The 288,358-nt window shown below is 44.4% G+C and overlaps 4 protein-coding genes, 1 long non-coding RNA gene and 1 pseudogene across 15 annotated transcripts in view; 4 read left to right on the forward strand and 2 right to left on the reverse strand.

Annotated features, from left to right (window-relative positions):
• Nucleotides 1–284: 284 nt before the first annotated feature.
• Nucleotides 285–141,472, reverse strand: HIPK3 (homeodomain interacting protein kinase 3). Of its 11 annotated transcripts, none has more exons than XM_054028138.1 (17): nt 141,102–141,472; nt 106,190–107,291; nt 40,281–40,404; nt 35,679–35,798; nt 33,486–33,572; nt 30,783–30,967; nt 29,584–29,743; nt 29,067–29,190; nt 28,075–28,182; nt 22,073–22,194; nt 21,736–21,860; nt 21,469–21,627; nt 20,115–20,411; nt 17,352–17,492; nt 12,612–12,847; nt 12,209–12,336; nt 285–3,737 (listed from the first exon to the last, which is right to left on the reverse strand). In XM_054028138.1, exons 2-17 carry the CDS (start codon nt 107,287–107,289, stop codon nt 3,261–3,263), a joined length of 3,693 nt encoding a protein of 1,230 aa, XP_053884113.1. In that variant the 5' UTR covers nt 107,290–107,291; nt 141,102–141,472; the 3' UTR covers nt 285–3,260. The 11 variants fall into 11 exon arrangements, with proteins under 11 accessions (XP_053884113.1, XP_053884116.1, XP_053884115.1 ...); XM_054028141.1 differs by lacking the exon at nt 141,102–141,472 and adding an exon at nt 140,897–141,052; XM_054028140.1 differs by lacking the exon at nt 141,102–141,472 and adding an exon at nt 140,365–140,777.
• Nucleotides 141,473–141,657: 185 nt separating this feature from the next.
• Nucleotides 141,658–150,464, forward strand: LOC128837181 (uncharacterized). The gene is made up of 2 exons (XR_008444912.1): nt 141,658–142,999; nt 144,232–150,464. It is a non-coding gene; the product is annotated as an uncharacterized LOC128837181 (long non-coding RNA).
• A 60,675-nt stretch (nt 150,465–211,139) lies between these two features.
• On the forward strand, nt 211,140–219,186 carry ZNF214 (zinc finger protein 214). Its single transcript, XM_054026155.1, has 4 exons — nt 211,140–211,163; nt 211,736–211,862; nt 212,887–213,003; nt 217,088–219,186. Exons 1-4 carry the CDS (start codon nt 211,140–211,142, stop codon nt 218,410–218,412), a joined length of 1,593 nt encoding a protein of 530 aa, XP_053882130.1. The 3' UTR covers nt 218,413–219,186.
• Nucleotides 219,187–222,543: 3,357 nt separating this feature from the next.
• Nucleotides 222,544–224,038, forward strand: LOC128836140 (zinc finger protein 350-like). The gene is made up of 3 exons (XM_054026156.1): nt 222,544–222,567; nt 222,997–223,123; nt 223,911–224,038. Exons 1-3 carry the CDS (start codon nt 222,544–222,546, stop codon nt 224,036–224,038), a joined length of 279 nt encoding a protein of 92 aa, XP_053882131.1.
• Nucleotides 224,039–240,699: 16,661 nt separating this feature from the next.
• On the reverse strand, nt 240,700–261,177 carry LOC128836141 (zinc finger protein 229-like; annotated as a pseudogene).
• Nucleotides 261,178–279,095: 17,918 nt separating this feature from the next.
• Nucleotides 279,096–288,358, forward strand: part of LOC128836142 (zinc finger protein 814-like) — a 14,830-nt gene continuing 5,567 nt past the window's right edge. The window contains 1 exon segment of the mRNA XM_054026158.1: nt 279,096–280,287. Coding sequence (XP_053882133.1) covers nt 279,096–280,287 — 1,192 coding nt within the window.

A 288,358-nucleotide genomic window follows, 5' to 3' on the forward strand; every position in this document is an offset into this window, starting at 1 on the left:
TCTACAAATTGTTAAACAGTAACAATTCAAACTTAATAATCAAGTCTATATTCTTGGGTAGTTCTAAAACAATCTTCCTACCGCTTGCAGTGTGATTTAACTTTTACTTAACACAAACCAAGTTAAAATTAGAAATGCAGAAAATTTAAAAATTTAAACCAAAAGAATTAGTTAATACAGTAGCATAGCTGATTAATAAAAACACCCTGAATTAAAGTTAAAAACTCAATACAAGAAATTCATATAAAATAATTCACAAATTAAAATAGTATGCAAATATGCAATTCTGTAGTCATGCAGTGTTTTATTTAAAAAAGGCATTAAAACAATCTGAGGTGTATATGCTTCACTGATGAGGGATGACTGTTTCCACAGATTTAGGCACCAATCCTGAAAGCAGTTCTATACATATGGACCTTTGGCTCCTGCACAAAATCCCATTGAAGTCAACTGGACTCCACAAGGGTGCAGGAGCTCATTGCAGGATCAGTACCTCACAATCATTTCATTATTCAGAATTTAGGTTGTGGCAGAATCCCAAATATTTAGTTCTTTGAAATTCAAACACATTTCTATTGTTACAATATATAAAGAGCAGCAGGCTTAATTTGGGGCACATTTACAGTACATTTTTCTTGTGAATTTATAGGATAATATTGTGCCATACAGGTAAATGTGTCAATTTAACAAGCATATTAGCTTTACATCCTAAGTACAGTAAAAAGAAAGCACAGTAAATACATTAAAGCAATGGAGATTCCCATGGCTCCAAATAAAGAGAACACAGTAATTTTTATCATCATAATACAAAAGTCAATTAATCGTTTTGTGCTGGTGGTTCTTGGTGTGTCCACTGCCTGCAATGGAAATAACACCAAGAGAACTCAATTCCCAACACTAAGGTGTTAACAGAGGATAGGAATCTGCTAGAACAGATAGTACAAGTTTGAAGTATTAAGGTGTATGACGAATTTACTTGAGTATTTTCTTGACTCCATATATTTAGGCTTTATATATGTGCTGATAAGATTTCAAATTAATCAGGCTACTCTTAGTTTCTAATGTATACTTTAGATATACATTTATATTTGTACAAAATGCATAGAGTTGATTACCAAAAACACTGAATCTTGTGGGAAAAGTTAGGTTTCTTTTGCAGTGTGATTAAAAATGTACTGCTGGTATTGGTTTATGATATAACACTGTTGTATTTCAGTTTTTGTTTTTTAAAAAATAACATCAAATATAGGCACGGTTATTTCATTTGGACATTCATTAAATAAAACACTGCTTGTAGTAATGGAGTAAAGAAAAAAAATCTACCAGTTATTAGCTTATTGACAGAGTTAAACACAAATACTTTGCACTCTTATTCCAGTCAATGCTGCAAATATTGTATTCCAGAATATTTTTTGTTTAAAAAAAAGTTAAGTCAAGCCTGCAAGATACAGCTTCTTAAGTGTCTACATAATGCAATATGAAAACATAAAAAATTAAGTTACATACATACATACATACATACATCCACTTATATGCAGTGATGAGCCCAAAGTTAATGGAGATAAAATACTGATGCAAATAACACCCCAAAATAACATATTCAATTAAACTTCCATCATTTACAATATAGTAGTTACGACACTCCAAACATAAAAGCAAAATAAAAATCAAAACCCCCACTTCTATTTCATGTAATTAGACTTATACAGAAATTAAAAGGCTAAGAAAGAACTAGTTAATCAACTAATTTCACAGCTATCTGAAGTGGCAATCATGATATAGCAGCTTATCTATGATACATTCAAGATAATGATACAATTTATTACTTACCCATAAGCTAACACACAGCCTGTTTAATACCTTCTTTAAATCCCATCTCTACACTACAGTATACTTGAGGTCTATGAAAAAAGTAGCTACCTTTTATAGGAAATGGATGATTAAGTCTTTGGTGCTGCAAAAGCAACTTCATTTGAACAAAAACAAAAAACAAAAAAGACAAAACTTTCTAGGAAAAAAATGCAAAAAGCATGTAATTTACGTCCCTGACGGAATGTATTAAATAAGCAAACACCCCAACAAGCTAAAACAAATACTATAATGAAAAAGGCTAAAATCTCTCCCATGCATAAATGAAAAATTGCACACAAAGAACTCACATCTTTTCAAGCTTCAATAGTAAATATTCTGCTACTACTTATTAAATACTGCATGGTTTGCTCAAGCTAAGATGAAATCACATCGTGAATCAATGAGCATTTTGCTTTTTCTTTCATAATCTAGTCAAAGTCATGCCTACTGCACCTCTAAACATGTTATTAAATCCAATTAGACAAACACTTTGAAAATATACTACTTAGATTGTATTGCAGTTCCATTTAACAGTATAAAATACTGTTTTGTGTTTATCACTAAAAGCTACTGAATTGACTTTTCTTAAGCACTACTAAATTCTTCTCTTGAAGCTAGATCATTCTGAAAAAATCAGACAGCAGAATTCAGCTACAGCAAAACATGCTGCCTTCTTGACAAGGAAAAACACCCAATACTAAAATCATACCACACAAAACCCCAAATGAGCATTACTCTATCAAAAAATCAGAAGATCTGAATTTTAAGTGCTGCAGTCCTCAACATGTATATATAAGTAATAACATTAACAACCTCAAATATTTAAGGCACTATGTGTGGGAACAGTTTACAATGCAGCTGAGATTATTAGGACAACAACATTTAAGAGCAATGTCTAGGCAACTCTTCTTTGCCCATGCAAAAGACACATGCAATGTGAAGAACAACTCAACTTTTTAGATAAGTGACTCAACATTTAAACATCAAGATACACAATACAAACATTTTACTTGTACACTGTACTGCTGACATATGTGCATCTGTTGCTCTAAATCTGTACACTGAATGGCTTCCCAAATGTAGACGTGTCTTGCACTAGTTAGAAGGCAATTTTATAAAAAATAGAAGGAGCAAAACTGGAATTCTGCTCCAGTAAGTCACCTGTCTGGAGTTACTATATAAGAAGATAATATGACCAAAGATACAAGTTATACCAAATGTGCAAAACACATTAAAAGTGAGTTTTGTTTTGTTATTTAAAGCTCAAGGTTGTTTAAATTGCACCCAAGTCTACATGATTCAAAAAATAATTCTCTTGTTGTGCCATGGCTAATTTTTATTAAATACCATGTTTCTTCTTAAATCAAGCGTTTATCATTGAGCTTCCTCTACATACTGTACTCGAGTTCTCACATAAATGGATACTGGCTGAGTTTTGTTGGACTCAGTGGAAATCCTGTGTAAGCAGGTGATGCTGCAATGTAAGAATGTGGTGGAAAAATAGGTTTGTACTGAGTCTGATGAATGGTTGGGGAAGGTAAAAGACGGGGATTTATGCCCACTGGGACTTGGTGAACTATGCCATTGGGATGAGCTATATTGTAGGTTGGATGCTGCAATATAGGTCTTGAGGTACATGATGAGGCTAGGAGGTGGGCTACAGGTGCAGCAGCATTAAGGGGTGCAGATGATGGATACGGAAGAATAGCAGGCTGTCCTCCAAGGTGTGTACTTCCAGCTAAATGTGCATGCACCGTACTGTGATTTGGACTTCCATGTGGAAGGGAGAACGGATGACTGGCAACACCAGCTGGAATGTATGTCTGCTGTCTTCGATGACTGTAGTTTCCATTCCACTCCTGAGGCCCAGATCCAAAGTGCTGAATCTGTCCACACAGAGAAATTGCTATATGTTAATTTTGAAGTACAGATAGAATATGAACTCAAACTGGAGAAATGTTTAAAATTAATAAACTTAAATTCTATAAAGAAATAATCAAATGAACAAATACAGAAAGTAGAAAATACTAGCTATTGAAATAGTACCACAAACAGGAAATTTGAAGGTTATAACTCAATGCAGTCCTCTTGCAAGACAAGGACAAAATGGTATTCTGTTTTAAACACAAGTACCATATATCACACAAGCAAGGTGATTATTCCACTCTGCTCAGTTGTGGCTTTCACACCTGGCAAACTGCACTCACTACTCATGAAGACGTACACGCAGTGTGCAGCGGCAGTCAAAAAAGCAAACAGGATGTTAGGAATCATTAAAAAGGGGATAGAGAATAAGATGGAAAATATCTTATTGCCCTTATATAAATCCATGGTTCACCCACATCTTGAATACTGCATTCAGATGTGGTCTCCTCATCTCAAAAAAGATATACAGGCATTAGAAAAGGTTCAGAGAAGGGCAACTAAAATGATTAGGGGTTTGGAACCATATGAGGAGAGATTAAAAAGACTAGGACTTTGCATCTGGGAAAAGAGTAGACTAAGGGGGGATATGATAGAGGTACATAAAATCATAAGTGGTGTGGAGAACATGAATAAGGAAAAGTTATTTACTTGTTCCCATAATATAAGAACTAGGGGCCACCAAATGAAATTAATGGGCAGCAGGTTTAAAACAAATAAAAGGAAATTCTTCTTCACACAGCGCACAGTCAACCTATGGAACTCCTTGCCTGAGGAGGTTATGAAGGCTAGGACTATAATAGGGTTTAAAAGAGAACTAGATAAATTCATGGAGGTTAAGTCCGTTAATGGCTATTAGCCAGGATGGATAAGGAGATGGATGGCAGGAGAGAGATCACTTGATCATTACCTGTTAGGTTCATTCCCTCTGGGGCACCTGGCATTGGCCACTGTCGGTAGACAGGATACTGGGCTGGATGGACCTTTGGTCTGACCCAGTATGGCCATTCTTATGTTCTTACTATGGGCACCACAATAAAGGCACAACCATTAGAAACAGGAGAGAAAATTTAGAGGGGAGCAGGAAAAAAATGAGGAATGGTTTGAAAAATATCTGACACACACACAACTGGGTCTAGACTAATGATCCATAGAATAGTGGTTCTCAAAGCTGGTCCGCTGCTTGTTCAGGGAAAGCCCCTGGCGGGCCGGGCCAGTTTGTTTACCTGCCGCGTCCGCAGGTTCGGCCGATTGCGGCTCCCACTGGCCATGATTCACCGCTCCAGGCCAATGGGGGCTGCGGGAAGCGGCGCGGGCAAGGGATTTGCTGGCCGCCCTTCCCACAGCCCCCATTGGCCTGGAGCGGCGAACTACGGCCAGTGGGAGCCGTGATCGGCTAAACCTGGGGACACGGCAGGTAAACAAACTGGACCGGCCCACCAGGGGCTTTCCCTGAACAAGCGGCGGACCAGCTTTGAGAACCACTTTTATAGAAGATGTGCTAACTGTTTACAATATTAGAGAGAGACTATTAGTCTCATTAAATAAGAATAGAACAAGTAGTAGTGGGCTTCAACTACAGCAGGGAAAATTCAGATTAATTATTCATACATTAATCAGTAAATTAGAATTAATCATCATAGTAAAGCTCTGCAGTGGAACGGTATCTGTCTAAAGGTTGAGGAATTTGCAGTCTTTGCAATGGTCAAAGTTAGAATAAGATGATCATTTTAGGGCTAGTTTAGGATTAATTAAAATCAATCCTTCCATGATGAGGCAGGGGGATGTACTAAATAACGCGGAGATCCTTTCCAATCTGAATTATTCTAACTAATAATTAATAAGCCTCCTATCTGTATATGGCAGACTTTAATATTTTGTTTTAATATTTTCTATAAACAGATAAGCAGGGTTTTGTTTTTAAATGCACTGCCCCTCCAAATACCTAGATGTTTTTTAAAAAAGAGTTTTGCTAATGTAGCTACTGCCCAGAAGCTGGGAATGGGCGACAGGGAATGGATCTCTTGATGACTACCTGTTCTGTCCATTCCCTCTGAACCACCTGGCATTGGCCACAGTCAGAAAACAGGCTACTGGGCTAGATGGACAATTGGTCTGACCAGTATGGCTGTTCTTGTGTTCTTATGCCCAAAGTAAAATAATTAAAATAACTTAAATTTAGTAAATGTAGTTTTCTATATTATCTATGGGCTAGATCCTGGGCTGCAGCAGAGAGATACTTGGTGTAGCATTAAGGAAGTAGTAAATTGGCTTTGTAGCTCTTGATCCTTGGGCCAACCTCAAGGATGCTGTAAATTACACCACTTACCCAGGGCCACACAAAGCATTTCTGGCTGCTGAAGAATTGCTGGAGAAATGGAGGTTAGTTACCTGTAACTGGAGGTTCTTTGAGATGTGTGGTCCCTAGCTGTATTCCACGTGGTGCATGTGCACCATGCGCATTAGTCCAGAGATTTTTAGTAAGCAGTGTCTGTTGGTCCACACATGTATAGTTTGTTCTGCTCTGAACTGAGGGCATAAGGGGTCATGCAGACTGATGCCTCTCCAGTTCCTACTCATCAAAAATCCAGATATAATCTACAGCAGAGAGGATGGAAGGCAGACAATGGAATATAGCTAGGGACCACATGTCTCAAAGAACTTCCAGTTACAGATAACTAAGCTCCATTTCTTCTTGGAGTGATGGTTCCTACGTGTAGTCCACAGGTGGGAGATTAGCAAGCAGTAGTCAAAATGGAGATGGGAACAAGGACGCAGAAGTGATAGCTGACTTTAACACTGCTGTCCCTACAGCTGTATCTGCAGGAGAAGACTGAACCAAAGCATGAACTCTTGTGAAGGTGTGCAAGGAGCTCCAGCTGCTCTACATATCTCCAACATGGTAAGTTTCTCAGAGATGCAGCAGAAGTTGTCTGCACTTTGGTGGAGTGAATCCTCATCCGCTCTGGGGAAGAAATGCGGGCTAGCTGGTAGCCAAGAATAATGAAGCCAGAGATCCATTTAGAAAGTTTCGGCAGAGGTATAGCTTGACACCTTGATCTCTCTGTTATAGAAACAAATAGTTTAGGTGTCTTTTAATAGCTTTTGTTCTTTGTAGATAAAAGGCCAGTACCCTTTGGACACTCAAAGAACATATATTCCTCTATTCATCAGAAGCTTGTGGTTTGGGGGAAAAAAAAAACCAATTGTAAATGGATGGTTTGACTCATGTGAAACTCTCAATTTACTTTAGGGATGAATTTCGGGTGGTGGCACAGTGAGACCCTTTCTTTAGGGAAGATAGTATATGGTGGGTCTGCCATGTGTGCTCCCAGCTTGCTGATTCTTCTGGCTGATATTAGGGCAACTAGGAAGGGAACTTTCATTGAGAGATGGGACATAAAACCTGAGGCTAAAGGTTCAAAGTTAGGTCTGGTGAGAGATGAAAGAATGAAGTTGAGGTCCCACTGGAGTGTGAGCTTCACCAATGATGGGAAGGATCGAAGAAGCCCCTGCAAAAATTTAGTTGTTGCAGGATGAGTGAAGATAGTATGGCTGTCAACAGCAGAATGAAAAGCATTGATTGCTGCCAAATAAATCCAAAGGGAACTAAAACAGATACCCAGTGTCTTATGGGTAAGTAGATACTCAAGAATAGCAGTGATCCCAACAGATTCTGGAGATTGGCATTGTTAAGCCCAAGAAGAGAAATGCTTCCATTTAGCTGAATAACATCTTCTGCTAAAATCTTTCCTGCTTTGATTGAGAATGGATTGTACCCTTCTGGAACATGAATGCTGTACATCCGATGCCCATCCAAATACCAGGCCTTGAGTTACAGCGGTTCCGGGTTGTGGTGCCTGCAGGTGCCTTTGTGTTGCGTTAGCAGGTCTGGAAATGGGGAGATGATTATGGGCAGATGAGCTGAGAGCTTCAGAAGATCCATGGATCAGAACTGTCTTAGTCAGTTGGGAGCAATGAGGATGACTCAAGCACTGTCATGATGAATTTTCCATAGCACCTGTGATTTTAATGGGATAGGAGGGAAGGCAAATCTGAGGTGAACCCTCCACGGTAACAGAAGGGTGTCTGCCTTTGAGCCCGTGCTTAATGCTCCTGTAAAGCAATACAGGGGAAATTTCCTGTTCACCTGTAAAGCAAAGAGGTCCCACGATGGCATTCCCCACTGTATGAAGACCTCGTTCAGGACCAGATTGTGAATCTCCCATTCATGGTCTGCAGAAGAATGCCTGCTGAGACTGTCTGATAGGGAGTTCTGCTCACCTGGTAAACATGCTGCTGAAAGGGTTATGTGATGGCTGCTGCATCAGTTCCAGAGGTTCACTGGATGTACACACAGAGGGAGGAATATCATTCCCGCCTGCTTGTTTATTCAGAAGACAGCTGTCATATTGTCCAACATTATTTGGATATGCCAGGATTGGATGAGTGGGAGGAAGACATTGCAGTCCTGACGGACTGCTCTCAATTCTAGTATTTGATATGAATCCTGGACTCCCGAAGTGCAGTATGATCATCCATATGAGTTCCCCAGCCTAAAAGTGCAGTATCAATAATGATGATTGGATTGAGTGTCAGTGTGAGGAAAGGGATCCCCATCCGGTAACTTGGACACAACAGTCATTTTGACATAGATATTGCCCTTCTCTGGTGAGTAAATGGACAGAAGCCAGCTTTGCAGACAATGGAGATAGATGGCAGCATGTGTCTGAGGAGGGAACAGGCAAGTTTTGACTGAAGTCCGTGGCCTGAAGGTGACCTGGTTTATAAAAGTGCCCATGGTATGCAATCTCTCGATAGATAGGCTCTTGCTGTGGTCAAGTCCAAGGTCGCTCCTATGAAATTTATGGACCTTGTGGGGGTTAATGTGGACTTCTCGTGGTTGACACACATGCCTAGAAAAGGAAGTCAGTGAAGCAGCCAATGGGACTTCCTCATATGACCTGCCTGTTGGAGTCAGATATCGAGGTATGGAAAGAAGATGAACCCATTTCTTCTCATCCAAGCTATCACCACTGAAAAAGCTTGTGAAGACCCTGGGTGCTGTGGCTAGCCCAAATGGAAGGACCCTGAACTGGCAATGATCTTGACCGAAGAGGAACCTGAGAAACCTCCTGTGGGATGGGTGAATATCTGTGTGAATATACGAGTCTTTCATGTCGAGATCTGCGATCCATGAAACCTCTTCCAGAGATGGAATTATTGACGCCAATATGACCATGCAGAATTTTAATTTTGGGGCAAATATAGTTAGTGTATGTTGAGAATGGGTCTCCATCTCCTGTTCTTTTTGGAACTAAAAAGTATGGAGAGTACAATCCTTTCCCCTGATGTTGAGGTGGAACTTTTTCTATAGCTCTCCGATGGAGAAGGGAGTCCACTTCTTACGGAGAATTTCCTCATGAGATTGATCCCTCAAAAGGAACTTGGAAGGAGGTTTGTGTGTAGGAGTTGACATACTCAGTCACATAGCTGCAATGAATAATTTCCAGTACCCATTTTTTGGCTATTAGAGCCCTCCAGCTGCAGGCAAATTGGGTAACGCGGCCTCCAAAAAACTGAGTGGGGGTGGGATGATGTGGCATCAATAAAGGGACGTGGGTCTCACCAGATCCGTCAAAACAAATTCCTTAGTTGAGGGTTAGAGTGAGGTGTGGCAGTGGATGTTGCAGGAAACGTGTGTCTAGGACTGTGGATCCTGTATCATTTATTTGCTGAATCCTGGGGGCATTGATAGCAAAAAGGTTGAGAAGATGGTCTTGCTCTGTATCCCTGCCTAAGATACTTTCTCTTACGGACAGGGGTATAGATGCCCAGTGAACGAAGAGTTGTCCTTGAGTTTTTGAGGGAGTGGAGAGACTCATCTGTCTCATGGAACAGATTAACTGTATTGAAGGGCAGATCCTGAATGGTATATTCTGCACCTCCCTAGGAAAATCTGAGCATTGTAACCAGGAATCTTTCAATGAGGGCCGTAACCATCCCTCTGGACGCAGTATCTGCAGCATCTAGTGCAGCTTGGAGGGAAGTCTTGGTCACCAATTTGCCCTGATCAATTAAGGACTGGAGTGGGCTCTGTTTTCCTGAGGAAGCTTGTCTTTAAAATCTAAAAGCTTTGTATAATTGGTGAAATTATGTTTAGCTAGAACAACCCAGTAATTTGAAATCCTGAATTAAAGAGAGGTGGAGGTGAAGACCTTTCTTCCCAGGAGATCGAGCCATTTGCCATTCTTGTCTGAGGAAGTAGTTTTTAGCAATTGCAGCCTGGATCTCTTGGTAGCCACTTGTACCCCAAGGAGTTAGGCAGTGGGAGTGAGAATAGAAACTCTCGTGCCTTAGGTGAAACAAAGAAGTGATTCTCAGCCCTCTTTGGGGTGGTAGCACAAGAAGCAGGAGCAGGCCACAGCCTTTTCGTGCATCCATGATGGTCTGTTGATCAGGAGGGCCTCTCAACGGGGGTCCAAGGGCTGCAAAATCTCCAGTAATCTACATTGGGGCTCCTGAACTTCTTCAAGATGCATCTGCAGCTCAGACACCACTCTCTGCAGGAATTCCTGATATTGCATGAAATAGCCAGGCAGAGATGGCAAGGATGGGATAACTGCCTCATCAGGGGAAGACAATGAAATTGCTCCCAGAATCATTAGATCTCATTCACCTTCCTCCTCCCAATACTCTGATGGGGACTGGTTGGGGTTGGCCAGGAGATTGTAAATAAGACTCATGTACTGATCCTTGGTGCCTAGGGTAAGGATCCCAAGGGCCCCAGATGTGCCAGGACAAGGGATCAACTGGGAGGGGAGGACCCCATGGCACTGCTCTGTCTCGTCTCTTAGCAAGTCACGTCTGGCTGGAGGATGGAACCCCAATCTTCTAGTGCTTCTGTCCCAGGCCATCCTCTGACTGGTAAACTAGAGACTCCTGTAGAGCTTCTGATCCATTGGACTATCAGCAGAACCGAGGGTACCAATAATCAGGCTCACTAGTGGGAGAGGAGGGCAGCCCTGCAACCTCAGACTAGCTTCCTCATCTGGGGTAACTATGTCTCTGAATAAAGGCAGACCAGAGAAGAGTGAGTGAGTGAGATGAGTGAGTGTAGTAGAGAGCAAAAGTGTCCTCCGGGGAGAGACAGATCTCCGACTGCCCTGCTGGAGGCGGCCAACATACAAGGTGATCTCCACGGTCCACATCTGATTGGGGTCTCATGGCCTGCTCCATCCGATTTTTAAGTCTTAGCTCCCAACCCTCATGAGTTCTGGGAGGGAAGGAGTGGCAAATGCTGCATTTGGCTGAGATGTGAACCTTGCCTAGCCTAGAGGCAGCCCTGGTGTTCGTCACTCACAGAAAACGAGCAGGGGCAGGAAAAACCATTCTTGAACCCTAGGACTATGGGCATAATCCTAGCTTTCTGGGAGAATTTCCCCAGAGTGAGATAAAAAAAACAACTCACTAAAGGCTATACTAAGTCTAAAAGATTAAAATACCAAAAACAATTTATAATATAGTTACAGAATGACGCAATTGAGGAAGAAGCTAGAGACACAGAAGATTCTTACTCAGGCCATGACGCAGTAAGAAGGAACTGGAGAAACAGCACTCTTTACCCTCGGTTCAGAGCACGAGGAAATCAACTGCTCATGTGCAGACCAATGGACACTGCTTACTAAAAATCTCTGAACTCATGTGCATGGTGCCACATGTACCATGTGTAGAATACAGATAAGGACCTCACATCTTTAAGAACTATGTACCACGTGTGGAATACACATAGGGACCATCACTTGAAGAACATGTCCCTTTTTTTCCTCAGCCATGCTCACTACATACAAAAGAGATAGTGAATTACAACTGGGTGCATCAGCTCTACCACATTCTGGGATTCCCCTCAACTAACAGAATTCTCAGCTGGACAGATATGCTGGGTTTCCAGTTGATTTGTGCCACAGGTGAGGCACAAAGCAGATGGAACAAGGCTGAAAATATGGCCCCACACTTAACTCCATGGTACAAATATTTTACCATTTGGAAGGAGGAAAGTGGTCAAGTATATATGATCATGTCTCAGGCTTTTTCTAAATTTAATGTAGGTTGTAACAAGTTTTCCAGTGCTGTTTTTCCATCATCTTTACAAACTCATCTGTTCAATCACTACCATGGCTGCTAATTTAGGGACAAAGTGGAAGATATTTCTGACTTGCACAATAGGCTAGAGAAGCCCATTTTTCAGGATTTCAGCAGCTTACCTACAGACGTTGGGCATATTTTTTACTGACTTGAGGCCTGATTTTTCAAACATGTGGAGGAGCTGTAGCTCCCATTTAGTTCAGTGTTGCAGGTGTCCAGCATTTTTTAAAATCAGGCCCTCAACCTTAAGACAGTGAAACAGTTTTGAGCTGTGAATGAATACACATACCTGACTGAAATTTATAGGTTGCTGATGGAATGCTGATGTCAATTTTTGCTGACGGTTACTCACAGCAGGAGGCTGGTTTATTCTTCCAGGGACAGATCGGCCTTTTATCAGCGGCTGGCATGTGTTATCTGGCAAATAAAATCAAATACTAGTACCAAGGCAAACCTTCAATGCTTTCAACTATTCAACTAGACAATAGTTGTAAAGTAACAAACCAAGAAACTTAGAAAACATTTTAAAAATTAATTTATGATTAAGATTTAATAATTTAGGTAAAATATATGATTAAGTAAGAGGGAGGTAGCTTAAATCTTATGTTTTGTGCATATACCTATTGAATAGACTGCTCAAATTTCTGACTTACTCATTATTATAAAAGAAAACAACTACTAAATTAGTTTACCTGTATTCACCATCTGCTCATCTAAATTTAATCTGTTTTCTATTCTTATTGGTGGCACCACAACAGCGCAGACAGCGGGTTTGGTTTCTGGGTTAACCAAGTTTCTGGTTTCTGTATTTTGATTGGTGTTGTCTACAAAACTGCTTTCTACAAATGGACTGTCATGTCCTGAAGAGTCTGAGGTCGGAGAACCATCCACAGTATCACAGCCACTCTCTTGTTCGTCATCTGACATACTATTAAAAAATATATATATATTGCATTATAAGCAGAGTGTTCTTCCATTAGCATTCTTGTAATGTATGACAACGTTATTTACACAAAATAAATATTTAAAAATAAAAAACTGCAGAAAGAAAATTTACATTTTAGTTATGTTAAGTGTCTAAAGTTAAAACCACACAAGCTGGGAATTCAGATGGAAGCTAAAAGTCTAAACTCATCTTCCAGTCTTAAATGACAAGTTGTAAGCAGGGGTGGAAAGGATAAGGTCGCAGTTACTTTGTTAAAAGAAATTAGCGAGGGTTATGGTGAGTTGCACATTAACCTTGCTCTAATAAATCCACCTAATCTATTTTAAGTTTTAAACTGTATTCCCACCACACACATGCACACTAATTACCTCATTTTCTTCCTAATTCAAAGAATAAAAGCCTCCCCGTGGTTATCACGCCATAAGCAGAGGAGGAAATACTTTATGAAGAAAAAATAATGCTTCTAAAAACAAGCCACAGGCCTAGGGAGATTGTGCAAGTGTCTATCTAGCCCAAAGAGATGCAGTGTTATGTGAGGAATCAGGAGAACACTCCTAGCTAGTTGTTGGATCAGCCACTAGAGAGGAAAAACACTGATATAGGACGTTACATATTGTGACAGACCCAGACCAGTGGAGTACAGGAGTCTGGAAGAGGACAAATATACTGGTCACTGGATGAGTAGTTTTCTGTTCCCTGAGTGACCAGAGCAGGGGCTGCACTAGAATAATCAGGAACCTACTAGAACCAGTTAAGGCAGGCAGGCTAATTAGAACACCTGGAGCCAATTAAGAAGAAGCTGCTAGAATCAATTAAGGCAGGCTAATCAGGGCACCTGGGTTTTAAAAGGAGCTCACCCCAGTTTGTGGTGGGAGTGTGAGGAGCTGGGAGCAAGAGGTGCAAGAAGCTGAGAGTGCTGCTGGAGGACTGAGGAGCACAAGCGTTATCAGACACCAGGAGGAAGGTCCTGTGGTGAGAATAAGGAAGGTGTTTGGAGGAGGCCATGGGGAAGTAGCCCAGGGAGTTGTAGCTGTCATGCAGCTGTTACAGTAGGCACTATAGACAGCTGCAGTCCACAGGGCCCTGGGCGGGAACCCGGAGTACAGGGTGGGCCTGGGTTCCCCCCAAACCTCCCAATTGACCTGGACTGTGGGTTCTTCCAGAGGGGAAGGTCTCTGGGCTGTTCCCCAACCCACATGGTGAATCTCTGAGGCAAGAAAATCCGACAATAAGTGCAGGAACCACCAAGATAGAGGAGGAACTTTGTCACACTATACAGGAATAGCCTCATTTTACATATAGTATTGCCAAGCACATAGGTTTGACAGATTATTTTTGACAATATTTAGGTTAAGAGGAAAAGCAGAGCCCCATTCTCGAACTATAGTCTGTAGAACAGAGTTCTCAAAACTGTGGCCTGTGGACCATCAGTGGTCCGCAAGCTCCATTCAGGTGGTCCACAGATAGTGGACCCTCTAAGGTGCATGCATGGGTGGCCGCACATGAGAGAATGAAGGGCCACCCACCTAATTAGTGGAGATGCGCAGGTGTGACTCCACTAATTAGGTGCCTGGACCCTGGAGAAGATGCACATGTAAGGTGAGGTGGTTGCCTTGGGGGGAATAGAGGGTAGTTGGGAGGGGACAGTGGGATGAGAAGTGGGGGCGGAGAATTTGGGATGTGCAGGGCTGCGGCAGCCAGAGAAAGAGGTGACTTTCCCAGCTCCAGGGTAGTGGCTGCCAGGGAGAGACGGCCCTCCTTCCCAGCCCCAGCTCTGTGGCTACTGTGGAGGGGGAGAGAGGGCACATCATCGCATTAGAAAGGTAAGACTATTGATATGCAAATATGAGTTGTGTGCTTTTATTTGTAGAACAAAAAAATGTTTATTAATTTTTTTATATAGCGCTTTTATCCAAAGCGCTTTATAATAGTTAGCTAATGGTACAAACAACATTTGGAAAGATCATGAAGTAGTCCGCTGAGACCCTCAGCAATTTTCAAGTGGTCCGTGGAAAAAAAAAAAGTTTGAGAACCACTGCTATAAAACATTTGCTGGTGGGCCATGGAGTATATGCTGATCAACTGGTGCATACCCCTCTTCTTTAAAAAATGTTCCTCTTGAAACAGCTGGTAAGAAGAGGAGGTGGAAATGCCAACCTCTATAATGACATCTACTGTTTACTGAAACCAAAATGCCATGTGTGAGGGTGAAAAGGGGTAGAGATGCCAATTAGAGAAGTGTCAGGAGGACAAGACCCAGGAACGGCTAAGCAAGACCACAACCAACAGTGGAATCAAAGCCAGGTACACCTCTACCTCGATATAACACTGTCCTCGGGAGCCAAAAAATCTTACCGTGTTATAGGTGAAACCGCGTTATATTGAACTTGCTTTGATCCGCCGGAGCATGCAGCCCTCCCCCCCCCCCCCCCCCCGAGCACTGCTTTACCGCGCTATATCCAAATTCGTATTATACTGGGTCGCGTTATATTGAGGTAGGAGTGTACTTTGTGGAGAGAAGGAGAGATCAAGCAGTGAGACACCGGGGAAAGGAAACTAATTTTGTTTTAAATCTTAACTGTAAATGTAAAAATTCACACAAATATTTATACTACTTGGTGCCTTGAGTCCCCAAATGCATTTGGAGCCCCACTGTGCAAGGCACTGTGCCAATACATGGTAGGAGACATTCTCTGCCTCAAAGAGCTGTACAATCTAAATAAGTGGTAAGGGATTGTGAGTAAATTAATCTAGGTGCTCATATAGCACCCATAGTAGCTGGTATATAGCATGGTATGCATGGTAGCTGGATGTGTTCATCACTGAGAGGAGATGTGCACAAGATCATTTCTTTTTAAGTCGTCGTCTAGGAGAACATGAGAATGCCTATTTACAGAGTAAGGCACTGATCTGGCAAAGAACTTAAATGCATGCTTAACTTTAAATACCTGACAGGTTTCAGGGTAGCAGCCGTGTTAATCTGTATCCGCAAAAAGAACAGGAGTACTTGTGGCACCTTAGAGACTAACAAATTTATTAGAGCATAAGTTTTCGTGGGCTACAGCCCACTTCTTCTTATGCATCCGACGAAGTGGGCTGTAGCCCACGAAAGCTTATGCTCTAATAAATTTGTTAGTCTCTAAGGTGCCACAAGTACTCCTGTTCTCTTTTAAATACCTGAGCAATTCCTAACCTTAATTCTGTTCCCTTGTGTGTGCATTATGATATGTTTTTTAATTACATGATCACACTGCCCCCTGTCCCCCTCCCCACCCCCAACACCCGGCTCATTCAGTATACAGGGTGGAGCACACTCCAGGAGTGCATCAGAGTTGCACAGCGAATGAGGCTGTTGTCTGCAGGCCCCCTGTATCATTTGTTGTGGAAGTCAGAAGGTGTATATAAGAGGAATAAGGTGTGGGATGAGGCAGGGGATTGCAGGCAAAGAAAAAATGGTCTCATGGTTAAGGCTGTTAAATGCTGCCCTGGAAAACTATTCTATCCCTGCCTCTACTACATAATTCCTACACAAGGATAGGCAAGTCACTTAAACTAAACTTTTCACAGGTGGTCACTAAATGCATGTTTCTTGTTTTCTGGGTACCTGACTGGAGACCCTGGGGTCTGATTTGCAGAACTGCTGAGCACCACTGACAGCTGCAGCTAAATCAATGAGAACTGTGCTTTGAACATATAAAGTGCTCTATAACGCTAAGTACTTTGAAAAAGTCAGGACCAAGGTATCAATCCAGGCACCCAAAATCAGTGGAAACTTTTGACCTTGTATACCATCTCCTTACCTCATAAGGGTGTTATGAATATAAACTAATGTTTGTGAAACATTCAGATACCATAGCGATGAGTGTCACAGAAGGGGCCATGAAGAAATTAATAATTTTGTCTTCAGCGCAGGGTTTAAATAGTGAAGTAAGGAAGGCATGGGGCCATACACTCAACGAGAAAACAAAATATTCAATAGCTTCTCACTAATTGAGCACCATCCATTCTGTGCACTGCATGAGTGAGGTACTATGGAAAAAACAGTATGTGATCAATTAAAGACTGTATTATAATGGATGTGCACAAAGGGCTGAATTAAGGTTGCTTAATTCTGGCATTTCCCAACTTTTGAGTGCTTGACTTTGCAATCAATGTTCTTCTAATGGAGTTTTTTGTGTGTATTTTTTTTTTTTTTTAAAACACACTGTATGAATTACTGCCATTCAGTTCAACACTATGAAGCCATTCAATGAGATGAACACAATTTATCAGGAACAATTAATAAACTAGCTATGGTATATAAATAATATATATCATTAACATACATATACATCTCTTAGAATGATATAATTTTTTCAAAACATAAGTTAGCCTGTGAAAAAGAGAGAAATCTGGAGATGTAAAATACAATGAACTAAAAATGTCAGGAGTTTCACTAAAAAAAAGCAGGCTTCCACTGTATACTGGAAATAACATAACTTTTTACCTGTTGGGTCTTTTGCAAGGGGATGGACTAGACTGGCCAGAGGAGCTGGTGCTCAAAGTGCTATCAGGGCTGCTTAACGAACATACACGGTCAATATTCATAGTGCTCTGGCAGGCTTCACAATCTAGGCTACCTTTACATCTGAAACAAAGAAAAAAATTAAGACAAAAATAAATACTACCTGTCATTTGGCATGTCATTCATTCCTTTTACACACAACTAACCTTAAAGTAATAGAGACAGATCTTTAATATGTTATTTAGTATTACACTGTAAAGGGAATGGAGCCTATCACCCAAAAGATAAAAAGCAATGATTTTTATTCCTGCTTATTGTTCCACTCATACACAATCTAAAGTTTTTTGGGGTCCCTTTGGAAATTTTGACCTAAATTTTTAAACTCTGAAGCCTAAAGTAAGGCTCCTGAATCCATATTTAGGCACTTAAGTTGAAAAAATTTAAAGTTCAGAATTTATGAATACCAATTCAGGTATTCCTGCAGATACACAACACTGTTTTAATTTTGGTGCCTAAATATAAATTAGGAACCTTAGGCAGTCAAAGTAAAAAAAAAAAAAAAAAAAACACTGGCCATAGCCCAGACCAAATCTTGCAGTCTTTACTTGAGTAAGTCTTCTGCTGGCTTCACGGGTTTGTTTTACGAAGAACTGTAGGCTATGGCCCTAGGTAATTTATAAAAAAAAAAAAAAAACAAAACCCTCTGTACCATCTCTACCATAGAAGTAGCCAATTCTTTTCATAATCCCCACAACATGCAATGAAAATGAAATGTGGCATAAGTGGGGAAAGTGTAGATGCAAGCATGAAAAAGATTTTTAAAGCAGTCCAGGGTATTTAGTCACATATCTTCTATTAGAATTAATTTGAGCTGTGTGGCACCCTGGACTGCCTTGAAAAACATCAACCAAATGTGCGTGTATATAAACAAACAAACACACACACATATGCCTACATATTCAATTTGCTGTACACTATCACTAGGCTTGGCAGGATTTGATTTAAATGGATAGATGTTGGTAAACATCGATTTCAGCTGCCACTGAAATCAACAACAAAAAATATCCTTTGGTAAGGATTGGATGTCACTGGCCCTGCGGCAGCGCACAGAGCCATCTGCAACCCTGTTGTCGCAAGAGTGAACGAGTGGGCCCATGACAGCAGAATTGCAGAGGGCTTCTTGGACTGCCATGGGTCTGGCAACATCAGATCCTGGCAGGCGGAATGCGTAAGGAAGGCTGTTGACCTGATGGGTCAGAGCAAAGACCCTCTCCCCCAGCCAGGGTTGCGAGCAGGAGGACAAGCCCCCAGTCCTGGGGGAGGCCACCCTGCTGCTGCATATCTCTGTCCATGCATAGGAGCCATTCAGTAATGGGGTGGCCTTCCCCACGGCCGTGGGCTCGTCCTTCTCCTCGCGGCCCTTGCTGGAGGTCTCTGCTTTGACCCACCAGGGCCACAGACTTCCCCTGAACTTGTGCCTGCATGAATCTGGTGTTGCCAGCCCTGCGACTGTGCAGGGAATCTGCAGCTCCACTGTCACAGCCCCACTCGCTCACCAGCCAGGAGTGCAGGGGCCATCCCCGGGCAGGAATGGTCAGTAACAGGGTGGCCTCCCCCAAAGCCAGAGGCTCATTGTCCAACTTGCAGCAGTCTCTACTCTGCTGGGCCAAGACTGCAGCCTCCATGCATCTTGTACCTGGGTGTCTTTGGCCCCTTGGCCATGCAGAGAGCTCCTTGCAGTCCCACTGTCAGTGCTGCACTAACCCCAACCCTACCCCCCCTTAACTCCCCGCAACTGTAAAAATAGTTAAACTGGGGGGGATGATAAAAATCTATATTGTCAAAACTTGCAAAAAAAAAAAAAAAACCCAAATACTACCAAGCCTAACTACCGCTACTGAACATAAATGCTGGTATACATACAAACCTTATTTGGACTCAATTTACACATGGAAGTGAGTATTTTATATGTTGAATCTATGGTTTGTGTGCACAAGCAATGTGCAAAAATTATAGGAATTAATTTTACATAAAAAACTGTACACATACTACAATCATATTTTGAAGATATGGCCCTAAATTTTTATCTTCTACTTGCCTGTTTACCGGTTTCAGAATCACAGCCTGAACAATCAGATGACATTAGACTTCCTCAAACTTATGTTTAAGGAAAAGCCCCTAATTCACAGCCGTAAGGAATGTAAGTGCATTCAAACAAAAATGACATCTTTTCTTTGATTCACAGTAATTTAATATGGAATAATTTATTTAATAACTTATTAGAGAAAAATCATTTTAGGATGGAATTTCTATTGCCTATACTCAACATCCAATTTCATACACAGATACATGTAATGCTACAGAGGAGGGTACGTATGAACAGTGCAAGCCAATATTAAGAAATAAAATCAAACATGCTATACCTAAGAGTAGTCAATTTTCAAACTTTAACAACTCATCTACTATTATAAAAAGAATTCTAAACAGTCAGTCCCTGTTATGAATGCACTGATTGCATAGCCATGCAAAGCAGAATTTTACAAGTAGCCTTCAGTTCCCAAACAGGATAATGCCATGGAATTGCCTTTTCTACCAAAGAGTCGGAAGCATATTAACTGCCATTGTGTCTAAAATCAAATACTGACTACACATAGTAGCTGAACTAGAGAATGTTGCTGTAATCGCTGCACACATCTCTTAGTATAGATAACAGTTTAATAAAACTAGACTTATTTATAATCTTACTCTCTTAGTGAATGTCTTTGTCCTGTATCGTCTTCATCTGTATCACTACTGATGGTGATCACACTGACTGCTGGACTTGGAGAATCTGCAATGATGATAGCCTGGCGCTGTTTGTTTGAAACAGATGAATCAGGGTCCTGCCTGACAGATGTTTTGCAACAGTTCCTCTCCTGTCCTTCTGAGTTATGATTGTCCTGTGCTTCTATACAACTTACTCTCTTGACAGCCTTCACATTAATTATCTTTGGAGATATAAATGCTGAATTTTGAATATTGGTATTTTGTAACAGATTACTCCTGTGAAGAAGACACCTTATTAGACAGTTAGTAGAATCTTTGTAACATACTTGAAAACTTAATTCTATTCTTCTCCCCACAACTTAAAAAGGGCAAGTAGACTAAAACATCATCGTTATACATCCATGAATAAAAATAAACAGTAAAATGTAAAGCAGTGAAGATTCAGGTAAATATATTGCGTATGTGGAATTCCATAACAATGATGGCAAATTTTCCAGGTAAGTATTGCAAATAGCCAAATAGGATTGTTCTGGATGCTGCAATATAAGGTCCGAGGCTGGGTTTACCAATTAAATGGAATAAAATATGCTGAAAGCACCATTCTCTTATAAAGGAATGAAGAAATGCTAGCTTGGACACTACAGATATTTCAGTCCTGATTCATTGGAAAGCTTCTCACTGACATCAATGGGCTTTGGATGACACCTTGTCATAGCAAACACTAGAAAAGGAGTCCAGTAGTACAACCGCTACCATAATTGTTCTTCATAGCCTTGGTTTCTCCATTACTAAAACATCCCATACCTATACAAACCACTTATGTAGTGATGGGGCACATTTTCTCCAGTGAGCAGCTAAAGAGTTTCTCGCTGCCAGCAAAAGAGACTATTCTTAATACTAGTCTAGCCATATTATGACCGCTATTATATAACTTCTATTTATTTTTAATTCTTTGAACCTGATGAGTCCTCATGCACACAGATTTAGGAGCATCTAATTAGGACTATCTCAATATATTTTTAAACCCTTCCCAAAGGCTATTTAAACACATATGTAGATAAAGCTGCTAGTATCACAGGCAGAGAGTAGATCAAAGGTAAAAAAAGTTTATTTCCATTTCATGTCTCCCATCCTATTTACCAAAATACTTCAGAGAAATTGATACGGCAGCTAACTAGGTGTTTATTTTCAAAAGGGGCAACAGGACAGTTTGAGTACAGTCAATGACCTTAATGAGCATGCATTATTCATATCCCTCCTATCCACTGTACAAAGGTTGTGAAGCAATGATATCAAAATCTACACCAAATAAAAATAATACCATTTTACCAACCTGTTCTGGCACAGTTTATTTCTCTTGGTAGCTGCAGGCTGTGGCCAGACAACATGTGCAATGCCCACACTAATTGGCTGAGTGGCAGACAAAGTTATTTGATTTAAGAGAGGCTGTGGCATCACTGAATTGTAATGGCTGCCATGAGGAATCACTTTCCTAAGGAGAGAAAAGGGGAGTTATTAGCTGTAAACTCTTCAACTCAAATCCATATTCTTGGTTATGCAAAAGTCCTAAAAAAAGGTGTACAAAATTTTTTGGACCTACCCCCAGTCTCCAAATCTTTGTGGACCAGCCACTGGATCAGAGGCTAGAGTTGCAGTAGAAGGAGCCACAGGTGTTATTTGTTGCCAAGCAGGAATCAATATTTGCTGAGTTCGATTAGACCATGGCTGTTGTGAAGTAAAGTAGATTTCATTAAGTGGCAAATGACCAGTATTTATATTAGCTTCTTAAAACTCAGCATAAATATAAAACAGTGATTGAAATGGGACACTTTAAGGATATCAAATGTAATCTTTACAAATATAAGTTTTCTTAAGTGCCTAGTAATATAAAATTTGTAACAGCCATTTTAAAAATACACAATTCTAAATGAACCAACCTGAGACAGGACTCCTGCTTGTATCTGTAGTGGCTGTAAGGTAGGGGCCTGTGTCACCAATGGAACTGTATTATCTACCCTTAATGAGTAACCAGTAGGCTTACTGTGGTTTGTAGGAATTCCTAATGGGAAAAGGAAAAAACAAATGAATTATACAAGCTTTAAACAAAATATTATGATATAACTTGAGCAAAATGAAAAAACTGATGAGATTTTTAATCAAACTACTCATTTTTCTTGCTATGCTTATAATTTAGTCATACCACTGATTTAGACTTTTCAAATGGATTAATCAATGTGATTTATCTTAGAGGAGATTTTGTTTCAGTACCTATCTGTTCAAGTGTGTGTTACCGTAATTTGTGTAATCACTATGAGAACACAAACTATAGAAAGAACCAATTATATTTTATCCTCAGCAGAATGACTCATGCCAAAAGCTTTCTACAATGCTGAGAGTTTTACTGTCTATTACAAATTTCCTCAGTTGCAGAGCAGCCAAGCAAAAACAACATCGGGGGGGGGGGGAGATCAATGGCTAACTTCCCTGTACCTAAGGAGTCCCATGGAACTCAATCACTTCCTACCCGCTGACATCTTTTCTTTCCACAAGGTGTCCTTATCAATTCCTCTAGTTATGCCTGTAAGGAAACCACATACATGTGACCCCTTCTGTCCATAGGTGGCATATGTGTTTAGTTTGGGAAGGCTACTCCAGGATTGCTGGAAGCACCCTACAAGTGGGGGGCCACCGACATGCAGACTGTGGCCCCACCCCCTGCCCTACCCCTCCACCCTGAGGCCCCACCCCACCCCTTCCCCCAAGGCCCTGCCCTCACGCTGCCTCTTCCCCCAAGATCCTGCCCACCGCTCTCTCCACTTCCCACTCCCCTCATCACTTTCCCTTAAGGCAGGAAAAAAGTGAAGGTGAGCCACATCCAGTATTTGCGCCCTGCATGGCCAGCCTTTTTTATTTTGGGGAGTGTTAGCCTCCACATGCCGCCCATGCTTCTGTCTGGTTTTAGGATCTTCTGTGGGCAATATTTGATTCTCCCTACAGTCCACAAAATCTTTCCAGGGGAGCCCATAACAGTCAACCCACAACCTGCTTCTCTTGTGTGTGTCCTGGCACTGTGAGCTGATGCACACCTGAAATATTACAGCAAGAGCAGTCCAGGAAAGACACCCTCTCTAATGTTCTATTAATGTCTTAATGGCTTGTCATCCCTACTGGGCTTTACCTGACTCAGATGGTCACAGATAAAAAATAGTGCAATGTTTACTCCAGTCAATAATTTTCAGATGGCCTAACAATATAAATAGGGAGGGGGGTAGTAGTTTATTTTTTTCAACAGCGTTTTCTAATAGAACAGTTTTCTTTCACTGCAGGTTCTACTGTCAATGAGAATATACTAATTTTGACTTCTGGTCTTGCCTTTTACATGACTCACACTATAGTCATTTACTAAGCCATACACATATGGATGACAGTAGGGTTACCATATTTCCACAAACAAAAAAGAGGACACTGGGGGGGGGAGCCCCGCCCTAGCCCCACCCCGCCCCATCCACTCCCTCCCACTTCCCACCCCCTGACTGCTCCCCTCAGAATCCCAACCCCCCCCCCCTGCTTCTTGTCCCCTGACTGCCCCGTGCTGAGAACCCCCTACCCTAACTGCCCCCCCCCCAGGACCCTACCTGTCCCCTGACTGCCCTGACCCTTATCCACTCGCATGGGTGGCAGGGTTGTAGAAATTCTGGTGGTGCCCAGAACCCCCCACCCCACCTGCTTAAGGCTCTGGGAGGGGGGTTGGGTGGGGGGAGGAGGTCTGGGGTGCAGGTCCTGGGCTGGGGATTAGGGTGCAGGAGAGGTGCAGGTTCTGGGATAAAGTTTGAGTGCTGGGTGCAGGCTCCGGGCTGGGGCAGGGGGTGGGTGTGCAAGAGGGGGTGAGGGGTGCAGGCTCTGGGATGGAGTTTGGGGGTGAGAGGCGGTGCAAAGGGAGGGGGTGCAGGCTTTGGGAGGAAGTTTGAGGGCAGGAGGGGGTGTGTGGGAAGGGGGATTGGGAGGGAGTTTGGGGATAGGAGGGGATGCAGGGGTGAGGGCTGTGGATCTGGGGATGAGGGGTTCATGATGCAGGAGGGGGCTCAGGGATGGAGCAGAGGATTAGGGTGTGTGGGGATGAGGGCTGGGGGGTTTGGGGTGTTGGAGAGGCTCAGGGCTAGGGTGGAAGGGCAGGGTAAGGGCAGCCTGTCCAGCCTGTCTTCCCATTAGTGGATGGGGGCACTAGGACCCGGGGGCAGCAGACAGCAGTTGCTGCTGGCTCTGGCAGTACACGCAGACAAGGGAGAGGCAGACAGGGAGGGGGGACCCACAAAGGGGGGGATGCGCAGAGGGGGGATGGCAGGTGGAGGCTGGGGACCCATCCAACACTCCCGCTCCCTGACTGCCCCCCCTGGACTCCTCTTACCATTCTGGCTCCACGTGTGCCCGGTGGGTCGGTTTGTGTGTTACACAGGACTACAGAGAGAGGGAGGGAGGGGGGAGCAGGGGAGGGCTCTGGCTGCTGGAGGCCAATGGGAGTGGGTCAATCGGCCTAGCCGCCCAATCAGCAGCCACACTCTGCATGGAAGGGAGGGAGGGAGGCGAGGGAGAAAACCCTCCTGGACATTTTAACCTTGTTACCAATTCCTCCCGGACGGCTATTTAGAGACGCAAAAGCCGGACATGTCCGGGGAAATACGGACGGATGGTAACCCTAGATGACAGGAAACTACTGCCTAAGATTATAAATTCATTTATTCATTAAGAGTTTATTTTTTTAATCTTTTATTTCAATCCACCGAAAATCTTTGAGCATGCCACGTTGCTATACTAAGTTTTAACTGTTTGATGAAAGGCTTGGATTTTAAAAAACTTTGAGTAATTTCTTCCACCCAGCCAAATAGAGCAGCAGCCCCTTAACTGCCAAGAGCAGCAAGACTCAGCACTTAGGATATTCTACACAGCAGTCAAATGGGGAATGATGAACAGCACCAAATATTGTTAACATTTCTCTCCCATCACTTCCCCACCAGAAACTCAGCTTGTCATGTGGGTCTTGAAACCAATATGTTTGTTCCCGCCCATTCAAGCTATGCCTAAATCAGGACTCTAATTCAGCAGTTCAGCACACAACTGAGAGCAGGCAATGGAATCCAAAGACAACTATTTTACCTGTACTGTCTCCTTTTCAATATCCAATGTATTGGGTATTACTAAAATAGTAACATGAATTTTTTAAAAAAAACATGTACCATTAGCGGATAATAAATTACTTACCTATAATTAGTATACTCAGAAGGAAATAATCTGTGCATAAAGTTATATGTTTGGCTCAAATAGTCTATATCATTTTGGACTGGTGTACTCAAAGCTTTCAGAAATTTCTGCAACCCAGGATAGAGGCAACAGCCATGAACAACATTGTTGGTAATACCTGCTGGCTCTATCTTTATCTTAAAAAAGGGCAAGTTTTCTTGGGCTTTGAATTTAAGCAGAAAGGCTTTTCCTCAGCCTCTGTCTATCAGGGTCTCAATGACTTCCAGCTGGTGAGAAAGAATTAAGCAGGACTTAGGATAATTTACAAAGAACACCTTAACACCTGCAGCTTTCATAATGATTTCATTTTCCCTTTCAAAGCCTGGCCATTTTTCAACAAGAGCACGTGCCCTATCAATATAGGTGCATTGCAGCAATGGGTAACCTCTTCAGAGAAAAGACAAAGATGAAAGAATACAACCAAACTGAAATCCAACACCCAAGTGTCACCTAAACCACCTTCTCTTCTCCATAGTTGACAGTGACTTGAGATAAGAAAGACAGTTCTTGTCAACACAGTTTATAGCGGATGGGTTGATTTTAAAAAATACAAACAGCAAAAACTAGAGTCTCTTCACATAAATATCTACTATCAGATTCCAGATACTGTCTAATACAAGTCCTTCAAACAATAAAACCTCTGTTTACATGATGTGTATGTGCTTATTTAGGGAATAAAGCCTAATCTGTGTTCTTATATACATGTACAAAGGTACACATCCCTGTGGTATTCCAGTTATTTTCTAGTCTGCCTCAGAGGAAGTACTTGTATGCTAACATTGGCACTTCATAGGCTACCAAACATTTCCAATAATGGGGTATTAGGCATTATCTGAAGATTTCTTTTAAGGAATTCAAAAAAAATCCATCTCAAACAGATGTTACGAAATTATTATACGGAAAGGTTCTGCCAACTTATCTCCTTCCTGAAGAACAATGCAATTTAACCAATACCTCCAAAGGTAAGGTGGAATAAATGTTATTGATGGTGCTGCCCTTAGGTGCATATCAAATGCTTAATTTTAGTGTTCATGTGATAACTGTAAATGGTGTTTTAGGTAAAGATAAGAATAAATTACTAAACTTGAAACTGATTGTCTCTCTTCATCTCCCACTTCTATTTTTTCTCTATAAAAATCCATTTTCCTTTTTATGTCCGGTTTGATTTCCCCTCCCCCTTTCTTTTTGTTATTTTTGTCCTCTTCTTCTGTATCTCTCTTGCCCTCCCCGCCCAGCATTCCTCCTATTGCTTTCCTTCCAGGACCCATCCTACCACACTTTTTTAAAACCCCTATCCATTGCTCACACTTACAGAGATAAGCCTTTGAGAGCATGAAGTTTCCTCAAGGTCCACTACCCCAATTTCATTGCTACTCCACGCTCCCAAAGATAGATTCCTGGAGAGCCTAAGGAATCTTTGGGATAGCCAGTCTCCTTCGCCAGCCCTGCAAGGGCCGCAGGATTTTCTGGCCTGAAAGACCTGTTTTTTCCAGCAGCCCATAAGAGACTGGGATTGAACATGCCAAAATATCATGCAGATACATGAATCATTTGGGACTTGGAATCTCAGACTCCTGTGGACTACAGTCCTAATTCGGCTTTTAAAACATTGTTGGAATATTTGGCTAAAGCTGAATATCAGAATTTTGGTAAAATTCCTACCTAAAGCTGAAATTTAGAACCATCATAAAGCTAATACAGAAGAAATCAAGGAATCAGTTACGTGCTCTAGACCTGAATTTAAGGTTCTCATAGTAAAAGAAAAATTCATTCTGAGGGGGAACTGGACACAGATCCTTACATCTAAGTCACTGGCTCAGATCAGGCTTAGAGTGACTGTTCCTATTATTTTTGTATTTTTCAGACTATTTACCCAAAAAGTAAAGCATTCTGCACTGAATATTTTGATCTCGCTCGTTTGGGCGGCTACTAAGTACAATGGTGTCCAATGTTTGACTCTCAAGATTCAAAGTTGCCCTGAGGGCAACTCTGTTAAGATTTGTATTTAATTATGAATTAAAGATATTTTCTGTGAATTATCATTTTTAATCTGAAATGTTTGAATCAGCCATATTGCTACAAGGAAGAGCTAGATGGGTTCCCTACCAAGCTGTGGGAGCCCCTAAGACAGCAGGATAGGTGCTCAACTGGCTCTCCCAGAGTCTAGGGAAGCACCTAGCAAAGGATGGCCCCCTTCTCCTCTACAGTTACCAAATTATAGCCTAAAAGAGGAGAACCAACCACCAGTTTTAGCTCTCTGATCCTATTATCCAGCTCAGGTTAGAGATAGAGATTGTTCAAATTGTTCAAGCTAGCTACAATCCGCAAGAGACCATGAGCCAGAGAGTAGCATGCTCAAGATACTCCTCTTCTCCACCCGACACATCTTATGCACCAAGGGCCATGGGGGAGGCATAAGAGCTCTATGCACATTGGAGATTCCCCCACATAAACAACACTCTACCCCACCAAAGGATGCCAGTACACTGTTCATGCTAAATTGGGGACAGAAATCAAATCTTGTTCTCTGACATTACAGAGCACAGTATTATATTATTATTTATATCTATGCAGACATATCTAAAAACAAGAAAGTATTTCAGATTTGTGCTAGAAGCATAGCAGTTCCAGTTCATAGCAATACCTTTTGGCCTGGTGCTAGGATCTCTAGTTTTAAGAAGACAACATCTGCCCTGGAATCCCACAGGTAAAATGAGTGAATGAGCTCCTAAACTGCTGTAAGGAGAAAAAACTGACAATTGGATGTTAGGATATGGTATACAGACCTTCCTTTGGGCTGCCTTAATAGTGGTTTCTGTAACTTCTGAAAGCTTTGAGAGAACTCTAAATCATGTATGCTTAGAGTCACATAACCAAAGCTGAGTATATGTAACAATATTTACCTTCACAAAAATGAACATTATGAACTACACTATATTTTATGGTTTAACATCTGCTATCCCACCAAATGTGAAGGCATAAATGTAAAGGGTCACAAAATTTAGCATGTTTTGAAAGACGGTCTCATTGCACACATATCTTATTTGAGAGATACATGCTAAATTTACCTTCACAAAAATGAACATTATGAACTACACTATATTTTACATTTTAACACCTGCTATCCCACCAAACGTGAAGGCATAAATGTAAAGGGTCAGAAAATTTAGCATGTATCTCTCAAATAAGATATGTGTGCAATGAGACCGTCTTAGTCAAATCTAGGCTGAACAGAGACCATGCTCTGCTAGTCTTACTCACATCATGAGTTAAAATATCTCAGCTTGATCTATACTACATATTACACTTCAAAAGTACAACACGGCAGTGGCAGAAAGCTATCAAAACATTTTGGAGGGGCTAATAAATTCCTGTTTTAACATTCAATTTCATTCAGAGGGCTGTGGATTAAAATATGAGGCTAATTCACCTAAAAATGCAATGATAGGACTTCATTATTATCCAGATAGATTTACTTAATTAAAAACATTTCCAGTTTCAGTCTGGGGAGTTTTTTATAGCAGATTTGTAAATTTCTCAGACAAAGTTTATAGTAAAATACAGACAACTAACTACTCCAGTAACAGCTGCTGCTTTTCAAAATTCAGAAAATGAAACAATTTCAGTTAATCCTACCTTGGATAGGTGGGGGGCATATAATCAATGCCTGTTGAAAAGCATCATTGCAACCAAACTGAGCAGTTCCTGCCTGCAGTGGTATTCCATGATGTAAAACTGAATGGGCAGATGCTGTTAATGCCTGAAACAATAAATTTAGCATGGATGACCACATTACATTAATGTATATTTTATTATCATCTATCTCACTCTCTCACAGAGTAAATAATTAATAATAATTCCACTGAAATTGAAGTTTCAAAACATTTCAGATGAAAAAATACCATTTGACCACTGGAGGGCAGTGTAATAAAGCAAACTACTTTTAGGATGACAAGTCAAAATCTCTACATTTTTAAAAATCAGGTTTAGAAAACTAACGTTTTCAAACTGAACAAAGTGAACAACACTAGGAAGGGGGGACAAAATGTACATAAGATTTTTCAGCTACTGTCAAATACAATGATTCCTGGATCATATTTTGAAATCAAAATGAGAAACTAAATCAATAGAGTTAATAGCCAACAGGTCTTACCTGACTCCTCACTGTGCCAATTTTGGTGAAGTTTGCAGTCAGATTAGCAGCACTGCCTGAGGCAACTGGTCTCATAAGTGGTGTTTTATTGCAATTACTTATGTCATATGAGTTAGATCTGTATTTGCAGACATCCATGATATGGAAACAAGATTTCACTCTATTAAAAGGAGAGAAGAGTTAAGTTGTTTTGATTAAAAATTTCCATTTCAAAAAGTATAAAGTAATTCCACTGGAGGAAGGAGAAATAGTTCTGAAAACACAACTTCAAGATTAACATAATCCTGCAATTTGGAAGGGGGTTAGACTAGATGACCCTTGCGATCCCTTCTAACCCTATGATTTTACGATTCTGCAAGGCAAGATACAGCTAGAATTATACTTATGAGCTTCTCTTCTCTAAAAGCCCAAAATTCCTACGATTAATGGTAAACCTATCGAATCTATGGTTTAATATCAAGAAAGATAAACTGTAACTATTTTCTGCTTCTAGTGTCTAACAGTATTGTGGAGTATCTGCTAATAACTGGGGTATGTACCAAAAGAAGATGATGGTTAGACCAGGGTTTCTCAAACTTCATTGCAACAAAAATTACTCTAAGACCCCAAGAAGGGGGACCAAAGCCTGAGCCCTCCTGTACTGAGGAGGGTCCCAAAGCTTGAGGGCTTCAGCCCTGGACGGTGGGGTTTGGGCTTTAGCTTCAGCCCTGGGCCCCAGCAAGTTTAACGACAGCACTGGTGACCCACGACCCACTTTGGGGTCCCAACCCACAGTTTGAGAACCGCTGGATTAGACGTATGAAAAGTTCTCTCCTTTCTTAGATTTCTGTGTATCTATTTTATTTAGAAAACCATTGTTCAAGTATCTATTTCTAGCATTGTAAAAATACTTTAATTGGGCTTGGGAATTAGGGCCTGATTCTGTTAAGTTCTGAACACCAATTCTATGAGAATGGAGGGTACTCAGTTCTTTTCAGAATCAGGCCCTAAGACTATTGGCTCCTCAGCACGGGGAATTTTGTATTCTAGGCATCTCAACACTATATATACTTACAGCATTCTATCCATTTTAAGCAACAGAAAAAAATATATAAACATATATATACATATATACACACACACACACACACCAATTTGACTGTAAAGCACTACTGTAGGTCTAACTCAACACTGCTTTATTATTAATGTATATAACATACTGGTTGCTATGTGGAAAATCTAGGAGATGCTTCATGGTAACAAAGGGATGATTCAGTGTCTCAACTGGAGTAATTCTTAAATCAGCATCAATCAGCAACATTTTCTTCAACAGACTGACAAATTCTCTTCTATCTGCCTTCTCTGCCAATAGGTCACTTCCTTCCAAATCCATCACCATGTTCACCTGGTATGGAATAATTTAAAAAAAAAAAAGTCAGATAAAACAAACATGCATATTGATAATACTTCCTAATATGATGAGATAACTGGCTCTGTGGATGAGGGGAAAGCAGTGGATGTGTTATTCCTTGACTTTAGCAAAGCTTTTGATACGGTCTCCCACAGTATTCTTGCCGCCAAGTTAAAGAAGTATGGGCTGGATGAATGGACTGTAAGGTGGATAGAAAGCTGGCTAGATCATCGGGCTCAACGGGTAGTGATCAATGGCTCCATGTCTAGTTGGCAGCCGGTTTCAAGCGGTGTGCCCCAAGGGTCGGTCCTGGGGCCGGTTTTGTTTAATATCTTTATTAATGATCTGGAGGATGGTGTGGACTGCACTCTCAGCAAGTTTGCAGATGACACTAAACTAGGAGGCGTGGTAGATACACTAGAGGGTAGGGATCGGATACAGAGGGACCTAGACAAATTAGAAGATTGGGCCGAAAAAAACCTGATGAGGTTCAACAAGGACAAGTGCAGAGTCCTGCACTTAGGACGGAAGAATCCCATGCACTGCTACAGACTAGGGACCGAATGGCTAGGTAGCAGTTCTGCAGAAAAGGACCTAGGGGTCACAGTGGACGAGAGGCTGGATATGAGTCAACAGTGTGCTCTTGTTGCCAAGAAGGCTAACGGCATTTTGGGCTGTGTAAGTAGGGGCATTGCCAGCAGATCGAGGAACGTGATCGTTCCCCTTTATTCGACATTGGTGAGGCCTCATCTGGAATACTGTGTCCAGTTTTGGGCCCCACACTACAAGAAGGATGTGGAAAAATTGGAAAGAGTCCAGCGGAGGGCAACAAAAATGATTAGGGGTCTGGAGCACATGACTTATGAGGAGAGGCTGAGGGAACTGGGATTGTTTAGTCTCCAGAAGAGAAGAATGAGGGGGGATTTGATAGCAGCCTTCAACTACCTGAAGGGGGGTTCCAAAGAGGATGGAGCTCGGCTGTTCTCAGTGGTGGCAGATGACAGAACAAGGAGCAATGGTCTCAAGTTGCAGTGGGGGAGGTCCAGGTTGGATATCAGGAAAAACTATTTCACTAGGAGGGTGGTGAAACACTGGAATGCGTTACCTAGGGAGGTGGTGGAGTCTCCTTCCTTGGAGGTTTTTAAGGCCCGGCTTGACAAAGCCCTGGCTGGGATGATTTAGCTGGGAATTGGTCCTGCTTTGAGCAGGGGGTTGGACTAGATGACCTCTTGAGGTCCCTTCCAACTCTGATATTCTATGATTCTATGATTCCTTTGGTTCCTTTCATTAAATTTTTCCACTTCAAAAGACTAAAATGTTTTGCTTTTAAAAAGTAGTGCCAAATGAAATATTTGGAATTTATTAGCTTGTCCAAACATGTTTGTCTTGGGACTAATGAATCTGACCCAACAAACACCCTTCAAGATTTTACTGTATAAATAACTGCTCTTCTGACAGTATCTGTGCACCTAACATCTATTGAAAGCCTTATACCACCTGCCATTCCAAATTTGGGATTTGGAATTTAAGTCTGTTTAGGAGGTGGAGATTAGAATCCTTGAAAAAGAAACCCAATTATCATTAGTACTGGTGCCCCACCTGCCTCAAATCATCAACCCTGAAGTGTTTTCTTTCAACTGATACATTTTTAATCAGTGATGCTCACTCAGATTAGGGAACACATGTGCCTGACATATGGGACAGATGAGATTCTCTGTCTGCTTCCATGCCACTGGAAGTCTACAGAGGTGGTCTAATCTATCTCCAGCTCTCAGAACTAAGTAAAAGTTTTTGCCAAGCTCTGAAAATAGAGGAATAAAAGATTCAAAATAACAAAAACCACCAGATCCTCTTACTTATTTTTGCCTTGAAGGTAGAAAATACTAAATAAATGCTAAGTATTACCCCTTTTTGTTTAAGATTGAGAACAGAGCTAGTACATGAAGAAGACAACTCCGAATGTGTATAGTAACACCAGTCCTGAAATGGAATGGAGTATCGTCTCAGGATGTCAAAGAAGAAAGAGGGGGAGGAGATTTCCTTTTATTAGTGATTAAGGCATACAAAGCAGTGGAAGTATAAGGATGCAGTTTAGTTAAAAACAAAAGGGATTGGGAAGCTGTCAGTGTCTCTAGAGAAAGGATGAAGACAAATGATACTTTTACTATAGACAAAAACCTAGATTTAAGAATCATTTTACCTAGATTGGTAGATGTTACAGTAGAATATGGAATATACTGCACACTATTTAAGATCTTTTTCACCAGGACAAATGTAATTGCACAACAATCACACAACAACAAAGGAAGACAAGATCTATGCATCAAGGAACTAAATAGACAGGCATAGATGGATAGTTTCCACAGGAGCAGACTAGGCAGATATGGATGGATGGAAAATATTCCCAGAATGTATTCTAATTCACAAAAGATAACTGATAAAAGCTTTTAAATAAATCATTGTGCATCTCTCAGCTGTATTGTTTGCAAAGGAAAAATACTTGAATACTCACATGCACTATATCATCCAAACTGTTGAAAATATACTTTCTGGCCTCTTTAGACTTCATCCCTGTCTCTGTCTCATGCTCTTCCAGTGTCTTAAAAGGAAAAACAAACAAACACACTGTCAACTAAAAGGACACTGTTAGTATAAAATATTTACTGTTAGTAATTACAGTTTAGACAACTGAAAGACTTTAATTTGACATTTATTTTACTGTTATGCTTTTTGCTGACTTTTTGTATTTCAGTCAGTTTAGACAACAAAAATAGCCAATTTCACTTCCTGGCTCTTCTGAATAATCACAATGCTGTATTATAGTATCTGGTTTGAAAACAATACAGGAAATAGCTAACACCTAAAAAAACCTGCTTTATGAAAACTTTTTTATTGGTATTTGATTTCGTACATAAAAGATTTTTGTTTGTTTGTTGTTGGTTTATTTTACAAATACATGTATCACTAACTTTTGGAACTAAACTAGGTGACAGTATCACTTTAAATAGAATCATGCCCCTTTCAATTTCTCTCTTCTTTTGTTTTATTTTCAAGTACATTTTATTTGTTCACAGCTACCGTGACAGAGAAAGTATCTGAAATATTAAAACATCATAAACAAACTTGCTTAAAGGACAAGTCTATACCATGACAGTATCATAATGAAACTAACTTTCTGTAATAATTTCTCCAAAATAATATACCAAAATAAGTAAATAAAAAAAAAAGCCCCACCCAAGTCCCACCCTCATCCTGAAGTAGGTACTCTTGCACGATCCCAAAAGAAAACACCACTGCTATTTAAAAGTAAATTAAAGAGACGCTTCCTCAGCATACTATCTAGACTAGATTCAGCAATGTTTTTCTTACTATCTGGAAAATAGTTCAGCTGTGATCTCCATACATCAACAAAATTTCCCTTTTCTCTCCCTCCAAAGAGTAGAGCAGGGGTAGGCAACCTGCGGCATGCAAGCTGAATTTCAGTGGCACTCACACTGCCTGGGTCCTGGCCACCGGTCCAGGGGGCTCTGCATTTTAATTTAATTTTAAATGAAGCTTCTTAAACACTTTAATAGCCTTAGTTACTTTACATACAACAATAGTTTAGTTATATATTATAGACTTATAGAAAGAGACCTTCTAAAAACGTCAAAATGTATTACTGGCACGTGAAACCTTAAATTAGAGTGAATAAATGAAGACTCGGCACACCACTTCTGAAAGGTTGCCGACTCCTGGAGTAGAGTGTTTAGTCTGGTATGGGAGATTTAACAATCTTAATTTCCAGAGACAGAAGGGTGACTTGTCTTGTATCCAACATACAAAGATACATTCTCTAGCCAATAAAAGCCTACATTCACATCCATTCATACTGAAAGAGATCAGATGGAAGTTAAAGTGAGATCCAACAGAAATATCAAAGTTGGAGACCAGGAATAACCACACTGAAGCACTTAGCAAGCTCTAACATAATCTGGGCCCAAAAGGCATTCATTTGTGGACAGTGGCACCAACAGTATACCCAGTTAGCAATCCTCACTTTGCATTTTAAACATACTAAGCAAAATACACCAAACAACTTACTATGGAATGATACTTTATTTTGCTTCTATTGCTTCAGAATTTCATGACCATTCATCAAGATGTAACTCCATTTGTTATCTGTACTTGGCTCTTTTCTCAATACTGCCTAAACCTTTGTGGGTCTCTCCCCAGAGATAACACAGGAGCTACTTAATTCTTTATACAGCAAAGAAATTAAACCACGTATGTCTGGGGGGTTGTCTCACATACAGCGCTACAGTGCAGCTGAACTGCTACAGTGCTTTAGTAAAGATGCTACTACGCTGAAGGGAGAGCTTCTCCCATTGGGGAGGAGGATTAGCTACGCCAAGAGACAGTAGCTATGTTGACGGGAGAAGATCTCCCGTTGACATAACCCTGCCTATGAGGGGGATTAGGCCAGTATAACTACATCGCCTAAGGGTGGATTTTTCACACCCCTGAGCAATGGAGTTATACCAATATAGGTTTGTAGAGTAGAGTAGTTTGTAGAGCTGGCCTACGATTATTTAGATAAAAGACAGAATTCTATCTCAGTTTTGCAAATTTGTGAAGATCTCCATGCTGTAAATAAGAAACCTTAATTTGGCTTGTGTATGTGTATGCATTATACTATTTTTTTCAATTATTTTATACTTCTTACCTTTAACCTCCAACCAGAATATGGTGCATCTGTTTCTCTACAGAAAAATCTTGCAGTTTTCGTTCCCATGTTCAACAACTGCTCTCCTGGCAAACCTTGAGTCTGTGAAATGTAACGAATCTGGGGGTGGAAAAAGTAGAAGGAACTTAACTTCTTGTTTTCAAATGATCTACAAAGATAGAAACTTGCACTTCGTCATTTCCCACACTAAAAAACGCAAAGAGGACTGAGAGTGGGCAAACAACTCTTATATAGGAGAGAAACAGCACTTTAAAAAGTTTTGTATTGGTCTCTCCATCTATTAGCAGGAGAAAACCCTAAATATCCAAGCATCTAAACTGGTATAGTTAAACAAGGACATAATTTTGGTCAGCAATGAGTCTTTTATTTACACTACTTACTGGTTCAAAACTACTGCAAACTATGCAATAATCATGACTCCATATGTGTGGAATGCTCTCCGGGAGCAGTTTCACAAAGTCACCACCCTCCCCTCATTCAAATCCTTATTAAGACCTGTACTGAGGCCTTACAGATAAGCTCAGGAAAAATGTTTGTTCCATTCAGAAGAGGACAGAATGACATGAATACTCAATTTTCCCCTTTATAATTAACATACGAGGCACTATTCTTCTAATAATTCAAAAATCGTATTTGAAACCAAGTGATGTATGCGGTCCCAGCACAAGTAACATTTTACAGTGAGATGGGTTAGGTGTATGCCACAGTTCTTTCAACAGGTATTAAAAGAATTTCCATGTTGTTTAATGACAAGACCATATATATCCACAGTGGTAAGAAGAGTTAATTTTTTGTTCCATTTTCTCCAAACATTCTGATGATTGCCATTTTGCAAACGTGCTATATAAAAATGTTAGACCCCTTTTGATACAGGTGTTAACACCCTACAGTCCAGCCAAATTTCATTTGGCTACTCACATTCTACCCATTTAAAATTGTCCCTGTGTTTTCAGTTAGATACAGTATTCTTTGGAAGTTTTTCATTTCCTTTATAAGTTGTTGTGCTCTGTTACATAGTGAATATGTATATATGTTCCATTCTATGCACCCGATGAAGTGGGCTGTAGCCCACGAAAGCTTATGCTCAAATAAATTTGTTAGCCTCTAAGGTGCCACAAGTACTCCTGTTCTTTTTGCAGATACAGACTAACACGGCTGCTACATTGAAACCTGTCATAGTGAATATGTGTTTCACTCCAAAGAAGGCTGCATTTTCATCAGTGAGTAAAATTTCAGGATATTGTTTGTCAAGTACTTTGGAATCCTTCACTATATAGGGCATGAGCCAACATCCATTTAGAACAATGGGAGTATCTCTGTTGACTTCAGTGGACATTGTATCAGGTCTATAACTAACTATATACCAAGATGTTTTACTGTAATTATCCATAAATTACCATTAGTGTAGAAGGTATGATGGGTGTTTTTATATATATATTTCTTTTCAAAAGAGTGAATATTATTAACGAGCCACACAATCACACTATAATCATATCATTTCACAACCATTTGTTTCTTTTAGGTACTGCAAATTTAAAATGTTGGATCATCAGAAATATTTAAAAGTGTCAAGGATTTGACTTAAATCCTTAAAAACATGATAGAGTAACCAAAGCTAAGACTGATATTTTTACCTTAACTCACATTGTTGTGCATGAGTATTGTAGGGATCTAAGAACATCATATGATGTTCAGTATGTGACTACTTTACAGCCTTCTCTTTACATTTTCTTTCTGTTGTAAGTTTAAATCAGATCTTTAATGTTAGATGAACCTGAATTTTCTGTGTGGCAAATTATAAAGGAGAAAATATGATTTTTAAACCACAATCAGGTACTTCTCCACATTTTGTACATTTCTCATTAACTTTAAGACAGTGCATACAAAGAGGGCAACTGACTGATTCATTCCCCACTCAAGTAGCCTTGTAACCCACTGTTAACTCTACAGGGACACAGGTGAAGTTCTCCAGAATAAAAACTGTAAAATATAAGATTAAGAATTTCAGGTTAATTGGAGTCTGTATTATAGAAATAGATGAGCTGCCAAAAAATCCCAAAAGACCATTATATTTTTTCATTTTTTTAAATTTGCAAACTATATTAACAAACAGCAATAATTTTGGCAGACATCCTTGAGACCATGTAATGATCTGATGTCGGTAACAGTGAAGTTCTGGAATGTGTTTCCACTAGCAATATTCTGTGAAAGTGAGATTGCCATATTGGTATTTAAATCCTCCCTGTTACCTTTGTAACATTTCTAGTTATTTTGGGCCGATTTTATTTTGCAAGAAATATTTACAAATGGTTTTGGGGAGTGGGTAAATATAAAACAATGACAGTAGTATCTAGAAGAGCTCTTTAGGGGATTTTCACTATTCAGTTCTAGAATGCCCTAAATAGTACCTCTGGTCAGCTAAATATTGGGTGAAAAATAAGATCCACTTCAATTTAGCCTTAAACAGTTTCTTTTAGCCTCTATTTTGTACATTTTAAGATGAAGCTATTATCCCATATGAATTTCTTATACATGCAAAAACAGATAAGGCAAGAAAGATAAGAGATCAAATTACTATCCTCAGGGACAGGATGACTCTCTTTAAATCCCTAGTTTCTATGTTCGACTATTCTTCCCATGTCTCCTCCACTCTTTTTTTTTTGTCAATCACCTATCTTTTACCATAACTTTACCGGGTTACCTCAATTGTGTACCTATCTATTCTAAACTTCTAATTAAAACAGTCTCATGCATACATTACGACTAAACTAAACTAATATTTTTGCTTATCCTGCTAAAACTTCCTTTTATCTGTCTATTTCTATCGTCTATTCTCTGCTGTCAATCCCTCTGGTTCCATCCAGTTGCTTTTATCTTACTAGTCTGTTTTTGTGGCCTTGGGTTTTTATTTGTTAGCTGTCTTGGTGAAGGGAGAGGGGTGGGTGTACCTGGAGCTAACAATTCTCTCATAACACTTTCTTCATTCTGATATTTGCATAGATAGAGGATTTTACAGATAAGAGACACAAACCAGGTTTCCTGGTTTACACAACCCTGAAGCCTTTTAAGCTAAGTTCTGAACAGCTGCATCAGCAAAGAGAAATTCAAAAAGCAAAAATTCCTTTATTTTTTAATCATACTATATGTGAATATTTGTTTCTCTAACATTATTTTAATATATATATTCGACTAACAATTAATTACATGATTTTCTAACATTTCCCTGCCTTGAGGCATCTGACCCTTGGGCAAGTGCCTCACTTTACTAAGACGTGTGTAGTAAGGTTATATAACCCAGCATTTGTTTGTTTGTGTCTGTTTAGCAGGTCTTCAAGCATGCATTTCATTTTATGACACAAGTATTATTACAATGATTATTTCTTGTACTAGTAGCAAAAAGCAACAAGTAGCAACACCTTGAAGCTTAAATCAATAACTGGATGTTGTTTTGTAGATATTTATCTCTGCAGTTAGTGGTAGGGAAAGTGAGAAGAAAACCTGTGTGTCCCCTCTAAGAGCGCTGCAGTATAATGGTCAATATGAGTTCCCCAGTTTAAGAGCAATTATAGTTGCCTCGGGTGTAGGTGTGAGGAAAGGAGTCCCCACTCGAACGGTCTGTGGCTTTGTTCACCAGACAAGAGAGGCTAGAACCTTAGTCAGAGCTGTTATTTTAGCAGTGATGTTGACTTTTTTTAGTGGGCATATGGAGTGAAGCCAGGTTTTCAGGAAATGGAGATGGAGCCTGACAAAGGGCGGCACGTGTGTGTATAGAGACATGTGGCTAAGGAGGGAAAGGCAAGTTCTGACTGAAGTCCAAGGGAATAGGGAACTAAGAAGCCATGAATCCCGACCCCCAAAAAACTACAAAATGAAGTACCAGGAAAGGTACAAAAACCCCTCAGATTTGAGACAGAAAACTGCAGTACAGCTGAGGCATTCAAACACAGCAGCCATAAGTCCTTTAACAGTCAGAAGGAAATCTGGAGGTAATAGCATGTGCTGTGTCTCTACTGCAGAGATGGCGCTCAAAAACAGGGCATAACCCAGAAGTTTAGAGTTTTGCAGTAGGAACACAGACCCCACAGTGGAACAGAGATTTCAGCATGTATCTTTGAAGAAAGGATCTGTATGAAGACTTGCATTTAATTCCAATTAACAGATTGTGGGTTACAAAAATGAGAAAAACTTACAGTATTTTATGAGGGATATATACCTATTTGTCTCCATATCAACAATATTTATTTAGAATGTTGCAGAGTACAAATATGGTCAAATTATCAGCTGCTTTAAATGGGTATAACTCCATTAAGGTCAATGGGGCTACACCAATTTACAGAAGCTGATAATGCCTACCACAGTACCTCAATACTTTGAACATTTAGTATTTTCCTTTAGAAAATTTTAATAAAAATCAAAAGTAAATTATTTAAGTGGACTCTTTCATGTAATCTAATTCCATTAAACAATGTGGTACAGGTTATCTTGCACATGAGAAAAATCACACCATATGAATTTAGCCTAGAATAAAGAAATGATGCATTCTTTTAAAATACAAAGTCATTCATGAAGCTATTCTACTACCTGGTCATATTCCAGTGCTCCTGGATACAGTGGCCACCCAAGGAACAGCTCTGCAATCACACACCCCAGCGACCACATGTCTATGGCTTCACAAAACGGCAACCCCAGTATAATCTCTGGTGCTCTGCAAATTAAATAAATACAGTTATTACATTTTTGCCTTTAAAAAATTAAAAATACAATTAGGTAAAAAGTTTATCATTTGAAAATGTGCTATTTATATCTTTAAAAGTAAAACCTTAGGGTTTTGTTTTTTTCTTTTCAAGACAATCCACATTAGAATATTAAAGTAGCATTGAAGAGACAATTTTTCCATGCAAGACCTATATGTTATGCTTAGGTTATTATATGCCTGCTTTTTCTACTCTGTACTACTGTGTCTTAATTTGCTGTGATTCTTTTCACAGTCTAAAAACTTCATTAAATGTGAAGGCAATCACAGAATCGGCTTAGAAATTATTATTCCTGAATGATTTAATACTTTAACATGTCTATTTCTCCTCCAACATCCCCCCACCCCCAATCCAAACTTCCTACAGCTGTAAGTACTGTATTCTGGGACATAAGCTTGACATAAATATTTTCTATATAAAATATTCCCTCTGACAATACACATTTAGCCCTTGTATACTACAAAAATGCATTGAAATCAATTTAATTACACAGCTGCAAACTCTAATGCACTTTATCTTGATCACCTTAACCTTGCTTGCACCCACTTAACTTGATCAATTTTTATATCAATTTAGTTAAACCAGTACACTTTTCTAGTGTAGATCAGGTCATCTTTGTTTCCTAATACAAATGTATGTATGTGGACAACTACTGCAACCACAGAATCAGGGTTGCCAATCCTTCAGGATTGTCCTGGAGTTTCCAGGAATTAAAGATTAATCTTTAAATAAAAATTGTCATGTGATGAAACCTCCAGGTACATGTCCAACCAAAACTGGCAACTCTACACAGAATATAGAAAAAAATGTTGTAATAAAGCTGCAAATGTTACGGGGCTGTCAACATTTCTATTTTCAGGAAACATGACTTAGTATGCTATGTTTATCCTGCAGCACTTACTTTAACCTGTGTCATTTTTTAAAAAGTCAGTTCATCCAAGTTATAAGAGGAAGTGAAAATATATTTACACACAAACACAAAAAAAAGAGCCCAGAGACAGCAAATATGATAAACTATTACACCCCAACATGGTCTAAATTAAAAAGAGCAAAGGATATTAAAAAGGTGATCTGCAAATTTAAAATTAAAATCCACAAAATATTTAATAAGAACATTCAACATAATATTAAAGAAAAAGTAAAAAATGCTTTTCAGCAAATTAGTAACAATGTTTTTGGAAATAAAGTTAACTGTTAGTAATATGCTAAATACCCGGTTACCTTTTTATCTAGTACATAATGTTAACTTATTTTGCTTTTCTTTTTTAATTTGCAGGTTGCTTTAACATTAAAAAAACCAACAGAAGCAGCACACAAAACCCACCGAAAGTGCATATGCTAGAACTTCTCCCCCTTCCCACAACCATAAAAGATTTTTTTCCAATTCATTATAAGAAGAACAATAACCTCTGTTTAGATAACCAAACACTTTTCCTTATTAAAAAAAAAGCAGTGGTTCCACATTCATGATCCGCAGCAGGACTTTCAAATTTAACGAGGGGGCAGTCCTGAGGTCAGGGAGGTGTCTCCTGCTAGCCTCATGAAAATCCATTCAGATATGGCTGAGTTAAGGCTGTTGGGGGGAAAAAAGATCACTATTTCCTATCCTGTAAAACTGACCCTGTTGCATCACTTCAGCAATCAGCACATGGAGTGGAATCTCTGAACAGTAGGGGCAACCAGGAGATCATGTGTTCTAGATTCACTTATTTTACTAAATGGTAGTAATAATTCTGTAATCTTCACAATCCTCATTATTGAGCATGTTGGAAATACAATCCACATCTCTTATTTGGGAGACCCACTTAGCAACATCTTTCAGAAAGTCTGCCAAACATTTGTCCCTGACTAGGCTTCCTATAAAACAGGACTACTCCTACATATGTAACTCTCTGTTTCTGTCGGTTATATTTTGTCATAAAGTTTGTAGTCCACAGAGAAAAACAACATTCTCTTGAGGCAGGTAGAGCAAGAATGTTTTTGTGGATAAGGCAGTTGAATGCTTTACAACAGAACTACATTTTATCTATGTCTTTGTCATAGACTTCTTTGGGATGCTGGAACTCAACTTACTTCCATGGGGTGTTGTGATGCTCAATTAGTTAATGTCGATATAGCAGTTTGTACATGCAAATACTATAAAAATATTTACTCTGAAAGAACAGGCCATAAGTGTCTAAGTATGGGGTGCTATCAGGAAATAAAACTAGGAGACTTTTGCAAATGTTGGCCTTAAAAAAAAAAAATCCGTGCCTCAGTTTCCTTACTCTCAAATAGGGATAACAGTCTTCTATCTAACAAGGAAATTGTGAAGATAAACTCATTGATTTTTCTATCCTGTGCATTGAAAGAGGCAGATATCCTGTGAGAAAAACAGTATGTGATTATGTATCACTGCATCACTCAATAGTAGGATTACATAGCTAAAAACTGCACACACACCAAGGGAGTGGGAGGAAGGAATCAAAATTACACAAGCAACCTTAAATTCAGAATTTCCTAACTTTTGAGCATTCAGCTTTGCACCCTAGCCAACTCTGTATTAGTAGTTCATGTGTAACAACATATGTACTGTCTGAAATAAAATACATATCAAATAAGTAAAAACACTTTAAATATGTTAAAAACGTTTAACAGCCATTTCTATGGTCAACATTGAGGAATTTAAATAAGCCATTAGCATCCATCAAGTAAACAATTATAAAAGTTGTCACATTTGCACAATAGACAAAGTGGCTCTGCTTCTTTAAACCCTGGTCTATTCTGAGGAGAAAGAAAGATGAATTCATCAAAAGTCATTCTATCAGAGCTTGATAAATCCTCTCTCAGGAAACTTTAATGTCAAGGTGAGTTGTACCGATTACTTTCTGCAGAAATTAAGTTTTCATTAAAAAAATAAAAATCTAGCACTTACTGTTACAAAGAAACCTACTAAATGCAAAGTGACTGGGAATTGACACTGTGTTACCTTCCTGAATCTACAGAGAGCCAGCCTTTCACAACAGAGATTTGGACTGCCTGAAGCCCAAATCCTGATGTCACTGTGTAACCCCGGTTGTCAGCGGGTACGATTGAACCGGGGACCTCCTTAGTGCATGAGCCTGTACCGCGTGAGCTAAAAGCCAACTGGCTGTTAGCTAAGACTGTACAGCAGACTCATTTAACTCTCTCTAAGGCTTGGTCCACACGGGGGTGGGGGATCGATCTAGGAAACGCAACTTTAGCTACGAGAATAGCGTAGCTGAAGTCGACGTTTCCTAGATCGAATTAAGTTTACTTACTGCGGGTCCACGCAGCGCAGGCAAACTCCCCCGTCGACAGCGCTTCCTCCTCTCGGCGAGCAGGAGTTCCGCAGTCGACGGGGGAGCGCTTCTGGGATTGATTTATCGGGTCCAGGTGAGACGCGATAAATCGACCCCAGAAGATCGATCTCTACCCGCCGAATCAGGCGGGTAGTGTAGACCAAGCCTAAGTAGTCTTGGTACCACTAGATGGGACAAACCACCACACCCAGAAGGTGTGTGGGTTACAATTGCACACCTTGTGTGCTGATGAGTCCCTCTGAAAACAGAAAGGGAAAGAATCCTCCCCCTCAGGTTATTCTGTGGTGACACAGTCACTAGTTTGTTGTTACAGTCAAGAGTCGATGCATGGGTAGCCTCTGTCCTTTTTGTGTACGCATTCATTCCATGAGGGGCAAGTGGAAATGCATAGTAGATGCTGCGTAGAGCTGAATCCACCAGCTCAGGCACTAAATCCCTGCTGTGCATTTGCTTAAAGCCTTCCAATTCTATGGGGTACACATTCCCTGGAAAGATTCCCCAAATTCAGCCCGACCCTTGAACAATGGAACTACACTCCTAAGAGGGCCTCTGTGGCTACAAAATCATAGAAATACAGGGCTGGAAGGGACCTCAAGAAGTCATCTAGTCTAGCCTCCTGAGCTGGGGCAGAATCAAGTAAACCTAGACCCTCCCTGAAGGTGTTTGTCTAACATATTCTTAAACACCTCCAATTATGGGGATTCCACAACTCCACTTAGAAGCCTCTCCCAGTGCTTAACTATCCTTAGAATTAGAAAGATTTTTCTAATAGCTAACCTTAATCTCCCTTGCTGCAGATTAAGCCCATTACTTCTTGTCCTATCTACAATGGAGATGGAGAACAACTAATCATCATCCCCACCCCTTAATGTATTTGAATACGGTTATCAGGTTCCCCCGCAGTTTTCTTTTTTCAAGAGACAATATGCCCAGTTTTTTTAACCTTTCCACACAAGTCAGGTTTTCTAAATCTTTTATCATTTTTGTTACTCTCCTTTGGACTCTCTCCAAGTTGTTGACTTCTTTCTTAAAGTTTGGCACCTAGAACTGGACACAGTTCTCCAGGTGATGTCTCACCAGAGTGGAGTAGAACAGGACAATTACCTCCTGTGCTTACATATGTCACTCCTGTTAATACACCCCAGGATGATATTAGCCTTTTTTGCCACTTATGATCCATTATAAACCTCAGATCCATTTCACCAGTACTACCATCTAAGCAGTTATTCCCTATTTTGTAGCTGTGCATTTGATTTTTCCTTCTTAAATGTAGTACTTTACATTTGTCTTTATTGAATTTTACCTTGTTGATTTCAGATTAATTCTTCAATTTGTCAAAGTCATTTTGAACTCTACTCCTATCCTCCAAAGTGCTTGCAACCACTCCCACCTGGGTGTCATCTGCAAATTTCCACTCCAAGTTTTTAATGAAAATACTGAATACTACCAGACCCTGGACACACCCAGTCTGATTCCACTAGATGCATTCTACCAGTTTGACAGCGAACTATTGATAACTACTTTTTGAGTACAGTCTTTCAACCAATTATGCACCCATCTTATAGTAATTTAATTTAGACTTCATTTCCCTAGTTTGATTAAAAGAATATCATGTGAGAGTGTGTCAAAAGCTTTACTGAAATCAAGATTTATCACATCTACAACTTCTCCCATATCCAGTAGGCCAATAACCTCGTCAAAGATAGAAATTAGATTGGTTTGGCATAATTTATTCTTGACAAGTCCATGTTTGCTATTACTTATTACCCTCTTATCCTCTAGGTGCTTACAAATTGATAGTTTAATAATTTGTTCCAGTATTTTCCCAGAAATTCAAGTTAGGTTGAATTGCCTATAGTTCTCCAGGTCCTTTTTGTTCCCCTTCTTAAAGACAGATACTATATTTGACCTTCTCTAGTCCTCTGGGACTCTCCCATCCTCCAGGAGTTCTCCAAAATTACTTAGATATATTCAAATTGGCAGGGCCAATAAGGAACTATAACTTATCTAAATATACTTTAACCTGTTCTTTCCCTATTTTGGTTTGTGTTCCTTCCCCCTTGCTGTTAGTATTAATTTTTTTTAACTACTCACAAGTAACCTCTTAGTGAAGACTGAAGCAAAATAGGTATTAAACACCTCAGTCTCATCGATGTCATCCATTGTTAGCTCTTCTTCCCCATTAAGTAGTGACCAACACACTCCTTTCTCTTTCCCTTGCTCCTAATGTATTTAAAGCACCTCTTCATACTACCTTTTACACTCCTTGCTAGGTGCAACTCATTTTGTGCCTAGGCCTTTCGGATATTGTCCCTACATGCTTGCGCTATTCTTTTGTACTCCTCCTTTTTGATTTTCAAGTAATAAAAGAGCTCTTTATGCAGCCATATTGGACTCTTATTAGTCTTCCTACCTCTCTTTTCCATTGGGATAATTTGTTATTATGCGTTTACTATGGTCTTTCTTTCAGAAACGGTCAGCTCTCCTGAACTCCTTTATCCCTTAGATTTTCATCCCCATGTGACCTTACCTACAGTTCTCTGAATTTGCTGTAGTGCTTTTTTGAATTCCATTGACCTTATTCTGCTGTTCTTACTTCCTTTCTTTCCTTAGAACATGAAATCTATCGTTTCAAGATCACTTTCACGCAAATTGCCTTCAACCTTCAGATTCACAGCCAATTCCTTCCTGTTAGTCAGAATCAAGTCTAAAATGGTTGTCTCGCTGGATAATTCCTCCACATTCTAAAACAAAAAGTTGTCCCCAATACACTGCAAGAATTTATTGCAAATGTTGTTTTGCCATGATACTTTTCCAACAAATGTCTGGGTAATTAAAATTCCCCCATTACTATCAAGTCTTGTGTTTTGTATATTATTTATTCTAAAAATGTCTCATCTCTCCTGATGATTTAGTGGTCTAATAGACCCTCCCATGATGCCAATCCTGTCTTTTCCCATTTTATTGTCACCCAAAGACTTTCAACTGCTCTGTCTTCCATCTCCTTCTGGACCTGAGAACAACTGTATATATTCTTGGTATACAATGCAACACCTCTTCCCTTTTTCCCTGCCTGTCCTTCCTGAACAAACTATGACCCCTTCTACATCATTAGATTTACTCATCAAGTCTCAATGATGCCAATTAAGACAATTTAGCTTACATTCCAGTACTTCCCGTTTTTTTTCTTTTTATCCCCCTACTTCTTGCATTTGTAAACAGACATCTCAGATGCTGAGAAGATTTCCCCATTGATTTCCTTCTTGTTGCTCCTATGACCCTACTGTAATTTTCCATCCCCCACTACCCTCCCACACCACTCTCTCAAGGTTGCCTTTTTGTTATACCTTCCTGTGAGTTTTTGTCACTTGCCTCCTTGGAACCTAGTTTAAAGGCCTCCTCACTAAATTGACAAGTCAGTGTCCAAAGATGCTCTTCCCCTTCTTGGTCAAATGAATCCCATCTCTTCCCAGAATAGCATCCTGTGGTCAAGGAAACCAAAGCCCTCCTGTTGACACAATATGCAGAGCAATGCATTCAGCTTCAGGAGGTGTTCCTCTGCCTGGCCCCTTACTGTTTATCCTCCCGGTTGAGGGTACTTGCTACAAAAGAATAGTTAAACTACCTCCATTCATCTCAATGGTTTTAGTTTTCACCGTAAACCCTATGCACACTTTCAGCACTGGCACCCGTAGGATAAGCTTCTGGGTAGTGGCCTATTGGATTATTTCTCAAAGGCTGTCTTCTACTGCTTTCAAAGATTTGACCATGCTGAATGTCTAGAGATGCAACATATGGAATTTTTTTCTGTAATACATTAGGTTATGACATGCAATAAACATTGGTGGTTTTGGCAGCTGAGTAATAAATTTAAAATACCTAGATGCCACAAGACTAGAAATAGTGATAGAAATGTCTACATCCCCAAATGGTGGATGGACAACACCCCATGTATTGCTGTTTATCTCTATTAAAATATTTTTGTATTATATCAGATTACAAATCTGAACTGTCATAATGACTACAGAGCTTCTGAATATAGTGAATTTAACAAATGCATCTGTTGAAACTATATTAAAATATGTTTTATTTAATCTTTCATAGTATCTTCTCTAAAATAGCCACCAGTCAGTCAGTCTGTAGGCCCTTCTTCTGAGGACAAGTCCAGAAAGAGAGAGGAGAGGTGCTGAGGTACAGCAGAGAAAGGGAGCTCACTCTAAGGTCCCAAATGTACCAATCTGTGAGTTTTTCAACAGGTACAAACTACTTTTATACTATATATAAAAATGCTAATAAACCATAGAGTGGGAATAATCAAACAGAAAAGGGGAATCTAAAATCCTTCGCTTGTCAGCATCTGTTACTAGAAGAATAGGAAATAAACGGGTTCCCAGAATGAGCTGCCTGACAGGCTAGTAGGGTACCAAAGCAAAAACAAATCTCCAAACAGCTGAAGGCCAGGAAGATGAACATAGTCAGCTGTTATGCTACAATACTTTAAAGTCTGTCGTCTCATTAAAATAAATAAATTTTAAAACATCAGCTCCCTCCGTGTCTGCCTAAAAATTGTCTCCTAAAATGACTTGACTGTCACATGATCAGTATGTTGCTAGGAAGACAAAAATGGAGGTAGAAAAATTATTTTTAATTGAGCTATTTTCTATGTGTTGATTTTAAATAGCTCCAGTACTTTTGAAAGGAACAAATGTCTGTTAACACAATTATACTCTGAGGCACACAATAATTTTCAAAATAAGAAAAATAAAGTGCTCTAAAATGGTTTAAAGAGTTCCATAGTTTCATTTTTTAAACTGTAAACTACATGTGATATAAAAAAATTCCTATGAAGAGCAAAATCCTGCACTTACCAATTACCTGTGGAAATTTGGTTAGGAGATAAAGGTGCCAGCTGTCCTAGCACCATCAGGTTCAAAGACTCATGCAAAAGAGAGGAGAGGAGACACATAATAGGGAACCATGCCTTTAGTACTCCTGAGACAAACAAGACAAATGATCATTAACTAGAGGTCTTGAAGACCATAATCTGAATTTGGACTTCAAAATTTTATATTTATGTGTATATAAATATGTGTGTATATACCTACATATACACATACAAGTTAATGCACATACTAAAACTGAACTGTATACACAAGTAATAACAACTCTAAAGGAATTACTAATGTTATAAAAAATTCTGCCTGAGTCATGAATAGTTGGGTCATAGTGATTTTTTTTTCCACTTCAATAAATAATTGAGTACAGATTAAGGACAGATTCTGATTCACACTTAAGGCGCTTTTCACTGCCACAGTCTCTTTTGTCCACTCTATGTTATTGTTTCCCCATGCCTTAGAATACTTAGAATTCCAAGTATTTTAATCAACTGAATATAGTCACTACCTTTCAGATGGGTGAAAACCTGCTAAGAAAATACTCCCTAATACATCTATACCTTAGGCCCAAGAAATTACCATCCACCTACAGAAGGTAAATTCAGTAACAAAGATACATACCCCAGTGCAAAGTACAGTTAGTTAGTTACCTCTCTGCACTCTGTTCTTCAATATAGGCTCTTGGACACAGAGGAATATTAGGCTTCTTACTAGAGTGCTATGTCTTGGCACCCATCCTTGATATTGGCCATTGCTAGATGTATAGAAAATCGTGAGCTTCCTATTCACTCTTTCCTTTTCTCTCCCCAAATGTTGGAAAGAAGAAACAGTACATCTTCACTATAAAGGTCCTGGCTGCCATCTATCAAAATGGTATGATGTGGAGGTGGGAGAGGGGAGAAGGGCATTTTTTGCCTAAAATGAAAGGATGACGACACCTATAAGCAAGACCTAGAGTATGACACTTATGAGGAAAGCTCAACAAATACAACACCAACTACCTTCCAATTTAGTAGTGAATTTTCATGATAGCTTATATTTTATTGGTAACTCAGCTATTCTATTCCCACTTCATTCTTAAGCACCTTCCAAATCCTTCTATGAAAACCAACCAGTCCTGATGATTTTCTGCAATTTGTAATTATTGATCATGTGTTCCAGTACTTACTCTTTGAACATTTTGACCTGTGATAATGCCTGATATTTTCAAAGTCTAGCTCCGTACCTCCTACTGTACTCTGGTTAAGACATGCAAAAAGTTATTTAACTTATTTACATTGTCCTTATCCTCTTTGATTGCTCCTATCATAAGCCCAGGCCCTCAGCCATACCTCAGTTTCCCCTCCTGATTATATAAATCAGTCCCAAGTCAGACATTACCTTCATTAATCCCTTGTTTAGGGGTGCGCCTTTATTTATTAATAACCAATAAACTAACAAAGAATTCAGTTTCCTCCTCACTGGAGTCGTCTTCTTCTCACCACTGTCAATAAATTGCCAGGAGCACTTCTTGCTTTCCATACTCAGTTGCTCTGTCCCCATCCATGATAGGGTTCAGTCTCTTGTTCTGTTATTCTTCCTTGGAGAGCATCTTAGTTACTTGCTCCCTCTCCAGTGTCTCTCCCTCTTTGCCAGCACACTCTTCATCTTCCTACTCTCTTTCCAAGAGCCAGGCTCAAACTATAAGCCTCAGGAGCTCCCCACGGTCTCCCTTTCCTAGGGACTCTGACAGTTCTCTTAGATGTGACAGTAAGAACCCTAAGACATTATTCAGGGCTTGTCCCAACAGAAACCTATTCTACCTCCTGTGGGTTCCTCCAGCCTGCAAGAACTGCAGGGCTTCTCCAGAGAGAGCTTTCCCCTCCCCTGGGCAACTTCCTCTTTATATCGTTCTCCCAATCTCCTCCTAGCTCAGTTGTTCCATTTCTAATTGGCTAAAGGATAGCCAGTTGGAGCACCTCATTGCTCCCAGGTACTCCCCACAAGGTCATCAAGGGCCAGTTAGGCCCGGATACTTACTGAAGGGCCACTGGCCCATTACAGCTCCTTTTATTCCTTAATTGTCTTGCAAACCAACTGAGACTCTTGCAGGCTTCCTCCTTCTAATTAACTTAAATAATATCTTGTTTGTTTGATTTTGTATTTCTGACTAGTTGCTTTTTAAGTCCCCTCTTAACTCTGCAAATTCCCATTGTTGTTGGGGGTTTATATTTTTTTTGTGAGCTGTTCCCCTGCTGAATCAAAGGAACTTGTGTAAATACATCCGATTTGACTTCAGAACCAAAACCACCCGCAAAGATTTCTGACTGGAAGACTGTTTTGGGCTGTAATTACAATTGCAACAAGAACATATAGCTTGTCAAAGAGCAGTCACTGGAAGCTGGCTAATGATCACCAGAGACACTCAAATTACTCCAAAGACAGGGCTCTTTCCTTGGGCGGATTAGAGGGTGAAGAATAAAAGGCACATTAGAGACAGCAAAAAAATTAGTAGGAGTTGATCATGGGAGCTCCAGCAGAATGAAGTTCATCCTCTGCAAGCACCAGTCAGTATTTTTGACACAAGGGACCTCAGACTCTCTAAACTACGTTGGGAGGACTTCAGCAAATATTCCAGGCTGGAGACCAGATCCCAAAGCAAAAGAGGTGACCCCCTTTCTCAAGGGATACAGATTACTTGACCCTGTCATCCTCAGAAGCACTTGATTCTTTGCCCCACCTGGGCAAAGTGAGGGGACTTGCATAATGGTAAACAATGGTTTAATTAGGGTAAGATCCAATCCCACAGGAAAGGAGACTTAACTGCTTCCAGAAAGCACTCCACCTCCAACTACATCATGCATCCTCTCATATACCCCTATCACTGAAGTCCCTTACGTGTAGCAATAAGTACCATTATCTACAAACCAACATTTATGTACCCAAGAATGAGGTTTTCTGCTACTAAGTGCTCATTAGTTGTAGTTAATATGTTGGCTTTTGTGTAAAGTGGATCCATTCCCTTGGAGCGTTAGGGAAAAATTGAACTGTAGGGTTTTATATTATTAGCCCATTTGCAATGTCTTTCTTTATCCATCCTTTGTTAGTTTGATATTTTCAGTTTCTTTCTGTTACTTTTTAAATAAAGCTGTTCAGGATAGACTATCCATCTTCTGTATTTTAGTGAGCCCTTAGATTGCAAACACTGTTCTCTTAGCATAAGTAGGTTACCATAGGTTTCCATGATAAAGTTTCCTGGGGAAATAAAACCTGCAATCAGAATGTGAAAATTGTTCTCCCATGTGGACGTACTGTGCGTTCGTCCATATGGGTTTGTGTTTATCTGCCTGAAGAACCCTCACAAGATTCTAACCACGGTTTCTAACCACTGATGGGTTCTAAATAAACTAACTTCCCAAGGAAAAAAACCTAGACTTCTTTGTGGATAATTCAATAAAAGTATCTGCTCAAAAGAGCAGTAAGAATTTAAAATGCAAACAAGATATTAGCATGTATTAAGAAAAAGATAAGAGAATAAAACTGAAATTATTATGCTTTACATAAAAACTGGTGGTATTCCCTCACCTTGAATAGAATGCTCACTTTTGAATTCTGTGTTCAGTTTTGGTGACCCCATCTGAAAAAGGATACAGCAAATAGAAAAGGCCCAGAGAAGGATAATAAAATATCTTAAAGGCTTAGAAAGATTTCAACATGAGAAGAAATGTGATTAGGACTATTTAGTTTAAAGAGAACAGGAATGACAGATAAAATATTAGAATTATATAAAAAAATAAAAGCTAGCAAGAAGGTCAATCAGGTGCTTCTATTGCTCTCCCTTGATGATACGAGACCAACAGAATATCCTTTGAAATTAAGGCAAACTTAAAACTGATAAAAGCACATGATTTTCTAACCCAAAACATTATTATCCTCTGGAATCCATTGACACTATTTGAAGCAAATAGGTTAGTAGGCTTAAAAAATATTAGAGATGTATATGGATGAAAATATCCACAGTTCTTCGAGGTAGGATAAAAATTAATGCAATCAAGTTCATAACCATGAACAATTCAGATAAGTAACCCTAAACTACCTGGGATTAAGAAGAAACTTCCATAATAGGCATATTACAAAATAATTTTCCATTATGGGGGATTTATAGATCCTTTAAAGAATTTGGTATTGGCTCTTGCTGGAGAAAAGATACCAAAATATGTGAACCATTGGCCTGACACAGTATGCATCTCCTTTTTTCCTATATCATATTCAAATTTACATTGTTACACATTAAGACAGGTTATTCAAGCACACCTCCTCTTTGCTCCAAGCTAAATATACATTATTTCAATTTTTCTTTCATGTCTGAGATAGTCGTTTAGCTTCCTTCTGCCATTTTATTTGATCAAGAGCTAAGTAATACCCAAAATATTGTGTCTTAAAAAAACGGTTACTCACCTTCTCGTAACTGTTGTTCTTCTAGATGTGTTGTTCATGTCCATTCCAAGCAGGTGTGTGCGCGCCACGTGCACGCCAGCCGGAAGATTTTACAATAGCAGCGTCCGCAGGATCGGCTTCGGCGCCCCCTGGAGTGGCGCCTTCATGGCGCTGTATATAGTGGCCAGCCGAACCTCCACCCCCTCAGTTCCTTCTTGCCGATACCCCGACAGAGGGGTAGGAGGGTGGGTATTGGAATGGACATGAACAACACATCTCGAAGAACAACAGTTATGAGAAGGTGAGTAACCATTTTTCTTCTTCGAGTGATTGTTCATGTCCATTCCAAGCAGGTGACTCACAAGTTCGAATCTAGGCGGTGGGGTTGGAGGTTACTGCAGACTGGAGAACTGCGCGGCCAAAAGAAGCAGCATCTCTGGCCTGGTGTGTGATGGTGTAGTGCGCCGGAAGGTGCGGATTGAGGACCAGGTGGTCGCTCTACAAATTTCCTGCGTCGAGACCTGGGCCAGGAACGCAATGGAAGAGGCCTGCGCTCTTGTGGAGTGGGCCGTGATAGGCGGGGCTGGTATATTGGCCCGACTGTAGCACTCCCGGATACAGGTTCTGATCTGAGCCAAAATTCGCTGTGACGTGACCGGAGGCCCTTTTATCCTGTCGGCCACAGCAACGAAAAGTTGGGTTGACTTCCTTGTGGAAGACGGTGAACGGGGGTTCAGATGTTAGAGCTCTGAGTTCGGACACCCTCCGGGCTGATGTGATAGCCACCAAGAACGCTACCTTATATGAAAGATATAACAGCGAGCACGAACCCAGCGGCTCGAAGGGAGACCCTGTGAGGACGGACAGGACCAAATTGAGGTCCCAAGCCGAGACAGGTTGGCGGATGTGTGGGAACAGTCTGTCAAGGCCCTTAAGGAACCGCGTAACGAGTGGGTTCACAAACACAGAGGTACCCCCCTCTCCCGGGTGGAACGCCAAGATTGCAGCAAGGTGTACTCAAACCGACTAGAGAGTTAGTCCCAGATGTCTCAGATGTAGCAAATAGTCCAATATGAGGGGGACCGGGGCGAGCAAGGGGGCCTGACTCTGTTGTGTGGCCCAGAGGGAGAAGCGCTTCCACTTGGCCAAGTACGTGGTCCTTGTAGAGGGCTTCCTGCTACCCAGAAGGACCTGCATGACCTGATGAGAGCATTGCAACTCCACCGGGTTTAGCCATGGAGCATCCAGGCCGTAAGGTGGAGCGACTCCAGGTTCGGGTGAAGCAGGCGACTGCGATCCTGTGTGATCAAGTCCGGCAGTAGGGGCAACCTGAGTGGCTCCCACATAGACATGTGCAGGAGAGACGTGTACCAGTGCTGGCGTGGCCACGCCAGCACTATCAGGATGAGCCGCGCGAGATCTCTGTGGGCCTTGAGAATTACTCGGTGAATCATGGGAATCGGGGGAAAGGCGTAAAATAGCCCGTCTGCCCAAGAAAGGAGAAAGGCGTCTGTTAGGGACCCCGGACTGTGTCCCTTGAGGGAGCAGAATTGGTGACACTTCCTGTTCTCGGTGGAGGCAAACAGGTCCACCTGGGGATGACCCCAGAGCCGGAAAATTGAGAGAACTATATCCCAGCGGATAGACCACTCGTGACCCTGGAACGAGCGGCTGAGTGTGTCCGCGAGCCCGTTTTGCGCCCCCGGGAGGTAGGATGCTGTCAGGTGAATAACGTTCTGTACACAAAAGTCTCATAATGCGAGGGCTTCCCAACAAAGGGGAGAGGAGCAAGCACCACCCTGTTTGTTGATATAGAACATCGTTGGAGTATTGTCCGTGAGGACAGAAATGCATCTGCCTTCCAGCTGGGGTTTGAAGGCTATGCATGCGAGACGCACAGCTCGTAATTCCCTGACATTGATGTGGAGCGAAAGGTCCTCTCGTGACCAAAGGCCTTGGGTTCTGAGATCGCCCAGATGAGCACCCCATCCCCGATCCGATACGTCCGTTACCAGGGAGAGGGAAGGTTCGGGGTCGAGGAAAGGAACTCCTGCGCAGACCACCCGCGGGTCGAGCCACCATTGAAGGGAGTCCAGCACCGGCCGAGGTAACGTCACCACCGACTCTAGGGAGTCCCTGACTGGCCGATAAACCCATGCCAACCAAGACTGGAGTGGGCGCAGTCTGAGTCTGGCGTGTCTCACCACGTAGGTATATGCTGCCATCTGCCCTAATAATTTGAGGCAGCCTCTTGCTGTGGTGGTGGGGTAATGTTGGAGGCCGAGGATAATGTTGGATATAGTCCGGAATCTGGCATCTGGGAGATATGCCCTGGCGTGTGTCGAGTCCAGAACCGCTCCTATGAATTCGATTTTTTGGTTTGGAGATAGTGTGCACATGGCCTCATTGAGTAAGAGGCCGAGCTCGAGAAAGGTTTGCCTGGCAAAGACCACCTGAGCCTCCACTTGTGCCCTGGATCTGCCCTTGGTGAGCCAATCGTCCAGGTAGGGAAACACCTGGATCCCGTGTCTGCGCAGGAAGGCAGTCACGACTGCCATGCACTTCGTGAAGACCCTTGGGGCCGCTGACAGACCAAAGGGCAGAACCGTAAATTGTAGATGAGCATTGCCCACGAGAAACCTGAGGTAACGCCTGTGCCGAGGGATTATAGCAATATGAAAGTATGTGTCCTTTAAGTTGAGGGCGGCATACCAGTCTCCTGGATCCATGGAAGGAATGATGAAAGACAGGGAGAGCATGCGGAACTTGAGCTTCTTCACAAACTTGTTGAAACCGCGCAAGTCTAGAATGGGTCTGAGGCCCCCTTTCGCTTTCGATATTAGGAAATATCGAGAATAGAAGCCCTTGTCCCGTAGCTCCTGAGGAACCTCCTCTACTGCCCCTGATGCGAGGAGGGACTGAACTTCTTGAAGTAGAAGTTGCTCGTGAGAAGGGTCCCTGAAGAGGGACAGGGAGGGGGGCTGATGGGGTGGGAGGGAGGAAAACTGGATAGAGTATCCTTCCTCTACAGTGCGAAGTACCCAAGCGTCGGACGTGATCCGGGCCCACGCACGATAGAAGGGGGACAGACGTGACGAAAAGGTAAGGGTGGTAGGATCCAGAGTTCTGACCAGTAGGTCGTCCTCGACCAGGCCATCAAAATGGTGGTCTAGGCCCCTGTGTAGGCCTTGGTTGGGTAGAAGACTGGCCGAAGGGCTGTTGTTGCCTCCTCCTGCCAGTCCTTGGCCTTCTGCGCGAGGCATCCCCTCGATTTTGAGGTTGGTACGGCCAAGGGGCCTGCGGTGGCCTAAACTGTCTACGCTTGGTGACAGGGGTGTGGAGGCCTAGTGAACAGAGGGTGGTCTGTGAGTCCTTTAGGCTATGAAGCCTCTTAGCGGTTTTCTCTGAGAAGAGCATGGGCCCTTCGAAAGGGAGGTCCTGGATCGTTTGTTGGACCTCATGAGGGAGGCCGGACACTTGAAGCCAGGCTCCACGCCTCATTACCAGACCAGTCGCCAACGTGCATGAAGCTGAATCGGCCACGTCCAGGGCCGCCTGTAGGGAATCCCGGGTAATCAATCTTCCCTCCTCAAGGGCGGAAAACTCAGTTCGCGACTCCTGCGGAAGGAGGTCTGTGAACCTACACAAAGCCGAGCATGTGTTGTGTCCATACCGGCTCACTATGGCTTGCTGATTGGCAATGCGCAACTGCAGGCCCCTCGTTGAATAAACCTTGCGCCTGAACAGGTCCAACTTTTTGGCCTCTATTTTTAGGCGTAGCCCCTTGAAACCCCTCTGGTTGGCAGCATCCACCACTAGGGAGTCCGGGGGAGGGTGTGTATAAAGATGTTCATAGCCCTTGGTTGGAACGAAATATCGCCTCTCAGTCCTTTTGGCCATAGGGGCCAATGAGGCAGGGGTTTGCCACAAGATGCGGGCTGTGTCCGTAATGGTCTTTATGAGAGGTAGGGCTACCCTGGATGGGCCTGACAGGGTCAGGATATCAATCACTGGATCCGTGTCTACCTCGATCTCCTCAGTCTGGATTGAGAGGCTTTGGGCTGCTCGAGTAAGCAGTTGTTGGAGGATCCTATTGTCCTCCAAGGCCGGTGCCGCTGAGGTTCCCACTACTGCCTCGTCCGGAGATGAGGAGGAAGAGATCCTTTGAAGAGGGCCTTCATCTACCCCTTCTCCCTCCACGAGGGCCTGCGGCACACGGTACTCAGGCTGCGCGGCCGGTGCAGACTTGGGATGCGGCACCGCAGCCGGTACCGGGGTCGACACCGAGCGACGAGGCGTGCTGGACGGTGCCTGCGGTGTTGGGTGCAAGGTGCCCGTCAGTGCCGTCATCTGGCTAGGCGGTGCCGTGTCCCTTTGTGGCACACTCCTGTCAGACGGCGGTGCCGGTGGTGGTGGCATTAGCGGTGGTACCGCGGACGCCGAAGAGACAGATGAGGCTCGTGAGCGGGATCCGTATTCAGGCCACAGAGAGCTCTTCTTCAGGTCTGGGAAACGAATTCCCAGCAGCAAAATGCAAGGTGGATCAGATTGTTTAGCATAAGCAGTTAGTGCATATTGTAAGGGACCAGCTGGTCCAATAAAAGTTATTACCTCACCCATCTTGTCTCTCTAATATCCTGGGACCAACACGGCTACAACTACACTACATACAAGTTTTAACTAGTCATTTAATAGGTATGTCAGCTGCTACACGGGAAGAAAATGAACAGACATAATAAGTACCTGATGAGGGAGTATCCACAATAACTTGATGGGCTAACTTTACAAATAGAGAACATATGCTTATTTAATATCCATGTTATACAATGACTAGTGTTCCACAGTTATTGTGGATACTCCCTCATCCGGTACTTTATGATGCTTCTGTTCATTTGTGCAGTAAAACAATTAAAACATTTTAAAAACCTTTTGAGCTAGATTTAAATCTGCTGCTATTTAACAATTGCAAGCATATCTGGCACGCCTTCTAGTTGGGGACTATGGTTCCAAGTCAGCAAAAAAAAAAAAAAAAAACCCAAACCTTAAACATATGCTTAACTTTGAGTACATGCTTAGTTCCAATGAATTCAAACAGCAGGCAAACATATGCTTAAAGATTAGGTGTGAGCTTAAGTGCTCTGCTGAAATGGGGCATATACCCTGCACTAGCAAGCGAATGGAATGGATGATCCAGAAAAACCTTTCCATCTCTAATTTTAATGATTAGAAGTGTGTCTCTGCAAATTACCATCATTAGGCAAAAAAAACCCAAACGCTCAACTTGTTACTAGTACTGTCTTTCCACTAAGATCATCACTTAAAATCGCCCTTCTGAGACGAGACATTTAAACACTTTGAGAACAGATTTTTACATTTGAGAATTAAAGGAAATACTGCTTTTACATCCTCTGATAATGTTTTGTCAAAATGAAGAAACTTCATGAGACAGATAAACATCCTTTGAAGTTAAACCTACAGACTCTTTGTAAGGAAAATCATTTACCATAAAACTCAAGTCTGTTTTGGTAGCCTAAAATTTAAGCTTCATCTTTCCAGTCTGATATATTATGTTTGTCACCATATTGTGTAGTTTGCTTACAGAATCCATAAGTAACAGCCATCCCTTCATGCATTTCCCCACTGCCTTCACCCCTACCACTATAAATTTATTTTAATTTTTCTCCCCTCATGTTTCTTACTTACTTACATGTTTTCTCCTATCTGCTTTTCTCCATTTTTCCTTTTTTGGTTTCATGTTTTAATTTATCTTTCCTTTCCCGTTGAAAGAAGAGCTACTCTATTCTTAGAGCAGTTTTAGATCCCAAAATAAACTGCTTAACTATGTATCTATTACAACTGGATTGATGTAATATCAGAATCTGACCACAACATGCTGCAACAGGAATGTGACTACAGTAAAGAAACTGAATATTTCTGCAAGTTCTGTTTTGCAAATATTTTTAAAATTAGTACTTTATGCAAATAAAATGTAGCTTAATTCTTCCTTTGTATCTGTTTGCAAAGTTTATTAAAGCATCTGTTTTGTGTGGGTCTTTTTTTAAATGCTTAATTTTTTTTTTTAAGTATTTACCAGACATCCACAACTCAAGAGCAGCTCAGCAACAAATGAATATAATTGCATTGTGATGGGAAATTTTTGCTAAAAAAATGGATAAGTTTTTGATGGCTATTATAAAAAATGAAAGTTAGAAATTGACAGACTGGTGTAATGAAAGACTGGGAATAGGTCTGAGTGGTTTTCAACTCTGGGTAAATCCTCTGAGTCCAGCCAAAGCCAGTAATAATTGGAGGTGGTTACTATTTGATAGCTATGATCTCCATCCAGTTCCTAATATAGTTAGATAGTCACATAACAAAAAACACCCCTTATGACACCCTTGTTGACAGAGGCACCAAGGATCAAATGGTCATGAAGACTGAGCTATCCTCTCACTTCAAAGAAGTGGTCTTTTCAAAATAGGACTCCAATACATTGACAGAACAGCAGCTTATGGTGGTGTTTTATTATGATTCCTTTATCCAAAAGAACATGAATGGAACTTCAGCACCAGTGCATAACTTTATTTTAAAATATAGGGAAACCATTATAAAAAAAATACTTTCACTATGTCTTGTGAAACAAAACAAAACAAAACCAACATTGTTGGCAGCTTAAAGTGTAAATAGAAACTTCAAAAATCTACTGGGTTCAAAAGAGTAGACACTTGCAAAAACAGAAAACCAATTACTGAAATAAATACACTTTATAAAATATGAGAACCATTAGGCAGATGATTGTTGTTTTTAAAACTGATACGGATATAATTTTGATAACTTAAGGAACTCACACACACACACACATTAAGGACCAAAAAAATCCAAATCACATATTCTATACTTCCAAGGAAATGTTCAATTTTAAACTGTTTATAGCAAAGTACACCTACAAAATTTATCAGCTGAACTCTGGACTTCATCTTGATTTACTAAAAATACCAACTGCAGAAGAATTACAGAAATGACAACAATGTTATGTCCTTGGCCAATTTTATACACAATCTGTATCCCTATGGCCAAAGCCTAAACTCTGTTCTAAATGCTAAATGCTTCTGGAAACCTAAGTAGTGGAATTTTAGAACTACTGTTCTTTGATTATAGGGGGAGCAGATGGCAACCCCAATATTTAAGTTGCCTGACACTTTGTTATAAAAGATTCTTGTGATCTTTGTTAGAGAAGTCTAGCATCCCTACAATTTTCAGTTGGTCTTAAAATATCTGAAAATTGCTGTTTCCCTTCTGTCACTTGAGTTGCTAAGGGATGTCCTAGTATTGTGCTAGAGGGCACTGTGCTACAGGAAATGCCATCTTTTGGGTGAGAGGTAAAGCAAAGAGGTGTTTACCAATTTGGTAATTAAAGATCACAAACAACTTTTTAAAAAACGAAAAATAAAAATGAACCTCAGTGTCTGGCCACATTCCAACTTGGATTTTTATATTCTACCTACCATGCCACATTCTCCTGGCAGTTTCATAGACTCTGACTTTAAGGCCAGAAGGGACCATTGTGATCATCTAGTGAGATCTCCTGCACATTGAAGGCCACAGAACCTCACCCACCTATTCTTATAATACACCCATAACCTCTGGCTTGGTTACTGAAGTCCTCAAATCATGATTTAAAGACTTCAAGTTTCAGTTTAATATGATAGGGGTTCACCTTCTAGATTAAAAATGTTATTTGGTGACACGGCACTGTTAAATAGTTATTAAATTCCCCTACCCTCAAGATGACTAGATTTCTGTAGGGTTCAAAGTGACTTTATATAACACTGTTATGGACGTGGTCTTCCAAAACCTGCATATTGATTTAAACTTAAAGCCACTGGGATTATTCCAGCTACATAAAATTATGTACATATGTAGATCTTGCAGGATCAGGGCTATGTTTGTAAAGTCCTTTTATTCTTTTAAGTGTCATGAAAAGATTTGACTATGACACAAGATCTGCACATCTTGTCTGAGTTTCTGCATGTGTTCACAACAGATAGCTACAACGATAAAATCAATTTTTTTTTAGAAAGTGTAAAAATCAGTGCTTTAAATGTATTTTCAGATATCAATTCTGAGATCAGCTAGCGGTCGCAGAACTACAACTAATCTGCTTTTATTTTGATACTGTACCATATTTCATATATTACATAAAAATACTGGGCTGAAGCATGCCTGGCGCAGATGGAATTTTCAGAGAATTTAGCTGCCAAACTCTAACAAGTTTCTAGGGTGCAGAGGCCAACTGTGATTTTTCAGGTTTCAGAGGGTAGCTGTGTTAGTCTGTATCAGCAAAAACAAAGAGGAGTACTTGTGGCACCTTAGAGACTAACAAATTTAAAATTGAGATTTTTTTCAGAGGTTCATAACCTAACCTAGTTTTGGCAAATTTTCATGAGGAAGCCAAAAGTCACATGCCTGACACCAGACTGAGCCCCCCCTTGCCCAATTTCAAGCCCATCTTCCAAATCATAAGGGTTCTAGAACTTCCCGAAACAGTTGTAAGGATATTGTTTTAATGTTGGAAAGAATGTATTTTTCCCTCCTCTCTCTCTCTCTCTCTCTCTCTCTCAGACATGGCTAAACCATTTCAGCTGGAACATTCAAAAATAATTCAGCCTGAGGCGCATATATCCAGCATGGAAAATTTCAATCCAACTGGCTGAAGTTTAATAAAATTATACACAAATTATGAGTGTCTTATAATGAAAAGTGTTAGGCAACTTTCACTATAGGTAGTGCTACCAACTCCACCTATAAAAACCCAGAAAAAGCCATCTCAAAAACAGGTTTTGTTTTACAGAATAAGGACAGATTCCTATTGCAATATACATCTTCATCTTTGACTGACATTATTACACTAATTCAAAACAGATGGATATTAAACTGAAAGGGTGCATCTCAGATGTTCGAATGAAGATTTTATCCACACTTGTTATAAATTTCTATATTCAGAGGTTTATACTACAAAAAAAAAATCAATTGAAATAATCACACAGGCTCTGAGTCTGGAAACTCTCTTTTCCTATTAAACAGTTTCAAAATCACTTGAGGATAGAGAAATTAATATCTGAATTGCTATTTTTAGCCTTTGTGAGGGAAAAAGCACTTCTGGAAGGCTGCTGTTAAATGTCAAAAAAAAAATAATAATTAGCGCAGAGTTAAGGTTGCCTGGTTCTTCCAGAATGTCCTTCAGCAAAACTCAAACTTGTGAAAACCAGGAAATACCAAGTTATGGTGAATGCCCATGCAAGCTTAACTCTATGCCCCTGGAACTGGCAATAATTATTGGGAATTATCTGCACTCCAGCTGCATGCCTTGTGTTAGGTGTAGCTGTATTGAATGGTGAAGGAATTAGTTGGAGTAGCTTGGAAAAGCAGTGATTGTGTTAAGAAACAATCAGGGGGTAGAGGGTTGTGGCCCTCTGAGGCATATATGTGAACCCGTCCCTGACCCTTGTGTGTGATCAGCGGAAAGAGGTTCATCTGGGCCTCAAGAGATCCGGTATGTCTTATTTCAGTACGGAGTTGTGTAAGTTGTGTCACTAGCAGGGCACAGAGTTCTTGCCATAGGGATTGTCATCAGATGAGTGTGGTTTAATAAAAGGTAAGTGAAAGAACAGTGTTAGATGGCATTGTATGCATCTAAGGGTGAAGGGTTTGTAAAAGGGGTTGAAGAGGTTGTAAAATTTAGCAGATGTCGTGTTTATGTGGAGTCAGCTAATGTTTGAGTGTAGGGTGGGTGTAAATAGCTTGTGAGCAGTACAGAGCAAAGGCTGTCAGTATGGTATATGGGCAAACTGGGGTATCACTCGTAGAGGGCAGACATGAGATACACCATCTTGCTACCTTAACACTGCATTAGCGAAGCTTTTTGGCCATTTAATTTCCTCAATTTCTGAACAGAAAGGAAAATGATGTTGGTAGGAGTTAGTGGTCATTTAGACAGTTGTAATTATGTAGCTGTGCAGTTCAGATGCTACTGTGGCCAGGTAAAGATACTAATACCTAGCTCTTACATAGCGCTTTTCATCAGTAGATCTCATGGAGGGAAACATCATTAACCCTATAGGACAGATGAGGAAACAGAGATAAAGAGCTAAAATGAGTTGGCCAAAGTCATCCCACAGGATAGTGACACATCCAAGAATAGAGCCTAGGTTTTCTGAATCCCAGTCCACTGCTGTCTTCAGTGGACCAGACAGATGCTATGTGACTGTTAAGAGTCATCTGTGCTCTCCAAGGCATACACTTTGTTATAATGGAATGTGCATAATGGTTGTGCTTTTAAATGTGTGCAATGTGTAGTTGCTATCATGGATCACCGAGAGAAATCTCAGACAGTCTATATGTCTGAAGAACTTGACAATTTTATTACAGGTTGGTTACAGAATTTTAAGCACATGAAAGAAGATTGATGTCTCTTTCTTTCCTGCCCAATTCCCTACAATATATAGCCCCCCATCCCCACCACCTTCCAGTTCACCCTCCCCTTTCTATCCCATTAAGCCATTAGCATTTTAGAAGGTATGCACAAAAGGTAGAATCTGTGAACTTTATTAAATGATTTTCCCCCCAAGGAGACTGTAACTTGGGAACCCCTTGACCAAATTACCCCAAAAAGCATTCAGAGTAATTGTGCAAATTTTAGAGCACTTAGAAGAGTAAAGCTTTAATCAGAAAGCTGGTCCAGACCTCAACTATAGTAGACCTGCCCCTTACCTGAGGGGATGACTAAGCAGAAGGATTTTCAAGGGTATAGAATACAAACACACACAAGAAGAAATAGTTCATATGCAGAAAGGAAAACAAAACAAAGAAACTCCACTCAAAACTTGAACCATACTGAAGTCCACTAGCCTCTGAAGATCCAAAATCATCTTGCCGAATCCAAAAAGGAAAAACGAAATTTTACTCCGATTTTAAATAGCCACACTGAACCAATCTGTGAAATTGACACGATTATCTTTTTATTTAAGCAAGCAGGCTGGCCAATCGTGTCTCCATTCATCTTTTAAAAAAAATAATTGCAGCCCATTTGCTGTGTCAGGCAGGAGTGAGGGTGACATTCAGGTGTGATGTGGGGATGGGAGGGCGTAGTTCATCAGTCACTCCAAAGGACACATGGTTGAAGCACCCCAAAAAAATAAATAAATAAAGGAGGCCCAGAAAAATGTGACCTGTAAGAGTTAAGGAGAAAAACCCATAGGCATCAACTTGTTTAAAAGGTAAATTAAAGACCAAAGTCACTTTTGGGGGGATACCTTGGCAACCACAACCATTTGTATCAATGAGATGTTCTGAACTGAAGAACACCACCCCATGGAGATGAACACAGTCTGCAACAATAGCTCTGGAGATGTCCGAACTGCTCGATTCATGTCAGCGGGCATTTCCCATCCCCACTCCCCAACATTTGGACAGAACCTGTGATAATGCAAACAAACAAATCTGTTCAACTCCTCACGCCACTGTCAGCAGTGTGATCTTGGTGCATGCTCCTAGTATACCTGTTCTCAGTTTCACACCCAGAGGGACAGGGCTCACCCATATCCTGGCTCACATGGGGGAAAAGGTGCAGGAAGAAGGGTTCTGATCCTCCCCCAGAGGGACACAGCCCCATATCTCAGCTCACGTGAGGGGAATAGCAGCAGGTCAGACATGCCTACCCCCTGCACCCCAACTTCTGGCATCCCCCAGATCCTGGCACACACATGAAGGTAGGGGCAGGGGCTCAATCCCCACATTTGGCACATCAGACTTAGAACTGCTTGGCACACACCATCTGGAGAACCAAACTTTGCTAATAATGTTGTGATTTGATTTCCCCTCAAAGAGCAAGTGGGAGGCATACACTCTGTTAGGGTAACTCTTGATTGTTTGAGAACGTGGTGTGAGGATCTCGGCCCCGGCACATAGAGGTCTGCTCAGGACTAATTTTTAGGCCTGCCCTAGACCCAACTCAAGTGGGTCTAGTCTTTTTGCAACCCAACACTTCCTGTTACTCTGAACCTGAATGGACACTGCCACTGCTCCTGCTGCCTCCTGTCTATGGGATCAGAGCAGCAGTGACTGTATGCCCTGTGCCTATTTTCCACCACCCCCTCGTGTTCTGGGTGCATGCTGTGGAGTGAAAGGCGCTGTCAGCAATTCCTTGGTACACTCACTCTGCAGCTCACACAGTGCAGTAGGGGACAGTGGACAGCAGGGGCAAGGCATGCAGCTGCTACCACACTGACCCCACAGGCAGGACAAGGAGACTGACCTGACACAAACCAGAAGGGGTCCAGCTCTTTTCCCACCCAAACTGGAGCTGACATGTGTAGTCAGGTCCCACTTGGCTGCAGGGCTCTACTGGTTTAATCCCTATCTGTGCAAAAAATAAAAGGTGCCAAAATGTGTCAGCCTTTAGAGAAGCTGGAGGTTTGTTTGTTTTGTTTTGGGGAAGGAAGGGGCTGTATCTTTGGAATCCCGTGGTAAAATGGCCCCAAATTTGGAACAATAACCAAACCTCATGACCCCATAAGGCACACCAAATATAAAGACAATTTGAGTAACCATTCAGCTTTTAGAGCACTTAGAAAACTCAAGCTTTAAACAAAAGCTGACCTTAGCCTGAACTAAAGTAGACGTGGTGCTCTGCTAGAATATCAAATACACTGATACATAAAGAAATTTATAATCTATGAAACATGGGCAAGCAACCTTCTAAACTTCTTCAACCCACTCAGTCAATGTGCCCCAATACTAGGCTTTCAGGAAATCTAAAGGACAAAGAGTCTATCTGATTTATCCTATTAATTACAAATATATGTGAATGCAATTAAATTAAAAAAAAAAAAACACTTAAACATGACAAAAGCTAGGAAATTTTAAATTAATTTTGATACTGCCTTTCTTCTCTCCACATGGCCTCAGATTAAACCAGTGTAAAGTTTTAACCCAGAAACTGACAAAAGCCAGATACTTCTATTACCACTTCTACATTTTAGATTTCTGTATTATTGACATTGTCAATACATTTTTATCTGATAACCATGTCAAAGAAAAAAAGACATTGTGATACTATGTTTACAAGTTCTATGGTTACTTGTAAAGGCAATTTTACTGGCGCATGTGACTATCAATTTGCCTATTTCCCTATGAAAGGTTTTCTACTTAGGTGGATTATCGTGCTATTGATAGCTAAATTCTGCTGATACGGGCTACTGTCAAGTCATCGTTTCTGGAACAAACCTATAAAGCTATTTCTTTATTCAGGATGTCTATTAGAACTAGCTCACCATGAATTTGCTCCAAAAATACATTTAAAAACAGCTGTAAAGAATATTCAAGAGATGCATGACATAGGATTAGCCATTTCAATGAAATCAGACAGTACAATTTAAAGGGTTTAAATATAATTTGCAGAAAGCAAGAGATTAACACCTCATTTTCCGGTACTTATTCTTTATGTTACAGAAAAGACTGTCCTGTTTTCATATCGCAGAAATAGACTGTAGGCCAGAAGACACCAACGCCTAGATATTGTACTAGACCAAAAATTTAAAAACTGTATTTTAGAAGTGTCATGAGCATCATTACAATTTCTCGTTTTTTAGATCTTTTATGTTTTTCTTCTGACATCTCAAGTTCACTCTGGGTGAAATTTACTCGCACCCCCACAATCCCTCTATCCACTACCCCACACGCAGTGCACTCAAGCAATCAGTTTTTACACAGGGAAGTCAGAAAGGTTGAAAGAGTATAGAATCCACACACCCTAACTCACAGGAAGGTCTCAGAATGGCACTCCCTCTGTACACTGCATATGGACATTTAGGAGTACTGCATAGGCACTGATATAGTAGCTCAGCCCCAGCAGCAGCATCCATGCATGGCCACGCTGTCTGCACCCATCCACTCCTGCAGAATAGTAATGTGGAGCTTAACTGATACAAAAGACCTTTAGTTGGATCTCCGCACGAAGAGTGAAATTCATCCAAAATTTACTCTAGCTCTCTCAATCTCTCTGGAGCTCTTTCAATTTCTTGTTGATTTATTCTCCAGATAGAAGCAGAGATAGATGGCTTCATGTGGTTTAGTCACTATTATCCTTGACAAATATATATTAGAAACTTATCATACTCATTTATATATGAATCAATGAAATAATTCATTGTAAATTTTTTTAATCACAGTAAAAAAAACTTGTTCCAGCCAAATGAGGATTTTGGAGGACTACTCTCCCTCTGCCCCCACCTCCAACAGCACTGTATATCTACAAACCTGAAAAGCTCTGCTTAAGCTCCAAACTTTCTCTCTCTCACCAATAGAAATTGGTCCAATAAAAGATATTACCTCACTCACCTTGTCTATCTAATATCCTGGGACCAGCAAGGCTACAACACTACTGCTTAGAACATTATTAAAGTAACAATTCTCATCTCCAGATACAGGCCTCTACAAACACATGATGAGGGAAAACAGTGTATTAACATTCTCTGTCTAGTGTTCTGTTTGTAGCCAAGGAGGAGTCTCTGTATTCAGTTTTTAATTTGTAGGCAGTAACAAAGTTCATTTAATCACAAATTGAAACTTACAATAAACATTTTCTAAGAAATATTGTATATGAATTCTTGGCAAATGAAATCTAATCTTTCATATAACTTTTGCAGTATAGTGGTCAATAAAATGGAATAATACAAAGAAACTAAAGATGTAGTACATGAAAATCATTTATTTCTTTACAGCACAAACTTCCTCTTTGACTATGTTACCAATATATTTTATCTTTAATTTAAGCAAAATTATTTGTAGAATCATCTATTACAGATGTTAGTTTCAAGGGATAAAGAATTGTAATTACATTGGTTTGCTGTTTATAGTTACTTTCATGACTACAGGCAGCAGACTGTTAACTCATTGTGCTGAGCAATTATGGATAGCTCTCTAAATCCTGTTAAAAGGTTATCATATTACTGAAGATCAGATGGTGACTGAACAAGAAAGGAGTTTCCTCCAGTTACAATCTACATGCTTAGAGTTTCTTAGAGAATGATGCAATGTGATCATTTAATCCTTTTTAATATCACGGTATATGTAATGGAGAGGTACCTCACATTATAGGGTTTCCATCCCTTTTTTTAAACGCTTCAGGAGAGCTGGACAAAAAAAATTGGCAAATAGTCCGTTTGCCAAAATATTCAGTTTTGATCAACTTGAAACTATTCATAAATTCATGTTGGGTTCACTGAATAGTTTTAACCAAACCAAGAAACCAAACTGTTCTGGTAATGTCAAAAAAAAAAAAAAAAAAAAACTATTTTGACATTTTTCAAGCTGAAGTCATAAAATGGCCAGAGGAGGTAGCAGAGAATGTAAGGTGCTCTTCTTACAACCTTTAGCCTGACTTTTAGGGAAGGGAACTGAACTTGGGTCTTCTCCATTGCAGGATTGTCCCCTAGCCACTGGGCGATGGGATATTCTGGTTTGGGTCTTTCCCAATGTCTCTTGTTGAAGCTGTTCCACTTTATATAACAGGCAGGCAGGCAGGGACTGGCTTTCACTTGGGTCTCCCATCTCCCAAGTGAATGCCCTAGCTACTTGCTGCCAGTCTCTTTCCCTGGCCCAGTAACTATTCATCCTCCTCATTTTGTGAAATCTGTCTTCCTTAACTTCTCTTTTAAAATGTCCAAAATTGAAATAAAAGAATTTGAGAGTCAGATTGAATGAGACATTCCATTCCATCTAACTCAAAATGTTTTTACTTCAATTCACCAAAAATTTTGTTTTCCGTTTGACCTGGCACTAGACTTTTTTCAATTTTTCAAAACTGCCAGTGAACCAACAAAACTTGCCCACTCTACCCCTTCAGTTTTAAAAAAAAATGACCTGTGACAGTTTATTATATATGTATTAACATGCATAAAAAGGGTTAAGCTAGCCTCATCTGCATCAAAGATGGAACAGGGAAGCATCTCCATTAGCATACTGAACGAAGAACAGAGTTTCCAACCAAGAACTGCACTGAACTCTGGGACCAGAAAAGCAGGGAAGCACTGCATCATGGGGATCTCTGCTCCAGATGTTAATGAACCTACACCTGCACACATCCAGCTCAGCAGTTATCAAACCAATTCTAGTAATGAATCCTTGATTGATATCCAAAATAGTGAAGCAGCCTAATTGCACTGTGAGCTCCCTGGAAGAAACATCACCCATAGCCAAGAGTGATCAGCTCCTATTGTCTAGTCTAAAGAAAACCCTTGAGTCATCAGTTTACCCATAAACAAATCTAGTGTTCTCCCTTGAACCATTATTGTTTCTCTACAAAAAACCCTACCTATGTTCAATTAAGTGTTCTGATGCATGGACCCAAACTCTGCATCAGTTCCACTGGGATGTAGTCTTGTTCTGACTGATCATGCTGGGGGCTCTGCCTGTCTCCAGCACTCAGGACCCTGAGCTACCACCATCACCTGGGAACACCGACCAGTTCAAGCTTCATGGAAGCAGTGAGATCCTCCTCTGTCTCTCTCTCTGTTTTCTTTTCTACCTCAGGTACTAACCTTCAATAATGTAACTGTTATGTTGGTTTAGACTCTCCTTGTGTAGTTATTATTATTCAATAAATAACTTTTATGGTTAAACTGGCTGCTTCTCTTTCTCTCTGAACTTTACTCTTTGGTGTTTTTAGCTTCCCCAATTACTCTGCAGCAATGCTTCTTTTACCTAAGCTAAAGTTCCCTGTAGTGCCCAAAAATACTGTGGGGTTTGCTCATCAAGTGGGTTACTACCAGTACAATTGTGACATGAAAGTGGGGATAGGGACGTGCTGAACCTTTGACATACAAGGGTGGCAGCTTGAAAGTGCTGCTTGACCCAGTCCGCTGAGTACAGGGGCATACAAGGGTGGCAGCCTGGAAGTGCTGTTCAACCTAGCCTGCTCAGGCTTACTCTATTCCAGTGCGGTACCTTTGGCACATAAGGGTGGCAGCTTGGAAGTGCTGCTTGACCCGGTCTGCTCAGACTTGGGGGGGGGGGGTCCGTCCGTCGGCTGGAAGAACCCAGCCTGGGGCACCTAGGTCCTGCAGGATAGCTCCATTGGGAGGGGACTTGCAGAAGGGGGAAGTAGAACTCCATATGAAAACACACGTAACACAAACAGTACCACTGATAGAATTACAGAAACCCCCACCCCCATCCCCAGAAGAGTAACCCTAATAAATGAGCATACCCCAAAGTAACGGGCAAATCTGGTAACAATCCTCACTGACATACATGGTGCAATCCGTTTTGTTGCATATGCAATGAGGCATTCATTTTTCTCCGTTTTCCAAACCACGAGTAACATGGTTGGCAAAAGTTGAATCTTTTCACAGGGTTACAGTCTAAAACAGAGAAGTTAGCCTCTCTCTGAGACTCCTCTGAAGAAGTTAAACCCCCAGCTTTAATGAAACCCTGGATTCTTCATTTGTACCATTTTAGGATCATCAAAATTGAAAACAATATCAGTGCAGTGCATGTGGCACTAGCTGATAAAAATGAAAATTGATTGCTTTTTGTTCCCCAACTATTCGGGCTCCCCATTCCTACAGTGGGGTTTTCCTTTGCTCTGCAACTTCCAGAAGCAGGCCTGAACTCAGTCACCAGAGAAGGATGCAAAATTGATAATAAATTCATGGGCCTAAAGGAAATGAACTGTAAAAATTGTGTCCTATTCTGTCTCCTACCAAGCACACGCTTAATCTGATGTCAATCAAGAAGGGATAGCTTTGAATCCCTGCCTGAGTTTTATCAACAAATCAACACATTAATTACCTACACTTGGTGAGACCCAAGAGTAGGACCCACTATTGGAGACACATCTAGGTCATATAAAACTTGAGAATTAGTGGTTGTAATGGTCTGAATAGGATGGGCAGGAAAGCTCCCTAGGATCAGAAGAAGAAATTGCTACACAAAACAACTGCCAAGGTGAACTTCAATGTCTCCATTTGAAAGTTGATGTTTTTACTGACCTATGGAGGTTCTTCAATCCAAATAGCTCAGGTACCTCCAACCCATATGAGAGAAAAAAGAACACAGTATTGGTCCTCCAAGCATCTCTCTAGCCTTGGTGCTGTTTCAATAGCCAGAAAGTAAGAAAATAGTCTCTATCTGCCTGTACTTCACCAGGTTCTGAGATACAGCGGGGGCGGGGGAGGAGGAACATCAGCTGCTGAAACATCAGGAGTCTATGGAATTCTATTGTGCAGCTCTTGCTGACTAGACCACTTCCACTGCACATCAATCCAGGACAGTGCACTGGGCTGAGAAGTCTACTCCCCAACCTCCAGGGATCCCATTCTCCTCAGAACACAAAGAAAAACAAGAAAAAAAGAGAGTTAAGCATTCTTGTTGCTGACAGAGGATTGTATGGAAATGTCACTTTTGGACAGCTGGTAGGCATACGGCAGCTGCTGGTCACTGATGCACATCTGGAGACTGTTGGCTGCAATAGTGCTGGACTGCTGTCTGTGCTGCTGCAAGAAACACCTGATGAAATGTTACTCCCCAGGCTGCCAGGTTCCCTTCAGGTTGGAGACAAGCTACTAGAAGTTGTTGCTGCATCTGGGGATCCTATCTGGAACACCACTTTTTCCTCACTTCAGAGAGCTCTTTACTCTTACTGGGGAAGGGTTTTCTTGGTTTTAAATTTCTTCCACTGGACATAGCGGCAGACACAAGGCACTTCTGTCTTTCTCTCTGCTGCTGTATATTACGAATCAAACATCCTTTGCCCTGAAGAAAGAGGCTGCTGGAGAATACAGAATAGGTCCCAGCTGGACCAAACAGAGGAAGAAATCTTGATTCAAATTAGAATTAGATATTTCTGATGTCAAGAAGCTCAGGGAAAACAGGAAGCCTGGAGACGACCGGTTGCTTCTGCCAGGAGGCAGAGTACCCTGGGGAGTTTTCCAGAAAGCCCCTCTCTGGTGACTGACAGGTCTGATCCTGTCTCCTGAAGAATGAAGAGCCTGTATATGAAAGATAGCTTTGAGTGTTGTATTGTCACAAGAAAGGGTAAGAATGACAAAAATTGAAGGAATCTACTTGTACTATTTCTACTCCTCATTTTAAAACACAAACCTTTAGATTCCATCTTTGTCAATTTAACACAAAAATACATCTTCCTAAAATATATCAATTCTTTCCCTACCACCACCAAAAAGAAAGAATCCTCCCCACCTAACCCACTTCTTCAGAAAAACCTTGAAATCAGCCCAGTGTCATGACCTGAAGATCAACAAGCTTTGCTTTTGTCAGAGGGAAGCTAATTTCAGAGTTGAGTGCCCTTCACTGGAAACACCTTGTCAGTCAAGCATTCCATCAGCCCATTGAAATCTGACACACACAAGGTGGGTGAGGTAATCTCTTTTATTAGACCCATAAAGGAACCAATACAATATATTATTACTCCCACCATGTCTCTCTGACATCCTGAGACCAGCACAGCTACAACAACACTGCAAACATTCAAATCTAGGCAGTCATCTTGAACTCCTCTGCTGATCTCTACTCTTGGAGAAGAATCTGAGGAAAGAGGAGATTTCTAAAGTAATTAGGACTTAAACCCCGAGAGACTTTATAAGTCAAAACCAAGGTTTAGAAATACTTCCAGAACTGAATTTGAAAGCCTATGTCTGGAGGACAATTGTATTACCCTTCATGTATCAAATGCCCCTTTGCTTTCTGCAGCATTATGCTAGCTGAAACTATTGAATAGTCATCAGATTTAGACTCTGGTATAACTCATTCCAATGAAGATAATTTAACACCTCAATATATTAGGGATTTTGATACATTAAAAATGTATATAGTTTGGCCAATTTTTCTTCAAGAAAATGCACAACTAATTATGGATTTGGATCATTAAGGAAAAATATTCCTATTAGCTCTAAGACCTCATTCCAGACCCCTATGTGGGAGTGGGGCCGAAGACAGAAGGAAGTTGAGTTGGGGGAAGAGAATTTTGTGCATCATAGTGAGTCATCATCTGCACCCAGAAGATTTTTAATGCTCACAAAAGGAACTACGGAATCAGCACAACATGGAGCCTTTAAGAGATTTTTTTATTTTTATTATTTTTAAAAATATTTGGTTTTAATACATGAAAAAGTAAGTTTTTGTTCTGAAGTGCAGAAGTATTCACATTCTTGAAGATTAAAGATCAGTCCAGGCTTACAGACATTTCTTGTCAATTCTATTACAGTCATATCAGATGTGTTTCCTGTGCAAAGGCATTTTGGCTTTCACAGAAAGAAAGCCAAGTATGTACATTTCCAATTTTAGTGATAGAATAAACCTATTTTCCTTGCATACCCGAAGTTCTACTTCAACAGGTAAGTTTGGGTGTACAGTGAATGTGGGACTATAGTGTAGGCCCCCAACTGGATAAGGTAGGGTTTACTGCATGGTTATTTTAAGTCAACAAATTATCCTTCAGTTGCATAATTATGGAATAATTATATAGATGAGTGAACAATTACCAAAACTCTTCCCTTTCATGCAATTTAGCTGGTTTCTAAAAGCAGCTGAATACACTGCAAATTTAAAAAATAGTTAGCAAATGCAAGCAGTTTCTTGGCAGTATAGAGAAAACACGCATTAATTAGAAAGTAACATGATGAAGAAGCACTGCAAATTACTATTTTTTTTTAAGTTATTAAAGCAGTTTCTGTAATGAAATTTACATAAAATACGCTGCATCACAAAGCAAATTTTCTCTACAAAATATTAAACTGATAAAAGCTGCTATAACAGAAATTATATAAAATGTAATATTAACTTTAAAATATTTTGCTCAGTTAACAAAACAGATACTATTTCTCCAAATATTGCCACTCAAAAAGTTTTAAACAGTCTTTTCTAAATAATCTTGGAACTTATCTACCAACTGGACTCCACTGGCCAGAATACACATCCATTAAGTTTAGTCTAAGCTAGAAGCTAAAAAATATACCAATTAAAAATACACTCACTGCAAGGCTGTGTAATCTTTTGAGTATGGCTGGGAATAAGCCCAATAATGCAAAATAAATCCGGTACACTGAATAGCAAAGAAGTACAATTTTAATTATAAACACAATACGATGGAATCCCTGGGGTGCAACTTGAACTGTGGGACCACTGAGCCCTCTGTCCCTCCAACTTGGGGTATCCCTCTCATACTATGATGCTGTATCAATCCACAAACCTCTGGCAGATACTGCATTTGCACAGACAACCACAGGCAAGGGACACACCTAATGAGTTACATTAATGATCTCTCAGCAACTCATGAACCATCAATAGGGAGGTTCCAGCCAATTCCCCCCAGCTCGTAACCCCTGAACTATACTGTTTCGCCTGGTCAGAAGCCTGATCAATGTATGTTCATTAAGTTCCCCCCTCCCTCAATGTGGCGAGGACACACACTAGCCTTTGTAAACTGAGTGAAATTTCCCAAGCATTTCAACCAAAATGCACTGTTTTAGGTAAAATATAAAACAGAATTATTAACTACGGAAAGATAGATTTTAAGTGATTATAAGTAGCAAGCAAAGTGATCAAAGTTGGTTACCTAAGAAATGAAATCAAATCTCAGTCTAAGTTCTATAAACTAAAAAGGATTTGAATCAAGCAGTGTATCACCCTGGCAAATGGTACAAGCAGGTTGCAGATCTTCCATACACAGGCTGGGACCACCCTCCTCCAGTTCAAAGTCTTTGTTCTCCAGACATGTTTACAGGGTGTTGAGTTGTGGGGGAAGTGAGGCTAAATCATGGTGTCACTTCCCCGCTTTTATAGTTTACAATTTATGCTGTGACATGGTTTCATTATGCCACCCCCATTGGTCAAACATTCTCCATTGTCTACATGCTCTCTCATCTGGGATGGCTGTTGGGAGAATGGATTCCAATTACTGGGCCATCAGCACGTCTGGCTATTCCATTGTTGTACCTGAAAGGCTGGTTGTGGGTGTTCCCAACCTCACAACATATTTCAGTAACACACATATAGAAAAACTTCATAACTTCACATACAATGATAGCACATGCAATCCAACAGGATATTAATGTTCAACAGATCGAGACTTTTAAAATGATACCTCATAAGGCATACTTGTACAAAATATATCATAATTATATGACAGTGATGAATATGAGGATTCCAGGGTGCTATTCTGGAGGTACAGTGTCACACACACAAACCTAGGAAAATCTAGAGGAGACTCAACCCATTTATAGCAAAACATACTCTTTCTGCTACACTTATCTACTGATATATAGAGATCGAGAATGCATTGGTATCTGCAATTAAAATGTATACAATTTATCAATATTTGTCAAACTATAAGCACCAGCAATGCGAGTCACTACTACAAATCACACCATTTTCCCTGTATTACATCTATTCTTCGAGGCTGAAGTAAGTTGAAACATTTACTTCACGAAACACTGGATCTCGAAACTAAACAATGAAGTAGTCTGCCTAAGTTTAAAGGAAGCTGAAACTTTTCAACAGCATTTTAACCATATCTGTATGTGGTAATGAAACACAAACATAGAGGAAACAATATTTTAGAACAGTATGAACTAGCCATGTTTCTATACACCTTCTCATGCACCCAGACTACAGAAACTAAGGAACAAGCCAGCCAAGTCCTGGCTATCATAAATGGGTCAGCCTTCAAGAAATGCTTGCTCCGGAAAAGAAAAGACTAGTATAGTTCTCGAAACAATTGCCAAAAGGAAAAAACTATGTTCAGCTGCTCCTAGTAGAATCCATGGATCTTCAAGTAAAACTGATGACATTATGGAAACTAAATATGGGTAACTGATTATAGGATAAAAGAGCCAAAAAGATAGCGAAAAAAGGAGGTGGGAGCTGCTAAAACCATGGAAGGTTTATATGCCCATCTTGAAATGAAGGAGGGTGAGAAAGAAATCTACAGACTGGCAGTGACTTGCAATAGGAGAATTAAAGACACTGGTGAGAGCAAAGTCATTAAAGATGAATGTGGAAATATGTTAATTGGAACAAGATTAAGGCATGGTGGAGAAACTAATCTGAAAGGTTTATGAATGAAAAGAATCCAAGAGAACCGTGCCGTAATATGAAACCAAACCAGAGTCTGGTGGCACCAGTCCTAGATGTAGTAGTTGCAGAAGCATTAAGCAACATGAAAAATAAGAAAGCTCTTAGCCCTGATGGCATACCAGCAGAAATATGGAAGTACCTGGAGCAAGTAGGCATGAACATATTGACAACTTTTTAAATTTCATTATGAGGACTCAGAAGATATCTGATGCTTGGAGAAAGAGCACATTAGTACCAAATATTAAGAGAAAAGGAGACGCACACGATTGCGATAACTACGGCTACATTAAACTCATGAGCCACACAATGAAGGTCTGGGTGAAAGTTATGGATAAAAGACTATGAAGAGAAGTAAAGGTCAGTGACAGTCAGTTTGTATTCATATCAAGCAAGTCAACAATGGATTCTATCTTTGACTTAAGATTGCTGTGGAAAAATATAGAGAAATACAGAAAAGGCACCTATTAGTCCTAAAAGTTCCCTTAAAAAAAAAAAAACTACCCACTACAGTAGATCTCCTCAAGATTTACCTGTCAGTTTTGTGTAGACAACGCACAATCTGCAATCATACAACACAAAACAGAACAAAGAATGCTAAATTTCTTAAAGCATCTATATTTTAATGCATGCTAATTATGAGGCTTATTTGAAAATTCATTCACTACTCAAAGAGTAAGTGCTGTAATTTTGAGGAAGATACAGCATTCTTATATAACAAGACGCTTGAATTCCTTCTTCGAAAAGCACAAAACTCTACTCAACCATAACTCTGGAGCCACAAATGGCATCCCATGGTGGATGGTTGGTGAGTAGTAGTTTGGTGCATTTGGAGGGAGACTGGTAAAGAAAGGGCTAGAAAGATGGCATTCCTAAGGGAACAGAAATAAAGTTGTGGTGTACCACAGTTGTAAGGAGTGTACTTGTTAGTGCAGAAGTAGACAGTGTGTGTTATTAGGTAATGTAATTTTTCATTTCTTTACTTGTGTGAGCAGTGTTACAATCTGACCCAGTGCCACTCTGTGCAGACACCAATCTATTGAAAGTGGTTCCAAGCGCTGGTTTCAATATGCTTCTAAGCCAACAGGGTTCTTGGTAGGGTCCAGTTACTCTTTCTAGCTCTGGGATTCTAGGGTGCACTCCTAGGCTCAAGCCTCTTGTCCCAAGGAAGGGCTCCAACAAGGGACCTGGCAAGTCCAGCTGCTCTAGTCCCTGAAACTGGTGTCCCAAACCTCCCAGTTGCTTACACACAGTATGCATGAGTTCCACCTAGCTGTGGGAACTCTGACTTCTTGTTTAACATCTCTGGGGACAATAAAGCAAGGAACTCAGGCTTAGTAAAGGAATTGCATAACCACAATCACTTTAAAAAGCACTAGAGAATTACTGATCTTTGCAAAATACCAGAAGTCCTGAGATGCTGTCTCCCCTTCTGAAATTTGAGAGTTCAAAGTTTTGTCAGTGTTTCACACTAGGCAAAGCCCGTCCTGCCCCCTCCCTCTCCCCCCAGCCTGATCTTCTTGCATATGGTGATGGGTGGCCCCTTCTAAATAGTCTTGCTCATTTTGACCCTGCGCCCAGACTGCAAACTGCAGATCCAACAGCAATGCTGGTGCCCCTGTGTAGAAAATCTACTGTCACATGGGATTGGGCCAGCAGTTGAGAAATAATCCAAACTGAGGATTCCAGATTGCTCTGTGATGGCTTCTCAGTCACAGTACTTCAACTGGATGTCAAGCACCTTTCCTGGGCTGAGAAGCTGCCAAGTATACATCATAACTACCCTGGCCTTGGGCAAGGTGAGAAATGTGTTTAACACACAGCAGTAAGTGGAAGTTGTAATATACAATGGAGTACACAATTTGACCCAGACACATCCCATTCGGTTAAGAGATGTTGTGTGTGTAACAACTTAACTGTCACAACAAAGTTATTTTGCCTAGTTCTTTCCAATTTTAAGTGTAAAAGCAATAATGTTACAGTCACACGCAAATTCACTCAATCTCTGCTTCTCGTTTCTCCCAGCCTCAGAAGGGAAGCTAGTAGCAGTCTCAAGTAAATACAGTTCCTGCAGACTGCCATAGGGGAAGTCCTCCTGCAGAAAACTATGGGAAGCTTGTAAGACTTAGGACTGGCTAGTCAAGCCCTGAGCTCTGCTTTTAGAGGAGTTTGCCTACCAGTCTCCCCTAGCACTTCATCTTTTATGGGATGGGACAAATCAGGGAGAGAAGAGAAGTGGAGACTGTAATGGAGGAGAATAAGGGAGAGTGAAAGTAGTACTGCCAAAAAAAAGTTTTCAAAAATCATGAGATTTGAAATGTCGCTTATTTCCAGTTCTTCTGGTTTAAGTATTTAGGACAAAGCTGCCAACTCCAAATTTCAGGATCAAAATTCAACCTTATGTGAACAAACAAAATATAAATTTCTCCGTTCACTGCTTGGAGGAAGTTGCCTAACTGCTATTCTAGCATTCTTTCTCTCAATCCTTCCCCTATCACTAACCTGCCACCTTGACCCACGTAGTGTTTTATCTCATTCATTTTCTTCATCCATGCCCCTCCCCAGTCTCTTGTTTTAATACTTCCCTCAGTCTCATTCCCCTCACATTCTCCCTCTTATTTCCCTCTGTGACACAGGCCCACTGGTCCCTAGCCTCTGTCTGCCAGAAGCTGGGAATGAGCGACACGTGATGGATCACTTGATGATTACCTGTTCTGTTCATTCCCTCTGGGGCACCTGGTGCTGGCCACTGTCGGAAGACAGGATACTGGGCTAGATGGACCTTTGGTCTGACCCAGTAGGGCCATTCTTATGTTGGTTTACTACTCTGTCTCAGCAACATAGCTTGAGATACTCACTACACCTAACCACTATTGACATAATATATACACAAAAGTGGCATGTAATATATAATTGGAAAACAAATAAATCACTGATCATTAATATTCTTGTGTGATGTGTGTACAGGATGTGTACAAAGTGCTGTGGACAAGAGCTAGAATTATGTTATTAAAATGCGTTTGGGAAGCAACCCATAAATACAGTTTGTCCTAGACAAAAGGATGTGTATTTATTTGTCTGACCAGACTGGTCATCTGGCAGAGACAAAGAAGGCAATAGTTACATAATAGGTAAACTAAACCATCAATCTGTAGAGCAGGAAAAAGAGTCTCTTGTAGAGGTCTGAATTGCAAATGATAAATAATCAACGGATTGTATACAATATTACCATATTATACAAGTATCAAAGTAAGATATTTTCTGAAAGCTACGACACATTGGTGATTAATACTATTGTGAAATGTATATATTAGCACTATATGAGGAAATACGGGTACTTAACGATAGTATGCTTTAAAGTCTGTGGACAAATACAGGGAGAAACAGGTTTTCTCCCAGATAGGAGGGAAGGCAGCTATCTATCTGTCTCCAGTGAAGTTAAGCAAGATGTGACCAAGAACAATGGAAGTCCTATTTACATATGAATGAGCAAGGGGATGGGAAGTCCACAGGTGGGGAACAACAGCATGAGGTCATACCGAGTCTGGGGACAAAACAGTGAGTTTGGAAAGATATACAGAGAGAGAAGCTATCTTGGCATTCATCACAAGGGGTCAGAGCACTCACAAGCTGAGAGAGATGGGTCCTTCAACAAGGGAGGTGACGTCTTTGGGAACTGAACATAAGTGAAAAAACTTGCTTAGGTAAACATCTTTCACCTAGGAAGACAAGGGAAACCAGTACCTTGTGTATTTCTGTGCAAGCTCCTGAGAGAAAGTCAGCTGAGGCTGAAAAGAAAAAGATTGGTAAGACATCTACCCTGAACCAAGGCTGTAAGCTGCTGAGTTATGTCTTAGCCACTAAAAAACGTTTGTTTTTTGTTTGTTTGTTTGTTTTACTTTTATATGTTTTTAACCCTTTTAACTTTATTCCTGCTACTTGGTATCACTTAATCTATGTCCTTTTGTAAATAATTTTTTTATTTTTAAATAAATCAACTCAGTGCTGTGGCTGAAGGGAAAGGTTTATTTAGCCAGTTAAATTAATAAACTGTGTACTTTTGTCTCTTTAAAGGGGTAATGGACCTTATTACTCCTCTGAACATTCCAGGAGAAGGCTGGACATTTCAGGGCAGACAATTTTTGGGAAATTTGGGACTGGAGGTGTGTTGGGGCCACTTGGCTAGTAGTAACTAAGGCGAGTGGAGACGAGAGTGTGGCTGAGGTGTTGTAAGCAGGCTGGTGGAGTCAGAGTTTCTGAACCTAGGCTGCTTAATACACATTCAGTGCATGCTTGTAGGCTGGTTGGGATCACCCAGACAGGGAGCTAACGCAGCAGAGCATTCTAAGGCACTCAAGGTTACAAGACAAGTGGTGACCAACTCTCGCTGGTCTGGGTTGCACTCCAGAACATGACACCCTCCCTCCATCTCTTACATTTCTGAGCAAATGCACAAACTAGAACAGTTTCCTATCCTGCTCTATACATTACTTTGTATATGGCACTTCTCCCCCATTTCCATCCCCTGCCCTTTCTACCTCCCACATGTTCATCTGTTTCTTTCAGTATCCCCTCTGAATCCAAACAGAATAAGGAGTTACCATCTTCCCTGAAAGAAGATACCTTCCCAATGGGAGTGAAGTCAATTAGCCATACTTGCTTAGCGCAGTCTAAATTTCCTTCAGCACAATCTGCAGGGGAAAGGTGAACAACTTAGCTGAGTGCAGCCTGAGCTCTGAGCCCCAGTGGTAACAGTGGGAGATGACCGCCATTTTGAAAGAGGGAATTACTGGCAAGTTTCTCTGGAGATTTTATGTGCCAGTCTCTGCTCCAGGATAAACTTTCAGTTATGGAAAATAACATCAAAAATGTACATTTAATCCTGAACATTTATTGTCAAAAACTACCCATTTACCAGATCTACTTAAGATTTACCACTTCACTTTTTGGGTTGATACATAATGTATTTTTTAGAAGTGCAGAAAAATGTTCTTATTGCATAACCCTCAAAAAAAGTAGGTGACAATGCACAAATGTTTTTGGAGAACTCTAAAGTAAGGTGAAGTCAACAAGATAATGTTGCTGCAGCAGACAAAATATTTTTTTAAAAATCTGCGTACAGACCCCCCTACCCATGCAATTCACAAATCTCAAGCACAGGGACAAAAAGAAAGACTTGAGCAAAAGTTTAAAGATTTTAGCAAATTAACAATTACTCCCTAGCCAGCTCCACATGAATCGGAATATAAAAACGATTGAACACAAAAATACCATCATCATTTAAATGGCTAAATATTAAGGGGACAATATACTCTTAAAAAGGCAGTACTCCACAAAGTAACATTTTTGTTATGTAGAGCATTGCTTCTTTACAGACCTACAGTCTCTCCTATTCTTCTGAGCAGTCAGTAACATACTCACCTGTAGAGGATGGTAGAAGTTCAAAACAAGACTCAGCTATAAATACAAAATGGAAAATTGTGGCTATTTCATCCAAAAATGGGAATGTTTCAAAGGAAGTTTTTTATTTCTTTTATTATACACACACCACTAAGTAGAAAACTCAGATTTGAGGGGTAAAGTCTAATAGATGCTTTGCACTAATTTTGTCAGTAAGGTGAAAAATTGAAGATACACTTCTGATACTTAATAATCCCAATTTATCAAGTCTTCATTCTCTTTTTGTGACAAGGTCACGTACAGCCAATATAAACTATCTGTTCTGGGTAACACAATCTAGACACCAGTTGATACCTGAATTATTTACTGGCCACTGCACTGGCATCATTCCACACAGACCTGCAGAACTTGCCCTGCCAATGGCATCATGGGAGCTAGAATCTGTGCCAATATCAAATGAAAATGCTGAAGTGTCAGGAAACTCACACACAAACACACAATTGCATAAGGGCATGAACTCAATCCAAACCCTGGCGTCAACTGCAAATCGGTTTTGCTAAAATGCCAGACTGTTTTTTATTTTATATTAGAGTGGATAGACCACTTTTCTAGAATAGAGGGGAACAAGTCATTTGATATGGTTTAGAGAACATGCTAAAAGCGTCTCCATGGATATAAATATCACATCAACAAAACGGAGTTTGTCATTTGTTTGTCGCTACTTAACAGGTATAAGCAATCAAAAAAATTTCTCAAGTCAAGCAGACTAATGAAATAAAATTAGCATTAGCATGGCTTAAGTAGTTCTGCATTCGTTATGCATTTTACAGCAAGAGAACAGATAATTAATTCTATAACTATAAACTAACTTGGCAGCAAAATAATTTTTGAAGTATGTACTACACCACCCTAGCAATTGTTACTTCAGTGGAACACCCCATGTGACTATTTTTCCCAGCCTCTTTGACATCTCTTAGCTGGTGTTTATTCATCTGTATCTTAAAATATAGAAGTGTTAAAAAAAATTTCTGCAGTTAAGTGTCTTTCAATTGTCTAACATCAACATCCTTCCATAGCACTTTGGCCCACAGTTGTCTAAAAAGATTGGTAGGAAACTACTAAGTAAAGAATAGGGGTCCAAGCTCAATGGTAATGTAAATAGTGGTGTAAGTTACACATTAGGAGTAATACAGTCACAATCGGTGTAAATGGTAAGGTAAGGTAAAAACCAGACTGAGCATATAAAAGTAGTACAGCTTAACACTGGCTGAAGTGGAAGATAGAAGGTAGAAAGAATTAGTCATGGATGTCAATAGATGTTTTCTAACAGTGGCATCTATTAGGGCTTGTCACCACAGAGAAATTCATCACCATAATTATACTGCTATAACTCCTCATGTGGACATAATTATTCTGGAATAAGAGTGTCCACACAGGGAGTTATACCAGTATAACCACAGCAATATAATTATACCAGTAAATTTTACCAAGTACACAAGCCCTTAGACTGAGGAATAGTGCCCCAACAAAAGTTGCTGAAACCTCATCACTTGGAATAATTTAAAACTAAACTTAACAAGATTAAATGTACAATATAGAATGGGTTTGTAAGGAGAGAAGTAAAGGATAATCAAAGAGGTTTTTCCCTACCCATTTCTAACATCTATGATTCTATTAACAAAAGGGTTAGATCTTGGCTCCTGCTCCACTCTCTATACACTGCTCCAGCAAAGTGAAGAAGGTGACAATTGATTGCATCTCTGCAGCTGGGAATTCCCCCAGCATGAAGGAGACCCCATTGAGCACAAAACTAACATAGCTAGATCCTAAATTATTCCCCTGCAGTACCTAGTGTAGGGGCAGGTAAAGGGTATGGATGGAGCATGCTGCACTCCAGCTACCCCCAGCTGGAAAAGGCCTGGGTGAGAGCAATTATCATCTGACAATGTAGAGCAGGACTGCTCTATTCTCCACCAGGGGTGACATCTCCAAAAAAGTTATTGGGGAGAAAGGGGAGGGGTCCCAAAAGCTTAGTATGGCCAATAAATTGCTTTATCTAATGCAGCATTTCTCAACCAGTGGGTCACAACCCAAAACTGGGTCACCAGAATGTGTCAAAGGACTAGCTGGGCTTGGTCCCCGCTCCAGGAGTTAAAAGCTGGTTCATGGGGTCACAGTGTCACTCAAGTTTGGCCCATCCACCCCCCACTTATGAGTTGAGTGGCATTGAGCCTCCATGTGGTAGGTCACAATGCCACTCACACTAATTTGGCATGGCCAGTCCCCCTTCAAGGGAGCCATAGGAAACCTGAACGGTGCTTCTGCTCAAGAAATCACAACACCCAGAGCAAGGAGCCAAGTCTAATCAGCCTTGTGGGACAGGAACCCGGGAGGGAGCATTTGGTGTCTGTTTGCATTAGATGCAGCAGGTCACTCTGGGACATTGTGGGGGGAGATGAGTGGGGGAGGGGGGGAGGAGAGCCAGGGATTTGTGGAGGGATGGAGCTGCTCCCATACCCTGCCCCTTCTTTCTGCAAGGGTGGGAAAGAGCAGATTTCTGCTTTAGTTCACAGATAACACATTCTCCAACCAGATCCCTGATGTACCACTTGCCCTTGAGCCAAGCAATGCCCCTTCTTCCATTCCCATCCTGCCCCCCAAGTCCCTCTAAAACAGACCCCCAAGGACACTCCCTCCCTCACAGCTGGGCAACTCTCCCTCTGTCATACTACCCATCCTGGCACCCAGATCTTCCCCGACTGCACACCCAGACCCTTCTTCCCCAAGTCCCCTCCACTTTACTCCAAGGAACCAATACCCACCCTCCCCCTTTTTACGCTCTGCCTCTCCTAGGCCATGGGCGGGGGTGGGCTGTTTCGACTCACTGCCCCTCCCCCTTGTGGGTAGTGGGGGCTGTTCACATCTGGCCAAAGCATCTGGAATCTTAGTACTGAAGCACCCCGCAATAGACCCCAGCAGGAATGGGGAAGCATAGGGTTAGGAGATGTCTCTGGGCTACAACAGGACGTCAGGGTTTACAAATAGGTGCTGAGCCCAAGAAAGCTGAGAACCACTGAGCTAATATGTGAAAATAAAGCTAGACATTAGACAGAGAGGGGAATGGGATGACGAACGGAAAGGGATTGCCTAAGTATGAAAATATGGGTTAGAAATTCATTTCAAAGTACAGTAATGACATTATCAATGATCCAACAGAAGCACTGGTTGTAGTACGCAGAGCTCTACTAGTAAGAGCAATGCAAGTATTTGAGCACATTAGTCAAAAAAAACACCCATTGGCAAGTGTAGTCAATGCCACTTAATGCTTGATTATCTACAACTTGTCCAAATTCTCAATGTTTCATATACAAGTAGATTAAAAAAAAGTCAAATGTGTCCAATTTGCTCTCCGATAAAAAACGATAGTGACATTCACCTGAAAATTGCTACCTACATTGAAACTGTATGGAGAGCTTTAAAAAGTATGTAGCTTTAGAACCACTTGTACATAAGGTTTGTAAGTGCATGCAACAGTACATGCATTCTTTCAATTAAACTATGGAATACAATTTAAGATGTCAAAATATGACATTTGCTTTTCAAACAACATTTAAAAGAAAACGTGATAAGGTCAATACTGAAAACTTTATTCCTATTTCAATTTTAGTACCAACTAGTTTATGTATTTAGAAAGAGGAATCAATTTAAATTCCATACCTCTTCTTGTAACACCATTTCAAAAGCCATCCTTAGTTGTTAGTTCAGTTCTTAAGTTTATTCCATAAAACTTGCATGATTTCTTAAGTACTCAAATACAAGTACTTAAATATTAAAAATATTTAATCTCTTAATAACCATCAGGTAGAGGAAACATACAATGCTCTTTAAAAACAATATTTTTTGCTGTTTTCAAATAAGTCAATCAATGGAAGTGCAGTTCTAAATAGGCTCACCATGTTTTGACTGTCAAATTCACAATTGGCTATTGTTTTATTAATAAATGTGTTGTTCTTACCCAGAGTTGCATATTCCCTCATTTGCATTAAATACAAATTAGGTGTTTTTTCTGTTTCACAGAAGCTCTTATACGGCACTCATTGCCATAGTATCAAAGTGCCTTCCATTACCGCATTAAGTAATGTGACTAAAGTGTCATGTGTGGTTTGTTCACTGACCTCCTCCCTCACCCCCAAAGAGGGAGGAGGAACTGTGCATGCAGAGTCATGTTATGTTTTGGTAGGGATGTGGGAGTTGTTTTTTAAATGTACATGCTGCTAAATGAACAGGAGTACTTGTGGCACCTTAGAGACTAACAAATTTATTAGAGCATAAGCTTTCGTGGGCTACTGCCCACTTTTTCGGATGCCCACGAAAGCTTATGCTCTAATAAATTTGTTAATCTCTAAGGTGCCACAAGTACTCCTGTTCTTTTTGCGGATACAGACTAACACGGCTGCTACTCTGAATGCTGCTAAATGTCTCTTACTTAATACAAGGTAAAAATAAAAAAGCATGCTCTGCACTTGGAGTGGAAGGTGATGAGATTTGTTATGGCCCTTCATTCCTGTGGGATTTCATCCCATAGTCTTGGACATGTCTCTGAGAAAGCTGTCTCCTGAACAGATAAGCTTTAACTATGTGGTAAAGCTCCATTGTCTTGGAGAAAGATAGTTGTCTACCATGATCTTCATCTCAGAGTTTTACTAATATTTTAGATATCGTGGGCCCTGGCCATCAAACTCCTTGAAGATAAGGGCCAAAACTTTGAACCTGATTCAATAAATATTCTGTGGGAAGCCAGTGTAGAAAGTGGAGGACAGACCTGATGGGCTCACAGTAGCTTACCCTGCTAAGGAGATGCACTATCGGATTTTGTAGTGATTAGAGTTTCCTGAGAGCTCATGGCTTCACTCCCAAGTATACAGCATTGCTGTAGTCCAGAAGGCACAATACACTGCTCTCCAAAATTACCTGATTTTGAAATTATCTTTAACAGAGAGACTTTCTGAAGAAACAAGCTTTTTTCAATCCTTTTTTATTTAAATGGGTCCTTTGGAAAAAAAAATTCAACCAAACAAGTAATTCTGCAGTAATGAAATAGTTCTCCTGTTTAGTGCTAATAAAAGAACTCAGACTTTTGGGAAACACAGAAAAATGAAATGAAGCCTGGTGAAAGGCAGAAGAGCTGGTGCGGCTTGACTGAAAAACGTTTATATAAAACTAAGCTATTTCTCTATTGCTTTATTACCTATGGGCTAGATTGTGCTGTTTAGGGGAAGTGTGGAGCCATAGTATCCACATAGAAACATTGGAAGGCATTCAGCATCAGAGACAAAATGTTTTCCACAGCTCATCCTTTGTGGAATGCAGTTCACTATTCCTCTGTGCTGCTGGCAAAAGCTCTACCAATCAGGATGCGGTAGACATTGCTATGGCCTTTTCCTCTTCCTTGTCCCTTTCGGGACATTGTGCTCCCCAGGGAAGCAGGGATAGTCCCTCAATTTTCCCTTGAGTGCAGAGATCGTACTCATCAATTTCAGAGTCAAGTATAATATGGCTCTATACCTATTTTCCCCAATGCAGATGCAAAATAAGGTCTCATGGTATTTTCAGCCTGCATTTGAAGATGAACCTTTATTTCATTTCTACCCTGCATACTCTAATTCCGTTTGTAATCATGTACTTCATTTGTAAACATGTTACACTAATCTGATAATCTACAAACACAATTTGCATACTTAATAATCATAATGAGAGGGGGAAGAAAAAGTTAACTTATCTGAAATCAATTTCAACTATAAAAATGTCTCTCACTTCATTTGTCAGAAGGTACTTAAACCCTTTAAAATTAAAATACATTAGTGTGGTGAAGTCAAGGAACCACTATGATATTAGAAGTGTGAATATTTAGGACAATTTATTTTCATATAAAATTCTAGAACTGTATAATTACTTACCGGTTTACTTTTTATGCCAGGCAGAGTCACCACCACTTTTGACAGTTTTGTGTATTTTAATTCTAATAAAGAATATATATTATGAAGTTTTCACATCTTTATCACATTTTTATTCATATTTTAGGTTATTGGTTTAGACCAATAAAAGTAAGCGTTAAACCAGTCTAAGTGTGTATACATTAGAGGTTTACATTGGTTCATCAGATTTTAGATCTATTTAAATTGATGCACTTTTCTAGCATAGATAAGGCTATAAGACAGAAGTACAGCGCTAGATTTCCAAAAGAGCTCAGCATTGGAAGCTGCTGGGCCCTGTGCACTTTTGAAAATCTGACCCTTAGTATTTACTATTTTAAATTTTTCTAAAATGAATTATAAAACAAGATTTCATGACATAGTAACAGAACATTTAAATTGGTATATAGCTCAAATTACATTCCATTTAAACTGTTCTTATTCTCTTGTTTTTCTGAACTATACCCAAAAGCTACTTCCCATCACTTTTCCTGTAACCAGATGAGTAGATAAATCATGGTCAGCCTAGCAACGATGTATATGCAGAACAAAGAACTCCAAAGTCAAAGGAAATGCATTCCACTACACAGTCAAACTGTATCGCTCTAAAAACCAACAAGGAGTCTGGTGGCACCTTAAAGACTAACAGATTTATTTGGGCATGAGCTTTCGTGAGTAAAAACCTCACTTCTTCGGATGCAAATAAATTTGTTAGTCCTTAAGGTGCCACCAGACTCCTTGTTGTTTTTGTAGATACAGACTAACACGGCTACCCCCTGATTCTAAAAACCAAGAAAATCCTCCCATGAATTCTGATTCACAAATCTAATCCCAATAACACTGGTAATTCAGAATCTATGGTGACATGCACTGAAACCCCCAGCAGGTGGGCAGTAGCAGCCATGAAGGAAACAGGAAAAGTTAATGCTCCTTGAAGTATCTAAATTCCATTTGGAAATCCACTAGATCAGAAAGAGACAATGCCACAGAACGAGAGCTTGGGCCCTGCTTCATCCACCCATCCCTGATGGGGAAGATTAATGTGCCATCTCAGACAGAGGAAGAGACACTGCAGACTTGTAACTTCCTCCCCCTTCCACATTACACAAGATCAATTGCATTTATACCTCTTTACATACAAAAATACAGAGGATGGAGCCCACCCTTAGATTTGGCAGAGACTATATGACATTGGGCTGAAAATTTACAAATTAACTGAACTGCTTTAGCTATGATGAATTAAGGTTCCTAGGGCTAGAAGACAGCTAAAGACTTTGCTTATGACCTGCCAACTGTGAAATAAAAATTTAAATTATAGAGCCAGTTAAAACAGATAGATGAACAAAGCATAAGGAGCAAAGTAAGAAGACTGCCAGGCAATTACAGAAATTAAGTTAAAGGTTACAACACTTTCTTATGATAAAGCAATTTGTTTACATCTATACTTCCAGCCCCAACATTGGCAACTTTAGAGAAAAAATTCTTAGAACTGTGAACCTTTCTCTTCAAACTCATGTTACCAGTACCCTTTATTCATACAGAAGCCCTATATATTCCTGACAGTAACCATGCTCACAAGTATAACAGCTGACTTTGAGCATGCTGACCTTGAGCAAATGAACGCCCTTAGCAGTATGTACTTCTGGCTTATTTCACTGCAACAGCGAAACAGCCTCACCATCTATAGTAGTCAACAGTCTCTGGCCACCACTCCTGACTATTTTAAGATATCCCCACTACATTTCAGTGATGCACAGTTCAAAGTGATAGAATAACATCTGCTACCATGTTCAAATGCAAGTTGTTTACAGTGGAATTTTGGGTTTGTTCTCATACTGTGCTTCCCTTACTTATAAAAAGCAAAACCTGATTTATGAACAGATCTTCACTTCCTGTTTACACTGTAAAATCCAAAAAATACTTTTTGTTCACAGAATACAGGAGACCATGAAATGTGAACAAATAATCAAGCATCGAATGTTTTCATATAAGACATATTTGGACCAAAACAATGTATGACACAATATCTGGATTTTAAAAGGTAGTAATTTCCTGATGTTCACATTGAAAGCTTATGGCCATTATGTACAAGGTTGGAAGTATATTACTGCCAAGCAGTGGCAGATTAGCCACTGGGCCAACAGGCCCGTGCCCAGGGTCCCCAGTCAATTGGGGGGTCCTGGAAAAATGGATGCCCCCGTGCCCCACCAGCAGTCCCTAGCAGGAGCGCCAGGTGAGTTGAGCAGGGCAAGCCCCCGAGCCCCGACCCGGCTCCCCAGCAGGACCACAAAGTGGGGGGGCAGGGCAAGCCTCCACACCCGACCCCATTTTCCCAGCAGGAGCGCCAGGGGAGGGCAGGGGAGACTGCAGGTGGAAGATTTGGGGAAGAGGGGAGTGGGGAAGGGCCCCCACTTAATCTGGCCCAGGGCCCCACAAAACCATAATCCACCTCTGCTGCCAAGATCTCATTTTTTCCATTATTCATTTTTCTTTTCAGTTAACATCTCTTGTATTCGCTTGTCATGAGTATTTTATTATTTATGTCAATGGAAAAAACATTTTTATATCTTTATACATTACATTCTTAAACTGTAGTAGAAAATTGAGTCTAGCTGAAAAATTTTTGTCTACTGTATTGTTACAGTAATATTTTCAAACAGCTCAGTACAATTATTATAGAGCATTTTCCCCCATTAACACATTATGGAGCATGCTGATTCTCAAGAAAGGTGGGAAAGGAAGTCCTCTTTACCTACAACAGGTACAGTATTGGCAGTGGCAGAGCAAGTTTCCACATACTATTCTGCCAGCCCTGATCAGGAAGAGAGACAAGTGAGAAAGTAGCTCCATCACCCTGCCCATTCAATCTTTGGTCTCTCTACTGAGAACGCCAACAATGTTGATTTATTTTGAGATTTGTTAAGTGCTCTCCAACAGACAACCTTTAGGCATATTTAAACTATACATTAACAAAAAAAGCAGACTCCACCTTCAGAAAAGGTGAAGTTTACTTTCTTATCATAATTTCTAAAGTGGGCACCTGTTGCCCCATGATTCAGTACAATTGATTCTCCCCAATCTTCCAAGCACGGAGGTGCCTCCCTATTTTCTTTCCTCCCACTTCCTTAATATTGTGCTTGCAGGGGGAGCTGCTCAGAATACTGCGCGCATCACAAACTGCCCCAACCAACTGCCATAGCTGAAAAGACACACTGTAAATTCTGATTGACTTGTGAAAGATTATTCATTTCTAGGCAGAATCCCTTGTTCTTTTCTATTTTCTTTTCAATAAGAGGAAATCCTAGGATTTCTTCCTCTCTACAATAAATGTTCCTTAAGGGGTGGAAGGAAGAGAAAGAAAATTATTAAGATATCTCGCCCCTCTCTGTAATTCTGAACCCCTGACCTGAAATAAAAACAAATTAGGCAAAACTGAATAGAATCCATTTGAAAAAGGATAAAACCATAGTAAAAAAAAAATAATTTTACCTTTCTCCCTCCTAGGCAAGGAAACAAACGTTAAAGAAACAGAGCTAAGAGAAAGAGTTCAAGAGACAGACAGACATCTTTGAAGGTTTTTATGCAGGAAAAACGTATTAAAGACTGACAGACCTTTCATCTGATGAAACAGCGATCTATTTTATAGTGCTTGGTGAAAGAATGCACTGAAAACCAGTTTATGCTGTAAACTTTCTTAAATTAAGCCCTGTGCAATATTGCTCAAAGAATGGTCATGTGCCTTGCTGAATCAGTCCTCAGTGAATAAGGGAGACTTATTTGAACTTATCACCAATTATTTATCCCTACTTTATCTGTGAGGAAATAGCAGATGTGGATCCTTTGCACCCTTCTTTCTAGTCCTAAAATGTCAGATTTTCTACAAGGTTGCTTTTTGTATAAACAGAATCTTTTCTGCTCAGTCAAATTCTAAGTGTGAAACGTTCTCCTGGATGTGGAAGGGCTTAGAATAGCAAATAAACTGACTGGTTAAAACAAAAAGCTATAGAAATTTTGTAGGGCAGTAATTCTGGTGTGCGCCTGACAATCATCTCACCTGGAAAAGCTGCATATAAGCAGTCTGGACAGCTAAATCTCCCAAGTTTATTAAGCCTCTTTGCCAGTGTTACTGCTAACTGTACATCAATTTAATGGAAAGCCACCATTGGATAGTCTTTGTATCTTCAGAAGGAAGATTGGCAACATCCTGTAGCACCTAAGTGCTCTTCTACTCTCATGACTGGGAGTTTCTACAGGGATGGAGCTTTAAGGAACTAGGAAACATAAGGGTGCAGCAAAAACAAAGGGACCAAAAGTGGCAGGAAAAAGCCATAGTGCTCCTTACACTAAGATTTGGACCATCATGAAATTAGCTCTCAGATCCAAATACAGCACACCTAGAAAGAAATCCAATACATCACCATGGTCATGAAAAATAAGTTTCTTGCACTTTCAAGTTCTCAAAATCTCTTGAAACTCTCAGATAAGCAAAGTGTTCTAGATTTTTGAGCACAAAGTCCATGAGCTCTCCTGAATATCCATCCTATTGGATGCAATCCCTCGTGTCCCTGGATCGGAAGGTCCAAGGATGTAGACCAGAAATCTGTAAGAGTCTGGAAAAACACAGTTGACTGAGCCTCTACATTTCTACTAACTGCTTGAAGACTCCTCAGTTTACTTCTCATTCTCCTGCATCTATCTGTCATCTGCCTGTCCAGTCAACCTGTAGACTGCTCCTTGTTTGAATGTAAAATGACTTTGATCAACGTGGTCCAAGACCATGAAAATTTCTTGTTTCATTCAGGGTTGTGGCGGGGTTTCGTTTGTTTATACTTTGCTCCATCCCGGTAATTCCATTTACATGTAATTGTCACTTTTCATATGAATGGCTTTTAAATCCAGAGGGAGTTTTAGGAGTAGAAAGAGAACATCCTACCCTAAACTGCATCTCCAGAAAGCAGTTGTGATGAGATCCCTGGGATGACCAATTTCCCTGAGATGAATGGGGGCCCATCTCAGCTCTCTCAGAGATGCAGAAAATAACATGTATCAGAGGGGTAGCCGTGTTAGTCTGAATCTGTAAAAAGCAGCAGAGGGTCCTGTGGCACCTTTGAGACTAACAGAAGTATTGGGAGCATAAGCTTTCATGGGTAAGAACCTCACTTCCTCAGTACTTGCATCTGAAGTGAGGTTCTTACCCACGAAAGCTTATGCTCCCTATACTTCTGTTAGTCTTAAAGGTGCCACAGGACCCTCTGCTGCTTTTTACAGAAAATAACATGGTTCTTGATTCAGTAAATTTAATTGATAAATCAGGAAAATTTAGAGCATGGGATACAGAAGTACCATGAACCTGTTTCCACATAGGTCATCATCCGCCCAATTAACAGAAGACACTGGAGGTCAGATACCTGAAGAGTTCCCTGATCAAATGCCAGATTTTGTGAAATCTTTCCTTTGGCAATTGGGTTACAACCATGTTTGATAAGAACTGGTGCACCAACAAGTATTCTGGGAGGGCTTCTCTGAAAATGGATGAAGCAGCCTGGGACTCGACATTTAAAAAAGGCCAAGTCGTTACATAAAAATACAATTCCTATACAAATAGTGAGACTATATAAATGCCTTTCTGCCTTAGACTGGGAATCAAAAATACCATCAGCTTCATGAAAACCAAAGGAAAAGAAGAGAGACCAGTGGGCAACACCAGGAATTAGTAACACATCTAGTATTGTTGCTAAATTGAAATAGCATTAATGGCATAGGCAAATCAGGGCAATGGAGTGAAAATCCTGAGGAGAAAACACTTAATTAGATGTGCCTGGGACTCCATGCAGAAAAGAGGGGTTACTCACTGGTAACTGTTCTGCAAGAACTGCCTCTGTGCATTCACACTAATTTGTCATGGAGCCTCTGGTGTCAAGCTGCAGAACTCTATAAAAAAAAAAAACGTATCTGCTGGGGTATGCAGGGAACACTTGCGTTTGGTTGATACGATCAGCTACATCTGTGTACCCCATGCCCACCTCAATTCCCTCTCCTTAGACTGAAGAGTTCTGAAATAGAAAGAACTCCAAAGCAGAGAGGAAGGCAGATTGTTGTGAGAATGCAGAGAGGCCACTCTCAAAGAACAGTTAGCCATACATGACCCCCTCTTTATTCTTTGAGGGCCTCTGTGCATTCCCACTAATGGGAGATTAGCAAGCAGTGCCCCCATCAGAGAGCAGAAGGCAAGGAGTTCTAGGTAAAAATGGACCGTAGCACCATTTTAGCAATTCAAGTATCAGAACAGAATGCCCACTCTAAAGAATAGTGCTTAGTGAAACTACGGATATTGATGTTGCTGCTTTCCAAATCTTTACCAGGGGAACTTGTCTTAGACAAGCTAGGAACATAGCTTGTGGAGTGTCTCTACAGGAGTGTGTCTTGAACCCCATTTGTCCTGGCCTCCTGGCTAAAGAGGAGCAGTGTTCAATACATCTCTTAATCTAGTGGGAAAGAGATTACTTACAACTAAATTCCCTTCTACATCTCTCCCTGTAATCCACAGTCTGATTTCCCACAGGGTTTGAACCTTTGTAAGCAAGAACACAGAGCTCTTTTAGCATTCAGCGAGTGGAAATGGGACTCCTGGGGGTAAGCATGGGATCTGGGGAAGAAAGAAAGAAAATCTGGGGAGACACATTGCAATGAGAAAATTGGAGACAACCCTAGGCAAAAGCTAAAGTGAGACATCATGACAACTTTTTCTCTGTGTACAACCACATAGGGTAGAGTGGCCATTAAGACACTAAAGCTCACAAACCCTCCTTGCAGAGGTGATGGCTGTTAAGAACGCTGTTTTGATAGATATATATGAAGACTGCCTGAGCCAGGTGCTGGTAGGGTGGACCCATAAGTCAGGGCTAGATTAAGTCTCAGGTAGGGGAGGTTCTACTAAAGGGTTTACACGTTACTCGATCCCTTAAGCAAATTTGGAACTGTGGGGTGAGAGAATATAGGTTTATCCTGACCAAGCTGTGGTAAGCCAAGATAGCTGTCAAATGAACCGTAAGGGAAGTTACCACTAGCCCTTGAGATTTCTAGTACAACAGACATTCTAAATTGCCGGGATACCCACCCATGACATGGTTAACCCTTTAGTCTTCACCCAACACAAACTGTGTCCATTTCAGCGTGTAGTACTTCAGGGCAGAGTTCTTGCTGGATTGCGGTAGTACTGACTGGACCCTTTGTCAGAACCTTCCCTACCTGAGACAATCTCAGAAGGCAAACCAGCAAATTCTCTGTCCAATAGAAGAAAATCTGTGGACCCGTTCTGTCTGGGCCACAATTGCTCTGTGCCGTCTGATTTGCCTTAGGACTGATGATCAGAGGGTGTAAGGGGCAGTGAGGCATAGGGGAGATAACTGCTCCAATCCAACAGAAATGCTGATTGCAATTTTCTGTCCCTGTAAGCCCTGTTCAATTAGTGATTTCCCCCACCTGAGGAAGAATAATACTGTCACAGACTGGTTCAGCACCATTCATGTTGATCATACAACTTCCCATTTAGTGCATGCGCCTGTACATTCTCTTCCCCTGCTAGGAAGTTATCAGGTAAATATGGTGGCAAATACTTTGCCTCCGCAGACTGGGTCTGAATGTGCTCCTCAAATATAATACATAGACATAGTATTGTCTGTGGGCATCTATACCATGTGATTTTGTATGGAGGAGCAGAAGACCTTTAGGGCCCCATCTCAACACTCCGAATTCCAGGACACTAATGTGGAGTTTGAACTCCCAGGTATTTCACTGGCCATGTACACAGAAGTCCTGGCAATGAGCACTCAAACCTAGATTGGAGGAGTCTGGGGTCATCATAATTACCAGACTCCTGTCTCTGGATAACTGTCTCTGATCTCTCACCAGTGAAGCTACCGAAGAAGGGGGTGGAGAGGTGGGGTTTGAAGTAGGGGGAGAAGATGATTACCTACTTTTTCAAGCTGTGAACACTAAGTATGTAATGTGGTGCTACTCACTGCTGAAGGGGCCGCACTGTTAAGCAGGCAAAAAATTTTACATAAGTTGATGAGGCCATGAGATGCAGGAGCCTTAGGAAAAACTATGGTGTTTGCAAACAGGATTGATCCTTGAGAGTTTGGGGAAGCTCTTATTTTCAGAAATCTGTCTTCTGAGAGGAACAGTCTGGCTTGAGTGAAATCCAGGACTGCCCCAATAAAGGTGATTTGCTGTGTAGGTTGAAGAGAGGATTTCTGCCAATTAATAAGGAGCCCTAGAGACCACAGAAAGGATTCAGTGGCAAGCTGGCCTTTAGTAGCCAATAGTCCAATTAAGGGTAAATGAATATTTCCTTGTCTGAGGTGTACTACAGATAACAGGTATTTTGTGAATACTCTTGGCACTGTGGACAATCGAATGAGGGGGGGAGGAGAACATGGAATCTGAAGTGATTTGCTCTCACACCAAAACAAAGGTACTTGATGTGGACAGGTTTTATTACTACTACATGTCTTTTAAGTCAAGAGTGGACAGAGATGTGATATCATCTCCCCACTGTTAGCACCCAGAACTTCAACGTTTTTATATCAATGGTTTGTATTAGTGACTCCTTTCACACAGCAAGTCTCTGAGTGTGACCCCCTCTGATAAATTAAAACTATTTTTATATTGAACACTATATATATATATATATATATATATATATATATAGTGTTCAATATAACACACACACACACACTGGAGGCAAAGCAAGGTTTGCAGTGGAGGCTGACAGCTCATGACCCCCAGTTTGAGAACCCCTGTTTTATATTCTGTTGAAGTTTCCAAGGTCAAGGATGGGTCTCAGATCGTCTCCCTCCTTGGGTATTTGGAAAAATATGGAGTAAAATCTATTCCCATTGTGTTGCACAGGAACCTCCTCTGTTTCACACTTTTGAAAGGAACATATCTAGTCCAGTAGGAGTTTCTTGCAAGAGGGGCTCCCAAAGGGGTGGGGGAAGAGAGTGAGATCTGGTTTGAAATTGGATTGTACAACAGTCTGAAGGTATCTAAAACCCAATGATATGAAGTACTCACACCAGGCTAAGGAGAATGGGAGAAGAGGTCAAAACTACAGAAGAAGTGTATGGTTCTCTAGCTCCTGTCAAAAGTAATGGTTGGGAGGGTAGCTGGTAATGAAGATGAGCCAGGATGAAGATCCTGCTTTTGTATTGCATTCTTTTTACAGGAGCCATTGTAGAAGAGGCTAGAGACTGGTAATGCCTCTGAGACTGGGTACTCTGTTGATAATGAACAACAGGAGACTGTCTTTGAAATTGAAAGTGTGTATAATATAGCTCTTTTTTAGCAGTAGATGCAGACTGCAAGAGCCCCAGAGGCCAGGCTGTCGCTGCCAGTTTTCAACTTTTTCAGACTGTCATCCATCTTATTACTAAAAAAGTAGGAACCTTCAAAGGGCAAATCTTCAATAAACTTCTCAGTCTGGGGCCAGGCCTGATGTTCAAACCATGAGCATATTCTCCAAACTGTATCAGTGGCCAGAGCCCTAGTTGTTGAATCTGAGGTGTTATAGGCGGCCCTCAGAGCATGCCTGGCTGATGTTCTCCAATCAGCAACCAAGTTCTGAGCTTTGCTCAAGTAATGAGCCCAGGATGAAGTTAGAGTTCTATAAGGAGATGGGTGATCTGTCAAGAGGAAAAAAAAACCTTGTAATTTGCCATGTGCAAACCCAGGGAGGTGGAGGAGTAGATCTTTCTTCCAATTGCATCCAACCTATGCCCATCCCTATCTGAGGGAGTCCTAGTACCGAACACGGCAGCACCTTCAACTTCTTGCTATATTGAAAACAGTCCATTTAACTCCTGTTTATTTTCCTCTCTTATCCAGTTTCTGGAAATTTCACAGACAAGGAGAAAAATTCCATTTTAAAAAAATGTAACAACTCTTGTGGTCTAAAAATGCCTTGATCCTGAAATACGTACACACATGCTTAAATATTAAGCAAGTGACGAGTACCATTTACTTCAATACTTCAAATTAAGTGTGTGTAAAGTCTGAAGAATCAGGGCCTATATTCATAATATATGAAAATTGTTACACCTCAATATTTTAACTAATTGTTTATTAATGTAAATTGAAATTTTTTTTATTAAAAACTTCAACAACAGATACAGTCACGTCTTGTTAATTTACATTTGTTTGGTGGTTTCTGAATAGGCATTAACTTAATATGTATTTTACTGACAAGTAAGCTAAATAGTTTTTATGATCTTATATTGAAATTTCAGATAAATTTGACATTGAAAACTGTAATTTTGTAGTTCTACCCATTATTTTTATACAATACAGACTGTATTATGGACAGAATATTTTACTTTTACTTAGGAACTCGTTCACATCACTAAACCATTTGGCTAGGATAGAATTTTCTCAGGATTATATATTTTTCAAAGTAACTTTTTTTTCACTTTAGTAGGAATAGGTTGGACACAAACAAAAATTGGTAATCTGCTTTAAGAAATTGACCATTTTCCTAGTTAGCAGAATGACAACAAAAAAGCAGCGAGTTCCCTGCAGTGGTGGAAAGCTGATGAGAAATTTAAGAAATAGAGTGGGTGAGAAAAGCTGATTCACTACCTGTACGGTAACTGTTCTTCGAGATGTGAGCACAGATGTGTATTCCACTCAGGTGTGTGATCGCCCAGCTCACTGATGCCAGAGAACTTTCGCTAGCAGCACCCGTGGGGGTGAGACCCCTGCCCTCTGACCCATCCCCCAGTTATTTATGGCTATGAAAGGGCAGTGCTGCTCCTTCCTCCCTCCCCGCAGTTCCTTCAAACTAAACATTATGAGTTGAGACTCCGCTGCAGGGGAATGGAGGGCTGGTCATGGAATACACATTAGCACCCACATCTTGAACAGTTTCCATACAGGAAAATAACAGGCATTTCCTTTGTGGTTGCAGATGAATACTACAGTCTCTTGAAGCTGGATTAGTAGGAGATGGGGCTCGGAGTCTAACTGTCTTCCCAAAGTTTGCATTCGATCTAGACACAGCTGTAATAGCATAATGTTTCATTAGAGTATGTACAGAAGACCAGCATGCAAGTGCAAGTGTCAAATATCAAAAAACCACTGAGAAATGCAATCAGTGTCTCTTGGACCCTAGTTGAATGAGCCCATAATCCTTGTGGAGCTTGTGGTCTGAGCTACTCCATATGCCATTGTAGTTATCCACCTAGAAATTGCCTGGGCAGAGACCACATGACCCTTCATCCAATCTGCATAGGAGACAAAAGGTAAGGTGATAAACAAAAGGTTTAGTCCTCTCCAAATAAATTGCCAGGCCTCATGTCAAATCCAACATATGAAAGCACTGCTCATCTGTGTTTGACTGTGGCTTAGGAAAGACTACTACTAAGTATATTTGGTTAAGTGGAAACTATGAAAATACTTCACTCAAAAATTTTGGATGCAGCCTTAGGGTCACTTTGTCCTTGAAAATTGCATACACAGGGTCTCTAACATTAAAGACTGCAGTTCACTTATTCCCATGCACATGTCATAGCAACAAGAAAGCCTTCTTTTCGGCACTGAAAAGACAGAGAACATGTTACCAGGGGCTCAAATGGAGAACCCCATAAGGGCAGCCAGCATTAAGGTCCCACAAAGGAACCATTTCTTTCACCAGTGGAAAGAGACAGATGATTCCTTAGATATCTCACCACCATGGAATTTGAGAAAATTGACTTTCCTGGGGTCAAAGGACAGAAACCTGAGATTGCCACTAAGTGGACCTTCAAGGACTGAGCCACAGACCAGAAGACTGAAGAGGTAACAGATCCTCCGTTCAGAACATTTTGGAGTCTAGCATTGGTTGAATCCTATGGGCTAAAGAACAAATCAAAAACCACTTTCACTTGACCAATAGGTAATTCTGGCAGAGTTTTCTACTATTGAGTAGCACCTGTCTAGCAGCTTCCAAACAGCATTCCTCTTCTTCATCTATTCATGCAGCATCCATGCTGTGAAATCCAGACTGCTCAGCACTGGATGCCAAATCTGACCATGGTGTTGAGTCAGTGGGTCGGGAAGAGATGGGGTAAACTCTTTCTCGGGTAAAATTACTTTGTCTAATTAAGAAAATGAACCACAACTTTAAATACAGTGGCTTAAAACATCCCTTAAAATTAAGTGCTGTTTCTTTGCCAATTTGCTAGGAAATTTGCAAAACAGATAAAATTAGTTAGAAGCGGAGTTCTAAAACGTCCTCAAATTCCGTTTTTGATAAGATTAGAAAATCAACACTGTACTGGCCAAGCTGGTGGAATCAGAATTCGACTTCAGTTTGAGCGTTAATTTTGGCATAATTCAGCTTCAATTTGAGAATAACCCAAGGAATGAGTGGGACTGGGGGAAAAGCATACATCAAAATCCCCAACTGAGACGGAGGTTAAGGAGCTAGTACTAAGACCCACTTGAGAGCAAAACTGAGGACACTTCTTGTTGCCTTTTCTGACAAACAGATTGATGGTCAGAATGCCCCCATCTACAAAGATGGAGCTTAGCACACTGTTCTTCAGAGACCACTCATGATTCTGGAAAAAATTCCTGCTGAGGTGATTGACCAAATGATTCTGGAGCAGCTGTGGGAATGACCTTCTCCTTGATGGAGAACTGCCAAAACTTTATTGCCTCCTGACAAAGCTGCTTGGAGTAGCTCCTCCCTGCTTGTTCACTTAATACATTGCAGTGGTGTTGCTGGTGATCACATGAACTGCTGTGTCTTCAATAAAAAGAACAGAAGTACTTGTGGCACCTTAGAGACTAAGTCTCTAAGGTGCCACAAGTACTCCTGTTCTTTTTGCGGATACAGACTAACACGGCTGCTACTCTGAAATGTGTCTTCAATCTAAATCCAAAAAGTTCTGCATGCATTGTAAATGGCCTAAAGCTCCAGGACATTCACATGAAGGACAAACCTTGGACCTTCACTGTCCTCAGATGCACTCTGCAACCTATTGTGGAGACATCAGTAATTATGGTCTTGATTGGAAGAAGACGAGCAAAGGGAAGACCTTGGCACTGATCCATCCACCACTCTAGGGATTCCAGGATGTGACTTTCCACTAAGCCATCCAAGGATTGAGGATTCAGGCAATATATCAACTTCAACCAGCCCTGAAGGGGACAAAGGCACAATCTTGTGTGCTGGACCATGTAAGTACATGCCACCATATAGCCTAGTAACTTCAGGCATACCCAAATTCTAGCTGAAGGGTGAGAGCAGAGACACAGACACAGGCAAAAAATTGAAATCATTCATTCTGTAGAAACGCCCTCAAGAGGACCAAGGACATTGACGAAGAAGTCACCACAGCTAAATGATCCTGAATTAATGAAGAGTCATGGAAGACAGGCAAAGCAAGTCAACAGTTGATGATGACACTGACTTCACTGGTACCAGATTCAACGAATGCCCCATGAATGGTACAGAAGTCAATGGTATGGAGTCCAATTGCTCTCGCCTCAGGTCAGGAGAGCACGTGGACAGTCCTGTTCTATCCCGCGTACTGGAGGAAACACAGTCCCAGTCTGCACTCCCCTTAGAAGAGGAGGAATCTTCCCTAGCTCTGGAATGGCCTCAGTCTGTTTTATGAGTCCTTTTCCTAGAAGAACCAGATGAAGGAGAATGATCTCTCTTCCTCCTGGGAGAGGTATCCGAATCTGATTAAGTAACAGTCCATTCTGGTTCAGACACCCTGTGGCAGGTCTAACAATCGGTGGATGTGTCTGGTGCCACCTGCATCCTCTTCTTATTGATGGAGCACCTTTCTTTAACGTGCCCTTCCCCAGGCACAAGCATCAAGTATGGAGGTCACCAGCAGGAATAGCCACCTCACACAAATGGCAATGTATAAAACCTGATCAAGGCATCAGGAGGCTAAATTACACTAAGCTAATTCTAAGGTACTACTACAACTAATCATTTAACTTTATACACAAAAGCACAGAAAATAATGACAGAGAACTGTGAAGTAAAATACCACAAAAATGCTCCAACTCAAGCACTGGGTTGAGGGAGAAGGAACTTAAGGCGACTGGGGTGGAACCACCCTTAAATAGCTATGGGAAGGGCTAAGGGCACCATCCTAAGAGTGCCACTAGGCAAAGTTTTACGTTTTTGGTGTGCTGGGAACACACATAAGTGAGTGGAATACATGTCTGCAACTACTCAAAGCAGCAGCATAAATCCCTACACTGGTTGCACTGTTACTTCTAAAAGGCTGAGCAAGCAAACTAAAGAATTCAAGCAGGCACAGATCCTAGTACATGGGCAAAATGTAGAAACAGATTAGCCCCACTTTCATCAGTAAAGCACACATGTAGGATTAAAAAGGTATATAAAGGATTAACTAGTTTAGCTTGGCTAAGAAAATATATGTGCTTTGTAGCTTATATAATATGTAGGTGGTTAGCAAAATGTAACAAGGCCTTGAAAATAATATGATCAAAAACTAGGAGAAATGTTGCATCTAACAACCAAAGTTTTGGGAAGGATGCTAAGCTTGTAAAAATCTTGTCTACTCCAGGCTTAAGGAGGGGGTCAACTCCAAACTGTCCAAAACAGTCAATCTTTTAGCTAGGATAAGTGTCAATATGACGTCATTTATTTGTTGCATTGTATAAAAGAACCAATCTCTCGAGGGGGTATTTATCAGATCCTACCTGACTATACTGGAGCTAGGCAGGGTGAGGGGATTATCCCTGGGAATAATTCTTTTGTGAATATTTTAATCTAAGGTTTATAAATGTTTGTTACTGTATGGGTGTAAAAACTGCTTATTGCTTAAGCTTTTGGATATGTTAAGAACAATTATACAAATACCATTCAGACTTTAGATTTAATAAAGGTTTGGATGAATTGGTGTTGTGGTAATAACCTGTATTCTTATTATCATTATTAATAATAATTCCAAAACCATACAACTTTAAAAATAGTATATGGGCAAAGTTTTCACCAACATCTAAGTGACTTGGGATCTTAAGTCCTATTTTCAAAAATAACTGTACATCAAGATTGTATGTGCTTTGCTGAGAAATTGGGGCAAGTCTGTTCCTACATTTATATCATAAAGCTCTTACAGTACAAACTGCATCTATAGTTCAAAATATACTTAAAAAAAACACTCTCACTACACTAATATTTGTACAGTTATTTTCTTGGTAAAATATGTTCGTTTGTGAGAAAAGTATCTGGGTTGAATCCAGAATCTCTCTTACCCTGCTTGCCCTGTTGGGCAGCTGTACGATAAAATTCTCCCCAGTGAGAATTAAACATACAACTCATGACAGCAAATGAAAGGATTAGCAAGTGACGAAGGCTTTGCACCAATGTATAATCAACATGATCACAATAAACACAGCAAATGAGAATGTGAGGAGAGAAGAGGGATTAAACTATTAAACAAAATCTCTATTTTCAAATTACTCTTGATGGACATTTCATTAAATAGAACCTCATAAAAAGAGAGCTAATCTCTATCAAATCCAATTACATCTCTATTAAAATTGAATATATTATGTTTTTCTATGTAAATCTAACAGTGCTATAAATTTGATGGAGAAAATAAAAGGATCTAACATTTAGAGAAGGCCACACTATTCATTTATTTATTAAAGATGCAGATCTTGGCCTGGATGGCAAGAGGCACTGTTTATTGTGAAATAAATTGTGTCTACTCCCCTTTATGTGCTCTCTTATGCCATATAGTCTCTGAACTGCATGTCTCTCCCCTCTACTTCCTTGCTGTTCTCCACTCCAAATTCCCTATTAGAGCTCAGTTCTGTGAGGTGATGAGCACACTTGGTTCCCATTCAAGTCAGTGGGAGTTGAGGGTGCTCAGCAACTTACAAGATCAAGCCATTATCATCTAACATTAGTAACGTTATCTAAGTGCTTGTATAGCATCAAGGGTTATAGCGGTGCTATTCGCTTTAGACAGCAATGCCCTTAGTCAGACAGCATGCCAAGCTACCCAAAAGGAATTTGAATTGCTCAATGTCTATAGTGCTATGCACCCGCAATGCAACCCAACTTATTGAAATGAAACTGCAGTTACTGGAACCAGACAGAAAATTCAAAGTAATAAATTTCAAATCTCTTTCCAAAGGTTAGGTTTCTGGTTGGAGGATTAACACAATAGTTTTAGAATAGTATCAGCATTAACAGGTTTGGGGGTTCCCCCTCCTCTCCCAAAAAATAAGTCCAATTCTCAATATATTTCAAATATAGATATAGCTATGAGATACAACACAGTATAGATCTGTTATAATTCATTTCGACCCCAATCCTGCAAGCTGCTCCATATAGGTGGACCTGTGCTCACAGCGTGAAGGCTGCAAGATCAGTAGATCACACTTATCTCTGGAAAAAAAAAATCTTTTTAAAAATGTTTTAAAACATAGCTTTACAAAATTATAAAACTCTGGGAAGTAAATAATATAATCTTCTACTTTCTTAGCATGTGCACCTACATGCATCTGGCCATCATAATCCTTTGATATGAGGCTAACTCCTTCTCTCTGTGAGAAATTCTTAAAGCGACCTGACACTGTAGGCACACAAAAATCATATACCTACAAAATTTGAGCACTCTTAATTTAGAGATATTACTTTTTTCCTACACAGAAATACTTTTTAAATGCATGTATTCAACAAGCACTATACATACAAGGTACAGTGCTATACAACAGAACTAATATCTAAATTATAACTTGGCTAACAGGTTACATGTTGGTTTTCCAATGTACAGATCTGCTCCACTTGATGAATGTGTCCAAATTCTATGCCATGAAAATAAATATTTATTACAGTCTTACCTTTCCTTGTTTTACATGCTGTAATTTTTCCATATTCAAAGAAAGCTAGAAAAAAATGCTATTCTGATAAGAACTTTCCATAGTCCACATTCTCTCTATGGTGAGAACACAGCAAGTAAATTTCAATGGGTACACGAAAATTATAAAAACACTGTCAATTGGTTGATGTAACCACAAAGAAAATAAATACAAGACTAAAATGTTTAATAGGGAGCAGAATAATTGCGCCAACACAATAATGCTATACAACTGTCAGTGTCTGATGTACAATCTGAATCAGAAGCAGAAAAATGACTTAGTAATATATCTATACAAGTTTCAGTAGGGTCATCCAGTCTGGATCCATAACTTTTCAAGGCACAAAAAATAATACATCAATAGCCAAAACTATAATATTCTAGCCAACATCAGAGCTAATAAAATCTCTAAGTAGGGAGCTATTCAACACCTTGAAGGATCAGACAATGCCTATTGAATTGTGCTCTTAGCTATGCTAGACATCTAAATGTTAAGAGCTTGAGCCCCAGGCATGCTACCTGGGGACTGGCATTCCTGGCAGGTACCAAGTGACCTTTACCCTCTTCCAATCCTGAAGGCTGCCAGGGATTGAATTGGGGAACAATAAAGTGCATGCTTAGGTCACTTAATTTTTAATTTCCTCTCTTTTATGAGTTTGTGTCAGACACATTGTGTATGTAGCAACTCTTAACTGCTTCCCATTGAAGATGTGTGTGCAGACATTTGTTGTTGTTTTTTAGTACTTAACTGGGGTCAGAGATTAAGCAACGGGGGAACTGGGAGGCGGAAGTGGAACTGCTAAAGGAGAACAGCAGCTATGCATGAGCCTCTCTTTATTGTAAGATCCTCACTGAGAAGATTTTGGGTATGTCTGTGCGTCAATAAAACATCTGCGGCTGGCCTATGTCAATTGACTCGGGTTCGCAGGATTATAGGGCTATAAAATAGCAGTGTAGATGTTCAGGTTCAGGCTGGAGGCCAGGCTCTGGGACCTCTACGAGCCGTATGTACAAAATTCACTTCACCAGTCCCTGAAGTTCACTGAAACTGACTGGAGTTGAGGGCACATAGCATCTAGCATAAGTGTACATATATGATAGAGAAAATATAAAGAAAGGGTATCTATATCTCTTCTATAGAAGATACCACTACAAATGCCAAATTATTTCCAGCTGCTTAAAGAGAGAAATGTGTATATTAGGAAAAATATTAGGAAAAAGGCACTCTGCACAGGAAGTTATATGTAATTGATACATAGACTTTTGTTTTAATGGTTTTCAATCTAACAAAAAATATACACCATGAAGTTAAAAAAAAAAAAAAAAGTTCTCTTTTAGAAAGTCTCTGCTTGACAAATCAGAGATATTTGCATGTTGCATTAGGAGAGAATGCAACATTCAAATCATAATTCTGTAGGGAACTCACCATAATGTAAAAAACAAACCTACTGCCAGTGCACTAAATACTCTTAAAATCAGCAAATTATATCTAAAATCATGATCAACTATTTTATTTTAGAATTAATGAAATGATTACATGGTCAATTTGAATCAAATTACTATTTACTGTCTGAAAAAGTTGTAGTTTCAAAACACTTTGGCATTATTTTTCATGGAGGAGAATTTTAACATTCATTAAAAAGAAAAAACAAAGCAAAAAAATAGAATAAGCACCTACCTGTAATACCGAGACTGTAAATAGGTTGAACAAACAGTCTTTGACACATGGCTGGCAGATCCAAAGTCTATTACTTTAACCCGGTATGGCTGCTGGACAGGATCCACCAACATAATGTTCTCCGGTTTGAGGTCAGCATGGATTAAACCAAGACTTTTTAGCTTTTTCAGTGCAGTGGCCACCTGTTGCAGAATAGGCCGTATTACTTTTAGTTGTAGAGGGCTGAATTTGTTTTGCTTCAGAAAGTCATATAAATTCTGTTCCAACATCTCAAACACCAAGCAAGTATGGTTACGATGCTGAAAGCATTCGTAAGCTCTCACGAAATTAAACTCATCTGCATTTTCAGTACTTAGCCTTGCTAATATGCTCACTTCTATTTGTCCTTGGCGTGCATAAGAAGGATGATTCTTCAAAATTTTGATTGCGACAATCTCATTTGTCCCTCTTGTCCAACATTTTACTACTTGTCCAAAGGTCCCTCGCCCAAGGAAATCCAGGACCTCATAAGTATTTTTCACAGAGCACAACACCTCATGCTGTACTAACTGATAATCTCCATCTCCACTGGTACCACTCTGTTTTGAAGTTGCAGTAGTTGTCACAACTGTCACCGGGTTTCCCATATTTGCTTGCAACATTGCAGGTAATATAGACAGTTCATCAACAATCTGCATTGCGCTACTTTGATTATTCAACTCTTCACTCTTACGCTTCAATCCACATCGCTGGGATCCATCCAGTAAATCTAACCTGGTTCCCTGTGTACCTGTCTGAGATGCCTCAACTTGAGGTTGTTGCGCCTGCGCTGCTAATACATTTGTAGCACCTACCGTATTTTTTAAAGCAACAGCACTTGTCTGCAACAAAAAGTTCTGTCCTCGAGGTCTGTCAAATGGGTTCTTAGTCTGAAAATAAGTACTAACCCTGTTGGGAGAATGAGCAATTCCAAAGTTTTTACCATTCACATAGATCCGTGGGTAGATTCTTTCGTGGTACACACAACTGCTTGGCTCTACTTTGAGTTTCTTCACACTACAAAAGGCACTTGACTGGGTTTGATAAACATATGGTGGATAGACCAAGACTTGTGAGGCCATACCTGAAGAAGGAAGTTGGGGGGTGGGGGTGGGGAAAAAGAACAAACCACAATTTAAAGTTTGTAGCAATTTCTTCCCCTGAGAAATTAGAACACTCAAATTAACCACTTCAGTTTGCCGTTAAATGGTTTGATACTTAAATTACCCAAGTCAGTGGTTCCCAATTTTTTTTAAAACCAAAGCGACCCACCAACTCCATTTTGTCTATTTTGGCAACCCACACAGAATCCAAATTCATCATAGGCCAGCATCCTCTCCTCCTCACCCCTCTGAAGGGACACTGACCACATGTGGCAGCATGCTCTGCCTTGGCACTGCAACCCTAATCCCAACCCAGTGTGGAGAAAGGTTGGAGAGTGAGCCCGCCTCACATACACCCTGAAGCAGCAGCTCCTGTCCCATGAGGCTCAGCCCTATTCACCAGTATATGGGATGGCAGAGCCATTAAGGTTTAGCCTGGTTTCACACTGCCTCCATTCTCCACCAATGTGTGTAATGCATATACTTCTACCATTAACATTTCAGGAGTTTAGAGTTGTGGCTACTGTACATTTTGGACTAATTGCACAGGGTGGCACTGGGATGGTTTACAGCAGCTCAATAACACCATCCTTTTTTGGGAAGGGGAAGCTAATCTTCTTGCACTACAGAATCTAAGCTTTAGTTAAAGGAACCTTCTAGCTCTCATCGCTGTGAAGATAATCTTCAAGTTATGAGCAGAGAACAACCTGATACAGTGATGTCTGCTTGAGTCCACAGAAAGCCTGCAACAATAGCTCTGGGTGTGAGCATATCCTAATATCCTGAAGTATTAACTCAAATTGGTTAATTTAAAACGTCAACATTGCTACCATTTCACTATGATTAATGTATATATGAAAGAGGGATGAGCATCAGCTAATATCAGTGCTATCAGAGCACACAAGAGGTGAATTCTATTATGAAGATCTGCGCAACTCGCTGTAAACGGTATCTTTTTTTTTGATGTGTCTAGTAAGTGAGACATGGGCTTTGTGTCCAGGACTTGCAATACACTCATTCTCTCTATTTTATTTATTTATTTATATTTACACATATACACACACATATACACATATATATATATATATATATATATACACACACACACACAAATTAAATATTCCAAAAACAAAGTATAATTTATAAATGTACCATCTAATCCTATTACAAAATGTAGATGCTTACTGTACTTCTGAACTATACACAAAAATTTGATTGTATAGCAAACAGAAAATCCCAGCTATTTGTTGTGTAGATAAAATATATAATTTATCTTACAGTACTATCTATTTAGGTGTACCCTAAAAATACAGCAGCACGTAAAACATTTAAATGTACTTTATAACCCAACATTCCCAAGAAATTCCATGTGCGATCGTTTTAAACAGACACAAAGGTACTGTACAATGAAAAAAGTTCTGATTTACATATACGCAGCATCAAGTTAAATCTGCCCTAAATCAAAGGTGGGCAAACTACGTCCCGTGGGCCACATCCAGCCAGCGGGACCCTCTTGCCCGGCCCCTGAGCTCCTGGCCCAGGAGGCTAGCCCCCCGCCCCGCCCCTGCTGTTCCCCCTTCCCCGGAGCGTCAGCTCACTGCACCGCCGGCACAATGCTCTGGGTGGCGGGGCTGTGAGCTCCTGGGGCAGCACAGCTGCAGAGCCCGACCTGACCTAGTGCTCTGTGCTGGGTGGTGGCGTGACTGGCTCCAGCCGGGCGGTGCGGCAGTAGCGCCGCCAGCCACCGGTGCTCCAGGCAGCGTGGTATGGGAGTAGGGGGGTTGGATAGAGGGCAGGGGAGTTCGGGGTGGTGGTCAGGGGGCAATGGCGTGGATAGGGGTCTGGGCGATCAGCAAGTGGGGAACAGGGGTTATATGGGGGCAGGAGTCCCAAGGGGGCAGTCAGGAAGGAGAGGGGGGTTGGACTGTGGGGTGAGGGGCAGTCAGGGGACAGGGAGAAGTGGTGGTTGGATGGGGCAGGGGTCCTGGGGGGGAAGTCAGGAATGAGACGAGGGGTTGGATGGGGCAGCGGGGCAGCCAGGGGTGGGAGTTCTGGGGGCTGTCAAGGGACAGGGTGCAGGGGGTGGGTGGTTGGGGGAGGGGTTCCGGGAGGGCCAGTCAGGGGGCGAGAAGCGGGGGGAGGGGAGGGTCAGATAGGAGGCAGGGCCGGGCCAGCCTGGCTGTTTGGGGAGGCACAGCCTCCTCTAACCAGCCGCCCCATATAATTTCCGAAACCCGATGTGGCCCTCAGGCCAAAAAGTTTGCCCGCCCCTGCCCTAAATAATACCATCCTGGTCCATATCTCTAGCTTTGTCTCTTATTACATCCTGGAACACCATCTCCTCTCCTCTGTAAAGAATACCAGCCTCAATGCCTCATTCATCTGTTTCTTCCACAACAACCTCCTTGTTTATAACATGCCTTCCTCAATCAGGGTGGATACAAATAAATGTGGGGTTTTAAATAACATTTTTTAAAATTAAATTCTGTGTCTTTTCTTTTAAAAATAAACCTATTTAAAATTACATTTTAAAAGTATGACTACCTATCTGTTAAGGTTTAAACTTACCATAAATTATTAAATTATTTAAATTAAATTAAATATTAAGCAGTGCACATTTGCTGCCAAAGTTATAAAGAAAGTCATGCCACTGAACTGATGGAAGACAAGGTCTAAGCACACAGAAGCAGAATTTGCTGAAGTGCTAAACCAGCTTTACACAACAGTAACCTTTTATGCAGGTGCAGAGGGACTATTTCCTTCATTTGAGTTTATTCAACTAATTCAGTTCAATGATTAGTTCATTCAAAGTTGAGAAACTGATTAGAAGTTGAAAAAAACAGGAAAGCTTATTTTCTTTTCCAATTTGTGAACAAAAACTAACGATGAAATCTACTATTTCTAAAATCTTGAACATGGTAATCTGAAATAATCAATTCAACTCACTAACTACAGAGGATACTACTTTTGTATAATCAATCTGTTTTAAATGCAAAACTTGTTTTGATAAACTTTTTTCCTTATATGTCTGGCACATTTAAGGTAATTTTATTTAACTAATAAAAAAACTGAAATGCTAGTTTTGTACATTTTTAACTGAATTCTAATTTCCCTGGAAACAGTGCTGGATACAAATCACAAGTAAAAATTAATCTAGTAAATAAAAAAAATGCATCATTCACTATTTGCTAACAATAAAAAATGTAAAAATTAAGAATCTGAATCAATGTAAATTAAGCGATATAATTGCTTAAACAAATGTTAACAGATATAGTGTATCCTCCTAGGTAGCAAAGGGAAACAACAGATTCAGTGTAACAATGGTTTCCAATCCATGAGAAAATCAACCTCTCTTTAGTAAACTAAAAATACAAATGCAAAACAAAATTAAAATTGATTATTTGAATCAATGTTTCCTGCTTGCTGAATTAAATCATGATTAAAACCGATAATTTAAATCAATCCATACTGTCCCAAATATAGTCCATCAAGCCACCAGCATCTCCATCCAATTCCCTCCTAAAGACTCACTTCAATGATACTTGCCAATAGTGAGTCAACCAGAACTCCTAGTCACTCCCTTTTTAGGGTTTTCCAGCATCTCATCCACTCCAGGTTTGCACTGTTCAAACTCATCAGGGCACAGACTGTATATATTTTACCTTGTACAGCAGTAGTTCTCAACCAGGTTCTCAACTAGACTGCATATTCAGAATTTGTGTATTGATATGTCAGAATCCTATGATCAAATAAAACATGAATTTCTACCAGTGTTAGCATATCAGACTAAAACCATCATTGTTTTTGTATTACAGACCTGCCGAGAGGCCCCATTCAGGACTCCATTTTGCCTAAGCACTGTATTGAAACATGTATTAAGAGACAACCTCTGTCCCGAAAGAGCTTACAAATTAATTTATTACTGTATATGTCAGTACTGTGTTTGGTGCTGTACAACAGTGGTTCTCAACCGTTCCAGACTACTGTACCCTTTCAGGAGTCTGAGGTCTTCCAGGGGGGGGAACATCAATTTATCTAGATATTTGCCTAGGTTTATAACGGGCTACATGAAATGCACTAGCAAACTCAATACAAACTACAATTTCATACAGACAGTGACTTGTTTATAATGCATCAGTTTTTCTCAACCTGAGTGTCGCGATTTATTTTATAATTACTGGTATATAGTAAAAATGAGAAAAATAAGTAATTTTTCAGCAATAGTGTGCTGTGACACTTTCGGGTTTTTTTTGTCTGATTTTCTAAGCTAGTAGGTAAGTGAGGTGAAACTTGGGGTATGCAAGACAAATCAGCCTCCTGAAAGGGGTACATAGCTGCACTCAAAAACTAAACAAAATGCAAAATTTTAGAGCCTACAAACAAGCCCACTCAGTCCTACTCATTCAGCCAATCACTAAGACAAACAAGTTTGTTTACATTTACAGGAGACAATGCTGCCCATTTCTTATTTACAATGTCACCTGAAAGTGAGAACAGGTGTTCGCATGGGACCTTTGTAGCCGACATTGCAAGGTATTTATGTGCCAGATATGATAAACATTCCTATGCCCCTTCATGCTTCGGCCACCATTCCAGAGGACATGCTTCCATGCTGATGACACTCATTAAAAAATAATATATTAATTAAACTGAACTTCTTGGGGGAGAACTGTATGTCTCCTGCTCAGTGTTTTACCCACATTCTGCCATATATTTCATGTTATCGTAGTCTCAGATGATGACTCAGCACATGTTGTTCATTTTAAGAACACTTTCGCTGCAGATTTGACAAAGCGCAAAGAAAGTACCAATGTGAGATTTCTAAACATAGCTACAGCACTCAACCCAAGGTTTAAAAATCTGAACTGCCTTCGAAAATCTGAGAGGGACAAGCCTTAAAAGAGCAACACTCCAATGCAGAAACTACAGTGAACCACCAAAAAAGAAAATCAACCTTCTGTTGGTGGCATCTGACTCCGATGATGAAAATGAACATTGGTCAGGCTGCACTGCTTTGGATTGTTATTGAGCAGAACCCATCATGAGCATGGATGCATGTCCTCTAGAATGGTGTTTGAAGCATAAAGGGACATATGAATTTTTAGCACAACTGGCACATAAATATCTTGCAACGCTGGCTACAACAGTGCCATGAGAACACCTGTTCTCACTTTCAGGTGACATTGTAAATAAGAAGCGGGCAGCATTATCTCCTGCAAATGTAAACAAACTTGTTTGTCTGAGCGATTGGCTGAACAAGAAATAGGATTGAGTGGACTTGTATACTCTAAAGTTTTACATTTTTTTATTTTTGAATGCAGGGTTTTTTTGTACATAATTTTACATTGGTAAGTTCAAATTTCATGATAAAAGAGATTGCACTACAGTACTTGTATTAGGTGAATTGAAATACTATTTCTTTTGTTTTTTACAGTGCAAATATTTGTAATCAAAAATAAATATGAAGTGAGCACTGTACACTTTGTATTTTGTGTTATAAATGAAATCAATATATTTAAAAATATAGAAAACATCCAAAAATATTTACATAAATGGTATTCTATTATTGTTTAATCATGCAACAGCCCTAATATTTAGTCACATCTCTCACTTTACTTCACATGATGGGGGAGGGCCTCTAAGAAGTCTGACAAAATATCTTCCCCCTCTAAGAAGACTGTGCTCAGTATATAATTGTAGAAGTATTGTCTATGTGCCTTCTTTACTCCAAAAAGCTCATTTTATAGTAAAATAAATCCCCATAGTCTGGGATCCCTGAAGTGATTGTTTCTTTTTTAATCAGGCATTGTACACACTATATGGCTACTAATCAAGGGAGAAAGAAGATTCTAATTTAGTTCTAATTTTAATACTAAAAATCCTGGATTATTAGCGTTCCTATTCCTAAACTCATGACTATAGTGACAAGAAGTCATGAGAGAGCAAAAATTGCTTTCTTCCACTCCTTTATTGCTTTGGCAACATACCACTATTTCCTACATCAGACAAGGACCATGTCTCCATTTTCTCACCTCCAGGATAAACAGCTTCCTAATTATTAACACAAATTGACCTGGATATGATCGATTAAAAGGGCAGTTTGCATTAACAATTTTTGTCCCTTATGCTCAGTCCTGCTTGTGAAGAATTAAAATTTGGATTAGAAAGAAGGTCAATATTAGTAGCAGGATTCAAAACTGACTGCAGTGTGCAGAAAAAAGAAGTGTAAGGCAAAAAGCCTACAGGAGACAGAATAATTCTGGCAGGCATAATAATCTGTTGGCAGAAATCATGTCTATCTTACTGCAAAGGTAAAAGCCCTTGAGGAACTCATACGTGATGCTCCTTTTGCAAATGATTGTGCTTTACTTAGTCAAAGTGACCTTCAGATTATCCTTCACAGGTTCTGAGAGGCAACTAAACAGTTGGACTCACCATTAGCCTGAAAAAAACTGAAGTCCTCATCCATACGGTCCTATCAATGAAACTAAAGAACACCAATAACTTTACCACCTTGGCAGTACCATTTGAAGTGATGGTTGCCTGGATCAAAAAATATCAAACATAATATGAAAGGTAAGGCAGGCTTTCGGAAGACTTGCCATAGGATACTCAACCAGCATGCTATCAATCTGTCAACAAAAGTGATATACAATGCAGTAGTGAGAGCATCCCTTTTACATGAGTGTGAAACATGGACAGTTTACCTTAGACATATCAACAACTTGTACTTATACTGTCTTTGCTCTATTCTGAAGATCCACTAGCAAGACAAAGTGTTAAATGTTAATATCCTTGAAAGAGAAAATACAACCAGCATCAAGGCAATGATTATCAAAGCTCAGCTTTGATGGACAGGTCACTTCATTAGAATGGATGATTATAGACTCCCGAAAGAAATCCCCAATGGTGCGCTGAAACTCAGAAAGTGCAGGAAGGGCAGGCAATGTAAATGCTTCAAAGACACCCAGAAGCCAAATCTTAACTCATGAGGCATAAATATTGATAATTTCTAAAACAGAGCAAAAGACAGACCTGAGTGGACAGCACTGCTTCAGAGAGTTAACAACCTTTATTGAAAGACAGGCAGGAAAAACTGATTGATAAAAGGGCAGAGCATAATGCCAAGTCTTCAGTGAGAGCCTACACATTGCTACATGAGATCTGTTCACAACCTTGCTCCTCACAGATTGGTTTATACAGCCAAAAGAGAACACACAAGATGTGATACCATCATTGGATACAACGGACAGCAATACATATCTATCAAGGTAAAACAAGAGTAACTCATTCTTCTGAAGTAGTATACTGAAAGTTCATAAGAATGGCCATACTGGTTCAGACCAATGGTCCATCAAGCCCTGTACAGTAACTCCTCACTTAACGTTGTAGTTATGTTCCTGAAAAATGTGATGTTAAGCGAATCCACTTTCCCCATAAGAAAGAATGTAAATGGGGAGGCTAGGATCCAGGGAAATTTTTTTTGCCATACAGTACAGTACTGTAGTTGGGAGGTGCCTCCGCCTAACTCCACACAGGCACAGCCCACTGGCACTGGAGACATTGAGGCAGGCAAGGAGGCTGAAGGTGCTGTAGGCTAGGAGAAGCACGTTGTGCAGCAGCAGCGACAACTTCCCCCACTCTGCAAGCCCCAGGGACAGGGGGCTCAACCCTCGGCCCACCCACGCCACCCCTTCCCTCAAACCCCCACCCTTAACCCGTCTCCTTCTCCCACCTCGTCCCCCTTTACTCCACACGCCGCGTCCTCACTTCTCCCCCCTCCCTCCTGCCCACGGCAATCAGCTGGCTTGCAACGTTCGGGGGCAGGAGGGAAGGGGGAAGAGAGAGAGGACTCGGCGCGCAGGCTTCCCCCTCCCTCCTGCCCGTGGCAACCAGCTGGTTTGCAACATTTGGGGGGGTGGGAGCCTGCGCGCCGAGCCCTCCCTCCGAGCCCTTCCCTCCTGAATGCCACAAGCCAGCTGATTGCCGTGGGCAGGAGGCGGGGGAAGGCGCTGATCTGCAGGGTCTACCGGCAGGTGGGAGGCACTGAGGGGGCGGGGGAGATGATGGGGGGCTGCCAGCTGTGGACAAAGCAGGCAGCCAAACGACGTTATAGCAAAGCATTGCACAACTTTAAATGGAGCACATTCTGTAACTGAGCAAGGACGCAAGATCGAAACAATGTTAAGTGAGAGGACATTACGTGGGGAGTTACTATATACTGTCTTCCGACAGTGGCCAATGCCAACTGGTTAAGAGGTAATGAACATCATCAAGTGATCCGTCCCGTCGCCCATTGCCAGCATCTGGCAAACAGAGGCTAGGGACACTTCAGAGCATGGTTTTGCATCCCTGCCCCTCCAGGCTAATAGCCATTGATGGACCTATCCTCCATGAAATTTAGTTCTTTTTTGAACCCTTTATGGTCTTGGCCTGCACAACATCCTCTGGCAAAGAGTTCCACAGGTTGATTATGCGTTGTGTGAAGAAATACTTCCTTTTGTTTTAAGCCTGCTGCCTATTAATTTCATTTGGTGACTCCTAGTTCTTGTATTATGAGAAGGAGTAAATAACACTTGCTTATTTACTTTCTCCACACCAGTCATGATTTTATAGACCTCTATCATATCCCCCCTTGGCCGTCTCTTTTCCAAGATGAAAAGTCCCAATCTTATTAATCTCTCCTCATACAGAAGTCATTCCATACCCCTAATCATTTTTCTTGCCCTTTTCTGAACATTTTCCAATATATCTTTTTTGAGGTGTGGCGACCACATCTGCATGCAGTATTCAAGATGTGGGCTACCATGGATTTATATAGAGACAATATGAGATTTTCTGTCTTATTATCTATCCCTTTCCTAATGATTCCCAACATTCTGTTGGCTTTTTTGACTGCCGCTGCACATTGAGCAGATGATTTCAGAGAACTATCCACAATGACTCCAAGATCTCTTTCTTGAGTGGTAATAGCTAATTTGGATTCCATTATTTTATATGTAGAGTTGTGATTATGTTTTCCAATGTGTATTACTTTGCATTTATCAACACTGAATTTTCTTCTGCCGTTTTGTTGCCCACAGAGTTGTGTGAGATCCCTTTGTAACTCTTCAGTCTGCTTTGGACTTAACTACCTTAAGTAGTTTTGTATTGTCTGCAAATTTTGCCATCTCGCTCTTTACCCCTTGTTCCAGATCATTTATGAATATGTTGAACAGTACACGTCCCAGTACAGACCCTTGGTGGACACCACTATTTACCTCTCTCCATTCTGAAAACTGACCATTTATTCCTACTCTTTGTGTCCTATCTTTTAACCAGACACTGATCCATGAGAGGACCTACCCTCTTATCCCATGACACCTTATTTTGCTAAAGAGCCTTTGGTGAGGAACCTTGCCAAAGGCTTTCTGAAAACTTAAGTACACTATCGCCACTGGATCACTGTTGTCCATGTGCTTGTTGACCCCCTCAAAGAATTCTAGTGGACTGGTGAGACATAATTTCCCTTTACAAAAACCAAGTTGACTCTTCCCCAATAAATCATGTTAATCTATGTGTCTGATAATTCTGTTCTTTGCTATAGTTTCAACCAATTTGACTAAGCCTAACTTCAGTATTTCTGGCTTATAATTGCTGGGATCGCCACTGGAACCTTTTTAAAAAATTGGCATCACATTAGCAATCCTCCAGTCATCTGGAACAGAAGTGGATTTAAATGATAGGTTACATACCACAGTTAGTAGTTCTGCAATTTCACATTTGAGTTCCTTCAGAACTCTTGGGTGAATACCATCTGGTCCTGGTGACTTGTTACTGTTTAATTTATCAATGTGTTCCAAAACCTCCTCTACCGACACCTCAATCTGGGACAGTGCCTCAGATTTGTCACCCAAAAAGAATGGCTCAGGTTTGGGAATCTCCCTCACATCCTCAGCTGTGAAGACCGATGCAAATAATTCATTTAGTTTCTCTGCAATAGCCTTGTCCTCTGAGTGCTCCTTTAGCATCTCCATCATCCAATGGCCCCGCTGGTTTGTTTGGCAGGTTCCTGCTTCTGATATACTTTAAAAAAATTGTTTTTGCTGCTTTGAGTCTTTGGCTAGCTGTTCTTCAAATTCTTTTTTGTCCTTCCTAATTATATTTTTACATTTAACTTGCCAGAGTTTATGCTCATTTCTATTTTCCTTACTAGGATTTAATTTCCACTTTTTAAAGGATGTCTTTTTTGCCTCTAACTGCTTATTTTACTTTATTGTTTAGCCACGGTGGCAGTTTTTTGGTCTTCTATGTTTTTTAATTTGGGATATACATTTAAATTGAGCTTCTATTATGGTGTCTTTTAAAAGTTTTCATGCAGCTTGCAGGGATTTCACTTTTGGTACTGTACCCTTTAATTTCTGTTCAACTAACTTCCTCATTTTTGTTCAGAAGTATTATTTGGATCATTCATTCTGACTGTATACATATCCCATTTCTGAAGCCAGTAGAAATGAGAAATAGCAATGTTTTATTTTATGAATTGTAAACTTGACAGCAACTCTAAAGTTATGCTTTGATTTATAAAAAGCATCATGTGTTTACTGTAAGAAAATGCTTATTTTAATAATTATTACAGTGGAATACAACTGTTCAGATATTAAAAATTGTATACAGAATTTTCAATGCATCAGGAAGTTTCACTCTTGACAATATACTTAATTCTTAAAAAGGGACAGTAATATCTTACTTGTTATCTAGTACACAGCTGCAACAAGAAATAATCTCCAGGTCTCTAATTTATGTTTTTAGCACCCCTGCCATATTTGACAAAGCTGAAGTTGGTATTTTGAGACACTTTTTCTTAAGTGCTCTCCAAAAATGCCACACATAACCACCCATTTTTTTCAGGTTCTGAGTATGCACATTGCTGCCCCTATTAAATCTACAGATCCAATTTGTAATTGATGACCTTTATATTACCACTGGCAAACAGGAAAACACCCCTTTTCTGTAATTTATTTCAACAGGTACATTAAATAAAATCTGTTCATTCAAAACCTATGCCTTTACCAGTAGAAAGCATAGATATACAAACGAAAGTTCATACAGGACAAAAGAATGTAATACAACACTATCAAAAGCAAGGTAGTAACAGCCTTTAGTCCAGTGAATTTGTTTTACAGGCTCACGTAGCAACTGTTTCTAATACACAATGATGTGAGTAAAGATACAAACATTTGGAACAGAAATTTAAACAATCCTTTTAAACCCCTACACAATTTACCTACTTTGGACCAACAGTTAATAACCAAAAAAACCCAATCGCTCTCCCTCAAAAGAGTTAGCCTACCACCTCACTTCATTTATTTGAAAGGATGCTCTCCTACAATGTAACACTGTATTAGAGATCAGAAATGTATACCTTTAATATGACTATGGCACCTTCTGAATTTCTATTTTTACTATCGTTTTATTTTTTTTAACCTTTACATTCCATTAAAAAATGTTTACAGTTGTTATACTAATCACACAGAAGTTCTACTGAAAGTCTCAAAAGGAAAAAATAAATGTGAAAAGCAGAGATTTGCTTCTTTTCAACTATAACTGTACATAAGACAAAGTTATAATCTGATTGTTGGATTCTATTAAAATGACCATATATTCATGTAAAAATTAAATTACCTTAATTTAAATATTGGAAAGTTATGGCTTGGTACAATACTGTAATCCTATCACAATACAAAAACTTGAAATTGTGAAACAGATCAAATTCTCTTTGTGATCCAATATATTATTTAGGAAGTGTAAAATATTAATAAAAATACACAAATTCTTTATTTTATATAAGCCATTCAGTCCTTTCACAACAAGTTTTAAGTGTACCATGGCTATGAAACTTTCTTCACTTGTAGGAAACCTTCCTTGCCCAACCTTGTGGTGTTGAGCAAGGGAACTAACACAACAGCATACTGTAAAAATACTCAGAAGACAGAACACTGTCACTACCATAAAACTGATTAATCAAGGTTCTTGAGCAAACAGTACTATGCACATGCTTAAATACTTTGCTGATTCAAGGCCTAGACCAGGGGTGGACAAACTATGGCCCAGGGGCCACATCTGTCTCTTCTGATGTTTTAATCCAGCCCTTAAACTCCCACCGGGGAACAGGGTCCAGGGCTTGCCCTGCTCCAACCGGGGAGCGGGGTCGGAGTCTTGTCCCGCTCTGCGCATGCCATGGTTCTGCACAGCTCCTGGAAGCGGGAGGAGCTTATTAAAAACAATAAAAACCTACACGCATGTTAATAAGCTTACCAGAATTAATCCCAACTCTAACACAGATTCTGGCAGGTGTAGTCCTTCAATGCCCCACTGAAGTGGATTCCTTTGCAGTCACAAGTTCATCACAGCTCCAGCTCAGAACAAGGATTGGGGTCCTCCATGTACCAAAGGTCCTGTCCATTTGCTGGATCAGGAAAAAAGCCATCAGCTAGTTTGAAGCCAGATTATTTATCAAAAAAACCTCTCTGTCTTTTGGTCCCTGGAAAATCCAATTTTAACTAGTATATGCTTGCCTCTCCAGTGGGGTGGCTTCAAAGGGATGATAGCAGAGGAAGTACATTAGCATACCTCTTTTCTACTAAAGAAGATACAAATAATGTCACAGTAACACATACACTTTGCATTTGATACAATGTACCACAAAGGTATTAGCCCTATTTCAATAGGGTACAACCATTCAATAAAGTTAATTCAAGGTATTGCAGGACATTGACAGTCTGTCACACCAGCCACTTTGAAGTTTCGAAATTAAGCACAAATATTGTCCTCCTAATTCAGGATAACCTGAGTTTCACTAAGATTTGCTCACAGATTCAACACTCTATGGGCTAGTCTACACTGGCAATGCTAAAGCGCTGCTCTGGCAGCGCTTTAACATGCCTTGTGTGGTCGCGGCGCAGCGCTGGGAGAGAGCTCTCCCAGCTCTCTAAAAAATCCACCTCTACAAGGGGCACGGCTCCCAGCGCTGGGGCACTGTTTACACTGGTGCTTTACAGTGCTGCAACTTGCTGCGCTCAGGAGTGTGTTTTTTCACACCCGAGTGAGAAAATTGCAGCGCTGTTAATTGCCAGGGTAGACAAGCCCTTAGTCTTGCTAGCTCACCAGGTGTACTCTGCACATAGCTTGTTGAGCCATATTGGGATAGGAGGGGGGAGTCTGAAGGATGTGGGGGCCCTAGGCAGGGAATGAGATAAAGCTGGTGTAGAAAGGGATCGCTGTCTCTTTGCACTGATAAATCAGTATGTGAAGGGCTCCAAGAGCACTGCTGCCTTGGCTCCTTGGCAAACTCAGGCAGTAGCAAAGTGCCTCAGCATAAAGCACCGGTGCTTGAAAGACTTTCCCGCATGGAGAAGCTAGGAGACACAGATGCCTATGAAGACTTTAGACTCCACTGATGTATCTCCTCTCCCCTTGTCACCAGACCCCTTTTGCCACTAGTGAAAACATGCGGACTACATGGGAAGAGGATGAATACTTCTTCCAGAGTTGTAGGGGAGAGGGGCATGGATGAATCCCTGCCCCCATACATCCCCACTTTCTGTCCCTGTCCTCCACACCCACAGTAACCCCATCCATCAACACCACAGCTGCCCAATCCCCAGCAACACCATAGGGAGTCAAAGCGGACAGGATGGGCAGCCATGTACAGTAAACCTGGGGACCTGAGCAGGAATGAGGAGTGGATGGGAGGGAATGTTGAAGGTATCCATGTATAGGCTGGGGGAAGCCTCAAGTTGAAGTAGTACTCCATTCCAGTTCATCGCACCAGCAGAGATCTTTGGTGAACCACCTCAAGTTCATAAGGACAGAGCTCCTCTCTGCTCCTCAGTGTAGGTCTTCAGTGCATCCCCACTTCAAACTTCATTTCTCCATGCTCTCTCATATAACTCAGCTCCATTTTGCTACTATCCCACTTCTCAACATGCGCCCACCACCCACATTCCTGCTCTGCCTTTAGATAGATCTAAAAGGTGTTTGGTGTTGGAAGAATTTGAGCATCCCTCAAGGTGGAATATGTTCTGTAATACTGATATCAAACCTGGATTCTTGCTTGGATTACTAATCTAAGTAATAATTCTTTATAAACACATACAGATATAACCATGAAGCTGCTTTGCTAATCTCCTGGATAGAAATAGTCCTGACTAGCCACCCAACCTGCTGTGCCCCAAATGGGATGAGCTTGGACATGACCTTCAAGCTACAGACCTGTCAAACTGTAACAGTGAGAGACAAAGACAGGTAGTCATTTAGACCAGGTTCACTGATTAATAGCAGAAACTACTGCATTGGGTTGAAGTGAAAGAGAGCGGGGAAGGAGGGAGGAGGACAATCTAAGGGCTCTAATACACTCCAGATAACGACCTATAAACCTTGTCACATCAAGCTCATGGAAAAGCACTTTGTCAACATAGGCATGCTGGTGGGGGGGGGGGAAACAATGGCATGGCAATTAGCTTACTACGATGCAAGTTTATTGCCAACTTTGGAAGAAATGAAGGCCAACATTTTCTGGTATATTAGGGCAAAGATCCAGACAGTGGAGGATTCCCCTAACATAGTGGAATCTTTGAATAGTCTATAGCTGCCATAGCTACACACATACACACATACTGCATCCCAACACAGGCAATGTTTCTAGGGAACCCCAAACGCTTGTCAAATCTCTACAGTCACACTGGTTCCTATGGTCCACTGGCACCCAGCACAATTCTGACCAACATGAGCTGCTATAAACTGCAACAGGAAACCAACCCAGGAGTATCAAGGGGACACAAACTCACTCTTTCCACTTCCCTTTCAATCTAGTGTCAAACAGCTCAGTTGGAGAAGCCAGCCCTTCAAAACATGTCTAGCATCATCTTAACCTTGTAGACAATAGTGCAAGATGGACCAGTCATTACAGCCTGAAGTTCACCACTCTGTGGACTCAAAACAGTGCCTCTAGAAAAAAAATCGAGATGTACAAAACTTGATCTCTCAAACTGGCTCAAAAAGCATTTTCAATACTTTTTGTCGTACAATATCTGTGGGGATTTTTTAAAAAACTGTTTAATGCATCAAGCGGTACACAGAGCATGTTATAAGGGACTGCAGATAATCTGATATACTTTTGATGTATTCATGAGAGACTGAAATAGCTAACTGTCCATTAAGAAAATGTCATGTTTATCTTAGAAGAGTGAAGGTAGTAGTTAAGCAGTTTCTGTGTATGATATATCTAAAAAAATCCACACAAACCTTTTTGCACCAAAACACAAACTTCTCCCACCCAAACTAAGTCTGAAGGTCTCCTTTTGAGACACTAAAATGACTTCGTATATCTCCTCAAACACCATGCCTCTAATGCTCTATTTACCGAAAAGACATGCCAGTAGGAAGAGGGATTCCCGACGGCAATGCCCTGGGTCTAAGTGATCATCTGTGGCCAGACTCCCAGATTGCTAGGAGCAGCCATGCTCCAGCCATTTGAGGCTATTAACATCAACTTTTTGACTCGAGTTTGGTTTTGATTTTTGTTACGAAAGTATTAGTGTGAAGGCATCCTTGTAAACCCTCCTCCCAAATGCATGGAGATGGTATCCTTCACCCGTAGCATCTTTTCTTGATTAACATGAAAGAGTAGCAGATTAAGTCACCCAATGCAAGGGATTGCTGGAAGTTTCAATTCTGAGAATCCAAAATTATTAATAGGATGACTTTCCTTTTGCAAATACATTAATCCATCCACCCATCCAGAGGACAGCTGCGATAAAATATTAAGCAGACAGGGAATTAAAAAATGACAACACTTCCACCCTCCATGGTAAAATCACTGAAGATCCCTGTATTCTCTTTTGCAAGTTTCTATTGTAATTAGTCAAATAGGTCAAAATCAATCGGAAGAAACCTGTGTCTCAAATCTGCATCCAAGGAAGACAGTACTTCAGCAAATGTTGGCTATATGTACTCTACGTTATTCCTCAAGTGAAGCTCTGTTCTTTTCAGCCTATATCAACTAGAAAGCTGTTGAGATAAGTGTCTTTTTCAGCAGTCCAAGTAACAGTGTACTGGATTTTAGTATCAACTCAGGGTTGCTGTAGAGTTCTGCAGATGCTACAACATGTTCCAAAATTGTTTAAATAATAAAAGTAGAGGAACTGTTCCAGAAAGTAGATTTACTGGTGAAATTATGCTAAACCATAAGCCTTTAAATATAGCTTTGGCCCTAGTCCAAACACAGGCATAAATGTTTGCAGGAGTGATGGTGTCCCTAGTCTGTTTGCCAGAAGCTGGGAATGAGTGACAGGGAATGGATCACTTGATGATTACCTGTTCATTCCCTCTAGGGCACCTGGCATTGGCCACTCTTGGAAGACTGGATATTGGGCTAGATAGACTTTTGGTCTGACCCAGTATGGCCGTTCCTATGAGTGGGGCTTGAGTGGTGGCCTTTGTAGACTCCTTTCATCAATCCATTAATAGTTACTAAAATTCTCAGTATTCCCTGTATGCAAGTGTGTATATTTTAAAAAAACTCAGTATAAAATTTACTAACTTGACTTCTTTCATTAGGTTTAGTTGTCACCCTCATATGCATGCAAGAGCATTTCATTTTGAATTCCAAAGTCTGTTCAACTTTCCAGCTGCACTGTAACACAGAATCTAGAGAATATACTGACTAAACATATCAGCACGGCTCACTGTTCAATAGATTCATATAATTTAGAAAAATATTTCAAAGTTTGAACAGTAAATAAGTACTGGATTTTTTGTTATACACCTCTACCTCGATATAACGCTGTCCTCGGAAGCCAAAAAATCTTACCGCGTTATAGGTGAAACCGCGTTATATCGAACTTGCTTTGATCCACCGGAGTGCGCAGCCCCGCCCTCTCGGAGCACTGCTTTACCGTGTTATATCCGAATTCGTGTTATATCGGGACACGTTATATCGGGGTAGAGGTGTAGGTGCTGGAATGTGTAATGCAATCAGTACAAAATATCAGTCAGAAAACTGTTATAAATACAACTAATTTTTCCAAAAAATATTTTATACAATAAAGGCTGACTTAAATAGGTAGCATGACCATGAGGTTAATTAATTATAAAGTGGAGAAAATTTATCTTCATAAATTTAAAAAAATGTTAAATACCATAATCTTTTAAATAAAAAATATAAGAGCATTATAGAAAGAATTGAGATTTTTCATAAATGCAACTATTCAACCACGCTTATAAACTAGAAATTGAAAGGTGCCCTGTGAAGGAAAGAGAAAAATTATTTCTTCTACTCTTTTTCCCCCTTTCTTTGTAATGTATAAAGAAAGTCTGAAAGTTGCAAGTTTTTTTTAACCTGAAAATCCTCAAGAATGTTAAGTCCTGTCCCTAGGATAAAAGTCAAGCAAGGGGGAAAAAAGGGTTTTAAAAACATTACGCCTTTATACATCAGAAAGCAAAATATAAATAAATAAATAAATACAAGCATGCAGCATAAACCTGTGTTTCTTCTGCAAGTCACCTTTAGGGTATCGGTATAGAACAGATTTTAGTTTTCATTACTAGCTTCTGTCATAACATTTATTCAGCACCTTCCTTACAAACATATCCAAGTAATTATTTCATTATAAAACTTAGTACTTACACAGTGCCTTCCATTTTCAAAACATTGTACAAACACATACCAAGCAATCATATCCAAGAGTCCCCAAACTGCTCCACAAAGCAGCAGATTAGAAAGTGATATTGCAGCAACAGCAGGGTGAATAAAAATTGGATTTTTATTGTTAAATTAGGTTTTTCTTTTTAAAAATAAATTTATTTAAAATGGAATCTGAATTTAATATAATATATATATTAAGGCCTAAACTTATTAAAATCTCTTAGAACATTTAAGTAAAAAAAATAAATATGCTGAATTCATTAGCCTCTATCAAAAACTTTAGAATTAAAGGCTGCTTTTCTATAGATAGAAAAAAATCAGAGGAAAAACATCTAAATTTGGAGGTCAACCTTTATAAATATGGCACAATAGTATAAATAAGAAATATATCATTCACTATTTTCTAACATACTAAAAATGTACAATTAATATGTATCTGAAAATACTAAACTATATCATTGCTTAAATAAATGTATATAGCGATAGGGTACCCTCCTAGGTAACAAAAAGATGTACCATATCTAATGTAAAGGCTCTGTTTAGTTGTAAATCAGTATGTTATAATGGTTCTCAACCATTGAGAATACACCTTTCTTTAAAAAAGAAGTGAATTACAAATGGAAAAGTTGATTAAAATTGATTATTTAAATCAAGGCTTTCCACTTGGCGATTTAAATCAATCCACACTGAGAAACTCTAGACTAACGTGGGAGCCATTAAGCACCCAGCAATAACTCAATCACAGCCTTTGTCGTTCAAATCTATTTTATCAAGGAAAAGTAATGTCAGCCAAAACACAAGGCTGGGAGAAATCTGCTTTGAAAACAGTAGCACTACTTGAAATCTTGAACCATAACCTAGACAGTCAGTAGAGTATGGTAAAAAAATGTGGTTCAGATTCTGACCAAAAAAGCCATATCTATGCACCTGTGGACAAGACAGGGGAAGGGGAAGAAAGGAAATGTTTACACTGTTGTTAGTAGAATTGCGTACAATGCCCACATCAGCCTGTTGTAGGACTCAGACTCACATTCACATTCATGTGGACCTTTTTGCTGAGACTACTAACAGGAGTAATGACTTCTTTGTTTCTTTTCTAAACACTAGAATACACTTCCCCCTACACGGAGTTAGTGTCCATTTTTTATCCTCTTTTTAGATGAGTTTCACTGAGCCTTTGCACATGTCTCTCTTCCCTCACAGTTATTTAAACTAGCATCCACCCTTTTTTGGAACCCCTTCCCTTGCTCAGATACCCTCATCAGCCATCCAAAGTTTCAGGTTACTAGAGAAGCTGATTTTGCTTCTTCCATATCACTCTCAAACCCAACAGTTCTCATTAACTGTCACTAAGCCAACAGAACTGCTTCTCTTCTCAGTCTGTTTGCCCCTTCCCTCCTGTTTTTATTATTCTTCCTTCTGTCTGTATGCCTCATTCACCTCTGCTCTTTCACATTTGTATAGTCTTCCTCCCCTGCTAAAGGAAGAGAATCATACCTATATTCCAGCACACAGATCATCTCTTGTGGCATTGGCATGCACAAACTGAATTAATCTCCACAGTTCATCTTCAGGTTCAAATGTAATAGGATAGGACAAGCCCACACTGGAGCAAGGCAAAAAAGAGTTAATGATCTCCCCTGGAAACAGGAGCTAACATTTACCCTGTCCCACAACACCTGCCAGAAACAATAAGTCTAGAGGGAGGGCCTCTAACTGAAGGAAATAAAACAAAAGAAAGCAGGCTTCAGAACTGGGTCTCCCTGACAGAAGGATTTTGGGTATAAAGCAGAGAGGTGCCGGCTGAGCAGCCAAACCTAGAGGAAAGGGTTGGACTGGTCATTCTACTAAACAAATAGTCAAACCACCGGAAGGCAATGAGTTTTGACCATATACTGAACATGTAGACTGTTTTGGAACAAATCAACTGGAAGAGTCACGTATTCACATATGTTCTGTTCAGGAGCACAAGAGGAATTCTCTCCAGGTTTACAAATTAACAAAAAGAGAGATACAGGAGGTAGAATAGTACACAGGTCTCACAACCTTACACCAAGTTTGAAGTTTCTGTAGACTTTTACATGCAACTCTCGAACTTTTTACACTATGAAATGGAATACATTATATTGTTAGCTTCTGTACTAGTTGTTTAGGGAAGCTCAGCGGATCCCAAAGTTTATTACAATTATTTTTGCAGTCTTCGAAAAGGCTTAGAAAGTTTGTAAGCACTGCAAACTTGGCAGTCTTTGTGACAACCTTGAAAAGCATGGACTGTTCCAAATTTTACAACACTAATTATTAACTTCTTAATGACATTTGATTTCCCTATCCCAGAAAAAAAGAAAACTTATATTGCTGACAATTATGCACTTATATTCAAGAAACTGTTCACACTATTTTAGAACTGCTTTGACTAAAGTATGAACAGTTACTTAATATACAGTTACAGTAATAATCAGGTACAAGTTATTGTTGCTGTGGCAGAAACCATAATAATATGCAAAGCTTAACCACATGCTACAAAGCTAAAACAGTAGTTATACTTTAACAAAAACTTGTTTTCTAACATCTTTCAGACAACTTTTTTATTAGTGAGCATCTAATTCTAAATCATAATTGTTAAAACCATTTTGCTGTGCAATATTACTAAATACCTAAACAGATTTTACCAGATATTACATTTGTTAACAAATACAAGGTTCCAATTACCATCAATTACTGACAGCTTACTGTTACATTGTATTTTAAAACACACTGTACAAGACACCAACCTAGTATGTTATCCCCTATCTTAAAGTCACTTTAAATTTTCCAAAGGCATAATTCAGTTCTACCTTTTATTATGAGTGGTTTCCAAATATTTTTTGTTCCAATTTAATTATAAAACAGATAGTTAAAATCAGTGTGATCCCTAGCATAGACACAGTTATACTGGTAGAAAGGTGCTGATAGAAGTATTGCCTATTTCACAAGTTTATGAAAATAAGCCACACCGACATGAGCCCCCTACATACTGGTATAACTCTCTACACTAAAGGATTGCACTGATTTAACTTGATCTGTTTCTAAACTGACAATTAAATTGATACAAAAACGAAATGTGACAAATCCTAAAAGATCTCTGGACACAGCACGAGAAATTTGTCTTTGGACATCAAGCAATCATAACAACCTGACCAAAAACGGGGAACAGAGAGCAGATTGCTTTCAAGAGATGTACGTTATTCACTTTTCCTTTCTCTCTGTTAACTACCTTAAAATGCCTTATTTAAGTTTAGCTTATGGAAGACATAAACCCAGATAGTAAGTGAATAGTTATTTCCTGTTTTTAATCAATCTTACTTTTAAGATTAATGTTGTATGGGTAATTTCAGGCAGAGGTCCCCAAAAAGAAGAGAACCTTGTAACCTGCAAGGAGAAGTACTGAAGAGTAAACACTTTCCGGAAACTACACCATCCTCTGATTCTTGGTCAAGGGGCACTAACAAATGTGTCATCTCACAGACATGTTCACCTGCTACAGCCAGATGGTAACACAAGGGGGAAAGCCAAAAGACCAAGCAAGACATTGAGTTGGAGTGGTATTGGTCACAATGTTATATAAAGCAGAGTTTCTCAAACTAGGGTCCGCGGACTACTCCTGGGGTTCGCAAGTCATGTCTGGGGCCGTCAGCCCCGCTGATCATCAACTCCCCCTCCCAGTGCCTCCTGCACGCCATGGAACAGCTGTTCAGCAGCGAGTGGGAGGCACTGGGAGGGAGGGGAGGGGAGGGGAGGAGCAGGGAGGAGGTGCGCTCGGGGGAGGGGGCGGAAAGAAGCAGGGAAGAGGAGGGGCAGGGGTGGGGCTTTGGGGGAAGGGGTGGAATGGGGGCAGAGCCTGGGGCTGAACAGGGGACTTGGGGGTCTGCGAAAAATTTTAAATCGAAATGGGTGTCCTCGGGTTGCTAAAGTTTGAGAACCACTGATATAAAGTGGTTTAAGTTGAAGAAATACCGGGCTTCTGGATACATCCTCCTCTACATGCAAGCCTGCTGGCTATTCAAGATAACAGTAGTTATGCAAATGAATAGAGGGGATTATATTCACTTATACTTCTACCGTACTTTAAATTCTTTTAAGTTTTTACTCTAATAAAATTATGCAGCTTCTGTCCCAAACTGAAAGAAGAGGTACATGAAGGTGAATTCCCACACTCATGAAAGAAAGAGATGGATGGAAGAATACTGAGACACTATAAAACAAATGGACCATATTATACCCTCCATTTCCATTGGTGGAAGGGTAAAGGGACACAACAGATCCCATCCCAGGGAGATCTGCCTTTGTGCTGTCATTTATCCAACCCTATCATTTCTCTAACTCGGTAGAAGCTCTTTGAGCTTCTGAGACAAGGGCAAATAAATACTGGAGTCCAATCAAAGGCTACAGAGCCTAGTATCCTCCCAGGTCTATGGAGGCTGGTATCTTGGAGTATGTCTACACTGCACAGTTGTCGCCAAAACTTGTCTTTCGCAGGTATTTAAACCCCCACCTGCCCACGAAAGACAAAAGTTTTGCCAACCCAAGCAACAGTGTGAACGCAGGTATGTCAGCAGGAACGCTCTCCTGCCAACAAAGCTTATGCCACTCGCGGGGCTGGAAGTATTTTGTCGGCAAAAGTGCCGAAAAAATACCGCAAAAGTGTCAACACAGCCTTGTCGCTAAAAGCTGCGTAGGGTAGACAAACCCTTAGTGGTGTTGAAGAGCCTGAAAAAGCTCCAGGGTCAGGAAATACTTTAGCACATACACTCCTACCTGACTGGAATGCAGGGAAAGACATAAAAGGATACTCAATGCAGGATAAGCACTGAGCAGGTAAAAGAGCCAGAACAGCAGGTGAAGAGATAAAGCTCCTACAGAAAGCTCATTCATTGAAATAACTAACTGGAAGATTATAAGTAGGGCAAGCTAAGAATGAGAGGAGGTGGCATGCAATCACGAGTTGGAGGGGGGAGGGGTATTGGTTTGCACAGCTATCCAATACTAATCTCTTAGGGACCAACATCATTTCAAGCTCAAGAGTAGGACTGCGCAGATGATATATTGCATTTATCTCAATATAAAATTCTAATAATTGGTAGGCAAAAACTGATAAATAATCAGGAGAAGGCACAGAATGAGAATAAGGAAATCTGGGCTCTGTTCCCAACTTTGCAACAGACTTGTTATGGGGAAATGGACAAGACACAACCTCAGTTTCCCTATTGGTTAGGTAAGTATAGTATTTATTAACAGAATTAGAATTCAAAACAAATAGGTGAAGAGAATGATTTGAGCCATTCCTATCATGTGATTTTCAGTTCATAGGAAAAGATTAAACATTTACATTTTGAAGTAGACTAAAGTATTTCAATTACTGACAATGAAAGTTCAAATGAAATCAGTCAGAACTCCATTGTCAATACATAAAAAAAAATGTTTTAAATATAACGAGTGTTAAACTAATAAAATATAAAAAGGAAATTTTCACATGACTTAGTGGTATCCTAAATTATTTCTGAAAGTCATTCATACCAACAGTAATATTAAAGAAGGCACAAAGGCATAATCATTATATTCATGCTGTACACACATCAAAAGCTAAACTTTGTGATTCCAATATGACTTTAGTGACAAACACAAATAGGATGAACAAACTTATTTTTTTCCACCTTTGCTTGCAAGCAATAAACTAGTATGCACAGTGAGAAAAATGAAATATCTGCCACCAGCTCTGAATCAGCATAGGCTATCCTCAACACAAAAGTAGATCTGAACTAGCTTGTGCATCTACACGCAGACTTATCAGTCTGATCTCTTTTTTAAAAATTAATTTATCCTTCATTAACCTCAAACAGCAGATTTACTGAAATAAAAAATTCTTAAATGACTGGATAGAACCTTGTGTGGGCCCTCTCCTGTATGGGTGAATTTCATCTTAAGAAAATAGCTTACATGGCCAAGAACGAGGCTTGAAAAAATCTCAACCAAAACAAATAGAAAATGTGGACTAGCAAGTGGTTTGAAGAGCTACTGACTCTTTCACAGGAAAAAAGGGAGACAGGGAGCAGAGTGATTGGAGAGAGAAGCTGACAGGCAGGAAAACCTGTCCAAACTATGGAGAAAAGCAGTAGTAACTTCTCAGCCCGGGAAAAAGGAAGCCCTGCAAAGAGGTTTCTGAAGGATGTGTATAGAGGGTATCAGAGGGGTAGCCATGTTAGTCTGAATCTGTAAAAAGCAACAGAGGGTCCTGTGGCACCCTTAAGACTAACAGAAGTATTGGGAGCATAAGCTTTTGTGGGTAAGAACCTCACTGAAGAAGTGAGGTTCTTACCCACGAAAGCTTATGCTCCCAATACTTCTGTTAGTCTTAAGGGTGCCACAGGACCCTCTGTTGCTTTGTATAGAGGGTGTACTCCTGGGGGAATTCTGCATCACTGCGCAATGCAAAAATCTTCCAGAAATCAATGTTGTGCATGCAGAATTTCCTTTCCCCCCACAGAAATGGGCTGCAGTGCTGCTGGCCACCATTAGGGGCAGCTAGACCTGGCAGAGCCCAGTTCACACCTAGAAGACACTGCCGGGGGTTGAGGAGGAGGAGCTGGAGGGTTCCCAGCAGCTGCAGTTCCCTGCACCCCCTGAGGGAAGGAGACAGCAGCACAAAGGAAACTCCAAGCAAGCCTGGGACCAAGCATCAGGCTGTTTCTCCCTCTGGATCCCTGAGCTCTGAGAGGTAGGGGGGCAGGTGTGAGTATCTCGGCAAGAGGGGGCCCCATGGCTGGGCTCTGGGGGGGGAGGAATTGTGAGTATCTGGCCCCCCAGCTAGGCTCTGCAGGGAGGTGGGGCAGAGAAACAGGAACTGGGTTGTCATAAGGGTTTCTTTAACTCTCTACTCCTGGGGGAATTTGTGTGTGTGTCTGTATTGTTACAGACATACTTGCTGACAGATATTTTGAAATAAATTACCAAAATAACTAAAACTGGCATGATTATGTAATGTTATTTTGACAAATAAAATTTGCAGAATTTTAAAATACTGTGCGCAGAAGTTTTATTTTTTTGGTGCAGAATTCCCCCAGGAGTAAAGGTGGAGAAGTCTGAATATAAGTTAAACATGCACAGCATGAAGGGAGAGGGAAACGGCACATGTTTTTGAGTTGTTGAGGCTAGCAGGCTCTATCCTTAAAATAATAGATGTTGGGTAAATTTAAATTCTAATAAAAAACCAAGATTAAGATCTATACAGTACAGACTATATAGGACACTGATAAAGGTGTTCGTAAATTTCTGCTTAGATTTAATGATAGTTTAATTGTTTTGAGATTTTAGGTTATAACTTTATAATAAACTCTATCTGGTCTATTTTCATTGATTTCTGATCGTTGATGGTTATTGTGGTCCTACAATGGGGATTTTTTTTTTATTTCATTTTGGATTTAAAATGTTGATATGTATTACTTTCCCAGTAACTACAATTTATTTTCATTTTTATTTGCATTTGTTGAGTCAAATTTCACTGCAACAGTTGCATTTTATATGACAACATACTCATTTTAGGCCCTGATCCTGTAAGCTCCTATGTATGTACAGATGCCTGTTCCCCTGCAGAGTATCACTGGCTTCAATAGAGCTCTGAGTAGGCCTAGCGAGTTCTGTCTATGTGCATGAGTTTGTAGGATCAAGGCCTTAGTGATTTCTCTGATTCTAATATAAAAAGAAAACATCTCTGCAATAAAAAGATTCCACCACATGTGAAGATGGTTATTTATGATTATAAACATTTTATAACTTTAGTTTATCTATTCTTTGTTCTATTTTCTAAGTTTTTTCAATACTGGAACCTAGACATTAATTGCAAGAGTTTCTTTATCATCCCTCATAATGAGCACTGTACAAATGAAATCAGCACCCATTATACAGTTCATATTCTTTACAACATTGCCACCAAGATAAAAACCCTTGTGACGACACAAGACAAGGTCTGTAAAACACCAAATTCCATACTTCGTTTGCCTCAAAACCATGAGCATTTCAGAAAATATTTAGTTCCATGACAATAACATTTCTACTATATATTTTAGATAACTAGTTACTGCTTTCATGTGTGTACCCAGTAAGTTATATTTATGGAAACATGTATCTTTTCTATTCTCTAACAAGTAGTCTACATTGTATGGAAAAGACATAAATCAAAATAGAAAATTAAGTTAAACCACACATTAAAAGTAATTTAAGAGGTACTAAACGGGAAATCATTCCACAGTGGCACATTAATTGTTTGAAAGCTGTGACACTACACAATGAAGATATTCTTTTCCAAAACTATTGATTTATTTTGGTATCACTAAATGGATGAGAGACTGAGATGTGCTCAGTTTTAAAAAATTACATTTTAAATTAAGAATTGTTTCCTGGGGAGGGGTTTAGCAATATATCCAATTTTCAATGAGTATTCTATAGATTACCCATTGCAGAGAAATTTAGCATTCATGAACCACTCTACCTCACTACTTTACTTTTAAAAAGGGCATTCATATTTTTACAGATATGATTACACTATCTCCTTAGAAACTAAAAAATAATATTTTCCCCTACTAATTTTGTTCTAATCCATTTTACCAGCAACTATTTTATTGCTGTGTTTTGAAGGAAGCCAAAATTAACATAGCTGTTTTGTTTAGCCCCAACTACAACTTACACAGCATCTTATTATGCCCAAATATTTTTGGACAGCGTGGAATTGCGGGGCTTGGGAGCCAAAGTGAGTCCCCCAATTGTGGAGCAAATTTTAATAGCAATACTAATCATAGCCTTATTTTATAAAGGTATTTTTCTAATCCTTTTATTTGATAAAATAGCCTTAAATATGGAAAATGTTCACTAAGTTTGGAAGTATGTCATGGTAATTTTTCTTAACAATCCCTGGTTATTCAGTCTCACCAGACATACATACACAGAGTTTATTTTTGATGCCTGTGGATTCTGTAGCCATGCATTGCCCAGTTTTGCAGAGCCCTAAAGAATCATTTCTATGCCACCCCAAAAATCCTTAAATTGGCTATGAAGCATCAGATAAGCACATGCAAGAATGTCTGATATATATACACAAACATTCAGTCAAGCCAGAAAAGGAACACAATACAATATTGTGGCACTCTGAGCCTCAAAACAGCACCCTGGAACCTCCATATTCACCACTGTCATATAATTATGATATGTCATGTATAAAGTATGCCTTGTGAGGTATCATTTTTAAAGTCTTGATCTGTTGAACATGAATATTCCATTGGATTGTATGTGCTATCATTGTATGCAAAGCTATGAAGTTTTGCTATGTGTGTGTGCTACTGAAATATGTTGTGAGGTTGGGAAAACCCACAACCAGCCTTTCAGGTACAACAATGGAATAGCCAGACAGGCTGATGCTCCAGTAAAGGGAATCCACTTTCCCAACAACCATCCCAGAAGACTTCTCAGAGAGAGCATGTAGACAATGGAGAATGCTTAACCAATGGGGGTGGATTCTCCCACATCACAAGCATAGATCTTTCCAGCAAGCTAGAAGAAACTATAAAGAGAGGAAGTGACATCATGACTTGGCCTCCCTCTCCCCACAACTCAACACCTAGAAGCATATCTGGAGGACAAAGACTTTAAACTGGGGGAAGGTGGTCCCAGACTGGAGGAAAGTCTCAGCCTGTGTATTGAAGAACTATACCATCTGCCAGGGTTAGACACTGCTTGATTCAAATCCTGTTTAGTTTATAGAACTTAGACTGACATTTATTTTATTTCTTAGGTAACCAACTTTGATCTTTACACTTGCTACTTATAATTACTTAAAATCTATCTTTCTGTAGTCAATAAATCTGTTTTACATTTTACCTCAAACAGTGTGTTTTGGTTGAATTGATTGGGAAATCTCAGCTCAGTTTACAAAGGCTAGTGTGTGTCCTCAACATCAAGGGAGAGAGAGACTGGGTAATGAACTTACACTGATCAGTCTTCTGACCAGGGCAAAATGGTACAGCTCTGGGGTGCAAGGCTGGGAAGCTGGGGGCACATGGCTGGAGCCTCTCTATTGCTGGTTCATGATTGGCTGGGAGAAGCATTCCTGTAACTCAGTTGGGGGTGTCCTTGCCTGTAGATGTCTGTGTAAGTACAGTATCTTTCAGAGGTTTATAGCTTGCCAACAGCACATCAGAAGGGATACCCCAGGTTGATGGGATGGGATAGAGGGTTCCGTCCCACAATTCAGATTGCACCCTGGCAACCCTGTCACAACTATATTTTAGTAGATCACGTAACAGTAAGTCATTTTAAATAATCTCTGAAATAGAGAGGTTTTATATACACACACAATCGATTATGGGTGTACTCGAAATATGTAGTTCTAATTAAGAAGTTAGAGAATGTTCCACATAGGTTTTCAACAATGTAGAAGTCAGGTCAAATGTTTAATCTAAAAGCCTTAAATAGCCAGAAATATTTCATAATAAAATTGCTGACTGATTTAAGGTTTTGTTTTTAAAAAATAATTATTTTCTCTTCCACTTTTAAAGCAAAATAGTAAATTAGAAATTCACTTTTAGAACTAGAGAGTGCAGCACACAAGTCATGACAGTTCACAAAATGTTATTTCCTGGGTTTGTCTACACTTAAAACACTGCGGCAGTGCAGCTGCACCACTGTAGCGCTTCAGTGAAGACACTACCTACATCGACAGGAGGGGTTCCTCAGTCAGCATAGGTACTTCACCTTCCTGAGATGTGATAGCCAGTTCTACAAGAGAATTCTCCCATAGATCTAAGTGCCTACACCAGGGTTGGAGGGTTTAACTGCATCGCTCAGGGGTGTGGATTTTTCACACCCTTGAGCAACAGTTATACTGACCTAATTTCCTAATGTAGAACAGGCCCTCCTAGTCCCAGAATAGGGTTTAACATGATTGGCTTTATACAGAAAGATGAATTACTTCAGATTACTATGACCCTTCCTACCTGCCCTCAACCTGAGAGATCACATCTTGAGAAATTTCTGCAAGATGTCAAAAAGCAAATCCCCATTCAATTTGACTGTATTTTCTCAATAAATTGTACAATAGCCTTGTTAGAGGAACATTTTTAAAAGAACAAGCTTAAAGTATATGTAGAAATAAAAGCTTTTTCAAATGAACACCTGGTAGATCGGACTAAGCTTACAAAAAATAAACTGCACCCATACAATATGACATAAAAGATAATGAGGAGACTAGCCAGGAATATGAGAACATTCACTTTGAGCACCATCTTTATATTTTTCTTATTTGCTTCTGAAAAGTTAATGCCCCAAAAGGAAAGTACAGCATCAATGTGATAAAGACTAAGACAAAAAACAGGCTTTAAATTAAGATTTGTCTATAGACTAATGAGCAGTAGGATTTTTCAAACCACATGCTCCAGTCCAGGTCTGCTTTTGTCTACCTCCTCTTATGCTACAGAGAAAGCAGTTTAAGACATGCTAAAGCTGATAAATTACCAACAAAAAAAAAAACATTCAAATTGCATTATCTTCCTGTGGGAAAAAATATGGAGGGCATCACTAACAAGTTATGCTAGCTGCAGAAATAGCAAGAAAAAGCTTGAAAATACAGCTATGCAAGCTGAAGTCCTGTAATATATAATGGAATACTAAACTGTTAAAAACTGTTTTGACTATTGTTATCAGGTATATATGGCCTACTCATCTTCTCTCTAAAACTGCCCAAAATTCTTTCCTACAATATTTCACAACTTGTTTTCTTGAACTTTGGTCTCGTGCAACTGGCTCATTTCAGCCACTGAACACACACTTCCTATTTTCTTTTCTTTCCAGTTCACCTTGTACTACTTCTTGCCCAAAAGTTCAAATACATTCACGTGGTCTGTAATCCTTCCTACTTTAGAATATCTTTCATGCTTCATAAATGTAGAAATGGTGTTCCCCCAACTCGTCCCTCAAGTAACATAAATCCTTTAACTAATTGCATCTTCCTAGTTTTCAATACAAATGTTTTTAGAAGTAAAATCTTATATTTGTTTTGGAAACAAGTGCATTTGCTTCCACATAAACATAGTTTTAAAAATACTGTAGAACCAAGTACAATCTACAGCTGTTTCCACATTTTTAAAATAGCAGTAGAGTTAATATTTAGAACAGTCAGAAATGAGTAGCCTGACCTTCTGGAGACCACATTACCCATCTAAATGACCATCATAATCCAAGTTGAAGAAATAGTACATATCAGAACTCATTCTTCAATAAATTAACTTTAGGGCAATAATCTTAAATTCTCTTGTAACTGTGCAGCAGTCACAACAAGAGCTCCTCAGTGAATTCATCTTAAGGGGGTTTGCAAAGCTACAGATGACTAGAAACTCTTTCTTACACGGAGATATGGGTGCAATTTCATTAATCCCAACATGAAGTACATCATTGAAGAAGATTAATAGTCATTGCCATGTTTCATTTTTGCTCATTAGACTATTCTACCTACCTTTACTACATTTACTGTAGTATAAACACACATCAGGAAAAATAGGGTTGATAAACAAACACACACACACACACACCCCATAACTTGTAGACTGTTTGACAAAACAGTGCAGATTAAAATGTAGACTTCTAAATTTATACAATTTAACTTTATTTTGTGTTTGGTAGTATTTTTCATCCAAACTGCATACCCTCCATGCCTGATGGAGCGTGCACACACACACACACACACAAAACCACCAATAGTTACAGTTATTAATCAATATATTAGCTGGAAGTTAAATAGTACCAGATTTCTGAAATTGAAGTTTTTCACCTGCATTTAACATTACTTCTGAAGTTCAAAAAAAATATGCCCAGCCAAGTGTAATCACATCATTGTCCCTGGCAAAAAGACTTATTAACTGAGAACTCTACAAAGTGAGGACAAACTTGTAAAAAAAATTTAAACTTCAAAAGTCTGTCAGAATAAATAAGAACATCTTATAATTTATCAGTACAGTGGTAGCATGAAAAAAGAAAATTGTATTTTGATTTTTATTCTCTATACTAACATATTAAGGCCCTAAACCCACAAGCTCATACATGCAGGTGGACCCCTATGAACATGAGCTTGCAGAATCAGGTCCTAAGTTCACAACACATCTAGGGTGGGATTTTCAGAACCACTCAGTGTTGGCCTAACTGGTAAAACTCCTATAGACTTTAACGAGAGCAGTATAAAGTCCACACACTAATCACACCTCTAAGTCATCACATGTTGTTCCCTTAAAGCAGTCTAGTAAAACAAAACAAACACACTTGTCTAAAAATTTTCTCTAATACTGTTATAACTATGATTTCTCACCCTCAATTTATTTACTTTGTATATTTGATATCACTTTGTTTTCCCTGTTTGTGTGTGGGGGTCTCACACAAAAGAAAGATGACAGAAGACAACATCCAAATATAAGAAACCACAGAAGTTGGCAGAGGGGCTCAAGGCAGATGTAACTCCTTAAACCAATTTAATTTTTTTTAAACTAACCAGATTTCAAGGTGATGGAGTCTGCCTAATTCTAAAATGTTTGCAAATACACAGAATCATATTAATACCACAAAAGCACCAGTCATAACTTCTACTCAAATAAATCAATGAAGAAATAATTTACCAACATAACACCATGCCATTGATGGAAAGCAAAATAGCATTACAACTGAAATCTCTAACATTTAGCGTAGTAAACAAGCATAACTAGTCTAGCAAATTCTTCTACATGATTAGATAAATCTGGTTTACCATATACTCATTGCATTGTTTAATATACGCTGAGATAATGCAGTCATCAATATCATATCAATTTTCTACATTTAAGAAGTCACCTACAAAAAATTTACACATTGCTGTACTCTTTATTTGCAACCTCATCGTGCCACTTCATAATACAGTCCTGACCTATTTTTCAGCTGCTTAATTACTCTGTTTGCCGGCTGACACGCTTGTTAAAGTTAAGACAGTTTTTAGTTACAGTGTGTATTTCAAACATAGTTCCTCCTGTAACAATATTAATTTGCCAAAGGTTTCTATAAACCAAACCTCTGGAGACTAGCCAATATTTTTATTTTGCTCTCACATCAGCTGCTCTGTTTGAACAGACACTTTGTGCAACTGGTGTAATGGTATGTGAAAGTAATATTGAGAAAATACAAAACTATATTTAACTCTAAGTCTTGTTACTAGTAACCTGCAGCTTTAACATCTGTTACCCCCACACTAACAACGTACTTGGCCTGCATTTAAAGCTAGTGATCAAAGGAAAAACACATTTTAAAAATGTTATTTAAAAGACATTTAACATCGGTTAAGTAAATTCAGAAGTCTTAGCTATTGTATTAAATCATAATGTTCTAAGAATAACCTGCTGACCATAGGATGGAAGCGGTATACATTAGTTTCTGGCTTTCTCATTTTAAAAATTAGATATTTAGCATCTAATATCAACAGAACCTCTACAAAAATCATTTTAAAATACTACCTATAGCATTTCTAGCTCATTTAGGGCTTGATATAAAAGAAGTTATCAATATTTATCTTACAAAGTTAACTAATAAGTATGCAGTAGCTGATTTTATATGGTACAAGGGTGATAAGGCACTCAGCACCTAAAACCAAAATGGTGCTGGGATACAGAAATGACGGGGGGGGGGGAAGAGTTATAAAAAGTAACTGTGGAGTCTGCTCAAAGTTTTATTTAAACAAGAAACTGGTGGTTTTTTTAATAGAAAAATTATAAATACAAGAAGACATTAGCCTACCAGTACTTTAAAAGCTAATGATTGGCAAATATTCCCCTTTAAAAATAAGTGCCTTTGTGATAGGTCAACATAAAATAAAAAGCACCTGAAACCCTGAGAAGAGTTAGTTTTAGCCACTCTCTAATCAAATGTTTAAAGTACAAAACAGCAGCATATCCTATCTAATTTTTGCCAAGCTCCAATTTCGACTGATTTAAAACAGCCAAGGTATAGATATTTGAAAACAAAACTGTTAAAGAGCCAACACAACAACAAAGAAGCATTTTCGAAACGAGCTCGTCATAATAAACAGAATAAATATACCGTCACCTGGGAACAACAGCAGCATTTCACAGAGTTTGAGAACACCATACAAGGACTAAACTAACACTTATTACTAAATCATAGTGGGGGGAGAAAAAGGGGGAAGAAACCGCAGCAACGTAAGTTCCAAGGGAGCTCCACTGAATTGTCATCAGTCCCACATACCATTTTAAGCTATTCTTTTCCCCCTCTGAAATGGAAATAGACATACTCCTTCCCAAACTACATTTGCAAATTACCTCTGTGTTCCAAAGAGAAGCAATAATCGCTGTAACAAGAGAAGCTCGGCAGCCACGCCTTCCTGCTGGCCTGACAAGTTGCAAACGGAGGGTATCACATTTCTTCGATCACAACAACAATCACACACAGCTCCTCAGGTTAGTTTTACACACGTCAGACAAACCCACCCAAAGGGAAATTGCAGAGTGCACTGGAGAATGGGGCAAAGACAGGGAAAAGAATAAAAGAAGGGGAAGCTTTTGGGCCTAAGAGGAAAGAGATGATAAAAGTGGAACAACGGGAAAACAGAAGGGACACTCGCTGTGGGACCAGGCTGCTTGTTTACCACTAGATTTTTCGCGGGAGCGTCACCTCCTCCCTGGGCAAACTTCAGTGCCCGGGGAGCTGGAAGGGGAACTGCGCAGTACGTGTGCGAGGTGGGGCACCGCCTGCCCCCCGCCCCACGGGCTGAGAAAGAAGCGGGGGCTCAGCCCATGGTTCAAAGTTTGTTAGCGCCAGAGTCGTCGCCCCCCGCCCCACACCCTGACTTGCCTCGGCAGGAGGCGCCTTCGGGAGCAGCGGGCTCCGAGCTGCTGCCACGCCCCAGAAACGGGGCAAGAAGCACCCGAGCCCTCTCCCGCCCGGACTCTCAGCTGCCACAGCCCCCCGCCCAGCGGGGCATTTTGCGGGGCGGGCTCGGCCCCAGCCAGAGAACAGGAGCCGGGTCCCCCCTTCGGCAGGCAGGGCCGCCCCTCACCTTCACGGGTCGGGCAGCGCGAGTGTCCGAGCTGCCGCCGCCCTGGGCATGTCCGGGAGAGTCACGGAGAGGCGCCTCCCAGGCCGGGCTTAGCTCTTTGCGGCTGCTGCTCCTGCGGCTGCCGCCGGCGCCTCGGACGCTGCCATCTTGTCCTGGCGGCTGAGAGGAAGGAGCCCCAGCTCAGCCTGCTCAGTTCCCCAGGCCTCCGCCTCATCTTCCCGGGGAGGGACTCGGCCCTCCCCCGGCCTCCTCCTCCCGCTGCCGCTCCTCTCTCCGCCGGCGGCCTAGGCGCTGGGGCCCATGGTGCACGCGGAGGGGCCCGCGGGACTCGCTGCACCTCAGTCCCGCTTGGACGATGGCTGGGCTCGGTTCCCAGCTATGGGGCCCTCCCTAGCGGAGACTGGGCGAGCTCTAGGCCTCCGCCGCAGCGGCAGCGCCACCGCCCGGGCCCTGCCTGCCGCGCTGCCGCCGCAATCGGAGCTGCTGCCCAGAGCCCCGGCCCTGACCCCCGCTCAGCCCCGCCGAGGGATCAGCCTCCCGCCTGCTGCCCCGGTTCCCTGCCGCGCCAACCCCTCTGCCAGGCTCCTTGCTGGAGCCCAGGGAAGAGGCCCTTGCTCCCGCCCTTAGGAGAAGGTTGAATCTTTCCCTTTTCCCCTCTTCAGGAGCCCCGAAAGCCCCTTGCTCCCTCTGCAGCCGCGGGTGAGCCCCTTGCCTGCAGGGAAAGTGCAAAGTCAAACTCCCTGGTTCAGCCAGGGCCCTCCCCCAGTGCAGTAACGCCTAAATCTTCTAATCTAGCGCACTTTCTAGCTGGGGCTATTAAACCCCTTCACAAAGGGGAGTAAACATCATTGGCTCCATTTTACAACTGAGGAAACTGAGGCACGGGAAAGTGCAATGACTTTCCTGAACTTGTGTGTCGGGTCAGTGGTGGAGCCAGGATTAGCACACAAGTCTCCTGGTTCCAGTCCAGTGCTCTTTGAAGTAGGTCACACAGGACAGGCTGAAATGCCAGTGTGATATATCTACTGTTCATGCCCAGACTGCTGTGGGGTGGAGGAGGACAGATTTGTGCTCACTCTTTAGGGAGCCCCTGACAAATCTGGGTACCTTCTCCTTTACCACAGTCCTAAATGTGGCACCTTTCCCATTCCCACTCCTCTTGCTCACAGAAATAGAGCTGGGGGGGAAGAACCCACCGATTTTTGGCTGGGGGGAAGTTTTTTGTTGTAACTTCATTTACATCAAAATGATACATTTGGTCAAAGCAGGAAGCATTACTTAATGTCTGGTCCATATACACAGACCATGGCAGGACACCTAACAGGAATGGCCATGCAGATGGTGGTAAGGACAAGGGGTGGATTCTCGCAACTTACAAGCTCAGACAAGAAGAAGATGCAATGCAGGGAGTTCCTGATTTGTTTAAACCAGCGCTGCTGCTTTATAAGCTTCAAGTGTTCATGTTCTGTCAGAGACTTCCCATAGAAAGCAGCTCTCAGCAGCCAGGAGGGTCCACTGCCAATCACCAACTGCCTTGGAACCTTCTGGCTGCACTATTCCATCCCTTCCTGATTAAATAGATCCCTGATGCCCAGAGAAAGAGAAGTTACTTACATTGTAGCATCTAAAGTTCTCTGAGATGTGCGGTCGCTGTCTATATTCCACTGGTGGATGTGCATGTGCTCTAGGAACCTGAGACTGGAAGATTCTTACGTAGTAGTGTCTATTAATCTGCACCTACACCCTTCTCATGTTGCGAACCAAGAGTATAAGGGGCAACATGGACAGACCGCTTCTCCAATTCCTTCACCACCACGGACCAAGGCAGATGAGAAGGAGGACAGGTAGCGGAATACAGATAAGGACCACACACCTCAAATTACTTCAGTTACTATAAGGTAAGGAACTTCTTTTTCTTCTTTTAGTGCAGTGCCTATGTTCATTCCACTATGGGTGACTAATAAGCACAAAGGATGTCCACTGTGGAGGCTTGTACTATAGCATAGTGTCTCGTGAAGGTCTGAATGGAATGCCATGTAGCCACTTGGCTTATATCAAGGAGTGATGCTTCTTGAAGCAATGCTACTGAAGGTGCTTGTGGTCTGGTAAAATGGGTTCTCACCCTCTGTGCAGGAGGAAGATGTGTCAATTGATATCAGAGCAGGATAATCTGAAATCCACTTAGAAAGTCTCTGACAGGAGATTGCTTGACCTCTCATTCATTCCACTAGGGAAACAAATAGTCCATGTGACTTCTGGATAGATTTTGTTGTTTGCTGGTAAAAGGCTGATGCACAGCAAGGAATGGAGTCTCTTATCCTCAAGACTGGTATGAGACTTTTTGGGGCGGGGGGAGTAGTTGACTTATCTGATTTACGTGAAATTATTTTAGGAGTTAGTTTCTGATGAATAACAGGGCCCCTACTTCCTGAGCAATCTCCCATGGCCAGAGTTCCCTATGCAGCTACCTCCTTCTGTTCGCTCTCTTTTTCTTCAGGGCCCCTTAGGGTATGTCTATACTGCAATTAAAAATCCACAGCTGGCCTGTGCCAGCTGACTCAGACTCAGGCTATGGGGCTGTTTAACTGCAGCATAGACATTCAGGCTCAGGCTAGAGCCTGGACTGTGGGACCCTGTGAGGAGGAGGGTCCCAGAGCTTGGGATCCAGCCCAAATCCACATGACTAAACTGCAATTAAACAGCCTCACAAGCCCAAGTCAGCTGGTATGCCCCAACTGCCAGTGTTTAATTGCACTGTAGACATACCTTTAGAGACTCTCCACAGTCTCTTTTAGAAGTCCTGTTGCCCCTCACTTGGGGCTGGTTTAGTGCCCGCAAACCATTTCAAACAGTCCCACCAATTAAGACCATCACTGCAATCCAAAGATTCATACTGATTTCTAAAGGTTCTGCCTTCCATACTGAACTCTTCTACCAGCCTACAATTCACAGGGTCATTTTTTCATAGCTGGAGATAATCCAAGATAGCAGAAATCCCCACTTTCTCTGGGACATGTGATGATGCTGAGCCCAAATGGAGAATCTCTTCCACTTTGCTATATAGCATTTTCTGGGGGATTCTTTCCTGCTATGGTGAGGATGACTTGTCTTCTGAACATCTCTGTTCTAGGTTTGATGTCCATCCGAATACCAACTGTGAAATGGAGAGTGTGGGGGATGTTGGACCTTGCCATGTTCTGGGTCAAGGACTCTGGAAAGAACTGGATGCTGACGGATGGACAGATTGACAGGTGAAAAAGGCTGGAAAATGGGAGTCACGAGAATGATTATTGCTGTATCCTGTTGGATCTTCTATACAACTTGAGGAATGAGTGGAAAGGCATCCATGAGATTAGCAGGGCAGTGCCCCATAAGCCCTGACCCAGAGTCCCTCTGGAGCAGTACATTTTGCATTTCCTGATCGCTTGGGATGCAAAGAGAGCCTAATACAGGGCTCTCCACTAAATTGTGTATCATGGTCAGTCAAGAAATGTCCAATGAGGCTGTCTGCTGAGAACTGTGTTTTCCCAGAAGTGAACTGCTGATAGGGTAGTCTCATGTTGAATGCCCCAGGTTCACAGACTGGCTGCTTCTATGTAGAGGGGAGTGGATCTTGCCCCTTCCTGCTGCTTGATGTAGAACACTGTGGTTCTGTTAACCAGCATCACTAGAATATGATGGGATCATATAACTGGGAGGCGTTGCCAATTCGGAGGAGGATAGGGATATTCTGCAGGGAGACTTGAATGAGCTTGTGAATTGGAGTATCAGAAATAGGATGAAATTTAATAGTGAAAAGTGTAAGGTGATGCATTTAGGGATGACTAACAACAATTTTAGTTACAAGCTGGGGACTCATTGGTTAGAAGTAACGGAAGAGGAGAAGGACCTAGGGGTCCTTGTAGACCGCAGGATGACTATGAGTCGACAATGTGACGTGGCGGTGAAAAAAGCCAATGCGGTCTTGGGATGCATTAGGCGAGGTATATCTAGTAGGGATAAGGAGGTGCTGCTTCCGTTGTATAAGGCGCTGGTGAGACCTCATTTGGAGTACTGTGTGCAGTTCTGGTCTCCCATGTTTAAAAAAGATGAACTCAAATTGGAACGGGTGCAGAGAAGGGCCACTAGGATGATCAGAGGAATGGAAAACCTGTCGTATGAAAGGAGACTAGAGGAGCTCGGGTTGTTTAGTCTGACAAAGCGAAGGCTGAGGGGGGATATGATTGCTCTCTTTAAATATATCAGAGGGATAAATACAAGGGAGGGAGAGGAATTATTCCAGCTTAGTACTAATGTGGACACGAGAACGAATGGATATAAACTGGCCGTGGGGAAGTTTAGGCTTGAAATTAGACGAAGGTTTCTGACCGTCAGAGGGGTGAAATATTGGAACGGCCTTCCGAGGGAAACGGTGGGGGCGAGGGACCCATCTGGTTTTAAGATTAAGTTAGATAAGTTTATGGAGGGAATGGTTTAATGGTAAAACATATTAGCCAAGGAATACCGAGCAATGGCAGGTAAATAGTATAATGGCTAACAAGGGTCAGGCTGGAGACTCTTGCCTACATGCTCGGGGTCTTACTGATCGCCATATTTGGGGTCGGGAAGGAATTTTCCTCCAGGGTAGATTGGCTGAGGTCCTGGAGGTTTTTCGCCTTCCTCCGCAGCATGGGGCAGGGATCGCTAGCAGGAGGGTTCTCTGCCAATTGAAGTCACTAAAACACAGGATTTGGGGACTTCATCAGCAGAGTCAAGGGAAGGGTAGGGACGGTTTTGTGGCCTGCAGCATGCAGGGGGTCAGACCAGATGATCATAATGGTCCCATCTGACCTTAAAGTCTATGAACTGGTAAAAAAGCTTTGCAGGCTTCCTGGACAGCTCTCCCTTCTAGTAGGTTTATATGCATTCTAGCCTCCTGAGAAGTCCATATGCTTTGTGCTGTATCCAGGTGGGCACCCTAAAAAGTAGGAATTCATCTGTGTTCAGCATTCTCTTTAGTGTGGGAGGGAGGAAGGGGATCCCCACCACACACACACACATATCGTTGTTCACCTACCACTTTAGAGAATCCTTCAGTCTGGGGGGGATCATTACTACTGTGTCCACGATGTGTTTTCTTGGCACACAATCTGTTTGAAGCCAAGTTTATAGACATCAGAGATGAAACCTTGCAAAAGATTTCACCTGGGTGCATGAGACTATGTGACCCAAGACGATAAAGCAGAAACAAACTGATGTCTGTAGACTCTTCTCGGTTGATTAAATTGTTCATTGACTGGAATCTGTCTAAGGGAAGATAAGCTTTTGCCCTGATAGAGTCCAGAGTTGCTCCGATGAATTCTATAGTTTGTGTTGCAGACAAGATAGACTTTTCTAAATTCATACAGTTCCCCAGTGATGCCAGAAGACTCAGCAGAGATTAAGTTGATGTCAGAACTTTCGACCAGAACTTGCCTATCAAGGATCAATTGTCTACATAAGGAAAGACTATCGAGCTGTTGTAACGGACACATGCTGCTTCTACTGAGAATACTTTTGTAAACATTTGGGACTGCTTGTGATATTTCCACCTCAATGCTGATATATATACCCAAGGAACAGGAGGGTTGCTGTTGAGTCTTTTATGCTGTGTCTCCACTACTAGCTACAGGTTTCAGGTTCAGGCAGGTACATAGTCAATTAAGCCATGTCTCCGCTACCCATGCTACCATCCCCACACTACTCGTGCTAGTTCGATGTCAGGCACATGGAATGCATGCGTAAGACACATAAGGACCAGCACTAGAAGAACCTACTGATCCCACTGTTAAAGTAATTTCACCAAAACATTCACAGGAGAGAGCAAAGCAATATTTTTCCCACATGACAATAGCAGCACTTTCTCTTGCTCTCACAGTTCCTGACACAATCACAGGAATGCACACAGGAGGGCATTTTACCCCTCATACCACAGTTACCTTGAAAATATCAGTGGCTGGCTGCAGGACTAGCCAACTGCTGCAAATTGGATTCTTGACTCTGGTGGTAACACTCAGCCCACACAGGGTGAAGAGGCAGTAAGAAGGAGCTACTGTTCCTCCAAATAACAGCCAACCCCAAGGTAAAATCTTGGATTAGAGCAAGTAACTGAGTTTTACATACTTATGTTCCCTTTTTTCATTTAATGTAACCTGCAATCTATACACGTAGCCAGTCTATGCAAACATGCGTATCCTTTTACTCTTGTCTTCTCCCCACAACACACTCCATTTTATTTGCAACACCCTCATGCATATTTATTTCTCAGAAAGGTACACCTGTTGTTGAAAATGAAGAACTTGTAAGCTGTAAATAAAAAACACAAGAATGCAAAGCCAAGCTCCTACATATTAACTACATAGGTTTTTGAATCTGCCCTTAAATACTGACACATTTTTACTAATTTACTTACTTTTTAAGCACCTGATTTATTAAAACTTTTTGACCGACTCAGTGTGAATGTGCTAAAGCTTGGTTGAAGCTGAATTGTGCAGATCTTCTAAAAATTTACAGTATTCTGAGTTCAGCTGTCCTGAGTTCAGTGATTTTTTTTTTTTTTTTTTTAAATCTCAGTTTTCCACCATTTTGATGCCACACACTGTGATATGACCTCCTCATAAACAGATTTGGAGTCAAAATCTGGATTTTAAATACTAAAAGAGAAGGAAGGAACTCAGGATTATAAAGCTCTGGGCTTACCTTTGAATTTTAGATCAGTCATTTTGGCTAAGTAATGGAAAGTTTCCAAAGCTTCTCTGCATTGTTTTTCAATGTTGTCCTTATGTTGTTCCAGATTTTTGTTAATTAGATCATGCCAGATTTCCACTCAAACTACAACAGTATAATCATGAGTAAATAATCTGTCAAATCCCTCTGAAACCTCCTTCAATTGTTTTTTTTTTAAACATAATGCCTCTCTGTAGAGTCCTTTATTGTGTAAAGTATGTGCTGTGTTATGACTAAAGGCCGCCTTGTGTACAGTGCAAATTTCATCATATTTGGGACAGCTGAACATAAATTGAAGACACAGTCCTCCTGAGAGTTCTCTTGAGTGTCATTGGGAAACTGAAGCATCAAGCTCAGTGCTCTTCTCAAGGCTTATCTGTTTGGGCTGTCCCTAAGAGAAGTAGGTTGAGAGACTTGGGGCTGATCCACACTAACCCCCCACTTCGAACTAAGATACGCAACTTCAGCTACGTTATTCACGTAGCTGAAGTCGAACTATCTTAGTTCGAATTTACCGCAGGTTCACACACGGCAGGCAGGCTCCCCCGTCGACTCCGCGTACTCCACTCGCCGAGCAGGAATACCAGCGTCGACGGCGAGCGCTTCCGGGATCGATTTATTGCGTCTAGACAAGACGCAATAAATCGATCCCAGAAGATCGATTGCTTACCCCCGGACCTGGAGGTAAGTATAAACGTACCCTTGGAGTGATTGTTACAGGGGATGATTTATGGTGGGATTTTAATGAATTGTTATAGTGGCTTACTGTGTGATTACATAGGCTAAAGTATTTTGTGTCTAGGATATGTGTCCTCTTGTGCTTTCTGAATTGTTACAGGTATTTAGAGTTGTGGTAGATGCCTTAATATATTTAAAGAAATTCCCATGAACAAGACTGTGAGACTTTCAGAAGTGCTTAGCGCTGGCCTAACTCTGCCTTAAAGTATGGAAAGTCTGACTTAAAGTATGGAAAGTTAATTTGCAATGGTGTGCACTTTGAATTAAGTTTTATAAAGGCCTAATTCCTACTGAAATTTAACTTCAAAGGGAGCCGAGTTGGGCCAACGGTAATAACTTTTGAAAATCCCTCCTAAACAAATAAATAGAAAAGCAGGACATTTTAAAGTAAGATTGCACTTCCAAAGTAAACCACAATAATTGTTAGATAACTACAATCTTAAGTCTGCACCACAGAGACAACTAAAATCAGTCATGCTCAAAATTTACAGAAATAGCATTCCATTACATTGAACAGCCACCAGTAAGTGCAAGTAAAGTGGGCATAATGTTGCATTATGAGTTGGGCCCTACTAAACGTATTTCAAAGTGCACTCCATTGCAGATTCATTTTCCATACACATCCAGAATTCTAGGTGCATACATTCTGTTGCTATGCACGTAGGGAAAACTACTTTCAAACTCAAAGTACTGTGCATTCGTAATTAAGAAGTTACATAATTTATTTTCTTAAGGTATCTTAGCATTAAAGTTATTTGGAAAATACAAGGCTGCATACCATTACAGCAGTTCCATTACTGTAGTGTCTACACTGGAGACACTTGCTAGGAAGGTTGGTAAATAAACAGTATATCAGAAAATAACCTTGAAGATCTCACAGGGTGGTGTTTTTCTATTGGAAAGGAAAACATACTGGGAATTACTGATGTTTCCTTGTTTTCAAAAACAGTATTATGGAAAGACAACACAATTGTAGTCTATAATGTTTTTGTCATAGTTGTCTATCAAGCAACAGAAAGCATGCAGAAAATGAGAGGAGCTTGAATGAAGTGTTAAGCATTGATGTCAAAGATTTCTTTTGTATTACAAAAACAATCACTACTAAAATAACTTCCTCAGATGTGTATTTCTTAGACATTTGCCTTTTCAATATCCCTATTCTCTTAATTGTTGAGGACCAGAGTTGTTGAAAATGCCTGGTGGGACATTTACATTTCAAACAGACGATTGGCACCTTGCCAAATGTTACAGCATATTTCACACTAAAATATTGTAGAAATTTTATTTCTATGCATCTGTATCTTGTGTTAATATCACAGCAGTGAGTACTGACTTCGCATGTTTTGTTTTTTACTGTGTTTTAAAATTGATTTTTATGTGATTTGAGCACACATGCATTGGGGCTGTTGAAAATTACAGGCCACTCACAGTGACCCAGAATTATTTAGAGCTGCTCAAATGCTTTGACTCGACTGATGATCTAATTTTGTAACTTGCTACTTTAAACTTTTTTGTTTAAAGCCTTTTTGTGGTATCTATGTATCTAGATTTTTAGGATCCAGAGCCCATTGAGGTCAGTGAACCCTGCATCAGACCCTTAATCTATGTCTGTTGCCCAGCTGTACATGGAGATAACACTTACCTACCTTACACTGGTGTTGTGAAGCTAAACCCATAAATATTTGTGAGGCATTCTGATACTATGGTAATGAGGCCTATAAAGAGCAGATAGAAAGACTTCCTAAGTATTACCATTCCTTTTTATTATTTTTACTCTGCTAAACAATGCAGACAAAAATGTTTTAGTAAAAAATAAATGGAGATGACAAAACATTGTCTCTCTCACCAACAGAAGTTGGTCGAATAAAAGATATTACCTTACCTCTCTTATCTCTCTATTATCCTGGGACCTACAGCTACAACACCACAGCATAAAACACTCAAATAACATTTTGAACAAAAATAGTCCATTTCCTACTGTGACCGGAGTCCCAAGGGAGCCAACTGAGGTCAGTTAGGGTGAACTGCAAAGAATGGGGCAGACAATCCCCAAAGCTGGTGGATATTCCAATACTTAGATTTACCAAGCCAGCACAAAAAAGCTTCTATAATACCTCACTGGTTACCCAGAAGCCAACAACACAGTTCCCTTAAAGTAACCCAGCCTTAGGCCTCCACCCAAGTCAAATATTATGAGGATTACTGAAAATCTTATTCATCATATAAGAAAGTTCTACCAATCTCAAAGGATCGGACACATTACCTCCGAGGTTAATGAATATTCCAGATCTTACCCAAGTACATGCTTATGCCAATTCTTATTAATTAAACTAAATTTATTAAAAAAGAAAAGCGAGAGAGAGTATTGGTTAAAAGATCAGTAAACATACAGACATAAGTACAGTTCTTGAGATTAGATTCATAGTAGAGACGCTGCACTTTGTAGTTGCAAAGAGTTCTTTTAGAAATAGTCCATAGGTTATAGTCCAAAGTTCATATTCAGGGAGATCCAGTCAAGACTAGAGATCTCAGCCTTATAGCTTAAGCTTCCCGTGCATGAAGCATCAAGCATATCTGAGATAAAAAGGATCAGGACCCAAGGGTCTTTTATACAGCTCCAGGCCGCCTTTGACAGGTCAGAGTCCTTAGGCGAACAATAGGCAATTATGGGGGTTTTGAAGTAGATGTATTTCCTAAGCATCACCAGTAATTAGCTACACAAATTAACATAAGGCAGTTTATCCATTAGGTAGTCTATCACAAACTTTAAAGAGACATATAGACAATGACATTATTTCACCTAAGATTCATCTAAATGTTAATATTCCCTTTTGATCTTTGAATCAATAGCTATAGTGACAGACAGGAACTGTCTGTTTACATGGCTAACATTTAACAAGATATGAGTACACACATACAATTAGTATCACCTTTAATTTCTAACAACATAGGTTTGCATTTAAAAGTTCTAGCCTGTGTACCATGGAATGGCCCTAGTTACCATTCGCATTCTTTTCTAACATGTCTCTAAAGATTGAATCTGGATCATTTATCCTGCAGAATACTTAGCCCTTTCAAGGCACGTCTCACATTTGTATAAGTTTTGTTGCAATTATATAACGCTAGCTAAAATGATTTGCCTGGTCATATTTTAATTAGATAATGTCACACCTCCTGTGTTTACATTACAATAAAGCCATCACAATTGGCACTAAAGTCTACTTTTCTGGTAGTTAAAGCTAAGAGAATAAGGACAAAGTAATGGAGCTTGAACTACACTATCACCCTGACGGTGGTGCCTTCAGAACAGAACTGATGCTCATTGGTGGGACAATGTGGAAAAGCCTACACTGTTATTTATTTAGTAAAAAAAAGTACAGAAAAGATAAGCTCATACCTTTCATGAGCATTCAACTAACTCAAAACCATTCAAAAATTAATGCAAGAAAAAAATTAGAAAGCACCTCAGATAAGAACAAATTTAAATACTACTACTGCTCAGCACTTGTACAGTATTTTGCAACTTCAGAGTACTGTACAAACACGTAGTCTTACAACACAGCTGTGATGTAGGTAAACAGGAATTATGCCTATTTTGTATATGGAGAAACAGAGATAGAAAGGAGAAGTAACCCAAGGCTGTGCAATAAGAGAGTCAGGATTAGAACTCATGTTCTATAGACCATATTGCCACTTTAAAAAACAAAAAATACAGCTATTTACCTACTGGTATGAAATATGGGACTTTGTTTTACACACTAACAAGTGGTTTGAGCATTGGTCTCCTAAACCCAGGGTTGTGAGTTCAATGCTTGAGGGGGCCATTTAGGGATCTCGGGCAAAAATCTGTCTGGGGATTGGGCCTGCTTTGAGCAGGGGGTTGGACTAGATGACCTCCTGAGGTCCCTTCCAACCCTGATATTCTATGAAGTATGGAGTTTATTAAAAAATAATCAGTAAGAAAATCAACTCTGAGAAATATTACAAAGTTCGACGAAAATATTCTTACCTCAAAAAGCAAACTAGAAAAGTACATGAGACTTTTTTCTAAGCAGTAGAGAAAACTGAATGATTAAATCAAAAGTAAAGAAATTTCAGTATAACATCATTGTTGCTTTTGCAATTCTTTTTTATAGAAATAATTGTAATTAATGTTATCTGGAAGTGTCTTCTGCATGTCACACAAAGCGTGACTATAAATAGGAGTGCTCTCCAGTAATATTACTGACCCGCTTTTTTTACTCGTTGACCGATCACATTCTTTTTTTAGTTACTGATCCATAGCTAGATCCAGACCAGGAGACAGGTGAACACCACAACTGTTCCAACTGACCTCACTTTCCTAAATGTATTGTTCCTGAATGTGAATGTCATTAAAGTAGCTGGCATAGGCCAGTCAAATTTTTCAATTAGAGCCTGATCATGTAAAATGTTATTCATGTGAGTAGTTTTTAGTGAGTAGTCCTGACTACTAGTGAGTAGTTTCACTGACTTCAATGACACTACTCATGTGAGTAACAGTTTACAAGAGTGGGCTCTTAGGCCTGATCCAAAGCCCACTGAAGTAAAAAGGAATCAGGTCCTTAGGAAGCACTGTCCTTTGCCATGTGGGAGTCCTAGTTTGGGCAGAGCTTGTAACCTGTTGGTCTGGTAGCAAAACACTGATGTAAGGCACTTAATCTTGAATGGGTATGAGTCACTCTTCAATGCCCCTTGGTAACTGGTTTTACAATATAAGCACATTACAGCATTAAAATAGGTAAAAGAATAGTGAGTACAGTATTCCAGGCACATAGGTCATGTACATTTATTTTGGAGGGAAAATGGGACTAAATAGATACATTGCAAACTGAAATCTGTAACATCTCTGTGAACCTATTTCTAAGGATACATTTGAGAATGGGGAAATATATACTTTCTTACCTCAGAACATTTTAGGAACAGGAAATGTTCCTTTTTCTTTTATTCTGACCTTTTTACTTTATCATCAGTCCCCTCATTCTCATGTGTTTCTTAGCATTTGGATCTGTCTGCACAGCAAAGTTTTCCATGTTGAGGCCCCATGCTTTTAATATGATATGGTGTGATCCATTTTACGACATATTTGGGGCATGCCAAACTGTTATTGCCTTTACATGTATAGACTAGGAAGCAAATCCAAAAGGGGCAGTTGAAGGATTCACCCGTGGAGGTGAATCTCTGGGTGGTATAAAGACAGTCTAGCCAGCTCTAAACAATCTGCTCCCGCCCCACCAAACAGTCAGAGCATTCTGTGTTCCAATGATACAAGGCCTTTGCTCCTGGGACAAGTTAGATTACTTCTGAGGTTGTTTAACTTCTGCCAGGGGCTGACCCAATCCAAGCCTCCCATTGGATTGAGAAAACCCCCATGTCCCTTTCCCTCCTAATGTATGCCCTGAGAGTAACTGAGGATCTGGTGCTATAACATGGTTACAATAGTTCAATACCATTCCCACACACACAAAAACCCTGCTATAATATGTTAAGGAACTGACAGTAAATTTTGCTGTGTTAACACAGGCCCTTCTTGTTCAACAGTTCTGTTTGAGACTACTTACACCACTTTTTCTAATGTACTTGATGTTCCCGAGATGCTGAACTCCTTACTAGTGGTAAAATATATTACTACTGTATGTATTGACTTGTTTTTATAATTTTGAAAAGCTATGTAAAAGCTACCTCAGAGTCACCCACCTTTTTTCCAATGAGATATCATTAATGAAAAATTAGTTAATGAAAACTGCTAGGACTTCCCATTACAATTCTATAGACTCCCCTTTTGGCAGAAGCAACAACAGGAAAGATTTAATCACACAAGTTATGAAGCCAAGAGACTGACTTGCAAATGCTTAAAAGAAAAACATTTCTATTTATAGTAAAGAGCATATTTTCCTCTAAATTCTTGTTTATTCTGCGTTACAAATATTTTTAAAATACATTTTTCCGATATGTTACAAGATACCGGACAAGATTCACAGAATGGGCTTGTGTTTATGTTTTGTTAATAATTTTCATGTTCCAAACCAACAAGAGTCTGATTCCATTCCAAGGGGAAACGTGATGTTCAACAGCAGTTTAATGAATTGTTTTGACAGAGTGAAATACACCATGTCCACTCTTAGTAATGAGACATTTGGCAAAAAGTATCACATCACAAGAACAATAGCAGCAGATTGTCAGGACAGTCCACAAAATTCTTTAACCTCTATGCAATATCCCTTTAAACAATGGAGGGGAAGCTAGGATTACATTTCTTCCTTGGTTAACTGATTTTTTCCCTAACATTTTAGGTTTATAAAGTTTAGAGGGATTTCACTTCTTTTGGGGAAGAATTAATTTAAGTAGTATTTTTGAAGTTCCTGATCTTTTTTTACATCCTGTTAATAGTAACACTTAACTACATACCTGATTTTTTTACATAGATTTAGATGTACAGAAACACTTTCTTGACTAAACAACTAATTTTTAAAATATATTAGAAGATCATAACATCATTTAGTGGTATCTGTGAAAGCTATGTTATATCTATGTAACATGATCCAAATTTTTATGGCAGAGTCAGGAAATATGGTTGGGTGCCTTTCTTTTTTATACTTTGATTTAATTAGTGCTCTCTGGCATTTATAAAGTGCGTGCCACATCATATGTACACTATGTGGTGTTTGACTCTAAAGCAAGATAGCAAAGCAGCAGTGGAAAGGAAAATGGCAAATGGAAAATTCATAAGTAACCATTTAGTTAGATGTTACTTGATGCTCAATGCTAAAATAAATGAGAATAGGTTACAATAGGTGAGGAAATGAATGCATTATCTAACATGGATACACTAGTGAAGGCTATGTAAGAGGTTAGAGTGGGATTTTACTTAAATTGTACATGCAACAACTTTGATGATCTCTCTCAACACTCCACAATAACAATCAAATCGTACTACTGCTGCTTCTTTTGAGAGGGGATGGGAAACAACTGGAAAATTAACGTCAGAAGCACAAGAGCAGCCCTGTAAAATTATCTTCAGTTTCTATGTGATATAGAGTTCTAGTTTTGAGAAAAAAAAACAGAAAAATTGGGATTCTTGCAAAGATACTATTTAAAGCCACAAATGTTCCCAAATTGACCTTCAAATATTTATGCTTAGACATCAGACCAGTTACAGCTCTCTCCTCAAAAAAGATTGCTTCCATAATAATACAACAATGTAAGCTATTACAAAAATAATGTAGCTCTCCTGGACTAAGAGGGGAAAAAACATGGACTTCCACTCAGTAATTGAAAACTAATTTTGTCCTTTAACCACTTAAATAACAAACATGCACTTTCAGATTTACAGATTTCTCTCTAAACCAGATTCTAAATCAGTAACAAAAATACACATCCAAGAGTCAAAGGCCTGGAGCATTAAGCTGCTTTGGCATTCAGTACAATTTCACAAATGTTAAACACTGTGTATAGTACACTAGGTCCTTCACAACAACATGTATACCATTTCTCATAAAATAGCATTTTACACGTCTGGATATTTCTTCAAAATGCCCCTGTTGTCCGATGGAAAAGGTTATGTATGATCTCAAGAGAGAAGAGCTCAAAAGAAGACATGATATATTAACAGCCATGTATGTAAAATATATTGGAATGTCTTAAGTAACTCAAAGGACTAGTTTCAGAGAACAGCTTCAAATCCTTTGGTCTTCCCTGCACACGCATTTGGACAAGCGAGAAAACATTAACGCAATAGTTGTGGACTTCCCAATCTATTGCTGCTTATACATTGAAAGTAACATTGAATCGCCTGCTTGAAGATTTTAAACTATTATTTAATTTGTCTTGGAGCATTACAAACACTTGGTATACATATACATAAGGTTTTAGTATTGACTTTATTAGTTTGTTTTATATGTTACATTCATATATTAAAAATTGATGCAACACATTTTTTTAAAAGGCAGGGTCTTGCGAGGAGGCTTTACTGAATTTAGTTAGTAAGTTTGGAAACATCACTTGGATAGTGGCCTCAATGGGAGATTTGCATCTGAAAGTACTGAAGGTTTCCCCATACTACAGATGTTCCACATTGATACAATGGGTCAGTTTTCAGCAGTTTCCATGGCAACAACTATGAGAAATGCACACATAATTCTACATACAGTAGAGAATTGTGAATGTGCCCAATATGTGACACAGGGAATCCTTTTTCATATTTGCCATATCTCTTCTTCTCTTTACACTTTTCACACAATCTCTCTAGACATCCTGCTTCTTGATAGGTTTTTAATGATGCAACAAGGATTACTGTTATCTTTAACAAGATTATTAGCCATTAACTATAGAAGATTTGGGAACGAGCCAGTGAATTAACAGTAATGTGGTTTGAGCCAAGTTCAGGTATAATTTGTATCTTGATTTTACTAAGGCTTTTCACACAGTCCCACATAACATTCCCATCAGCAAACTAGGGAAATGTGGGCTAGATTAAATAACTGTAAGGTGGGTGAAAAACTGGTTCAGAGACCCTACTCAGAGTAGTTATCAATGATTTTTAGTTAAACTGGGAAAACCTCACAAAGGTCTCTTCTAGGAAAATATTCAATATTTTCATTAATGACTTGGATAATGGAGTGGAAAGCATGCTTATAAAATCTGCAGATGACAGCAAGTTGGGCAGGATTATAAACACTTTGGAGGACAGGATTAGAATTCAGAACAACCCTTGACAATTGGAGAATTGGTCTGAAATCAACATCATGAAATTTAATAAAGACAAGTGCAAAGTACTACACTTAGGAAGAAAAAATCAAATGTTTAACTACAAAATGGATGAATAACTGGCTAGATGAAAAGGATCTGAAGGTTTTAGTGAATCACAAATTGAATGGGAGTCAACAAGATGATGCACTTGGAAAAAAAAGACTAATATCATTCCAGGGTGTATTAATAGGTGTGTTGTATGTAAGACCTGGGAGGCAATTGTCCTGCTCTACTTGATACTGGTGAGGCTCAGATGGAGTACTTTGTCCATTTCTGGGGGTCACACTTCAAGAAAGAAGTGGACAAATTGGAGAGAGTCCAGAGGAGAGCAACAAAAATGAAAAAAGGTTTGGAAAACCTGAACTTTGAGGAAAGGTTAAAAAAACTGGACATGTTTCATCCTGAGAAAAGATGGTGGGGGGAACTGACAACAGTCTTCAAATATGTTAAGGGTTGTTACAAAGAGGACAATGATCAATTTTTCTCCATGTCCACTGAAGGTAGGACAAGTGGTAATAGATTTAATCTGCAGTTGGGGAAAACTTTCTAACTAAACTGGAATAGGCTTCCATGAGAGGTTCTGGAATTTTTGTCACTGGAGGTTTTTAAGAACAGATTGGACACTTTTAGGGAGAGTCTAAATATACTTGGGCCTACATCAGCATAGGGGGCTGAACTAGATGACCTCTCAAGGTGCCTTCCAGCCCTACATTTCTATGATCCTATGATAATTCAAGTCTCTTACTTTCTGAGATGAGACAGTAACATTATCTGTCTACAAAAGAGGGTTAATAGATAGCTGTTCACAATATAAATAACCTGGCAATATTAATTATATGTTTATTATTATTTATTTGTATAATCATAGCACCTAGGAATCCCAGTCATAGACAAGGACTCTATGGTGCTAGGTGCTGTACAAAAAGATGGTCCCTGCCTCCAAAGAGCTTACAATTTAAGTATAAGACAAGAGATGGATATAGGAAGACAGATGGGAGAGTACAAGGAATGAATCAATGAGACAATACTGGTCAGCATAATAGGTAATTGTGGTTTCAGCACACCAGCACCCTAACTGTCTCACAAGTCCTTAAGACCAGAAGGTAGAGTGTTTGTTTGATCCAGGGTTATTTAGTATTTTATGGATCCCTAAATTTTTTCCTTCCCTGAATGATGAAATAAAAACACTGAGAACCTTAGAGAAATGTGCAACACAGCAGAAAACACTGGGGGTAAAAACTTGCAGTGACATCAATGGGAGTTTTGCCATTGACTTCAGTGGAGTCAGGATTTCACCTGTTGCCTCCTTTGTCTCCATAAACAGACTTTCCATTCTGATACTGATCATAGGTAAATGCTTGAAAAATATACCAGACACCCACAACCCTGAGAACTAAACTTACTAACCAAAGTATAAAATGATGGCCCCTAACAGCCACCCTCCACCTACAAGTGGGCAGGTGGATTTTTCAAGCCCTGATCATGACTGTTACTAATGCCAACAGTTCCACACACGTTCAGATCGTTGGCAGAAGCACTAAGTTGGCAGTCAGTAGGCAGTAATTCTGCAGACCTACAAAAGAAATAAGAAAAATAATTTAAACATACGCATTTCCTGAAATTGCAACTACAAATACCTGTTTGGGATCCCAGCTGCGTTTAGTAGGGTAGACTCAATGTTTCCCCTTTAGCGGTCACAAAAAACATGAAGCTCTCTCCAAATTGGCATTACGACAACTACTGACTTGTGAGTTTAGAAAAAGTATAAAAGATTTTTCTTTTAAAATACAAAAATCTTTGCCAATAATTACTCACACTTACCAATCTTATCAAATGTTATTCTGAGTATTTAATTGCATTTCTTCAATACTCACAGAGAGAATTCATCTACTGTATTAGAAACTAATAACTACTTCACAGCAGGGCATGTGTTTTTAATCCATCTTTTATGAAATAGTTGTATCTATTACATACTGTGTGAAAGGTTGATTTATCTGCTAATTAACAGGTTTTTAAACTAGAATAGCATATTGCTGAGGGGATGATGTTGAAGAGCTCTAGTTAATGTTTAGCAGTAACTACTTTAACACCTCTCTACTTCAATTGCAACCTCAAAATACTATGCTTTAATTCAAATATAGTGGGGAAATGCATACTTAATGCTTACAAATGTGTACTTTTTAGTTATATTCCTGGTACTTTACAAATAATTTTATCCGTGTCAGGGTAGTTGTTTGCAGACACATTTTTATTGTTAATGAATGAATATTACTACTCCCCTGTTGCCTCATAAATTTAAGCTGTTGCCTAGATATAAGTACTTGTCTCCTTGTTTTAAAAATGTTTTCAGCATAAGAGCCTGATCTAGCAAAGAGATCCACAGAGTGGCATTTCTTAACTTTTGAGTGCTTGCTTTTGCAATCTTAGTACTGTAATGTTCTTTTACTGTAGATTTTCTGTGTGTAGTTATAATAATATAATTATAGTATTGACACTCATTAAATGATTCCAGAATTGAAATTATTAGCTTCCATTCTGGGGCTATTTTTGACACACTCTCCCCTCTGACTTTCTGAAAAAGCTAACTTTCCATATTTCTTATGTAGTTTCTTCCCTGGTAGAATTTTTTTTTTTTTTAATTTTAGGTTAATTGGGTAAACCGTTTTGGGGTTATGAGGTTTCATAAAGGGATGTGTTTTCACTTTTTGAATATTTTTCTACCTTTTTTCATTTAACTCAACACAAAATTGATTTAGCTTAACAAAGTTAACCTTGTTTTTTCACACTAACCTCAGTGGTGCCCAGAGGACAAATCGGAGTATAAAAGCTTATGATTATTAGAAACAATCTGTGTGGGGATTATAACTTGAGCTGGTCAAGACTTGGACTTTCTGGTTTATGGGAAATTCTAATATTTCAAAACTTCCTCTTTCCAGAATTGGAATGGAAAGTAAAAATTTTGAAGTTCCCCACAAAAAAAGTTTGAAAATCTTTGTTTTGGAAATTTGGAACATTTCCAACCAGCTCTACTTGGAAAGTGTTACGAACTTCGTTGTACCTAATCTATGCTTTCATTTAAAAAAAAAAAAAAAAAAGAGTGCCACAGAGGCCAAGGAATGAGACAATGCTGCAGCCCATTCAGAACAAGGGAAGCTGAAGGGCACACAGGCCCAATACGGTGACCAGGGCCGTCCTTACCCATACGCAAGTATGCAGCTCCGTAGGGCACCAGGGAATTTGGGGCACCACATTTCCTGGTGCCCTGCACAGCTGCGTAATGCTCCAGCCCCCTGCTCCGCCTCTTCCCCATGGCCCCCACCCCGCTACACCCCGGCCCCCACCCCGCTACACCCCAGCCCCGGCCTCTTCCCGCCCCTACTCCGCCCCAGCCCTTAGGGCACCAAAATGGCTAGGGACGGCCTGGGGTGGGACCCAACCACAGCAGTCTAGCAAGTATTCAACTCCATCTCAGGGAACTCTACCAAGGCTGAGACACATACTGGAAAAAGATGGGAGGCAGTTTGTTGACCAGTCATTGGCATTTTTACTACAATGACAGCTAGATGTGGATTGCCCTCTTTTAGGAATTCTGGCCCAGATCCTTTGGCTCCTAACTTCCATTTAAATCAATGGAAGTAGGAAGCCTAAATACCTTTGAGGCTCTATGCCTCTCTTCCCTGCATTCTTTTGTGGGTCTGACCTTTTAAATTTTGCAGACCCAAGCAGCTGCAATCTTAATGTGGCTATTTTGCAAAAGGTTGCTTTACCTCTCACTATTTCTGCTCATATGTATTTTCACCTTGAGTTATGTTTTTCCCTGTCTTCTCGAGTACAATGTAAGTAAAATCCATTTATTCGTGTCTGAATATTGTGACATCATAGCAGAATTCTTGGAAGCCTTCTGAATCCATTGCTAACTTCCCAAACTCAGCAGCTGACCTCATAGTGATCTGTCACAAACCATGTATCTATCCATCTCCGTGCTGGTCATTCCCTTCTATGATAATCCACCACCATTCCTTCCATGATAACTTCTGAGTTTATTCCCGTGTACACCTGAAGTGATCATATTCTCAAGTAAGGAAGAGGAATTTAAGACAGAAGAGGGCTTTATTGAATCAGACTTAAAAACATGTACTTTAAATTTTAAAAGTATATGCTGTATATTAGCTAAACAAAATCCAGAATAGATTAATTGGATTTATCACTTCACAGTGGATAAATCACAAAACTAATTTTACTAAAATTCAGTAGTAATATTCATCTCTGACATACTGCTCTTTATCCATATATCTCAAAGCAGTTGCAAGGAAAGGTAAATTTCTGATTCCCGTTTTCACATGGGGAATCTGAGGAACAGAGTAATAAAATGATTTGCCAGAAGTCATACAGCAAGAGGGTTACTGAGAATAGAACACAACTTTCCTACTTCCCTGCCTGATGCCCTCTATACTGTCTCAGTTGAATGGAAACTAGGGGAAAATGAACAAAGGTTACCAGAAATACAATACATACTTTATAAACATTATACTTTGGCGGTGATCTTATTTCCATGGATGGTGATTTACCCATTTTGTTACCAGATGGGTATCCAAATACTCACACCATGAGAAGACTATATATTCTTGTACTGTTACTTTGTATTCATGCTCAAAATCCAGAAAATGCAATACTTCTTTTATCTTAAATTATGCATACAAAAATCCCCTTGATGAAAAAGAGCTAATAGTGAGTGCAAGTAATATAAGTTGGATGTATTATTGTTCTTTGCTTTGAGAGGATGAACATTTAATCTATTGTGCTTCATTTTGATGCAGAAAAAAGCAATGATGCAGAAATGAAACCAGAGTAATCAGCTCTGACAGGAAAAAGACATTAATAGGAGCAAGCAATGAAAAAATAAACTGGAGATCTAAGTAATGGCTAATCAACCTAAGAGGATTTACCTAATTAATCCTGTGTTGCAGAGCTATCCAGATTGCTTCTCAGTCTACTCCATATGTAACTATTTGTTACTTACTGTTGGCTTTCTAGAAAGAAGTAAAACATCTTGTAACCAGGAAGACTACATTACCTATTTTTGAACTGCTTTATTGTTCTACTGCACAGGTAGTCCCCAATACGGCTACTGTACAGTCAAAATATTTCCAGAATTTTAATAATTTTGCAATCATTCTTAATCATAGTCCAAATGAAAAGTGAAGAAAAATAATAATTTTGAGTATAATATTTTTATACTATTACCTATTTTCTTTAAAGAAATTGTGAACGAAAACAATAGTTAACTATCAGAAGGCTAGATTGCCTGGGACAGATACAGTTGCAAAATCTAACCCTTATAAAAGAAATTTAAACTGTGGTCATTTTTTTTGTTTTGTTTTGTTTTTTCCTTTACATCATTACATCATTTGCTGAAGACAATCTCACAAAAAGTATTTTGTAAGAAAAAAAAGCAAATGGTTAATGTTTAAAGAACATTATTTTTTTATAAATTTTAAATATCTTACAAAGAAGTTTCAGAATGTGGCAGATGTGTGTCATGTATACTTCTACAATCTAAGTAAAGCAACCATATGAAGAGATTTTAAAAAATAGATTAAGTGTTTTATAACCTTGCCTACACTAGCCAGCTGAAGGCTTTAAATAATTTAATCCCTACAGCAACTGCCAGTCCCAACTGGAATACTGAAACAAGGCCTGAATTCAGTTTGAAACCCAACAGGTGCAGTCTAATAGTGCTTCCTTAATTCAGCAACTGATCTGAGTTTATGCTCATGAAAGACACTATATTCTTAAATTCACCAGGGTATTAATTAAATTAGTCTAAGTGCCTCATGTTTTGTCCCATCTTCCATTATCAAATTTACCTCAAACATTACTCTGTTTTCTCCCCCCTCACTCCTAGAAATGCTTGGTTTTCATGCCAGATGCAATACAAATAGCTTTAAAAAGCTTTTTAATGTTAATATAGTCTTATAATTCTATGCTATTATGATGAATTGGGGCTATAGCTATACAATTTATGAATTCTGGTTGATACTGTGAAAAGCTGCTGTGTCGTGAATGCCTATATGTATGTGGCTCCACTATTGCTGACAGGTCCTGTACAGTACACAAAGAGAGAGACACTGGAGTGGTGTTTAGGACTAATAAACAATGGGTGAGCTCCATCCTTAGAAAATCAGCTTTAGCTTAAATCCTTTGAAGGGGTGGAAAAGGCAGGAATGGTGGAAAGTTATCTAAAAGACAGAACAAAGGAAGCTGAGGCAGGGGAGTTGGGGGAGGATGTTAGATAGTAAGTAAACACATGCTCTCAGGGCAGCTTGCAAGTGGGCCCTTGTCTCAGTTTCCCTCAATTCCTGGCATGAACTCAGAACAGCCTTCAGAGTACATGAACAGCCCTTTTTTGAGAAGCCTTTTTTTACCAAAACTACCACTACCATAAACCAGAATCCCCCCTAGGGTGACCAGATAGTAAGTGTGAAAAATCAGGATGGGGGTGGGGGGTAATAGGCATCTATATAAGAAAAAGCCCCAAATATTGGGACTGTCCCTATAAAATCGGGACATCTAGTCACCCTAATCTCCCCACTCCCAGACAATGCAAACAGAACATTCATCCCCACATCCAACATCTCTCACCAAATCCCATCTTGGGTACAGTTCTGGCATCTCTCTCACCATGGCTCAGCTCAGCTGAGGTATCTCTCACCTGGCTCACCCCAGCTCCTATACCTGGGATCTTTCACCACCCTGTTTCCTTCCCAGTTATGGTTCCAGGCAGCTCTTGTCTGGAGACATCTGCCAGCTCAGCCTTCCATCATTCCCAGCCTTCAATGCTCTCTAGTCCTCCAACTTTAGGTCTCTAGCTCAGATAGCCAGCAAGCATCTCCCTCTCCAGCTCTCAGCCTTCAGCCCTCTCCAGCCCAACTGTGGTGTTCTAGCTTGGGCTTCCACTCGGGTGGACAGCACTTGGTGCTGGGCACAAAGTCCTTTTGTAACCTCTCATTGCCGGGCGGATTATTACGAGTCATGTGACTATTTCCTGCTACAAGTTCCCACCAAACTTCAGAAAGAGCGCCAACTGGGCAATAAAGAAAGGAGACTAACATGGAGGGCAAACAACAACTCAGGCAAATCAAAATGGCGAAACCAGCCAAAATAGTGAAATTGGCCCTACTGAGAGAGAGGAAATCTTCTGGATGGAGTGGGCATGCCATCTGACTGGGAAAGAAAATAGCCTGATGCATGACTGAAGTGTGTTGTGCCCCTTGCAAGAGTCTCACATCAATTTCCAACTGGGAGAACCACCATCCTTTTGCAAGGTGCCTGTTGCTGAGTCATTGGTCCATCTACCTTGGGGGGAATTTATTTTACCTGAACCTGTTTTAAATATAGTTCCCCACTGAGTTCCCGCCCTGCTGAGCAGCAGCAGGAGCTCTGTGCCATTGAATGAGCTTGCTATCCAATCAGATGAGAAGTACAAGGTAGAATTTCATCATAGGCACGTGACCCACCAGCTGGGGGAGGCTAGCCCCAGCCCTGCCCCTACTGTCTGAGGCCTCGCCCCTTCTACCCCCGCAGCCCCAGAGCCCTCCCCACTGCTGCTACCAGCCCCAAGCCCCACTCCAGGCTAGCCCCTCCAGCCCCGGAGCATGGGAAAGTGGGTGGCATGGGGCCCCAGCCCCCCCAAACCTCCAGTCCCAGAGCGCCAGGAGGGCAGGCGAGTGGTGCTGCTGCAGTCCCTCCAGCCCTAGCCAGAGCACAGGGGGACTGGAGGTTGGCGCCGCACGCACGTAGAGCGATGGTAAGCAGGAGTGGGGGGGCCTGGGCATGGCAGAACGTGGGTGGGGCCATACCTGGCTGTTTGGGGAGGCACAGCCTCCCCCAGCCTAGGGGACCCACCACCCATGGATTTCATTATTTCCATGAGTCAAGTGGCAGACAAAGCCGGGCAAAATCTGAGCTTAAGAATAACTTAATGGAGGGCTGCATGGCCCAGAGGATATATGAAGGGATACCAAATCTTCCCTTTCAGGTCACCAAGTCAGCTCTGACCCTGGTTGGTAACTACCAAAAGTCATGCTTGCAAGATTTATTGTATGAAATTAGTTGGTGGTCTCAGTCCAGTTCCCAGTGAATAGGTTCATATCAGTCTGAGCAGCAAGGCCAAAAAGTAAATGGAGGCTTATGACGAAGTGGAGATTTCCCCTTGTTATGTTGTATGTGAGTTTTACTGTTGAGCCTATATGAGTTTTACTGTTTTGCATGAATACGATGTGTGCCTCAGTTTCCCTGTGTGCTGCACCAACACCTCAGTGGTGGGAAGAGGAGTCTGTGACTTTGGCTGAGACCTCTGGGGCAGATGAAGCTGCTCCAGCTGCCTGCACATATGCTATGACCTGTGCCCTTCATAACCTGAGACCCAGGAGGGGGATGCAATCAGGTGACGACCAGGTGACTCTTTGCCCAGGAAGCGAAACAAAGAGAAGGAGGAGGAGCAATGTGGGTGTCTGAGGTCGGGTCACTGGAAGCTGGCAATCTGCTTAGGGGGACTGAAAGAGGGGGAGTCCAGGCCGCCTGGCCCAGGACTCCCCAAGATGGACTTAGCTGAAAGTCACTGATTTCTGTGCTAACAAGTTCTGTTCTCCGCTGTGTTCCTGTCGACTAATAAACCTTCCATTTTACACTGGCTGAGAGTCACGTCTGACTGCGGAGCTGGGGTGCAGGGCCCTCTGGCTTCCTCAGGAGCCCCACCCGGGCAGACTCGGTGCAGGAAGCACACGGTGTGGAAGGGGATGCTGAATGCTCCGAGGTCAGACCCTGGAAGGTTGAAGCTGTGTAAACTTCTTGCCCTGGTGACAGTATGCTCAGAGAGAGGAGACATGTTCCCCCAGAGTCCTGGCTGGCTTAATACAGAGTATTAAGCATTGCCCCGTTGACTCCGTGACAAGGCTGAGCCACCAATCCACAGATTCCTGCAAATCAGGGTGAGATACTAAAATAGAGCAAGTTGGTGCAGCAGCTATTCATGTTATAATATGAACAGAATAGCTGTAGTGACACTGTAGGATTATTAAGAGTCCGAACCCCAAAAGTATAGGCTTCTATCAGCTTAAAGTAAAACTATTTTTCACAAACCACTCCACGGGCAACCTTAAAGGAGAAGGTAAGTTTTGTTCCTAGCAGCTAGGAGGCAAAGGTATCTGGCTTCTTCATGTTTTCTCAAACCCCTTTCTCTTTCTGTTATGAAGAGTCATGAACTTCCTATCAGGGTTTCTGTGGGTGTATCCCCAGCTGGGAAAGTTTGGCCTAAAAAAAATTGCTTTCAACGCAAAATAGCTTGAAGGCTTTTCTCTGCATCTTCATTCAGGATCTTCTTCTTAGATCCCTCTGCCCCCATATCACCTCCCCAGAATCTCCTTTAGCCAAGTTCTAAGGACGTAAAACAGACTTTGTGGATGAGCACTGCTTTTTTTATACTTACAATCCTCCAATATCAGGAATCAGACTTCTTTTCGTTCAGCTGCCTGTGTGCCTAACGAAGGGACACTACTAACTATTCTCTGGTTAACGTGCACTTTGTTGAAATGTGCCACAATTTAAGATACCTGAGACTGCCAGATGATGCACTAAACACATGAAGAGATATGAAGGAAGACACAAACATGTGAGTTGGTTAGCATTACTAACATAAATAATAGCAGTAATTGTTTGTAATGTATTGTTTGTACAGTCCCAAAACTGTCTAGCTGCTTGTATAAACTGAATGTTTTGTTGGGGGTTAGCCAGCTAGTTAGGATAAAATAAGAACTGCCTTATCACTGTGTTATGACCCTAATATTTTAAAGAGACTGTGACTTTACCCAGGGTACAGTCTGGACTGTTGAATGGCTGTATCCCCTCAATCCTTCAGCCTGGGGTGCCTTTTACTCTGCTTTGCTGTGAGAGCAACCACTCCTGGTCTGCTCACACACAGCCTCCAGCATGTAAATCACTCCCAAATATACTGTGTGGGTGCTATGGCCAGCCACTGTTGAGTTACACTGCAGAGCAACACCAGCAAATTCCCAGTCCCACAGTTGCTCATATGAAGTCCGTCATTTTATTAATAGAAAATGATATGGACAAATCCTGTTATACCAAATGGAGTTTCCCAAACTCTTCAGTCCAAGCACACTGGTATTGATAAAACACAGATAAAACAATAAAACAAGTTTACTAAGTACAGAAGGATAGATTTTAAGTTTTTACAAGTAATGAGGCATAAAAGTCAGAATTGGTTACAAGAAAATAAAACGTAAAATGCAATTAACACCTGACTTAACACGCAAAGTGAATTCAAAGAAAAGTCTCCCTCACCACATGTTCCTCAGGAAGGGCTGAGTCAGTTTAAACACAGCCTTTTGATATCAAACCCCCTTGTCTGTTGACCTCTGGAAAATCCAGACCGAACCAGTATATGCAAGCCTACCTGGGGCTGCCACTCTGGAGGTGCTTACAACTTGAGTGAGTCACCTTACTCAGCCCTCCCCACTGTTTATAGTTCATGGAGGAACTGTGGAAATCTTCCCCATGGCCCAAAGTGATATATAAACCATATATAACCTTAATGCAGTATGTTTCCCCTAAAGAGCCTGCATGTGGGTGTACTCCCAGTGCAGAAGCCCTCCCATCGGCATAGGGAGTGTCTTCACTGAACTGCTACAGCAGTGCGGCTGCACCATTGCAGCATTTTAAGTGTAGACAAGCCCTAGGGTTGCCAACTTTCTTATGGCACAAAACTGAACATCTCTGTCCCACCCCCTGCCCCTTCCTGAGGGCCTGCCCCTGCCCCACCCCTTCTCCGAGGCCCCGCCCCTGCTCACTCCATCTCCCCTCCCCCCTCACTCACTTTCAGGGGACTGGGGTGTGGAAGGGGGCTCAGGGATGGGGCAGGGGGTTGGAATGCAGGGGGGGCATGAGGGTTCCAGCTGCGGGTGCAGGCTCTGGGGTGGGGCTGGAGATAAGTGGTTTGGGGTGAAGAAGGGAGCTCCAGGCTGGGGCCGAGGGGTTTGGAGTGTGGGAGGGGGTGCAGACATGGGATGGGGCTCAGGACTGGGGCAGGGGGTTGGGGGTGTGTGGGGGAGGTGAGGGTTCCAGCTGGGGGTGTGGACACCACCCCCACAGCTCCCATTGGCCACGGTTTGGAAAGAGTGATGGCCGGAAAGGTATTGTGATCAAGGAAACTATCTCCTGTTTGATCCTACTGCAGCAAACCAGGCTTTTGGCATATTCTTTGTAAGTGAAGAGGATTGCAGCACAGACATACCTGACATTTTTATTCTAACAGAAATGAACCACAAGACCTGAATACTCGCTAAATGCAAAAAAGGGTAAAACTATGGAGCTCAGCAATCCCTTTGGGGAAAAAACCTTAGACAGAGAGATGTATTGTGGATATTCCTGAGAAAAACTGAGACAGCTCCAGCAGATCAATGAACTATACAACCTGAGGGAAAGTTACACCCTGGCACAGTAGCAGGTGTGCATCCACTGTGTACCAAGGCATACTGGACTGGCACTAAACTGCAAAATCTAGCCTGAGGTGCTAAGTAGCAAGTAGGAATGAAGCAGGAACCTGGTGTCCTAGCATAGGCGCCGACTCCATGGGGAAAAATTGGTGGGTGCTCTGCACCCACCGGCAGCTCCCCGCCCCACCCCACTGCTCCAGCTCACCTCCGCCTCCACTTCACTCCGCCTCCTCCCCTGAGCGCGCCATGCGCTGCTATTTCCCCCTAGCTCCCAGCGCTTGCGCCACGAAACAGCAATTTCACGCTGCAAGCACTGGGAGGGAGGAGGAGGAGGGGGAAAGCAGCGTGCTTGGGGAAGAGACGGGGCCAGGGCGGGAATTTGGGTCCAATAGGGGCAGGGTGGGGGTGGAGTTGGAGTCCAATAGGGGCAGGGTGGGGGTGGAGTCCAATAGGGGCAGGGTGGGGGTGGAGTTTGGGCGGGGACTTTGGGGAAGGGGTTGAAATGGGGGCAAGGCAGGGGCAGGGAAAGGGTGGAGTCGGGGCAGGGCCAGAGGCGGGAGGCACGAGCACCCACCGGCGCCGGGGAAAGTTGGCGCCTATCTGTCCTAGTGCAGCAGGCGCTTTGGCTGTTGCATTAAATAGTGTCCATAGCACAAGTCTCTGCACAGAGCACATAGATGTTGGCTGATGCCCAGGAGAAGGGTGGAGTGTGTTATGCTGCACGCTTTGGCAATATAGGAGAGTGGTGAGGTGGTATGTGCAAGGGGGCAAGTAGTGAGGAGGCATGTGATGTTGGTCCTTGTGTTGTCTTGTGGAGTCATAGGAAGGAAGGCGCTGTTAGAGCCAAAACATAGTTACATAGGAGAGCTATGTACTCCTAGCTGTGTATCTGATCAAGCTGCTGCTAGACTGCTTCCAACCAGTTCTCATTAGCATGTGCTCTGCTCTTAAATGCACGGTATACACTTCGAAAAACAGTGGCCCGGGAACTGGGAGGTGGTTGATTACAACAGGGAAACCACGTGTGGTAGGGTGACCACCTTTTCAAAAGGCAAAAGGGGGACACATTCAGGAGCCCTGGCCCTGCCCCCTGCTCCTCCTCTCCCCTCCAAGGCCCCCCACCTTGGCCAGGCCAGAAGACAGAGTTGGGCCCTGGTAAGAACCACCCAGGGAGCTTGGGCCACAGTGGGGAGTCCTGGACCCTCCACCTGCCAAGGGCCATGGGGAGGTGGAGGGTGTCACGGAGTCACCGGGCAATGCTCTGGAACTACTCCATACAAAGCCAGTCAGGACTCCGGGGGAGCATGCCTCCTCTCTGTGAGCAGACTGTCTCCTGGGCAAGAGCTTACACAGATTCAGCCTTCCTGGGTCTGACCTTGGAGCATTCAGCATCCCCTTCCACACCGTGCGCTTCCCACAGCGAGTCCGCACAGGTGGGGCTCCGGGGGAAGCCAGAGGGCCCTGCACCCCAACTCTGCAGTCAGATGTGACTCTCAGCCAGCCAGTAAAACCAAAGGTTTATTAGACAACAGGAACATGATCTAAACCAGAGCTTGTAGGTACAGAGACCAGGACCCCTCAGTCAGGTCCATCTTGGGGGGCAGGGATGCCAGAGCCCTATCTGGGCCTCCCTCCATTTCCCCAGCCAGCTCTAAACTGAAACTCTCCGGCCCCTCCTCTGGCCTTTGTCTCTCTCCCGGACCAAGAGGCCACCTGATTTCTTTGTTCTCCAACACCTTCAGTTGGCACTTGCAGGGGAAGGGCCCAGGCCATCAGTTGCCAGGAGACAGGGTGTTGGCCATTCTCTGTACAGACAGCCTCATACTGGCCCTCTAGGCTCTGCAACAATCACACACCCTTATCCCCCCACCAAGATAATTAAGAAATGCATAGGGGAAACTGAGGCACCCACACAGTACACAGAGAAAACATTAAGAACAGTCCCACTTCATCACAGAGTTTCCAAGGCTCCCCACAGCAGCTTGGGCTATCTGGGCAGCTCTTACTACTGCCTGGCTCTGGTTGGCTTCCAGCCTGGCCAGGGGGCAGGGCCTCAGCAGGGAGAGGAGGAGCAGGGGGTGGGGCCTCATGGTGATAGGGGGCTAAGGCTCACCTCAGCCTCCCCCACCAGGAAGAGGCTAGTGCCGCCCCTGAGCCTCAAGTCGGCGCAGAGCGGTACCGCAGGGAATCCAGGACAATGCAATCCTGGAGTCAGTCAGCCCAGGACTGGGACTTGAACTCTGCATTTCGGGACGGTTCCACTCTAACATGGGGGAATATCTGGTTTTTGATTTGGAGAAATGCAGTTTATTTGGTATGATTGGTGCAGGGGCATTTGGTATTTACATATGTCAGGACTGAGATCCCTACTTTGAACTTTAGGGTACAAATGTAGGGGCCTGCATAAAAACTTCTAAGCTTAATTACCAGCTTAGCTCTGGTTCGGCTGCCACCATTTTCAATGGATTCCCTCCCTGGGAAACCTTGAAAAACCTTCACCAAATCCCTGGTGAAAACAAATCCAACCCCTTGGATTTAAAACAAGGGGAAATTAACCATTCCCCTCCTTCCTCCCACCAACTCCTGGTGAATCAAGATCCAAAACCCCTTTGGATCTAAAACAAGGAAAAAATCAATCAGGTTCTTAAAAAGAAGGTTTTTAATTAAAGAAAAAGGTAAAAATCATCTCTGTAAAATCAGTATGGAAATCAACCTTACAGGGTAATCAAACTTAAAGAGCTCAGAGGACTCCCCTCTAGTCTCAGGTTCAAAGTACAGCAAACAAAGAGAAACACTCTAGTAAAAGGTACATTTACAAGTTGAGAAAAACAAAGGAAAACTAACACGCCTTGCCTGGCTATTTACTTACAAGTTTGAAATAGGAGAGGCTTGTTTAGAAAGATGTGGAGAACCTGGATTGATGTCTGGTCCCTCTCAGTCCCCGAGAACGAACACACTCCCAAACAAAGAACACAAACAAAAGCCTTCCCCCCCCAAGATTTGAAAGTATCTTGTCCCCTTATTGGTCCTTTAGGTCAGATGCCAGCCAGGTTACCTGAGCTTCTTAACCCTTTACAGGGAAAAGGATTTTGGAGTCTCTGGCCAGGAGGGATTTATAGTACTGTACACAGGACAGCTATTACCCTTCCCTTTATAGTTATGACACGCCCCCCAAATCACAGATAGTGTTGGATGTTCGGTTCCACACTGGCTGTGATTTCTTCCTGGAGTTCTAGGAGAAAACAGAGTTAATAAGACACATGTACCTTTAGACATACTACTGATTATATAAAAACTAACAATATGTTTCATTCCAAAAACAATTGTTAACCAGTTAACTCTGGGAAACTTTCCCGGGAGAGTGCATCAGCCACTTTGTTAGAAGCTCCCGAAATGTGTTGTATTTCAAAATCAAAATCTTGGAGAGCTAAACTCCACCGAAGAAGTTTTTTGTTATTTCCCTTGGCGGTATGAAGCCACTGTAGCGCAGCATGGTCTGTTTGTAGTTGGAAACGCCGTCCCCAAACATATGGGCGTAGCTTTTCCAGCGCGTACACAATGGCATAGCATTCCTTTTCGCTGATTGACCAATGGCTTTCCCTCTCAGACAGTTTCTTACTGAGAAATACGACAGGATGGAATTCTTGATCCGGTCCTTCCTGCATTAAAACTGCTCCCACGCCTCGCTCGGACGCATCTGTGGTTACTTGGAACGGTTTGTCAAAGTCTGGGGCCCTTAGCACAGGGTCAGACATGAGTGTTGCCTTAAGCTGGTTAAAGGCCTTTTGACACTCATCAGTCCACTGAACTGCATTTGGCTGTTTCTTTCCGGTTAGGTCTGTCAGCGGGGCGGCGATTTGGCTGTAGTGGGGTACAAATCGCCTATAATATCCAGCCAAGCCTAAGAAGGATTGGACCTGTTTCTTAGACTTTGGAACCGGCCACTTTTGGATAGCATCCACTTTGGCCTGTATGGGATTTATAGTTCCTTGACCCACCTGGTGCCCCAGGTAAGTCACTCTGTTTTGGCCTATTTGACACTTTTTAGCCTTAACAGTTAGCCCTGCCTGCTGGATGCGCTCGAAAACTTTTTCCAGGTGCTCCATGTGCTCTGCCCATGAATCAGAAAAAATGGCCACATCGTCGAGGTAGGCAACTGCAGATTCTCCCAATCCTGCTAGGAGACCATCTACAAGTCTTTGGAAGGTGGCGGGTGCATTTCGCAACCCGAAAGGGAGTACATTGAATTCATACACCCCTGCCTGGGTGACGAAGGCTGACCTTTCCTTAGCGGGTTCATCTAGTGGTACTTGCCAGTACCCCTTGGTTAAGTCTAAAGTAGAGATGAATTGGGCATGTCCCAATTTCTCCAATAGCTCATCTGTGCGTGGCATTGGATAGTTGTCAGGACGAGTTACAGCATTTAGCTTACGGTAGTCCACGCAAAAGCGTATTTCCCCATCTGGTTTGGGAACTAGAACCACTGGAGATGCCCATGCACTCTTAGAGGGGCGGATTATACCCATCTGTAGCATGTCCTGGATCTCCCTTTGTATAGCAGCTTTGGCATGAGGTGACTCCCGGTAGGGTGGGGTTCTAATAGGGTGAGCATTACCTGTGTCAATGGAGTGGTATGCCCGTTCGGTCCATCCTGGAGTGGCTGAGAAAATTGGTGCAAAGCTTGTGCACAGCTCCTTGATCTGCTGTCGCTGCAGACGTCCAAGGGTCATGGAGAGGTTCACCTCTTCCACGCCACCATCCTTTTTTCCTTCGTAGTAGACACCTTCAGGCCACTCCGCGTCATCTGTTTCCTGGGCAGTAAACTGGCAAACGTTTAATTCTCTGGAATAAAAGGGCTTAAGAGAATTAACATGGTATACCTTAGGCTTTATGTTGGAGGTGGGGGAGGCTATGAGATAGTTAACAGCTCCTAGGCGCTCCTGGACCGTGAATGGTCCTTCCCACGATGCTTCCATTTTATGGGCCTGGATTGCCTTTAAGACCATGACTTGGTCTCCTACTTTGAAGGACCGTTCTCTGGAATGCTTATCATACCAGGCCTTTTGCTCTTCCTGAGCATCCTTTAGGTTTTCTTTAGCAAGGGCCAAAGAATGTCGGAGGGTGTTTTGTAGGTTGCTTACAAAGTCTAGAATGTTTGTTCCTGGAGAAGGCGTAAACCCCTCCCATTGCTGCTTCACCAACTGTAATGGCCCCTTAACCTCACGGCCATACACAAGTTCAAATGGTGAAAACCCTAAACTGGGATGTGGTACAGCCCTGTAGGCAAAAAGCAACTGCTGCAACACGAGGTCCCAATCATTGGAGTGTTCATTTACAAATTTACGTATCATGGCCCCCAAAGTTCCATTAAACCTCTCCACCAGGCCATTGGTTTCATGGTGGTAAGGGGTGGCAACCAAGTGATTCACCCCATGAGCTTCCCACAGGTTTTCCATGGTTCCTGCCAGGAAGTTAGTTCCCGAATCTGTAAGGATGTCGGAGGGCCAACCTACCCTGGCAAAAATGTCTGTTAATGCCTGGCACACACCTTTAGCCCTGGTGTTGCTTAAGGGTACTGCTTCCGGCCATCGGGTAGCAAAATCCATGAAAGTCAGTACGTACTGCTTTCCTCTGGGTGTCTTCTTTGGGAAAGGACCCAGAATATCCACAGCTACGCGCTGAAATGGGACCTCAATTATGGGTAGTGGCTGGAGAGGGGCTTTAACCTGGTCTTGGGGTTTTCCCACTCGTTGGCACACCTCACAAGACCGGACATAATTAGCAACGTCCTTGCCCATTCCCTCCCAGTGGAAGGACTTCCCCAACCGGTCTTTGGTTCTGTTCACCCCAGAATGGCCACTGGGATGATCATGGGCTAAGCTCAAGAGCTTTACCCGATACTTAGTGGGAACTACCAACTGCCTTTGAGGATGCCAGTCTTCCTGGTGCCCACCAGAAAGAGTCTCCTTGTATAAAAGTCCTTGTTCTACAACAAACCGGGATCGGTTAGAAGAGCTGAGAGGCGGTGGGGTGCTCCGCGCCGCCGCCCAAGCTTTCTGAAGGCTGTCATCTGCTTCCTGCTCGGCCTGGAACTGTTCCCTTGATGCTGGAGACATCAGTTCCTCCTTGGACTGTGGACTGGGGCTTGGTCCCTCTGGAAGCGATGCAGGTGCTGGGGCTGTTTCCATTGACTGTGAACCGCTGTCCGCTGGTGCACTATGTGGTATCTCAGGCTCTGGCTGAGCCTCTTGGGTAGGCTTATCTGCTGCTTCTGCCAGTTCAGGCTCGCTGGTGCCCTCTGGCGTTGGAGTTGTAGACGGGTTTGCAAGCGCTGGACTCAGGGCTGGCAATGGTTCTGGTGCTGGTTGCGTTGCCAGTTCCGGTTCTGGGACTGGCTTTGGCTGGGTCTCTGGGATTGGATCCACTACGGCTGTTGCAGTCGTTGGCAGAGGATCCAGTTCCACCACCTTTGTCTGGGTCTCCGGTAACACAGACGGGGCCCTGGTGGACGGCTCAGGAACAGGGATGGGGGTGAAAGCTTGCTTAGCCTGGCTGCGGGTGACTATTCCCACCCTCTTGGCTACCTTCACATGGTTGGCCAAATCTTCCCCCAGCAGCATGGGAATGGGATAATTGTCATAGACTGCAAAAGTCCACATTCCTGACCAGCCCTTGTACTGGACATGCAACGTGGCTGTAGGCAAGGTTACAGATTGTGACACGAAGGGTTGAATTGTCACTGTAGCCTCTGGGTTGATGAGTTTGGGGTCCACTAGGGATTGGTGGATAGTTGACACTTGAGCCCCAGTGTCCCTCCAGGCGGTAACCTTCTTTCCGCCCACTCTCAAGGTTTCCCTTCGCTCCGAGGGTATGAGAGAGGCATCTGGGTTTGGGGATCTTTGGTGTGATTGGGGTGTAATGAACTGTAATCGGTTAGGGTTCTTGGGGCAGTGAGCCTTTATATGTCCCAGTTCATTACATTTAAAACATCGCCCTGCTAAGGTATCACCGGGGCGATGTTGGTTGGTGGAGACTGGTGTGGTGGGGTGAGAAGGCGTCTGGGGTTTCCCTTGAGATGTGGGTGGGGCCTTGGGTTGTCCCCGGTGGTAAGGTTTTGTTTCGGCTTGCCCCTTCTGATATTCGCTCCAACTGCTACTAGTTTTTTTCTTTTCTGCCACCTCCACCCATTGGGCTCCAATCTCCCCCGCCTCAGTTACAGTTTTGGGCTTCCTATCTAGGATGTACCTTTCTATTTCCTCAGGAACACCCTCTAAAAACTGCTCCATTTTTACTAGGGAAAGCAGATCTTCCAGAGATTTAACATTTGCTCCTGATACCCAGGCATCACAATTTTTGTCAATGTGGTAGGCATGACGGGTAAATGACACATCCGGTTTCCACTTTAGGGCTCTGAACCGCCGACGGGCATGCTCGGGTGTTAGCCCCATTCTGAGTCTGGCCTTGTTTTTAAAAAGTTCATAACTGTTCATGTGTTCCTTAGGCATTTCAGCCGCCACCTCTGCTAAGGGTCCACTGAGCTGCGGCCTCAGCTCTACCATGTACTGGTCTATAGCGATGCTGTATCCAAGGCAGGCCCTTTCAAAATTTTCTAAGAAGGCCTCAGTATCATCGCCTGCCTTGTAGGTGGGGAATCTTCTGGGATGGGAAGTGGTACCTGGAGGGGGGTTGTTAGCATTGGCTGGTGCATCCTGCTTAGCCTTTGCTACTTCCAGTTCATGCTTCCTTTCTTTTTCTCTCTCCTCCATCTCTTTTTCTTTCATCTTCATCTCTTTTTCTTTCAGCTCCATCTCTCTCTTGTGGGCCTCCTCTTTGGCTTTTTCTTCTCTTTCTCTCTGCTCTGTCTCGAGTTTTGTTAATTGAAGCAGTCTCTGATGTTTTCTTTCATTTTCTTCTGCTTCTAGTTTGGCCAGTTCTATTTTGTTAGCTACTTCTTTGGTAGTCATTTTCCTGTTTTCTTGTGCTGGGTCACCCCCTTTGCAGTTGACAAACTGGGAAGCTCTCAGCTCTGGCTGCTGCAGAGTTAACAGTAACTTTCTAACTAGCTACTCCGGAGGATGTAAAAAGAAAAAAAAAACAATTCAGCTTGTAAATACCTTTTACCAGTCATTTGCTAATTGAACCCTTCTCTTAACAAAGGACCTGTAAAAAAAACTTAACACCTCTGCCTTCAGGCAAGGAGAGATAAGATATGCATCTATCTACTTCTAGCTCGGCTTTCCAAGCAGCTAGAAGGAAAAAAAATCTCACTGGCTTTTTGGGTATAAAATGATCCCACCGCTATTCACCATGTCAGGACTGAGATCCCTACTTTGAACTTTAGGGTACAAATGTAGGGGCCTGCATAAAAACTTCTAAGCTTAATTACCAGCTTAGCTCTGGTTCGGCTGCCACCATTTTCAATGGATTCCCTCCCTGGGAAACCTTGAAAAACCTTCACCAAATCCCTGGTGAAAACAAATCCAACCCCTTGGATTTAAAACAAGGGGAAATTAACCATTCCCCTCCTTCCTCCCACCAACTCCTGGTGAATCAAGATCCAAAACCCCTTTGGATCTAAAACAAGGAAAAAATCAATCAGGTTCTTAAAAAGAAGGTTTTTAATTAAAGAAAAAGGTAAAAATCATCTCTGTAAAATCAGTATGGAAATCAACCTTACAGGGTAATCAAACTTAAAGAGCTCAGAGGACTCCCCTCTAGTCTCAGGTTCAAAGTACAGCAAACAAAGAGAAACACTCTAGTAAAAGGTACATTTACAAGTTGAGAAAAACAAAGGAAAACTAACACGCCTTGCCTGGCTATTTACTTACAAGTTTGAAATAGGAGAGGCTTGTTTAGAAAGATGTGGAGAACCTGGATTGATGTCTGGTCCCTCTCAGTCCCCGAGAACGAACACACTCCCAAACAAAGAACACAAACAAAAGCCTTCCCCCCCCAAGATTTGAAAGTATCTTGTCCCCTTATTGGTCCTTTAGGTCAGATGCCAGCCAGGTTACCTGAGCTTCTTAACCCTTTACAGGGAAAAGGATTTTGGAGTCTCTGGCCAGGAGGGATTTATAGTACTGTACACAGGACAGCTATTACCCTTCCCTTTATAGTTATGACAACATAGGGGAATGCAGAAGAGAAGTATGATTGTCACAGGGGATGTCTGGCTTTTCAATGCTTACTGCAAATTGCTTGGTGTCCTGCAGGCCATGGAGCAATGAATTAATTGCAGAGGAAGCACTCTTTCTATTTAATGAAAAAGGGGGGTTACTTTGCAAACTGTGCCTTGCATCGCCCTGATGATCATGCAGCCAAACCCCTGAGCTTCACAGGAAGCATAACCTTGGGCTTGGCAAAGCCTTTGTGGGCCTCTGCCCTTGAGGAGAATTCCCAGACTCCAGCCTGTCTCTTTCCAAGCAGGCTCAAAGATTGACTCAAGGCACCACTTTCTGATAAACGCTGGATTCCTGAAAATGCTGCCTCAGCCAGCAAGGAACACCAAACTTAAAACTGACTTTCACTTTCTCTTTTTGACTCTCAGCTGGACTCTCTCCTTTTCTAAATTCTAAACTCTCCCTCTAATCCAGAGGTGGGCAAACTACGGCCCGCAGGCTACATCCAACCCGCGTGACCATCCTACCCACAGCCTCTCTCCTGCTGCCCCCCTTCCCCGCAGCCATGCGGAGAGCGCTCTGGGCCGCCGCTCCTGCCGGGCTTTGCAGCTTGCATCTGCCCACCTCCCAGGCTTTCCAGTAAGCCAGTCCAGCCACTCTGAGCAGCATAAGGGGGTGGGGAGCAGGGGGGTTGGATAAGGGGTAGGGGATCCTGGGGGCAGTCAGGGGACAGGGAGCAGGGGGTGAGGTCCCAGGGGGCAGTCAGGGGACAGGGAGCAGGGGGCGGTTGGATGGGGTGGAGGTTCTGGGGGGGGCGGTCAGGGGATGGGGAACGGGGGGATTGGATAGGCGTGGGAGTCCCGGGGGGCCTGTCAGGGGGCGGGGTTGTGGATAGGGGTCAGGGCAGTCAGGGGACAGGGAGCGGCGGGGGGTTGAATAGGGGGCAGGGTCCTGTGGGGGCGGTCCCGGGGTGGGGGCAGTCAGGGGTCAAGGAGCGGGAGGGGATTGGATGGGTTGGTGGTTCTGAGGGGGGCAGTCAGGGGGCAGGAAGTGGGAGGGGGCAGATGCCAGGCTGTTTGGGGAGGCACAGCCTTCCATACCCAGCCCTCCATACCGTTTTGCAACCCCGATGTGGCCCTCGGGCCAAAAAGTTTGCCCACCCCTGCTCTAATCCCTGTGTCAGGATTCGGGCCTCTCGGTTCTAAACTCAGTATTGCCAACTTCAAGAGATCAAAAATCATGAGTCGGGCCTCCCAAAATCATGACATTTTTAAACAAGATTATAATATGTGTTTTAGGTGAGTCTTCTGATTTTTGAACTCTCCCTGCCCACACCCAGGGTGTGTGCATGTGACAATTTGTGTTGCCCACTCTCCCATGTACTAGATAAGGTGATTTTGGCCCCCACTGCAGGAGCTATCACCCCTACATCTGCCCAGAAAATAATCGTATCCCCCAGTCTCCCATCAGTTCTGTCCCCATCCAACCCCCATCAATTCAGCCCCCACTCAGTTCAGCCCCCTCAGCCCCCATCATCACAACCCCGTCAGTTCAGCCCCCCATCCCAGCAACTCCCGTTGCCTTCAATTCACTCTCCCAGCACTCACCCCACCTGCTCAGAACCCCCCATCATACAGCCCCCCTGCCCCATCAGCCCCCACCCTCTTAACTTCAGCCCTCCAGCCTCACCTCTGCTCCTTAGCATTCTTCATTGTCCCCAGGCCTGGGGGGGACTGCAGTGGGGTCCCCTCTCCCACTTCCCAGGCTAGTACGGGAGCAGCCACCCGGAGCCGACAGTGGGAGCCTTTGCTGCCCTGCACCTGGGGCTTGACAGCAGGAGCCTGGCCCTACCATGCTCGAGGCTTGACAGCTGGAGTCTGGCCCTGCTGCCCTGTGCCCCAGGCAGCTGAGTACAGGAGCATGGACCAGGGCTGGCTGACAGCCGGAGCCTCTCCTTGCAGTAGCAGGGGCTCCCGCTGTCAGCCTGCCCTGTGAGGAGGGGATCCTGCACTCAGCCCCTGGCGGCTGACAGCAGAAGCGTGGATCGGGGCTGACTGACACTGGGAGCCCGGGCAGACCGGAGCTGGATGACAGCAGGAGCCCCCTAGCGATTTGTATGTAAAATTAATAATGAATCATGTTCTGGGGCTAGAACTCTCAAATGTCAGGATAAAAAAAACCCAAACAAATCCTGACATTTGAGAGCTCTATCACGCGATCATGAGTCAGGCTTACTTTTACTTAGAAATCGCATCACTCACAAGGAATTTGCGAGAGTTGGCATGTCTGTAAACTCCCCTTTCAGCCTTTTGAACTCTAACTTATAACTTCCAGGGGCAACATCACCCTCCTGATTACACTAAACTAGTGCACACCTCCACTGGAACTGGAGCGCAGTCTGAGCCCTGTTTCCTTTAATGGGCCAGCTACCCTGTTATAAAGCTATACAGGAATAGAATTCCCAGACAAGCAGAGAAAGCATTAGGCAGGAGAGAGAGAGGTTTCCCAGCATATAGCAGCCTAATGGGGGGAGGGGGAATGTCCTGCCTGCCTTTTTTATCCCAAATTGCTCTAAGAATTCTAGACAACTCAAGAAACTCAGACTCCAACTGAAAAAGTGCCCTGCAGTGGTAAGGAAACTGAGGCAGGGACATACAAAAGTACATTAATGTGTTAGACTCTGCAAAGTGTGTTATATGCTTCACAACTGCTGTGGGTCCCTGAGGGAGTTAAACTATAAACCAGAGGGTTCACTTTTTGGGGGGGCAGAGTTTTCAGAGGGGTGTCTAAGTAACTGTGATATTTTGGAGGTTAGTGCTGGTCTTGGGAGGGTGTAATATAGGTCGATTCTCCATTTCCAAGAAATAGTAATAGACTAAGATTATGTCTACACTATCACTTATGCTAGTATAGTTTATGTCACTCAGGGGTGTGAATAAGCCACCTTCCTGAGTGACATAAGTTACACCAACCTAAGCACCAGTGTGGACAACACTGTGTCATCGGAAGAGCTTCTCCCGCCGACATAGCTACCACCGCTTGTTGGGGGTGGATTAAATAAGTCAACAGGAGGGGGAGAGACAAACAGCTGAAGACATTTAAAAGTGACTAAAGATGCAAAGGCTCTGATCTGTGAGGGAAGCCTCATGACTACAAAAGGAAGAATAAACAGAATCCCAATCAGTTGGCATAGTCTTGACTCCAGAAACAGTCTGCAATAGCCACCTCAGCTCTTCAGGGAGCATAAACTAAAAATACTTCTGAAACCTGGTGGGAAAAGATTATTTACATAGCTGTGTAAAAAGGTAAAGAATATTTAAAAATTGAGTTACTGCTGTTCCATTGACTATGTGAAACGAGTTTTGTCCTCTCAGGCCGTTTCCCACTTTACAGTTAAATATCTTGAGTCTTACATGTTTGTCACTGTTTTTCATGATTCATGTTAATGCTCATTTAATCTAGTTTTATCTTTTGCAAAGCATTTGTTGATCTCATTTGGAAAGTATTTTACAGGTGCCATATGAACAAACTATTGAAGCATAGATTGTAACCTAGAGAGGATCCAAGGCTGGTGGTACAACTTTACCAACCAGGTAATAAGAACCTGAAATTAAAATTCAGATTAAAAAATGCCTTCTGCATGATCATGGATTTTGAAAGCAAGAAAATAAGAACTGTCATGCAACAAGAAAACAGCAGGGAAGATAAGAGGCCTGCTCTGGGAGAGGCCAGTAAATGATAAACACATTGTATCAACAATTAGATAACTTGGAAAGCTTTATTGCAGAAATCCATGGATCTCAAAAAATGTATAGTAAGTGGGCATATCATCTAGGGCCCAATCATAAAAACACCGACAAGAATAATCCTTACATGAGTATTCCTATTTAAGTGTGATGTGAGTAAGGGATTGTGGCATCAGGCCTATATTGTGTGATAGACATTCTGGGCTTGATTATCATCAGGGTGGATTTTATTTAAATCAAATTGATTTAAATCATGATTTAAGTCACTAGTCAGGAAGACTCTATTTAATCATGGATTTCTACATAAAAGTGCATTCTTGTTGGTTGTTATAACCTTAATACATATTCATCACAACTCAGAGATAGATGTAGATTTCATTTTTAGAAGATACACACTATACATTTTTAACGTGATTTATTTTAAAAACTTTTCAGATTAGTTTTACAGCTATATCAGAAAATGAATGATTATTTGGTTATTTCATTTACCAAAGATAATTGAAGCAGATATTTATGAAGTCCTTGGAAGTTGAACTATCTCCAATTAAACAGATTAATTATTAATATTTGGAGGATTTTCTTGCCATGTTGTATTAGGAGGAGAACATCACCAGACAGACATTTAAATTGTTTTATTTAACTAAAACAACAATGTTATGTATTCTGGATTTTTTTCCTTCAACAGCAAACATATATATTTTAACAAAACAAACATATGAATTTTTGAATTTAATTAAACATTCAAGTCTTTTTAAAATCAGGTTTGTTTTTGTTAAAATTGTTTTTAACTAAAATAGTTAAATGAAATATTTGTATAAAAAACAAAAATTAAATCGGCTGTGTCAGTCAGGTCAACATGAGAAACTTAAAATGTTGACTTCTGCAGCTAACTTAGTCGTCTTCACCTGCATTTTCCTGTTTGTTCATAATCTGGAAAAGAAAAACAAGCTTTCCTGTTCTTTCAGGTCCCAAACGATTTCTCAATTTGGAATGAATTAGTCCAAAGGAAGGAAATAAATATACTTTCTACACTGGCAGAAGAAGCTACTGCTGTTAAAAGTGAGGTTATCACTTCAACAGTATCTGAATCCAAGTGCTTAAGTGACTTCCACCAGTTCACTGGTGTGACTTTCTTTAAAACATCATCAGCAAACTTATATTTCTTGAATGGTTCACCCTTAGCACTGAAGTTTATTATAGTTGGCATTATGGAGGAATGATTTCTGGATGTCCATGTCATAACCAACTCCTCTTCTTCAGCAGTTAAGGTACCGAGTATCGAGAATATTTGCAAGAAAATGAGCTGGAGATAGTGCATGTCCCATTTGTTTTTTTAATGCTTGTAATTTAACTCTGTCATTGCATATTTCTCTTTTTAAGATCTCACTCAGTTCCTTCCAAATTTCAAAAGTGTCAGCAATAAAACAGCTATTTCCCTGCATTTTGTTCAAGGCTAGAGAAATAGGCTTCAGGGTACTCAGCATGTGTTCAACATTTCTCTTAAGCCCAATGTTGAGAACTTCGGCTGTGACAGTGCCATCTATTTTTTCAAGATTTTGTTCACAAACTGTCATCAGATTAGGCCAATTCTTGATAGAGTGCTCAAAACAGTCCACTACTGAGTTCCATCGCACGTCTTGTGGGAGGGTTAGCTTGGTTCCTCCCACTTTTTTCAGAGCAGCTGCTGCAAAGTGGTTGTTACGAAAGTATTTTGCAATTTCAACAACATTAGCCTTTATTTCTGGAACACGGAAGTCTTTGGCTAGGAGGTGCATCAAATGAGCACTGCAATCGTATGTTATTAGCTTCGGACTCTCTTTACTCTCTTCTAAATTTCTTCTCATCTTGGATATATTTGCAGCATTGTCTGTGACCAAATTGCGTACTAGACATTTGAATTTTTTTTCATATTTTGTTATACCTTTTACTGCTACGTCTTGTAAGTATTCTGCTGAGTGTGCATTTCCTGATGTATCAATTGTTTCAGGAAGACATTCCCTTCTTCTGTTGTCACACAAGCACATACAACAGGATCATTGTGGACATTGCTCCGCCCATCAAGACTCAGGTTAACAATTTCACCCTCCAGACCTTTTGCACACTGCTCAATTTCTCTTTCATATGTAACCCTTCTGCCCATCTAAGTTGGCAGCAACAAGGGCCAGGTTCTGTATCTAGGGGTTCTGTTTCAATAACACAATGCAAAACCGGCTCAAGCCCCCACCCAGTGACCTGGGACAATTCATACCACCCCCTGGGTGCCTCTAAGAGGCAATACTTCCCCTCTCGCAAGCATGGAGTTTGAGTGTAGCAGAAAATGTTTAATAACATGAGGTAAACGACATCAGCATTAAATTGGAAAAACACCACAAACAGGATTCATAACACAAACCATGAGCAAAAAACCCACCCCAGCAAATTGGGCTGTGTCCTTTCCCTTTGGGTTCTTGAGTCCACCCAGAGTCCCAAAGTCCAACACCCCCAAAGTCTCTTGGGTCCAGCAACCACCCAAAGTCCAAAAAGTCCAACAAACCCCAAAGTCTCTGTCCCTGGTCAGTGCAGCCCCAGAGTAAAGGGAGGGGCACGCAGGGTGTTAAAGAGCACCTTACGTGATCCGAGGCCGGCCGTCTCTCTGTGGGGTTCCGCCACAGTCTTCACCACGAGCCAGTCCACTTCCTGCCGTCCATGAACTGCTCCGCTCTATAAGCTGCTCCGCTCCGCTCCCCGACCTGTGAGCCGCTCCAGCCATCCCCGCAAACAGCTCCGCTCGCCGTTCCTTGGGTCGCTCCAACCAGCCCCGCAAGGCTCCGCACCGCTCACTGCTCCTCCAGTCGTCCCCACAAATTGCTCTGCCAGCTGCTTAGCAATACAGCTTCAGGCTCCCCCGCTAGTCAACACAGCACTCAGTGATCTCAGCTCTTAATAACTTTAGCTCTTTTGTGATTTCAGCTCGTAGCGATTTCAGCTCATAGTAGGGGAGCCCCAGTGCTGGTGCACCATTGGCCCAAAGTGAATTCAGCTCAGCAGCCTGTAACTAGACTCCTAATAGAATCAAAGTTAGCTCTGACATTCAACAGTGGAGAGAGGAGATGGTGCAATTGGTGTGTCAAGTCCTCAGAGGAGGCCCATACCATCAGATACAAATACCTGTCCCCATCCTCTCTCCATTCACTGGGTTTTGTAACCCATGCCCCTTGTCAAGCAAGTGCTACTTAGGTAATGGTGAAGGACTCACTCAATCCTTCTGTCATACAACAGTTTCACTGGCCTTGATTCACAGAATCAGGGTAACAAAACTTTATTCTTCCTGCCCCAATAACAGAGAAACTGGGGATCCCACACCAGCCAAAGTAACCACTTTCAGTTGCTGTTGTTTCATGCCAGGTGAGTGGGTGTGCCTATGCAAACAAGATCAGCCCCTGGAGTTCTTTTCCACACTCGCCATAATTCACCACCAGATGTCAGGGTAGAGCTTATCCTGACTCTGCTTACACATATACTTTATCTAGCAATTTGCCTGTGACATCTGCTCTGTTGGTGGACTGTATCCTGGTCTTAATGGCTGAACCATGTTAATGAAGTGTGGGTTCTCAATCATACGGAAAGGAGAGTTTGTTGCATAAACAAACTGGGCAATCTTTTAATCAATTACCTCTTTTTGCAATCTTCTGGTTCTTATCACAAACATATCTATGTTCCTGAAAAATGCAACTTTAAGTGAAACAATGTTAAACGAATCCAATTGTCCCATAAGATTTAATGTAAATGTGGGGGGTTAGGTTCCAAGGAAATTTTTTGGGGGCAGACAAAAGGCATTATACTGTATATTATATAGTACTGTACTGTGGTTGGGAAGTGCCCCTGGCTTACCCCACACAGGCACAGCCCACTGCAGGCAAGGACCTTTGCAGCAGCAGCAGCAGCAGCAGCTTCCCCAGAGAACAGGCTCGGATTTTGCCGGGAATGCTCCAGGCCCACCTCTTCCTGTCCCCGCTCCACTCCAGGCCCACCACTTCCCACCCCCACTCCACCTCCTTTCTGGAGCATGCCACATCCCTCCCCCCCAATGTCCTAAGTGCCGCCAAACAGCTGTTTGGCGGCACTTAGGACATTCTGGGAAGGAGGGGGAGGAGCAGAAACGCTGCCAAACAGCTGTTTAGCGGTGCTTAGGATTTTCTGGGTGGGAGGGGGAGGAGTGGAGATGGGGGGCTTCCCTGCTCCTCTCCCTCCCTCCCAGTACTTTGCGCTTAGGACTTTCTGGGAGGGAGGGGCAGGAGTGAGGAAGCCCCACATCTCCACTCCTCCCCCTCCCTTCCTCCCAGAAAGTCCTAAGTGCCGCCAAACAGCTGTTTAGCAGCGCTTAGGATTTTCTGGGAGGGAGGGGGAGGAGTGGAGACACGGCGCTTCCCCACTCCTGCCCCTCCCTCCCAGAAAGTCCTAAGCGCTGCCAAACAGCTGTTTGGCAGTGAAGCTCTGGGAGGGAGGGAGAAGAAGCAGAGAAGCAGAACTTGTGCAATGCTCCCTTGTAAAGTCCCTGCTCTTCCACAGAATCTTACAAGCAGGCAGTCAAACAACATTATAAGGGAGCATTGCACAACTTTAAATGAGCATATTCCCTAATTGAGCAGGGACGTAACACTGAAACAACATTAAGTGGGACAATGTTAAATGAGGAGTTACTGTACCATAGAGTAACAACTATATTTTTTGCTCAAACTGGAGAATTCAAGAATAGTCCTGAAGGAAGACAGGCAGTCCTTAAGAAAGATGTATAAAATAAAAAAGTTTACCAACCTGAAGATCCTGCATGTTCAGACATGTTCCTTTCATCATCTTCAGTGCAGCTTCCTCCTGAGGAGGAACACTTCCCATAATGTTGTTTCATTCGAGAAACCAGGCCTTTCTTTGTTGCACTGTTTGCATTTTGCATGCATGCCTGTCTTACCCCCAGTTTAGAGGAACGTCATTAAAATATTCCCAAACTGGGTCTCTTTTACAGCCTGCTGCCATTATAGGTTTTCCCTTCTAGTGACAGAATGGTATGGTAGATCTCAAATCAATGAAGGCTACACTCAGAAAGATCTCAAGTCTTCTGGAATATGCTGCTCAAACAGTTTCACTTTTGTTTCTACTACCTGTCCCTCCTGTCTCACATTTATCTCCAGACTTCTTCTCCTTGTCCCGATCCATTCCGCCCCCAACAATCTTCTATTTATTGAACTTTTTGAAATTTTGCATTTTTAAAGAGAGGTAAGGGATTGACTCTGTGTATACAAATTTGCAGAGGGACAATAGGGTTGAGGTCTGTTATTTCTCACCTCTATATATTATTTATTTATTTGTTTGTTTATTTGTTTATTTTAAAACATTTTTTGCTCTTAACAAGACTGTTATCTCTGGAGACACAAATCCACAGTTTGAGAACTGCAAAACTAAGCATCTCTGATGGTATCTTCTAGACTGAGCACTGAGTCCCATTGGGTAGATAGAAAGATTAACCTAAATAATCTATACAGAAGTCCCTGGAATCCCATAAGATTGGGGCCCTAATCCATGAACTATTGGAACTCATTTACAAAAGTTTTCTTAAACATTACATGAATATCTTGTCTCCTACTATAGAATTAGAATTTATAATCCCTATTCCATGATGAAATATCTTTGAGCTATAATGTATCTTGATTAAAACTATCTTTAGATAGGTTTTTTCCTCAAAAAGCATTTTATCAAAGAAATCCGATGTTTTTGATTTTTTTTTAAATCATTGATTTTTATCCACCCTGATTATCATGTACACAGAGGTCCCTTTATACTGCAGCAGTGAGCAGGTGCACAGCTCCTTTCCTGAGTCCCTGGGTGTGTGAAAGTTGCACTATCAATAGTGCGCATACCAAAAAAATCATAACAATGACTTAAACCTCACTAAATTAAAATAATCAGTTGTGGGTTCCTTTTACTTGGCTTCTGGATTTTGAGCCTATAGAGCAGGGGTGGGCAAACTACGGGCTGCGGGCCGGATCCAGCCTGCAAGCCGTTTTAAACTGGCCCGCGAGCTCCTTCTGGGTAGCAGGGTCTGGGGCTGTCCCTGCTCTGGCACTCCAGCTGGGGTGCAAGGTTGGGGGCCACACCACATGGCTCCTGGAAGCTGCGGCATGGCCCCGCTCTGGCTCCTATGCACTCCAATGGCCCTCTCCTGTTCTCCAATGGGAGCTACAGGGGCGGTGCTTGCAGACGGGGCAGCATGCAGAGCCACCTGTCTGCACCTCCATGTAGAAGCTGGAGAAGAGACATGCTGCTGCTTCTGGGAGCCGCTTGAGGTAAGTGCCAATCAGAGCCTGCACCCCAAAGTGCTTTACAATAGTTAGCTAATGGTACATTTGGAAAGATCATTAAGTGGTCCGCCGAGACCCTCAGCAATTTTCAAGTGGTCCGCGAAAAAGAAAGTTTGAGAACCACTGGTCTAGATAATATTTAGTCCTGCCATTAGTGCAGGGGACTGGACTAGATGACTTCTTAAGGTCCCTTTCAGCCCTAGAATTCTATGATTCTATGTCCCCACCTCCTTTGTGGCAATGTTTGTCCTTTGGGGTCAATGGAGTGAGAAGCTCCTGCTCTTCCCCAAGAGCAGAACTGTGGTTGTCTGGCACTAGTGTGGAGCACACAATTGGTGGGGCATGCTCTCTGTGCCCTCTCCCCCTTGTACGTTCACACAAGAGCCAGGCACTTAAATTAAACTAGCCTTAAATTGGGGAGCAAGGTACTAACTCACTTTTATGTATCCATTAAACTATTTCTATTTGATTTTGCTATTAATTTGAATGAAGATAGCACGGATGCAAGTGAGAAAATAACACCACTTGCTAGAGCCATGCATGATGTGAACAGACACCATGCAGCTTCCCCTCAAAGCTCTGCCAATGCACAGCATTACTGACTAGTCTAGTCCTGGGAACTTCCTGAACAGAGGCTGCCGAACAATGGTGATTCAGCGGCCTAGGTAAATGTCCCAAACTCCTGCCATCCAAGCTACTCTGCTATACTGCAGAATTATTATTAATGCTGTAATCTTCTTTTTACTCTATCAGGTCTGTTTGAAGAGCACAGCCATTGCCTTATCTAATCTGTGATCAGTTTTAATTAACAGAAAGGACCTTGCCCTTCCAACTCCTCAGCTGAACCACAATTATTTATGTGTTGTTTTTGTTTGAGAGTGTTTTGTATGTTTATCTTTTATTCATTCGTTAGCCTTCATTATTGTAAAAGGCTATACAGATACGTGTTGCACATCATGCAGTGAAAATAGTCAGCCCAATGTAAACTGATCTCCAGTTGAAGGCCCATCAGGTAGAATGCTTTGCTCACTCTATTGTATTGTCTTTCTTGTAATGTTTTAATGGTTTATGGCCCAACCTGCAGGGTCCTGAGTGTCCTCAACTCCCACTAAAGTCTGTGGGAAATGAGGCTGCTCAGCCTCTCATAGAACCAACCCTAGAATATTTTAATCTACTTATGTTTTTTTTTAATATTCATTATGTTTTTGCTGTAATTTGTATATATCTCGGAATGATTACCAGATCATTTGAAGTAACAGTGCTTGTACTTCTGTTACTCGTTATAAAAGCTACATCAGTGTATTTTAAATACTGTAAATACAGTATGAAATGGCAATAAAAACAACATCACAGTCAATTCCCTATCCATTTTTTGGACTATGAGAGCTCATATGGAAGCAGATGATTCCTCCCCAGGGGTTTCCAGATTTTGTGACCGGTAGTTTTCCACAACCCAACGGGGTGTGCCTAGTCTGCCTAAAATAAGGATACTTTATACTTGTAAGGCATCTTTTTTCCAAGTATTTAAAAGAATTTTACAAATATGAATCTATGTATTTTAAGTATTTATAGTAGGGCTGTCGATTAATCGCAATTAACTCATGCGATTAACTCAAAAAAATTAACTGCGATTAAAAAAATTAATTGCGATTTAATCGCACTGTTAAACAATAGAATACCAATTGAAATTTATTAAATATTTTGGATATTTTTCTACCTTTTCAAATATACTGATTTCTATTACAACACAGAATACGATGTGTACAGTGCTCAATTTATATTATTTTTATTATAAATATTTGCACTGTAAAAATGATAAACAAAAGAAATTGTATTTTTTAATTTACCTCATACAAGTACCGTAGTGCAATCTTGTTATAGTGAAAGTGGAACTTACAAATGTAGATTTTTTTGTTATATAACTTCACTCAAAAACAAAACAATGTAAAACATTAGAGCCTACAAGTCCACTCAGTCCTACTTCTTGTTCAGCCAATTGCTAAGACAAACAAGTTTATTTACATTTATGGGAAATACTGCTGATTGCTTCTTATTGACGTCACCTGAAAGTGAAAACAGGCATTCACATGGCACATTCATATGCAGGGTCGGCGCTTCCACTAGGCGACCCTAGGCGGTTGCCTAGGGCGGCAGGATTTGGGAGGCGACATTTTGCTGCCCTCGGTGTAAATTCAGTGGCGAGGGGTCCTTCCGCTCCGGGTCTTCAGCGGAAATTCGGCAGCAGGTCCTTCACTCGCTCCGGGACCCACTGCCGAAGTGCCCTAAAGACGCGGAGCGGAAGGACCCCCCGCCGCCGCATGCTCAGAGGAGGAGCGCTGCCATCTAGGGCAGCAAAAATCCTGGCACCGCTCTTGTTCATATGCCCCTTCATGCTTCGGTCACCGTTCCAGAGGACATGCTTCCATGCTGATGACACTCGTTAAAAAAATAATGTGTTAATTAAATTTGTGACTGAACTCCTTGGGGGGAGAATTGTATGTCTCCTGTTCTATTTTACCTGCATTCTGCCATGTATTTCATGTTATTGCAGTCTCGGATGATGACCCAGCACATGTTCATTTTAAGAACATTTTCACAGCAGATTTGACAAAACGCAAAGAAGGTACCAATATGAGATTTCTAAGGATAGATACAGCTCTCGACCCAAGGTTTAAGAATCTGAAGTGCCTTCCAAAATCTGAGAAGGATGAGGTATGGAGCATGCTTTCAGAAGTCTTCAAAGAGCAACACTCCAATGCGGAAACTACTGAACCCGAACCACCAAAAAAGAAAATCAATCTTCTGCTAGTGGCATCTGACTCAGATAATGAAAATGAACATGCGTCGGTCCATTCTGCTTTGGATTGTTATCGAGCAGAATCCGTCATCAGTATGGAAACGTCCTCTGGAATGGTGGTTGAAGCATGAAAGGAGATATGAATCTTTAGCACATCTGGCACGTAAATATCTTTCAATGCCAGCTACAACAGTGCCATGCGAATGCCTGTTCTCACTTTCAGGTGACATTGTAAACAAGACGTGGGCAGCATTATCTCCTACAAATTGTAACCAAACTTGTTTCTCTGCGCGATTGGCTGAAGTAGGACTGAATGGACTTGTAGGTTCTAAAGTTTTACATTGTTTTATTTTTGGATGCAATTATTTTTGTACATAATTCTACATTTGTAAGTTCAACTTTCATTATAAAGAGATTGCACTACAGTACTTGTATTAGGTGAATTGAAATATACTATTTCTTTTTTTTTTTACAGTGCAAATATTTGTAATCAAAAGTAATATAAAGTGAGCACTGTACACTTTGTATTCTGTGTTGTAATTGAAATTAATATATTTGAAAATGTAGAAAACATCCAAAAATATTTAAATAAATAGTATTCTATTATTGTTTAACAGTGCGATTAATCGCACTATTAATTGCAATTAATTTTTTTAATCGCATGATTAATCCCAATTAATTTTTTTAATCGCTTGACTGCCCTAATTTATAGAGAACATGTAGATGATAGTGTCCGATACTGGCTCACTGAGGTCAATAAGAACTTTACCATTGACTTCAGTGGGTTCAGGATCAAAGCTCAAGTGCTCAGAGGAATCCTGTGAAGAAACAGAGGTATTATTATGCACATTTTATGGACATAGGGACTAAGGTTAAGTGATAATTTAGTGTATTTAGGTTCTTATACTACATTCATCACCACAGTATCTGGGTGCCTTCCAGTAGTGCATTCAGTGATGTGACTAACATCTGTCACATGTGGTTTATTCTCCCATCCTATTCCCAGGAGAGGAATTTTGTGTGCAGTCAAGTATTTATTTTGGTAGGTTTGGGAGTTTGTTTTGTTTGGGGTTATTTTTTGGATGGGGGGGGTTGGTTAATGCACAGGTCCGGGGCTCCAGCTGTCTCTGCCGCCTTGGTCCTTTAAATAGCCGCGGGAGTCCCGCTGCTTCCGCAGGGCTCCCGCGGCTATTTACAGGGCCGGGGCAGTAGAAGCAGGGGAGCCGCGGGCCCTTTAAATAGCCTCCAGAGCCCATGGGTAGCGGGGGGCTCCAGGGGCTATTTGGGGGAAGGGATAGCTCAGTGGTTTGAGCATTGGCCTGCTAAACTCAGGATTGTGAGTTCAGTCCTTGAGGGAGCCATTTAGGGAACTGGGGTAAAAATCTGTCTGGTGATTGGTCCTACTTTGAGCAGGGGATTGGACTAGATGACCTCCTGAGGTCCCTTCCAACCCTAATATTCTATGAAGGGGCTCCAGCTGCCTCTGCCGCCCAGGTCCTTTAAATAGCTGCTGGAGCCCCGCCGTTTCCCCAGGGCTCCCACAGCTATTTACAGGGCTCGGGTGGTAGAAGCAGGGGAGCCCCGGGCCCTTTAAATAGCCCCTGGAGTCCCAGGCTGCTGCTGCTGCTGCTACCCCGGTGCGGGGGGGACACTTACCTTACAGGGTGGGTTGGGGCTAGGGCTGGGGCTGGGGCTGGCTCTCACTCCCTCAGCCACAGCCCTTCCACCCTAGGCCCCGCCCCTTCCGGGGACCATAGCTGGCACCAGCGTACCGGTAAGTCACTGGACTTACTTTCACCCCTGGATTCAGTAGGCCAAAGACCTTCAAACCCTTCCCTAAGGGTGGGGACCACCCTTAGACCAGAGGACCTGACCATTTGCTGGATCAGAAAGAAGGCCCTGAGTCAGTTTAAACTCAGGCTATTTGACAAAAATCCTTTCTTTTTCTGTTGGTTCCTTGAAAATCTAGTTTGAACCAGTATATGTGAGCCTTTCCAGGTGGTGGTAGCTCTCTGGAGTTGTTAACAACCTCAGTGAATTTGCCTAACCACCCCACCACTGTTCTTAGTTCCTGGAGATCTGTGGTTCCCCTTCCCCATGGAATTACATATAATCCCATAATAGTAGGGTTACCATACGTCCGGATTTTCCCGGACATGTCCGGCTTTTTGGGCCTCAAATCTCCGTCCGGGAGGAAATCCCAAAAAGCCGGACATGTCCGGGAAAATAGAGAGGGAGGGGTCATGGGACTTGGGTCTGGGCAGGAGACTGGGGCCGGCGGTGCTCGGCCGGGGGCCGGAGCCGCTGGGGCCGGCGGTGCTCGGCCGGGGGCTGGGGCCGCTGGGGTGGGAGACGCCGGGGTCAGTGCCTCTTGGCCTGGGCCAGCCGGCTGCCGGAGGGAGCTGCTCGGCTGGGGGAGCCGGACTGGGCCGCGCCCCGCCCCGCCCCGCCCCAGCCCCAGCCCCATCCCCATCCCCATCCCCATCCCCAGCTTATCTGCTGCCTCCCTGTTTCAGGCTTCCCGCGAACATTCGATTTGCGGGAAGAAGGGGAGGGGGAGGAACAGGGGGGCGGAGCGTTCAGGGGAGGGGGCAGAGTTGGGGCAGGGACTTTGGGTGGCGGGGAAGGGGTGGAGTTGGGGTGGGGCCGGAGTGTCCTCCTTTTTTAAAATTAAAATATGGTAACCCTACACAATAGTACGTAAACACTGCATTTATATTTTTAATACAATGAACTCCTGAAGTACCTATGCTCAATTCAGAAAGGATATTGTCTTATCTGTCACAAACAGGAACTTGATACTTATTTTTCAGGCCCTAGCCTCCACCTTTTCATGCATATTGATACACTAAAACCTGCATATACAGGTACTTGGGTCTCGCAACTGTTTGTGCAAAAAATACTGGGTAGAGAAGGAAGTCATTTTGATGCCCCATGTAAAATCTGGCCCTCTTTATACACAATCTACAGAAAGGGGATTTGAGGATTATGTTCTGAGCTTTTTGGGAACTTATACATCATAGCATATTGTGAGGTGTTTTCTTTTCTTGCTGCACTGACCTCTTATTTAATTTAAACATGAACATATATATACACATCTACAAGAGAGGATTAGATTCCTGCAAGGAGTTTGGAGGCTCAACAAGGCCTATGCAGATCAAGAACTTTGCATCCCCAAAAGCAGACACCTCCCCCTGCCAAACTATGGTTAGCACCCCTCTGACCACACCTCTGTTTTCCCCTTTACTCTTGATTTTGCTCCAAAGTGAAGACCGGGCAGCCTGTAGTCACTCAGCAGTAACCTCTATGCACTGGGTTAACACATGCACCTCTGCTTCTTACTCGCTGCTGTACCTGGATCCTCTACAGTCCCCTGGCCCAGATACAAGTTTTTTTCTGGCATTCAGCTCCTGGATCCCTGTGCCTTTTACTACAGAATCTCATTACGGCCACTGGGGAACACATGGTTACTTGCCATACCTTTGTACAATAATCCATCATATCCTGTTTTTGCTGAAGTGTCATATGGTCCAGATCTTCTGACTACTGAGTTTCAGAAACAGCATTAGCAGTATCAAGTCCACTCTAATGTCTCTTGCTGTCAGGGTCTTAGCAAGCATAATGTTCTCCATAGTGCCGTTACCATCACAGCCACTTTAATTATTGTAATCAAAGGTGACATCTGTGTCATTTAGATGTATAAGTGCATTTTATAAAGGTGATAAACAGTTGCTTACGGTAACAAAGGAAGCAACTGGACAGTGCAAAAACAGAGTACAAAGTTAATGGGATCATTAAGATGTTTAACTATGTTCTATTCTGGTGAGCAGAGATAACAACTTAGAAAAACATAGAAAAACAAAGGACCAGTATGACAAATGTAACAAGTATCAATCTTCATATTTTCATGTATATTAATGGCTGCCTCTGATGGGATGATCTGACCGTTTAAGAGTAGTGGTGGCTAGCAGGTAGCATGGCCCCTTTAAGATTTTGGGAGGTCTGAAATACAAAGACCAAGCAGATATTCCTGGGTCTGCTTCCTCTCTCCCAGTAACTAGTGTTTGGGAAGAATTCCATCACTGTTTCTCTAAGGGCCATGAACCAGGAGCCTTGAAGAGTGGGTTGGGCAAGGCTGGAATGAGCTTTAGGAGGGTGTCACAGGACTGGCCCTGTAAGGGAGTCAGATGCCCAGCCTGCCTGTAACAGGCTCCACTGAAGGGAATGAGCCAACCCAGGTCCATCTGGGCATAGTTGACTGCCTAAGTAGCTGGAAGGCAATTAATTAAGGAGTACCTGTACTTAGAAAAAGACTTAGGAGAGCTCAGTTGAAAAAAAGCACCTGAGGAGGGATGCTTCTAGGGTGACTGAACTAGGCAAAAGCTTTCCAGGCAGGGAGGTCCGGGAGAGGCTGCTGAGCTCACCAGGCAGCAGAGAAGTCTAAGGCCTTACAGTAGAAGGAGCTGCTACTGCTGGAACACAGAGACGTGTGAGGATTTTGTAAGTTTTATTTGGGCTCTGAGGTAAGAGGCTTTAAACACTTGCACAAGCACTCCTTTCATAAGGCTTTATTAAAGGGAGAGAAACTGCTGTAGAGTGTTTGACTTCTCCTTCATTGGGCTGTTTATGTGGCCTCATTGTTACCTAATTAAGTGGGGGCACCCAAGGCAGGACATAGAGTCACACTCTACTGCCAGGGGGTGCTTAGGAGGTGAAAGTGCCCCTTCTACAGATAGGGAGCAGCATATATGCTGTCTCCTCCCTCCAACAAGGCAGCCACCAGGAGCAGTAGAGGGAGAAGGGGCCCCAGATGAAGGTGACGCTGGTTAAAGCCCTGCAGTTGCCTTAAACCACAAGCCCAGCTCCAGGAGGATGGCTGGGGGAACTGCCATCTGACAGAAGACGTTAATTGCAACCTTTATTGGACCAATTTCTGTTGGTGAAAGAGACAAGCTTTCAAGCCACACAGAGCTCTTCTTCAGGTCGAGGACAGATACTACAAGTCTCAGAGCTAAATGTCAGGTGAACAGATTGTATAGCATAAGTAGTTAGCACATATTCTAAGGGAACATTCAAGGCAGATACTTGATACCCAAACATGTGACACACAAAATACAAATATGCTCTGCCCCACCTTGAGCTTTATTTTCTTTTTTAATTACTGGCTATTAATCACTGCTCAAACTATTCTAAGGCTATGTTTACACTGGCAATTGAATGACAAAACTTTTGTCTTTCAGAGGTATTAAAAAAAATCCCGAAAAACAAAAGTTTTGCTGCAACAAGCGCCAGTGTGAACAGTGCGTCCTGCTGACAACACAAATGCCGCTCACTGGGGGGTGGAAGGAGAGCCGACAAACAGCAGCTACACTGAACAACTTTTAGTGGCACGGATGTAGCGACACACCAATGTTGCTTAAAGCTGTGTAGTGTAGACATAGCCTCAATATTAGGAGCTGTTCCCTCTCTGAGTGACATTCAACCTTTAACATCTGCTTCCTCCCTCCCACATCCCCTCCTTGCTACTTTTATCTCTACCTTGAGTGCAAACAGCTTTAGAACTATCCTTCTGATATAAGGCATAGTTTGAATACTTAAAAAGTGACCCATCATTGCAGGATGAGTGTCCTGGAGGGGAGTCATAGAAAACCACATTCAATGTGACATAGGAATGTGAGAGGGTAGAGTTCTGGAATCTAGATATAAAACCACCAGAAATTACAGAGATTCCATTTTCCCTGTTGGACTATTGCCAGGAATGAGCTGAGTCTCATGACCACATGCTTTCCAGAACTAAACTAAAGAGTTTTTGCTGGAGTTATGTTAGTCTGCCATCTAGTGAATAACACTGAAATGAACACTTGCCAGAATTCGAAGGGATGTGAGAAAGAAAAATTTGGTTATCACTTGGTGGGTGTAAAGATATGTTTTAATTACACACAAAAAGAATGTTATTTAGGTTGCAAAGTCTTGCACTCAAAAGTTTGCAAATGCCAGAACTAAGGTTGTCTGTGCAACCTTAATTATGTACCTTTGTGAGTATACATAGTTCTTATTACATGTTCACATACTATTCCCTTTATTCAGTGCATAGGTAAGACAGTGTTGATCAATATTTCTTTTTGCTTTCATCATGTGATGCTTTATTTACTGCATACCATCCAAAGCTTTCACTGAATACAGAAATACAGTATTAATTTCCTCATGGCCTTTTCTAGTAAGTTCATAATGCCTCACAAATGTTAATTAATTTATCTTTACAACCCCACTAAGAGCTAGGAAGATATTTTATCCCTATTTTATAAGTGGGTAACTGAATCACAGAGAGATTAAAGCCAACATTGTCAAAAGTATCCACACATTTTCGGTGCCCAGTTTGAGACATGCAGAGCCTGGTTTTTCAGAGATGCTGAGCTGTATCTCCGGCTTCAGTGGTGAGTGCTCAGCTCCTCTGAAAAGGAGGCCCTAGGTGTCTCAGGTTGAACCTGGGAAATGTGGGGCACACAATTAGGCCCCAATCTTGCAAACATATATGTCTATGCTTAACTTTAAGCATGTGACCATTCCCACTGAGGCAAATGAGACTACTCACTAGCTTAAAGGTAAGGACAAGTATAAGTGTTCACAGGATTGCACCTTATTACTAATGCAAAAGAGGATTGCTCTCTGCCCTCAAATTAGCTGAAAAACATTATATAATTCTCTTTTGTATAGACTCCATTTCACTCCTAAAGATTTCAGTTGAGAGCTAGAATATCTAATTGTTGGCTTAAAGTGGATGTCATGCTGTTCCTGATGTTTAGCAGTCCCTATTCAGTTAAAAAGTGAACCCTGAAAATAAAGTGCTAATAGAAAGACATGCAGCCTTATTTAAGTTTCCAAAAAGGTTAACAAGAACAATGTAAATAAATAATTATGAAATAATAAAAGTTGACTAATATTTGTATAAGAAAAAGAAATAATTAATTGAATGGAGAAGAGTATTCAAGTAAAAAAGGAACAGGAATTAGAGAGAGAGAAATAAATCTAAATATGAGTGAATTGTATATACTTCCTGGAAAGCTGACCCAAATATTTCTAAGGATGTTCATTTTTATTTCAGTATTGTGCTAAAACACACAACCAGGGTGAAATCCTGGCCCCACTGAAGTCAGTGACAAAAATCAATAAATTCCTCAGTTTATATTATTGTGTTAAACTACATTTAATTTACACATTTCACCCTTCCTGCACTCTGTCTACTAAGCCATCTCTGACTACTTCTAATATTCCAAATCTCTAAGTATCTTCCACATCCTTTTGTGTACAAGTATTAAAACATGAGTAGTTCCTGTCTACTCTGCAAAATGGAACCATCCTTTATTCGCATAGTATCTGGGTCCTCTGCCAGAAGTATTTCATAGATTCATAGGTTTTAAAGCCACAAGGTACCATTATGATCATCTAGTCTAATTTCATCCATAACATAGGCCATAGAACTTCACTCATTTGTAATGCTGACAAGACCAATGATAATCACCAACACCTTGAATTGCACCTGGTAGTGAACAAGCTGTGAGCACAAAGACTTGAGCACATATGTTAGATGCCTGCAATGGCCCATTCTGCTCAGAAGGCATCCTGCATCAGATGAAGCTGCTGGCTGATCTTTTAAGCTATCCCTAGGTACACGGGGATACCTGCTGTACTCAAGATTGATGATGACAAAGGAGTGCATGAATCAGAAAGAATCATAGAAATGTAGGAGTGGAAAGGATCTCGATAGGTCATCTAGTCCAGTCCCCTGCATTGAAGCAAGACTAAGTATTATCTTAGATTATCCGTGACAGGTGTTGCCACCCTTACTTCTGAGCTGCTGCTGGCGGTGGCACTGCCTTCACAGCTGGGCAGCCATCCAGCAGCCACCACTCTCCAGATGTCCAGCTCTGAATGTGCATAGTAAGTTTCTTTTCCCTAAAGCTTCTCAGGCCCCCCAGAATACATTCTGCACTCCCCAGTTTGAGAACATCTGCTCTAGGTAATTTGTTCCAGTTCTTAACTACCCTTACAGCTAGGAAGTTTTTACTAATGTCTAACTTAAATCTTCCTTGCTGCAATTTAAATCAGAAATAACTATAGTCTTCTGGACATTATAGATGATAAAAGGGACCCTCACTGTATCTGAGAGTCTGGGAGCAGCAACAGAGCCAATAGCACAACTCAGCTGAATTATTTTTGCAAAAGGTGGCTATATCAAAGGTGTCCATGATTCTTGAAATACCATTAGGTTCTCTGCATTTATAGTGTAGAGTGGAGTGTCAGATGAATTCCATTTTTTAATTATGGTCTGTGGAGATGAGGTATACATTTTGGACTACATTCTTCCTTTAAACCAAAGAACACCCATTGAAATCAATGGGAAGATCGTACAAAGTTCAAGGGTAGAATATGGCCTTTATATAGTAACGGGCCCATCACCACTCTTCCCTAGGTAGACTCTCTCCCCCCACAACCCCTGACCAATGCTTCCTTGTCTTCAGGCAAGCAACAGTCCATCCTACCCAGTAAAGGACTCTGTGTGGTATACCCTGCCAATGCTACCCCAGAAGAACTATGATGGAGTGGGAACAGTAAAGGCTTCCCACAGAGTCCTCTGATGGGGTGAAGAGCTTTGGGTTTCAGAGGTAACCCATAAAAATTGAACTGGACAGTTCAAATCTCTTAGAGACATTGTTTCAGGCCTGGTCTATGCTTAAAATTTAAGTTGACCTACCTACATCACTCAAGGATGTGAAAAATTCACACTTCTGAGCTACATAGTTAAGCCAATCTAAGCCTTAGTGTAGACAGCATTAGGTCAATAGAAGAATTCTTCCATTAACCTATTTTCCACCTCTCAGAGCTTGGCTACACTTGCAAGTTAGAGCGCATTAAAGCAGCCCCGGGCGCCCTAACTCCTGAAGTGTCCATACTGGCAAGGCACGTAGAGCGCCTGGACTCTGCAGCTGGAGTACTCCCGGTTATCCACCTCCACGAGAAGCATAAAGCTTGCTGCACGCCGGCTGAAACACCCAGGCGTCAGTGTGGACGAGGTGTTGCATTCAGGGCTGGCTTTAGGAAGTGCGGGCCCCGATTCGAATACCCGGCGGCGGCACTTCAGTGGCGGGTCCTTCACTCGCTCCGGGTCTTCCACAGCACGGAAGGACCTGACGCCGAAATGCTGCTGAAGACCTGGAGCGAGTGAAGGACCCACCGTCGAAGTGCCGCTGAAGACCCACGGGGGCCTGATTCGGGGGAATGGGGGGAATCGGCCTAAAGCCGGCCCTGGTTGCATTATTGCGCTGTGATTGGCCTCCAGAAACATCCCATAATCCCCTGAAGTCAAGTGGTCACTCTTCTCATTGTTTTGAAATTGGCTGCAGGCATGCGGATATCCCCTTTCAAAGCTCTGTTTCTGACAGCCGGCATGCTTATCTGCTCCATGACAAAGCAAACCATTAGTGTGGAATGCTGCTGTTGTGAGTGTGTGAGAGAGAGAGGCGGGGGGAGCAGGGTCTGCTGCTGTCTGAATTTACAAGACAGCATGCTGACATGCTCTCAGCCCCCCCAAAACACACTGTCTCTCCCTCCACATACACACAACACACTCCCTGTCACACTCCACCCCACCCCCCCCATTTGAAAAGCACATTGCAGCCACTTGCACACAGGGGTAGCTACCACAATGCACTGCTCTTTGTGGCGTTGCAAGAGCTGCTAATGTGGCCATGCCAGTGTGCTTGCAGCTGACAGCATAAACACACAGCAGCGTTTTCCCTGCTGTGGTCTCTGAAGGCTGGTTTAACTCCCAGTGCTCTACATCTGCAAGTGTAGCCAAGCCCAGAGAGGTGGATTTGCTGATGATGAAAGAACCTCTTCCATCGCTATAGGGTCTACACTACAGTGCTACAGCAGCGCAGCCGCAACTATGCTTCTTTATCACCATTTCTAGTGAGGAACTAGCCTCAGGATGTCTCTAGACTCAGGAAGACATAGTTATCCACTACCCTCAGTTCACATTTAGTAGGTTTTCTTCAAAATTTATGTTTTTAAAACACTATACCCTAGATTCTGACAATTGGAATAGGTCATGAGGGCCACATACATGAAGTGGACTGAATGTTTGACAGCAAGAAACTTCTGAATAGCTTGAGATTCAGTTATTTGAAAAATTACCTCTTACCCTATATTCATAAATTTACATGCCAGATTCTGAGGTAGCAGTTAAATATCAACTGGGCAACCAATGATTGGGCTATCTCTGAGAGCAGCTGCCTTTGAAATTTGCTCCACTCTGTGGTCTGCCAGGGTTTGAATTTCACAACCTTCAGGGTGTAATGTAAAGTCCATTTATCTTGTTTAGCATTTGATTGACTGATTCTACTTTAGTTGTTTCTTCAAGCAGCATGTAATTCGTATCTTTAATTTTTGTAATTGAAGCACCTATGGTGCCACAGTAACAGCTGCTATAAATATTGGTACCATACATAAACTCCTTTGCGTTCATCCACTGATTCATAACTCCTGCCATAGTCAGTTATTGAGCAGTGGAGTCCACAGTGAATTACTCAAATAATTCACACCTAGTTGTGTATTTGCCCTTCAGCTTGATGCCTATTACTGAACAAAGCATGAATCACTACAGTGTAGTTCAAATTAGAAATTGTCTTGTTGCTTTAACTATGTGAGCCTTTCAAAAAAACTAAGAGAAGCTCTGTGTAACAAGCAAGCTCAGATCTATAAACTGTTATTTATTCATGTTATTTCCAAACACAATCTATCATTTAAACAACACAGCCCTCGCAAATGCATTTGGGCTGACTCTTGTTAGGTAACAGACTTCACCTCCCACACATAAAATAAAATTCCTTTTTAATCACATTTCCATGAAAGCCCATAAACGTAACTGAAAAATCACGCAAAGCTTCAACCAGATCTTGCAACAACCAAAACATCTACAGGCATTTTTCTAAAGGAATTTTATTTCTGAACTTAGGTATCTCTTTCAATTCTCTCATGTTGGGCTGTAAAAGAAATAAGACGATGGGGCATGCCCACAATTGGTGTAAATTGTCCTGATTCCATTGAACTTCACTGATTTTAATGGAGCGAAGTTTACACCACTGAAGGATCTGCTCCCATATTTCATACTGGCCTACTTTGTGCCTGGGTTGTAGTAAGAAGGTAATTCTGTTCATAGATTCATAGATTATAGGACTGGAAGGGACCTCGAGAGGTCATCGAGTCCAGTCCCCTGCCCGCATGGCAGGACCAAATACTGTCTAGACTATCCCTGATAGACATTTATCTAACCTACTCTTAAATATCTCCAGAGACGGAGATTCCACAACCTCCCTAGGCAATTTGTTCCAGTGTTTAACCACCCTGACAGTTAGGAACTTTTTCCTAATGTCCAACCTAGACCTTAGGTTTTTAAAGGATAGAGTATTATTTATTACCAATAGCAGTCAGTGAACAAAGAAGAAGGGCCCTGAAGAGTTTACAGTCCAAAGACAGGAAAATAAACAAACAGGAGATAGAGAAAAGGAGAACAACAAACATATGGTTATTAGGACTGTCAAGAGATTAAAAAAATTAATCGTAATTAATCATGTGATTAAAAATTAATTGTGAGATTAATCGCACTGTTAATAAGAGAATACCATGTATTTAAATATTTTTGGATGTTTTCTACATTTTCAAATGTATTGATTTCAATTACAACACAGAATATAAAGTGTAAAGTGCTCACTTTATATTATTTTTTATTACAAATATTTGCACTGTAAAAAACAAAAGAAATAGTATATTTCAATCCACCTAATACAAGTTCTGTGGTGCAATCTCTTTATCATGAACATTGAACTTACAAATGTATAATTATGTACAAAAAAACTGCATGCAAAAATAAAACAATGTAAAATTTTAGAGCCTGCAAGTCCACTCAGTCCTACTTCTTGTCCAGCCAATCACTCAGACAAACAAGTTTGTTTATACTTGCAGGAGATAATGCTGCCCGCTTCTTTTTTACAATGTCATCTTAAAGTGAGAACAGGCGTTCTCATGGCATTGTTGTAGCCGGGATTGAAAGATATTTACATGCCAGATGCGCTAAAGATTCATATCTCCTTTCATTCTTCATTCCAGAGGACGTTTCCATACTGATGACGGATTCTGCTCGATAACAATCCAAAGCAGAATGGACCGATGCATGTTCATGTTCATTATCTGAGTCAGATGCCACTAGCAGAAGGTTGATTTTCTTTTTTGGTGGTTCGGGTTCAGTAGTTTCTGCATTGGAGTGTTGTTCTTTTAAGACTTCTGAAAGCATGCTCCATACCTCATCCTTCTCAGATTTTGGAAGGCACTTCAGATTCTTAAACCTTGGGTCGAGTGCTATAGTTATTTTTAGAAATCTCACATTGGTACCTTCTTCGTGTTTTGTCAAATCTGCAGTGAAAGTGTTCTTAAAACGAATAATGTTCTAAGTCATCATCCCAGACTGCTATAACATGAAATATATGGCAGAATGTGGGTAAACAGAACAGGGGACATAAAATTCTCCCCCAAGGAGTTCAGTCACAAATTTAATTAACGCATTAGTTTTTTAACGAGTGTCATCAGCATGGAAGCATGCCCTCTGGAATGGTGGCTTGAAGCATGAAGGAGCATATAAATGTTTAGCATATCTGGCACATAAATACCTTGCAAATTTCAATTTATAGTCTATTGTTTAACAGTATGATTAAAACTGTGATTAATCACAATTAATTTTTTAACCGTGATTAATTTTTTTAGTTAATCGCGTGAGTTAACTGCGATTAATCGACAGCCCTAAGAGTTATATTCCTCTAACTGCTATTGTGTGAGTGATTTAAGAAACACTAAGCTTATTTTTCTTCCTTTAACTTGTAAATTGGTAGGGGTTATTTTTATTTTGTTTTGCATTCTCTATACTGGAAAATTATCAGAATACTGAGAGACCAGTATGAGACTTAAAATATTCACAATCTCAGTCTTGTTATCTGCATAATTGTTTGAATGTGATCTTTAAAATGCTATTTAGCTATTTTAGGTGGATATGGAGAAGCAAAATTTGTTTTCAAAGCCACTAACAGGGCTCAAATGGAGATAATTCTGAAGGCCCAGAATACAGTGTGTGTGGTTTTAAGATGTAAATGGTTGTGAGAGTGTCCACGGGCCATGCTCTAAATAGTTCATTTTATACCAGTAATCGAGTAGGATGGGAAACAGGGAAGGTCACTACACTACTGAAGCAGAAATGCACCTATTTTAAAACAAGATTGTCCTTATAACCAAAAATCTATTGCACTGAAAGTCATTGCGGAGAGGGGAAATTAATAATCTATATGTTAGGCACATCAGGTAGGAGGAAGTGGTGCAGATCCCAGTGAAATATTAGTCATATAGCTAATGACATTCTTGATTTAGCAATTAGGATGAGCAATTGGAAATTAGACCACTGTCATAAATCCACCATCATCTCTAGAATTCTGAGGTTGGGGCACTTTACCTGTCGGAGTATTCTGATAGTCTGTCTTCGAAGGCTAATGGAACCAGGACTCTTTACGAAGACCCAGAAGGAAGATACTGTTCCTGCCACAGTCTGTTCTACTGTGAGTTGGCTAGGATGCTATATTCATCTTTCATCCTCAGTCAAGTACCCAGTGGGCACCTCTTCCTCAGACTTCTATGGTTTAACACAGAGGTCGGCAACCTTTCGGAAGTGGTGTGCCGAGTCTTCATTTATTCACTCAAATTTAAGGTTTTGCGTGCCAGTCATCCATTTTAACTTTTTTAGAAGGTCTCTTTCCATAAGTCTATAATACATAACTAAACTATTGTTGTATGTAAAGTAAATAAGGTTTTTAAAATGTTTAAGAAGCTTCATTTAAAATTCAATTAAAATGCAGAGTCCCCCGGACCAGTGGCCAGGACCCGGGCAGTGTGACTGCCACTGAAAATGAGCTCGCGTGCCGCCTTTGGCACACGTGCCATAGGTTGCCTACCCCTGGTTTAACAGATGATATGTAAAAGATGTGGCAGGAGAGAAACTGACTAGAATGCCAGTATCAGAAGTCTTTAACTAAAGCTGAGTGACTGTATCATACAGAATTCAGAATTCTTACATTATTGCTGTGCAGGAGGCAAAGAGAGTTTTGGCTTTCACTTTAGCTAGGGTTCCTAGGCAGTGGTACTGTGATAATGCAAATAAATAATAAATAGTGGATTTGTTTCACAAAGTAGACAGGTTGGTTAATCTAAATTTCTTCCTGTTGTGGAGAAGTTTCTGATTATTTTGCAGATAAAATTGAGCAGATTGAGGGTGAGCTGTCTGGTTCTGTGGCTGCAAAGCCGTATAAATGCTGTCTTCTCTGGATGAGTTTGGGGTTATACTCACTGAGGTACTAGAGGTGCTGGGAGCTCTTCATCCTATAACCTGTCCTTTTAACAAGAGTCCCTTTTGGCTGACGTGGGCCTGCGAGGTGAAAAAATTGATCCACTGCTGGTGGACATTGTTGATGCTTTCCTTAAGGAGGGTAGGATGCCAGCTTATTTTAAGTAAGCTGTTGTGCAGAAGAAGAATCCACATGATTCTAACAAGCTAGTTAATTATTGCACAATATCTAATCATCTAGTTTTGGATAAGACTAGAACACCTATATGTCTGAGGTCTTCAAACAGAAACTGCACTTCTGGTAGATCTCCTCCTAGTGAGGACGATTGGGTTTCCATACTGATAGCATTAAATCTATCAGTCGTTTTTGATATTATTGACTGTGAGAAGTTACTGATTCACCTGCAGACTGTGGCAGAAATTGACAGGGCTGCTCTTGGTGGCCCCATTCCTTTTTCGCTGAGCATTTACAGAAAGTGATGTTGGGCAATTGCTTTCATTCCTAAGAGTGTTATCATGTGTGAGCTCAAGAGGCTTCCATCTTGTCTCCTCTCATGCTGAATATGAATGTTGAGAGGATTACAGAGGAGACATAGGCTGATGACATCTAGCTTTGTATCTCACCAGCCCCTGCCACTGCAGTTAGATGCCTGGAACAGTGATTGGGGCCTGGATGAGATGCAAGTGTAGGGTTACCATATGTCCGGATTTTCCTGGACATGTCTGGCTTTTTGGGACTCAAATCCCCGTCCGGGGGGAAATCCCAAAAAGCTGAACATGTCCGGGAAAATCCGGCGCCGCTGGGCCAGGGGCCAGGGGGTGCGCCGGGCCGCCGGGGGGTGCGCCGGGCCGCCGGGGGCCACCAAGGCCGGCGGTGTTGGGCCGCCGGGGGGCGCGCCGGGCCGCCGGCGGTGCTGGGCGGCCAGGGGCCACCAGGGGCCAGCAGTGTTGGGCCGCCGGGGGGTGCGCCGGGCCGCCGGGGGGTGCGCCGGGCCGCCGGGGGCCGGTGGTGCTGGGCAGCCGGGGGGGGGTGCGCCGGGCCGCCGGGGGGGGCGCCGGGCCACCAGGGGCCGGCGGTGCTGGGCGGCCGGGGGGTGCGCCGGGCCTCCGGGGGCCGGCGGTGCTGGGTGGGCCGGGGGCCGGCGGTGCTGGGTGGGCCGGCGGTGCTCGGCCGGGGGCTGGGGACTGGCAGTGCTGGGCGGGCCGGGGGTGGTCGGCCGGGGATCCGGGGGCCGGGGACCGGCAGTACTGGGCGGGCCGGGGGTGGTCGGCCGGGGGCCGGGCCCGGGGGCCGGTGTATCAGCACAAAGTGCAGCCCTCCCCTTTTGCAACTGGGAGCGGTTTCTGCCACGCAGCGTAGCAGTTTGGTAAACTGTTTGTTAACTTGCTACCGCCTGTCCATGGGGTTGCGAATCAGGAGGGGATGGGGTATGTGGTCAAAAACGATCCCGATCTGCTTCCTGACCGGAGTGGCCGCTTTCATTGCATTCGTGAAAGGGGAGGTAGGGTTTGTAGGTATGGAGCGTGCCCCTGAGCCCAAGGTGAGACCACAGTGGCCCCTTTTCATTTTTTCCACTGGCTTCTCCGTGCTTAGTTCCAATGACTGGGCTGCTCATGCACCTGTCACTGGTCCAGGGATGGTTGCAAAACGGGAGGGATGGGGTTGTGGTGGAAAACACTCCCGGTCTGCTTCCTCTGGGGGATGGTTGCAAAACGGGAGGGATGGGATTTGTGGTCGAAAACAGTCACGGTCTGCTTCCTCTGGTGGGGGATGGTTGCAAAACGGGAGGGATGGGGTTTGTGGTTGAAAACACTCACACTCTGCTTCCTCCTGGCTAATGTGCCAAATTGATCTATTGCATGATTGAGGCATGCTGTTTCACTTTTTTTTGTGTGAATCCGTGAAAAGGGATTTTTTTGACTTTACTCTTCCAATTTGCATCATATACAAAGCAATTTTTGGGGCCCCTTCCATAAAAAAAAGTTGCAATACTCTAGTAACATGTATTTGGAAATGTAAAAAATAACCAGTGAAATACATTCAAAAATTAATTTGTAATAATTTGAAAATACACTAAATCCAACATTTGAAAACATTAAATGCTTTAATGGGATGTAGACATTTGCAGTTACATAATGGGCTCTCGCTGGGTGATGGTGATGGTTGGTGCAAATGGTCTGTCGCTGCCTGGGGGTGGTGCTGCTTGCCCAGGGCTCCGGGGGGAGCTGGGCTCTGGGTTGGGGGGCGCCCGGCTCACAGGGGCTGGGCTCAGGGATGTGGGGAGATGGGGTCAGGGGGGTGTCCGGCTCAGAGGGGCTGGGCTTGGAGCTGGGGGTCATGGCTGTGGGGGGATGGGGTCAGGGGGTTGTCCGGCCCCTCCCTTACCATGCCGCTTACCCCTCTACCGGACCCTCAGCGTGCCACATCCAGGACGCCGGGGGATGGGATGGGGGAAGACGGAAGTGTGGGGAGTCTCCGACATACTCCGGGCCTGGGGCAAATTGCCCCACTTGTCCCCCCCCTCTGGGCGGACCTGCTGAATAGTGGTGACTGGGAATGGGCCGGGGGGGGTGGGGAGTGTAGCAGATGACAATTTGAGGTGAATATTCTCTTGGCCAGATTCTACTGGGTTTATGGTGCTGTGTGCTATGGACTGGAGTGAATAATCAAGAATCTGTTTAATAATTATTCTCTAAATTCAGCTTTCTTTCTCTCTCTGTGAATTATCACTAATTCAAAATAGTGGTGTGCAAGTTGACTGGATAATGATAATAGCATAATCTCTTGTTAGAACATTGTAAACCCTACTACCTGTTTTTTATATAATACACTCACTATACATAATACAAGAAATCCCTGATGTTAGAACCTGGCTATGCCGCTGCTGTAGGGGGCTCATCACCCAGCAGCTGGGGGCCACCATGTGGGCTCGGCAGGGCTGCTGGCCACGGGGCCAATGGCTGTGGGTGGGATCTCAGGAGTCATGTCCCAGGGATATGCCCCACTCCCCAGCACTGCTCCAGCTCTGAGCTGTCTCCACTGCCTGGGACCTGTGGGGCTCCACCTGCCTCCCCAGGGAAAGAGCCACCTGGGATTGGTGCAGAGGCTGGGCCAGTCTCAGCCAGTCCCAGAGGACGGCTGGGGGAGGGGGACAGTGTGGGAGGCTCAGCTGGGTCCTGCCAGGCATGTGGGTCCTGAGGGAGCCTGGCCTGGGTAGGCCCTGCTCCTGCTCCAGCCTGGCTGATTGCACCCCCAAGGGCCGGAGTTATCCTGCCCCAGGACAAGCTCTGGCTGCGCTGCCGGGTCAGCCTGGCAGACACAGTCACCTCCCATCAGGGCCGGGTATTGTGGCTGGGGGTTAGGGTGTGGGAGAGTAGGTCTCTAGTGGGTCTGGGGGGGTGCTGTGCAGTGGGGGGTGGGGAGATCTGTGTGTGTTGGGGCACTGGGAAGTGTGCAGGGGTCTGGGTGGGGCACTGTGCAGTTGTGGCAGTGGGGCGGTGGGGGGCACTGGGCAGTGAGGGAATCTGTGGGGGGGCTCTGGGCGGGGAGGGGCAGGGCACTGTGCAGTTGTGGGAGGGCTGTGGGGGGTCTACAGCTAGGGGGCACTGGGCAGTGAGAGGATCTGGGGGGGGTTCGGAGTGGTCTGTGGGAGAGCACTGGGCATGGGGGTTTGTGGGGGTCTTTTCACGTATTCACACACAAAAACGTGAAACAGTGCGCCTCAATTGACCAATAGATCAATTTGGCACATTAGCCAGGAGGAAGCAGACTGTGAGTGTTTTTGACCACAAACCCCATCCCTCCTGATTTGCAACCCCATGGACCAGTGACAGGTGCATGAGCAGACAAGTCATTGGAAATAAGGAAGGCGGAAGCCAGTGGAAAAAATGAAAGGGGCCACTCTGGTATGACCTTGGGCTCAGGGGCATGCTAGCCAGGAGGAAGCAGATCAATGAAAGGGACCACTCTGGTCCCACCTTGGGCTCAGGGGCATGCTCCGTACCCCTAAAGCTTACCTCCCTTTTCACGGACTCACACACAAATATGTGAAACAGCATGCCTCAATCGTACAATAGATCAATTTGTCACATTAGCCAGGAGGAAGCAGATCGACCAAAGGGGCCACTCTGGTATCACCCTTGGGGTCATGGGCCCGCCCCGAAGGGGAAGAAGCATGATGGGAGCACAGGGCCGGGCTGGCCAGTGTGCGTCTGGCAGCTCCCAGTTTGTAAACAGTGCCATTGTACTGGGCTGGGTGGAGCAGGGTTGTTCCTGCCGTGCCATGACCCATCTCCCATTGCCCCCGGCCAGCCCGTCGCTCTGAGGACTCTGCCCCCCCATGCCCCATGTCCCCATTTCCTCCCTGGGGGACCACAAATATGTTTAGCACCAGGCCCACAAAAAGTTAATCCAGCCCTTTTTGGGGTGCAGGCTCTGGGATGGAGTTGGGGTGCAGGAGGGTTGCAGGCTATGGGTAGTTTGAGTGAGGGGTGCAGGCTCTGACCTGGGGCATGGGATTGGGGTACAGGAGGGGGTGCAGACATGTGGGCTCTGGGAGGGAGTTAGCAACTCAGCACGTTATATAAGAGAAATGAACTGCAGTGATTTCATATAGGCATAGAAACTGATAGAAGACACTTTTACATATTCAAAATGTGAGAGGCAGAGTTGGAGGGAGGGAGTGTCTGTACAATATTTCACCACATTCAGTCTCCTGGCTGGATCAGTAACGTAGCCGTGTACAGGGATGCCCAGAGGATTCAGGGGGCCTGGGGCAAAGCAATTTTGGGGGCCCCTTCCATAAAAAAAGTTGCAATACTATAGTAACATGTATTTTGAAATCTAAAAAATAACCAGTGACATATATTCAAAAATTAATTTGTAATAATTTGAAAATACACTAAATACATTATTTAAAAACATTAAATGCTTTAATGGTATGTATACATTTACAATTACATAATGGGCTGTTGCTGGGTGATGGTGATGGTTAGGATGGGGTCGGGGGGGGTGCCCCACCCCTTACCATGGCGCTTACCCCCTCTCCTGGAGCCTCAGCATGCTGCGACCACGAGCGGCCCCGGACAGCGTTGGAGCCACCACACTGCAGTGCGCAAGGGCCGCTCCCGGACGCGGCACGCTGAGACACCAGGGGAAGACGGAGGCGGGGGCAGCCTCCGACATATTCGTGGGGGCCCCTGCGGAAAATTGCCCCACTTGGCCCCCCCTTCTGGGCGGCCCTGGCCCTGCAACACTTGTATAGGATAGAGAGGAGCTGCGATTAAGCTTTGACAGGCTAGGAATTGGAGGCCTGTGCCTTTAAGACCCCAGCCCCAGGAACCCGCCCCCTGCTCCGAGGCTGACATGCAGCGTCCTGTGAGAACAACAAAAACAGCCTCTGCCCCCCCCCACACACCCCTAGATTAGCGAGCACAGTGGGTGGCTCATCCCACGGGGGTCACTGTTCCCCCCCCTCCCTAAACGGGGGTTTTGTACCCGCACGGGGTCTGGCAGTGTCTCCCCCCCCCCCCCCCGCTTAACCCCAGCTCTCACCCCCCACCACCGATTTTTGCCCTTCAGCCCCTCTTCTGACGCTAGCTAAAGTAGCTTGAACCCCCCAGGCCAGTAAAATTCTGCCCCCTGCTCAGACCCTGACAGCCCCCCGCTGCGATTTGCCCCCCTTAATCCTTTTAAACCCCCCCAAAGAGGAGGCAGCAAATCGTAAGTAGAAGTAAGGGCAGAGAGAGGGCAGTGGCTACAACGAAGGTTACTGGGCATGCTCAGTTCGAGTGAGCATGCTCAGTAAACCCAAAGTAGCAAAACGGGAGCGAGAGCACTACCCGCGATGGCTGCAGCGGGGCCAGCGCAGGTAGGACGCGGGGCGGGGACTCCCCGGCCAGGCACTGGCTGGTCCCGGCTGGGGGCCGAGGGGGGACCTCCTGCGCTAGTGACCCCGGGGCTGGGGGCTGCAGCAGCCGGAGCGCTGGGGCCGGGGGGCGGCTCTGGGGCCCCGGGGCGGGGGGGCCCTGGCCGGGCGGACACGCAGAGCCGGGCGCGGCCCCTTCCCCCGAGCGAGGCCCCGGCCGGGCAGAGGAGCCTGGAGGCGCCTGAGCCAGGGCTGGAGCGGGGCTGAGCACAGGCCTGGGGTGGGGGCGGGACTCCGGCCGGGGGGGAGGAGCCTGTTCCCAGCCCTGGGATTCGGGCCCCGCCCAGCGCCCCGCCCCAGAGCCCCGTGGGGAGCTGAGGGCGACTCCTGTCCCCGGCCAGCAGAGCCCCGAGTCCCCGGGGAGCTGTGCGGGGTGGGGGGGGGTCTCCCTGGGTCACAGCTGCTGGGCTGGGGGGTCCCTGGGAGTCGCTCCCCTAGAAACCGCGTCCCCTGCTGAGACTCCGGGCTGGGGGCTGGAGCGGAAGGTGCTGAGTGTGTAACGCTTGTGCCAGCAGCTCCAGGTGGTGTTCGAGGACGTCGCTCTGTATTTCACCTGGGAGGAGTGGGAGCTCTTATCCCAGCCAGAGAAGCATCTGTACCAGGACCAGATGCTGAGGAATTACTGGACTCTCGTTTCCCTGGGTAAGGACTGAGTTCCCTTCATTTATTCACATCTGTAAAACCAACCCTCGAGGCTTTGGTTACCATGTGCCACCCTATCACTGAGTGGTGGGACATGCCAGCCCCTTTCAGGTCAGCACCCTGTTGGAGGAGAACTCAGGGCTACAGAGCCTGGGGATAAGCTTAGTGTCACTTGTTTATTTGCATTACCTACCTCAGTCAGGGCACATCGGTGGTGGTAGCAAACAGCCCATGAGCACCAATCTCTTCCAGGAATCCCAGCCAGACGTTGAGGGCAGCAACTCTGCCTCAGGACCTGATTCTAGTTAGACAAACAAGGCAGGGAAAAAACGCTGCTGCTGCAACAGCTCCCCACCTCCCCCAAAAGAACGAACATAGTACATTTAACAACTGTACAGCTGAACAGTTCAAAAGAACTGGAATGTCTGTGTAATGGCGCCACCTGGTGACACCTGCCATGACATGTTGTGGCCGATGTGCTTTAATGACATGCCCGAAACGTTTCAACAGCTATAAGATGGCAAAGGAGCAACGTTCCCGTCTTCCAAAGCCTTCCCCATGAGAAATGTTTCAGGAGACAGTTGGGTAAGTGAAATAATTCACCCTGTCTCTTAATCTGAGACGAATGGGTGTTCACTGGTGTTTCTGTGGGTTAAAGGAAATCCATGTCACACAGTTGTCCTATGGAACGTAGTGACACAGGATAGCATAGCGGCCAAGGTGTTTGCAGAATGGGATATTTCTATGGAACAGCTAGAGTTAGCCCAGCAAGGCTTTAAACTCGGCCCCCACTGCAACGTGAGACAGGGGTTGTAGACGTTGCTGATTCAGAGTACAAGTGAGAGACCGGACGAAATCTTCTCTAAGGAAGGTTTATTTCATTACTCTCCTGCTTGAGATCTCTTGCGCTTTACTCTAAAGCAGCCTGCGAGCTTGTTGTCCTGTCGTGCCAGGTGCTGCGCAAACATATAAACAAGTCTCTGCCCCCAAACATTTTAGTAATAAAACTTTCCCTCCCAAACAGGCTCTTCAGGTTCCAAACCAGACTTAATCCACCGGATCGAGCTAGGGGAGGCAGAACTCTGGATCCAGGATGCTGAGGGCTCCAGGGTAAACTCTGGGCCTGAGAGCCCCTCCTCAGGTGAGTCATAATAATCCAGTTCCTTCTGATTTACACACCTGCTAGCGGAGCGCTCCTTGATGTAGACGGTAAAGGCAGAGCGAGATTCACTGGCTAGGAACTGTCGGTGGAGATGCGGCAATTCTCTCTCAAAGCTTCGCTCTTGTTCCGCCAGCAGTTACTGGGCCAGAGGCAGAAATCGCTGGTGGAGAGTCTCTGGCTGAGATAGGCAGGAAGCCAGGCTGGATGGGCACAATGAGCCTGTCTGGCCTTGATAGCTATGAATCTTAGAAATCATCTCTGCACTGAGACAGGACTAAGTATTACCTAGTCCATCCTTGGCAGGTGTCTGTTTAACCTGTTCTTAAAAACCTCCAATGATGGAGATTCCACAGCCTGCCTAGATAATTTTGTTCCAGTGCTTAACTACCCTCAGAGGTTGGAAGTATTTCCTAATGTCTAACCTCTATTTCCCTTGCTGCAATTGAAGCCCATAAAATCTTGTCTTGTTCTCTGTGGATAAGGAGAACAATTTATCACCCTCCACTGTAACAACCTTTTATGTCCAGGAGGAGTGTTATCAGGGGTTCTCCGCCCCCTTCTCTTCTCCAGACTAAACAAACCCAGTTTTTTCACTTTTTTCATAAGTCTTGTTTTCTAGACATTTAATCAGTATTGTTGCTCTCCTCTGACCCTCTCCAATTTGTCCACATACTTCCTGAAGTGTGGGGCCCAGAACTGGACACACTAATGGCCTAGCCTATGTTTGTTTTCCTCTGCTTTCCCATGTATTTGTAAAATGCTTTGTTTTTTTCCCTTTACATTACTAGTTTAGTTTTGTTTTTTGCCTTGGCCTTTCTAATTTTCTCCGTACATGCTTGTATGTTTTTTAATACTCATTTTGTAATTTGACCTACTTTCCACTTCTTGTATGACTCTTTTTTTGAATTTCAGGTCATTGAAAATCTCCTGGTTAAGCCAGGGGGGCCTCTTAAAATACTTCCTATTTCTTCTATGCATTGGTAATCTCTGACCTACATATGATGGGGCCTCATTTGAGGGGTGCTGAGGGAACGAGAGAGATCTCCATGGTGGGGGGAAGTTTTTTGGGGCCTCATTTATCTAGTGGGTAGGACAGTGCAGTAAGATTCAGAAGATCTCGCTTCAGTTCTAGAAGCGAGTCACTACAGCTCCACCATGCCTCAGCTTCCCCAGCTGTGTAATGGAAAGGGCATTGGGGCTGTGAGCAATGTTCCCTCTCATTTTTTCCATCCATATGCAGAATAAATTTTGTCATGTGCACCGAGGTATGTGCGCCACCAGTAAAAAAAACAAAACCTAGATATGTGTATATTTTAAAAGTTACCATAGGGATAATTATTCCAGCCAGGAGACGTTAGGTATTTGAGAACTCACTAATTAAATTTAATTAAATTTAAGTGCAAGAGAAATAAAAATCATGAAATGCATAGACCAGTCAAAACACTAAAGTCACACACTTAGGAAGAATAAAATTGCAGAGAATATATGTGCATTATAGGAAGTATCAAGAAGTAACAATAATACAACAAGTATGTGTTTGGAGATGAGTGTGAAAGAGCCAGAGACTGTGTGTGTGTGTCTGTGTAACACACAGAGTCAGTCTGCGTGCTGGCTGCTGGTGAAATTTCTGAGAGACGCTGTGTGCTGTCTCTAAGACACTCACTGAAAGCTCTCCTGAGCCCTGTCTCCCCTGCCCTCACTCTGAGGTCACGGGGTACATGGACTAGTGGCGGGGAGGAGGGGAGAAAGAGAGAGACTGTGTGAGCTGGCTGCTGGGGGGCAAACAAGCACCTGGGTAGACAGACAAGCCTGTCCGGCCATAGACCACAACACCTTCTAGACTTCCCACACCTCAGAAAATCATACCAAAGTAAGGGGCACCCTAGAGACTTTTCAGATGGCTTTTCATGCCTCTGCCCCCTGCAAGAGCATCCCAGAGTCACTGGCCCTTGGCAGAGAAGGCGCTGTCCTCTCCAGGTTCCCACCCCACCCCCTCTCTGCCACTTCACTTCGCACGTGACCTCTCAGACTGGAGAAACCTGTCCCCGGTGAGCAAGGAGAAAGCTGGGAATTTCGCAGGGCAGGACCAGTCACATATGACTAGTGTAAGGTGATGCCACGCAGAGGATGCCATTGAGTAGAGCAGATCTCTAGCACTTGCAGTGTTTCACTGTAATAATCTAAAACTGCCCCACGTGCCAGGCAGTTGCTGTGGGGGGAGTGGACACATTTGGGGGCCAGATTAAATTGTCCTGCGGGCCATGACTTTGAGTACCCTGGTGTATGGGCTGGGTGTGAGGGAGAGGGTGGTGGGATGGCCTTTGTCACATCCCTTCTCCTTCTGCTCTTTGAGGCATGAAACCTTTGTCACTTACATTGCTTCAGTGTCAGTGCTTAGCACAGCCCTCAGCCCTAATGCGTCTGTGACTGTCTGTAGACCAAAGGCTGGGTGGCACCATTCACCCCCTCCAGCTCAGCAGTGCCACGGATCGGGTTGTGACACAATGCAGACATGTTTTCCAGGTTACATCACACAAACCCTGAGTGACTGCTCATCCCCTCAAATCCTTCCCACACACACACCTCCCTGCCCAAATCCTCACCTTCTTGAGGATTTTAGTTTAGTTTTAGTTGTGCACAAAGACTGACACCCCAGGCCGACAGTAAATGATTTTTTCAAAAGGAATTCCTAGAAACAGACTCACTCCCCCACAGGAATAAGCTACAAAAAAGTAAATTTTATTGAAGGAAAAAAAAAAAGCAAGAAAAAACATCTGGAAGGTTAGGCTGCTGTTAGATATTTAAAAAAACAACAACTGCAAGGATTAAACACCAGGAATGGCTTTCTTGAGGTCTAGCTTAAAGGTTACAAAAACAAAACAAAAGCACCTGTTAGCACAGACGCCTCCACAAGCCCAAAATAAAGAGTTAAACCCGATCGCGTCTAACTAAACATTTCCTGTTCTACTTACATAGCTGTAGTTGCAAATGAGAAAGTCTAGGTATGGGTATTGATGATTTTCGTACCTGGCCCCAAGCTTCTTACACTACAGCTGCTGCCCTGTCTCTCCAGCCGAGAGAACAACAGAGAGACAAAGGGGAAGTTTTTACTCAATTTTAAAAATTTCTAACCTTCCCATTGGCTCTTTTGGCCAGATGCCCACTCACTTCGTCTTACCTAAGTATAGCAGTGAGACTCCTTAACCCTTTACAGGTGAGGCAAAGGGAACAGCTACTAAGGATTTTTATAGCTGACTGGCTGGGTGTACTACCGCCCCCTGCCCCCCCTCCCCCCAATACAACACCTGCCCTTCTCCTCGCCCTGCCCAGGAGGAACTTGCTGCCCAAAGAAGCTCCCTTCTCCCAGAGCTGCAACCCTAACCCCGGCCTGGTGCAGAGGGGTTGGTGTGGGGTAGTGCAGTGGTTCTCAACCAGGGATCTGGGGTCCCCTAGGGGGCCATGAGCAGGTTGCAGGGGGGCCTCCAAGCAGGGCCAGCATTAGAGTCGCTGGGGCCCATGGCAGAAAGCCCAAGCCCCACCGCATGGGGCTGAAGTCCAGGTCCCCAAGCCCTGCCACTCAGGGCTGAAGCTGAAGCCTGAGCAATGTAGCTTTGTGGGGGTCCCCATAGCCTGGGGGCCCAGGCAATTGCCCTGCTTGCTACCCCCTAACGCCATCCCTGGCTTTTATATGCAGAAAACCAATTATTGCGGCACAGGTGGGCCATGGCGTTTTTATAGCATGTTGAGGGGGGCCTCGGAAAGAAAAAGGTTGAGAACCCCTGGGGTAGAGAAGATCTGGGTGGCAAGGCCATACACTGAAATTTGACCCCCGGTCCCCCACCATCATGACCATAGGTGCCGGCAAATCTGAGTGGCACTGGAACCCCGCAGGCCAGGTCTCAGTGCCCGGAGCAAGGCATTGGGTCCCGCCCTGTCGGACAGGAGCCGCCAAAAACAGTCACAGACAAATGGGGAAATCGCTCCATCTGTGACATTTTCCATCCTTGGCAAACCTGCAGCCCTAAACATGAGCTAACACCGGGATTGTCTCTGCTCTCTCCAGCAGGCCACGGGGTACCGGGAAGAACAAGGACACGGTCTGAATGTGGGGAGAACATGGCAGGAACGCAGGATCCCATATCCCACAGGGGGATCCATGCACAGAACACCGTCCATCCCCGGGGTAAACTCAGCCAGAGACCAGACCTGGCTACACACCAGAGACTCCCCATGAGCCAGGGTCCCCATCACTGCGTCGACTGTGACAAGAGGTTCAGGAACCCCTTTGCACTGACGCAGCACCGGCGCACGCACACCGGGGAGCGGCCGTACTGCTGCGCTGACTGTGGCAAGAGCTTTGCAAAGAACTCAGCCCTGAGAACACATCAGCGCACGCACACCGGGGAGAGGCCGCACCGCTGTGCTTACTGTGGAAAGGGCTTTGTACAGTTTGCACACCTGAAAAGACACCAGCGCACGCACACCGGGGAACAGCCGTACAGCTGCACTGACTGTGGCAAGGGCTTTGCCCAGAGCTCAAGTCTGAGAACACATCAGTGCACACACACGGGGGAGCGGCCGTACTGCTGCACCGACTGTGGCAAGGGCTTTGCAGAGAGCTCAACGCTGAGAATACACCAGCGTGTGCACACCGGGGAGCGGCCGTATCACTGCACCGACTGCGGAAAGGGATTTGCACATAACTCAACTCTGAGAAAACATCAGCGCATGCACACCGGGGAGCAGCCATACCGCTGCAGTGACTGTGGCAAGGGCTTTGCAGAGAGCTCAAAGCTGAGAATACACCAGCGCACGCACACTGGGGAGCGGACGTATCGCTGTCCTGACTGTGGCAAGGGCTTTGCACGTTTTGCACACCTGCAAAGACACCAGCGCACGCACACGGGGGAACAGCCGTACAACTGCACCGACTGCGGCAAGGGCTTTGCGCAGAGCTCAAGACTGAGAACACACCAGCGCACGCACACCGGGGAGCGGCCGTACTGCTGCACTGACTGCAGCAAGAGCTTTACCCAGAGCTCAGCCCTGAGAATACACCAGCGCACGCACACCGGGGAGCGACCGTACCACTGTGGCGATTGCAAGAAAAGCTTCAGCATTGCCAGTACGCTGACCAGACATCAGCGCACACACACACCGGGGAGCAGCTGTATCGCTGTGCCAACTGTGGTAACAGGTTCAGCAATGCCAACAAGCTCACCCAGCTCCAGTGCATGCACACCAGGGAGCAGCCGGATCGCTGTGCTGACTGTGGCAAGGGCTTTGCACGCAGCTCAAACCTCTGAAGACATCAGCGCGCACACACCGAGGAACGGCCATTCCAATGCACTGTCTGCAGAAAAATCTTTGCACAGAGCCAATACCTGAGAATACACCAGTGCATTCATGGCGGGGATCGGATGTACACGTGTGCTGACTGTGGCAAATGCTTTGCTCACTTGGGCAACCTCACCTAGAACCAGTTGACTCACCAGTTTACACACCCTTCTGCCACCACCAGTGCCCGAGGGGCTTCTGGCAGCTGGCGGGCCTGGCACAGTGCCAGCAGAATCAGACCAGGGAGTGGTCCTGTCCCCATGGTGCCCAGCAGAGACTGTGAAGGGCAGGGAATGGGACTTAACTGAGCAGTGTGGGGAAGAGCAGACAGGTGGGGGGATTTTAGAGTAGATGGTCACAGCCTGCACCATTAGGGACCCCTGCATCTAGGTGGGGTCCAGCCAGGGGTCTCTCTGTCAAACTCCCCCCAACACATAGAGCTGTGAGGCAGCCAGGACAATCCCTCCCCACCCCCCATCTAGATGGGACTGAGTCAGGAACTCCCCCCCCCCCCCCCCACCTACCTCGTTTTCAGACGGGGTGACTCTTAGGTGACATCTGGAGATGGGATTTGCAGTCTTGTCTCAGCATGGATTGGTCCGAGGGGCGGGACAGCCCGGTGCGTGTGATTGAAAGAAGACTCAGGAACTGCTCATGCCATCAGTTTTTCTTCATCACATTTCTATTAAAATAATGTACCTAATGTGTAACAAAGGTCTGTCTAACCAGGTGTTTCTTTGCTATTAAAGAAGCTGATGCATTTGAATGGTGTGTGGAGAAGCCAATGTGAAGTGTAAATCTTTAAAATAAACCAGCCCCAATGTACTAAGGCCTGACTGACCATGATGCCCGATGAACTGTGTGACTGGCAGGTGCACACAGAGAGTTTTGCATTATTCCTTGGGGAATTCTATGCCAAAAAAAAAAAAAAAAAATTCTGCACACCATATTTTAAAATTCTGCATATTTTATTTGTCAAAGTAATGCAATATAATCACACTAGTTTCAATTATTTTGATAGTTTATTTCAAACTACCTATCAGCAACTATGTTTGTAACAATACAAACAAAAAAGCTTCAGGAAGTGATTTTTCACAAATAGATTCCTTACTAGACATTTAAACACAGAACTTTGAGTAATAATTCATTTAAACTACAATATTGAAACGTATTTCCTGCACCCCTCAGAAGCAGTGCAAAGGCTTCGGGGAGCCAGGGGTAATGAAGGAGCTGAGGGAGAGGGAAGTAATTGCTGGGAAGATACAAGCTAGTGCCCTCTCTTCTGGTGCCACAGCAGCCCCTAGAGGGACAAAGGTGTAATTGCAGTGCTTCTTCAAAATCAACAGGAGTACTTGTGGCACCTTAGAGACTAACAAATTTATTAGAGCATAAGCTTTCGTGGACTACAGCCCACTTCTTCTTCAAAATCAGTTATTCTGGGGTGAAAAATAATATGTGGAGCACATGAAGTTTGTGTTTGTGGAGTGGCGCAGAATTCCTCCATGAGTATCGCATATGAAGTGACATCACTGACGTAATCATTGACGTGTAGGGAAAAATCAAGCTCTGGTACAGAGGTACCCGTAGAGCTGTTAGTGTTCTTTCATCAGATGTTCTCTCCTGTTAGCCATGGCCACAGACCGCGCAAATGAGTCAAATGACTGTATGTGCCTCTGGTGAACTACTCCAAGGACAGAGTCATCCAGGAGTGGAAAGAGACTTTCCATAGAGATTGTTGGAACTTCTAGATGGAAATTTCTGCTAGGGATGTAAATACCGTTTTAAAAGTTAACCGTTTAAATGATTAAAATGTCATTTAAATGGTTAACTGTTTAAGCATCTGGGGTCCATCTGACTGGGGCTGGGGCTTCTCTGGCTGGATGGTGCTGTTCCGGCCGGGCGCCGTGTCTGGGACTGATCTGGCCGTGCGGTACTCCTGCAGCCGGACAGCACAACTGGGTCCACTCTGGCTGGTGTACTGACTTTGCGAGTGCTTTTTATGTAGCCTGTTGTAAAACTAAGCCACTCTCTAGATGAGATGGTGTACCCCCTGGAAGACCTCTGCATACCCGAGGGGTACATGTACCCCTGGTTGAGAACCACTGACCTAAGTGATTTGCCCAAAGTCACAGAGGGAGCAAGTGGCAGAGCTAGGAATAGAAACCAAGAATCCTGTAGCCCAGCCCAGCCCCGTAGCCACAAGCCCAGCCTCGCTTCCTCATTCAAGGCTCCGAATGCCCCTCTGCATGGTCTGGCCTGGCCCAGAGAACGCAGCAAGGCTGCAGCCCATGACCCTCTCTGCCCCAGGAGTTGGGCTGACAGGACCCAGCTACCCCTCCCTTGATGGCCACCTCAGTTGACGCTTTGGGCACTGCTCAATGATGCTGGCCTGGTTGGTGTTCAGATCAGGGTTGGGTCCCTCCTTTGAAATAGGACAGAGAGGGGGAGACATGGTTGGGATCCCATTCCAGGGCAGTCCTGGCTCCCAGCCCCCACTGCTATAACCCACCAGCCTCCCCTGCCCTCCCAGAGCCAGGGATAGAACCCTGAGGCCCCTGGAGACCCTCCCTATCGCAAACCACCAGTCCGAAGGCCCTTCCCCTCTTCAGCCACTGTTAGCTGTTACCTCAGGCTGCCTGAACCACAGGGACTGGGCTGCCCGCCTCCCCCGGGAAGCAGATACCCAGCCACATTAAGGGAGGTGCTCTGGGGCAGAGGAAAGGTCCAGTGGAGAAAGGATGAGAAGGGGAAACACTACCCCACAGAGCAGCATCCTCTGCTCCAGCAGCCAGGGAGGGTGCTGGCCTTGGGCTAACAGAGGTTAGGGGCAGCAGAGTCAGTGCTAGTGGTCAAGGCTGGGGTGGAAGGGCTCTATAGCGCCCCCTCTGGTTGGGTCTGGGTCCATGGGGTGCTGGGGGCCCCAGCAGTCTCTGCATCACCCCCTGTAGCTGGAGCAGGGCTGGCAGGGCTCTGTAATGTCCCCTCTGGCTGGGGCTGTGTCATACACACAGTTCATCCCTTCTTTCCCCACCGTAGCTTTCACAACGAAGCACAGCAGGGTGAACTTTTGGAAGAACCGGCTACGCTGGGCATCCGGAAGGCCCTTGATGTATTTGACCTTGGACCACTTGTGGCCGGCATAAGTAACATCTGTGGTGTGCAGGGTATGGCCCGATGGGCGGTGACCAGGGGTAGCCAGCCGGGGTGTGAGCACCAAGGCCAGAACACAACATCTGTATGGGGCAGATGCCCTCCCCATGGTGCTGGGCAGGGACATGGGTGTGAGCTCCTGAAACACACACACATTACATGGCTGAGTGAGAGCTCCTGTAACACACACACACACACACACACACACACACACACACAGCACAGCACAACCCTCCTGAAACACACACAATACAGCCATGGGAGAGCGCCTGGAACCATAGGTGCTAGAATTAGGGGTGCTGCGTGACCCCCTGGTTTGAAGTGGTTTCCAATCCATACAAGGGTTACGGTTTGGTTCACTGGCTCTCAGGACCCCACACGATACAAAGGGCTCCAGTCCCGCACCTTGCCTGTAACGCGCACAGACACAGAGCGAGCGCTGGTCTGACACACACACACCATACACAGCCTGGGGGGTGATCTCCTGTGACACACGCACCAACATCACACAGCCTAGCAACAAACACACACTACACAGCCCCGATCTTTGTCTTTCTGTGACACACACACTGCCCCACTAGTTCCCCCTCCCCTTACCGAGCGAGAACCCAGGAGTCCGGGCTCCCAGCCCCGCGCAGCCAGCTCCCCACGGCGCAGCGCCCCCTCACAACCCAGGGGCGTGGACCGGGTTGTCCTGTAACGGGCTCCTGCCGTCCGGGCACCACGTGCAGTGAACCCCGTCCCAGCAGCCGGCCTCGGGACCCAGGCGTCCGGGGTCTGGGCCGGAAGGTCCCTGCGCTGGGGCCTCCCCCGGCTGCTGGAGCAGGCGGCGCATGCGCGGGACCGAGTGGGGAGCGCAGCAGGGCTGGAGCGGAGCGGGGCCAGCCCAGACACCTGGGTCCCAGCCCGGCCCGTGCGCGGGGCGGGTCCCGGCTGCAGCCCCAGGGCGGGGAGCGGGCGAGAGGCGGCCCCGGGGAAGCACCAGCCGCGGGTCGGGAAGTCGCTGCCCGGAGGAAGCGGCCGGGGCCGGCGATGGCTGCAGCGGGGCCGGCGCAGGTAGGACGCGGGGCGGGGACTCCCCGGCCGGGCACTGGCTGGTCCCGGCTGGGGGCCGAGGGGGGCCGGGACCCGGGTCCCTCCCGCGCGAGTGACCCCGGGGCTGGGGGCTGCAGCAGCTCCCGGGGGTGGCGCTGCCCCGGGGCAGGGAGCAGCTCAGTGCGGTGGGGTCAGGCAGGGCCCGGGGTCCCGCTTCGCACCAGCGCAGCCTGGGGGCGCAGGGGCTGGAGCAGCCGGAGCGCTGGGGCCGGGGAGCGGCTTTGGGGCCCCGAGACCTGCCCACAAAGCCGAGAGCGGGGTCTCCCTGGGTCACAGCTGCTGGGCCGGGGGTCCCTGGGAGTCGCTCCCCTAGAAACCGCGTCCCCTGCTGAGACTCCGGGCTGGGGGCTGGAGCGGAAGGTGCTGAGTGTGTAACGCTTGTGCCAGCAGCTCCAGGTGGTGTTCGAGGACGTCGCTCTGTATTTCACCTGGGAGGAGTGGGAGCTCTTATCCCAGCCAGAGAAGCATCTGTACCGGGACCAGATGCTAAGGAATTACCAGGCCCTTGTTTCCTTGGGTAAGGACTGATTTCCCTTTTTTTACTCACAGCTCTGAGTTCTGGCAGGTTTCCTTGATGCCTCAGCTGCCATGTGGTGGCAAATGTCAGCCCCTTTCAGGCTGGTTTCCTGTTTAAATAAGAAATCAGGGCTACAGAGCCCGGATTTAATCTTAGTCTAACATTATGTACCTCAGTCCTGCAACAGAGGTGGTTGCAAACAGCACATGAGCAACAACCGCTTCCAGGAATCCCAGCCCAGACACAGAGGACAGCAACTCTGCCTCAGGAACTGACTCTAGTTAGACAAATAAGGCAGGAAGAAAACTCTCCTGCTGCTTGTAACAGTTTCACACCTCCCCAAAAAGAATGAACATCATAAATTTAACAACCATACAATTGAACGATGCTGCATCCTAAGCAAAAGAACTGATAGGTCTGTGTAATGGAGCCACCTTGTGCCACGTGACTCAGCCCCCAAAGCAAATTGAGAAGGTTCCATAGCTTTAGAGTATGAACCAAACTTGCCTGGTGGGAGAGGGGAAGAAGTCTCCTCTAAGGAAGGTTTATATCATTTTTCTTCTGCTTGGGATCTCTTGGGCTTTCCTCTGTCGCTGCGTGCAGTGTCCCGCTGTGCCAGGTACTGTGCGAACACACCCTGACCGACATCGGGGCCTTGTCACACCCAGTGCTGCGCAGACACACCTTGACTGAGATCCAGGCCCTGTTGTGCTGGGTTGCACCAACATATAAATGAATCCCTGCCCCTAAAACTTTAGTGAAAAACGAATTATTTCCCCCAAAACAGGCTATTCAAATTCCAAACCAGACTTAATCCACCGGATCGAGGTAGGGGAGACAGAGCTCTGTATCAGGGATGCCGAGAGCTCCAGGGAAAGCTCAGGGCCTGAGAGCCCCTCCTCAGATGAGTCATAATAATCCAGTCCCTTCTGATTCACACAGCTGTTAGCAGAGGGCTCCTTAATGTAGAAGTGTAACCAGGGGTGCTCTTGGGTGACACAACTGAGAGTATCAATTCAGGACGACCTGCTTGGAGCAGGGCTGTCACAGCCCAAGGCTGAGGGTCCTTCACTACTAAGGCACATCAAACCAGCCAAACAGAGAGGATTTCGGTTTCACCCCACTGGCTAACCAGACAATTCCAAGACAAATACAGGCAGTTCCCTCAGATAGCCCAGTTCCCTTGTATCACCACCAGTAGCACTCCTTATAGGAACCAATGGTTATGAAAACCAGTGTCCCCAGTTAAAGAAAAAGGTTCTCCTGATCCCAAGGGACCAAGCCCCAGACCCAGGTCAACATACAATTCAGATTTCACCCACAAATCACCCTGTTGCCAATCCTTTAAAATCTGAAGGTTTATTCATAAAAAGAAAGAAATACAAATGAGAGTTAAAACTGGTTAAATGGAATCAAATACATAAAACAATTGCAAAGTTCTTGGTTCAGGCTTGATGGAATTACATCCAATGCATGGATGGGTCATTCAGTCCTTTGTTCAAAACTTCACTTGTAGAGAGGTTACTCCGGAGATTGGAAGCATTCCTACTTTCCAGGTTTCCAGGGTCTTTTATACCCTCTGCCATGTGGAAGGACCCCTTTGTTTTTACTGTGGAAAATCACAGCAGCAAGATGGAGTTTGGAGTCACAGTGAGCTTGTCTGGCCTTGATATCTATGAATCATAAAATTGTAGGCCTAGAAGGGATCTTGGTAGATCATCTAGTCCAATCCCCTGAAGTGAGGCAGGGCTAAGTATTATCTTTCTAGATCATCCTTAACAGGTGTCTGTCCAACCCAGGGGTGGGCAAACTTTTTGGCCCGAGGGCCACATCTGGGTGGGGAAATTGCATGCAGGGCCATGAATGTAGGACTGGGGCAGGGGGATGGGGTGTGGGAGGGAGTGTGGGGTGTGGGAGGAGGTGCGGGGCATATGAGGGGGCTCAGGGAAGGGGGTTGGGGTGCAGGAGGGGTGTGGCAGGGGACTCAGGGCAGGGGGTTGGAATGCAGGAGGGGTGCGGGGTGCGGCGTGGGGCTCAGGGCAAGAGGTTGGGGTGCGGGGTGCAGGAGGGGTTCAGGGTGTGGGCTCCGGCTCAGCGCTGCTTACCTGGAGTGGCTCCGGGGTAGCAGCAGCTCCTGCCTGCCCTGTCCCTGGCCTGGCGCTGCTCCGGGAAGTGGCCAGCACCATGTCCCTGCAGCCCCTGAGTGAGGGGGGGCACAGGGCTACGCGTGCAGCTCTTGCCTGTGTCTACCTCGTCTGAACCTCCCATTGGCCGGGAACGGGGAACTGCGGCCAATGGGAGCTTCGGGGGAGGTACCCACAGACAAGAGCAGCGCTCGGAGCCTCTACCCCTCCCCGCCCCCCCCCAGGAGCCGCAGGGACGTGGTGCCAGCCGCTTCCTGGAGTAGCATGGGGCCCGCAGCGCCACAGGCGTGGCAATCCCGCGGGCCGGATCCAAAGCCCTGGGGGCTGGATCCAGCCCGCGGGCCGTAGTTTGCCCACCCCTGGTCTAACCTGTTCTTAGTAACCTTCAATGATGGAGAGTCCACATTTTCCCTAGGTGTTCCGGTGTTTAACTACCTTACACTTAGGAAGTTATTCCTAATCTCTAAATGTAAATCTCCTTTGCTGCAATTTAAGCCCATTGTTTCTTGTCCCGACTTCAGTTGATAAAGGGAACAATTTATCACCCTCCTCTTTGTAACAACCTTTTACGTACTTGAAGACTGTTATCAGCCTCCTCCACCCTTCTCTTCTCCAGACTAAACAAACGCAATTTTTTCAACCTTTCCTCATAGGTCATGTTTTCTACACCTTTAATAATTCTTGTTGCTCTCCTGTGGACGTCCCCAATTTGTTCACATCCTTCCCAAAATGTGATGCCCTGACTGGACACAATACTCCAGTTGAGGCCTTACCAGTGCTGAGTAGAGTGGAAGAATTACTTCTCGCATATTGCTTGCAACACTCCTGCTAATACATCCCAGAACGATATTTGCTTTTTTTTTCCTTATAAAGTATTCCATTATTGACTCGTATTTAGTTTGTGATCCACTATAACCCTGGATGGTTTTCTGCAGTACTCCTTCCTAGGCAGTTATTTCCCCTTCTGCATTTGTGTAATTCTTTATTCCTACCTAAGTGTAGTACTTTGCGGATGATCTTATTGAATTTCATCCTATTGAATTACGACCATTTTTCCAGTTTGTCAGGATCATTTTGAATTCTCATCCTGTGCTCCAAAGGGCTTGCAACCCCTCCCAGTTTGGTATCCTCCGTAAACTTTGAGTGTATTCTCTGTGTCACTGTCCAGATCATTTCTGAAGATATGGAGTAGAACCGGACCCAGGACAGATCCCTGCGGGAACCCACTTAATATGCCCTTTCAGCTCATTTGTGAACCATAACAATTACTTTCTGAGTGTGGTTTTCCAACCAGTTGTGCAACCACCTTATAGTAGGTTTCCCTGTAGTAGGTATGAGAAGGTGATAGATTGTAGATTTTTCTGTATAGTAGGTATGGACGTTTCACTGTCATGTTCTAAAACTGTCCCGCTTTCCAGGCAGCTGCTGCTGGGGCAATGAACATATTTGCAGGCTAGGCTAAATCATCCTGCAGGCCACCACTTGGAGAACCGTAGTGTATGGGCTGGGTGTGAGGGAGAGGGTGATGGAATGGCCTTTGTCACATCCCCTCTCCTCCTGCTGTCTCAGTGGCACGAAATGTTTGTCACTTACATTGCTTCAGTGTCAATGCTTAGACACCCCTCAGCCTTAACACATGCTGTGACTCTCTGTAGATCAAAGGCCCACTGTGTGGCAGCCATTCACTCCTTCCACCTCAGCAGTGTCACTGATTGGTTCGTGAAACAATACAGACATGTTTTGCTTGTTACATCACACAAATCCTGAGTGACTTGTCATGCCCTTAACCCCTTTCCCACCACCCCAAACCCCCCACCTTCTTGAGGATTTTAGTTTAGTTTTAGTTTTGCACAAAGAATGAAACATCAGGCCCAAGGTGAATGACTTTAGAAGGAATTCCTAGAAAAGGACTCACTCCCCACAGAGGAATAAACTACGTTGTTCTAAGCAGCTTTAAACTGGTCTCACTGCGTTCACATGAGTGGATTGTAGCCCCTCAGCTAAGTAGTTTCAAAGCAATATAGTTAAAACAGCACAAAAACTGGTAAACCAGGCCTCATGCTATAAAGGAGGAGAAAGTGAAGAACCAGCAACATGTAAAATTTAGTTGGGGTTGTGTGACATTGTGGATGGCTTTGCACAAATGGGTTTCCCTAACTGCGGAGAGGCGATAGATGGCATGCATATTCCAATTCTGGCACGAGACCATCTAGCCTCCGAGTACATTAATCGCAAGGGGTATTTTTCGATGATTCTCCAGACGCTTGTGGATCACCGTGGGCATTTCACAGACTATTAACACAGGCTGATCCGGAAAGGTGCATGACGCACGCATCTTTCAGAACACTAGCCTGTTCAGGAAGCTGCAAGCCGTGACTTTCTTCCTGGCAGAAGATCACCGTAAGGGAAGTCGAAATGCCCATTGGGAGACCCCGCCTGCACCTTAATGCCATGGCTCATGAAGCCATACACAGCGAGCCTTGACAGCAGCAAGGAGCAGTTCAGCAACAGGCTGAGCAAGTGCAGAATGACTGTTGAGTGTGATTTTGGTCATTTAAAGGCCCGCTGGCACTGTCTGTATGGGAAGCTGGACCTGGCTGATGACAACATTCCTATGCTTATAGCCACATGCTGTACCCTCCATAATATTTATGACAGGAAGGGTGAAAGGTTCACTCAGGGATGGACCATGGAGGCTCAGCACCTGGAGGCTGAATTTGAACAGCCAAAAACCAGGGCTATTAGAGGGGCGCAGCGCTGGGCCATAAGGAGCAGCTGAAAGCCAGTAATATTTGTTGCTGTGCTCAGGAGTGCAGTGCTTGTCATGCTAGTAGGTGACTGCAATTGTTCCGTACTATACACTGAGATAACTTTAGAAAAATGCCTGTTGCTTTGCATGGCTATGTTTGCTTTCATTTAATGTAATAAAGATTGCTTTCAAACCAAACAAATTTATTTATTAAAAAATAACAGCCGGAGGAGAGAGACAAATGGTAAAACACATCTGCACTGTGTGGGATGGGAGAAGGGAGGTGTGATGGGGGTTTGGTCACAGAGACCCCCTTGGGACTGTCATCTGATGTGCTGAAATTACCTCTGAGTCCGTTTTCCCTGCCAGCTTGGGATTTCCAGAACCCTGTCTTGTTGAGCCAGACACGCTAGCCTGTTGCAACACAGATCCAGGGTCTGGGCCATGCCCCCAAAGCTGCAGACTTAATTGAAAACAGCTCAGCAAGTTACCTGCCTCCAGCACCTAGACACCCAGCCCCCCCCCCCAATAAATCTGTTTTACTCCGTATAAAGCTAATACAGGGTAAATTTGTAAATTGTCTGCCCTTTATAACACTGATAGAAGAGAGATATGCACAGCTGTTTTCTCCCCCAGGTATTAATCACTTACTCTGGGCTTATTAATAAACAAAAGTGATTTTATTAAGTATAAAAAGTAGGATTTAAGTGGTTTCAATTAATAACAGACAGAACAAAGTAAGTCACAAAGCAAAATAAAACAAACTCGCAAGTCTAAGCTTAATACATTAAGAAACTGATTACAGGTAATATCTCGCCCTCAAAGATGTTCCAATAAGTTTCTTTCACAGACCAGCCTCCTTCCTACTCTGGGCCCAGTCCTTTCCCTGGTACAGTCTTTGTTAGGTCCAGCAGACATCTCAGGTGGTAAGATGGGGTTTTCTCATGACTGTCAGCCTCCTTTGTCCTGCTCCACCCCCTTTTATAACTTTGGCACAAGGTGGGAATCTTTTGTCTGTGCTTGTCCCCACCCCTGCCTCATCAATGGAAAAGTACAAGGATTAAGATGGATTCCAGTATCATGTGACGTGGTCACATGTCACTGTAAGACCCCTAGTCTCCATTCTTCCTGGGTTGGCCCACACATACACAGGAAGGTTTGCAGGTAAATAAACCATTTACAACCAATTGTCTGGGTCAATGAGAGTCACCACGATTCTAAACCACCATTAATGGCCCACACTTTGCATAATTACAATAGGACCTCTGAGTTATACTTCATATTTCTAGCTTCAGATATAAGAATGATACATGCATACAAATAGGAGGAATATATTCAGTCAGTTATAACCTTTGTTATGATACCTTACAAGAGAGCTTTTGCATAAAGCATATTCCGGTTACATCATATTTACATTCATCTATCTGCCGTCCCGACCGGGAAAACCGAGAAGCGTGCTGCTTGCCAGGAGCTAGGATTCACGATGTGACGGAGAGACTGCCGAGACTCATCAAGCTCTCGGATTGCTACCCCATCCTGCTTCTCCATGTGGGCACCAATGATACTGCCAAGAATGACCTTGAGCAGATCACTGCAGACTACAAACTTCTGTTTTTGTGGATACAGACTAACACAGCTACCCCCTGATACTTGACTGCAGACTACGTGGCTCTGGGAAGAAGGATAAAGGAGTTTGAGGCGCAAGTGGTGTTCTCGTCCATCCTCCCTGTGAAAGGAAAAGGCCCAGGTAGAGATCATCGAATTGTGGAAGTCAACGAATGGCTACGCAGGTGGTGTTGGAAAGAAGGCTTTGGATTCTTTGACCATGGGATGGTGTTCCAAGAAGAAGGAGTGCTAGGCAGAGACGGGCTCCACCTAACAAAGAGAGGGAAGAACATCTTCGCAAGCAGGCTGGCTAACCTAGTGAGGAGGGCTTTAAACTAGGTTCACCGTGGGAAGGAGACCGAAGCCCTGAGGTAAGTGGGGAAGTGGGATACCAGGACGAAGCACAAGCAGGAGAGCGCAAGAGGGGAGGACTCCTGCCTCGTACTGAGAAAGCAGGATGATCAGCGAGTTATCTTAAGTGCCTATACACAAATGCAAGAAGCCTGGGAAACAAGCAGGGAGAACTGGAAGTCCTGGCACAGTCAAGGAATTCTGATGTGATTGGAATAATAGAGACTTGGTGGGATAACTCACCTGACTGGAGTACTGTCATGGATGGATATAAACTGTTCAGGAAGGACAGGCAGGGCAGAAAAGGTGGGGGAGTTACATTGTATGTAAGAGAGCAGTATGACTGCTCAGAGCTCCAGTATGAAACTGCAGAAAAACCTGAGAGTCTCTGAATTAAGTTTAGAAGTGTGAGCAACAAGGGTGATGTCGTGGTGGGAGTCTGCTACCAGACCAGGGGGATGAGGTGGACGAGGCCTTCTTCAGGCAACTAACAGAAGTTACTAGATCACAGGGCAGGCGCTGGTTCTCATGGGGGACTTCAATCACCCCGATATCTGCTGGGAGAGCAATATAGTTCCCAATCCAATCCAGGAAGTTTTTGGAAAGTGTAGAGGACAATTTCCTAGTGCAAGTGCTGGAGGAACCAACTAGGGGCAGAGCTCTTCTTGACCTGCTGCTCATGAACAGGTAAGAATTAGTAGGGGAAGCAAAAGTGGATGGGAACCTGAGAGGCAGTGACCATGAAAGAAAGAAGAGCCGCAGAATACAGACCCTGGACTTCAGAAAAGCAGACTTTGACTCCCTCAGGGAACTGATGGGCAGGATCCCCAGGAGAATAACATGAGGGTGAAAGGAGTCCAGGAGAGCTGGCTATATTTTAAAGAATCCTTATTGAGGTTGCAGGAACAAACCATCCCGATGTGTAGAAAGAATAGTAAATATGGCAGGCGACCAGCTTGGCTTAACAGCGAAATCTTTGTTGACCTTAAACACAAAAAAGAAGCTTACAGAAAGTGGAAGATTGGACAAATGACCAGGGAGATGTATAAAAATATTGCTCAGGCATGCAGGAGTGAAATCAGGAAGGCCAAATCACACTTGGAGTTGCAGCTGGCAAGAGATGTTAAGAGTAACAAGAAGGGTTTCTACAGGTATGTTAGCAACAAGAAGAAAGTCAAGGAAAATGTGGGCCCCTTACCTAGTGACAGAGGATGTGGAAAAAGCTAATGTACTCAATGCTTTTTTTGCCTCTTTCTTCACAAACAAGGTCAGCTCCCAGACTGCTGCACTGGGCAGCACAGTATGGGGAGGAGGTGACCAGCCCTCTGTGGAGAAAGAAGTGGTTCAGGACTATTCAGAAAAGCTGGACAAGTACAAGTCCATGGGGCCGGATGCGCTGCATCCGAGGGTACTAAAGGAGTTGGGAGATGTGATTACAGAGCCATTGGCCATTATCTTTGAAAACTCATGGCGATCGGGGGAGGTCCCGGATGGCTGGAAAAAGGCTAATGTGGTGCCCATCTTTAAAAAAGGGAAGGAGGAGGATCCAGGAAACTACAGGCCAGTCAGCCTCACCTCAGTCCCTGGAAAAATCATGGAGCAGGTCCTCAAGGAATCAATTTTGAAGCACTTAGAGGAGAGGAAAGTGATCAGGAAGAGTCAGCATGGATTCACCAAGGGGAAGTCATGCCTGACTAACCTAATTGCCTTCTATGAGGAGATAACTGGCTCTGTGGATGAGGGGAAAGCAGTGGATGTGTTATTCCTTGACTTTAACAAAGCTTTTGATACAGTCTCTCACAGTATTCTTGCCAGCAAGTTAAAGAAGTATGGGCTGGATGAATGGACTATAAGGTGGATAGAAAGCTGGCTAGATCGTTGGGCTCAACAGGTAGTGATCAATGGATCCATGTCTAGCTGGCATCCGGTATCAAGCGGAGTCCCTCGAGGGTCGGTCCTAGGGCCGATTTTGTTCAATACCTTCATTAATGATCTGGAGTATGGCATGGATTTCACCCTCAGCAAGTCTGCAGATGACACTAAACTGGGAGGAATGGTAGATATGCTGGAGGGTAGGGATAGGATACAGAGGGACCTAGACAAGTTAGAGGATTGGGCCAAAAGAAACCTGATGAGGTTCAACAAGGACAAGTGCAGAGTCCTGTACTTAAGATGGAAGAATCCCATGCACTGCTACAGACTAGAGACCAAGCTGCTAGGCAGCAGCTCTGCAGAAAAGGACCTGGGGGTTACAGTGGATGAGAAGCTGGATATGAATCAATAATGTGCTCTTGTTGCCAAGAAGGCTAATGGCATTTTGGGCTGTATAAGTAGGAGCATTGCCAGCAGATCAAGGGACGTGATCATTCCCCTCTATTTGGGACTGGCGAGGCCTCATCTGGAGTACTGTGTCCAGTTTTGGGACCCACACTACAAGAAGGATGTGGAAAAATTGGAAAGAGTCCAGCGGAGGGCAACAAAAATGATTAGGGGGCTGGAGCACATGACTTATGAGGAGAGGCTGAGGGAACTGGGATTGTTTAGTCTGCAGAAGAGAAGAATGAGGGGGGATTTGATAGCTGCTTTCAACTACCTGAAAGGGGGTTCCAAAGAGTATGGATCTAGACTGTTCTCAGTGGTAGCAGATGACAGAACAAGGAGTAATGGTCTCAAGTTGCAGTGGGGGAGGTTTAGATTGGATATTAGGAAAAACTTTTTCACTAGGAGGGTGGTGAAGCACTGGAATGGGTTCCCTAGGGAGGTGGTGGAATTTCCTTCCTTAGAGGTTTTTACGGTCAGGCCTGACAAAGCCCTGGCTGGGATGATTTAGTTGGGGATTGATCCTGCTTTGAGCAGGGGGTGGGACTAGATGACCTCCTGAGGTCCCTTCCAACCCTGATATTCTATGATTCTATGAAGCTTGTCCTGCTGCCGGCAGGGCTGGACCCGCTCTAGAGAGAACGGGAGGATTCAGTCAGCAGGGGCTGCTGCTCTGCCCCATTCACCAGGGCTGCCATCCTGCGGCTTCAGCATTAGATCCTGGGGTGACTTGGGGAACGGCCTTAACCTCCCCCCACCCCACTTCACTGCTGGCAGACTCCCTTCTGCCCCCCTGCTAGAGCCCCCTCCCTGGGTGGGGATGGAGGAGAGGGCTGAGAACTTCAGCTTTGTCCCCAGGTGGGTTGGAGGTGAAAGAGCTGTCAGGGCACTGAAGGGGAGGTGGCTCACCCTACAAGGAGGGTGGCTGACACTGAAGGTGACTAAAGAGGACAACAAGCCTCCATCCTGGTGAATCCATCCTTCCGACATGGACAGGTGCAGGGTGCAATGGTGCTAGTTCCAGGTGCGCCCTGATTCCTGGGGGGCATCTGAGTCTCTGATAGGTTCTTGTTCCCTTTCAGCAGGAGGACATGATGGCCAATGTGATGCGTCAGCTCCGCATCATCTGGCACTTGCACCAGATGCCCGAGGTGCTGCAGGGACTCTGCCTCTGAGGACACCAGCAACTCCTGCTCCCTGCTGCAGGTACTGCTCTGGCTCCCTGTAAATGGGGAACTAGTGGAAGAGGAAATGGAGTCCGCTGGCACTGACAGAAACTCTCTCCCCTCTCTGTGTAGCAGCTCCTTCCCTCTGCCCCAAAATTCCTTCATCTGGAGCAGGAACTCCTCCACTCACTCTCTTTTCCCTTCCCGCTTTCCTTGGCCTGACCCAGGCAGAGCTCTCCCTGCCCCATATGCTGCAGAAGGGCCTTTGTGTCAGGGATACAACCTGTCTGCCCAGCTGAAGCTCGGAAAGCTCCACTTTGGAGGAGGTGGGGGTGGGACAGAGGCTCAGGGCTAGCTTCACCTCCTGCCCTTTATTCTCCCCTTGGCCCTTCTACGGGGTCTCGGTGAGTGAAATGAATAGGATCCCCAGGCCCTGAGATCTGTCACCGCCTCCCAGATGGTTGCAGCCTGCAGCTGGGGCCCCTCAGGGAGCAGTGAGGACAGGTCACCTTGTCCTATCAAACCAAACGTTGCTGGGTCTCAAAGAGGCTTGCATGGAAGACCTGCTCGTTCATGGAGGTAAGAGCCATTTACTCCTTGGGACATGTGGGTCTCTTGGGGGAGAAATGGGATCCCTGATTCATAGCCTGGCTGAGAGCTTCCCCTGTCCCTGGATCCTAGCCTTGGGACAGAGATGTCTCCATCAATGTTCCACCCTTGGTTTTTTTCCTAGGAAGAGGCTCCCCAGACATGTCCTTGAACCTGGACTCCTGAGAGCCTTTCTAGCAACAAAAAGAACGAGGAATACTTGTGAGTACACCTTAGAGACCCGGCCGGGGGCGCAGGGTCCAGAGGTATGGGAGCTGCCCGAAGCCGGAGCGCTACCAGTTTCATGGTTTGGCGGGCAGCCTCCAGACCCTGCGCCCCCAGCTGGGCGCTTCCCCTCCCGGGCTCCAGCGGCTGCTGTGCTCCCTGAACTCTGTGCTGTGCTGGGGGAAGCATCGGCTGGGGGCGCAGGGTCTGGGGGCTGCCCAGCAAACTGTGAAGCCGGTAGCGCTCAGGCAGCCCTTTTCGCCTGGCTGGGAGGGAGGAGGGGGAATGCGGGGCGCTCAGGGGAGGGGGCAGAGCTAGGGCGGGGACTTTGGGGATGGGGCGGAGTTGGGGCAGGGCTGGGGGTGGGAAAGGGGTGGGGCCAGGGCCCCGTGGAGTGTCCTCTTTTTTTATTTTTTAAACATGGTAACCCTAGGTAATGCAAATAAGCAAGTTACACTAAGATTAACTGCAGGCTCTGTAGCCCTGAGTTCTCCTCCAACAGGGAGCAAACCTGAAAGGGGCTGGCATGTGCCACCACTCAGTGTTAGGGTGCCACATAGGAAACCCAAATGTTTCACAGCTGAGAATAAATGAAGGGAAATCAGTCCTTACCCAGGGAAACAAGGACCCGGTAATTCCTCAGCATCTGGTCCTGGTACATCCCGGACTCCTGGGTTCTCCTGGCTCTGGGAGGGGATCAGAGACTAGTGGGTATAAGAGGGTCCCGGCCAGGCTGTGCTATCTGGGAGTGTCACAATAAGACACGGGTTGGGCTATGTAGTGTGTGTTTGTTGTTAGGCTGTGTGATGTTGGTGTGTGTGTTACAGGAGATCACCCCCCAGGCTGTGTATGGTGTGTGTGTGTGTCAGAGCAATGCTCGCTCTGTGTCTATGCGCGTTACAGGCAAGGTGTGGGACTGGAGCAGTTTGTATAGTGGGGGTGCTGAGAGCCAGTGAACCAAACCGTAACCCCTGTATGAATTGGAAACCACTTCAAACCAGGGGGTGACACAGCACCCCTAATTCTAGCCCCTGTGGTTCCAGGCACTCTCCCAGGGCTCTAGTGTGTGTGTGTTTCAGGAGGGTTGTGCTGTGCTCCGAGTGTGTGTGTGTTATAGGAGCACTCAGCCATGTAATGTGTCTGTGTTTCAGGAGCTCACCCCCATATCCCTGCCCAGCGCCATGGGGAGGGCATCTGCCCCATACAGATGCCATGTTGTGGCCTCAGTGCTCATGCCCCAGCTGGCTACCCCTACCTCCCCCCCCCCCCATCGGGCCAGGCCCTGCCCACCACAGATGCCACCTACGCCGGCCGCAACAAATGGTCCAAGGTTAAACACATCAAGAGCCTGCGGGACGCGCAGCGCAGCCGGTTTTTCCAAAAGTTCGCCCTGCTGTGCTTTGCCGTGAAAGCTACGGTGGGGAAAGAAGGGATGGATTCTGTGTGACACAGCCCCAGCCAGAGGGGGCGCTACAGAGTCCAGCCTTGACTACTACCACTGACCCTGTTGCCCCTAACCCCAGTGCCCCCTAACCTCTGTTAGCTCAAGGCCAGCACCGGGCCCGGCTGCTGGAGAAGAGGATGCTGGTCTGTGGGGTGGTGTCTCTCCCATTCTTATCCTTCCTCCACTGGACCTTTCCTCTGTCCCACAGCACCTCCCTTAAGGTGTCTGGGACTCTTTCCCCCTCTTGAAGCTGCTTCACATAAGAGGGGGGAAGTCCAGTCCCTGTGGTTCATACGGCCGGAGGTAACAGCTAACGGTGGCTGAAGAGGGGCAGGTGGTTTGGGGCAGGGAGGGTCTCCAGGGGCCTCAGGATGCCTGGATTATATCCCTGCCTCAGGGAGGGCAGGGGAGGCTGGTGGGTTATAGTAGTGGGGGCTGGGAGCTGGGACTGCCCTGGAATCAGATCCCAGCTGTGTCTCCCCCTCTCTGTGGTATTTCAAAGGAGAGACCCAACCCTGATCTGAACACCAACCAGGCCAGCATCATCAAGCAGTGCTGGAGCAAGAGCATGCCCAAAGCATCCACTGAGATGGTCATCAAGGAAGGGGAACATAGTCGGGTCGTGCCAGCCCAATTCCTGGGGCAGAGGGGCTCATGGGCTACACCCTTGCTGCATTCTCTGGGCTAAACGAGACTATGCCAAGGGACATTCACAGCTTTGAATGCAGAGCCGGCTCCAGGCACCAGCCGACCAAGCACGTGCTTGGGGCGGCACCTTAGAAGGGGCGGCCAATGTTGCGGTGGCGGGGGGAGCTCACGGTGTTTTTTTTTGTTGTTGTTGTTCGGCGGGTGGGGCGGCGCTCGAGGGTTTGTTTTTTTGTTTCGGCTGGGCAGTGCTGGGGGTGGTGCGGCACTGGGGGGGGTCCGGGAGCTTCGGCGGCACAGCGCGCCGGAGGGCGGGGGTTTGGGCGCCCCAGCCCAGCCCTCGGGGGTTTGCGCAGTGCGGCACTCAGGGGGATGAGGGGGGACAGGGGTTTGGGCTGGCACGGTGCTCTACTCTGGGGTGCTCCAGGGGGGCGACCTGGTGCAGCACTCGGGGGTTTGGGTGGTGCGGCGCGGCGCGACGCTCCGGGGCGGGCGGAACGGGGGTTTCGGCGGCCCGACGCAGCACTCGGGGGGGGTCTGTCGCGCGGCGCTGGGGGGGGCGTGTTACGGCAGGATGGCGCTCTTCTTTTTTGCCTGGGGTGGCAAAAAATTTAGAGCCGGCCCTGCTTGAATGAGGGAGCGAGGCTGAGCTTGTGGCTACGGGGCTGGGCTGGGCTACAGGATTCCTGGTTTCTATTCCTAGCTCTGCCACTTACTCGCTCTGTGACCTTGGACAAATCATGTAGGTCAGTGGTTCTCAACTAGGGGCACACCTGGGGGTATGCAGAAGTCTTCTAGGGAGTACACAATCTCATCTAGATAGTAGCCCTAGTTTTACAACAGGCTACATAGAAAGCACTCACAAAGTCAGTACAAACTAAATTTTCATACTGACAATGGCTTGCTTATACCGCTCCATATACTATCCACTGAAATATAAGTACAATCTTATTAGTACAGTTGATTTATTTTATAATGATATGACAAAAACGAGGAATAAGCATTTTCTCGGTACTTGTGTGCTGGGACACTTTTGTATTTTTATGTCTGATTTTCTAAGCAGGTAGTTTTAAGTGAGGTGAAACTTGGGCGTACGCAAGAGAAATCAGACTGCTGAAAGGGGTACAGTAGTCTGGAAAGGTTGAGAGCCACTGACTTAGGTCATAGGGAATTGCCAGACTGGATCACAGCAGAGGCCTGTCCACTCCAGTGTCCTCTTTCCAGCATCAGAGGCTGCAGAGGAGGTGTAAGAATCCCACAGTAACAGATTTGGGGATAATCATCCTGTGCTAGGTCTCATCTTGGTCTGTAATAGTTACAGTCAGTGCCAGTCTTGGAGCAGGAGGTTTACTATCCCTGCCAGTGGTTGTTTGCATTAACTATTCCAGCTCTGGAAGTTCCTGTGGTCCACAGAAATCTCCAGTCACTCTCTGAATCTTGCTAAATTCTTGCCCTCTGTAACATCATGTGGCAGTGAGTTCCACAGGATAATCACCCATTGTGTGAAAAAATATTTCCTGTCATCAGCTTTGAATTTCCCACCTTTTACATCACTGAACATCCTCTAGTGCTTGTGTTACGAAGAGAGATGATTGGGAAATACAGTGTCCATCCCGTGGGAAATTCTGACACTTCTAAATTTGTTTTGATTCTGAAGCGGATCAGAAATTGAAATTTCATAATTTTTAGTGGAAAGAAAATTTAAGAAAAGTATCAGAGTAACTTAATTTATGGAAATGAGCTGGTGTACATTATTCCCTTTAAAGGAATAACCAATGTAGTATTTCTGGACTGTCTGGAAGAGGGTTGGACATGACAGAACATCCATTTCTGAGGGAAAATCTGGGACTGGGAGTGTGTTGGGGTCACCCTGCCATGATCCAGGCTGGTGAGAAAAGCAAGGTGTGGCTGGCTGACTGCAGAAGGAAGCTCAGGGCAATTCAGGAAGGGGGGGTTAGCAGAGGGGCTCGGGGAGCCCGCGGGAAGCTGGACAGGCCAGGGGCAATGGGGGGATGGTTGGGGAGACTGGGGGAGGCAGCAGGAAACCAGGATGTTGGGGATGTGCATGGGGAGCCTGGGGAAGGCTCAGGGAAGATTGCTGGGCTCTGGGGGGGGGCAGTGGGGGCAATGCAATGGGGAGGTGGGTGGGGAGGCAGCGGAGGCCGGGGGAATGGGAAGGTGAGGGGAATACAAGTGCAGTTCCCCTGAAACTGACAGTATTTTAATTTCACTTTTTCTTAAGGCCCTCACCTGACAGAGTACTTCAGTGTGCTTAAGTCCAAGCACTTGAGCAGTTCCATTGATTTCAGTGGGACCACTCACATGCTTATGTAAGCAGAGTCAGGATGAGCTCCACCCTGACATCTGGTGGTGAATTATGGCGAGTGTGGAAAAGAACTCCAGGGGCTGATCTTATTTGCATAGGCACACCCACCCGCCTGGCATGAGACAACAGCAACTGAAAGTGGTTACTTTGGATGGGGTGGGATCCCCAGTTTCTCCGTTATTGGGGCCAGAGGAATAAAGTGTTGTTACCCTGATTATGTGAATCAAGGACAATGAAACTGTTTTATGACAGAGGATCTCTCCATCACCTAAGTAGCACTTGCTAGACAAGGGTTCCACAACCCAGTGACTTGAGAGAGGATGGGGACAGATATTTGTACTTAATGGCATTGGTTTCTTTTGAGGGTCTGAAACACCAATTGCTCCACTGTTGAATGTCAGAGCTATCTTTAATTCTATTAGGAGTCTAGTTACAGGCTGCTGAGCTGAATTCACCTTGGGCCAGTAGTGCACCAGCACTGGGGCTCCCCTACTATGAGCTGAAATCACAAAAGAGGTAAATTTACTAAGAGCTGAGATCACTGGGTGCTGTGTTAACTAGTGGGAGAGCCTGAAGCTATATTGCTAAGTGGCTGGCGGAGCACTTTGCGGAGATGGCTGGATAAGCAGTCAGTGGCGCGGAGCCTTGCAGGGACGGTTGGGGTGGCCCAAGGAACGGCAAGTGGAGCTGTTTGCAGGGACGGCTGGAACGGCTCATGGGTCGGTGAGCGGAGCGGAGCAGCTTGTAGAGCGGAGCAGTTCGTGGGACGGCAGGAAGTGGACTGGCTCCTGGTGAAGGCTGCGGCGGAACCCCACAGAGAGATGGCCAGCCAACCTCGGATCACGTAAGGTGCCCCTTAACACCCTGCGTGCCCCCCTTTTACTCTGGGGCTGCACTGACCAGGGACAGAGACTTTGGGGGTTGTTGGACTTTTGGGACTTTGGGTGGTTGCTGGACCCAAGAGACTTTGGGGGTGTTGGACTTTGGGGACTCTGGGTGATCTTTGGGTTGCTGGATTCAAGAACCCAAGGGAAAGGACACGGCCCAATTTGCTCATGGTTTGTGTTAGGAATCCTGTTTGTGGTGTTTTTTTCCAATTTAATGCTGATGTCGTTTACCTCATCTTATTAAACATTTTCTGCTACACTCAGACTCCGTGCTTGTGAGAGGGGAAGTATTGCCTCTTAGAGGCGCCCAGGGGGTGGTATGTAATTGTCCCAGGTCACTGGGTGGGGGCTCGAGCCAGTTTTGCATTGTGTTATTGAAACAGAACCCCTAGATACAGAACCCGGCCCTTGTTGCTGCCAACTTAGATGGGCAGAAGGGTTACACTTATAATTGAGCATAAGCTTAAGAGTTTGCTGGATTGGGGCCATAATGTCGGAATATATTATAATGACTAAGAACTCAGAACTGGAAAGTCACACTATTAAACTTTGGAATGTTAATAGCACAAGTAGGTCAGTTGTGAAGCTTTGATCCAAATTCAAGTTCCTAAACTTCAGTTCCAAACCCAAATCACTTCACAAGAGTGTTGGATTTGAGTTCTGAAGTGGGCCCATCATAAAAATAAACACGAGCTGTTCAGTTGAAATCTGCACCTCCAAGGAGATCAATAGATAACAATTTGTCACCCCACATGGAGTTACCCACACAGGTCACAACACTGGATTCGTTGCAATTAAGGAAGAAACCAATTTTATTTAACCCCAAGGGTAGATTTCAAGTGAGTACAAGAGATGAGACAAAGTGAGAAATGGTGACAAGAAAAAGAAATATAAAAACACTTCCTAGTACTAAACTGAACAAACTAGACGTGGTTCCAAGTGAAGTCCCTTAGCACAGGTTTGCAGTGGCATTGCTGACCACGTTTTCAGCTCCGGATCAGTTCCTGGGGTCCAAGAGCTGTTTTTGTTTTCTTTTCTTTCTTTTTTTTTGTCCTCTCAGGTGAAAACGAGAGCTGGACAGGGAGAGATAACAAGGGGTGTTTTGGGCCCTTTCTTTTATAGTTCAATCACCTTTGAAATGGATTTTTCTCAGAGTGACTCCGAGATAAACCTCTCCTCAGCTGAGTGGGGAGACATGAACTTTGGCCAGAAGGGGTTTCATGCTGTTGTTTGCTAAGATGCAGATCTTTTTGTTCCTCTATTTTCAGGTCTGAAATCCGTGAAAAGCCCTTGCCACAATCAGCACAGCTGTATGGCCGCTCCCCAGTGTGTACGCGCTGGTGTCTTCTCAAGCATGAAATCTGTGAAAAGCCCTTGCCACGGTCAGCACAGCTGTATGGCTATTCCCCGGTGTGCGTGCGCTTGTGTCTTCTCACGTCTGAAATCTGTGAAAAGCTCTTGCCGCAGTCAGCACAGCTGTACAGCCGCTCCCTTGTGTGCGTGCGCTGGTGTCTTCTCAGGGCTGAAATCTGTGAAAAGCCCTTGCCGCAGTCAGCACAGGTGTATGGCCGCTCCCCTGTGTGCGTGTGCTGGTGTATTTTCAGGTGTGCAATCTGTGAAAAGCTCTTGCCACAATCAGCACAGCTGTATGGCCGCTCCCCAGTGTGCGTGTGCTGGTGTCTTCTCAGGGCTGAAATCCATGAAAAACCCTTGCCGCAGTCAGCACAGCTGTATGGCTGCTCCCCTGTGTGCGTGCGCTGGTGTATTTTCAGGCATGAAATCCGTGAAAAGCCCTTGCCACAGTCAGCACAGCTGTATGGCCGCTCCCCTGTGTGTACGCGCTGGTGTCTTCTCAGGCATGAAATCTGTGCAAAGCCCTTGCCACAGTCAGCACAGTGGTAGAGCTGTTCTCTGCTATGCGTGCACTGATGCTTAGTCAGTGTACTGGCACTGCTCTCCCCACATTCAGACTGTGTCCTTGTTTCTCCCGGGATCCCGTGCCCTGCTGGAGAGAGCAGAGGCCATTCCGGTGTTAGCTCATCATTAGGGCTGCAGATTTGTCAAGGAAGGAAGGAAAAATGTCACAGACAGAGCAATTTCCCCACTTCTCAGTGACTCTTTTGAGGATGTGAACCTCTGCCTGCAATGGCAGCTCCTGTCCCCCAGAGCTGGGCCCCATGCCTCGCTCCGGGCACTGAGACCTGGCCTGTAGGGTTACAGCGCCACTCAGATTTGCCCCCACCCCCAGTCATGATGGTGGGGGAAAGGGACAAACTTCAGTGAAGGGCATTGCCACCCACATCCACTCTAGCCCACCCCAACCACTCTGCACCGGGCTGGGATTAGGGCTGCAGCGCTGGGTGGCAGGGGGCTTCTTTGCTTCTTTGGGTGGCAAGTGCCCCTGGGCAGGGTGAGGAGAGGAGCAGGTTTTATTAAAAATCTTCAAGCAGTCATAGTAAATTTTGTGATCTGTGACTTTAACTAAAAGTACAGAAACTGCGCTGTAATTTTGGAGACAAAATGCCGTGAAAATCTGCAGCCTGACTCATGTTGCTTCTACCCTATGTTGTTTGTGCAGCACCTAGCGCCTGCTCCCATGTGTGCCATGCGCCTCTTGGGTCTTGTTTTATGTTTAAACTGCCCAGAATCCAGGCAGTGCACTGACCCAGGACTAGGGCCCCTCGGTGCTCAGGCAGTTGAAACAGGGTCCATGGTTTGTTTTCAGTCTGATTTTGGTTTCATTTCAATCAGAGGTTTTTATTTACATGGTGCTGGTTCTTCACTTTCTCCTGTTTTACAGCACGAGGCCTGGTCCCCACTTTTTGTGCTGTTTTAACAATACTGGTTTCAATATAGTTCAGTTGAGGGGCTAAAATCCCCTCACGTAGACACAGTTAGCTGCTTAGCACAATGTAGCTTATTCCTGGGCCCGATGTTTGTTTCATTCTTTGTGCAAAACTAAAACTAAACTAAAATTCTCAAGAAGGTTGGGGTTTTTTGCAGGGCGGGGGTGAGGGAAGGGGGTTGAGGGGATACCAAGTCACTCAGGGTTTGTGAGATGTAACCTCAAAAATATTTTTGTCTTGTTTTACAACCTGATCCGTGGCACTGCTGAGCTGGAAGGGGTGAATGGTGCCACCCAGCAGGCCTTTGGTCTACAGACAGTCACAGACGCGTTAATGCTGAGGGCTGTGCTAAGCATTGACACTGAAGCAATGTAAGTGACAATGATATTGTGCCACTGAGAGAGCAGGAGGAGAGGGGATGTGACAGAAACCATCCCACCCCCTCTCCCTCACACCCAGCCCATACACCAGGATACTCCAAGTTGTGGCCCACAGGACAATTTCCTCTGTCCCCCACGTGCCTCCGCGCCCCCAGCAGCAGCTGCCTGGAACACAGGGCAGTTTTAGAGCATTACAGTGAAGCTCTACAAGTGCCTGAGACCTGCTCTACAAAATGGCGTCCTCCGACTAGGCGCGACCTCACACTCATCATACGTGATTGATCCTGTCTTGAAATAAACTGGAGCGAGTCCAGCAGAGGGCAACGAAAATGATTACGGGGCTGGGGCACGTGACTTGCAAGGAGAGGCTGAGGGAACGGGGCTTATTTAGTCTGCGGAAGAGAAGAGTGAGGGGGGATTTGATACCAGCCTTCAACTACCTGAAGGGGGGTTCCAAAGAGAATGGAGCTCAGCTGTTCTCAGTGGTGGCAGATGACAAAACAAGGAGTAGGGGTCCCAAGTAATGGTTTCTCAATGGGAGAAGTCTACATAAGATATTAGGAAACACTTTCACTAGGAGGGTGGTGAAGCACTGGAATGGGTTACCTAGGGAGGTGGTGGAATCACCATCCCTAGAGGTTTTTAGGACCCGACTTGACAAAGCCCTGGCTGGGATGATTTAGTTGGGGATTGGTCCTGCAGTGAGCAGGGGGATTGGACTAGACGACCTCCTGAGGTCTCTTCCAACCCTAATCTTCTATGATTCTATAAGTAATTAAACATTCTATTTATAAACACCTAGAAGGAAATAAAGGAATAAGTAAGAGTCAACATGGATTTCTCAAGAACAAATTATGTCAAACCAACCTAATATCCTTATTTGGCAAGTAACAAACTTTGTGGATAGGGGAGAAGAAGTACATGTCACATCTTGACTTTAGTAAGGCTTCTGATATTATCTTGCATGACCTTCTCATAAACAAACTAGAGAAATATAGCCTAGGCAAACCTACTATAAGGTGAGTGCACAACTGGCTGGAAAACCACACTCAGAGTCGTTATTATGGTTCAAAATTGAGCTGAAAGGACATATCAAGTGGGATCCCACACGGATATGTCCTGGATCCAGTTCTATTCCGTATCTTCATTCATTATTAGGACAATGGTGTGGGGCATTCATTCATGAATTTTACAGATGATTCCAAGCTGGGAGGGGTGGCAAGCACTTTAGAGAACAGGATTACAATTCAAAAGAACCTTGACAAACTGGAGAAATGGTCGAAATTAAATAGGATGACGTTCAGTAAGATCATATGCAAAATACTACACTTAGGTAGGAATGATCAATTACACAAATAGAGAATGGGAAATGACTGCCAAAAAAAGAAACATCTTAAGATGGTTACAGAAACCTTGGTGGGATGGCATTCTCTCTACAAGAAACTACTTATCAATTGTTGGTGGCTGTGAAATCCCCATTTCTTTATTTTTTTGTCTTTATGCTCCCCACTTCCCTATTGTTTGTCTGTATGACCTCTGTCTGGTTCTTTGATTGTTTCTGGCTGCTGTATAATTAATTTTTCTAGGTGTAAATCAATTAAGGTGCTGGGATATAATTGTTAGAGAATTATGTTACAATATGTTAGGATTGGTTAGTAAAATGTTAGTATAATGATTGGTTAAGATACAGCTAAGCAGGACTCAAGTTTCACCATATGAACTGGGGTCCCAAAGGAAGTTCTTTGGAAACCAACTCCAGGACACAGCCCCAAGCTCAGAGCTGCCAGACCTCAACACTCTGCCAATGACACTATGCAGAAACTGGAATCCCCCAGATGGACCTGATCCTGACTGGCCATCAAGAGAAGTTCATCTGGCTTATTGGGAATGGTGAGCATTGTATGCTTAGCATGTGCATTCTGTTTGTGGTGTTTGGTAATAAATAGACGTTAAGTAGGGTATTGCTGTGTAAGGCTCTTTCACTGGTAAAAGACACCGCAAACTCGCAGAGTGTAAGGGTATTCAGTGAGCTCACTGAACGGGTAAGGGTAGGGGCCTATAAACTGTGTGAGCGACAGAGAATTTTGCGTGGGTAACACTGATGCCAGGACAAGAAGTAATGGGCTTAAACTGCAGCAAGGGAGATTTAGGTTAGACATTCGGAAAAACTTCCAAACTCTGAGGGTAGTTAAACACCAGAACAAATTACCTAGGGAGGTCGTGGAATCTCATCATTGGACGTTACTAAGAACAGGTTAGACAGATACGAGACAGGGATGGTCTAGGTAATATTTAGCCCTGCCGCAGTGCCAGGAACTGGACTTGACTACCTACTGAGGTCCCTTCCAGTCCTATCCTATCTAGTCCTCGTTGTGCCTATCCAGCTGGGATTCCTACCAGACTATCTTCCCCAGTAACTCCTGGCTGAGTTAGAGCAGGGCTTTGTGAGGCACATGTCCCATCTCCACTGACAGACTCCAAGTAGGGAGAATCTATTGCATCATGACGGGAGTGCTCCCAATGGTTCATTCCCCTCCTAGATAAACACTGGCCCCTAATTCCCAGCCTCAATTTGTCTCTCTTCTGCTCCCAGCCAGTGGAGCTCGCTCTGCCTTTGCCTTCTACATTAAGAAGCCCTCTCCTAGCAGGTGTGTAAACCAGAAGGGACTCACCTGGGGAGGAGCTCTCAGGCCCGGAGCTTTCCCTGGAGTCCTCAGCATCCCGGATCCAGAGCTCTGCCTCCCCTACCTCGATCCGGTGGATTAAGTCTGGTGTAGAACCTGAATAGCCTGTTTCCGGGGGAAAGAATCAGTTTTATTACTGAAGTGTTGGGGGCAGCGACTCAGTAGGTGCAGCCCAGCACAACAAGGCCCCGATCTCGGTCAGTGTGTGGCTGCGCAGCACCTAGCACGACGGGACACTGCTCTCGGTCGCTGCTTCAGACGAGAGTGCAACTGATCCCAGGCAGGAGAATAATGAAATAAACCTTCCTTAGAGGAAACAACAAGGAGACCTGTGGCACCTTAAAGATTAACAAATTTATTTAGGCATAAACAAAGTAATGTAACACACCCATCTTTGCATGTGTATATATATCTGCCCACTTAAGTTTCCACTTCATGCATCTGATTAAGTGGATCTTTTGGAGGGGACAGGGAGCTATTACAAGCAGCAGGAGAGTTTTCTCCCTAACTTATTTGTCTAACTAGAGTCAGTTCTTAAGGCAGAATTGCTGCCCTCCGTGGCTGGACAGGGATTCCTGGAAGAGGTTGTTGCTCATGTGCTGTTTGCTACCACCGCTGTGCCAGGACTGAGGTACATAATAAACAAGTTACATAGAGATTAGCCCCAGGCTTTGTAGCCCTGAGTTTTCCTTTAACAGGAAGCCGGCCTGAAAGGGTCTGGCATTTGCCACCATTTGTGTGACGGGTTGGATCACAGAAACCCCCTTAGGGCTGCCAACTGATGAGCTGAGACTACTTCTAAGTCTGTTTTCCCTGGCAACTTGGGACTTCAGTGCCCTGCCTGGTTTGAGCCAGACACGCTAGCCGGCTGCAAACCCAGACCCAGCTCTGAACCACGTCCCCTAACAGCTGCAGGCTTAACTGAAAGCAGCTTAAGAAGTGTTCCTGTCTCGAACACTCAGATGCCCAGCTCCCAGTGGGGTCCAAACCCCAAATAAATCCATTTTACCCTGTATAAAACTTATAAAGGGTAAACTGAAAAATTGTCTGCCATCTGTAACACTGATGGAGAGATATGCACAGCTATTTGCCCCCCCAAGTATTAATACATATGCTATGTTAATTAATAAGTAGAAAGTGATTTTATTAAATAAAAAAGTGGGATTTAAGTGGTTCCAAGTAATAGCAGACAGAACAAAGTGAATTACCAAGCAAAATAAAATAAAACACGCAAGTCTAAACCTAATACAGTAAAAAGCTGAATACAGATAGAACAGGAATACTTGTGGCACCTTAGAGACTAACAAATTTATTAGAGCATAAGCTTTCGTGGGCTACAGCCCACTTCTTCGAATGCAAAGCCCGCCCACTGCTAAAGGATCCCCCCCAGCTCCAAGATGGAGTTTTAGAGTCACATGGGCAAGTCACATGTCCATGCATGACTCAGAACTTACAGGTAGCAGCCATGGTTCACATGCCACCTTGAACGTCCTCAAGTAGACGTCTTATGTGGATTGGAGCCTTCCAAGATCCATTGCCCGTTAAGTGTTTCTTGACTGGGCACTTAACTTGCACATTCCTTTCTCCAGAAGCTGACCAAATGCCTTACTAAGGCTACTTAAAATCAAGCAAGTACACAGCCAATATTCATAACTTCAAGTACAAATGACACATGCATACAAATAGGATGAGTATATTCAGAAAATCATAACCTTTATGAGATGTTACATAGCCAGGGCCGGCTCTAACTTTTTTGCTGCCCCTAGCAGCAAAAAAAAGCGCCGTCCTGCCGAGCCCCCCCGCTGAGCGCCGCACCGCCGGAACCCCCCCCCAGCACCACACCCCATGCCACCCCCCCCGCCGAGCCGCTGGAACCCTCTCCGCACCGAGTGCTGCCCCCCCGTGGAGCGCCACACCGCCAGAGCGCCCCCCCCTGCAGAATGCCATGCCGTGCTGCCCCCCGCCACCCCAAGATTGGCCGCCCCTTACCAGGTGCTGCCCCAAGCATGTGCTTGGTTGCCTGGTGCCTGGAACTGGCCCTGTACATGGCATATGTAGCATAAAACATATTCCAGTTATATCATATATACATTCACAAGCATAGTCCCATAAAGCATTAGGGGGTGCAAAATCACAATTTGGCTGCTGGGTGGCACATGGCAGCAGAGGCCTTGAAGGAACCCAGACATTTCACAGCTGTGAATAAAAGAAGAGAAATTGGTCCTTATCCAGGGAAACGAAGCCCCGGTAATTCCTCAGCATCTGGTCCCGGTACAGCTGCTTCTCTGGCTGGGATAAGAGCTCCCACTCCTCCCGGGTGAAATACAGAGCGACGTCCTCGAACGCCACCTGAAGCTGCTGGCACAAGCATTACACTTGTGAAAGTTACTAATGACCCCCCTTAATAGCTAGTAGCCGTTACGTCAGCCAGCGGCCATTAGGGGGAAGCAGACACCTCAAGTACACAGTAGCCTGAACTTTTCAACTGTCTTCCCTTTCAAGGCCTTGAGGTAGTTGGAACTAGCCCTAAGCCGGTTTTCACTGACCAGATAGCAAAAGAACGGGTCTGGTAACCACCAATCAAGTGTTAACAGGGCAAGGGCCTTTGTCTGAATGTGTGTAAAGGATCTGTGAAAATGTATGTAAGACAGTCTTTGTACCAAGGTGCAAAGCTCTCCTTTCTTCCTATGCATCTGAAGAAGTGAGATTTTAACTCACGAAAGCTTATGCCCAAATACATCTGTTAGTCTTTAAGGTGCCACCAGACTCCTTGTTGTTTTTGCAGAATAAAGCAACTCTTACTTATCCCTGTCTGGCTGTTATTGGCTCTCAGCCAGGCGGACCCGATATTTCGGTGACACACACTCTCAGCAGGGGACGCGGTTTCTAGGGGAGCGACTCCCAGGGACCCCCGGCCCAGCAGCTGTGACCCAGGGAGACCCCCCCACCCCGCACAGCTCCCCCGGGGACTCGGGGCCCTGCTGGCCGGGGACAGGAGTCGCTCTCAGCTCCCCACGGGGCTCTGGGGCGGGGCGCGGGGCGGGGCCCGAATCCCAGGGCTGGGAACAGGCTCCTCCCCCCCGGCCGGAGTCCCGCCTCCGCCCCAGGCCTGTGCTCAGCCCCGCTCCCGCCCCGGGTCAGGCACCTCCGGGCTCCTCTGCCCGGCCGGGGCCTCGCTCGGGGGAAGGGGCCGCGCCCGGCTCCGCGTGTCCGCCCGGCCAGGGCCCCCCCGCCCCGGGGCCCCAGAGCCGCCCCCCGGCCCCAGCGCTCCGGCTGCTGCAGCCCCCAGCCCCGGGGTCACTAGCGCGGGAGGGACCTGGGTCCTGGCCCCCCTCGGCCCCCAGCCGGGACCAGCCAGTGCCCGGCTGGGGAGTCCCCGCCCCGCGTCCTACCTGCGCCGGCCCCGCTGCAGCCATCGCCGGGCTCGGCCCCGGCCGCTTCCTCCGGGCAGCAACTTCCCGCCCCGCGGCTGGTGCCTCCCCGGGGCCGCCTCCAGCCCACTCCCTGCCCTGGGGCTGCAGCCGGGACCCGCCCTGCGCACGGGCCGGGCTGGGACCCAGGGGGCCGGGCTGGCCCGGGAAGGCTCCGCCTCTGGACCGCTCGCTGGGCGCTGCGGGACGCGCCGGCTCCAGCCCTGCTATGCTCCCAGCCCGTCCCCAGCTCAAAGGCCCCGCGCCTGCGCCGCCAGCTCCTGCTGCCGGGGCAGACCCCAGCAAAGGGACGTTCTGGCCCTGCCCTCTCGGACGCCTGGGTCCCGAATCCGGCCTCGGGTCGCTCCCCCTGCGCTGGGAGTGGGGTCCCGCCGTGGGGGGCTGGGAGCGTGTGTCACAGGAGATCACACACACACACACAGGCTGTGTATGGTGTGTGTGTGTCAGAGCAGCGCTCGCTCTGTGTCTGTGCGCGTTACAGGCATGGTGCGGGACTGGAGCCCTTTGTATAGTGGGGGATGGGGGTGCTGAGAACCAGTGAACCAAACCGTAACCCCTGTATGGATTGGAAACCACTTCAAACCAGGGGGTCACGCAGCACCCCTAATTCTAGCACCTTTGGTTCCAGGAGCTCTCACATGGATGTATTGTGTGTGTGTGTGTTTCAGGAGGGCTGTATGTGTGTGTGTGTTACAGGACCTCTCACCTAGCTGTGTAATGTTTGTGTTTCAGGAGCTCATACCCATATCCCTGCCCAGTGTCATAGGAAGGGCTGCTGCCCCACACACAGATGTCATGTTCTGGCCTCGGGGCTCATCCCGGCTGGCTACCTCAGCCCCTGTACATTGGGCCGAGCCCCGATGCCACCTACACCAGCAGCAACAAATGGTCCAAGTTTAAACACATCAAGGGCCTGCGGGACGCCCAGCACAGCCGGTTCTTCCAAAAGTTTGCCCTGCTGTGCTTTGCCATGAAAGCTACGGTGGGGAAAGAAGGGATGGATTCTGTGTGGGACACAGCCCCAGCCAGAGGGGGCGCTACAGAAGCAAGCCTTGACCACTACTGTGAAAGTTCCTGTGGTCCACAGAAATATCCAGTCCATCTTTGAATCTTGCCAAATTCTTGCCCTCTGTAACATCATGTGGCAGTGAGTTCCACAGGATAATCACCCATTGTGTGAAAAAGTATTTCCTGTCATCAGCTTTGAATTTCCCACCTTTTACGTCACTGAACATCCTCTAGTCCTTGTGTTACAAACAGAGATGATTGGGAAATACAGTGTCCATCCCGTGGGAAATTCTGACACTTCTAAATTTGTTTTGATTCTGAAGCGGATCAGAAATTGAAATTTCATAATTTTTAGTGGAAAGAAAATTTAAGAAAAGTATCAGAGTAACTTAATTTATGGAAATGAGCTGGTGTACATTATTCCCTTTAAAGGAATAACCAATGTAGTATTTCTGGACTGTCTGGAAGAGGGTTGGACATGACAGAACATCCATTTCTGAGGGAAAATCTGGGACTGGGAGTGCGTTGGGGGTCACCCTGCCATAATCCAGGCTGGTGAGAAAAGCAAAGTGTGGCTGGCTGACTGCAGAAGGAAGCTCAGGGGAATTCAGGAAGGGGGGGTTAGCAGAGGGGCTCGGGGAGCCTGTGGGAAGCTGGACAGGCCAGAGGCAATGGGGGAATCATTGGGGCCAGGAGGGGTGGCTGGGGGAGGCAGCAGGTAACCAGGATGATGGGGATGTGCATGGGGAAGGCAGAAGGGGTAAGGGGGAGATTGCCGGGCTCTGTGCAGAGGCAGTGCGGCCAAGGCAATGGGGAGGTAGGTGGGGAGGCAGCGGGAGCCAGGGGAAATGGGAAGGTGAGGGGAATACAAGTGCAGTTCCCTGAAAATGACAATATTTTATTTCATTTTTTCTTAAGGCCCTCACCCGGCAGAGTACTTCAGTGTGCTTAAGTCCAAGCACTTGAGCAGTTCCATTGATGTCAGTGGGACCACTCGCATGCTTATAATTAAGCATAAATTTAAGAGTTTGCTGGATTGAATAATGTCGAAATATATTATAATGAGTAATAATTAAGAACAGGAAAGTCACACTATTAAACTTTAATGTTAATAGCAAAAGTGGGTCAGTTGTGAAGCTTCCATCCAAATTCAAGTTCCTAACCTTCAGATCCAAGCCCAAGTTATTTCACAAGAGTGTTGGGATTTGAGTTCTGAAATGGGCTGTCATAAAAATAAACCTGAGCTGTGAAGTTGAAATCTGCACCTAGATCTGATTTTCCTCACGTTTAGGTGCAGATCTGAGAGAATCCTCATGTTTTGGATTCTCTGTCCTAGTTTGGGGTCCATCTCTAGTTCAAAGTGAACTGTAAAGAGAAATTGGAAGTGCAGGCAAGCTCAGATAGGTGACTGGAACGTCCCTGCTCACTGGACTGGACACAGGAGATTGAGCACAGAAATCTGTTTTAATTTACATTCCAAAAATTCTTTCAAACCACTCTCCTCCTGCCACGATACCTGTTTTTCCAGCTTTGCTACTGATCCCCTATGTTCAGCATTCTGTGATACTGTACATACCAGAAGAAAGACATCATAGTCCCCAGGAGGGTTAGCATGAGATTTCTGATACTTGTGATGCCCAAGAGAGCCAAGTTTTCCTTGTAAATCGAGCAGAGAGAGCAGATTCAAATGCAGAGGGAAAATAGTTTTCTATGGTTAAATTAGAACTGATTCCTGACATAATTATTGGGTGCTGATATTATCACAAGAGCCCCAAAAGATCGTATCAAAGGTTTAGTTTGCAAATATCTCTGTTCTTCAAATTGATATAATACATCAGTGCAATCCAGAGCTGCTTCACGTGTAGCTCTCTTTTAGAACAGTCTCCGTCTGCTATTACATAGTTTCGTAAAACATGATGGTGACACTGCGCCCCATAATCTTCATAGAAATATTGTTATTACATGATTATAGCATAACTGAAATGTATTTTATGCCAGAGGGGTTATGTGAGGTATCATTAGAAAGGTTATGATTTACTGGATATGATTATCCTATTTGCACGCATGTCTCATTTTGCTGTCTGAAGTTAGGAATATTGACTATGAATCAATTACAGGTGGGTTTTCACCTGGGGAACGCCCACCAGACGATGCAATCAGTCTGGATGGGCTATTAGGAAAAACAACAGGTCTTTTAAGACTCTAATGTTCCACCTTCCTGGAAAGCCTTCCTGTGGACACAGCAAACAGACTTTGAGTTGTGGCTGCAGGATCATGTGATCACGTCAGCTGATACTAAACTTTAGGATAAAATTAGTACTTTTCCACTGACTGGGGGTGAAATCGCTCTGGAAAACATGGGATTCCAGCCATATGTGAAACCTATTTAAGGCAGGGGAGTGACATCATCAGGTTTTTTTTTTCACTGAATTGCTGCCCAAGATGTTTGCTGTGAACATTTAAGAAACAAAGACTAAGGGGGGGAGAAGAGCTGGAAAGTGTTCTAGCCTGTGAAAGAAACATCTGAAGTTTTAAGTTGCAAGCAAGAACTGTTTGCCTTCAAGAACCTCTGCAATCTGCCTAAAATAACTTTTAGGGTGAGAAATTGATGCTTACAACCAATTTCTTTAGCATATTGAGTTTAGCTTGCCTGTTTGTTTTATTTGATAGCAAACAGATCAAAACAGATTACCTATCTCTGATAATCACTTAAATTGATCTTTTGTAGTTAATGAACTTATTTTTGCTAAAACCAGTTTCTGAAATTCATAACTGGGGGGTAAAAGCTGTGTGTATCTTCCTCCACACTGAGGAAGGGGGTGAATTTCATGAGCTTATGCTGTATAGTTCTCTATGCTATGGAAGAAGGTACAATCATAGGCGCTGACTTCCCCTCTGCCTGGTGGGTGCTTGACCCCTTTCCCCTGCACTGCCCTCACCCCACCCCCATTCCACCCCTTCCCCAAAGTCCCTGCCCCACCCTGCCTTTTCCCACCGCAGTCCTGCCCCTTCCCACCCCCTGCAGGGGGGGGCAAGAAGCGCTGGGAGGGAGGGGGAGAAGCGGGGATTCAGCCCACTCGAGGGGGGGGAGAAGGAGGCAAGGAGGGGGGAGCTTGGCTGCTGGTGGGTGCGGAGCACCTGCTAATTTTTCCCTGTGGGTGCTCCAACCCCGGAGCTAGTAGCGTAGCTGCGGGGGAGCGGGGCAGCAGTCGCTCCCCCACTGAGCACAAGTGGCGCCTTGTCAATTTCTTGGCGCCCAGGCTGGTGGAACAGGTGGGCTCAGTGATACCCCAGTACATCAGGTGGCACCCTGTGGGGGGGGGAAGGGCAACCCAACACAATGACATCAAAAGTAGGTCTAGAAATCAAAACTCCTTTGTGTGTTGAGTAGCTGCCCTGAACCCTGCAGCACACCACCAGAACCTTTCCATTGTGCCCTTCCCCCACTATCAACTGTTACCTGTCGCCTCTGCGCATCATCCATTTTAGTCGCCCAGAGGATGTTCACTCAGATATGAAGCAGTTACCTTAACACCACCATGTTGTCAATTCATTAACCAGTATGTAAATATGGTTCATTAACCAATACGTAAATATGCAAAATGACTTTTTTTTTCTACATATTGGTTGGAGCTGGCATGGAGGTGATTTCACCGTTGCAGTGACTGGCTCTAGAGACAGCGAGGGAGTTCATTCAGGTGATTCACTCAAGGTGTGTGACAGCCATACACCTGTTCTCTGCGGGGATTTCTCAGCAGTTGCCCAAGACTGGACTTTAAAATCCAGAGTCAATAGGGTGCTTGACAACAACCAGACTCAAGTTGTTACCCAGCAGGGGGTGCTCTCCCTGACCAAGCAATGCTGGTCCCACTCACACTCCTTCATGCAGACATTGTGACTTGAGGAAGTGATGTGCTGAACAAAATGGGACATTTTATACCATGTCTGTTGGATCGTGCGGCCTGGTCACTCTGCTGGGCAAAGCTGGCCTGGGCCAATCAGGAAATGACCTGTACTCATGGCAGAATCTTGGAACATCCAACCAGGATAGGAGTTGTGTCCATTCTCATTGTCCAATGAAACAATGAGGCTATCGCAATCCAGGGTGTAATCCAGATACCGGATGGGCAGCAGTGTCACCACCTGCCCTGTAACCTGGGGTGCCCATTAATGCTTTGCTGCTGTCGCTTCCAACCCGGACCACTCACCAACAGCCTCCAGCTTCCAGTCTTACCCTGAGTGTCTGTGTGTAGCTGCTGCCTGCCAGCCACGCTCAGCTCACACTCTGCCTTTCACAGCCTGGGTTATTACTGCAGGGTGACCCCAACACACACACAGTCCCAGATTTCCTCCCCAAAATGTGTGGCCTGTATTGTCCAGCCTTTTCCTGGTCAGTCCTGATCAGGGCCGGCACCAGGCACCCAAGCACATGCTTGGGGTGGCACCTGGTAAGGGGCGGCGGGGGGAGCGCAGCGCAGCATTCCGCGGGGGGGGCGCTCTGGCGGCGCTCGGTGGGGGGGCGGCACGGGCGCGGTGCTGGGGGGGTTCCGGCGGCGCTCGGCGGGGGGCGGGGGCGGGTTCTGGCGGCGCAGGGCTCGGCGCTCGGGGGGGGGTTCCGGCGGCGCTTGGCGGGGGTGGGCTCCGGCAGTGCGGTGCTTGGCGGGGGGTGGCACAGGGCGCGGCACTGGGGGGGGTGTTCCGGCGGCGCTCGGTGGGGGGGGGCGGGCTCCGGCGGCGTGGTGCTTGGCGGGGGGGCGGTGCTGGGGGGGGCGCGGCGCTCGGCAGGGGGCTCGGGGGGCGGCGCTTTTTTTTGCTGCTTGGGGCAGCAAAAAAGTTAGAGCCGGCCGTGGTCCTGATAGACCAGGTCCATTGCCCCTCTAAGGGGATAAATATACATATATTTTCCCCACCCCAAATGGAGTTACACACACAGTTCAGTTCATTTCAATTAAAGAAGAAAACAAATGTATTTAATCACACAGGTAGATTTCAAGTGATGAGGCACCAAAGTCAGAAATGGTTTCAAGAAAAAGAAAGATTAAAAACACTTCCCAGTACTAAACTGAACAAACTAGATGTGGTGCAAAGTGAAGTTCTTTACCACAGGTTTCCAGTAGCATTGCTGACCAAGTTTTCAGCTGAGGATCAGTTCCTGAAGTCCAAGGGCTGCTTTTTGTTTGTCCTCTTAGGTGATAGCGAGAGATGAACAAGGAAAAATCACAAGAGGTGTTTTTGCCCCTGTCTTTTATAGTTCAATCACCCTTTGAAATGCAGAATTTTCTCAAAGTGACCCCTAGATGTGGGGAGACATGAACTTTGGTGGGGAAGAGGTTTCATGTTGTTTGCTAAAATGCAGATCAGTTTGTTCCTGATTGCCTTCCTTTCCAAACAATGGCTACTTGATAGGTGATGACCTATCCGCTTTGATGACACCTCGGCTAACATCTCCTTTGTTTCCGAGAAACAATTTTACCCACTCCCGAGATGTGTCTGGTAAACACACTTCAGTTGCAATTTTAACTTATGGTAATAGTTTTTTATACAAAGTTGCTGCATACATTTCACTATGATAATACTGGCCAGTAAGTTATTAGTTTTCAAATGATACCTACTGTTGCCGGCACAGATGCCCAAGGACAGCAACAGCGGGGTTTGTTGCCCGGTGTGCTTCGCGCCAATAAACATACCGGGGTGGAGAAACAATCAAAGTTTATTTGAGATCTCAAAGTGGTGCAAGGAGACAGGCAAGTCTCAAATCAAGCACACCAGCAAAAACAGTTTCTCTCTTCTTATACATTTTACAACTAAGCCCCCCCCCTCTACCACCACCACCCTCTATCTCTCCCTCTACTCCCCCTCCCCTCCCTACTGAAGGCATGTTTATACATTTAAGCAATTAAATCATTCTAGGGCTATAAATCTAGCTTGTTAGTAACTTCTCTCTAAACTGTTACCTGGTCTTGTTTACCCTTGGTTTATTACCTCTTCAGCCAGAAACATGCTAGCCTCATCATTATCGCTTGGTATCTGGTATGAGGGGAGGGTTGTAACTGATAACTGGCTGTTTGCACATTCCAATTTCTGCCCTTGGCTTTTGAGGTCGATTAGAGTTAAACATGGAAGGACAGAGTTTAAACATGGAAGAACTTTGGCTCAGGCAGGCCTAGTGACCCCAACACTACCTTATAAGGCATAATTTGTACAAAGACTATTATAGTCATGTGTAGGGTTTGGATACAGGGTGTATTCCATCCCAGAAGCCTCTTGAAATGTTGGAAAACTCCAGAATCCCTGTGTAAAACACTTTGTGCCGTCCCAGTTGGTGTCAGACTTGTGGAGTCATGGAGTGAACCTCAGCTCCAGTCAGTAACCTACCTCCACAAGCTACTTTCCATGGGCTCCCTGCCCTGTGCTCCTTTAGCCAGCCTTGCATGACTCCATGCTCTTTCCATCAGCACCCTTAGCTGTGTGCAGAAATTAGGGATGTAAAAGGTAAAGTGGTTAACCGGTAAGCATAGTCTTACTGGTTAACCGCCTTAACTGTTAACCAGCTGTGCTGCCCGGCTGCAGCACCACCGCATGGCCGGACCAGGCCCAGACATGACACCTGGCTGGAGCAGCGCTGCCCAGCCGGAGCGGGTCCAGCCGGAGCGGGCCCAGCTGCAGCACCAGCTGAAGTGGGCCCAGCCGGAGTAGTACCATCCACTCAGAGTGACCCGAGCCCCGGCCGCACCAGCCAGATGGGCCCCAGCCGCTTAAACGGTTAACTGTTTAAACAGTATTTACATCCCTAGCAGAAATTTCCCTCTAGAAGTTTGAACAATCTCTATGGATAGCAGGGGGGGGTTAGAGTTAGTGGGGCCCTGTGCTCAGCTTCATTTTTGGGGCCCCTCCTTGGGACCCAATCAAGAAAAAGACCATTCTCTCTTATCGCCCCCCGCCCCTATTTTCCATTCTTTTTTCTTCATCCTCCTCATATAAATAATAGGAAGTAAATGAAAATAAAGTGAGGGACCTTGATTGTTCTTGTAGTCTAACTGATTTTCCCACAGACTACTTGAAAATCGCTGAGAGTCTCGGTGGACCACTTAATGATCTTTCCAAATATTGTTTGTACCATTAGCTAACTATTGTAAAGCACTTTGGATAAGAGCGCTTTATAAAAAAAAATGTAAAAAAAAGTTGGGGTGCAGGGTCTGGCCAGGTGCAGGAGGGGGCTCAAGGCTGGGGGTGCAGGGCTGGGAGGAAGTTAGAGTGCAGGGTCTATCCAGGAGGGGGCTCAGGGCTGGGGCAGGTGGTTTGGGTGTGGAGTGCTTACCTGGGGCAGCTCCCATTTGGTGCGAGGGGTGCAAGTGGGGATGTGTGCAGGAGTCAGGGTAGGCAGGGGACTGGGGGCGTGAGAGGGGTGCAGGAGTCAGGGCTGGGAGCGTGTGGGGGGGTGCAGGAGTCAGGGAGGGCAGGTGGTTGGTTGGGGGTGTGTAAGGGGGTGCAGGAGTCAGTGATTGGGGTGCAGGAGCAGGCTGGGGGTTGGGGTGAAGGGTCTGTCCAGGAGTTAGGGTGCAGGAGGGGGCTCTGGTTTGGGGCAGGTTGCGGTGTGGAGCGCTTACCTGGGACAGCTCCCATTTGATGCGAGGGGTGCAGGTGGGAATATGGGGGTGTATGTGCAGGAGCTCCCATTTGGTGCTCAGGGTGGGGGTGGGGATGTGGGGGGGTACAGGAGTCAGGGCATGGGGTGTGGGGGGGCTAAGTATGTGGGGGGTGCAGGAGTCAGGGAAGGCAGGGGGCTGGGTGTGTGTGAGGGGGATGCAGGAGTCAGGGCTGGGGTCGTGGGGGTGCTCGCAGCCCCCTGCCCTGAGCGGCTCACAGCAGGAGGCTGGGGGGGTATGTGTAGGGGGAGTGCAGGGGCCCCGCCTTTGCTCCGCCCTGCCCTGATTCCACCCCTTTCCCCAAGGCCCCTCCCCTGTCTCTTCTCCTCCTCCTCCCCCGAGCATGCTGCGGCCCTGCTCCTCCCCGGAGTGACCTAAGTGCCGGCAAACAGCTGTTTAGTGGCAGGGGAAGTGCTGGGAGGGAGGGGGAGAGGGAGGGAGGGGCGGGAACGCGGCACACTCTGGGGAGGAGGTGGGGAAGAAGCGGGGGAGGAGGGAGCTTGGCTGCCGATGGGTGCGAAGCCTGCAGCAGGACCCCAGGATCCAGCAGGACCAAGCTTCTGCCCCCACAACTGCCCAGCCCTGGGGACCCCTGTTGTTGGGGGGCCCCGAGCCAGGGAACCCTATTTCACTGTAAATCCATCTCTGATGGAAAGCCTCTTTCCACTCCTGAATGGCTCTGTCCTTGGAGAATAGTTCACCAGAGACACATACAATGATTTGATTCATTTGCATAGTCTGTGGGCATGGCTAACAGGAGAGAACAGTTAATGAAAAAACACTAACAGCTCTACGCACCTCTGTACCAGAGCTTGATTTTTCCCTACATGTCAATGATTACATCAGTGATGTCACTTCATATGCGATACTCATGGAGGAATTCTGTGCTGCCTGCGCAAGCACAAACTTCGTGTGCTCCACATATTATTTTTCACCCCAGAATAATTGTGATGGAGAAACACTGCAACTACACTTTTTCCCCCTAGGGGCCGCTGTGGCACCAGAAGAGGGGGCAGCTGGCTTATGGGTGGAGGAGCCAGGCAGAGAGTCAGAGGATATTTCATAATGCTCTGCCCATGGAGTCAGGTGTGGAGGTAAGGAATATGGGGGAGATGGACAGAGTGGGGCATATAGGACTCCTGGGTGGGGGTAGTCACAGGAGCTAGTGAGGTAACACTGAGGTAGGGGCAGAATGCAAGTGGGGATGCAGGGACACATGGAGGTGAAGGGGCGGGGCAGGGACACATGGGGACAGAGGGCAGACGTGCCTGACTGAATAGGAGAGGCCAAAGGTGAGCCAGGTTCCATAGGGTGGATTCCCAAGTCTCTATCAATCACTATTCCCCTCTCCCACCAAATCCCCCTCGTCCATACTTCTCCCACCCACACCCAACAACTCTCAAAGTTCACTCCAGGCTCCTTCCCAGCAATTACTTCCCTCTCCCTCAGCTTCTCCATTACCCCTGGCTCCCCGAAGCCTTTGCACTGCTTCTGAGGGGTGCGGGAAATACGGTTCTATATTGTAGTTTAAATGAATTATTACTCAAAGTTGTGTGTTAACAGGTCGAGTAAGGAATCTATTTGTGAAAAAATCACTTTCTGAATCTTTTTTGTTGTCGGTTGTTTGTATTGTTACAAACATAGTTGCTGATAGGTAGTTTGAAATAAATTACCAAAATAATTGAAACTAGTGTGATTATATTGGGTTATTTTAAAAATAAAATATGCAGAATTTTAAAATATGGTGTGCAGAATTTTTATTTTTTTGGCATAGAATTCCCCCAGGAGTAATGCAAAACTCTCTGTGTGCACCTGCCAGTCACACAGTTCATCAGGCCTCATGGTCAGTCAGGCCTTAGTACATTTGGGCTGGTTTATTTTAAAGATTTACACTTCACATTGGCTTCTCCACACACCATCCGAATGCATCAGCTTCTTTAATAGCAAAGAAACACCTGGTTAGACAGACCTTTGTTACACATTAGGTACGTAGTTTTTCTTCATCACATTTCTATTTAAAATAGATGGCATGAGCAGTTCCTGAGTCTTCTTTCAATCACACGCACTGGGCTGTCCCGCCCCTCGGACCAATCCATGCTGAGACAGGACTGCAAATCCCATCTCCGGATATCACCTAAGAATCATCCTGTCTGAAAACGAGGTAGGTGTGGGGGGAAGTTCCTGACTCAGTCCCATCTAGATGAGGGGGAGCGGGGAGGAGGGGAATTATCCTGGCTGCCTCACAGCTCTATGTGTTGGGGGGAGTTTGACAGAGAGACTCCTGGCTGGACCCCACCTAGATGCAGGGGTCCCTAATGCAAGCAGGTTGTGACCATCTACTCTAAAATCCCCCCACCTGTCTGCGCTTCCCCACACTGCTCAGTTAAGTCCCATTCCCTGCCCCACACAGTCTCTGCTGGGCATCATGGGGACAGGACCACTCCCTGGTCTGATTCTGCTGGCACTGTGCCAGGCCCGCCAGCTGCCAGAAGCCCCTTAGGCTCTGGCAGTGGCAGAGGGGCGTTGGTGAGTCAACTGGTGCCAGGTGAGGTTGCCCAAGTGAGCAAAGCATTTGCCACATTCAGCACACCTGTAAAGCCACTCCCCACTGTGAATGCGCTGGTGTATTCTCAGGTATTAGCTCTGTGCAAACTCTTTCTGCATTGGAATGGCTGTTCCCCGATGTGCATACACTGGTGCTGGGTCAGCTTGTTGGCATTGTTGAACATCTTACCACAGTTGGCACAACGGTACAGCTGCTCCCCGGTGTGTGTGCGCGCTGATGTTTGGTCAGCGCACTGGCATTGGTAAAGCTTTTACTGCAATCGTCACAACGATATGGCCGCTCCCCGGTGTGCGTGCGCTGGTGTATTCTGAGGTGTGCGATCTGTACATAGCCCTTTCCGCAGTCCGTGCAGCGATACGGCCATTCCCCAGTGTGCGTGCGCTAATGTATTCTCAGCTTTGAGCTCTCTGCAAAGCCCTTGCCACAGTCAGCACAGCGATGCGGCCGTTCCCCGGTGTGCGTGCGCTGGTGTGTTCTCAGCGTTGAGCTCGTTGCAAAGCACCTCCCACAGTCAGTGCAGCAGTACGGCCGCTCCCCAGTGTGTGCGCGCTGGTGTCTTCTCAGGTGTGCAAGCTGTGCAAAGCTCTTGCCACAATCAGCGCAGCAGTGCGGCCGCTCCCCAGTGTGTATACGCTGATGTCTACTCAGATTTGAGCTCGATGCAAAGCCCTTGCCACACTCAGCACAGCAGTGCGGCCGCTCCCCAGTGTGCGTGTGCTGGTGTGATCTCAGATCTGAGATCTGCGCAAAGGCCTTTCCACAGTCAGCACAGCGATATGGCCGCTCCCCAGTATGCGTGCGCTGATGTACTCTCAGCTTTGAGCTGTGTGCAAAACCCTTGTTACAATCAGCACAGTGATACGGCTGCTCCCTGATGCACATGCGCTGATTCTGGGTCAGTGTGCTGGCACTGTTGAACCTCTGACCAGAGTTGGCGCAGCGGAACGGCGGCTCCCCGGGGTGCGTGCGCTGGTGCTGTTTCAGTGCAGAGGGGTTGCTGAACCTCTTGCCGCAGTTGATGCACTGGTGGGGACGCCGGCCCATGGGGAGTCTCTGGCTGAGTCTACCCAGGAGATGGACGGTATCCAGCATATTGATCCCTATGTGGGCTGTGGGATCCTGCTCTCCCTCTGTGCTCTCCCCACATTAAGACTGTCCCCTCGTTTCTCCCGGGATCCCGTGCCCTGCTGGAGAGAGCAGAGGCCATTCTGGTGTTAACTCATCATTAGGGCTGCAGGTTTGTCAAGGAAGGAAAAATGTCACAGACGGAGCAATTTCCCCACTTCTCAGTGACTGTTTTGGGGATGTGAACCTCTGCCTGCAATGGCGGCTCCTGTCCCCCAGGGCTGGACCCAACGCCTCACTCCGGGCACTGAGACCTGGCCTGCGGGGTTACAGCGCCACTCAGATTTGCCCCCGCCCCCAGTCATGATGGTGGGGGAAAGGGCCAAACTTCATTGACTGGCATTGCCACCCACATCCTCTCTAGCCCACCCCAACTGTTAGGATACAGATATTCAGGCCTGCCTGTAAAGGCCTATACTTAAAGAATGTAGGTAAATGTTTATCATTTACCTAGTTCTAGAGGTATAAAAGAAAGAGTCAGTGTCTGGGCCTTCTCTCACTGTGACAGTCTGCGGCCCTGTTCTTAAACTAAGGCCTTTGGCTAAGGAGCAGGGGCAGCCATAAACTGGGAAGTGTATGGTCACATCCTCACCTTCCAAACTAGTCACATTGAAATAAGGTGCTATTGGGCTGTTAGGAATACAATCCTGTCCTGATAATGCCTATCAGGGCCGCACGCGGAAGGGGGGGGGGGGGGGCAATGGGGCAATTTGCCCAGGCTCCGGGCCCCACAGGGGCCACCACGAGAATATAGTATTCTATAGTATTGCAACTTTTTTTATGGATGGGGCCCCTGAAATTGCTTTGCCCCGGACCCCTGAATCCTCTGGGCAGCCCTGATGCCTATCACCTCCAGATGAAGATGGTTAAAGAAAACATAGTTTGATAGCCTCCTGTCTGGCAAGAAATCACTTCTCAATAGTTGTGGTTGTGAAACCCTCATTTCTGTATGTTTTATCTTTATGGCCCCCACCTTTCTATTGTTAATCTGTCTGGTTCTCTAATTGTTTCTGTCTGCTGTATCATTAATTTTGTTAGGTGTAAGTTAATTAGGGTAGTGGGATATAATTGGTTAGTGAATTATGTTCCGATTGGTTAGATAGATTTCAGTAAAATGATTGGTTAAGGTATAGTTGAGAATATTACTATATAAATTAGGGGCAAACAGGAAGTAAGTTCGGATTCGAAAACAAGGAAAAAGGAACTTGGATTTAAGCTCGCTGGAAGTTCACCCCAATAAACATCGAATTGTTTGCACCTTTGGACTTCGGGTATTGTTGCTCTCTGTTCATGCGAGAAGGACCAGGGAAGTGAGAGGGTGAAGGAATAAGCTCTGTAACACCAACCACTCTGCACCGCTCCCAGTCATGATGGTGGGGGAAAGGGCCAAACATCAGTGAAGGGCATTGCCACCCACATCCACTCTAGCCCACCCCAACCACTCTGCACCGGGCTGGGATTAGGGCTGCAGCGCTGGGTGGCAGGGGGCTTCTTTGCTTCTTTGGGTGGCAAGTGCCCCTAGGCAGGGCGAGGAGAGGGGCAGGTTTTATTAAAAATCTTCAAGCAGTCACAGTACATTTTGTGATCTGTGACTTTAACTAAAAGTACAGAAACTGCACTGTAATTTTGGAGACAAAATGCCGTGAAAATCTGCAGCCTGACTCATGTTGCTTCTACCCTATGTTGTTTGTGCAGCACCTAGCGCCTGCTCCCATGTGTGCCATGCGCCTCTTGGGTCTTGTTTTATGTTTAAACTGCCCAGAATCCAGGCAGTGCACTGACCCAGGACTAGGGCCCCTCGGTGTTCATGCAGTTGAAACAGGGTCCATGGTTTGTTTTCAATCCGAGTTTGGTTTCATTTCAATCAGAGGTTTTTATGTACATGGTGCTGGTTCTTCACTTTCTCCTGTTTTACAGCACGAGGCCTGGTCCCCACTTTTTGTGCTGCTTTAACAATACTGGTTTCAAAATAGTTCAGTTGAGGGGCTAAAATCCCCTCACGTAGACACAGTTAGCTGCTTAGCACAATGTAGCTTATTCCTGGGCCCGATGTTTGTTTCATTCTTTGTGCAAAACTAAAACTAAACTAAAATTCTCAAGAAGGTTGGGGTTTTTTGCAGGGCGGGGGTGAGGGAAGGGGGTTGAGGGGATACCAAGTCACTCAGGGTTTGTGAGATGTAACCTCAAAAATATTTTTGTCTTGTTTTACAACCTGATCCATGGCACTGCTGAGCTGGAAGGGGTGAATGGTGCCACCCAGCAGGCCTTTGGTCTACAGAGAGTCACAGACGTGTTAAGGCTGAGGGCTGTGCTAAGCATTGACACTGAAGCAATGTAAGTGACAAAGATTTTGTGCCACTAAAAGAGCAGGAGGAGAGGGGATGTGACAAAGGCCATCCCACCCCCTCTCCCTCACACCCAGCCCATACACCAGGGTACTCCAAGTTGTGGCCCACAGGATGATTTCCTCTGGCCCCCACGTGCCTCCGCGCCCCCAGCAGCAGCTGCCTGGAACGCGAGGCAGTTTTAGAGCATTACAGTGAAGCGCTACAAGTGCCTGAGACCTGCTCTACAAAATGGCATGATTGATCCTGCCCTGAGACAAACTGGAGAGTCCAGCGGAGGGCAACAAAAATGATTAGGGGGCTGGGGCATATGACTTACGGGGAGAGGCTGAGGGAACTGGGCTTATTTAGTCTGCAGAAGAGTGAGGGGGGATTTGATAGTAGCCTTCAACTACCTGAAAGGGGGTTCCAAAGAGGATGGATCTAGATTGTTCTCAGTGGTAGCAGATGACAGAACAAGGAGCAATGGTCTCAAGTTGCAGTGGGGGAGGTCTAGGTTGGATATTAGGAAACACTATTACACTAGGAGGGTGGTAAAGCACTGGAATGGGTTACCTAGGGAGGTGGTGGAATCTCCATCCTTAGAGGTTTTTAGGGCCTGACTTGCCAAAGCCCTGGCTGGGATGATTTAGTTGGGGTTGACCAAGTTACACAGAGATTAGCCCCAGGCTTTGTAGCCCAGAGTTGTCCTTTAATAAAAAGCTGGCCTGAAAGGGGCTGACATTTGCCACCATTTGGCTGCTGGGTGGCACATGGCAGCTGAGGCCTTGAAGGAATCCAACATTTCACAGCTGTGAATAAAAGAAGGGAAATCAGTCCTTACCGAGGAAAACAAGGGCCCAGTAATTCCTCAGCATCTGGTCCCGGTACAGTTGCTTCTCTGGCTGGGATAAGAGCTCCCACTCCTCCCGGGTGAAATACAGAGCGACGTCCTCGAACGCCACCTGGAGCTGCTGGCAAAGCGTTACACACTCAGCACCTTCCGCTCCAGCCCCCAGCCCGGAGTCTCTGCAGGGGACGCGGTTTCTAGGGGAGCGACTCCCAGGGACCCCCCGGCCCAGCAGCTGTGACCCAGGGAGACTCCCCCCCACCCCGCACAGCTCCCCAGGAACTCGGGGCCCCGAATCCCAGGGCCGGGAACAGGCTCCTCCCCCTGGCCGGAGTCCCGCCTCCGCCCCAGGCCTGTGCTCAGCCCCGCTCCTGCCCCGGCTCAGGCGCCTCCGGGCTCCTCTGCCCGGCTGGGGCCTCGCTCGGGGGAAGGGGCCGCGCCCGGCTCCGCGTGTCTGCCCGGCCAGGGCCCCCCAGCCCCGGGGCCCCAGAGCCGCTCCCCGGCCCCAGCGCTCCGGCTGCTGCAGCCCCCGGCCCCGGGGTCACTAGCGCGGGAGGGACCCGGGTCCCGGCCCCCCTCGGCCCCCAGCCGGGATCAGCCAGTGCCTGGCCGGGGAGTCCCCGCCCCGCGTCCTACCTGCGCCGGCCCCGCTGCAGCCATCGCCGGGCTCGGCCCCGGCCGCTTCCTCTGGGCAGCGACTTCCCGCCCCGCGGCTGGTGCTTCCCCGGGGCCGCCTCCAGCCCGCTCCCCGCCCTGGGGCTGCAGCCGGGACCCGCCCTGCGCACGGGCCGGGCAGGCCCCGCCCCGCTCCGCTCACCTCCAGCCTTCTGCGCTCCCTACTCGGCCCCGCGCCTGCGCTGCCAGTTCCAGCCTCCCGGGGAGGCCCCAGCGCCGGGAGCTGTATGGGGTGTTTCCCGTGTGTTGGGAGTGGGGCCCCGCCGTGCCGTGGAGAGCTGGCTGCGGGGGGCCGGGAGCCCGGACTCCTGGGTTCTCTCCCGGCTCTGGAGGGGAGCAGGGACTAGTGGGCACAAGAGGGGCCCGGCCAGGCTGTGCTGCCTGTGAGTTTCACAGTAAGATCACACAGGTTGGTACGTGTGTCACAGGAGATCACACACACACGTACCCCCAGGCTGCGTATGCTGTGTGTGTGTGTGTGTGTGTCAGAGCAGCGCTGGCTCTGTGTCTGTGCGCGTTACAGGCAAGGTGCAGGACTGGAGCAGTTTGTATAGTGGGGGTGCTGAGAGCCAGTGAACCAAACCGTAACCCCTGTATGGATTGGAAACCACTTCAAACCAGGGGGTCACGCAGCACCCCTAATTCTAGCCCCTGTGGTTCCAGGAGCTCTCACGTGGCTGTATTGTGTGTGGTTTTTCAGGAGCTCACACCCATGTCCCTGACAAGTGCCATAGGGAGGGCAGCTGCCCCACACAGATTCTGTGTGTGACACAGCCCCAGCCAGAGGGGGCGCTACAGAGCCCAGCCTTGACCACTAGCACTGACCCGGTTGCCCCTAACCCCAGCACCTCATAACCTCTGTTAGCCCAAGGCCAGCACTGTGCCCGGCTGCTGGAGCAGAGGATGCTGGTCAGTGGGGTAATGTCTCTATTCTTATCCTTTCTCCACTGGACCTTTCCTCTGTCCCACAGCACCACCCCTAAGCTGGCTGGGTCTCTGTCCCCCTCTAGCAACTGCTTCACATAAGAGGGGGGAAGTCCAGTCCCTGTGGTTTATACGGCCGGAGGTAACAGCTAATGATGGCTCAAGAGGGGCAGGTGGTTTAGGGCAGGGAGGGTCCCCAGAGTCCTCAGGACGCCTGGGTTCTATCCCTGCCTCAGGGAGGGCAGGGGAGGCTGGTGGGTTATAGTAGTGGGGGCTGGGAGCTGGGACTGCCCTGGAATCAGATCCCAGCTGTGTCTCCCCCTCTCTGTGCTATTTCAAAGGAGGGACCCAACCCTGATCTGAACACCAACCAGGCCAGCATCATGGAGCAGTGCCAAAGCAAGAGCATACCCAAAGCATCCACTGGGATGCCATCAAGGGAGGGGTATGTAGCTGGGTCGTGCCAGCCCAGCTCATGGGGCAGAGGGGCTCAGGGGCTGCAGTTTTGCTGCATTCTCTGGGCCAGGCCTGGCCGTGCGGAGGTGTGTTCAGAGCCTTGAATGAGGGAGCAGGCTGGGCTTTGGCTACGGTGCTGGGCTGGGCTACAGGACTCCTGGTTTCTATTTCTAGCTCTGCCACTTGCTCCTTCTGTACACCATCTCATCTAGATAGAGGCCTAGTTTTACCACAGGCTACATAAAAAGTACTCGCAAAGTCAGTACAAACTAAACTTTCATACTGACAATAACTTTTTTATACGGCTCTATATACTATACACTGAAATATAAGTACAATCTTATTAGTGCAATTGATTTATTTTATAATTATATGACAAAAATGAGGACGTCGGCATTTTCTCGGTACTTGTGTGCTGGGACACTTTTGTATTTTTATGTCTGATTTTCTAAGCAGGTAGTTTTAAGTGAGGTGAAACTTGGGCGTACGCAAGAGAAATCAGACTGCTGAAAGGGCTACAGTAGTCTGGGAAGGTTGAGAGCCACTGACTTAGGTTATAGGTAATAGGCAGACTGGATCACAGCAGAGGCCTGTCCACTCCAGTGTCCTGTTTCCAGCATCAGAGGCTGCAGAGAAGGTTTAACAACGCCGCAGTAACAGATTTGGGGATAATCATCCTGTGCATGCTCAGTAGTATCTGCTGAAGCCGCTGCCCTTCAGTCTGCCCTCTCTATACGTAAGATTCTGCTGACTGCTTTTTACAGGGGTTAAAAAGGGGGCAAATTGGAGGAGTGGGGTGGTCAGGGGGCAAAAATCAACTGCTCTGGGGGGTCAAGCAGCTGGAGGCAGGGTTAGGAGAGGGACTGAGGGGCAAAATTGGGGTGAGGGGGGAAGGAGCTGGGGTTATGCCCAGGGGTGAGGTGCTGCCAGAGGGTGACAGAGAGCAAAACTCCGGCACCGGCAAGGGCAGAGGGGGTAACAGTTACCCCAGTGGACTGAGACGCCAGTGTTTGCAAAAATAGGGTGGTGATGGGACAGAGGGGCTTTTTTATTTCCTCTCTCGCAGACAGCATCTCTCAGCATGGGCTTCCCAGGGCTGGGTTCTTAAAGGCACAGGCATCCCAATGCCTAGTCACTGCAGCTCTCTTTGTCTGATGTAACCTACTGAGGTGCTGAAGGAGACTGAATTCAGTAAAATATTTTACATATACCCCCCTAACAAACAAAGAATCCCTAATCAGTGTATCTGACTGCATAGAGTCTCCTAGCAGTTCACCAGTTTGTCTTATCTGCTGCTGGGATTCCCTGAATTACTCAAAGCCTTGGTCTACGCTACGAGTTTAGGTCAAATTTAACAGCGTTAGATCGATTTTACCCTGCACCCGTCCACACGATGCAGCCATTTCTGTCGACTTAAAGGGCTCTTAAAATCGATTTCGGTACTCCTACCCGACGAGGGGATTAGCGCTGAAATCAAGCTTGCTGGGTCAAATTTGAGGTAGTGTTAGGGTGACCAGACGTCCCGATTTTTTATCGGGACTGTCCCGATATTTGCTTGTTTGTCCCGCGTCCCGACCCATGTGTGGTCGGGACACTGGACAAACAAGCAATGTTGCCCTCCCGGAGGGACTCTCGCTGCCCCCCACCCCGACTCCACCCCCTCCTTCCCCTATTGGATCCCTCCCCAAATCCCCGCCCTGGCCCCGCCTCTTCCCCAAGCACGTGGCATTCCTCCTTCCTCCCAGTTCCTGGAGCTGGTGAGTACGAGCTCCGGCACCGGGCGGGCAAGGGGGGCTGGCAAGGGGACTGCTCCCCCAGGAGGGAGACGGGGGGGCTCCGGACCCTGGCAGTGGCGGGGGAGAGCAGCTCGGGCCGCGCGAGCAGGCCATGTAAAGTTTATTGGCTCGAGGGGGACCCCGGCCGGCTCCTCGCCCCTGTAGGGGGTAGCATCTGCGCCCCACTTCAGCATGTCTCGCCGGCCGCCGCAGGCCAGGTAAGGAGCTAAGCCCCCCCCCATCTCCCTCCTGGGGGAGCAGCCCCCTTGCCAGGCCCCCTTGCCCGCCCGGTGCAATTTCAAAGGGCATGAAGGACAGAGGCCATAACAGGGACCCGCAGCAGTGCCGCGTGAAACTTAAGGAGCTGAGGCAAGCCTACCAAAAAACCAGAGAGGCAAACAGCTGCTCAGGGTCAGAGCCCCAGACATGTCGCTTCTATGATGAGCTGCATGCCATTCTAGGGTGTGCCCCTACAACTACCGCTCCCCTGTGCGTGGACTCCATCAATGGACTCTCATGCAACAGGGATGCGGATTTAGGGGACGAAGAAGAGGAGGAGGAGTTAAAGTTGCATTGAAGTTAGCGCACAGCAAAGAAGCGGAGAAAACGTTTTCCCTGACAGTCAGGAACTGTTAATCACGCTGAACCCAGTACCCTTCCACCCCACCCAAGGTGGGCTCACGGACCTTGAAGGCAGTGAAGGCACCTCTGGTGAGTGTACCTTTGTAAATATTGTACATGGTTTAAAAGCAAGCGTGTTTAATGATTACTTTGTCCTGAAGACTTGGGATGCATTCGCAGCCAGTACAGCTACTGGAAAAGTCTGTTAACGTGTATGGGGATGGAGTGGAAATCCTCCAGGGACATCTCAGTGAAGGTCTCCTGGATGTACTCCCAAAGCCTTTGCAAAAGGTTTCTGGGGAGGGCAGCCTTATTCCATCCTCCATTACCACGCCAGGCCAGTAGAATGTAGTCTGGAATCATTGCATAACAAAGCATGGCAGTGTATGGTCCCGGTGTTTGCTGGCATTCAAGCAACATCCGTTCTTTGTCTGTCTGTGTTATCCTCAGGAGAGTGATATCATTCATGGTCACCTGGTTGAAATAGGAGAATTTTATTAAGGGGAAATTCAGAGGTGGCCATTCCTGCTGGGCTGTTTGCCTGTGGCTGAACAGAAATCATCCCCGCTGTGTGCCACGCAGTGGGGGGAGGGGTGAAGCGATCATCCCAGAGAATAGGGTGAGGTGGAGGGCTTTAGTTGGGTTTGTGCTGCACGTTAACCCGAAAACCGCAGCCCCTCCTTTTAAATGGCCAACCCATTTTAAATGGCCAACCCAACGTGTGCTTGGTATAGGACACGAGGGTGCTGCTGTTTGAAACCATTCCCACATGTTATGAAGGTTAAAGAAGCCAAAAGACTGTGGCTTACCATGGCTGCCTGCAAGCCGAATTCTGTTGCCCGCCGGCCCTGCGTGTGTGATCTCTCACACCAAACCAGCAGGCAAATGCGACCTTGTAAAGAAAGCACATGTGCTATGTAATGCTAACAGCTTGGTTCACTGTGGAAGAGTGTACCCATTGTTCTCTAAGATGTGTCTTTTTAAATACTACTCTCCCTTTTTTTCCTCCCGCAGCTGCAAATGTTTCAATGCTCACTGTATCGTCTCCATCCCAGAGGCTAGCGAAGATTAGAAGGCGAAAAAAACGCATTCGCAATTATATGTTCTCTGAGCTCATGCAGTCCTCCCACACTGAAGGAGTCCAGCAGAATGCGTGGAGGCAGACAACGTCAGAGTGCAGGAAAGCACAAAATGAACGTGAGGACAGGAGGGACGCACTAGAGGACAGGAGGGACGCGGGAGAGGAGATGTGGCGTCAACATGATGAAAGGAGGCAGGAAGCAATGCTCAGGCTACTCGAGGATCAAATTCATATTCTCCAGCGTATTGTTGAGCAGGACAGGCAGTAGGAGGAACACAGACCGCCGCTGCAGCCCCTGTGTGACCAACTACCCTCCTCCCCAAGTTCCATAGCCTCCTCATCCAGACACCCAAGAATGTGGTGGGGGGGCCTCCGCCCACCCAACCAATCCACCCCGGAGGACTGCCTAAGCAACAGAAAGCTGGCATTCAATAAGTTTTGAAGTGCAGTGTGGCCTTGTCCTTCCCTCCTCCACCACCCCACCCATTGCTTTCCTCCTCCACCACCCCTCTCGGGCTACCTTGGCAGTTATCCCCCCATTTGTGTGACAAAGTAATAAAGAATTCATGAATTTTGAACAACAATGACTTTATTGCCTCTGCAAGCTGTGATCAAAGGGGGGGAAGGGAGGGTGGTTGGCTTACAGGGAAGTAGATTGAACCAAGGGGGCGGGTTTTTATCAAAGAGAAACAAACAGAACTTTCACACCGTAGTCCCCTGACCAGTCATGAAACTGGTTTTCAAAGCTTCTCTGATGCGCACTGCTGTGCTTTTCTAATCGCCCTGGTGTCTGGCTGCGCGTAATCAGCAGCCAGGCGATTTGCCTCAACCTCCCACCCCACCATAAACGTCTCCCCCTTACTCTCACAGATATTGTGGAGCGCACAGCAAGCACTAATAATGATGGGAATATTGGTTTCGCTGAGGTCTAACTGAGTCAGTAAACTGCACCAGCGCACTTTTAAACGTCCAAAGGCACATTCTACCATCATTCTGCACTTGCTCAGCCTATAGTTGAACAGCTCCCGATTACTGTCCAGGTCGCCTGTGTATGGCTTCATGAGGGGGTAGGCTGGGTCCCCAAGGATAACTATAGGCATTTCAACATCCCCAATGGTTATTTTCTGGTCTGGAAAGTAAGTCCCTTGCTCCAGCCGTTGACACAGAGCAGAGTTCCTAAAGATGCGAGTATCATGTACCTTTCCCGGCCATCCCACGTTGATGTTGGTGAAATGTCCCTTGTGATCCACCAGTGCTTGCAGCACTATTGAAAAGTAACCCTTTCGGTTTATGTACTCGCTGCCTTGGTGCTCCAGTCCCAAGATAGGGATATGCATTCCATCTACCGCCCCACCACAGTTAGGGAATCCCATTGCAGCAAAGCCATCCACTATGGCCTGCACATTTCCCAGAGTCACTACCCTTGGTACCAGCAGGGCAAAGATTGCTTTGGCTACTTGGATCACAGCAGCCCCCACAGTAGATTTGTCCACTCCAAATTGATTCCCGACTGACCGGTAGCTGTCCGGCGTTGCAAGCTTCCACAGGGCTATCGCCACTCGCTTGTGAACTGTCAGGGCAGCTCTCATCTTGGTATTCTTGTGCTTCAGGGCAGGGGAAAGCAAGTCACAAAGTTCCATGAAAGTGCCCTTATGCATGCGAAAGTTTCGCAGCCACTGGGAATCGTCCCACACCTGCAACACTATGTGGTCCCACCAGTCTGTGCTTGTTTCCCAGGCCCAGAATCAGCGTTCCATGGCATGAGCCTGCCCCATTGTCACCAGGATGGACAAATTGCCATGGCCCGTGCTTTTAGAGAAGTCTGTGTCCATGTCCTCATCACTCTCGTGACCGCCCTGCCATTGCCTCCTCGCCTGCCTTTTCAGGTTCCGGTGCTGCATATACTGCAGGATAATGCGCGTGCTGTTTACAGTGCTCATAACTGCCACAGTGATCTGAGCAGGCTCCATGCTTGCCGTGCTATGGCGTCTGCGCGGAAAAAAGGCGCGAAACGATTCTCAGCTGTTGCTCTCAGTGAGGGAGGGGCAACTGACGACTGTAGCTATCCCACAGTTCCCACAGTCTCTGCCAACCATTGGAATTCTGGGTTGAGCTGATGGGTCAAAAACATTGTCACAGGTGGTTCTGGGTACATGTCTTCAGCCCCTCCCCCCGTGAAAGCAACGGGAAAAAATAGTTTCTTGCCTTTTTTCCTGGGTTACCCGTGCAGACGATGCCCAACTTCCAATGGGTTCTAAACCCAAATAAATCTGTTTTACCCTGTATAAAACTTATGCAGGGTAAACTCATAAATTGTCCGCCCTCTATAACACTGATAGAGAGATATGCACAGTTGTTTGCTCCCCCAAGTATTAATACATACTCTGAGTTAATAAGTAAAAAGTGATCTTATTAAATACAGAAAGTAGGATTTAAGTGGTTCAAAGTAGAAACAGACAGAACAAAGTGAGTCATCAAGCAAAATAAAATAAAATGCGCAAATTTATGTCTAATCAAACTAAATACAGATAATCTCACCCTTAGAGATGCTTCAGTAAGTTTTTTCCTCAAACTGGACACCTTCCAGGCCTGGGCACAATTCTTTCCCTGGTACAGCTCTTGTTCCAGCTCGGGGATTCTTCATGATGGCTCTCTTCTCTCTCTCTTTGTTCTGTTCCACCCCTTTATATATCTTTTGCATAAGGTGGTAACCCTTTGTCCCTCTGGGTTTCCACCCCCCCTCACTAAAAAAGCACCAGGTTAAAGATGGATTCCAGTTCAGGTGACATGATCACATGTCACTGCAAGACTTCATTACCCACTTGCCAGCACACACATATACAGAAAATCTCACAGGTAAAACACAGCCATCTGCAAACAATGGTCCTTGTTAATGGGAGTCATCAAGATTCCAAACCACCATTAATGGCCCACACTTTGCATAATTACAATAGGCCCTTAGAGTTATATTTTATATTTCTAGTTTTAGATATAAGAGTGGTACATTTATACAAATAGGATAATCACATTCAGTAGATTATAAGCTTTGTAATGATACCTTACAAGAGACCTTTTGCATGAAGCATATTCCAGTTACATTATATTCACTTATTATCATGTTTTTATAAAACCATATAAACTGCACAACGTCACACCACTGTGTAGGAAAGATAGAAAGTATGGCAAGAGACCACCCAGGAGATCTTCAATGATCTAAAAATCAAAAGAGTCCTACAAAAAGTTGAAATTAGATCAAATTACAAAGGATTAATATAAACAAATAACACAAGTATGTAGGGACAAAATTAGAAAGGTCAAGGCACAAAACAAGATCAAACTAGCTAGAGACATAAAGATTAACAACAAAACGTTCTGCAAATACATTAGAAGCAAGAGGAAGACCAAGGACAGGCAGGCCTGTTACTCAACAAGGGGGAGAAACAATAACAGAAAATGTGGAAATGGAAGAGATGCTTCATGATTTCTTTGTTTCTATTTTCTCCAAGAAGGTTAGTGGCAATTGGATGCCTAACATAGTGAATGCTAGTGAAAATGAGGTAGGACTAGAGGCAAAAATAGGAAAAGAACAAGTTAAAAATTACTTAGACAAATTAGATGTCTTCAAGTCACCAAGGCTTGATGAAATGCATCCTAGAATACTCCAGGAGCTGACTGACTAGACATCTGAGCCATTAGCAATTATCTTTGAAAAGTCAAGGAAGACGGGAGAGATTCCAGAAGACTGGAAAAGGGCAAATCTAGTGCCCAGCTATAAAAAGGGAAATAAGGACAACCTGGGGAATTACAGACCAGTCAACTTAACTTGTGTACCTGGAAAGATAATGGAGCAAATAATTAAGCTGTCAATTTGCAAACATCTAGAAGAAAATAAGGTGATAAGTAACAGCCTGCATGGATTTGTCAAGAACAAATTATGTCAAACCAACCTGATAGCTTTCTTTGACAGAGTCACAAGCCTTGTGGGATGGGGGGGAAGTGCTCGATATGGTCTATCTTGCCATTAGTAACATTTTTTATACTGTCTGCCATGACCTTCTCTTAAACAAACTAGGGAAATACAACCTGGATGGAGCTACAATAAGGTGGGTGAAAAAGTGGTTGGAAAACAGTTCCCAGAGAGTAGTTACCAGTGGTTCAGAGTCAGGCTGAAAGAGCATAATGAGAGAGTTCTGCAGGGATCAGTTCTGGATATGTTTCTATTCAAAATCTTAATCAATGATTTAGATAACGGCATAGAGAATACACTTATAAAGTTTGTGGACAGGGAGGAGGTTGCAAGTGGGAGGGGTTGCAAGTACTTGGGAGGATAGGATGAAAATTCAAAAGGATCTGGACAAACTGGAGGAATGGTCTGAAGTAAACAGGTTGAAATTCAATAAGGACAAATGCAAAGTACTCCACTTAGGAAGGAACAATGAGCTGCACACATACAAAATAGGAAATGACTGCCTAGGAAGGAGTACTGCAGAAAGGGATCTGGGGGTCATAGTGGATCACAAGCTGAATATGAGTGAACAGTCTAACGCTGCTGCAAAACAACTGAACATCAATCTGGGATGTATTAGCAGGAGTGTTGTGAGCAAGACACGAGATGTAACTTTTCCGCTCTACTCTGCGCTGATTAGGCCTCAGCTGGAGTACTGTTACAAGATTAAAGGTCTAGAAAACATGACCTATGAGGGAAGATTGAAACATGATAACAGTTTTCAAGTATCGGAGTAGCAGCTGTGTTAGTCCGTATCTGCAAAAGGAACAGGAGAACTCGTGGCACCTTAGAGACTAACACATTTATTTCAGCATAAGCTTTCGTGGGCTACAGCCAGTATGTAAAAGGTTATTACAAGGAAGAGGGAGAAGAATTGTTCTTCTTAACCTCTGAGGAGAGGACAAGAAGCAATGGGGTTACATTGCAGCAAGGGAGATCTCGATTGCTACATCGAGTAGCAGTTTATTACAACAGCAGTTTCTTACAACCTACACGTATCAATAACTGCTACACATAGCACATTTTCACAAGGAGCAATTTCACACACACTATGGTGCAAGAAACTACTACCTGTAGACATTTGCTACATCAGGTAGCTGTTTTCTACAAGAGCAGTTGCTTACAATCGATTACGTATCAGTAACTGTTACCAGGAGCACATTCCTAAGGGGAGCCGTTATCAATACCACATGGGTAGGTCCCTGCACTGGAGCTGGCAGCGCAGGTGCGGGGTCCTTAGAGCCGGCGCGTCCCACAGCCCCCCAGGAGCGGGACCTTCCCGGGTCAGCCCAGCCCGGCCAGTGCGCAGGCGGGTACCGGCTGCAGTCCCAGGGCGGGGAGCGGGCTGGAGGCGGCCCCAGGGAGGCACCAGCCACGGGCGGGAAGTCGCTGCCCGGAGGAAGCGGCCGGGGCCGGGGCCGGGGCCAAGCCCGGCGATGGCTGCTGCGGGGCCGGCGCAGGTAGGACGCAGGGCGGGGACTCCCCGGCCGGGCACTGGCTGGTCCCGGCTGGGGGCCGAGGGGGGCCGGGACCCGGGTCCCTCCCGCGCTAGTGACCCCGGGGCTGGGGGCTGCAGCAGCCGGAGCGCTGGGGCTGGGGAGCGGCTCTGGGGCCCCGGGGCGGGGGGCCCTGGCCGGGCGGACACGCGGAGCCGGGCGCGGCCCCTTCCCCTGAGCGAGGCCCCGGCCGGGCAGAGGAGCCCGGAGGCGCCTGAGCCGGGGCGGGAGCGGGGCTGAGCACAGGCCTGGGGCGGAGGCGGGACTCCGGCCGGGGGGGGAGGAGCCTGTTCCCGGCCCTGGGATTTGGGGCCCCGAGTCCTTGGGGGAGCTGGGGGGGGAGTCTCCCTGGGTCACAGTTGCTGGGCTGGGGGGTCCCTGGGAGTCGCTCCCCTAGAAACCGCGTCCCCTGCTGAGACTCCGGGCTGGGGGCTGGAGCGGAAGGTGCTGAGTGTGTAACGCTTGTGCCAGCAGCTCCAGGTGGCGTTCGAGGACGTCGCTCTGTATTTCACCCGGGAGGAGTGGGAGCTCTTATCCCAGCCACAGAAACAGTTGTACCAGGACCAGATGCTGAGGAATTATCGGGTCCTTGTTTCCTTGGGTAAGGACTTATTTTATCTTTACTCACAGCTGTGAAATGTCTGGGTTCCCTTGTTGCCTCACCTTCCATGTGCCACCACATGCCCAAGTAGTTGCAAATGTCAGCCTCTTTCAGTTCGGCTTCCTGTTAATGAAGAGATCAGGGCTACAGAGCCTGGGGCTAATCTTAGTGTAACTTGTTTACCTACCTCAGTCCTGGCGCAGGGCTGGTTGCAAACAACACATGAACAAATAAGACTAATAAGGCAGGAAGAAAACAGCTCCCCACTGCCCCAAAAAGAATGAATATCATAATCGTTACTGTACATTTTCAACAATTCTTGCACCTTAAGCAAAAAAATGATAGGTCTGTATAACAGTAACACCTGCCATGACTCAGCCCCAAAGCAAATTGAGAAGGGTCATAGACATTGCTGCTTCAGAGTGTCAACTGAACTTGCCTGGCGGGAGACAGGACGAAATCTCCTCTAAGGAAGGTTTATTTCATTATTCTTCTGCTTGGGATCTCCTGCGCTTTCCTCTCAAGTAGTGTCCGAGATTGGGGCCTTGTCGCACCCAGTGCTGCACAGACAAACATTGACCGAGATCGGAACCCTATTGTGCTGGGTTGCACTAACATAGAAATGAGTCCCTACCCCCAAAACTTTAGTAAGAAAACTGATTAATTCCCCCCAAACAGGCTATTCAGGTTCCACTCCGGACTTAATCCACCAGATCGAGGTAGGGGAGACAGAGCTCTGGATCCAGGATGCTGAGGACTCCAGGCAAACCTCAGGGCCTGAGAGCCCATCCCGAGGTGAGTCATAATAATCCAATCCCTTCTGATTTGCTCACCTGCTAGTGGATGGCTCCTTAATGTAGAAGGCAAAGGTAGAGTGAGATTCATTGGCTGGGAACTGAAGGGGACAAATGGAGGCTGGGAATTAGAGACCAGTATTTATTTTGGAGGGGAAGGAGTTACTGGGCTGGAGGCAGGAATCACTGGGGGAGTTTCTCTGGCTGGGTTAGGCAGGAAGCCAGGCTGGATGGGCACAATGAGCCTGTCTGGCTTTGATATCTATGAATCCTAGAAATCATAGACATGTGGGACTAGAAGGGACCTCAGTAGGTCATCTAGTCCAGTCCCCTGCACTGAGACAGGACTAAGTGTTATCTAGTCCATGACTGACTGGTGTCTGTCTAACCTGCTCTTAAAAGCATCCCATGATGGAGATTCCACAACCATCCCAGGTAATTTGTTCCAGTGCTTAACTACACTTAGAATTTGGAAGTTTTTTCCTAATATCTAACCTAAATCTCCCTTGCTGCAATTTAAGCCCATACTACTTCTCCTGGCCTCCATGGATAAGGTGAACAATTTATCACCCTGTACTTTGTAACAACCTTTTACGTACTTGAAAACTGTTATCAAGCTCACCTAAGTCTTTCCTTCAACAGACTAAACAAATCCAATCTTTCCTCGTAGGTCATGTTTTCTAGATCTTTAATCATTCTCATTGCTCTACTCTGACCCTGTCCAGTTTGTCTACATCGTTTCTGATGTGCGGGGCCCAGATCTGGACACAGTAGTCCACTTGAGACCTTACCAGTGCTGAGAAGAGTAAAAGAATTACTTCTCACATCTTGTTTGCAACACTCCTGCTAATACATCCCAGAATGATACACCTCTACCCTGATATAACCCGACCCGATAAAACACAAATTCAGATATAATGCGGTAAAGCAGCGCTCCGGCGGATCAAAGCAAGTTCAATATAACGCGGTTTCACCTATAACGTGGTAAGATTTTTTTTTTTTGGCTCCCGAGGACAGCGTTATATTGGGGTAGAGGTGTATTTGCTTTTTTTCTTTTCAACAGTATTACATTGACTCATTTAATTTGTGATCCACTATAATCCCAGATGGTTTTCTGCAGTACTCCTTCCTAAGCAGTCATTTCAATTCTGACCATTTCTCCAGTTTATCAAGATCACTTTACATTCTAATCCTCTCCTCTAACGCGCTTGCAACCCCAACCGACTTTGAATCGTCCATAAGGATATTAGGTTGTTTAGACATAATTTGTTCTTGACAAATCCATGCTGACTGTTACTTACTACTTTATTTCCTTCTCGGTCAGGGGTCTCAAACTCTGCTGCCTGCGAACCTCCCCAATGTGGCTTGCGGGGTTCCAGAAGTTTTGGGGCCGGGTCTCTCTCTCTTAGCCCCACCTACCGCCCCCGCCCCCTCCCACCCCAGGCAACTTACGATGGCCCAGGGCCCCAGCAGCACAGCAGAGCTGAGCGGTGTCTGCCTGCTCACTCCACATGTCTGCCAGCCCCTCCCTAGGCGCTGCACAAACAACATAAGATGGAACCACCCTGAGTCAGGCTGCAGATTTGTCATGGCATTTTGTATAAAAAATTACAGGGCAATTACAGAAAATTTAGTAAAAGTCACAGATCAATAAACTTCCTGTGACTGCTCCCTGATTGTTAACAAAACCTGCCCTCCTCCTCGCCCTGCCCATGGGGTATCTGCCCAGCACTTCTCCCAGTGCTGCAATCCTGACCCCAGCCTGGTGCAGAGGGGCTGGTGCGGGCTAGAGAGGATCTGGGTGGCAAGGCCATTCACTGAAGTTTGGCCTCCTTCCCCTACCATTATCACTGGGAGCAGGGGCAAATCTGAGTGGTGCTGTACCCGTGCAGACCAGGTCTCAGTACCCAGAGAGAGGCTTTGGATCCAACCCTGTGAGACAGGAGCCGCCATTGCAGGGTGAGGCACCCATCCAAAAAACAGTCATGGACAAATGGGGAAATCGCTCCATCCGTGACATTTTCCATCCTTGACAAACCTGTAGCCTTAACGGTGAGCTCTCTCCAGCAGGGCTCGGGATCCTGGGGGGAACGCAGACACAGTCTGAATGTGGGGAAAGCCCGGCAGGGAGGCAAGATTCCACATCCCATAGAGGGATCCATGCACAGGATGCAGTCCATCCCCGGGGTAAACTCAGCCAGAGACTAGACCTTGCTACACACCAGAGACTGCCCATGGACCGGTGTTTCCACCACTGCATTGACTGCGACAAGAGGTTCAGCAACCGCTCTGCGCTGAACCAGCACCAGCGCACGCACACCAGGGAGTGGCTGCACCACTGTTCTGACTGCGGCAAGGCCTTTGCATGGAGTTCACAGCTGAGAAGACACCAGCGCACGCACACTGGGGAGTGGCCGCTTCGCTGTGCTGACTGCGGAAAGGGCTTTGCAGAGAGCTCAAAGCTGAGAATACACCAGCACACGCACACAGGGGAGCGGCCACATCGCTGTGCTGACTGCGGCAAGGCCTTTGCAGAGAGCTCAAAGCTGAGAACACACCAGTGCACGCACACAGGGGAGCGGCCACATCGCTGTGCTGACTGCGGCAAGGACTTTGCAGAGAGCTCAAGCCTGAGAATACACCAGCGCATGCACTCTGGGGAGCGGCCGTACCGCTGTGCCCACTGTGCTAAGGGATTCTACAGTGCCTCCACACTGACCCAGCACCAGCGCACGCACACCAGGGAGCGGCCGCATCTCTGTGCTGACTGCGGCAAGGGCTTTGCATGGCGTTCAGAGCTGAGAAGACACCAGCGCACGCACACTGGGGAGCAGCCGCATCGCTGTGCTGACTGAGGCAAGACCTTTGCGCGGAGCTCACACCTGAGAACACACCAGCGCGCGCACACTGGGGAGCGGCCGCATCGCTGTGCTGACTGTGACAAGGGCTTTGCAGAGAGCTCAAAGCTGAGAATACATCAGCGCACGCACACCGGGGAACGGCCGTACCAGTGTGCTGACTGCGACAAGGGCTTTGCACAGAGCTCAAGCCTGAGAGCACACCAGCGCGCACACACCAGGGAGCGGCCATACCACTGTGCCGACTGTGACAAGGGCTTTGCAGAGAGCTCAAGCCTGAGGAAACACCAGCGCACACACACTGGGGAGTGGCCGCACCGTTGTGCCCACTGTGGTAAGGGATTCCGCTGTGCCTCCACACTGACACTGCACCAGCGCACACACACCGGGGAGCAGCCGTACTGCTGTGCTGACTGTGGGAAAGGCTTTGCAGGGCGCTCACAGCTGAACAGACACCAGCGCACGCACACTGGGGAGCGGCCGCATCGCTGTGCTGACTGCGGGATGGGCTTTGCAGAGAGGTCAAACCTGAGATCACACCAGCGCACGCACACCGGGGAGCGGCCGTATCGCTGTGCTGACAGCGGCAAGGACTTTGCACAGTACTCAACCCTGAGAACACACCAGCGCACACACCGGGCAGCTGCCGCACCACTGTGATGATTCTGGTAAGAACGTCAAAAAAACCAATCCAAGAACCAGTGCACGCACACTGCGGGGAGGACATTCCGATGTGCTGGCTGCAGCAAGAGCTTTGCACGGGCCTCCTCCTTGCTACCACACTGGTTCATTCACAGCTGAGAGCAGCAATACAGCTGTGCTGACTGGGGCAAGCACTTTGCTAGATTGGCCAACCTCACCCAGCACCCGGTCACGCACACCAGTGCCTCTCTGCCACCGCCAAAGGCCTGAGGGGATTCTGGCAGCCAGTGGGCCTGACACAGCACCAGCAGATGCAGACTAGGGAGTGGTCCTGTCCCCATGATGCCCAGCAGAGAGTCTGGGGGGGGACAGGGAAGGGAACTGGGCTGAGCAAGTGTGGGGAAGAGCAGACCGGTGGAGGGAATTTAGAGCAGATGGTCACAGCCTACTGCATTAGGGAGCTCTCCCCCTCATGTAGATGGGATCCAGCCAGGTCTCTCTTTCTGTCCCACACTCACTCATCTCGCTGGGATGCAGCCAGGATAACCCCCTCTCCCTCCCCCCATCTAGATTGGACCCAGCCAGGAACTTCCCCCCACAGCTACCCTGTTTCCCCGAAAATAAGACAGTGTCTTATATTAATTTTTGCTCCCAAAGATGCGCTAGGTCTTATTTTCAGGGGATGTCTTATTTTTCAGAAATGAAAAATGCCTTATTATCGGTGGATGCCTTATTATCGGGGAGGTCTTATTATCGGGGGGATGCCTTATATTACAACGAGAGGCAAAACTGTAAGTAGGCCTTATTTTCGGAGGATGTCTTATTTTCGGGGAAACAGGGTAGCTCCATTCCAGCCAGTGGGTGACTCTTGGGTGACATCTAGAGGTGGGATTTGCAGTCCTCTCTCAGCATAGATTGCGCTGAGGGGTGGGGCAGGACAGCCCAGTGTGTGTGATTGGAAGAAGACTTAGGAACTGCTCATGTCATCTACTTTAAATAGAAATGTGATGAAGAAGAACTACGTACCTAATGTGTAACAAAGGTCTGTCTAACCAGGTGTTTGTTTGCTATTAGAAAAGCTGATGCTTTCACATGGCAGGTGGAGAAGCCAATGTGAAGTGCAACCAATCAAAGTGTTCTAGGGCCTAACTGACCATGGGGCCGGATGAACTGTATGACTGGCAGGCGCACAGAGAGAGTTTCCCATTACTCTTGGGGAAATTCTGCGCCTAAAAATTCTGCGAACAATATTTTAAAATTCTGCATATTTTATTTGTCAAAATAACACAATATAATCACACTAATTTCAATTATTTTGTTAATTTATTTCAAAATACCTGTCGGCAAGTATGTCTGTAACAATGCAGACAACAAAAAAGATTCAAGAAGTGTTTTTTGACAAATAGATTCTTTACTAGGCTATTAATACAGAACTTTGAGTAAGAATTCATGTAAACTACAATACAGAAACATATTTCCTGCACCCCTCAGCAGCAGTACAAAGGCTTGGGGGAGTCAGGGGTAACAGAGGAGCTGAGGGAGAAGGAAGTAATTGCTGGAACTAGCCTGGGCGTGAAGCAGGAGGGTTGTTGGGTGTGGGTGGGAGAAGTATGTAACAGATTTTGGGGGGGGGATTGTTAGCGAGTTGGGGAGCCTCCCCCATGCTTCTCTGGCTGACCCGCTAGCCTCTCCCATTCACTTAGGCACATCTGCCCTGTCCCTGTGTCCCCCTGCACTCTCCTCCCCCCATCCCTGTGTGACCCTGCACCCCCACTCAGCCACCCCCGCCCCCATGCACCTCCCTGCCCCTGTGTGGTCCTGCACCCCCACTCCCACTTAGACCCCATCCCAGTCTTCCTCCCCACTAGCCCTTCTGAACCCCAGCCTGTGTGATTCCCGCAGCAGCCCTATATGCCCTGCTCTGTCTATCCCCCCCCCCATATTGCCGCTTCTGCTATGGCTCTGAGCTGGCTGCCTTCTGTTCTGGCACCACAACAGCTCCTGGTGGGGAAAAAGGTGTAACTGCAGCACCTCGCTGGCAAAATGTATTTTCTGCCAACTAAAAAGAAAATCTGTGGGGAACATGAATTCTGCATCTGTGCAGTGGTGCACAATTTCCCCAGACTTATGCAGGAGACCACATTCAACCTGAGCTCCTATACAACGCAGGCCAAAGAACTTCCCTGAGTTAATGCCCGTTTGAACTAGAGCAGAGCTTTTGTTTGTTTGTTTGTTTTTAAATCCAATCTTGATTTTAAAAATGGCCAGAGATGAAGAATCCACCAGGATGCTTCGGAAGTTATAAATTGTACATGCATGGTTAAAAGTAGGGAAGGAAGTTTGTTGTTGTTTTGCCATGTGCCTGTGAAGAAGTGCTTTAAGTTGCCATCTCTAACCCCCGCACCCTGACAGTTCACACTGCAATGAAGAGATGAATTCTCTGTTGTAAAAACAGCTTATGCACAGGGGGAAATGGTTGTGGATGTTCTCAGAGGAGAGTCAAACAGCACAATGCCTCTTGCAGGGGAGCAGCCATTGCACCAGATACTTTCTGTGCAAAGGTGGGCTGAAGGCAGCAGTAGCCGCCTGCACCGCGTGGGCTTCATCCCTCTAGGGCAGCGGCTGCTTTTTCCTCTTCCATGAAAGTCTATCTGATGCTTTGATCGCCCCACCGCTTACACAATAGCGCCTTGATTAGATTGACACAGCCCACTCTGACCTGTGTTTTGGGGTTGGAGAAGGAAAAAAATGCCTCACAACACTGGGGGTAGGGGGGTTGTTTGATTTGGTTGTACTTGAAATATATTATTCTATTGAAATACTTAAAGATGGGGGCCAGCTGTACATCTCAAAGTGCTTTACAAAGCCAATTCGTGTCTCAATCCCCATTTTACAGATGGGGAAACCAAGGCACAGAGAGCCTCACCCAAGGTCAGTCAGCAGGCCAGTGGCTGAGCTAGGAATGGAACTCTGGTCTCCTGGATGCCAGTCCATAGCTCAGCCCACTGAACCACATGCCTTTAAAAACAGTCTTCAGTGTGTAATGTCTTTCCGTGCCTTTAAATGAAAACACTGGGCTTCACACACCCCTTTGTACAGCATGAAAGAGTAACAGCCCCCCCGCCCCCCAACCTCCCACATGTCACTGCCACACTGGGCAAGGAGAGATCTGACCACCCAGGAATGCCCCAGCTTTTAATGAAATGAAAGAAGGGGCCTGTTCCTCAATATGTACTATTGTATGACTAGTAGGGTTGCCACGGGTCCAGGTTTCGGCTTTTGTGTCTGGGTGCCATTTAGGGTTTCCGGGTGTCTGGTTTTCGGGGCTCTAAATGGTACCTGAACTAAAAGTCCAGTTACAGGGCTGGAGGGAGGCAGCAGTGCTGAGCAAAGATCCCAGCTGAGCTGAGGCAGGCATACCAGAAGGCAAACCGCCACTTTGGTCCTGTGCTGAAGACCTACCGCTTCAATGAGGAGCTGGATGCCACCCTTGGTGGCGACCTCACCTCCACTGCCAAGAGCCCTGTGGATACTTCGGTGGGGCTGCAGGCGGTGGACAGGGGACTTGAGCCTGAGAACAAAGTCGTGGACAAAGAGGTCAAGTTGGAGAACGTAGTGGAGTCCACAGTAGGGACATGCGGTGGCACGGGAAGTCAGGAATTCTCCCCTCCGGAGGGGTCCAGCCGGTCTCAGTTGTCTGTTTGTGGCCCACATGACTCGGGAGAGGAGAACCACAGTAAATGTTCATTTTGGAAATTAAAAATAAAAAATAAAACCCAAAAGCATGCGCACACAGCCCCAGTCACAAATCCCTCCCAACCCTACATCCCAAAACGAATAAGCATTCATTCAAGCCAACTTATAAACCACCATAAGCATACATTCAAACTAGTTTTATAGATGTCACCCACTCACATACACATTCATATTTGTTTTTCAGCATTATTTCATACAGAATACGCACACAGCCTAGCTTAAAAGAAATCTAACGGTGTTCAATTGTTCAATACACCCCATGTAGACAAAATGTAGGGCTAGTTTAAACTATTTTGTGTTCGAGTCGATTGCACTTTTTACCAGAGTTATAAATGTTGTTTTCTGACCTCTCTACACTTTAACATGCACCCTTCCCTTCTCTTTCTCAAAACAATTAAGCATACGCTCAAACCAAACTGCATATTATTTTACAGATAATCTACTTTAAGCATACATTCAAGTTAGTTTTATTGACAGTTAAGTCTCACAGAACATCATACTTGTTTTCAGCAGTATTTTATACAAAACACACACACAGCCTAATGTCAGGTAAATCTAACAATGTAAAGTTGGACAATACACCCATGTACAAGACAAAATGCAGACCTGGTTATTGACTTATTTGGCACATTTAGCAAAATACTAAAATAAGAAAATCATGGAACACTTAGGCCTGGCAGAAGCTATAAAAAGCCCTAGAAACATCTGCATTTTGCGTCTTTCCTGCACTGATCTATGGACTTATAATAAAAGGAGCTTTCTAACCAATGGACTTGGGACCTTCCATTCTTTTGGATGCCGTCAGATACTTAATAAGCCAGCAGTTTATTCCATCACTGCTTCAAACCGGCCACAAGAACTTTGCAATGTGTGTATGTATTTGATTCCTTTAGCTGTTTTAACCCTCACCTCTTTCTTGTTGCTTATACATACACCTTTAGCTATTAGATACCAAAGGATTGGGAACAGCGATTGTTGGGCAAGATCTGAGCTATATATTAACCTGGGTATGTGGCTGGTCCTTTGGGATCAGAAGAACTCTTTGTTTGATGACATTGGTTTTAAATAACCACTCATCATTAAGTCTAGTGGGTGGGTGGTGAAACAAGGACTGAGATACCTAAGGAGGCTGCAGTTCTGACTGTTAGCCACTGTGGTGAGACAAAAGTTGACTGGTTTGGTATATCTTGTGGAGGAATAACCACCAGGTTTGGCATGTCTGTGCCTGATTTCTCAGCAGTTTGTCCTGAATCTGGTATTCTCAGGTGTGACCCACTGAAGCACAGTGACACTAGCGCAGGATGATTATCCCGACATCCGCTACTGCGGGATTCTTACACCTGCCTCTGCAGCCTCTGGTGCTGGAAACAGGACACTGGAGTGGACACACCTCTGCTCTGATCCAGTCTGGCAATTCCCTATGACCCAAGTGATTTGCCCAAGCTCACGGAGGCAGCAAGTGGCAGAGCTAAGAATAGACACCAGGAATTCTGTAGCCCAGCCCAGCCCCATAGCCACAACCCCAGCCTTGCTCCCTTATTCAAGGCTCCCAATGCCCCTGGGTATGGCCAAGAGAATGCAGCAAGGCTACAGCCCATGAGCCCCTCTGCCCCATGAGCTGGGGCTGCTGGGACCCGGCTCCGTACCCCTCCCTTGATGGCCGCCTCAATGGATGCTTTGGGCATGCTCTTGCTCCCGCACTGCTCGATGATGTTGGCCAGGTTGGGGTTGAAATCAGGGTTGGGTCTGCAGGAAGAGTCACAAGGAAGACATGGCTGGGATCCCATTCCAAGGCAGTCCAGGCTCCCAGCTCCCACTCCTTTAACCCACCAGCCTCCACTCCTCTCCAAGAGCCAGGGATAGAACCCAGGTGTCCTGACTCTGACTATCCCCCTTGCAAAGCTGGGGATGGGACCCAGGAGTCCTGAGGCCCCTGGTGACCCTCCCTGCCCCACACCACCTGTCCCAACGCCCTTCCCCTTTTCAGCCAGCATTAGCTCTTACCTTAGGCCACCTGAACCCCAGGGACTGGGCTTCCCCCCTCTTATGCAAAGCAACTGCTTGAGGCGGGCAGAGACCCAGGCACCTTAGGGGAGGTTCTGTGGGACAGAAGAAAGGTCCAGTGCAGAAAGGATGAGAAGGGGAGACACTACCCCACAGACCAGCATCCTCTCCTCGACAGCCAGGGACGGTGCTGGCCTTGGGCTAACAGAGGTTAGGGGGTGCTGGGCTTAGGGGCACCAGGGTCAGTGCTACTGGTCAAGGCTGGGCTGGCAGGGCTCTGTAACCACAACCTCGACTGGAGCTGGGTCACACACAGGATCCGTCCCTTCCTTCCCCTCCATGCCTTTCACAGCAAGCGCAGGGCATGGCGAGCTTCTGGAAGAGTCAGCTGCGGTCGACGTCCCGCGGGCCCTTGATGAGTTTGACTTTGGACCATTTATTGTGGCTGACGGGCAGTACATGTGGTGTGCAGGGCAGTGGGCAGAGGCAGCCAGCCTGGGTACTAGCTCCTTCAGCGCCAGCACTGAGGCCAGAACACGGCATCTGTACGGGGCAGCTGCTCTCCCCATGGCGCTGGGCAGGGACATGGGTGTTAGCTTCTGAAACACACGTTACACAGATGGATGAGAGATCCTGTAACATACACGTAACACACACACACTGCACAACCCTCATGAAACACACATGTAGCACACACTACAGCCAGGTGTGACTGAGCTCCTGTAACACACACATACACACTGCTCCTGAAACACATGCACATTACAACCAGGGGTTAACTTCTGTAACACATGCACACTACACAGCCAGGGTGTGATGTATAAAAAACATCACACAGCCTTCCTGCAATACTCATACCTGCACACCATACACAGTCTGGGGTGTGATCCCTTGTAACACACACACCATCACACACCCAGATCCTTGTCTTACTGTGACACACATGGTGTCAAGTATCAGGGGGGAGCTGTGTTAGTCTGTATCTACAAAAACAACAAGGAGTCTGGTGGCACCTTAAAGACTAACAGATTTATTTGGGCATAAGCTTTCGTGGGTAAAAACCTCACTTCTTCAGATGCAAAGAGTGAAAGTTACAGATGCAGGCATTATATACTGACACATGGAGAGCAGGGAGTTACTCCTCCGCAAGTGGAGAACCAGTGTTGACAGGGCCAATTCAATCAGGGTGGATGTAGTCCACTGGGCTGCACAAACCTATAAATGAGTCCCTGCCCCCAGAACTGATTCTCTCTCCCCAAACAGGCTATTCAGGTTCCACACCGGACTTAATCCAACGGCTCGAGTTAGGGGAGGCAGAGCTCTGGATCAGGGATGCCGAGGACTCCAGGGAAAATTCAGGACCTGACAGCCCCTCCTCAGGTGAGTCATCATAATCCGATCCCTTCTGATTTACACACCTGCTAGCAGAGCGCTCCTTGATGTAGAAGGCAAAGGCAGAGCGAGATCCATTGGCTGGGAGCTGAAGAGAGACAAATTAGGGGCCAGTGTTTATCTGGGAGGGGAATGAACCACTGGGAGAGCTCCCCTCAGGATGCAATGGATTCTCCCTCACTGGGAGTCTGTTGGTGGAGAGGGAGCGTCTCTCCCTCAAAGCCCCGCTCTAACCCAGCCAGGAGTTACTGGGCCAGAGGCAGGAATCGCGGGGGAGTTTCTCTGGCTGGGATAGGCAGGAAGCCAGGCTGGATGGGCACAATGAGCCTGTCTGGCCTTGATATCTATGAATCATAGAAATCATAAAAATGTGGGAGTAGATGGGACCTCCGTAGGTCATCTCGTCCGGTCTCCTGCACTAAGACAAGACTAAGTATTATCTAGACCATCCCTGACAGGTGTGTTTCTAACCTTTTCTTAAAAACCTTCAATGATGGAGATTCCACAAACCTCCCTAGATAACCACCCTCAGAGTTTCAAAGTTTTTCCTAATATCTAACCTAAATCTCCCTTGCTGCAATTTAAGCCCATTTACATCTTGTCCTGGCCTCAGTGGATAAGGAGAACAATTTATCACCCACTTCTTTGTAACAACCTTTTACGTACTTGAAGACTTCTATGAAGTTGTCCCCCACTCCCTCCCCCTTCTCTTCTCCAGACTAAACAAACCCCATTTTTTCAATCTTTTGTCATTGGTCGTCATGGTTTCCTGACCTTCTTGTTGATCTCTTCTGATATTCTCCAATTTGTCCACATTCTTTCTGAAGTGTGGGGCCCAGAACTGG

This window comes from Malaclemys terrapin, chromosome 4 (assembly GCF_027887155.1).
Source record: "Malaclemys terrapin pileata isolate rMalTer1 chromosome 4, rMalTer1.hap1, whole genome shotgun sequence".
In the NCBI taxonomy this organism is placed as follows: Eukaryota; Metazoa; Chordata; order Testudines; family Emydidae; genus Malaclemys; species Malaclemys terrapin.

Coding starts and splice junctions, on each gene's coding strand:
- ZNF214 (XM_054026155.1), top strand. CDS start 211,140: ATGGCTGCAGCGGGGCCAGCGCAG. Junction 211,863..212,886: donor CTGGACTCTCGTTTCCCTGG/GTAAGGACTGAG, acceptor CCTCCCAAACAG/GCTCTTCAGGTTCCAAACCA. Junction 213,004..217,087: donor GCCTGAGAGCCCCTCCTCAG/GTGAGTCATAAT, acceptor TGCTCTCTCCAG/CAGGCCACGGGGTACCGGGA.
- HIPK3 (XM_054028137.1), bottom strand. Junction 35,799..40,280: donor GAGCACTGGAATATGACCAG/GTAGTAGAATAG, acceptor TTCCACCCCCAG/ATTCGTTACATTTCACAGAC. Junction 3,738..12,208: donor AACCTATAAATTTCAGTCAG/GTATGTGTATTC, acceptor CTGTGTGGACAG/ATTCAGCACTTTGGATCTGG.
- LOC128836140 (XM_054026156.1), top strand. CDS start 222,544: ATGGCTGCAGCGGGGCCGGCGCAG. Junction 222,568..222,996: donor CTGCAGCGGGGCCGGCGCAG/GTAGGACGCGGG, acceptor TTGTGCCAGCAG/CTCCAGGTGGTGTTCGAGGA. Junction 223,124..223,910: donor CCAGGCCCTTGTTTCCTTGG/GTAAGGACTGAT, acceptor CCCCCAAAACAG/GCTATTCAAATTCCAAACCA.